Consider the following 275,000-nt stretch of genomic DNA (forward strand, 5'->3'; position numbering starts at 1 on the left):
TTTTCTTTCTTTCCTTTATTTTTTTTTTTTCTTTTTTGGAAACACATACTTGTTCCTTAAGTAGTAATTATCAACATTCTAAAGTAGACCAAGACTTGGGGCACCTGGGTGGCTCAGTGGGTTAAGCCTCTGCCTTCGGCTCAGGTCATGATCTCAGGCTCCTGGGATCGAGCCCTGAGTTGGACTTTCTGTGCAGTGGTGAGCCTGCTTCCCCATCTCTCTCTCTCTCTCTCTCTCTCTCTGCCTGCCTCTATGCCTGCTTGTGATCCCTCTCTGTCAAATAATAAATAAAGTCTTTTTTAAAAATCTATAAAATCCACCCAGGATCTTTCCCAAGACTTTGTCTTTTTTGGAAAAGAGAAATTATCCTTCCAAAGGAACACCTCAACTCACCTGTTCCTCAAGGAACTTGAGTGGGGTCTTGTTTCCTCCAGCTTCCAGGCCCCCACCTGGAGGACGCTCCTGCAGAATCCTGACAGCCTATTACCACCATCCCCTGGGACACGGGGCACAGTGTTAAAACTGGGGTATGGCTCTGGGGCTGTTACCACCACACACGTATGGTGGGGGAGGGGGGACAGGAACCTGGAGGATCCTCCAGCAGGATTCTGACAGCCCATTACCACCATCCCCAGGGAACATGGGGGACAATACTAAAGCTGGGGGATACCTCTGGGCTTGTTAGAGCCACACCTGTGCCTGGGGGGACAAGAACCTGAAGGACCCTCTGCACAACCCTGACATCCCATTACCACCAACCCCGTGGACAGGGTGCAAAGTGTTGAAGCTGTGGAACTGTTCCGGGGCTTGTTAGGGCCACACCTGTGGGGGGTGGGGAACAGGAAACACCCTGCTGAAATCGGGGTGCTGCTCTGGGTCCATTACCTGTACTGTGCCAGGGGACGGGAGGCACCCCACTGAAGCTGGGGACTGTGGGCTGTCTTTACATGCACTCTTTCTGGGGAACAGAGGAAACCCTGAAATGTCTTCAGCCCACCCTACAAAAGCTTGGGTGAGCGGGCACCCTGGTGTCCAGGGGTCTGGGGGAGAGAGCCAATTGATGGACATCAGGCAGAAGAGACTTTCAAGGGAAAAAGCAAACCCATCTGAGTCCCCACAATGAACTCGCTTCAGGCGCCCATGGAGGCCCCTATCCCTGGGACCCCCACACCAGTGCACAGCCCGCACTCACCCTAGCAGAACAGCCGCCCAGGATCTTTCCCAGCTCCCCTGTACCTGCTTAGCCTCTGCAAGCAGAGCCAGCTCTGGGTCTGTCCAGGGAGGACATAGCTCCACCCCCACGTGCTCATCAGTCAAGGAGGGTAGTGCCTTGAGCTCATTGGATGCCGTGCTTGCCTGTACCAGGCAACCCGCCCTTATATCAGCACCTCCTCGCTTTTGCCCTTACAATCCTGGAGGCAACGCCTCTTCGCTGGAACACCTAGCTCCAGGGGGCAGCCATGGGCGGGTCGCGGGCAGGGCTCCCCCTCCCGCAGACAGCTGGTCCCTTTTGGAGACCCTTCCGGCTGCAGACCACCCTCAGAACCCTGCCCCTTCCGTTCCTGCACCAGCCCTGCCTGCGGCTCCTGGCAAGGTCTGCTGCTCTCAGACCTTCCCAGGCTTGGGCTTTAGGAAACGCAATGGTTGGGGCACCTGGGTGGCTCTGTCATTAAGTGTCTGCCTTCAACTCAGGTCATGATCCCAGGGTCCTCTGATCAAGCCCGGCATCTGGCTCCCGGCTCAGCAGGAGGCCTGCTTCTCCCACTCCCACTCCCCCTGCTTGTGTTCCCTCTCTCACTGTGTCTCTGTCAAATAATACATAGAATCTTAGAAAGGGGGGGGGGGGGGGATGCAATGGTTTCCCACATTTCCAAGGCAATTTTAAGACCCAAAAAGCAATGCTCTAAGCAGGAGGAGCTTCACCTTCGGGTCTCACCCATGGAATGAATAGTGCTTCTCAGACCTTCGGAGCATCCTTCTAGGATGAGCCCGTTTGTGCTGGAATATATATATTCATATGCTTGGTTCTACAGGGAAACTCCAGGATGAAGAACAACTGTCCTTCTGTGCTGTTGGAGTGGTGAACCAGGAACATTGATTTTTCACTTGAAAAGAAAATATATTGTCATTGTCAACGCTAAAGGAACAAACCCCTTTAAACATTTTGGAGTGAAATGAAGAGAGCTTTATTCAAACCCAAGTCAAGACAGCTGCCTGGAAGACACAATCTTCACAAGGGAGGGAGTGCTCATAGGGAGGAATATTTGGGCAGGTTCCTATATTCATTCTGTTTTGTTTTACATACATAGTGACACATCATCATGACGAAGAACGTTCCAGAAAGTTACAGACTTTTTATTATGTTTTCAGTACGTGCAAGTCAGTATGACTTAAATCTTATGGGAGCAGGAGAGGTCCTTTTGTTTTTCTTATCTTTATGTTTGCAATAGCATTTCTTTGGTTCTCTTTTTCTTCCCAAAGAAGATGTACAACATGTGCTTGGGATGGAAATAGGGCCCATGCTCTGAGGTTTTGCTCAGTCATTTTGAGCTTGGTAATATGTTAAAGGATAGCTTCCCTGGGAGCCCAGGATCCAGGCCCAGGGATGGTAAAAGACGAAAATTTCCATTACCATTCTAAACACTACCAAAGAGAGGAAATTGAGACAAAAGTACCTTTAACAATCCTACTAAAAAATCAAAATGATGCCTACAGAAGGCTACCTGTTCCATGGTCAACACAGGTAATAGAAGTGTTCACAGAAGCTAGGCTCCTCCCTTTCTCCTGCCCAAATCTCTGAGGCACACAAATAATTTAAAGTCAGAATTTTAGAACCTCCCAAACACTTAGAGATGTCTGGCACCATTTGCTTAAACTACAGAATAAAACAGAGTAGCTCATTGTCACACTAATCAAAACATGAAGCCCCTTAAAGCTTGGACACACTGTCTTAGTTCTTTCCTTGAAGATTTCGATTATGTAAGTCATAGTCATACCATATAAACACTACAATAGTTGGGAAGTAAGTAATCATGGGTAAGGGAATAGTTTAGTGAAGTTTATAAGCATTGTCTCACTTTGTAGAGAAGGCTAAGCTGAGTGTTTTTAAATACTATTTCAGACCTGTCTTGCAGCACCCTCTGAACATACCAGAACATGAATCATTTTTTTTTAAATAGTTCTTTTGGTAACTTTAATATCAGAAAAATATTATAACGTCCTTATTCCTAGGGATCTTTGTGTACCTTACTCAGAGGTCCTCCACACTTAATGAACATGGTGGGGAGAAGTAAAAAGGCCAGCTAAATTCATTCCAGTTGACCACACAACAAGAAAATCCTGAAACTTAAGATGTCTCCAGATCCAGAAGACCAGAGACAAGAGGGAAATAGTACCATGTATGGAATAACAAGGGATTTGGAGTCAGTTTAAGGATCCCACTTAAGTTTCTGACACTGAAATCCTCTGTGACTCAAGTCATCTCTGAGCCCCTGTCTAGCCATCTAGAAAATGTGACTAATAATATCTACACCATAGTTTGGAAGTTTAAGAGGGAGAATTCCAGAAAGAGCCGGTGTGATGGCTCTCAAGAGCAGGTGCTCAGGAAGCCATGATTACAATTGGGGTCTATTTCTTTTCCAGAAGAAAGAACTCATGTTGAATCCATGCTTCTAAGAGATGACTCACAAGATGATTTTCAAGCCTTCGGGAAGGTCAAGAACCTGTTACTGTGTCATATTTCACTCAGAGAACATGCTGTTGGACTGGTGAGGACAAGACAATAGCACCGTCATCACTAGGAGTGGGGAGCTTCCCATTTCCATGCAGCCATGTTGTCCCCATTAGCTCAGGGCTACTGAAAAGGGCAGCTGTGGGGGGGACCACAGGCCAAGGCTGCCAGGTGTGGCTGGGGCAGGCAGAACTCTGACTTAAGGACCAACCCCTGTCTAGCTAAGTATACTGCTCTCCACAGATAGAATGCCATTGTCTGCAAGCTCTGATGTAGGAAGGATTGAAAATTTCCCTTGTGATTCCCTCTCTGGCCCTTAGGATATGTAGCAAAGTCACATTTAATTTTTAAATATTGAGGGACTTCCAACTTTCTTTTCATTATGACTATGATTCAATTCTCCTGTGGCCTAAGAATATAATCTAGTTAATTTCAGGTTTTAAAATGTGTACACTTGCTTCATGGCCCAACATTTTATCAACTTGGGTAAATATCCTAGGACCACTTGAAAATAATGTATTCTGTACTTAATGTGTAATGTTCCATATATATCAATTAGGTCACATTTGTTACCAATGTTTCACCTGCTTTTTCTATCAGATATTGAGAAAGGTATGTTCAAATCTTCAAACAATGCTACTCTAGTCAACATCGCATTGGAAAATCTACCAAGTGTTATAAAACAAGAGAAACAAAAAGAATAAGAATTCAGGGGATAATTGTGACCATTCACAGGTCATATGAGGTTGTACATAGAATATATAAAGTCATCTATAAATATGCTATTAGAATTAAAAATGTAAAACTTGCAAACCTTAGAACCAAGAAAATAATCCAGAAAGCAGCCCAGGGGAAGAGATTTCTTATGGATGGAGGGAGGAGTATCAGAATAATGTCAGACCTGTCCACAAAGACCTGGAAAGCCAGAAAGGGCTGGCAAGACATATTCAGGACACTAAATGAGAAGAACATGCAGCCAAGGATACAATATCCAGCAAGGCTGTCATTCAAAGAAATAATACCTATTCTTGTGAAGCTGTTTCAAAAAATAGAAACAGAAGGAAAATTTCCAAACTCATTCTATGAGGTCAGCATTATTTTGATCCCATAACCAGGCAAAGACCCCATCAAAAAGGAGAATTACAGAGCAGTATCACTGATGAACATGGGTGCCAAAATACTCAACAAGATCCTAGCCAATAGGACCCATCAGTACATGAAAAGGATTATCCATCACGACCAGCTGGAATTTATTCCTGGGATGCAAGTTTGTGGTTCAACATTGGCCAATTACTCAACATGATAGAGCACATTAATAAAATAAAAGACAAGAATCATAGGATCCTCTCAATGGATGCAGAAAAAGCACTTGACAAAATACAGCACCCTTTTCTGATTAAAACTCTTTGGGGAGTAGAGGGGACATTCCCCAATTTCATAAAAACCATTTATGAAAAGCCCACGGCGAATACCATTCTCAATGGGGAAAGCTGAGGACTTTTCTCTTAAGAGCAGAAACACAACAGGGACAAACACTCTTGGCACTAGTTTTCAACATAGTACTAGAAGTCCTACCCTCAGAAGTCAGACTACAAAAAGAAATAAAAGGCATTCAAATTGGCAAAGAACTCAAACTCTCTTCCCACATGACATGATACTTTATGTGGAAAATCCAAAATACTCCACTCCCAAATTACAAGAACTCAGGCCAATTTGCATTTCTGTAGATCCTCTGGAGCTAGAATACCCCCAGGGCCCCCAGGAGGTCTTGGTTCAGGCTTAGCACACACCCTGATGCTACCCTGTTGGAACCCGTGACGAGCCTCCTGGTCCCTTCCTCCACGAGACACCCACTACCCCTTGACCACTCCAGCCTGCTTCTTGGAACTCCCATTCCCCTCTCTGACCCCATCATTCACTTTTCCCATCACTGCCATCACAGAGAGTACGTTGAACTACTTACCATTCTGTCATTTAAATGTTTTTTGTTATGTTTGCTTGGAAATGATACCTTGCATCATCTACCCTGATGTAGAATCCCTTGTTAAACATTGTGTGACTTCACTGTGAACCCCGAGTGCCCTCACAGTGTCATAGGGCTAGTGTCCTGGGCAAGGTCCTCACTGAGCTAGCTCAGCTGTGGCAGTGAAGGCCTGAAGCAGGCACTGCTATTTGTGTGCAAGTAAGGCAGCACAGCCAAAACCTTGCTTTGGGTTCAGAATTGCTCATGGCCCCTCAGCCACAACAGATGGCATGGAGGCACACCCTGAAGACACTGGCTAGCCCAGTGTTGTCCTGGGGAAACTCCATGGGACAGACATTGTGTCCAATGGGGGAACTCCATAGAAGCGGGGACGATGGGAGTCAGAAGTCCTGAGATAAATTCCTTCTTGGAGACTGCCCAGAACTTCCTAGGAATTCATTCCATTGTCTTGAATGAATGAATTCATCTAAAAACATTTCCTCATTTTAGAAAGGATGAGCCTCAAGCTCTGATGAAGGGACTCTCCTACATCCTATTGGCAATCAGTGAAAGAGCCAGACTGTGATGGGAGGTGGCCCCCAGCATGATCCCCCAGAGTGGCTTTAGCTACAGCTGCAATTACCCATTGACCTTTCCTGGACTCCCAGGCTCTCCTGGGACTCTTCACAGGGCATATTCTGGGAACTGAGGTCATGTCAGGGCCACAGAAACTTCTGACACTGGTTATAACAAGACTCTGGCATGTCAATGGTGTCCCAAGCCATAGGCCCTCTCAGAATTTGTCTGCAAAGACACAGTTGGTAGGAAATGCACATGCTGACAGAGGGTAGAGGAAGACTGAAAAAGCTAGGCTTTTCCATCATGACTGCACATGAGGCCTAGGCCAGGCCCGTGCCAGGGCTACAGAGGGCCCAGGAAGCCAGATGCTCCATAACATTGCTGAGGGTTCAATCAGACTCGTCCTGACGCCCACACATGCTAGATCCTGGGCTAACTCAGGAGAACCCTAAATGTGCTCATGGTCTTGGCCTGAACAAGATGACCATCTGCATGGTATAGAACCCACAAGATATACCCACTGGGTAAAGGGGAATGACTCAGACAAACAATACCTACATGGATTTGAACCACAGACAAACGTGTTGTGGGATGCTCGAGGCCTACAGAGAAATACTGGGGTGAGGGGGTAGGGGAGGGAATTCCTGAGGCCTTCATTGTTGGCCAATCTCACTATCATCTTTTTTCCTTTCAAGTGGTGGAGCTGGTGTCAACCGGGATAGATCCCAGTGTCTTCCCACTCTGCCACTAGAAAAGAGGAGCCCTCTCCCCCATCATCCATCATGTTGCTGATCTGGGGTATGGGAAACAACCACCCTTTGGCCAAATGGGACCTCCCCCTGTATTCTCACAGTCAGGTGTGTCTGGAACAGTAGGTATGGATGGTCTGAGGCTGATTTCAAGCCACAGTGCAAGAGTGGAGTCATTGTCAGAGATACCATGTGGACTGCCACACCTAAAAGAAAATCTTTATGGAAGACATTACAGAAAATTCTGCGCCAATCCCTGGTCTCCAAGATCCTAGGATCATGTCCCTTCTTTGAGTAGAACATAGCGCCTCCTGGGTCAAATTTAATTTCCTCACCCCCAGAGGCAAGGAATCCCATCCTTTCTGCCAGAACACCATCTCCATCCTCCTCTATGGACACTTTGAACAGCATGTCTACAGGTCTGCCACCCAATGGGAATTCACTGTCATTTGCATGGTAGTGATGCTCTAAAATGGAGGAGTCAGTGTGAACTTGTGAGGGTGAGCATGTGTTTCCTCTTTGGTAGCCACAGTGTAAAAGGAGGGTACAATACAGCAGCATGATTTCTGACCCACAGGAACGTCACGCAATGTGTTTGCATAATGATCTCAGAAGAAAATCACCTTCATAGAACAAATGTCATCTGGGAGGACTCCAAAGTCACTTGTCCTGGACACTATGTTCCTGGACCAAAGCTGGGGGCACACAGAGGGACAGAGACCCCCCCTGCCCACCGGGGTTTTGAAGGGTGCCTGGCATTTCAGGACAAAAGATTCCAAAACCATTCAGCCACCTGTCATCCAACCAGGCATCTGTGAGAGACATCTACTCCAAGCAGAAAGATCAGCCTGAGTGACAACAACTGACAGCCTTGTGTGACAAGTGCCATGACAGGGGACACTCAGGAGGACTGGGGATGTGCAGGGTTGGACAGACATGGGGGTACAGGGACAGGGAATGCTCCAGGAGGGTGATCACAGCTGTGTCACTATCTGGGATGCCCAGGAGGACTGGGGGCATGCACAGTTGGCCAGACCGGGGGATAGGGGAACCAGGGATGCTCCAGGAGGATGTCACAGCTGTGCCATTGGGTGGCCACACATGTCAGTGTGACCAGGCATTGGCCAGACCAGAAATGATAGTGCAGGCGAGGAGCAGTGTCCCTAAACTGTCTTCTGCAAAGCAAAATTTCGGTAACGAGATTTCTCTCAGTGCGATGTCATGCCATATGCATCCGTGAGTCTCTAAGGCTGATTGTGTAGAACACAAAGCATGTAGTGGGCCATTGCTTTCAAACCTGAGGTGCCTGCCGGGGGTGGAGCACACTTGACCTTTCTTTTGGCTGCTTTCAGAGCAGGATGACTTTTCCTGCCTTCCCTTACAACCCCAGGACAGGGAACAAAGGAACACAGATCTACACTTGGAAATGTCAACACAAATCTGCAAACCCAAGTTCTCCCAGGAGCTAAAGGTTCAGGACAGAAAGGTTCAGTGAGATAAAGGGGAGGCTGACAGCAAGGAACCAAAGGAACATGTCACGTGCACGGGAGCTGGTCCGCCTCTCTACATGTCTGAAGCAAGCCATGCCTGACAGGAGGGAGTCCCACCTGCCCCTGGCCTGTCTGTTTACTGCCCTTGAGCAGAGCAGAGGATGGGCTAAGCTGCATGTGGCTGTCGGGTGGAGATGTCCAGCTGACCACAGATGCCACCTGCCAAGGCCCTATAGGACCAGTTCCTGGTCCTCAGCTAAGACGAAACAATAGTTATGTTTAGCGACCTATTTCCAGGGACAGGTCAGGTGCTCAGTGCTTTGGTGACTATATCCTCTCCCGTTGTATTTTTTAAAAACACCTTAAGCAGGTAAGATTGGCATACAAAAAGCTGCCCCGAGGGACAAGTTAATGTATGTAACTTGACCCTGACCCTAACCCTCATATCTAGTTAAGAGATACTCGATGCAGAATACTGCTCGTAAATTAGAGCATGGTTTTTAGGAGCTAAGGACTTCAGGGACAAACCTTCTTCAGTCTTCCTATTCTCCCTTGAATCCTGTAAATCGGAACTCATTCGGCCACGTGCTATCTGGAGAGTGGCGACATGGGGGCAGTGGTGAGTAAACAGTGCCCCAAACCCCACTGCAAAGCCCGTTCTTCCTTCGCCTGGTCAAACCTGTTCATTCAATGTTTGCAGATCATGGCAGAGATGATGAAAAGTGTGACTTTGTTGAATTTTTAAAAACGAAACTAATTCTTTCAATCTGTTAAGAATGGAAGATGTCTTCTAAAATCTCGGCTTGGTCCTGGGAAACAGACATCTCTCCTCCCTGCACCAGCCACCTGTAATTTATATCTGGCATCCTCCTGTGCTGGGGCAGAATGGTGCACCTGTCCCTCTCTCCTGGAATGTTATCACTGACCAGGCTTTGCTGCACACTTTTCAGGAAAGAACCTGTAGCAGCAGCAGCAGCAGCAGCAGCAGCAGCAGCAGCAGCAGCAACAGCAACAGCAGCAACAGCAGCAGGCCTCCCAGGTTTGGTCTGTCTCACACGTCAGGCCCAATGTGAACTAGAGCTTCAAGGAGACTGGTGTGCCATGTGGCCTTGGAACCTCATGGCAGGAGCTGAGATCTCAGTTCCAAATGAAAACCTTCCTCCTCCACACAGCACAGGAAAGTGGAAGATTTCTCAGGGGTGTGGCGCTGGAAGAAGTGCTTCTGCTGGCTGAATTCACAGGCACCGGGCAGAGGATACCAGCGGTGCCTCATCTGAGGAAGCAAGGGGCACACTGGGCAAGAATCCACAACGCTGCCTGTGGGCTGCTTCCCATCAAGCCGCCTGCTGAGATGAGGGCTGGAGAACCAAACAGGAAGCAAGTTTCCTATCATGTCTGCAGCAGGAGGGCTGGCTGGGGAGCAGAGTCCTATCCCTGGAGCAAGCTGGCCTGTGTGTCAAGAGCAAAGGCCTCACCACGGCCTCACAGTCTCCCAGCTCTCTGATATGACTGCCCTGCCAGGCTCACACCTGCTGACATGGTGACTCCTAAGACCCAGAGACTGCTTTCCTCCCCAGCGCAATGCTGCTCACAGAAAAGCAAAATCCAGACTCAGAAATGTGTGCATCGTTAGCTCCAGAATTCCCTGGGTTTGTCTACACTGGCCCACCCAGGTGTCCCTTCCAGATCATTCCTCCAGTGCCCTAGGGTTTCAAGCCACATTCAAGCTGCCCTTCAAAAGGCAAGAACGGGTCCATCTAGGCAGACCAGCCGAGCGACTCTGTGTGCAGGAAACTCGGACCACATCCTCCCTGAACACCAATGCTTCCAGTTCCAAGCTTCAAACCCTCAGTCACTGGGCACAGAGCACCACGTCAGCATGAACACTGCTCTTTCAAATCTCTTGTCTCCCATTCCTTCAAATCAGACACCAAGCTCCAGTCACCAATTTATTTTCCCTTCAGAGAAGTAAGGAAAAGGATAGAATCAGACACTATGTGGGCACAGCACACTTCTGTCCAAACAGTATTCCGTGTTCTTTCTAGTTCAGTCCTCATAGACATAGTTTACCTTGTGTTTTTCCTTTTGATATTTGGATCTCAAAGTCAATGTCTATATTGTTTTCTTAAAATAACATGAATAAGAATGACATGGTCACATAAAGGTCTGGGTCTCCATAACCAGACAACATGGCTCTGGTTCAGATAAAGATGAAGACAGAACCTCTTCCCAGGAAGCAAAACCCATACCCTCAGGGATCCTGACATGCCTCACAGGTGATGAGTTCTTTTGCTCTGTTGAGTTGCCCGAGTGCAGAGGATGCAGGCCCCCTCCAGGGCTCATTCTGTTTTCTTCATCACTTCCCCAGTTCAAGTCAAAAGGACGGTCAGGTTTCAGAGCCTAGGATGGGCCACCAGGTGAGCAGCCACACACACACACACACACACACACACACACACACACCTCCAGGGACAGCTAACAAGGGCTTGTGTTCCAGTGGGAACACAATAAGCCACTCCCCAGGCTCCTAAGCAATATATATTCCTCCCTCATTTCTCCTCCTCACAGAGGGCACTGCACTGGGTTACAGCTCTGAGGCTGCGCTTTACTTTAAAAAATTATTTCTTTTTTTAAAGATTTTGGTTATTTATTTGGCAAAGAAAGACACATCAAGGGAGGGAACACAAGCAGGGGGTGGTGGGAGAGGGAGAAGCAGGCTTCCCGCTGAGCAGAGAGCCCAACCCTTGGCTCCATCCCAGGACCCTGGGATCATGACCTAAGCTGAAGGCAGACACTTAACGATGGAGCCATGCAGGCATCCCTCAAAAATAATTTCAAATATCAGAAAGTGGTTCATGGAAAAGAAAAACATGAACCTCCACAAAGGATTCTTTGACTATTTCAGAAGACTTTTTTCCCATTGTTTAATGAAAACAGGAAGGAAAAACACACAGAGTGCCCTTTTCACTTCAATGATTGAAAGGAGGGCAGGAAATAAAAGAGGAACAGATGTTCTGATGACAGTCATTCCAACCACCAAACTTTTGAAACTTCACCACCAGACAAAGAAGCCCAAACCAACGTCTTGGCCTGACAACGCAGAGAAGTCTGAACTGGAGGGACAGGGACAAACAAAGAGCTCATGTGTGTTGGCTTAGGCCGGTGGCACAGAAGAAGGGGCTCTGCCAGCTCTCCACCCGGGCCTCACCTGTCCTCAGCCAGAAACCTGCTCACAGCCCTGACCTGTCACAACTGTCACATGGGAGACAAACAGCCACCCCTGGAGCCAGCCCTGCCCACAGCCTCCTGTGGAATGCACTCCGCTCTCCTCTGGGACCCCTGCCATCTCTAGGCAGACCTGGAACCCCCCTGTCTGCTGCAAAGCTCCAGCATCCTAGCATCTCCCCCTCCCACTCCTTCCAAAATTACACTGGCCCATGGCTTTCATGAGAAAGGGGGTAGGCTACCTCCTAAATGCTTAACACCTCCTTTCCTCTTCTGTCCTATTTCTCTCCACTTACCTTTCTACCTGGGCAAAGTGTAAGGAACGTATCAGTGGAACATGTACATGCTCTGAGATCTGAGTCTTTCGTGGGAGCTTTCTGAGGACTCCCTGTGCAATAAGAAACTTGCACATCCTACCACAGTGTGTTTGAAAATGATCATCTACAGAATAGGAGAACGAAAAATCACTCCATCTTTACCTCACTCTTCATGGAGCAGAACATGGTCTTCTTTTCTTCATTGACTTCAATTCCAGTTCATTTCCATACAGTGATAATCCCTTTGCTTCAGGGGTAGGATTTCGTGATTCCTCACCCGCATAGAATACCCAGATCTCATCCCAACAAGTGCCCTCCCTAATAGCCATCACCCATTTAACCCTTCCCCCCACACCCCTGCCCTCTAGCAACCCTCAGTTTGTGCTCTAAGGTGCAGTCTGTTTCCTCATTTGCTTATCTTTCTCCCCTCACTATGCTCATCTGTTTTCTTTCTGAAATTCCATAGGAGTCAAGTCATAGGGTATTGGTCTTTTCTTACTGATTTTTGCTTAGCTTAACCCACTCTAGATCTGTCCACATCCTTGCAGATGGTAAGATTTCATTCTTTTTGAAGCTGGGTTCCATTGTGTATAGATAGATAGATAGATATGTGGAAGATATATAGATATAGATATAGATATAGATATAGATATAGATATAGATATATGGAGAAAGAAAACGTGGGATATGGAGGAAGAAGATTCATATATATATGAATATATGTATCTCCCATGTCGGCTTTCTCCATTCTTCAGTGAATGGACATTGGGACTCCCTCCGTAGTTTCGCTATTGTTGATAATGCTGCTATAAACATTATGATGCTTGAACCCCACTGAATGTGCATTTTTGTGTCCTTTGGGTAAATACCTAGGAGTGCAATTGCTGGATCCTAGGGTTGTTCAGATTTTAGCTTTTGGAGGAACCACCATACTCTCTCTGTTCCAGAGTGGCTGCAACAGCCCGCATTCCCACTGACAGTGCAGGAGGGTTCCACTTTAAGCAGAATAATACCTACCAGCAATTTCCTAAGGAGGAAATGGAAAATGTGTGGGATAACCTGACTCACCCAGTATCAGGCAAGAGCTACAGAAATTTACCCCAGGGTTCCTGAGTTCCTGATGCCAAGCCCCTTGAAGACACCAGGATGCTCCATCCAGAAGAATTCCCAAAGACTCTCCTTCTGCCTTCACCACCAATGAAACTACTGAGAAAATATGGCATGTCCAACTATATACATAATCCATTTAGTGAAACTAGAGAGTCGAGCTTCACTTTTAAATCATCAAATCTCCTTGGAATCATTTTGAATCTTCCCTCTGTCCTCATTGTAACTCTTTGGATGAAAAGACTAATCAATTAGGAAACATCACCTTTGACAAAGGACAAGACATCATCCGAGTCTCTGTCTGACTGCAAACAACCACCTAACTCTAAATGTTGGCCATTCCACTACAGCCTAGACCCAGTGGAATAAACACTGTTAGATGAAGGAACACATTCTACGTTAAAAACACACACCAAGGGGCACCTGGGTGGCTCAGTGGGTTAAGCCGCTGCCTTCGGCTCAGGGTCCTGGGATCGAGCCCCGCATTGGGCTCTCTGCTCAGCAGGGAGCCTGCTTCCTCCTCTCTCTCTCTCTCCCTGCCTCTCTGCCTACTTGTAATCTCTCTCTGTCAAATAAATAAATAAATAAATAAATATTTTTTAAAAAAACACACACCAAGCAAATCTCATCTTCCCTTTCTAATCAAAGTGATCACCTAGGAAAGAGGTGTTCCAAATACCTTCATAAGCCAGAAATGAACAGAGAAAATGAGTAGGGTTTGGTTTCTCCCAGCTCCAGACCCCCACCGGGAGGTCCCTCCTGCACCATCCTGGCAGCCCATTACCACCAAATCCAGGTATATGGGGCACAATGCTGAGTGGGTGGACGGCTCCAGGGGTTATTACCACCACTCTTGAGTCTGGGGAAACAGAAACTATACAGCTCACCACTCTCCCCAATAGAAACAAGCTATAGTGCCTCACCTTTCAGGGTCTCTCACCCAGCACCTCGCCTCTGCCCTCAGCGCCCACCGGCTGCACCGACTCCTCTTCCAACGTCTTTCACACTGCACCTTGCCACTACCTCCAGTGGTGGCAAGCAGCATTGCCACGCCTTCCAGTGATGCTCACACTGCAGTTCACTCCCTCCAGTGGCATGAACCGGCACTGTGCAGCTCACAACTACCTCCACTGGTCTCAAGTCGCACTGGCACACCTTCCATGGTCCCTCAGACTGCAACTCAGCACTGCCTCCAGAGGAGGGAATCTGCACTGCCTTGCCTTCCCATGCCTTGCACTGTGTCTGTCCACTGCATCCATTGTCAGGAAGCTCCAGCGACACATCTTCTAGTTCTAGACCAAACGCCAGCCAAGCCCACCCTCGACTCAGCCCCCTGGGGAGCCTGCCTCAGCGCTGGCAGTTGGGGCCTGCCACACCCCATGCTCTAACCCAAATTCTAGGTTGGGTTCTCAGGCTCCCCTCCCCAGAGACCTGGCCCACCAAGCTTCCGTTGGCGGCAAGTTCAACTGCCTCATATTTCAGCATCTGTTGCACTGGAGCTCATCACTGCCTCCAGTGGTAGGAAAGATGAATGATGAGAGCTGCTTGATGGCATGGCAGTGCAGAAGTCTGTCACTGGAGCAGTGCTGAGCTGCATTGGGAGAGCTGTTAAGAGGCATGCTAGTGCAGCTTGCAGGCACTGGGGGCAGTGATGAGCCACATTGCGAGACCCTGGAAGAAATGAAAATGTCAGTTCCCACCCCTGGAGGCAGTGGTAAGCTGCAGTGCAATGGATGCCAGAAGTGCTTGTGACAGACACAAGAGGCAGTGTTGAGATGAAGAGCGAGACCATGGACGGCAAGGTTGTGCAGCTTGTCGCCACTGGAGGCAGTACTGAGCTGCCATGGGAGACGCTGGAAGGAGTGACAGTGAAGTATCCCACCACTGGAGGCACTGGTGAGCTGCAGTTTAGGACAGTGCAAGGAGTGGCAGTGCAGTTTCCTACCACCAGAGGCAAGCTGCAGTGGGAGGGATGCCCAAATGCTTTGCAGTGCTGATCACTGCCACTGGAGGCAGTCCTGTTGATACTGGCTATTATGGTCTGTATGTTTCTATACCCCCCCCCCAAGTTCATATGTTGAAACCTTAATTCCCCATGTTTTATAGTATTTGGAGATGGGCCTGTGGGAGGTAATTATGGCATCATAGTGGAGCCCTCATAAGGGAAGTGGTGCCCTAGTAAGAAGATCTTGATCTCAGGGTTGTGAGTTCAAGCCCTACATTGGGCTCTGTGCTGGACATGGAGTCTACTTAAAAGAAAAGAAAAGAAAAGAAAAAGAAAAAGGATTTAAACTAACAGAGAGAGAAAAGAAAGCCAAGAAAAGGAGGAGAAAGAGACAAACAAGGCTGTGCCAGTCAATGTCTCCTGGTATGCCTAGGCGTATCTCCATGGTCTTGGGTAGAAGCTGTTCATGTCTAGCCACCTACTGTGTACTCTGAGGCTCTTGGAAAAATGATCTGCTTCATGATGTGTTCTGTTTCTGATAAAGTTCCCCCAGTACTATTCAAGAACAGTCCTACGTTGATATGTTTTTCCATATGCCAAGTCTCTGGGATGAAGGTTATGAAGGGATTCCTATGGTTGATTTTTTTTTTAAGATTTTATTTATTGGGGTACCTGGATGGCTCAGTTGGTTAAACATTTGCCTTCAGCTCAGGTCATGATCCCAGGGTCCTAGGATCAAGCCCCCCATCAGGCTTCTTGCTCAACCAGGAGTCTGCTTCTCTCTTTCTCTCTGCCACCTCCCTGAAACACCTGACTCTGGCTCACTCTTGCTCTCTCTCTCTCTCTCTCTCTCTCTTTCTCAAATAAATGAATACTATCTCAAACATACATATTTAGATCTCCCAAGTGCTAGTGGGCAGAGAGGGAGAGGGAGAGAGAGAATCTCCAGCAGACTCCATTAGAAGTACAGAGCCAGACCTGGGGCTCAATCTCATGATCCTGAAATCACAACCTGAGCTGATATCAAGAGTTGGACGTTCAACCTCCTGAACAACCCAGGTGCTCCAGCTCATCTTTTAGATCTAATTAGAGAACATAATTTGTATGATTTTAATGTTTTTAAACCTATTGAGACTTGTTTTTTCACTAAGCATATTGTCTAGCCTGGAATGTACCATGTGTACTTGAGAAGAACATGTCTTCTGCTGTCATTGGATGTAGTGTTCTATCACTAGCTGTTAGATCTAGTTGGCTTATAGTGTCGTTTAAGTTTTCTGTTTCCTTGCTGATCTTCCATCTAGTTGTTCTATTGTTGAAAGTGGGGTAATAAAATCTCCACTTATTAAATTTCCTACACTTCCTTGAAATCTGTCAGTTTTTGCTTTATGTATTTTGTGGCTTCATTGTTAAGTGTGTATATGACTGTGATACATTCTTTTCTTTTTTTTTTTTTTATAAATATATATTTTTATCCCCAGGGGTACAGGTCCATGAATCGCCAGGTCCACACACGCCACAGCACTCACCAAAGACTGTGATACATTCTTGATGGACTGACCCTTTTGTCATAATATAATGTCCTTGTTTCTCATGACTCTTTTTGTCTTAATTGCCTGTTCTATCTCACACTGTTTTAGCTTCTACAGCTCCCTCCTGTTTACTCTTTTCATGGACTATAATTTTCCATTCTTTATTTTCAACTGATTTATGTCTTTGAATCTAAAGTGGGTCTCTTGTAGACAGGATATACTTAGATCATGGGTTTTTTAAAATCCATTCTGCTCATCTCTGCCTTCTAATTGGAGTTTTAATCCATTCACATTGCCTGTATACTGATAAGGAAGAACTTCTTCCATTTTGCTACTTGTTTTCTGTCTCTTGTCCCTTCTGTTCTTTCATTCTTCCATTACTGCCTTCCTTTGTGTAAAGTAGATATTTTCTGGCATGCCATTTTAACTCCCTTATCATTTGTTGTAGTATGTATTTTTTGAGCAACAGTAGCCCCACCCACCCAGGATGTCATTTTCCATGGTTTCAGTTACCTGTGGTCAATCTTGGCACCTGTTTTGAGAACAAAATCCTTGTCCTATCAGAGTCTTCCTTCTCAAGGAAGAGATAGGTAATAAAGAAATAAAGCTATTGATCATTTCTAAGGAAAAAAGCAGAATAAAAGGATTAAAGAAAAATGAGTTGAGATACAATGATGTTTCATAGGAAGAGTCAAGGAAGGCCTCACTGGTAAAATGATGTCACTGAGTAAATATATCGTGAGTGACAGAAAAAGGAGGAGGAAAAGGTAAGAAGAAAATCAGAAAAAACTGTGTCCTAGAAACTAAGGAGAAGGAGAATAACAGCTCCTACTGCTGTAGAGAGGCCAAGGAATAGAAATGTTTTCAAGTGTCTGATGATGATTTTGACCAGGCAGCGTCGGCAGAGCCACGTGGAAGGCCATCCCGCTGCAGGAAGACCCGGAAAGCATTTTACCATAAGTTTTCAAGGCCCTTGCTTTAGAAATGGAAGGTGCAAACTAGTGTGAATGCTGGATAGGGGATACAAACTAGAGGACAAAATTCTTTTTTTTTTAATTTTTTTATAAACATATAATGTATTTTAGCCCCAGGGGTACAGGTCTGTGAATCACAAGGTTTACACACATCACAGCACTCACCATAGCACATACCCTCCCCAATGCCCATAACCCCATCACCCTCTCCCTACCCACCTCCCCCTGGCCACCCTCAGTTTGTTTTGTGACATTATGGTTTGTCTTCCTCCCGATCCCATCTTGTTTCATTTATTCTTTTATAACATAAACAGGCACCCAACAGATATTTGTAGAATGAGTGAATATGTGGCAGAGAAGTAGCAGAGACAATATGTGAATTTAGGAAAAGGAGTTGTTCTAGTGAAAAGGCTCAGGTCAGAGAAGGCAACTTGAACAATACAAGCTGAATGGACATGCTTTGGTCATACTACCCACCAGATAATGCTCTCAGTACTTTATTTAAATCATCTTTGTTAAGCATCAGAATAAGTCCAGAATGTAGGGACTCTTGTGACTTCTGTTTTACAGGTAATGAAATGGAAGCATGGGGAAGTTAAGTAACATGTTCAAGGACTCATCGATAGCTCACAGGGGAGCAGGATGACAAACCCAGGCTGTCTGGTTCTGGAGCTGTGCCCGTGGAAGGCTGCACACCAGGCTTCATTTCCTCAGCCTTCCAGGATTTAGACTTGGTAATGAGAAAGGAGAAAGATATTTCAAGCACAGAGTGAAAGGCAAGAAATTACATGTTTTTTTCTGGAGAGAATAAAGTGTGTTCGTAGGCGCCAGAGACTGGGAGATGAAATTAGGATACAGTGGGGGCCTGCTGGTGGAGAGTCTCAATGGCTAGACTTAGAAGCTTGGGTTCCGTTAGGAATTTTAACTGAGAATCATGGTAGGTACGTGATCAGAGGAGTAACAAAATGAGGACGGCAGTTTAGTACCTGTCGTCATGTTAATGGCCTCTAAAAATAAAGTCCATAAAATAAGGACCATTGGGAAGGTGAAGGAAAAGCTTTACCATCACCGAGCTCAAACCATTCTGTGTTTTAATCATGTGTTATAAAAAAAGATGGAAAGTCAGCCAGGCACCCTCACCAGCTTGCCCTGTCTGCAAAAGACAAGACTCAGATGCGCAAGTCAATAACCAGCCATTGTTCTCAGTGAGGACACGGTCATGACCTAGTATCACCTGGGGTACAATACTTTGTGTCCTTTACATAAAGTATCATTTAACCTGTGCAGCAGCCTGTTCAGAAGAGGAACATGACGCTCCGTTCTGGAATCTTGGACTGTTGGAACAGAAAAGAAACTTTTGTGTCACTCACGCTAATGCTCAATTTTCTCTACGATCTCTGAAGATCATTAGAGTCACTGGACTCTAGTGTCCTGCCTATGGAACCACATCTGCCTTGAAGGCAGATTTGAACAGTCTGTCCCCAACCCTTATCCCGCCTCCAGCCAAGGGCTGGGGACAGTGCCAGTGCTCCTTTGATGACATTAACACGTAGGGCACTGACGTTTTTCACATGTGCTTGAGCATGTCCCTCAGGGCCGTATAGCAAACAGAGAAACCTTGTGTATGACAGCGAATGATAACTGTTAGAGATCTCCCCAGCTAACTCCATTGTCAGCAACACTCTCCTGAGAATCTGCTCAGTGTAGAGCTGTAGGAGCAACAAAATGGAGAAGATTTGGTGCCTTTAAGGACTGTTAATAGGAATCTCAGAAGTAAAATGAGATTTCGAAATAATGCCTGTGTTCCAAAACAAATTTTGTAAAAGAGCGGAGCATAGTGGCTCTAAAGTCAAAGTTGTCTGCCACTTAATACCTCTATGAGCTTGACAAAGTGACTTAGCCTCTCTCTGATGCAACGTTCTTGTCTATAAAGCGAGACAGTGAGAGGGGTACCTGTGCCATAGAGGTGTGGTAAGGATTAAATGAGTCAAGGCAGGGATGCCTGGGTGGCTCAGTTGTTAGGCATCTGCCTTCGGCTCAGGTCATGATCTCAGGGTCCTGAGATGGAGCCTTGCACCCAGATCCCCGATCGGAGCCTGCCTGTCTCTCTCCCTTTGCCCCTCCTCCACCGCCCCCAACAGTGCTTATGCTCACTCACTCTCAACTAAATAAAAAAATCTTTTAAAAGGGGGAGGGGTGTTAATGCATACAAACTTCTTAAAGCAGGGCCTAACCATAGGAAACATTCAACAAATGTTTATAATAGTAATTATTATTATTTAAACTACCGATACATATTATATCCCTGTGTGAATCAATCAGCTAGAATTTTTATGAACTCAGCATAGGAAGTCCTCTCTGTTTGTTATTTCAGGAGTTAAGAGTATATCTTTACACAGAAACATTGTAATAGTTAATGCTTAGTTCCCAGGCCCTCAAACAAAAGGCTCATTATGCCATGCTGTCACTTAAGACTTGCATATTTGTAGTTTGAAAACAAATTCAAGACTACTCTATTGTAGTAGCAAAAAATAAATGGAACGGTGATTAAAAATAAAATCAGTAGTTTTTTATTTATCTTCAAAATTGACACTTGAAAAAAAAACAGGGTAAAGTTTTAAAAGGATAGAAATTTGTGAAAGACAAAGAAGAATCTGAGTATTTGAAAGGTTTTAGAAACCTTTTTTTAGAAAGTCTTATTAGTTTTCAGAAAGTCATATTTTATTCATTACTTATATGGCAGGTGGTGCAGTCGGTTAAGAGTCTTACTCTTGGTTTCAGCTCAGGTCATGATCTCAGGGTCCTGAGACTGAGCCTCCCACCTTGGACTCTGCGCTCAGCAGGGAGTCAGCTTGTGATTCTCTCTCTCCCCCTCTGCCCCTCCCCCCATAAATATCTGCCCCTCTCTCTCACATAAATAAATCTTAAAAAAAAAAAAGAAGAAGAAGAAGTGCTTTTGCACTTGTACATGGAATTAAAGGAGACAGAAGAGTACCAAAAGAGGTTCTATTTTCCTTAAAACTATGTGTAGACAGGTGGAAGGAAAAAACTGTCTAGAATGGAACTGTCTGCATTAAGAAATAAGGGCAGGCCAGGGCCTCCAAAAAGAAAAAATATATATTTTATATTAAAAATATATATTCCAGCAGTTCTTGACTTCCATAATTTCAAACACTGCACATTTCAAACCCATACCATTACACAGTAAAATATTGGAGCCCAGCAAATGATGAAGTTGAGCCCCTCTGCAGAGGTTTCTGCCGGCCAACAGTACAGTATGTCATCTTTCTTTGGCATTGTTTGCCATGTGATTTAATACCCTGTTTTGTTTTCCCTTATTTTAATTTTAAAAATGTGAAAAAATGTCTTAAAATCATGAGAAGGTTTAAAAGTAAAGAAAATACTAAATCAAGTAAGTAGAACACAACTGAGACAGAGAGGACTCGCAAAGGAACAAATCCTGAGTCTCAGATGAATGTCTACTAATCCACCTGTGATGGAAAAGAAGAAAATTAAAGAATATGTGCCAACTATTAGAAACACATATTTGAAGCTGTGAAATAAAATTAAGAATTCAGCTACCTATCCATTTTGAGTCTCTCTCTCCTCTCAAATATATTAGAGATAGATAGATAGATAGATAGATAGATAAGTAGATAAGTAGATAAATAGATAAATAAAATCCTTTTTTAAAAAAAGGAGTGCTGTGCATAGGTACAAGACGAAAAGAGATGGCAACCACAAAGCGACAAGCACACTGTGCCTGTGGTTCCCCAAACTGGCCACCAGGGGGCTCCATCAGCTCATAACTGCCTGCCAATAAGCGCTGGGAGTGGGGAAGGGCGGTTTCCAGGGCGGCTGTAGAAGGAAAACACCAACCTGCTCTTTAATGCATTCGTTCAGCTGAGACTAGCATTTGTATCCTGGAGACCGCCAGAGATTCAGGATGCATTGGGTTTTTACTGTGTCACTAAGATACGTTGTACACCTGTTTTTAAATGTGGTCTTGGCGGTAACTGACTTCTCCATTCTCTCAAGAACCTATAAAATTAGTCCGGTTCCAACTTGGCCCTGTGACTTTTATCTGCAGGAGGAGATAATCTTATCTCTTTGAATTCTGAAACTACCAAATCTAAGTAAAAATCTGATCCTAGATTTTTATATGTCTAAATTAGATAAACGGTGAGGGGCAGGGGACGCCTGAGTGGATCAGCTGGTGAAGCATCTGCCTTCTGCTCAGGTCCTGATCCTGGAATCCTAGGATCAAGCCCCATTTGAGGGTCCTTGCAGCCCGGAGGCTGCTTCTCCCTCTCCCTCTGGCCCTCCCCCTTTTCCTGCCCATGCGCTCTTTCAAATAAATAAACAAATACATCTTTTAAAATAAATAATAAATAAATAAGTTAAACAGTTGTACTTACATTAATCCGATTAAGTGCTAGTCATGTCAAGACAGGAGTCAGATTCGAGACCAAACCCAACCCCCACCCCCACCACACCACACCACCCAAAACCCCCACCCCCACCCCCGCCAAGGAAATGGCAGCCATCCAGCCCCACTCAGTTTCCATGGCCCTGCTGGTCACGAAGATAGGTATTATTGCTGCGTGATGGGTATAGGTCTCCCTTTTCTTACATGAATGCTCTTCAGTTAGTTTGCTTTTTCCCTTTCAGTTGTTTCCTGTTGCTGATGATCAGCTTTTTTAAGGCCTAACTTACTTTAAACCACTCAAAAGGACAACTGGGCTACATGAGAAATTGTAGCTGGTAAGGGTAGCTGGCTGCTGAGGAGGGTTTCCTCGGAGCCGAAAGCTGACAAGGACACCACATACCAGCGTCTGGTCCTTCTTGCCACACAGTCCAAAAACCAGCTTTGGCGGTACATGATGGTCAAGTCTTACACTACCACATTCCCAAGAGTTTGTTGCACAACAAACTGGAAGTTGCAATTTATTAAATCAAATGAACAACAAAGGCATAGGAGTAATGAGGGAGCCACGTGGTTTAATGGAAAGAACTCTTGGGTCATTCAAGTCGGGTTATTGAAATTATCTATTACATTAAAGAGTTTTGTTGGTTGAATTCGCACCAGGTACATTATTTCCAGGTATGAGGAATACATTTGCCTGTAATATCCCATATATACTACCATATGAATGTGCCTTATTTTATAGTCACTTATGATACTGGGTACCCCTGAACTCTCAGGGTCTTAACACTCTAAAAGTTTGTTTCACATGCAAGGTGGTATTCCTCGTGCATGGGCAGAGGGCTCATCAGGCAGTTGTTCTCTGAGCAGCATATTAGGGATGAGTGCTCCTTCTATCATGTCTCCGCCATCCTGGAACCTTCCCTTCCAAGCCATGCAATGCCCGTGAAAGAAAACCAGCCTGAAAGATTGTGAGAGGCATTTTATGCAAGTGGTGCTGGGAAGTGTAGTCTTTCTCAGAGCTCAAAAGGAACATGAAATGGTTCATAACTGGCTTTGCCACAATGATTAATCATGATTTCTCAACAAAGGAACTTTTGGTAAATATCAAAGGGTTGTTCCTTCTCACGATTTTCACACACATTTCCCTGCCCTACATACCCCTAGGGAGTCTGGGTTGTCCCTGCTTAACCATTAGACCTGAGGACTGCCAGATCCCACTGATGTCCAAGGCAACCTGCTGGCGGTGATAACCCACCTTACTTACCTTTGTGGGTCTTAATGGAAAATACACATACATATATTTTAAATCTATACAGTGAGAAAAAATACTTTCTATATAATCTTCGCCTCATGACGTCTCTGAGAGGCTAAAAGGATGGCAGACATTATTTTCTCCCTCTTAAGATGAGAAAAATTGGGGCGCCTGGGTGGCTCAGTGGGTTAAGCCGCTACCTTCGGCTCAGGTCATGATCTGAGGGTCCTGGGATCGAGTCCCGCATGCGGCTCTCTGCTCAGCAGGGAGCCTGCTTCCTCCTCTCTCTCTCTCTGCCTGCCTCTCTGCCTATTTGTGATCTCTCTCTGTCAAATAAATAAATAAAATCTTTAAAAAAAAAAAGATGTGAAAAATTGATGCATATAGAAACTTAAAAATTTAAATGTCTCAACATTTACTAGGGCTGGACTGGAATTAGTGTTTCCTTTTTATTCTTTGAATAGATATTTGAATGCCTACTGTGTGCTGGACACCTAATGCAGCAGTTTTCATTGTGTTTTGTTTTGTTTTTTCGGGTTTTGTTTTCGGGGCTCTGTACTCCTTAGGAGGGAATGCACTTACAGTAGCAGAGAAGAACAGCATTCTACCATTACGGGTTTTCAGCCAGATATTCATAACAAGAAGTTACAGTGGTAGGTCTGTGTTGTTTGAACGTTCTGTTGAAAGTACTACTCACGTCTGACTGCTTTAATTCATAATTTCTTAAGAATTGAAGCACGGAGATCATTTCATCCATCTTCACAGCCCCGAGAGGAATTCATGGGGCCCAAGTCAGATGTAGCCCCTTGGAGATCTTTCCAGTTGGTAAAGTGCCTTCAATTAAATGTCCTCTAATATTATCCTCACAATTTTCTGAAGGAACAGAGCCAGGATTTCCTCATTACACAGATGATACTGAGGTGGGGATATAAAATGGGAGTCAAGAATAAATCGATTCTTTCCCTCTTGATAAATTGGAACTCTATCTGAAGAACCCAGCTGGGAGTCAAGAATGTGGCAAGAAAGTGGTTGTAATGAAATATTCCCAATTTAATTTTACCCAACCAACAAACTGTGACAGCTAAAGAAATCTTTCTGTTTCTTTTTTTTTTTTTTAAGATTTTATTTATTTATTTGAGAGAGAGAGTGAGAGAGAGCATGAGAGCGGAGAAGGTCAGAGGGAGAAGCAGACTCCCCATGGAGCGGGAAGTCGGATGTGGGACTCGATCCGGGGAGTCCGGGATCATGACCCGAGCCAAAGGCAGTCACTTAACCAACTGAGCAACCCAGGTACCTGAAATCTTACAGTTTCATTGAGAAGTTCACCCAGTTTTTGACAACACACGGGCTTAGACTGGCTGCATCTGGAGCTTCAGGTTGGCAATACTTTAGTAGTAGGATTAATATTTTAATTCCAGTATAAGTAACATACAGTGCTACATTAATTTCCGGTATACAATATAGCAATTCAACAGCTCCATATATTACACAGAGCTCATCAGGACAAGTATACTCCTGAGGCACCTGGATGGCTCAGTCGGTTAAGTGACTGCCTTTGGCTCAGGTCATGATCCCAGGATTCTGGGATCAAGCCCTGTGTTGGGCTTCCTGCTCACAGGAAGTCTACTTCTCCCTCTGCCCCTCCTTCTGTTCATGTTCTCTCTCTCAAATAAATAAATAAAATCTAAAAAAAAAAAAAAAAAGACAAGCATACTCCCAATCTCCAACACCTATTTCACCCATCCCCCCACCCGCCTCCCCTCCAGTAACCTTGTATTTGTTCTCTATAGTCAAAGTTTGTTTTTCTCATTTGTCTCTTTTTCCCCACTCCTTTGTTCATTTTTTTTTAAAGATTTTATTTATTTATTTGTCAGAGAGAGAGAGAGAGCAAGAGCGAGCACAGGCAGCATGGCAGGCAGAGTCAGAGGGAGAAGCAGGCACCCTGCGGAGCAAGGAGCCCGATGTGGGACTCGATCCCAGGACGCTGGGATCATGACCTGAGCCGAAGGCAGCTGCTTAACCAACTGAGCCACCCAGGTGTCCCTGTTCATTTGTTTTGTTTTATAAATTCCACATATGACTGAAATCATATGGTACTTGTCCTTCTCTGACTGACTTATTTCTCTTAATATAATACTCTAGCTACCTCCACATCATTGTAAATGGCAAGATTTCATTCTTTTTTGTGGCTGAATAATACTATAATACTTATCTTCTTTATCTGTTTATCTATTCATAGGCACTTAGGTTGTTTCCCTAATTTGGCTATTGTAAATAATGCTGCTATAAACATAGGAGTGTATCTATCCCATCAAATCAGCATTTTGTATTCTTTAGGTGAATATCCAATAGTGTTCGGGATCATAAGGTAATTCTATTTCTAATTTTTTGAGGAACCTCCCTACTGCCTTCTACAGTGGCTGTACCTGTCTGCATTCCCACCAACAGTGCATGAGGGTTACTTTTTCTCCACATCCTCACCAACATTTATTTCTATTTTATTTATTTTCTATTTTATTCTAGCCATTCTGATAAGTATGAAGTGATATCTCTTTGTGGTTTTGATTTGCATTTCCCTGATGAGGAGTGATGTTGAGCATCTATCTCTTCATGTGTTTGTTGGCCATCTGAATGTCTGTTCATGTCCCCTGCCCATTTTAAATTGGCTTATTTGTTTGTTTGTTTGCTTGCTTGCTTGCTTGTTTTGGTGTTGAGTTGTATTACTTCTTTATATATTTTGGATACTATCCCTTTATCAGATATGTCATTTGCAAATATCTTCTCCCATTCCATAAGTTGTCTTTTTAGTTTTACTGGTTGTTTCCTTTGCTGTACAGAAGCGTTTTATTTTGAAGTAGCCCCAATAGTTTATTTTTGATTCTGTTTCCCTTACCTCCGGAGACAGATCTAGAAAAATATTGCTATGACCAATGTCATAGAAATTACTTGCTTGTGCTCTCTTCTAGGATTTTTATGGTTTCAGATCTCACATTTACATCCTTAATACATGCTAAGTTTATTTTTGTGTATGGTATAAGAAAGTGGTCTGGTTTCATTCTTTTGCATGTAGCTCTCCAGTTTGCCCAACACCATTTGTTAAAGAGAATTCTTTTTCCAATTGCATATTCTTGCCTCCTTTGTCAAAGATTAATTGACCATATAATTGTGGGTTTATTTCTGGACTTTCTATTATAGTCCACTGATCTATGTGTCTATTTTTGTGCCAGTACCACACTGTTTTGGTTGCTATGACTTTGTGATATAACTTCAAGTCTGGGATTGTGATGCCTCCACTTCTGTTTTTCTTTTTCAGGATTGCTTTGGCTACTTGGGGTCTTTTGTGATTCCATATGAATTTTGTGATTGTTCGTTTTAGCTCTGTGAAAATTGTATTTTGATAGGGTTTGCATTAACTGTGTTGAATGCTTTGGAGAGTATAGACATTTTAACAATATTTGTCCTTCCAATCCATGAGCATGGAATGTCTTGCCATTTGCTTTTTGTTTTCTGTTTTTTTTAAAGATTTATTTATTTATTTGACAGAGAGACAGCGAGAGAGGGAACACAAGCAAGAGGAATGGGAGAGGGAGAAGCAGGCTTCCCGCTGAGCAGGGAACCTGATGTGGGGCTCCATCCCAGGATCCTGGGATCATGACCTGAGCCAAAGACAGCTGCTCAGCCAACTGAGCCACCTAGGTGCCCTGCAAGAGTCTATTCCTGTCTTTCCATTTGTTTGTGTCTCCTTCAATTTCTTTCATTGAAGTTTTATCATTTCCAGGGTATAGATCTTTCACTTCTTAGATTAAGTTTATTCCTAAGACTGTTAATCTTTTTGATGCAATTGTAGCTAGCAGCATTTTTAACTGTGTTCCTCTTGTGTGTATTACCATAGGAAAGCATCCCAATAGCTCTGGGTCAGCTGCACAAAATTGCCCAGTTATCACCTGTGTACTGAATATCTGCACAGAACGTGCATGGGGTCAACTTCACTCCTGTGGCTAGCAAACCAAAAAGCAGCTGGGTGGTACTGAACTTGCCACTGGGAGGCAGCACAGTGTCACAGAGTTTGTGACACTGAACAGACAGCTTGAGTTCAAAATCTGCTTTCATTATATACAGTGGTACGACTTGAACAGTGTAGTTACCTCCTCTGTGATTCCAGCTCCTCATCTGTAAATGGATAAATAATGGCACCAGCTTAAAGGTTGTTGTCAAGATGGAAGACGTAGGAAGATGCAGGGGGGCAAAAAACCACCCCAATGTAGACCCCTTTGGCATAAGGGTTATTTTAAGCTAAAGGCACTTAAAAAGAAGGTAGGTGCAAGAAGAATGCTCTCTCTCTCTCTCCTTTTTCATCCTAATGGCAGAAGATAAAAGTCCATATAGAAGAAGTTCTCTGTATACCTGAATGAAAGCAACTTTCTTATCATCAAGGGCAGGAAGTTGAAGGCAAGAGAATTCAGTACAAACGGACCTCATCCAAATTACTCTTATCTCATTTAGCCTCCCCTTATATTTAGTTGCTTTTCCACAATTGCTTCTTTTTGTTCAACTTGGTATGGGCATTTAGGTTTTACCCCTTCTTTGAGTCTCTATTTCCTTATAAGGGCTCTCATGTCACATAAATCTTATGTTAAATAAATGTGTGCTTTTCTAAACCACAATCTAATGCAAAAGAGAAAGTAAGCAATTCCTAAGAAAGTAAAGAAACCCAAGTCCTTTGAGTAAAGGCTTACCCATACACTGTTTTCCTTAAAGTTAAATTCTAACATCTAAAGAGATACACTACCCATATCTGTAGCAACCAAAGCAACAACTTTCAGTTTACATTGGCCTTTGGAATTCTCACATAAATAATCCTAAAAATTATAATAGCTTAAATGATTCAGATGCTAGCCCAATTATTATATTGACTAAGCCATTTGATTTTGATTGATTCTAAACCACATCTTTTTAGAGAACATGGATTTTGTTTTGAAACTTTGGTATAAGAGAACCCTTAAAATTATTTGCTGCCGGGCGCCTGGGTGGCTCAGTGGGTTAAGCCGCTGCCTTCGGCTCAGGTCATGATCCCAGGGGTCCTGGGATTGAGTCCCGCATCGGGCTCTCTGCTCAGCCGGGAGCCTGCTTCCTCCTCTCTCTCTCTGCCTCTCTGCCTACTTGTGATCTCTGTCAAATAAATAAATAAAATCTTAAAAAAAAAAAATTATTTGCTGCCTACAGTCAAAAAGACCTTCAGAGTCTGCTAAACTTACTGTAATATGCTATAGTGGTGATCAGTTAGATAATTTTTTATGTATTTATTCATCTCATCCATCAAATACATATATTATCAGAATTTATTTTTTAGCATTAGAAGCAGTAATGTTGCTCGAAAGCTTTAAAAAGTAGCAGTAGAGTACTGAAGAACAACATAAATGGAGGTACATCTTTCTGAATACCAGGAAAACAATAAATATTAATTGCCTTTTTTAAAAAGTGTGTTTTTCTCCTGTTAATCTGTCTTTGTTAATCCTCAGGCCCAGATGAAATTTTTGCCTCCCCTGCATGGATCCAATAAGATAACAATGTATCTGAAACATACATGTGCAGAAGAAATGTTTACTATTATCTCCCAAACATGAGCACATTTATGGATATACATACAAAACAAATGATCTGATAGGTAGCACACAAAACTAGAAATAGTGGTTATTCTAGGGAAGTGAGATTTTGGGGGAGGAGTCCAGAATGGTGGGTGACTTTCACCATTTACTCTGTGTGTTTCTGAATCTTAGGGTTTTTTGTGAGAATGTATTTATCAACTAATTATTTGTGGAGCTTTAAAAGTGATGTGCACGTATGAATGGTCTTTGAAGCACTGCTAGAAAACATCACATCGTATACTAAAAATACCCATCACTTCATTACATAATACAGGCTTTGTATTTTCTAAAATCACCTGAAAATATCTAGAAAAAATAAAAATGTGATTTAAAATCATATTGATTTTACCATCAGGGATTTTTGCTTTAGGACACCTAAAGCAGTGTCATAGAGACCCACGTTAATGTGCTCAAATCACATCACTTCAGAAATCTCATGTAGTGTAATTATAATGGAAGTCAAGTGCATGACGGTGTTATCTGTTTTCATTACCATGCTACAGAATAGCATGGTTACAGCCTTTATTCTGCCACAGTCATACCATGTATATTTGAGTTTCCACATCATAAACTTATATTCATGTTACACAAACTGTTCTAGATATGTCATTATTTCACTGGGGCCACTGCTGTGAATTGTTATGTAGGACATTATCTTTTTATTTTATTTTTTTAAGATTTTATTTATTTATTTGAGAGAGAGTGAGCACAAGCAGGGGGTGCAGCAGGCAGAAGAAGAAGCAGATTCCCTGCTGAGCAGAGAGCCAGATGCAATGCTGGACCCAATCCCAGGATGCTGGGATCACAACCTGAACCCAAGGGAGATGCTTAACCAACTGGCCACCCAGATGCCCCTCTAAGACATTATCTATAAATAATAAAAGAAAGTTTCAACAAAAGTAAAACTTTTTAATTTAGAGCCAATGTTCTGCCCGTTACACAAAAATTTTTTGTGACTCTTGTGATTTTGTGACTCTTGTATATTTGTGAATATTAGTAAGAACAATAATTTAACTCCTTCATCTCAAGGGCCCAAATGTAACTTAAGAAGTAAACTGGAAGAGATGCTTCTGGAGTCTCCCATTCAACAGATGGCATCTGAATGTTCCAACAGAGGTCTCTGTTGACATCTCTTCTCCATTTTCTAGTGTGTCAAGAAACTGCTGGGAGATTTTGGGTTCCACAGCTGGCAAAATTGAGTTTAAGATAACCGTTAAGACTTCTTCAGTATGGGGCGCCTGGGTGGCTCAGTGGGTTAAGCCACTGCCTTCGGCTCAGGTCATGATCTCAGGGTCCTGGGATCGAGTCCCGCATCGGGCTCTCTGCTCAGCAGGGAGCCTGCTTCCTCCTCTCTCTATCTCTGCCTGCCTCTCTGCCTACTCGTGATCTCTGTCTGTCAAATAAATAAATAAAATCTTTAAAAAAAAAAAAAAAAAAAAAAAAAAAAAAAAAAAAAGACTTCTTCAGTATGGTAAGCCATTTACAGTATTCCAAAGGAAATAACGCCATTTCCAGAGGAATTTGAAGGGCAAGAAGGTGGGGGTGGGGCTAGAGGAATGGTTAAGAAGAAGAGGTAGAGGAGAGGGGGAGTGCTAAGCCAAAAGAAGTAAGCAACCCAAGGGGAAGCCTTTCCAGAATCAGACTAGGCAGAAAGCTCCTGCCATTACAAGATATAACCACCAGGTGGAGCCTAGTGACGCATCAAATCCTGCCCTTAGGGAACTACGGGCTTGGGCTAAAGCCCACCGGCCCACCAGGTTCATACCTGTAATCACATAAGGTAGGCTCTATTACCTGCTGCAGCAAATATAACTATAAACCTTGGGAACCGAGCAGTATCTAGATAAGAGGGAATTAGGAGGGGCTTATATCAGGATTAGGACTTCTGTTAGATAAAATGGGGGATGGTTCGGTAGAGGGAAGATTGCTCTGGATTTGGTGCTGTCAGAAAGTGGGGGTTCTTTGGTGATTGAGTATCTTGCTTTTTATCGAGGAGGTGGCAGGGGTCGGATCAGGCTAGCATTGTCTCGTTGATAAAGAAGTAGCAGTTGCACATAATGGCCAGGAAAGGGAGCTGTTTAGTCGTTTCTGAGGTTCACACAAGGATTTTGCTTTTGTGCTAAAGGCACGATTGGGGAGCGTGCTATTTTTTGTCTCAATTCATGGCAGTCACAGAGGGACCTTACTAGACAGGCTGCTGTACTAAATGGTTTGGGTTTGCTACGTGTTAAACCAGTTCCCACCTGTTAATGCCAGTCTAGTTCCCAACTTACTGGGACTCGTTTATCTTTTTACATGCTTCCTATCCACAGATAGGAAGACGCCAAGCGCCAGACGGAGCAGCCGCACGAAGCTATTCCTGAGGAAAGCCCAAGGCTTGGGGGCTAAATTCCAAGCGGTAGCCTTGGACGGACCTGTGTCCCAGCTCTGCCACTCACTGGCTGTGTAAGCTTGAGTAGGTTATTTAACAGTTCTCTGTCTGCTTCCACTTTTGTAAAGCTGAACTAAAAATAATACCTAGCTCTCATGGAACTGGGGGGAATGGAATGAGATAATACATATAAGCACTATAACAGTGCCCAGCCCATGATAAGCATTTAACTTATTTACCCTTTCCATCATTTGTGAGAGTCACCTTCTCTTGGTAAGCTGCAATCATGCTGGAAATCCATTCAGGGGGCTAGAGAATCAAAGAATATTCGGTTTCTATAAACTTCTATAGATAGAAGGAGCTCAGAAAAGGGGCTGATGGGTTGTCTTCCATTTCTGATTTGACAAAGAAAGAAAAAAAAAGTCCAGACTTAGTAGATACTTGTATTTATTTATTTTTTTTTAAGATTTTTTTTTTTTTTTTAATTTGACAGAGAGAAATCACAAGTAGACGGAGAGGCAGTCAGAGAGAGAGGAGAGGGAAGCAGGCTCTCTGCTGAGCAGAGAGCCCGATGGGGGACTCGATCCCAGGACTCTGAGATCATGACCTGAGCCGAAGGCAGCGGCTTAACCCACTGAGCCACCCAGGCGCCCCAGATACTTGTATTTAAAACGATTATTCCAAGAGGGGAGGGGGGCAGGGACTATTGCAGTAAGAGAATTCTATGACCATAACGTCTGCAAGGAGCATAAGGGTCAGGTAAAAGGGATTTTTCTGTTACAGAGAAGAGTGAGCAAGGCTGGAAAGATGGGGACAGGGGATGAAACAGTGGAGAGGAGAGGGGATGAAAGAGACTGGATAGGTCAGAGAACTTTGAACCTGAGGCCTGCCCACTCTCAAGGGGGCGGGGGGGGGGGGGGGCTACATGCCTGCCTCAAGGTGGGCCAAAGTTCAAAGACTCGAAGGTGGAGAAGTTTAAGCAAAATTTGGTTAACAGCATTTTGTTGCAATCAGGTCGATGGGGTCAAGCAGTTCAGCTAATCATTTATGAAGCAAACAAAGGGAATTTTGAGTTTGTGTCCAGCCTAGTTACAGGTAAACAAGGGGACATAAGTTGTAAATCATTTGGGGAAGGGTGGTTCTTTGCTGTAAGCCCTTTTCCAGAACACAAAGCATTGGGGATTTCTTAATCCCTGTTACTCTTTTCCAGGAACTCAGGAACTCAAATTCAACACATTTCCTGTTTCTCTAATTGTTCTATTTCAGATAAAGGACAAAACTGGGGCTTTCAAATGACCTGAGAGAATCTAGATCCTTCCCCAGAGGCACAGGTCTGTAAGGGAGAGGGTTGGGGAGAGGGCTTGATAATTTGTAATGCCCTTGGCAAACCAACTGTTCCAAACATTCTCGTTTGCAGCACAGTTTGTGTGGCTCTTGAATTTCTTCTGATCCACTAGAGGATGAATGAGAAATAAAAAAATGAGGCAACGTCCTCAAACGCTGAAACTGCTCTTTAGTTCAACCCATACTGAAGCAACAGCTTTTTCTCCGGGCGCTTTGGCCCTGCTCTGCCTTCAGCTCAGCATTGACAAGCCGCTCACGGCCTGGTCGCTCACTTACCCTGCAGAGCTCCCCCTGCCTCATATGACTGAAGGGTCCCTCTGCCTCCTACTTCACTTCCCTTGGAGGAAGGCAAAAGTCTCACTTTGCAACATCTCCCGTCTCCTCCTTTCATGGGCTTTTGTTTGCCATAAGGTGGCTTGAGGGCTGATCTTCCATTCCACAGTAGAGCTGGGCCATCTTGCAATTTCTACGACTTGCTGTGTGTTTGTGGAAGCCTGCCTGGATGGGAAGGAGACCCTGAGAGATGGCTGGGGACCCTCAAGCCCGCCCCCAGCCCCAAGGAACATCTTTATTAAGTGTTCCTGCCAGGTTCTGAGCAGTCAAGCCCTGATTTACTTTAAGAGCCAAGGGAATAAAGCTGCCAAGCTCCAGCTGATGATGTGAACTAATTCTGAGGATTTGTGGAAATGCTCCCAGTCCACGCAGGAGCGAGGAGCAGCAGCCTGACACCCACAACTGGAATGGGGGCGGTGGGGGGGGTGGAGGGCAGTGTGCCTTTCTGCCTCCACTCACCCTTCTCTTCCTGCCCCTCCCATCTCTGCTGAAGACACTCCCTCCACCCCACCAGCCCTCTTCTCCTTCTTAAAAAGTGCCTCAACTGCCTGTTCTGGAAGAAAGGCGGTGAATCATAGACTCCTATACTGAGAAGGAACTAACTCTGGGGAGAGGTCTAACCCAACTCCACATTTTTGTATAAACAGTTGTCACTCCACATTCAGAAAGCTAGCTCCACCCTCTTCCCTCACATCTTGGAAAATTCTAATTATGCATTTTCCTAGGAGCAGAAGGAAAGAAGTAGCCTTTCATCTGCTGCCTTCCTTCCTTCCCCAGAGGCTGCTTCTCCTAAGAAAGAAGGGTATTTTGTGGCACCTCAAAGGAGAAATGACTAAACGTTTAGAAATGTCCTTGCATCCAGTGCACTAAAACAAAGCGGAGGTGGAGAGAACCGGGGGTGCAGAGATGACACTCCTAGAAAGGGGCACTGATTAAACAGGGGGAGGGGGAGCCCCAAATTTAGTCAAACACAGTTGTGAACTACTACTCTCTGTGACACCGTGCTGGCTGCAGAAAATTCCTGCATGGGAGTAAAGACAGCCGGATGTTCTGGGACAGCATCCGCCTACTGCCCCCTCCCTGGCTCTCAGGGCCTAGGATCTGGAAGAGGCGGACTCAGTGCCAGGATGGAACACAGGGTCCAGCCTCAGCCAACTGGCGTATCCTCCCCTCCCCCACTCCTGCCCCAGGCCATGGTGGCTGCTTCAGGAAGGGGCCCCGAGGTCTGAGATGTTACAATCCTTGAATGCCAAGGCTTGTGCCCAGCACCACGGAAGAATCTCTCTCTTTCATTGAACTGGAACCCAGGCTGTGAGGCTGGCGCTGCTGCTTCCACCAACTACTCAGAGCCTGAGAAAAGAGCCAGCAAGCCGAGGGGAGCAGAGTCAGCCAAAAATGGTGAAATCTGGTCCTGCTTCATGTTGTTTGAGCCCTCCGGCAGGCTTCACCTGAAACCCATCCCCAATTCCACGTGCCAGTGAATTCCCTTTCCCGCAATCTGATTTTAGTGAGTTTCTACCACTAGATACTCAGAGTCCTACCCAAGAGAATCCATATGCTTAGCACATAGTAGGAGCTCCGGAAGGTTTTGGAATGAATTTGTGAATCAAGCATTTGTTTATCTTTACCAGATAAACACACACTTCAGCCCTTCTCAGTTCCTTTTTTGGAGGAATTTCACATAGCTTCATATGTTTTAGTTCAAAGCAAGTGAATGGCAGGTATTATTTTTGTTTGAGGATGACCAGAACTTAAAATTGCCCCCCCCGGGGGGGGGGCGGGGTGCGGGGACCAGAAGGAAGAAAGACATAAACCAGAGATGGTGAGGGTGAGAAAAGTGGAGGACTTCCCAAGTGAGAACAGAATCAAAGCAAAACTGAAATCCCCTCCAAAGAGTTGGATGCTGTTGCTCTCCCTTAAATGAAGCAATTCAGAAACAGTCCAGACAACAAAATCCTTCTAAGGCTTGCACCTCGAAAAGCACAGACTTTTTAAGGCACTGCAAATTGTACAAACTGGTCCGGTCGTGTTAGAAATGCTTTGCCAGCATTTGAGAAAATTTTTTTAATCTTTTGACCCATGTCAGGAAGAATTTCCTCTGCCCTTCAAGGTCCTTCTAGCTGGACTAAGAATTAAATTGATGTGAAACAGGGGAACCTGGGTGGCTCAGTCTTTTGAGTCTGCCTTTGGCTCAGGTCATGATCCCAGGGTTCTAAAATCAAGTCCTACATGGGGCTCCGGGGTTCCCACCACTCATGCGGAACAGCTCTCTCTCTCTCAAATAAATAAAATCTTTTAAAAATTGACATGCGACAGATTAATGGGGAAAAAAATAAAATTTCATTTCATGTGTAGGAGGAATCCACCCAGAAGACAGGCAAAATTAGGTCTGCAAGTCATTCTGAAATAAGGGCAAGTGGGTAGCGGTCCGGGACTGCAAAGGGAAGGAATATAATTCAAGGGAAGTAGAAACAGAGTAAATGTTTGGCAAACAAATATTTACTGGCCCCAAAAGACCCAGTGGGATAGTGCTAGGTTCCTCCCAGTCTACTGTACCGAGGTCCTCTCAAAATGTAGTTATCTATGGTGATATTTCTCTTCCTATATCGGGTTGCCTCTCTAAATTCTTTTAAGGCAATTGAAGGGGAAGTAAAGAGTTTTCCTGATTCTGCTGGATTTTGATTACTTTTTAACTCAAAATAATCACACCAAAGTGGTCCGTCTTAGGACAGCCTGCCTTTGGTCCCTACACTCATGTCTCCAACACCTATGACTAGGTAGCCATCACCAAACTTAGTGGCTTAATGCAACCATTTATTTTGCATGCAGTTCTGTTGGAAGGGCTCTGCTGGGCAGTTTCTCTGCCTGGCTTCATGTTGGATTGCAAGGTCTAAATGATACGTTTCCAAGGTGGTGTATTTGTTCGCATTTCCTATGTCTCGCTGCTGTTGTGCCTTTCTTGTTGTCCACTTGGCATCTCAGACCCCAGGGCTTCTTCATGGGGCTTGGGCCTCTCACATGGTGGTAATCTCAGGATAGCTGTACTTTCTAAAAGCAGGAAACAGATGTTATGAGGCCAATTAAGAGCTACACTTGAAACAAGTGTAGTGTCCCTATTGCCACTTTCTGTAGGTCAAAACAGTCACAGAGCTCACCCATGTTCAAGGGGGAGTCTCAAGGTCACACTGCAGAAGAGCAATGGAATTGGGAGGTGTTATTGTGGCCATCGTTAGAACATACACTCTGCCACAATTCATAATCTTAGGAATTTATCACATGGAAATTATGCCAAAGAGGTTATAAAAACAGAGATGTTCATTACAACTTCCATAGCCAAAGAAAAGAAAAAATGGAAACAGTCTTCGTGTCTACTGAAAGACAAATGACTAGTTATCACACACCAACTGATAGGAATATGAAGCTATAATAATTAAGAGGATTATGAAACACCATGAACGAATGTTGTTTGTGATTTTTTTAAAAGTTTTTATTTATTTATTATTTATTTATTTATTTGATAGCGAGAGAGCACAAGCAGGGGGAGCAGCAAGCAAAGGGAGAAGCAGGCTCCCACTGAGCAGAGAGACCAGGACCCTGGGATCATGACCTGAGCTGAATGGGCTGAAGGCAGATACTTACCAACTGAGCCAGCCAGGAGCTCCTAAAGAACATGAATAAAACGTTGCTATAAAAGGTGAAAGGTAAAATTGAAAAGCATGTGCACTGTGATGCTAATTATATAAAAACCTGCATACATCTGGACAAAGTCTGGAAGAAAATATGTAGAAATAAAGATAATTGCATTGAGGTGGTAAAATCACACATGCCTTCCATTTTCCCCTTTATTGTTATTAGTGGCACAAAAAAATGAAATTAGAAGAAAAGAGAAGGAAATCTTTGTTAGTGCTCAGTATTTGGCAGGTACATGTATAGAAGAGGGACAGAGAAGACAACGGAGCCCACTGACTCCCTATAATTTATTCGGATTCAGACAAACAGCCAGTCCAGAGGATCCACACATATTCTTATTTATAATTAACCTTCCACACTGACAGCCCCCCTCATCTTTGGAATGTTGATTGTCATGGAAGCAATAACTATTATATTAATCTTGTTATGTTTCTGAAGCTGTTCATGATATAAGACTGAAAACACCTAAGGGACACCTGGGGCTCAGTCAGTTGAGTGACTGACTCTTGATTTCAGCTCAGGTTGTGATCCTCCAGTGGTGAGATAGAGCCTGGCGTGGGGCTCCCTCTTCAGAGCGGAGTCTGCTAAAGGTTCTCCCTCTCTCTCTGCCCCTCCCCTTGCTTTTTCTCTCTTTTCTCAAATAAAGAAATAAATCTTAAAAAAAAAAAAAAAGACAAAACCCTTTAAAAAGCCACTATGACAAACAAACAGAGGTGATATTTCATTTTTTTTCACAAGGAATCCATCTTACCCAGGCTTTCTAAAATTGTCAGTGGCAACTTGGCGGGCAAATTTACCCTGGAATGCTCCGGTGAGAAATAGATTAACTCGAGTCCCTCTTTTTACAGCTTTTGTTTCCCCAGGGACTCCAAGTTTTGTAGAGGAAGAGGCTGCGGGAGTCTAGAGTAGTCTATTGCTAATGAAGCTGTGAGCGAACTTCCTGGAGTGGCGGTGACCAGCCCTCTGGGGACTGTGACACTCACAGCTGTGAGTGACCTCCAACCCTGCACCGTCAAACCCAACCTTTGAACAAGAATTGCTTTCTAATATTACTTTAACTTGCCAGTCATTATTGTGTCTTTTTTTTTTTTTTAAGGCTTTTCAAGGGAGCTATTAAGAAGGGTGAAAGAAAATGCAATAAAGGTCAAAGTCTTAAAATCAGATGAAGTAATTGCAAAAACAAATTTAAAAAAAAAAAAACGCTATCTGATTAGCTGGCATGATCACTAGTTGTGTTTGTATAGTTAATGATTGGAGAAAACTTGGAGGATGGGATGCCTGGGTGGCTCAGTTGTTAAGCATCTGCCTTTGGCTCAGGTCATGGGATTGAGTCCCGCATTGGTTTCCCGGCTCACTGGGGGGCCTGCTTCTCTCTCTCCCACTCCCCTTGCTGGTGTTGCCTCTCTCACTGTCTCTCTCTTTGTCAAATAAATAAATGTAATCTTAAAAACAACAACAACTTGGAGGAGGGTAGGGTTTAGATTACATCCTGGTAAATTATTTTGATTTAGTTCAATTAACTTTTTGCAAGTTTAAAAAAAAAAAGGGTTATCTACTATTTGAGAAATGTAACTACTGACATTGTTTGACTTAACGTTTCAGTATTTTTTCCTGAAATTTGTGCTTCATTTAACAAATGTTTACATACCAGTCACTATGTGGCATTATCCTGTACTTAATAGATACTAACCAAGTTAATTCTCAATAACCCACAATGTAGTTACCATTATTGCCCTTCTCATTTTACAGATGAGGAGACTGAAGCATGAAGAGATTAAGCAACTCATACAAGATCACCAGCTAGTAAGCTCTCTAACCAGGACTCAAACCCAGGCCATCAGGCTCCAGAGTCCTGTGCTGTAACTATTATGTTATGTTATGGGTAAGGTTTCCATCAGAATTCCATTTTAACAAATGTTGCTACAGAAATTCTTTAATAAAACATGTCCATCTCCAGGCATATGCTTTCTGATCAAGTTGCACCAAAGACTCCTATACTCAATCAGATTTCTCTTATTCTTGTTCATACAGCTCTGCATTAAGAAAGAGGCCCCAATGTGCAGTACAGCCAGCTCTTTGAGGAATTTCCTTCTCCAGCCACCAGATAATTTTAATAACAATGAGTAATATATACCAAGCCTTTGCATGGTGTGCTTGCCAATTTCATTGGTTCACTGCCCCCCCTCCCCCACCGCCCGGCACCTAACCATCTCTATGAAACACTCCTGGTACTCATGTCCCTGTGGAGTCCCTTGAATCTTGGCTGGCCTTGTTGACTCTATTAACCAACAGACTATGGTAGAAGGGATGCTGTGATAGTTTCAGGCTTAAGCCTTAAAAGGACCACAGCTTCCACCTTTTCCCTCTTGGGAACCCTGAACTCCTGTGTAAGAAATCCAGCTACCTTGCTGTAGAGATCATATGCAGAGGCCATGTGGTGAGGGAGGGGGAGTTCCCACTGAGGCCAAGCCTCCAGTGATAAGGGACACCTGGCAAGACCAACAGAAAAATCACCCACCTGAGCCTTGCCTAAACTGTTGTTGCAGATCACTGTGTTTGGGGATAGTTTGTAGCGGAGCGATCACCCAGGGCCTTTTATTGCACTCATACCAAAATATTTATTGAATCTCTAGGAACTCAATGTAATGGCGGAAATTAACATAATGGCAGAAATTAACAGTTAAGCAGATAAGTAAAAAAGCAAGTACTCAATAAAAGAGAATCAGATAAAGGGTTAAAGGGTGATTGGTGTGGATCATTATTTTAGATGGGGAGGCCAAGGAAGGCTGTTCTGAGAACATTACTTTCAAGTAGAGATCTGAATGTAAATTAGAAGGGCGCCAAGGGCACAAAGATTAGTAGGAAGCAAGTTCCAGAAGAAGGGGATAAATTAAAGGGCACTGCGGTGGGAGAGATTTGGCGTGTTTGAAAAGCAGAAGTCCCGGGGCTGGCCCACAGTGAGTGAGGGTGGAGTGGGGAGGAGAGGTAGTCAAAGAGGTAAGGAGGGACTAGATCATGTTCAAACCCTGGTGGAGTTTGGATTTTATTCTATGTGCGATGAAAGGCCATTGGAGGCTTTTACACAGTAAGGCAATGTGCTCTAAAGTGAATTCTTAGCAAAATGGCAGTGGTAGTTGTATAGAATGAAGCTTCAAGGGCACCAGGGTGAAACCAGGGAAGTCAGTTAGGTAAGTCTTGCAATAGTCCGGACAGTGAGAGTGGCTTAGACTAGGGAAGTGGTTCTCAAAATGTGCCTTCTCCATTTTGGTAGTTCCTCAAAGTAAGGTGTCCAGTTCCCATATGACCTAGCAGCTCTGCCCCTCAGTACGTACCCAAGAGAATTGAAAACCTGTCCACGCAAACGGTTGTACACCAATATTCATAGTGACATTACTGAGGATAGCCAAAAAGGAGAAGCTAACCAAGTGTCCATTAACTGATGAATAATTAAAATGTGATCCATCCACAGAATGGAATATTACTCAGCCTCAAAAAGAAATGAAGTATGATACACACTACAACATGAATGAGATTTGAAAATATTATGCTAAGTAAAAGAAGCCAGAAAGAAAAGATCGTATAGTGTATGGATTCACAACTTTCATGAAGTGTCTAGAATTAGCAAATTCATAGAAAAAGAAAGATTAGTGGTTACCAGGTGATGCCAGGGGATGATATGAGGGGATGCTAATGGGAAGATGAAAATGTTTTGGGTTAGCTCATAGTGATTGTTGCACAACTTTGTAAATATGCTGAAAACCACTAAACTGTATAGCTTATGAGGGTGAAGTTTATGGTAGGTAACTCCTTTTTTTAAAGACTTTTAAATTATTTATTTGACAGACAGAGATCACAAGTAGGCAGAGGGACAAAGAGGAGGAAGCAGGATCCCCGCTGAGCAGAGAGCCTGATGCAGGGCTGGATCCCAGGACCCTGGGATCATGACCTGAGCGGAAGACAGAGGCTTTAACCCACTGAGCCACCCAGGTGCCCCTATGGTAGGTAACTTCTATCTCAGGTTAAGAAGAACACTAAGAAGTGTGGCCTGCGGACCTCTAGGAATCCCTAGGACATACTAGTAGGTCTGCAAGGTCAAAACTATTTTCTTTTCTTTTTTTTTTTTTTAATTTTTTAAAGATTTTATTTATTTATCTGCCAGAGAGAAAGATCACAAGTAGGCAGAGAGGCAGGCAGAGAGAGAGGAAGCAGGCTCCCCACTGAGCAGAGAGCCCACTGCAGGGCTCAATCCCAGGACCCTGAGACCATGACCTGAGCCGAAGGCAGAGGCTTAACCCATTGAGCCACCCAGGTGCCCCAAAACTATTTTCATAATAACACTGAGACATTATTTGCCTTTCCTATCCTCATTCTTTCATGAGTATAGAGTTTTCTAGAGGCTACATGACATATGATACATTGAAGCAGAAGTTATTAATGGAGAAGTAGATATGAAAATCTACACTTTTTTTAAAAGCCAGACATTAAAGAGATTGGCAAAAAACCTAAACCAATGCCATTCTTCTCACTAACTTTTTTGGGAACATATAGGTACTTAAAATATACATATGTATATGTGTATATGTCTGGATATATGTATCTATATTTTTATACTAATATGGTATGGACTTAATTATTTTTGGACTTAATATTTTTAATGAATACATATTTTACACTTGTTGCAGGTTTGAGTTCTAATAAAGATGATAAATATTAATATAACCCATATAAATAAAGGCTTTTGGAGTCCATAATAGTTTCCAAGAATGGAAAGGGATTCTGAGACGGAAAAGTTTGAGGATTACTAAAGTTAGGATGATAGCAATGTAGGTCATACAAAATGGTCAGATTTATAGATATATATGAAGGCACACCCCAATACTGTGAGAATGTTAGTGGTGAGGGAAAGAAAAGAATCGAGAACGACTTCAGGTTTGGGGCCTAAGCAAATGTGGACGGTGGTGTCATGGGCTGAAGTAGGACAAACTCTCTGAGGAGCTTTGGTAGAGAGATAAAGTTGTGTATTGGAAATTTACACGTTCGGACCTTGAAGGATGATCTTATTTAATCCTACCACCAATCTGATGAGTTAGATATTATTATTATCTCCATTTTGTAGATGCGAAGATTGTGACTCAGAGTTTGCCTAGAACACAGGTGATGGATTCTGATCTGAAGCAGGTCTGACTTGGAAATCCACACCAATCTCAGTTGCCCTAATTAAATTCATCTAAACCCCCAAACAAGAGAAAATAATAAAGGGATTTAGATAAAAGTGATACTTCAGATATGTAATAACGAGCTTGTTACCCTGAAGTTTGAAACAGAAGGTATACCTGTGAGATGGAAGGCTGGCAAACCAGGGTGGAGGGGACCAAATGGGCACCAAAGATCGCCTGCTCGAGTCACTTTCCAGAGGCCAGACCTGCTCTAGCTCCAAGCCAGAGAAGCCAGGGGTTGAATAGGAGAGAGAAGAAGGATGAAAGTGGGTAGTAGTACCCACTTTTTCAGAGGAATTTTCGGGTTATAAAACCGAGTGCAACACAGTAGTGTAAACAAACTGAAAGTTAGCTATAGCATGAAAGAGGATATCTGAGTGGCTCAGTTAGGCATCTGCCTTAGGCCCTGGTCAAGATCCCAGGGTCCAGGGATCAAGCCCTGTATCTGCCTCTTTGCTTGGCAGGGAGCCTGCTTCTCCCTCTCCTTCTCCCTCTGCTGCTCCCCCTGCTTGGGCTCTCTCTCTCTATCAAATAAATAAGATCTTTCAAAAAAATAATGATCAACTTGTTCCATGTCTAGTCCTTAGATAAAATAAATCAACCAAATGACCTATTGAGTATAGGAATGTGATTTGTAAGATGTATTCATTTTAACATAATTTCAACACAACAAAACAATGCAAATATTGCATAAAAATACTTTAACTCAAAAATTCAGATTCCTGTAAAATTCAGTCTGAAAAAAAATGTTAAAAAATACTAAAATTATCTAAAAAATGTTAAAAAAATACTAAATATTATCTAAACTAGATGGCTATAAGTAAGACTTTTAATGTTACTGACTGTATATGATTTATATTAGGTGTTCATTTTTTTAAATTTGAAAGTGGCCTCATGATTATACTTTAAAAAAAAGTCTTAATATCCTAGATATACAGACCACAGTATTTTCTGGTGAAATAATACGATATCTGACAGTTTGTTTCATTTTATTGTTGAGTATTTTCTTAATTCATTTTTTATTTAAATTCAATTAATTAACATATAGTATGTTAATTAACATATAATATATAGTATATTATTAGTTTCAGAGGTAGAGTTCAGTGATTCATCAGTCTGATAAAACACCTCATTTCATCGTGTGCCCTCTTTAATGCCTGTCACCCAGTTATCCCATCCTCTGACCCCCAGAGAGTTTTTTTTTTTTTTTTAATTGAAATATATTTGGCACACATTAACTTCAGGTCTGAGAGCTGGTTTTAGATGATCTAGTATGGTTGAGGTCAGGAGACAGAAAGGTTATAAACAAGATTGGTCATATGTTGGTAAATGTTGAACGCAGGTAATAGAGACATGAGGACTCATTATTCTATTCTTTCTACTCTGTGTATGTTTGGAAATTTCCATAACAAAAAGTTTAAGAAAAGAGTTCAATATTTATCCAATGTTTGGAGACTATGGCTGCTGTTCAAAAAAACACACAAGATCCAAGACTGTAAATTGTTCTATATTTTACTCACTTTAGGTTTTTTTTTTCTTGAAAGGATTTTGTGCAATTGTACATTTCAAGATGAATATAAAAAGTAGTGTGTATTTATCCATAACCTCCTTTATAGTAGCTTCTGGGTACCTCCTATACACTTCCAATCATAGCAATGAGAGTAAATAATTCCCCCTAATTTGGTCTTAACGTTCAACTGCTGTCACATTAATTGCTACTTTTGTGTAGCTACTGCCTGCCTGTAGGCAGTGATAACATTTTAAAATACATCACTAGACAAGATAGACATTTTTACTGTCTAAATTCAGATGCTATCTTTGCAAGCTTTCCATTTTTCAGTAATTTTTTTAGGTTGGAATTTTTAATTTGTCCTTGACTTATTTATTATAAACCAACCATAATTTTGCCTTAGAGTAGTCTCCAAACTCACTTTTTACCTAACAATGCTGAAAAGGTCATCCAAAATATTTTAACATTCTAGCTATAAACTATATGATATTCACAGATATCAGTCACTAAATAAGGTATTCTGAACCCTTTTCACTGCTTCTCCAGCTACTTTTGAGGACATACTGCAAAGATGACTGCCTGCACACCAGGAAGAGGGCTCTTTCCAGACATCCAATCTGCTGGCGTTAATCTTAGGACTCCCAGACTTCAGAACTCTGAGAAATAAATTTCTATTATGTAAGCTACCCCGTCTATGGTAATTTGTTGTAGCAGCCTGAGCTAAAACAAAGAGTTTGTGTTCTGATAATCTTGATAGTCAACAGTTTTGTGTAGTGATAAAGGGGTGAGCAAACTGAACCAAATTTAAGAGTAGACCAGCTAAATACCAAGAGTTGAAGTTATTTAATCCGACTCAAACCTTGAAGAAATGAGAGTATAAATTTTCAAAGGTTGTTTCAAGCTCTTGACTCTTCACTACTAGATAATGCTCTTTCCTACTCTTAGTTAATAACATGCATGTCTAAAATTAAGCCTCTTGTGTTGCCTTGGATTCTGTTACTTTAAATAGTCACCCACCAGATTATAATTTTTACTTGTTTGAAGATTGTGGGAGTCTAATATTAATTCTTTTCCTGCCAAAAAAATTCACAATGGGCAAGCTGGAAGTCAGAAATAATTATTCAGGCTAGTACAATTAAATTGGCTTTTCTCCCAGCATCTTTCTTGCTACCTTTAATTATTGTTTGAGTCTGCAGTTCAAGGAAATCGTCATAGCAGAAGAATTCTTTTAAAAAAAGAGAGAGAGAGAAAGAAAGAGTCCATAGTCTTCCTAAAACAAGATAGGTAATTTCCACAGTATGTTCCAAAAACTATTATGTAAGCTAAAATTGCTCCCTAGAAATGATGCTGAACAAGGGGGCTATAAGTTTGAAGGATAATAGTTGCTTAGAAGCAAGCTAAAGTGAATAAACATCCTGAAATTTGTCTCTATGATCTGAAGCCTAATTCAATGATGGGATTAGGTCTAAATTGCTAAGCTTAAAATAATTACCTCATGAATAGTCATATTGATTATGACTGAAAACCACAGAGGATCTGCCTTCTATTTTTAGTTTAAATGTACGTTCTTTGCTGAGGAAGCTGAAGAATGCATTTAGTCAATCAAATTTCTGAAAGCATAAACTGTGATGTATGATTGTGATTAAAGAGAAAACAGTTCCTGACCTCCAGAAGCTCTCAGTTGCACAAGCTGAAAAGAAAATATATCTGAATTAATTAATATTGCAATGCTCGGGGCACCTGGGTGGCTCAGTCAGTTAAGTATCTGACTCTTGATCTCAGCTCAGGTCTCAATTTCAGGGTTGTGAGTTCAAGCCCCAAGTTGGGCTCCATGGCATGGAGCCTACTTAAAAAAAAGAAAAAGAAAAAGAAATTGTATGTCAAGTCTGGAACTGAGAACTCAAGTTTAAATTCTGGCATGCGGTAAGGGTCTGAAGATGTTGCACCCAAAATATACTTATTGGGCTATCCAGTTCAGTGCTTTCAACTATGAAGTTTATAAATGAAATTGCAAAATGTTACCAATTTATAACACGAAGTCCAGATCATCACTGATTAACCAAATCAAATGTCTTTGATGATTAAAAATTATACATGTATAAACATATATGTTTTTTGCTTCATGACAATATTCACTTCATTCTTAGTGTCTGACTCTTGATTTCTGCTCAGGTCATGATCTTAGGGTTTTGAGATGGAGCCCTGCACTGGGCTCTGCACTAGGCATGGAGCCTGCTAAAGATTCTCTCTCTCCCTCTTCCTCTGCCCAAACCCCCCAAGGCAAACTACTCCCACATTCTCGCACTCTCTCTCTCAAAAAAAAAAAAAAATTACTTACATTCTTGAGACTATTTTGGATCTATATATGTGCAGTACACTATATCTCTAGGACTTTTACTCATTGACATATCCCTAGAAGACTGCCTGATTAATAGTAAGCACACAATAAGAATTGTTGAATAATGAATAATCATATATATATATATGCATACATGAATATATGTCCAGTCATTTGAATTAGTCTCAATAAGTCATTAAAATAGTTACAAATTTATTTACATAATCTTAACCATGCCATGAGTACAATGTTGATAATCTTTTCTCACAGAAAGATATATATCCACACTTAAAAAAGAAAGGTTTATAATTACAAAAGCAATAGAGGCCTATTGTTCTATTTTTAACAATATAGAAACATGAAAAATAAAAGATAGAAGCCTTTCATTTTTTTTAAGCACAAACATGTAAAGAGTTTATGTTGGATACAATATGATCATACCATATGTTTTTATTTCTTGATTTTTCCATCCAATTATATAGATAATTGTTTCCTACCAGTGCAACCTCATTCTTCACATTGCATTGTATAGATATACCAGAATTTATACAATCATTTCCTCCTGGGGGAAATAAGAGTGCCTCCCCCTTTTTAATATCATGAACAATGTTTCAGGGAACATCATTGCACATATATCCTTTGCTTGTGTGTTTTTTTAAATACAATTTTTAAAAAAGATTTTATTTATTTATTTGACAGAGATCACAAGTAGGCAGAGAAGCAGGCAGAGAGAGAGGAGGAGCAGGCTCCACACTGAGCAGAGAGCCCGATGCATGGCTCGATCCCAGGACCCTAGGATCATGACATGAGCTGAAGTCAAAGGCTTTAACCCACTGAGCCACCAAGGCACCCCTGCTTGTGTGTTTTCATAGAAGAGATTCTGAGAAGCAGAACTGAATCAAAGGGTATGAATGTTCTAAATTTTGTTAGAAAGTACATATTTTAATTAATATTCTTGTATTCTCGACCTTGATTTGGTAAAAAGGAACCCAGCCAACCAAGGAAAATGTTTTCTATAGAGTATCTTACTTATCCTATGGGTCCTTAGCTGCTTGAGGCTTTAGTGGCATAATATTGTCACCTCCTTAAGAAGAAATGGCCCATGGGGTGCCTGGGTGGCTCTGTAGGTTAAGCCTCTGCCTTTGGCTCAGGTCATGATCTCAGAGGTCTTGGCATCAAGCCCCACGTTGGGCTTTCTGCTTAGCAGGAAGCCTGCTTGCCCCTCTCTCTCTCTGCCTGCCTCTGCTTACTTGTGATCTCTGTCAAATAAATAAATAAAATCTTTTAAAAAAATTTTTTAATTAAAAAAAAAAGAGAGGTCCCTGGGATTTTTTCCCCAGAATATGTAATTATATATTTCTTTCCTATTAAATTTAGGATATAATTTTTTTTTTATTTTTTTTTTATTTTTTTTTTAAAGATTTTATTTATTTATTTGACAGACAGAGATCGTAAGTAGGCAGAGAGGCAGGCAGAGAGAGAGAGGAGGAAGCAGGCTCCCCGCTGAGCAGAGAGCCCGATGCGGGGCTCGATCCCAGGACCCTGGGATCATGACCTGAGCCGAAGGCAGCGGCTTAACCACTGAGCCACCCAGGCGCCCCTAGGATATAATTTTTTTAAATGAAAGAGAACTTAAAGATCAACCCCCTTATTTTGGGTGGGGAGGGGCATACTTTTACTTCCAAGTAAAAGAAGCAAGTCCTACTGGCTGAAACCATAGAAGGAACGTATTGGCTTACATTAACTGACAAATGATAGATATTGGGCAGGCTTCTTGTGTGATTTGATCCAGAGTTCATGATATACTCTGCTATGTATTGATTTGTTTATTTATGATTTTATTTATATACTGGGGAGAGAGAGCATGCCTGGGGAGGGGGGGATGCAGAGGGAGAGCAGGCTCCCCACTGAGTAGGGAGCTGGATGCAGGGCTGATCCCCAGACCTGGAGATCATGACCTGAGCTGAAGGCAGCCGCTTATCCGACTGAGCCACCCAGGTGCGCCATATGCTCTGCTTTTTAGAGTTTCTCTTGGCTCTGCCCTGTTCTGCATGTTGGCTTCATCCTTGGCCTAGCTTTCCTTATAGGGCTACCGGCAATTCTAGGGACTGAATTCTTCTTTTTTATATCCAAGGCAAAAAGAGGGTATTCCTTCTTCCAGCTATCAAACAAAAGTCTGGAACTTCATACTAATTAGACCAACCTAGGGTAACTGTCCATTCCTGAATCAATTCCTCTTACAAGTGACATAGGTTCACAAAGTGTCAGCCTAGAGCTAAGAATAAGGCCAGTCCCAATCAAACAGTATGAATGCTACACAAGAGGGAGATGGGGAATGGATTCTGATTAAACAGCCACCTTTTAGGGAGGAACTTCCTTTCCTCTGGCCTCCTGTTTCCATTGGGAGGGACTTCTAACGAAGTAACCCCCTACTTCCTCCTCTCCTGACTGGTGGATTCCAAACTCTGACATTCATGCTCATTTCTCCACTGGATGGAGCTAATCTAATTAAAGGTTGCAAGCACTGGAAATTTCGCTATTTTCTTTCTGCCTGGAGATTAAATGGGACAGCAAAACTAGGATAAATATAGATATTCTGTAGGTTCAAATATTCCCTATTGTGTGCCGTGCGAGGGTCTGGCCTAAGGGAAGAGGAGGTTGGAGGGACAAGGAGTAATACGACAAGTATTTCTTTTTTAAAATTTTATTTATTTGAGAGAAAGAGAGCACAAGCAGGGGTAGGGAAGGAGTAGAGAGAGAGACAGAAGCAGGCTCCAACCTGAGCAGGGAGCCAATGCAGGGATCCATCCCAGGACCCTGAGATCATGACCTGAGCTGAAGGCAGACACCAACTGACTGAGCCACCCAGGCTTATTTTCAAATTAAAATTTGTCCCTGCATTTTCTATTTAGAATTTGTTATTGTGCTTATGTTATTAGAATTAGACTCCTATCTTACATGCAAAGTCAGTCTCCCTTGATGAGCCCCCAGTCAGATGTAGCTTGCATCCAACTTTGGTAACCTAGGTCCCCAGTTCCTTTTTCAGACCCGGCCTTTGCCAGTTTCCTTCTGTGTTGATTTCCTAGGGCTGCTGCAACAAGTTACCACAAACTTGGGAGCCTGGAACAACAGAAATAGATGTCCTCAGTTCTGGAGGCCAGAAGATCAAAATTAAGGTACTGGCAGTGTTGGTTTCTTCTGGAGGCTGTGAGGGAGAATTCGTTTCATGGCTCTCTCTCCTGGCTTCAGGGATCTCCAAGCAAAACTCGGCATTCTTTGGCTGGTGGCAATGTCACTTCAACTTCTGCCTCTGTCTTCACATGGCCTCCCTCTTTATGTGTCTCCATGTCCTACATCTTCCTTTCCCTTCTAAGGACATCAGAATTCAGTTAAGGACCCACCTTAGATCCAGAGGCCCTCATCTTGAGATCTTTAACTTAATTATACCGTCAATGACCCTATCTCCAAATAAGGTTGCATTCAAAGTAATAGGGATCAAGACTTGGACATATCTTTGAGGAAGACATGATTCAACCCATATACACTCTTCACTTCTTGCTTAGTCCAACTCTAGAGACTGTGACTCATATGACTTCTTGAGGCTCACTTCTTGCCCAGACTTTGGAATGCTACCTGTATTGGAGCCTCCCTTCTGCCCCCCTTTTCAACACCTAAATCTTACGACCGCTTTTATTGTCTAGACACCATCTAGAGGTGTGGCCCACCTTGGATCCCAAGTTTGTTGTTATCTGAGCAGGGACTCAGGGTCCTCCGAGTGTCCTTGTTCTCCATTGTTCATTGGACATCACTGAGTGAGGCCAGGTCTAGGGTCTGATGTCCCCACTGGCTGTGTGTGACTACAATTGGTCATGCCCCACTATATTCTGGAGTGCCACCTAAGAACCACTGGACCACCTAGAATTTTCATTAAGAATTTCAAATATTTAGGGGCACCTGGGTGGCTCAGGGGGTTAAAGTCTCGGCCTTTGGCTCAGGTCATGATCCCAGGGTCCTGGGATCCAGCCCCATATCAGGCTGGCAGTGTTGGTTTCTTCTGGAAAGAAGCAGAAAGCCTGCTTCCTCCTCTCTCTCTGCCTGCCTCTCTGCCTACTTGTGATCTCTCTCAAATAAATAAATACACAAACAAACAAATAAATAAATAAAATCTAAAAAAATTTTTTTCAAATATTTATGGGTGCTTGGGTGGTTCAGTCAGTTAAGTGTCTGACTCTTGATTTTGGCTCAGGTCATTATCTCAGGGTTATGAGATGGAGCCTGTGTTGGGCTCCAGGCTGGGGGTGTGGAACCTGCTTAAGATTCTCCCTCTGACTCTTAATCTCACAAAACAAACTGAGGGTTGTCAGGGTGGAGGGCAGAGGGGGTAGAGGGGGTAAGGGGAGGGTTGTGGTGTTATGGACATTGGGGAAGGTATGTGCTATGGTGAATGCTGTGAAATGTATAAACAGACCTGTACCCCTGAGGCTAATAATACATTATGTGTTAATTAAAAATTTTTTTAAAAATTTGCTGCCAAAAAAAAAAGGTTCTCCCTCTGCCTTTCTCTCCACCCCTTCCCATTTTTAAAAAAGAAAAGGAAAGAAAGAAAGACAAGAATTTCAAATATTTACAATAATATCCAAACACTGGTTTTCTGATGCCATAACTCCTGTTAACAGTCAAATAATGAGATATTGTATGTTAAAATATTTACCTCAATGCCTGGCACATAGAAACAATATGTTCCATGTACTTTAACTTTCTGTGTACCAGGAACTAAACTAAGCACTCTATACCTATTACCTCCTTTGGACTTTATACTAACCCTTTTTTTTTTTTTAAAGATTTTATTTATTTATTTATTTGACAGAGAGAGAGAGAGAGAGAGAGAGAGAGAGATCACAAGTAGGCAGGACCCTGGGATCATGACCTGAGCTGAAGGCAGATGCCCAATGACTTAGCCACCCAGGCACCCCCTATACCAACCCTGTTTTGATCCCTATTGTATAAATAAGGAAATTAAAGCTTAGTAACCTTAAATAAATTGTCTTATAGGTAAGGAAGAAGTGAGATCTGAGGACAGACAGTGTGCCTCTGGAGGCCATCCCCGTCACCAGCATACCTAACTACCTCAAAAAATGCCAGCTGGACATGAAAATTGAACAAGACTTTTGTAAGAATTTAAATCAGTTCTCGTTAATCAACTAAAATAATTGAAACTTTGGAACTGCAAAGTTTTGAAATATAGAATGCAATTAAAAATCACCACACGTCTTTTGGCTTTTTTTTTCTTTTTAAATAGATTTTATTGAAGTATAATTTATATATATTAAATATATATATAATATATATAATATATAATATATATTTTTATATATTATATATAAATATATATATTTATATATAAAATATATTTTTATATTTATAAAATATATTTTTATATTTATATATTTCTATAATATATTATATATATTTATATATATAATATATTTTTATATTTATAAAATATATAAATATATTTTATATATAAATATATATATTAAAATATATATAAATTATACTTCAATAAAATCTGTTTTTAATAAAATACAGTATGTATTTTAATACATCCATTTTGAGAGGACAATTCAATGGGTTTTGACAAATGTATGTCACTGTGACATGCCACCATAATCAAGATATCAGATTTTTTTCATACTCTAGAAACTTCCCTTGTTGTCAGTTCCATATCCCACCCAACCTCTGGCCCCAGGCTGCCATTGATCTGCTTTCTGCCATTTTAGAACATATATAAATGCGCTAATACACCATGGACTCTTCTGCCTGTGGCGCATTTTGTTCAGCATATTTTTGACAGTCATCACCTGGTTGCATAAGTCAGTAGTTCATTCCTCTTTACTACTAATGAGTAGTAGCTCATGGAATAAGTATACCAATCCACTTACACAGTCATCTGATGATGGCCATCTGGGTTGTACCTCTGTCAAAAGACAGGAACCTGGGGCACCTGGGAGGCTCAGTCGTGAAGCGTCTGCCTTCGGCTCAGGTCATGATCTCAGGGTCCCCTGATCAGAATCCCACATTGGGCTCCCTGCTCAGCGAGAAGCCTGCTTCTCCCTCTGCCTCTGCCTGCCACTCCCCCTGCTTGTGCTCTCTCTCTCTCCCTTTCTGCCAAATAAATAAATAAAATCTTTAAAAGAAAACAAAGGACAGAAACCGCTCATTTGAACAGGAGAATTTAATATAATTGTTAACTAGTAAAAGGTTGTTAATGACTTAAAGGGATACAAGAGGAACTAGAAATAGTAAGCAGGATGAAGGGGAGCAGACTCAGGAGGAAAGAAGGACTTAGAAAAGGATCCTTTGCCCCCCACAAGGCTTTGGTACTGACCTTTTTTTTTTTTTTCCTTTTTAAGATTTTATTTATTAGAGAGAGAGAACACAAGCAGGGGGAGTGCCAGGCAGAGGGAGAAGCAGGCTCCCCACTGAGCAAGAAGCCTGATGTGGGACTGGATCCCGGGACCCTGGGATCATGACCTAAGCATTGAGTTAGGTCCTCAGGACCTGACTGAGCCACCCAGGTATCCCTGATTCTGATCTCTTTGAAAAGAGTGTGGCCATCATAGGAATGGACAGCCTGCTTGTCAGTTGTGAAGAAACTTTCAAGGGACATGGGCTGGAGCTGCCCCCCTTAGTGGGCTGCAGATACAAGATGGTCCAGGTGGCCAGCAGCGGATCTGTAATAGCAGTGTGAGAAGGCAAAGAACAGGACCTGAGATTGTGGCTAGAACTAGGACTCAGAGGTGAGTGCTACCAAGTGTTAGCACGTATTCTAAATAAAAATATGGAAAAAAAGGAACCACAAACCAGAAGTTAAGTGCCTTCCTGCTGATATATTTCTTGTGGTGTCCCTCCAGTGCCCTCAATTTGACAAAAGCTGCCAGTTGGCTGAAGACAAATGCTTATAAGTTCCTGCTCTAATATCACAAACCAGGGTGAAGAAGGATGGATTCAAACCTGAGAGACAATAAATTGATAGTTAGCATCGTGTTTTTTTGTTTTGTTTTGTTTTGTTTTGTTTTGTTTTAGTTTGGGACTAATATGAATAATGCTGCTATGGACATTTGTAAGAACCAACCTTTGTGATCATATGTTTTCATTTTGGGGGGGGGGCGTCCATAGGAATGAGTTTTTCCTGGACATATGCTAACTGTTTGCTTAACTTGATAAGTGTTTGTTTAACTTGATAAGAAGCTACCACATGACAGCATTTTGCACACCCACTAACAATACCCACATCTTTCCCAGCACTTGGTATTGTCAGTCTTTTAAATTTTAGCCATTCTAGTGCATATGAAGGGCTATCTTTTTGTGGTTTTGTCATCCCTGATGTAATTTAGTCGTTCTTTTCATCTCTACATGTTGAAATAGGGATGTTGGGCCTTTTCTCCCTGTGCTTATGGGTCATTTGCATATTTTCTGTTGTGAAATGTTTGTTCAAATATTTTGCCAACTTGAAGAATGGACTTTTCTTACTTTTGAGTTGTAAGAATACTTTAAACATTCTGAATTAATGTTCTTTGTCAGATAAATGCACTGCAAACATTGTAATATTGAGATTTTTGGTCATAAAATATGATCTACCAAAAAGAGGAAAAAATAAGCTTATAGTACTTTTAATATAAGTTTGCTATCACTTCAAAAAATAGATAAGGTACCATTAGTTTTTATAAGTTTATGTGTTTAAATTCATGGAGAGACCTTGAAAATATAGTACAGTAATTATAGCTTCTCTTAAGTTTTTTGAATTTGGGTGGGGTGAATGTTTAGAGTGGTCTTATACATTTTAGCAGGGGGTAGCCTGAAGGTTTTGCCTGATTCTTCCTATTGATAATGTTCAAATCACACTTACATGTGTGCTCTTTTGGCTGCAAGTGCCAGAATTCCAATTTAAATTGGCTTAGGCAAAAAAGTTAAACTCATGATCACAGTACAGGATGTGTACTCTGTTTGTCTCTCTGTTCTGACCATCAGCCTCATTCTTCCCTCTCACTCTTTCTCTGTATATTAGAAGTGTGACTACTGATACCTAAGCTCTTCAGCTTGTATCGTTGGCTACCTGCAGAGAGACCATCTCAACTCTTGAGCCCTAAGTCCAAGACCAATGGGAAAGGGCTCATTGGCTCAGCCTGGGTCATAAGCCTTCTTCTAGATCAGTCAACTGAATAGAGAGGAGGGAGAAATAGGTGTGAAGTTGTATCATATCACTGTAGCTCCTGAGTGAACAATTTAGATAGAATGAAGGAAAGGGGTTCTCAGAAGGAGGAGGGAGTCCTAAGAAAAGAATGGAATCTACGATATTATTGGGGAAAAAAATATGAGACCAAGACTAGATGATCAATGAAGACTAATTTTGACATTTTATGTGAGGTAAAGAGAGAAAAAAAGGTCTAGGGATTTCATTGAGAAAGTAAGGAGACATTTATATGAAACTTCAGATAAACAGGCATAATCAAAATGTCGACAAATATGCCTCACTTTCAAATACTTCAGTAAAAATACAAATAGATGAAACAAAAATGGTACATTGTAAAATATTAAAACTAGGTAATGGGTATATAGAGGTTCAGTATTCTAGTCTTTAATTTGAAATTTTTTCATCATAAAATGAAAAAATAATAATCAAATTCCAAAGGGATTACTAAAAAGATGTAAGCAGCATATAGGAGAAAGATTAGTCAACTCAGATAAAGAGATTTCATAGACTTACAGATATTAAAAATGAGAAGGCCTTTAAGATTGATCTGACAATGCTCCTTCCCCCTTATCTCTGCCTACTTGTGATCTCTCTCTGTCAAATAAATAAATAAAATCTTATTGGCATAAATTCTTATTGGCATAAATTAACCTTTTTTCCTGAAACTATAATGACAGAATATGATAATCAGTTCTCCAAATAAACTTTTGTTGTGATAAGATTTTTCCCAGAAAGCTAAAACCCTGGCAGAAGAGAATGTCCCTCAGGATTTCCTTTTGTTGGAATCGTGATTATTTGGCATGTTTTGTGCTGTTTAGAAGTTAAAGTTAGGATTAGTACCTTGTCTGCATGTTCTCAATTCAGGCAGCAAACATACGAGGAACAACAGCAGAATGGAAGGCAATGCTCTAAGTATCTGAGCAATGATTTGCTACCTCTGAAGGACTCTGGTCAGTCCTCAAATGGAGGGCATGATTTAAGCTTGGAGTAGCTGAGCCTCTCTAGGGTCTGCTGTCTAAGGGAAGCTGAAGAATGAGTCCTTGACTGAGCAGTGCTCACCTAATGGCATATAGTGATTTGACTGCTAGTGAAGTGTGGTCCAATGAATGTCTGGGGATCCGAAGTTACTTTAGCAATTCCTTCGCTCTGGGTTTTGTGTATGTGTGGGTGTCCTGGTGGAGGTGAAGAATGGTATTGACAAGGGCTGTCTTAGCATGGGAAGAGGCATATGATCTCTCTCCTCCTTGACACAATTTAAATATTTTGGACAATTTATTTCAAGTCATTTTTTGTTTGCTTAGCTAAATTATTTCTACGTCATTATTTTAGAGGGAAAAATGTTTGCGATGATATATAGTTAATTCTTGATTATCCTTTTATTTCACTGCAATTTAATGCAGAATATACCTATATAGCATCCTTCTGAAGTGATCATTAAGAATGTACCCAGGTATTTTCAAGTTAAGTTTAATTTTATAATGTGTAACTATTCTCTTGAAAGCTTTAGGAAAGATTTTGGAGATTTTCTCTATTTTGATGAGATTTACACTCATAATTGAATGTATTCCGGGTTTCTTTCAATTTTTTCAGCTTAACATTAATGTAGGGCTTACAAACTCATAAATCAGCTGTTTTCTTTCTTTTTTTTTTTTTTAAGATTTTATTTATTTATTTACGTGGAACGGGGGCCAAGAGTACAAGCAGGGGCAGGGGTAGAGGTAGAGGGAAAAGCAAACTCCCCGCTGAACAGAGAAGCCTGACTTGGGGCTTGATCCCAGAACCCTGAGTTCATGATCTGAGCTAAAGGCAGACTGAGCCACCTAGGCACCCCTCAGTTGCTTTTCAAGTGAACAAGTGAACAAAAAATGACATGTCTCATGGTTAGTTCAGAGGCAAATTTTTTCCTTTGTTTGTTAGTCTAGAATCTAACAAACATTTTGTAAGAAGCAATCACCAAAAATAGGAGAAACACATACTCATCGCAGTCACTCCCTCTCCTCCTTATCAGTGAAATTGTGGTATGTATTTCAGTACCCTCTACAGGAGGAAAAACAATACTTGTACAACACCAAGTTAGCATATTTTCATGTTTATTAATACAGATATTAAAGTTTGTATATTTCCTAGAAGCATCAACAACTTTCTACTACCTGGATAACCTTTCTTTCATTTAATAAAAATAAATTGAAGGGCTCAGTGGGACCAGGGTTTTGCTAGATACTAGAAATGAGACACAGAGCATGACTTCTGCTCTGTGGAGCTTACAATCCAGCTAAGACAAACAGAAAAAGTCATTACAAGTGCTTTGAAGAAAGAGGGCAGGGTGCAGTAGGAGCAAAAGGTCAATTACCCAGGTTGTCCTTCACCCTGATTTCTTGATTCTTCTTACATTTCAAAATTGAGGAAAGAGAGAAAGGATAGAAGGTATAGTAAATGATGGTATGCACACATACCTATCTTCCAGGAGGAACATTATTCAGTCAGAATAATAGCTTCTCAGTCCACGCGCCTGGAGGTTTGTGTGACTACCAGTGGTATTTGTGACGCCCCCCACCTACCCACCCACCCACATTATACCCAAATCCAAAATGAGTAGGGAATGGTGCTGAAGGCATGACAATGTGGAAATTGATCTATTCGATTTTTTATCTTTCAAAGACATAAAACCTGGTTGGTGAACTCCTGTAGAATGGAATCTCAGAGGGAAGAGCAGAGTCAGAAAGCCATGGCTTTGTGAGGAGCAGAGTTCAGGGTCTAATTCCTGTTGCCTTATCAGCCTCCAATTGTACCTGTAGGGAGAGCTGATAATATCAACTGAGTACAGAGCTGGGGAACTGGAGTGCCTTGGCTACTTTACACTGACCTGAAAAGTGTCAGGATAAATTACAGAAAGGGAAGGGGTGCGGGGGGATAAGCAATTGTCCTTTTAGAAGTCTCAACCCTTTGTGGTCATTGAGTTGACACGAATTCACTGAGTAAGGATGGCTCGTAGATGGGGGTGAGGGCTGAGGGAAAGATTCAAGGACTAAGATCTTAAAACGAGACAGGCATTTGCACATGTCACGGTTCAAAAGATGTTGATGGTCCAGGCCGTGATGGTAAACGATCTCAGACTTCCCCAAAGCTGCATTTTTTTTTTTTTTTTTTTTTTAATTAGGATAGGTAACATCTTCTTTGAAAGCCAGAATCCTACGCCGCGGCTAACCCTCTCGGCTGGCAGAGGCCAGGAGGCGTGTGTGCGACCGCCCCCTGCGCCGCGGCCCCGGCTGCCGAGCACTAATCCTGCCCGCGCTAGGCGCTCTCTCGCAGCCCGCGGGCCGCGCGCGCGCGCGCACACGGCCGGAGAGCGCGCTCCCGCCCCTCGCGAGCGCGCCCTCCTTTCAGCCCCCTCCCACCCCACGCGCTGGTCCTCAGCGCCCCCGCCCTCCCAGCGCTCCCACAGCTCGAGCGCCGCTCAGCTGACCGGCGGGCGCCAGACGCCGCGGCTTCCAGTTCGCGAGCGCAGCTGCGGCGGCGCGAGTCTCTCACGCCGACACTCCCCCTGCGCGCCCCTCCCCCACCCGGGACCGGGATTGGGACTGACTGGGCGCGAGCTCGCGGCCGCTTCTCCGGCGCCGAGCGGGGAGCGAGGCTGCGGTGACGAGCGGCGGCTGCGCGGCCATGGGCGCGCCGGTGTCGCCCTAGGACAGGCGCGCGGGGACCGCAGGCGTAGCGGCGAGCCTTCCCGAGAGGCGGCGGCGGCAGGAGCAGCGCGGCGGGGATGAGCGGGAGCGTCGCGGCGCCCGGCCCGGGCTCGGGCTCCTCCCCGGCCGCCTGCCGCTTCGCGCACTACTTCGTGCTGTGCGGGATCGACGCAGACAGCGGGCTGGAGCCCGACGAGCTGGCGGGTAAGGCCAGGCCCCGGCGGCGCCGGGGGTCTCCTCAGGGACGCGAGGGACGCTGCGGGGACGCGCGGGAGGCGGGTTCTAGACAAAGTCGGCTCCCGGCGGCGCCCGCTCTCCATCCGGACCGGCGCCCGGGCGGCGATTTAATGACATTGTTATTTATTCCGCGTGCAGGGTGCGCTGCTGAGCCTGCGGGCGTCGCGCCGCTGAGGGCGCCAGCCTCAGGCTTTTGCCTCCCAGGCGCGGGGTTATTAATAACGGGGACGGGGGCGGCCTCCAGGGCACGGCCCCCACCCGGCACGCTGTCCCTCTCGCCCGCAGCTGCACGCGGAGGCGTCCGGTGAGTCACCGGGCGCGCTAACTCCCCGGCCTTGCCGCGATCCCGTGCATCCCACCCCCCTCCACCCCCCGCCCGACTGCGAAGTTTCAGCCCTGGCACGTGACGCGGCGCTCTGGCCCCCTCGGGGGAGGCGGTGACAGACCCCGCTGGGCCGCGGGGGTGGCGTCCACCGCGGCGGTGACGGCCTGCGGGGCGAGTGCAGGCTGGAGGCTGGTCGGACTTCATCCTTGACTGTTCGGGTCCGCGCTGCTTCCCGCCTCGCGTTCGGCGATGACGGTCGTCACCTTTTGGAATCCTGTCTATTTGGCGGTGTCACGGGACTAGGGAGGACCTTTGATCGCTTGGGACTTGGCACGACGCTTTGTTGGCACTGCCTACACTGTTTCTGAGTTTAATTGTTGGACGTTCTGCCCGCACTTGGGAGCACCGTGTGTTACTGTTGGGCTTTTCCTGGAGGGGCACCGGTCCCTCCTCTTCACCCATTTGCTGGCGCACTGCAGGGCCGAGCTGGGAACCGATGCTGGCAAAACGGGCGGTTGAAGGATGATGGGGGGGAGGGCGGTACGGAGTGCGCAGCGCCGGGAGGAGGCCGGGGAGAAACGACCGATTTCATTTATTCACGCCTCTTTCTGCTTACCTTCTTGGGATCTGAATCTTTATATTTGGTGTTGTTAATGGGTGAGACAAGTGACATCTATCGCCTGAACTTTATCTGTCAGTGTTGAACACTTAGGTCATAGCTTTCCAGAACAGCTTGCTTTGGACATAGCATGCCTGATTGCTTGCACCAATGTGTATTTTTGTTTTCTCTTTTACTCTTTTGGGGGAAATAGAGGGGACTGGGAACGATGTGTTAAATAATAAACAATAGGAAAAGAATGTGTTTGACTGTAAGATACAGTACTGATCCACCTGTGTCTTAGCTAAGCAAGTATCTTTTTAAGCCAGGTTCACAGCAGAACATTTTCAACAAAAATTCTAAGTCTAGTTTTAGTTAAAGGTTTTTAGAAAAGAAGCATGAGTACCAGATTTTTCTGTATGTGTAATTATATAGTCATGTTATTTCTTCAGTTAAGATTTCCTGTACATATTAAGAATCGCTTTGTTTGGTGGGGCACCTGGGTGGCTCGGTGGGTTGAGGCCTCTGTCTTCGGCGGCTCGGGTCATGATCTCAGGGTCCTGGGATCAAGCCCCACATCGGGCTCTCTGCTCAGCAGGGAGTCTGCTTCCTCCTCTCTCTCTGCCTGCTTCTCTGCCTACTTGTGATCTCTGTCAAATAAATAAATAAAATCTTAAAAAAAAAAAAGAATCGCTTTGTTTGGGCGCCTGGGTGGCTCAGTTGGGTTAAGCCTTCGGCTCAGGTCATGATTTCCGGGTCCTGGGATTGAGCCCAACGGAGGGCTCTGTGCTCGGCAGGGAGCCTCCTTCCCCCTCTCTCTCTGCCTGCCTCTCTGCCTACTTGTGGTCTCTCTCTCTCTCTCAAATAAATAAATAAATAAAATCTTTAAAAAAAAAAAAGAATCACTTTGTTAAGGGATATGAAGTTAGAAAACATGCCTTCAGAGAGATCTGGAGAGATTCCTCTTTGGGGATTGAAGGGATTATTTTTATTTTTCTAGAGTCCTTTCTCCCCTGAACATCCTAATCATTTGTAGTAAGGGGTCACTTTGAGGCCTTTTGTCAGTAGTGACTGAAGTCTGTATGCTTAGTAAAACTAAAACAACACCGGTAGGTGTGGCCTGGGACTCTTAAGGCAAGTGCAGATGGCTTTAACAAAAAGTAAGCAGTAAAAAATTAATTTCTAATTCATTTTAAATTTCTAACTGGCTTCTCCTTTTGGAACACTATGCATGAGTGTGGATGCTTGAGAGTTCTGCTTATAATTGGTGTTTTGAAGTGATATTTTTGTCTGATGATATTTAAGTATCAGTGATTCATTCAACAAATAGTTTTGAAAACCTTAAGGTGTAGATTATGTTCCAGGCACTGGGGACAGCTGTGAACAAAGCAGTCATAAATCCCTGCTATCATAGTGCTTAAATTTTAGAGTGAACAAAATGAAGATACATAGTTTGTTACATGTCAGTAAGTGCTGTGAAGGAAAATAAAGCAGGGAAATGAGACTGGGGTAGTGCTGAAAGAATGGTGGGATGGTGGGGTTACAGATTTTAAATGAGATGGCTAGGGAAGGCTTCACAAAAATGGAGACCTTAGACTAGAACCTTGATGGAGGTGAGGAAGCAAGCCACATAGATTGTCTTGGGGAACAAGATTGCAGGCAGGGGAGACAGTTCACAGGGAGACTGAGTTTGAAGAGTGCCTCGTTTGTGCAGGGAACAGTAAGGAGGCCAAGGTAGTTGGAGCTGAGGGAGGAGGAAGGTAGTAGATATGAGCATAGAGAAAGGGGAGGGAAGATTGTGTAGGGCCTGATACATAATTGTTGAGCTTTTACTCTAAAGTGGTAAGCTACTGTAAGGTTTCGAGCAGTGCAATGAGACTTGATGTACTCTCTAAAAGGATTGCTGGGCTGCCTTGTTGATTAGACTGTTAGGGGCAAGGTTAGAAGCGACTAGTTAGGAGGAGGTTTTTTTTTGGTATGTGAGGTGGGAGGTGTTCCTGGCTTAGACCAAAGCAGTAGCAGTGAAGTGGTGAGAAGCTGGATTATTTTGGCGGTAGAGCCAGCAGGACTTGCTCATAAGTTGGATATGGTATTCATATTCAAAGAAAGTGATCAAAGATAACTGTAAGATTTTTGGCCTAAACAATTATAAGCGCCTCTATTTACTGAAATAAGACTGAATGAAGCAGGTGGGAAAGATGAGTTCAGTTTTGGACATGTTAAGTTTGAGGTATCCGTTAGACATTCAGATGGAGATGTCATGTAGGCAAGGTATCTCTCAGGGATCAAAATTTTTATATAGATGTAAGTTGAAAGCCATAAAATTGGATGACAATACCTAGGGAGTGAGTATGGATAGAAAAGAGAAGAGGCTCAAGGGTTGAGTCCTAGAGACACTCCAACATTCAAGGTGAGGAGGATGAAGAGGAAACAACTGAAGAGATTAAGAAGTATGGCCAGTAAGATCAGAGGAAAACAAGAGAATGTAGCATCACATTACCAACTAACCATCTTCTTGACTGTTTCCACAGGGCTTCATTGGAGAGGAGGAAACAAGGCCAGTGAGTTAGGCAAATTAATCTGGAGGTTGTTTCTGTTTTGCTGCATTAATTTCAAAGTTAAATATAGTTAAGTTTCTATTTTACTTTTATGGAACTGATCTATTTTTATCGCACTGTTTCTTAGCAAGTTGTCACCCTGCCTGTAGAAGGTCTAAGTTCACTTCTGTTAAATGTAAGTTCTACTGATTGCTTTATAGACCTTTTCTTAGCATAGGCATGCTCCTGGAATTCACACTTCACAGGTGGTGAGGCATTGAAATAAAATTAAGGACACAAGACTTATGATGAAGTAACAGTTAATAGACTAAAACCTTATAATAAAGTTATTAGGACTGTAGATTTTTTTTTTAAGATTTTATTTATTTATCAGAGAGAGAGAGGGGGAGAGAGAGAGCACAGGCAGACAGAATGGCAGGCAGAGGCAGAGGGAGAAGCAGGCTCCCTGCTGAGCAAGGAGCCCGACGTGGGACTCGATCCCAGGACACTGGGATGCCCGACGTGGGACTCGATCCCAGGACACTGGGATCATGACCTGAGCCGAAGGCAGCTGCTTAACCAACTGAGCCACCCAGGCGTCCCAGGACTGTAGATTTTTTTTAGACATTCCTCCTAGTGAAGCTGAGTTTTACCAACAGTGGAAAAAACTTCTTTGGTATATATATATTTATATATATATACATATATATGTATACATACAAACACACACACACACATACACCCCTTGATATATTGATATTTCCTATTATCCTTTCTTTAGTTCATCTTAACTGTTGTGCTTTTCCTACTCACTGTATATTTTTAAAATGCACTTTATCCATAAATAATGTTTCTTTAGATATTAAAGTAGAAACATTTACATTTTCTTTGTTAAATATATGAAAAAGGTTTTAAATTGATTATTGCATAAATGGAAGTTGTTGGAATTAGTTGACATGTTGGAAGGTAGTCATCATTTTGAAATTTTCTTTCATGCTTCTCATTTCCTCGAAGACCTAGCTGTAGGAATTTACATGTTTTTTTTTGTTTTTTCTTTAACAGCACAAATCTTCTAGGCAGTGGAGAAATTAAGGACCTTTATTTAAGTAATATAAATGTGCAAGTCCCCATAGTACCTTATACTTCTTGTTTAATCAGTGAATGAGTATAGAGTTTACATAGGAGTCCACAAATTATGTGGTGGCCAGAATATTCTTAAAGCATTGCAGTGGTAGTTTGGATTTAGTTCTGCTGAAGAGTACTGAAGTATGATGGGTGCAATCCCCGTCACAGGCCCTTTTTGAAATCTCTTCCTTGGTGCCTCTATTTATTTTTAGCTTTGGTTTTCTTGGGTGTGGTTTCCAGAAGAGCTTTGGGGCAGTGAAGACAATGGTCTAAATTCAAATACATTTAACCCTTGAACAGAGATGGGGATTAGGAGTGCTGACCTGTCCAGTACAGTTGAAAATCTGCATATAACTTTGGCTCCTCCAAAACTTTAACTACTAGCGTACTATTGACTAGAAGCCTTACCGATAACATAAACAGTCAAATAATACACATGGTATATGTTACATATATGCTGTATTCTTTTTTTGTTTGTTTTAAGATTTTTATTTATTTATTTATTTGATAGAGAGAGAAAGATCACAAGTAGGCAGAAGGCAGGCAGAGAGACAGGGAAGCAGGCTCCCCGCTGAGCAGAGAGCCCAATGTGGGGCTTGATCCCAGGACCCTGAGACCATGACCGGAGCTGAAGCAGAGGCTTAACCCACTGAGCCACCAGGCGCCCCTATATGCTATATTCTTAAAGTAAGCTAAAAGAAACTTTTTTTTGAAGATTTATTTATTAGAGAGGGAGTGTGGGCAAGTGTGGGGGGGAAGGGCAGAAAGGAGGCAAGCTGACTCCCCACTAAGCAGGGAGCCTGACATGGGGCTCGATTCCAGGACCCCGAGATCATGACCTGAGCCAAAATGAGGAGTCTGATGCTTAATTGACTGAGCCACCCAGGTGCCCCAGAAAAAAATATTTTCTTTAAAGATTTATTTATTTATTTTAGAGAGAGAGGCATGCTCACGTGTCTTTGGGGCAGAGGAAGAGAATCTTTTTTTCTTTTTTTTTTTTAAAGATTTTATTTATTTATTTGACAGAGATCACAAGTAGGCATAGAGGCATAGAGGCAGGCAGAGAGAGAGGAGGAAGCAGGCTCCCCGCCAAGCAGAGAGCCCGATGCGGGACTCAATCCCAGGATCCCGAGATCATGACCTGAGCCAAAGGCAGTGGCTTAACCCACTGAGCCAATCTTAAGCAGACTCCCCACTGAGCAGGAAGCCTGACGTCTCACCACTGTGAAATCATGACCTGAGTGGAAAGGAAGAGTCAGAGGCTTAACTGACTGAGCCACCCAGGCACCCTGAAAAGAAAACGTCATTAAGAAAATCATAAGGAAGGGGCGCCTGGGTGGCTCAGAGGGTTAAGCCTCTGCCTTCTGTTCAGGTCGTGATCTCAGGGTCTTGGGATCAAGCCCCACATCGGACTCTCTGTTCAGCGGGGAGCCTGCTTCCTCCTCTGCCTCTCTGCCTATTTGTGATCTCTGTCTGTTAAATAAATAAAATATTAAAAAAAAAAAAGAAAAGAAAACCATAAGGTAGAGAAAGTATATTTACAGAACTGTACTGTATTTAGTTTTTAAAATCTGCATGTAAGGGGACCTGTGTAGGTTTGAACTATGTTGTTCAAAGGTCACCTGTACAAAATTTGGTTGATACTGACAATATCATGCCATAATAGTTCTGAAAGGGACCTTAGACATCATTTACAATGAAGAGACCAGGCTGAAAGATGAAGGATCCTCTCAGAGAACACATATGACAAGCAGCAGACAGCAGACTAGTTGTTCCAGTATACTATACTCTGTAATTATTTTATTTAAGCTTAGAATTGAGATGAGTTTGACTTGAGTTTAACAAGCATTTTGGGCTTGTCTTTATTCCAGACTGCATGTCCTAGTTAAGACTGCTAAAGTATGCCTTTTAAAAACTGGCCTGCTGAGGCACCTGAGTGGCTCAGTGGGTTAAAGCCTCTGCCTTCTGCTCAGGTCGTGATCCCAGGATTTGGGGATCGAGCCCCAAATTGGGCTCTCTGCTCAGCAGGGAGCCTGCTTCCCTTCCTCATTCTCTGCCTGCCTCTCTGCCTACTTGTGATCTCTGTCAAATAAATAAATAAAATCTTTAAAGAAAAAATAAAGTATTAAAAAAACAAACTGGCCGGCTGTACAGGCTTCATGGGTTAGAGTTGCCCTGATCCGACCACCATTGATAGTATCTTAGTTGTTAGTTATCTTATCATCATTAATCTTAAAAATAAAACTGCCAAGTTATTTTACCAGGAAAAGTGGATTTATTCAAGAATAGCAAAGAATTGTGATTCAGGACATGCAAACTACAGCAAAATCTTAGGCAAGTCTGGAGAAGAAAGAGTACCCCTCTTTTTGTAGAGGAAAGAGGAGAGTCAGGAGGGGCTCTTATAAACAAAAAGTCCATTGGGGTAAACTGGGAGTTCAAAATGTAGTGGCTTTTCAGTGTCATTGAGTTGTGACAGTCTCTTATTGTCTGGGCTGTTGCCAGGTAAGGAGAAAATCTTTATTTCTCCTGCTGAGGTGGTAGTTGGATTTGCAAGGTCTCTCTGTTGGTTCTGCAAATGAAGACATTGGTGGGGTATGAGAGCTCCCTCTCCTGGCCTTTGGCCTCCAATTTAGTGAGGTTTCCCTTTATGCAATTCATACCACCCTTGGCCAACAGTGGATTATGTTTGGGAGTTTAAAATGTTTGGCCTGGGGGCGCCTGGGTGGCTCAGTGGGTTGAGCCGCTGCCTTCGGCTCAGGTCATGATCTCAGGGTCCTGGGATCAAGTCCCACATCGGGCTCTCTGCTCAGCAGGGAGCCTGCTTCCTCCTCTCTCTCTGCCTGCCTCTCTGCCTACTTGTGATCTCTGTCTGTCAAATAAATAAATAAAAAATCTTAAAATGTTTGGCCTGGTACCTAGAAGGCTGAGGAAGAAGAGGTACAAGGATCAGCCTCCATTCTAATGAGACCAAAGAAGATTCAAGGTCTAGTTATTATGATATGATACAGTGCTAACTTGGTTTTAAAAATCCACTAGAAGGGCACCTGGGTGGCTCAGTGGGTTAAAGCCTCTGCCTTCAGCTCAGGTCATGATTCCAGGGTCCTGGGATCGAGCCCCGCATAGGGCTCTCTGCTCAGCAGGGAGCCTGCTTCCTCCTCTCTCTCTGCCTGCCTCTCTGCCTACTTGTGATCTCTCTCTGTCAAATAAATAAATAAAATCTTTGAAAAAAATAAAATAAAATAAATACACTGGAAATAAAACTCTTTATAGTGAAATTGGGCCAGTAGTGAATGCAGCTAAACTTTCAGAAATAACCCCGGGGCTCAGGCTTCTGTTCCATTGGTTAATGCAGGACCAGCCATCATAGGGAGCTTAGAATATGAGATGATGAGACGGGAAGGGAAAGGGGATGAGAGGAGGATGTAAGTATCTTTGGAGAAGAATAAAATAGTAAGAGAAAGGGAAAGAAAAAGAGATTAGGAGAGACTGAAGAGGCTGGAGGAGTACTAGTAATATCTGCTGAGGTGTTAAGACAGAGTTTTCTAAAAGTTCCTAAGTATATCCTTTTGCTTGTACTAATTCCACTGCTGGTCACAGATACGTTTGGAGTAATAAAAGTGTCTAGAATACAGTGCATTATTAGTCATAATTTTCGTGAGATTTCATAGAGAAGAAAACATTTTCTTCTGAAATTCATTGGAGGGTAGAGACAGTATTCCTGTGTAAGATATTTTAGGAAACAAGTGCTGTTATATCCAAATCCATTTCTGATCCATCCATTTCTGATGGATAACAACCTAAATTTTGTTTTTAGGAATGCCATAACTAGCCAGTACACTTTTTGGATTAATCATTCAGTGTCAGTTGTTTACAGTGCCAGGCTGTATATAGGTGACAATCACCATTTTGTAAGACTCAATAATGAAATAGCAATGATAACTAATATTTACTGCCTGCTTTCCACGTGGTAAGTACTGGTAAATGCTTCATAGTTGTTGCTTCATTTAATCCTGACAGCCACCTTAGGAGGTGGCATTATTTTCTGTTTTGCAGGTGAGGAAATGGAAAATAGGAAGTTGAAGTGCTTCACCCAGGTTCATATATTAAGTGATTATATGGGAGGAGGGATGGATATAATTGTCTTCTCATATTCTGAGCTTCTATGCTGATGTGTCCTGTATTAACAAATGAACAGAAGCCTGAGCCCTGGATTGAAAAGTCTGGTGTGATTAATTCATGTCCATAACCACTACATTTGCCACCTCCTTAATAACATGCACTATGTCATACAGGTTATAAAATCTACCAGTGTGGGGACCACATGGATAAGCTTATAATCAAATGAGATTATCTTTTTTACAGGGAAGTTATTAAGAAGGAGACTAGTGGTCTTTTTGACTTTATGAACTGATTTACATTGTCTCTTGTTGTGGTGAGCACTGATAATGTCTCTTGAATGAATGAATTCCTTTATTCATTCATCAGAAGATTAGAAGAGTATATATATGATGTTACTTTTGTTTTTATTAATGAATATATATATAAATAAAGATAAGATTTTACCATATAAATACAAGGCATTTACTACATAAATAATCTTTCATCTTTTTAAAAATCTCTGCTCTTTTTTCTGGGATTTATCATCTGTCTTTTCTTAGCATAAATTGTTATTTGTCCTTAGATGAATTTATAGTTTTTAAAAGGAGTGAGTGATTGCTTGTGAAACCATAATTAGAGCTGGATGCACAATTAGAAGCCAGGAGTCCAGTCCTGGCCTGTGACTTAGGTCTGTGGGCTCAGTGTTCGTGAAGTGACTGATTTCTGAAAATACTACTCTCTCTTCCATGAGTCTGAACTTGTTTTTGAGTGAAAAAATGAAATATATCTGTTTTAAAAAAAATTAATCCTAAATGACATAGTGTACAAGGACTAATACATATCACATATGCCACATGAGGACTAGTTGAGTAATTATAATTTCAGCCACAAGGAAAGGGAAAAAAAAATCAATTAGTCTTTGCAGTTCCCTTTGCAGAAAAGGTGCAGTTTTTAATAAGCTTTTTGAAATATTAATATCAATTCACGGACTCTCGATTATTATCTACATTGGCCCTTAGGGAACCAGGGACCCCTCTTTGGAATCACTGTATTAGCTAATCTTTTGAAGTCTATACTAGCAGAATGAACCAACTATCTACAAATGGGATAGGCGGTGGGAACTTAGAATAATTTTTTCCACATAAAATTTTTTAGTAGCTTCCCTTGTATTTGGATTAAGATTCAACCTCTTTACCCTGTATCTTAGTTTGTTCAGGATATTAGAATACCATAGACTGGGTGGCTTATAAATAACAGAAATTTATTTCTCACAGTTCTAGAGGCTGGAAGTCAAGTTCAAGGTGCGAGCAGATACCATGTCTAGGGAGGGCCCTCTTTCTGGTTTATAGATGGCCCTCTTGTGTGGAAGGGGTGAGGGAGTGCTCTAGGATCTTTTTTAACTCCATTGAGCCACCCAGGCACCCCATCTAGGATCTCTTTTATAAGGGCATGAATCCCATTCATGAGGGCTATACACTTCCCAAGGGCGCCACTTCCAAATACCATCACATGGGAGATTAAACTTCAATTTAATGAATTTTGGGAGGGACACGTATTTAGTTTATAGCTCCCTGGTTTGCAGAGTTGTTCATGATCTGGTCTTTGCCACTTTTCCAGCCTTTTGTGATTGGATTACTCTTTCCTGCTATGTTGGTTTTCTTAAAGGTCCTTAAAAACAGGAAGCTGTTTCTTGTCTCTGGTGTATTCATCTTCTCTTCTCTCCCTGGAATCCTCTTTCTAGACCAGCATTGTCCGTTATAAATATAATATGAGACATATACTTGGTTTTTAATTTTCTAGTAGCCACATTCAAAAAAATAAAAAGAAATAGGTGATACTAATTTTAATGATACATTTTATTTATTTATCTAGGATATTATTTCAGCATATAATCAACATGAAAATTGTTTTTTTTAAAGATTTTATTTATTTGTTTGAGAGAGAGACAGGGAGAGAGAGCATGAGTGAGGAGAAGGGCAGAGAGAGAAGCAGACTCCCTGTGGAGCTGGGAGCCTGATGTGGGACTCGATCCCAGGACTCCCAGATCATGACCTGAGCCGAAGGCAGTTGTCCAACCAACTGAGCCACTCAGGCGTCCCCAACATGAAAATTATTAATGAGATACTTAACTCTCTTTTTTTCTTACTAAATCTTCAAAGTCCAGTGTGTCTTTTACACTTACCTCACATCTCATTTTGAACTAGCCACGTTTCAAGTGTTTAATAGCCACATGTGACTAGTAGCTGGCCTCTTGGGTAGTGCAGCCCCACATCTTTGCAAGATTGGCCTCTTCTCATCATTTAGATCTCTGCACAAGTGTTACCTCCTCAGATTGGCCTGTTTAAAATGGTATTCTTCCTCCTCTTGCCTGCCCCACTCTTTCCAGTAATCCTACTTTATTTTCCTTATAGCACTTCAGGGCACCTGACGGTATACTATATAAATGCACTTGTTGGGTGCCTGGGTGGCTCAGTTGGTTGAGCAGCTGCCTTCGGCTCAGGTCACGGTCCTGGAGTCCTGGGATCGAGTCCCGCATCGGGCTCCCAGCTCCATGGGGAGTCTGCTTCTCCCTCTGACCTTCTCGCCTCTCATGCTCTCTCTCACTCTCTCTCTCTCAAATAAATAAATAAAATCTTTTAAAAAAAATGCACTTGTTTACTTTTACTTTTTAATGTCAGTCTTCCCTATTAGATTGTTGGTTCCTAAAGAGCAAGACCTTTGTCCTTCTTGTTTATCATTGTATATACAGTTACCAAAATAGTGGACTCAAATAGATTGTTTGAATAAATGAATGAGATAATTTTGAGATAATTTGAGATGGACAAAAAAAACCTTTCCTTTTATTACTGACAATAAAAGTCAGTATATTTGATTTATGTGTGTTGTTTTTTTTTTAAGATTTTTGTTTATTTATTTGACAGAGATCACAAGTACACAGAGAGGCAGTCGGAGAGAAAGAGGGGAAGCAGGCTTCCTGCTGAGCAGAGAGCCCGATGTGGGACTGGATCCCAGGACCCTGAGATCATGACCTGAGCCGAAGGCAGAGGCTTAACTTAATCACTGAGCCACCCAGGTGCCCCAGATTTGTGTGTGTGTTTTTTAACCTCTAAAATGGAAACTAGAGGTGTTTTTTTTTTTTTTTTTTTTTTTTTTTTTAATGAGAAACTAGAGATTGATGAAAAAGCAAGAGAGTAGATGAATAATCAATTTTTTTGAAAGGTGGGGCGCCTGGGTGGCTCAGTGGGTTAAAGCCTCTGCCTTCGGCTCAGGTCATGATCCCAGGGTCCTGGGATCGAGTCCCTCATTGGGCTCTCTGCTCGGCAGGGAGCCTGCTTCCCTTCCTCTCCCTCTGCCTGTCTCTCTGCCTACTTGTGATCTCTGTCTTTCAAATAAATAAAATCTTAAAAAAAAATTTTTTTTTGAAGGTATAGATCAGTTTTCTAATGAGCTACTATAATTTGTTATTAGCCTATTCTCTCTTGAAAGAAACTATGACAAATTAATCTTTAAAAAAAAAAAAAACAACTTCATGCAAGCATGTATGCAGGTAACAGCAAGGTTTTATTTGTTTTTCTGTTTTTTGGTTTTTTTAAAGATTTTATTTACTTATTTGACAGAGATTACAAGTAGGCAGAGGCAGGCAGAGAGAGAGGGGAAAGCAGGCTCCCCACTGAACAGAGAGCCCGGTGCGGGTCTTGATCCTAGGACCCCGGGATCATGACCTGAGCGAAGGCTTTAAACGAGGTTAAAGCCGAGGCTTTAACCCACTGAGCCACCCGGGAGCCCCTGTTTTTGTTTTTTAAGCATGTAACATACTTATTTATAAAGTAATGCCAGGTGATAGCACATAAATGATGGCTAGTGTTTATAAAATTTCAGAAAATGTTGTACTAAAGATTACCTATAGCTTCCGTTGTGATTTTTTTTATTTTTTTATTTTTTTTTTAAAGATTTTATTTATTTATTTGACAGATGGAGATGACAAGCAGGCAGAGAGGCAGGCAGAGAGAGAGGAAGCAGGAGCGGAGAGCCCCATGTGGGGCTCGATCTCAGGACTCTGAGATCATGACCCGAGCCGAAGGCAGTGGCTTAACCCACTGAGCCACCCAGGCGCCCCCCCGATGTGATTTTAGAGGAATATCTTAGGAAACTGTATTCATAGTTTCCTTCTTCATGGGCATCTCTCATCAGCTTTGGACTTGGTCAGCTGGAACATGCATATTTTTTTCCCATGCATATTTTGTCTTTATGGTACCTTGTATAATATTCTTTTCTGCCTAAGGTTTGTCTTATTAAAATGGTACCATGAAGGGTTTACTGGGTGGCTCATTTGGGCAAGTGTTAGACTCTTGATTTCTGCTCAGGTGGTGATCTCAGGGCTGTGAGATTGAGCTCCACATCAGGCTCTGTGCTGGGGATGGAGTCTGATTGATTCTGTCTCTGTTTCCCTCTATCCCCTTCCCCTTGACCCCTGCTCCTGCTCTTTCTCTCAAAAAATAGTAAAATAAAATGGCACTACCATTTAGCTGGAGATACCAAAAATTTTTAATATGAAATTATCTTTTTCACATTACTTTTCAAACAACAAGTTTAAGAAGTTAAGAAGTGAGAATTCTAGGAAAAAAAGTGGAGGTATTTTGTATGCTGCTGAGATAGTACATCATGATAAGTTGCTTTCTCAGATCCCTGCACCTTTTCTAAGAATCTGTGATTTGTACTAATTTTATTCTAAATTAAATATTATAACTGTTTTAACTAACATGAAATTTTTGAATTAATACCTTTCATTTTTTTTAAAGATTTTATTTATTTATTTGACAGAGAGAGATCACAAGTAGGCAGAGAGGCAGGCAGAGAGAGAGAGGAGGAAGCAGGCTCCCTGCTGAGCAGAGAGCCCAATGCGGGGCTTGATCCCAGGACCCTGGGATCATGACCTGAGCTGAAGGCAGAGGCTTAACCCACAGAGCCACCCAGACGCCCCACCTTTCATTTTTCTTTTATAAACTTGTGTACATCACTGGTACAAAGTTATTTTTGATTTAATGCTTTCTTTAAGTGACTTTCAAGGATAAGTACTAGCACTATTAAGTCCAAAGTAGCTCTAGAAGTCACCTTTATACAATGAAGCTATGAAAATAGCTAACATTTATGGAGTCATGAATTGCGGTTGGTGATTTATAAACATTATTTTTAGTCTTCACAATAACTTAGAGGTGTTATTTTCCTCATTTTATGTGAGGTGTTCCCCCAAACTCACAGTTATTAAAAGCTGGGATTACCACCCAGGCTCTCTGGCTCCAGCATCATCCTCTTCACTGCGCCTCGCTGCCCCTCCAGATCCTCTAGACCAGCTGTCCTCAACTCGTGGGTGGTGACACATTAGTGGGCCTGCCGCTTCTGAGCTGACTCACAGTAATTATTAACAATAGTTGAAATACTAGGTTGTAAACTATACAAGTTTTAAAATAAGTGGAATGGAATCAAGATCTTTCCTCTGCGATGCTGTTCTCACTCAGTTCCATTCTCATGTGCGTTTAAGAGGCGACATTGTATGTACCACTGTAGTAATTGTGGACAGCTGATACATAATGGGAAATTTATCTAGTTAATGCTACTGCTAAGCGACTGTTGCAGATGAGCTGTGAATGGTTTTCACATATCCATACTGTCTTAGGAATACCACTGCAAAAGTAGTCCATTTGCTTCTCTTCTCTGTAGTTTTTCTTTTTTTTTAAATTTGTCCATAATCTGAGGACACACAGGGAGTATGTTTTTCAGTGCTTATGCTGATCTAGACAACTAGATACTTTTCTAGATGCTTTTCTCAATTATAAAATATGGCAGTGTCTTGGAAAGAACTTTAAAGTATGGAGTGCAATAAAAATAGGTGAAAGTACAATTTTAGAGTTGTAGAATCTTTCAACTTCAACCCTGCTGTGAGGACAGGCATGTTGAATGCTTAGATATAGGTTCTAAACTTTGAGACCCGGTTTAAAGATTTTTTTTTTTTTTTTTTTTTTAAATCACTGGTAGGCAGAGAGGCAGGCAGAGAGATAGAGAGGAGGGAACAGTAGAGAGCCCGATGCAGGACTGGAACTCGATCCCAGGACCCAGAGATCATGACCTGAGCTAAAGGCAGAGGCTTAACCCACTGAGCCATCCAGGCGCCCCTAAAGATATTTTTAAGTAGTCTGTTTTCTAGATCCCAAAGGCCTTTCGATGTAAATCCACCTGTTTTATGTAATTTTCTCCTGCCCAAGCCCGGAGAATCTAGGTTTCTGCTTTGAAGACCATGTTTCCTTGCCTTTTCTTCTTGTCCTCTTGTCCAGCATAGCACGTTCTTACAGTCATTTATTTAACACAGGGACTTACTCTCTAGTTTGAGGAAACAGTATAGAAGTGATACATAAATTAAGATTTTAATGGTCTTTTTTAAAAAGATTTTATTTGACAGAGTGTGTATATGCACATGCGTGCAGTGGGGAGGAGCAGTGCTGAGCAGGGAGCTGGATGACAGGCTTAACTGACTGAGCCACCCAGGCACCCACTTTTTGATAGTCTTAATTCTTCTGTGCCGTTTGGCACAAATTCGCTCAGACCAGGCTTTTTGTACATTTTTTTACCCCAATCCTTTCTTCAAAGATCAACTTTACTTTTACCTTAGTCCTCATGAAGCCACTTCCTATTGCCCTGTCAGTTGTCTCTTTTCTATAAAGAAGAAGAAATACTCTTTTTATAAAAATTTCCAGTGTCATAGGTAGTGAAGAGTTTTTTTTTTTTTTTTAAAGATTTATTTATTTATTTATTTGTCAGAGAGAGAGAGAGAGCGCGAGCAAGAGCGAGCACAGGCAGACAGAGTGGAAGGCAGAGTGGAAAGCAGAGGCAGAGGGAGAAGCAGGCTCCCTGCGGAGCAAGGAGCCCGATGTGGGACTCGATCCCAGGGTGCTGGGATCATGACCTGAGCCGAAGGCAGCTGCCCAACCAACTGAGCCACCCAGGCATCCCATGAGTTTTTAATGTCTGACTCCTCCAGTTACCTTCCTCCCCAGCAGAAACTGGGTAGAGTTTCTTATTTTCATGACTTTTCAGGTTTAATACTTTGTGTTTCTAGTATACTTTCAGATTTTCTTCTTTTCTCATAGTTCTTTGAGAAAACAGGGACAATTTGCTAGATCAACAATATTCTTTCTATGTAATAAATTTATATTCTTTTTTTTTTCTTTTTGCTCTAGATTGGGACTAAAATAGCAAGGAAGAATTGTTTCCTTCTAGGTAGATGAGACAGGGATTTTTTTGAAGGGGAGTGACCATCTCGGACTCTTTTAAGATTCCCTGATTATAAGAATCAGCATCAGCATATCAGATGGAATTCCATGAGTATCAGCTACAGACTTGGATAGTAATAGTTTGAGCAGCAGAAATTTAGGGCTAATAATAGGTTTAAAGATTACGGATGATTCACTTCCAGGACCACAGTGTTTTGTTTTATTTTCTAGGTTAATTTCTCTTCATTTCAATTTCAACCCTAACCTCTAAGGAAATTTAAATGGTTGGGGTAACAAGATAACAGATTGTTCAAGAATGTTTTCTATCTCTTGTCTCAAGTGAATTCTTTTTTCTTAATAAATAAACTTTTGTCTGGATTTCAGAATATTCTGGCTCAGCTCCAGGGAAATGAGCTTTCCAGTTTGACTTCATTTGCTTTGTGCCATTGTTCATGAGAACAATGACTGTGATTTCACAGTTTATTAAAACACAAGCATTGGTACCACTGAGGTGATTATGCCAAAATAGGTTATTTTGTTTAGTTGTTCTCACTCCTGTCTGGTGGTGCTTATTTTTCCATTGGCAGCCCTAGCTACCATTTTAAATAAATATGTGAAAGCTGTGTGTGCTTAAATGTAAAATTTTGTGTGTTCCTCACAGTGAAGAATGGACAGGCCTCATTACTATGAACCACTTGTAACCTGTCTTATCCCTGGTGGAAGGGGCCAGTGGGGAGAGTGTAAAATATGGGTGTATGGAGGGTGTAAGGCAGTAGAAATTGACGCCTCTTGTTCCAAAAATCCTCTTTTCCTGATCTTACTAATCTTTCTCTCACCCCCTCTTCTACTTGGAATACAGATTTTACGGTTAGAGTGTGAGAAATTGTACAGAAATATACAGACGAGCGTCCAGGACCCTGGAGCTGGAGGAGTCGTTATAAAGTCTCCTGCACAAATGTTGCACCTACTAAGGTTTAACAAAATCACATTCATTCTTCCCTGGAATGAAATTTCCTCTAAGCAGGAGTAAAAATTTAGCTTTTTCTCAATGTGGCCAAGAAGTAAACCTACTTTGTTGAATCATTAGGGGGCAAAGGCCTTGATGTGAAATGTCTGTTGACATGTATGCACATTAAGTATTTATTTCTCTGCCCCATTGAACTCTGTTGAATAGATCAGGTGACAGCTTTTAACTATCTGAAGGTCAGTCTTGGAGGGACAGCTGAAGTATTGGTGTATGTGTGAGAGAGATTGGTGGTTTTTTTTTTTTTTTTTAAATGTAAGAGAAATAACTTCTTAAATTCCTTGCTTTTAAAAATAAGAAACTCTTTTATAAAATACAGATTTTTCTTTGGGACTTAAAGGAGAGTGTAAATGGTTTTATTACTTCAGTAAATACAACCGGATAGTTTTTGAGCGTCCTCTGAAATGAGATCTAGTTTCCTCTCAAGTGTGGGAACTGTTTTATTCCCTGTTCCCCTGTTTCCTGACCTCTGCCTTTTGACCCTGCTGCTTTGTGATGAGATTATGGGCCTTTGAGCTTTTCCCCAATGTACCCAAGGTTTCCTTACACAGCAGCATAAAACTGTGCTTCCTTAAATGATATTCTTAGAATTAATGAAAACATTCTGATTTAAATGTGGACATACATTTTATAAATTTTTTTTAAGAAGTCTATTTTTTCTTAACACTTTCCAAGTATCTGTGTATTTTCTAATAGGAACTTGAAAGTTCTGTGGGTATTTGTATGACTAAATATGTTTTTTCTTTGGAGTACAACTTTGTAATGTTTCTTATTTAGGGAGAGACTAAAAATTAGAGCTTTCTGGGATAACGGAACCCAAGAGAGACCCAACTGTTTACTCCCCATTGTTGTCTATTAGGTATGAAAATTTAAAATTTGTATTTAAAGGGTGACATGTAAGAGCAATAAATAGAATATTTTCAGAGAAAATCAGTGCATTAAGTGCTTGTTTTGTAATAAATGCTTTTTTACACCTTATTAGATTCTTAAAATAGAATAGGAAGAGAATCAGGGACAAACAAAAGGCGATGAGCCCATTTGGTTTTGCTGCTTGTTGGTGGTGCATGCTTATAAGAGGTTTTTTTTGTGGGTTTTTTCCCCCCCAGACATTTTAGTAGGACTTTCTGAGGAATGTCTGTTTTACACACTGAAATATTCCACCAGGAATGAGGTAAATAAAATAATTGATTTGAAATAATAAAAGACAGTAAGTGCTTTTTAAAAAATTGTGGCTTTTAAATTATAAAAGTAATGTATGCTCATTTTGAAAACTGGAGAATATAGGATTGCATTAAAGAAAACAATGATCACCTGTTATCCCAGAGGGGTAGAATTTAAAATAAAAATAGAAGTTCTGATTTCTAGTCACTAATTAGGAGCCAGAGTGACCATTTTACTGAAGTTGTGTGACTAAATGAGCTGAGCAGTAATCTGAGAAACACAGCATTTTTTTATGTCGAAGTCATTGTCGCTGATTTAGTATATGACATCTTTAAAGATTTCTGTAAACAATTATTGATTGAAAGACTGAATAAATAAATTAAATGGAGTTGTCCATCTCAAGTGTTTAATTTGAGGAATAAAAATTAATTTTTAGTACTTGTAACAACTTTTTTTTTTAAACCCCAAATCCTTTATACTACCAGTAATTAAGGTGAAATGGGAAAAGAAAGAACAGCTTTGAAACTGAGGGGTTTAATGCTAAAATAATCTATCACAATTTTTCCCCCCATTATGGAAAAGAAGGGAAAGCACTGGTGACAAATGAGATGGGCAGACAAGAGGAAAGAAGCTAGTAAGCAAAAGAGGCATTTCAGTGACAAGATAAACTCTTGATCTCTGTCTTAGTGAGAATCTGATTTATTTGTAGTCACGGCAGAGTGGAAATTTATTTATATGTTGGTATAAGATACCTCTGATGGAAAATCCGATTGTCTCTCTTCAGGTTGCTGGCAGTGGATAATATTTTAGGAAGGCTGAATCTAAAAGCAGCAGTAGATTTGACACCTCCTTTCCTGTCTCTCATCGTAGGGGCTATGTAAACATTTCATGGTCAGTGCTGGCAGTAGTAACTGTAAAGAACACAGAGGAGGTCTGCAGTTTTTCTTTTCATGTAATGGAATAATAAGAACAAGTACAGTTTTTTATTGTCTTGCAATCTTTTGGCTGTTTGTTGGTGCTTTTAGATCCCTTCTGTAAATGACTTTACTCCTAAAACATACTTATCATGACATTCATATGTTTAAACCAAATGAAGACTTTAAGAAAGCAAAGAAGGGATATTTGTCCTAGTAATTGGAAAAACTTATACAAGGGAAGATGTGCTTATCTCATTTTCTTTAAATCTGTCAATTTACTAACATGAATAGGACTTTTGTTAGTAATGACAGTGCTTTCTAAAAATTTTTTGAGTAAATGAAACAAACCTTCCAAAAAAAAAAAAAATACTTAAAGCATAAAAAGAAGGGGTGAGAAAAAAGAACCCTAGGTAGTTTTAATCTGGAGAGATATTATTTGCATTTTTGTTTCTTTTATTTTTTAGGCTGGGCTGAATTTTTTTTTTTAAAAGATTTATTTATTTATTTGACAGAGAGAGATTACAAGTAGGCAGAGAGGCAGGCAGAGAGAGAGAGGAGGAAGCAGGCTCCCTGCTGAGCAGAGAGCCTGATGCGGGACTCGATCCCAGGACCCTGAGATCATGACCTGAGCCGAAGGCAGCGGCTTAACCCACTGAGCCACCCAGGCACCCATAGGCTGGGCTGAATTAAGGTGAACTTTAGTTGCTCTAAGTACTGTGACTGGCATTAGTTCTTAAAACATTTTTTGGAGCATATAATGCAATAAAGAAGATAGAGGAGCAAACTGTGGGGAAGTGGGGGCTTGTTTTTTCCCACATCTATGTTCACATTTTTTTTCTAGAACCAAGTGTATATATTACACACTTAAAAGATACGTAGACTAGCTTGCTTTAAGTATTGCATGGAGTGGGAGATGATTTGGGAAGAGAGATTGAATATAGCTTTTGGAATATTTTTCTGTCACAATGCTTAAAGTGATTATAGGTTAGAAAGGACCTAAGAAATAAAAGAATTTGGCTGCTTCACATTAAGTTTTTTTTAGGGGTAGGATGTTCAGGTATAATTGGAGCAGAGCTCCAACTCTGTTTCCTTGCAGTTCTTTTTTTTTTTTTTTTTTTTTTTAAGATTTATTTATTTATTTATTTATTTGACGGACAGAGATCACAAGTAGGCAGAGAGACAGGCAGAGAGAGAGGAAGGGAATCAGGCTCTCTGCTGAGCAGAAAGCCCAATGCGGGGCTCCATCCCACGACCCTGGGATCATGACCCAAGCCAAAGGCAGAGACTTTAAACCACTGAGCCACCCAGGCGCCCCTCATTGCAGTTCTTTATGTTCTGTTTGTCCTTGGTGTTGACTTCGTTTTCAGTGTGGCTTCCTTCCTTCAAGGTAATAAAATGATGGTCTTATTTAGGCTTCACATTTGCATATCACACCTTCCCTAGAAAAGATTTAACTTTCCTCCTCCATTCCCCATTCATATCATGAAACACAAATCTGGGTCTTTGCTGTGATCAGACCACTTAAGGTCACACTTCCCAAAGGACCATCTTTAATACATCAGTCTGTCAAGGAAGATGGGATTAAACTAGAGACCAGACCCCTGGGTGGCTCCTTTGGTTGAAGGTCTGACTCTTGATTTTCAGCTCTGGTTCTGATCTTGGAGTTGTGTGATTGAATCCTGCATGAGGCTCCGTGTCCAGTGCAGAGTCTTCTTGTCTGTGTCCCTCTGCCCCTTCTCCTGCTTGTGCTCTCTCTCTCTAAAATAAATGAATAAAATATATTTTTAAAAGATTTTATTTATTTATTTACAGACAGAGATCACAAGTAGGCAGAGAGGCAGGCAGCGGCAGGGGGGAAGCAGGCTCCCCACTGAGCAGAGAGTCCGATGCGGGGTTCAATCCCAGGACCCTGAGATCATGACCTGAGCCGAAAGCAGAGGCTTTCCACTGAGCCACCCAGGCGCCCCTAAAATTTTTTTTTTTTAAGATTTACATATTTATTTGACAGGACACAAGCAGGGGGAGTGGGAGAGGGAGAAGGAGGCTCCCCACAGAGCAGGGAGCCTGATGCGGGGCTGCATCACAGGACTCTGGGATCATGATCCAAGCCAAAGGCAGATGTTTAAGCGACTGAGCCATCCAGGTGTCCTGAAAAAAAAAAAAAATCTTAAAAAAAAAAACAAAACTGATTAGAGACAGTTTGGATGAAACTAGGGCAGCTACACAATGGAAGGGGAAAGGAAATGGCTGTTGGGAAGCAACCTAACTGAATGCCAAACTATGATGAAGGCCCTTTGAGAGGCAGAAAAGAGCCTCTCAAAAGTTTTGAACAAGAGAATGTCATGTTCAAAGCTATGCTTTAGGAGTGTTACTCTGGATGAGGGGTGTAGAACAGAATTATACTGGGGAGGAACTAAAAGTGGCGAAACCAATTAGGAAACCATTATTCTGCAACTTTACTGAATTCATTTAGCCTAATAGTTTTTTGTCGGACTGTAGGATTTTCTATGTATAATATGCCTTCTGCAAATATTGACAGTTTAACTTCTTCCTTACTGATTTGGATGCTTTTTATTTCTTTTTCTTGTCTAATTGCTGTGGCTAGGACTTTCAGTATTGTGCCAAATAAAAGTGGTGAGAGTCGGCATCCTTGTTTTGTTCCCGATCCTAGAGGAAAAGCTCTTTTGTTTTTCACTGTTAAGTGTGATACTGGCTGTGAGTTCTCCATTTATGGTAGGCTTTATTATGTTGAGGAATGTTCCCTCTAAATGTACTTTGTTTAATTTCTATCATGAACAGATGCAGAATTTTGTCAAATATAGAAAACTCTTCTATAAAACAAACTAGAGGGGAAGGGCCTGAATTAGGGTGGTGGCAGTGGGAGTAAAGAAGAGAGGATGGATATTAGAGATAGGACAGATATTAGATGAATTGATTTGACAACTTTATTGTACGTGACACATTGGACTGAGATTTTGGGTACAGACAACAGGGATATGGTAATGTCATTCATAGAAGAAAGAAACACAGGAGGAAATAAATTTTAGAGGATGTTTAGGTTAATTTTCAATTTGCGGTAGTGATAGTGCTGGTGTAACTTTATTTTCCTTTACAGCAGGGAGGATTAAAACTACTTTCATCAGATCTTACTATTATGGAACTGTTTATGTTAAAGGTTGTGTATACAAATAAGTGGTAGAGCTAGAACTTGAATTCAGGTCTTCAGACCCAGAGTTCCCTGTTCTTTCCATAATGTCACACTTAACCTCTGTTTGGCTCATGAATTCTTTCTCTCCTTCCTTCTTCCCTTCCCTCCTTTCCTTCCTTCCTTCGGTTGAGGAACCAAGAATAGGTGCATGTTAATTTGAATCTGTGTTTTTAAACACAAAGTATAAAAATTCTATAATTAAGGAAAGACAGAACCAGCCAGATACAAGCTGAGACTTATTTTTGAATTAGGATAGTTAGCTGGGCATAAATCAGTAAAAAGTTTACCTATTTTCTGCAATGCTTCAGTTTGTAGCTAAAATGTAGCTGTTTTTGTGACAGGCTTTAGTAGTGCATTTAGAATTCATCTGTATTCCTCAGCTACGAGGCAGTGAACCATATGCCTGCCCTTTGATGTTTTGGACTTTGTATAGCAAAAAACTGTCTAACCAGTTTGAATGTCTGCAGGTGCTTACAGTAGGTTCTAGGCATTCCCATCTAAAATGTTCAGGCCATCTGGTACTACTCTAGAACTGTGTGTACCAGTTGCTGATAATGCATATATGGTGCTTGCTTTAGAGCCTGGCAGGATGTAATTGCTTGGTAGACTTTAGCTATTATTGTCATTAACATAATTGTTTGGAGTAGCTTCAGACACTTTGATGAGATTTAAGGTGTTGATGGAACTCTCCTTCAATTCCAAGACAATCCTTGGGGTTGTGTCCTTTTTTCCCCCGGAGGGGATAATTTTATCTGTTTAAAAAAAAATAGATAATATGTTCATATTGTATCATTTTTCAGAAGATAGAAAAAATTATGTCAAAGAAATGTAACTCATCCTTTTCTCTAGCTTTCCAGTTCCTTTCCCCAGACATGATCATGTTACCACTTTCTTGCTTATGCTTCTAGAGGTATTCTCTGCATTACATGAGATGTGTTTTAATTAATCTTAGGTTATACTCTTTTTTTTTTTAGATTTTATTTATTTATTTGACAGAGAGAGATCATAAGTAGGCAGAGAGGCAGGCAGAGAGAGAGAGGAGGAAGCAGGCTCCCTGCCGAGCAGAGAGCCCAATGCGGGACTCGATCCCAGGACCCTGAGATCACAACCTGAGCCGAAGGCAGCAGCTCAACCCACTGAGCCACCCAGGCGCCCCTTAGGTTATACTCTTATCTTTGGACTTTTATATATTTCTTTAGCCTATGTTATTGCCTTTTTACCTCACTTTATTTGATAACAATGATAAAGGTATTGCTCAAATTCTGTTTTTTATTGTTTCAATCAGGTGAGATACAGTCCCTAGTTTGCAGTTTGCATTAGTGTTAGAGATGTTAAATGAATTGCCTAAGTTTACATTGCTAGTGGCAGAATTAGAACCAGAAGGAAGGTTCTTCTGAGTCCAAATCCAGGCTTCTTTTATTACATAGGAACTTAGCTGTTCTCTTGTGTCAAAGAGCCCACCTCCCTAATTTTATGGAGAGCAATGCACTTATACCTAAAAAGATAGTGCCTGTCAACTATTTATCACCTGATCACCAGTATTGTTTCATCTTTACCCTCCTACCCTCCTCTACCCTCCTGAGTGGTTACAGCATTATTTTGTAACAAATTCCAGATTTCATCCATAATATTTCATCCATAATATTTTAGAATGTGTCTCTAAAGATAAGGACTCTTTTATATCCACTTTAATAAAACAAATTTTGATTTTCTATTTAATCTTTAGATCTCAGTTACAATTCGTGTATTGAATAAGTACTATGAAATGTCTTAGTCTTATTAACCAAATGCGATAATTAAATCAAGAAGTAAATTTATGTGTGTTTTTAACATTTTTAAAGTAATACTGGCAGAGGTGTTGAGGAAGTAACTGCTAAAAGTTATTCTAGCTCAGAAATGTTAGGAATCTTTAAAAGGCTCTTTTAACACCATTGTTATAAATAAGCTTGTCAATATGGCTGTTTTGTTATATTAGTTAACTATTGTTGAGAGACAAGATTATCCTAAAATACAGTGCTCAACACATGTTTATTATCTTGCATACTTTCTGAGGATCAGGAATCCAGGAACAGCTTTGCTGGGTGCTGCTGGCTCAGATTCTCTTATAAGGTTGCAGTCAGGCTGTTGGCAGGAGCTGTAGTCATCTCAGCACCTGGTCCAACTGTGCCTGAAGAAGCCACTTCTAAACTCCCTGTGTGATTGTTAGAGGCCTCTCCGTTCCTCTCCACTTGGGCCTCCCTAGGCTGCCTGTGTGTCCTAATGATGTGGCTGCTGGTTTCCTTCAGAACAAGTGATGACAGAGGGAGAGAGACTGTGATAGAAGTTGAAAATTTTTACAGCCTGCTTTCAGAGATGATACACCATCATTTTTGCCCTATGCTTTTGGTCACACAGACGAACCCTGTGTGATATACACTGTGAGAGGGTGTTCCGTAAGGCTGTGAGTGCTGGAGGCAGCGTCATTGAGAGCCATCTCAGAGGCGAGCTACCACACTGACTTGAGCAGTGTTAAAACTTTTAAACCTCTGATTTAGGACTTACAGACTTCTAGAATAGTTTTACATAGAGTATACCAAAGGGGTAGTAGTGTGCAGGATTTTAAAGTAGTCTGTATTTGAAAGAAATAATACAGATCTGCTATTTTAGAGAAGCAGTGTTGTAGAGTTTGAGCATGGGCCGGGAAGCTGGACTGCTTTGGGCAAGTTACTTAAATTCTCTTTACCTAATAGTAATAGTACTCTTAAGTCCTCTTGGGATGTGCTGGTCAAATGCATAGTTGGTACTCAAATGTTATTATTTTTATTGTTAAAAGAACTTGAGAATACAAGTGAACTCAGCTGCTTCTGTATCTGGAATATCCAGTAGAATGTTGAAAGTTGAGTTTGGAGAGATGGCCGGAACAGTGTGCTCTGGGAAAGATGAGCCTTCACCTCTGATGGCTATGCAGAGTTGATTAGTATTTGTGCTGTTGCTAACCCTTAGCAATTAGTGTTTATTTTAAACTACTTTCTTTAAAAAAGAGTGGTTAGCTTTTGTAGCACTTTGTCCGTTTTTGCTTTTTGCTTCTGTGGTAACACCTGCGTTTATGCTTCAGACTCAGCAGTACATGGCACACAGGTGTTCTTTTCTTTTCTCTTCTTAAACTTTTATGTAATAGTCCTAATTTGAAAGGGAAGTAATGGTGGAATTGCTTTTTAAAAACAGAAAAGAAAAAAAAAAGAATGAATAGGGTTGTAGTGGAGGGGAACTAAAAAGTGCTTGATAAATTATGTAAGGAAACATTTGGCTTTGGTCAGAATTTAGTTGTTAGCCAGCTGCAAGCAGACCCATCTGGCACACTTTTTCATTATTCTTCTGAAATATTCATGGACTCCAACAGCCCCTGCCTTGTTTCCATTAGATCCTCACATATTCTCATCTTCCGGTGGCCAATCTGGAGTTGCAGTGAGTTGCCCTTGTTTTGTTTCCTTATTGCTGTGGATGTAATCGATAAAGAATAGACACTCAAAGAAAAGTTTGCATATACTCAAATCTCTTAAAAAATAAACTGTGGGACAAATGAAATAAGGTAGGATTGAGAACAGACTGATTAAAGTAATCACTACTGTTTATTGTGCTTAAACATCTCTGAATTATGAATCTCTTCTGATTATTAAGCAGTGGCTTTCATTTTTATTAAAGAAATTTTATTTTGATTTAGAGAGCATGTGATTAGTAAACTTAAATTTTTTATTTATAAAAGACATTTGTATGTTTCTTATTAATATTCTGGAGATCTCTTGGAATCATATAGGATGCAGATCATGGGAGATCATAAATAATCCTTTTATATTTTAAAATTTAACTTGTTTTACTTCAGATCATTTATAATAAGAATTATTATTGAGCATTCAAAAGTTCTGAAAATTGGTCTTATAAATCCCTCTCAAAGCTCATGAGACTGCTTTTTTTTTTTTTTTTTTAATGAGACTGCTTTTTTACTCAATAGTAACTTGAGAGTCACCTGGTTATTTCTGCTTCTTTTTTTAAGAAAAAACTTTGCCACTATTTAAGAATGTCTTCAGTGTACAAATATGATTTTTTTGCCATTAGCTCCCTGTTTTACATGGGAAGAAAGCCCTCTTCTTTTTTTTTTTTTTCTTTAAAGGAGATTTGGCAGTTTGTGTTCATACCATCTGCTGAGATTTTACCTAGTTTATTAAGATTTTAAAAACAGAGTGGGATCAGTCTTTTCATTTTTGTAGGTTAACATTGTGACAGCAGTGTTGAAAAATAGGGGCTGTTTGTGTCAAATTTGTACAGCATGGATTTTAATGTTTAAATCTACTCTTACTTCGGTTTCTCTTCTTTTAGTTTTGGCACTTTTGTCTGCTCTTGCTTTGCAAGATGAAGAAACATAATGTCTTTATTGGGGTCAGTGCTTCCCAGAAACCTGGCTGACTTTAATGGTCAATAGGACCCATTTGCCACCTTTTAAACAAAAGGATGTGAAGGCCTTGCTGGCTGCCCATCTGTCTTGGGAAGCTTTGAGCAGCCAGTGTGCAAAAAGTAGTTTTACTTGGCAGAAGGAAGCCTTTTCTACATAAGTACATAGAATTCATAAGAAACAGTTTTTGGTATATACTTAAAAGTGTATTTAGTTTTGTGCTATATTACAAATCATCTGATTTTTGTCCCCATGTTTAGAAAGAGACAAGTTGGACAGAATTAGAATTCTTACCACTGAAGTAATTGAAGCTATTATGCAGCAGTTTTTGAGTAGAAAGAAGCTGAAAATTAGTTGCTTGTATCACCTATTATTTATCTTATTTTTCTTGTAAAACTATCATTTCCCAGATCATATACAACTACAAGCCATTTATTTACGAAAAGTTAAATTTGTTCTGGGGTGCCTGGGTGGCTCAGTCAGTTAAGCATCTGCCTTCAGCTCAGGTCATGATCTCAGGGTCCTGGGATCAAGCCTCAAATCTGGCTCCCTTGCTCGGTGGAGAAGCTGCTTCCCTTCTCCGGCTCTCCCTGCTTGTACTCTCTCTTTCAAGTAAATAAAAAAAATCTTAAAAAAAAAAAATATTAAATGTGTTCTTTGGGGAGTAATTCTGTAGTATAAAATGTGTTTACTCTTTTTACCCGTGAGTACTTAATTTGCTTTTTTTGTCAGGTAGACTTTGGGCACTAATGAGGTAGAGCTGGTTAGGTTTATTAATATTATTTCTAAGCATATCTTTCTGCCCTCTAGACTTGAAGCTACTTGAGAGAAACAGGTTAGCATGGTAGTTAAGAGCATGGGTTCTAGAGTTTAAAGGACCTGAGATTGAATCCCTGTTCAGCTACTTGCTTGTTTTGCCTCTTAAACTTTCTAGACTTGGGGCACCTGGGTGGCTCAGTGGGTTAAGCCTCTGCTCTTGGCTCAGGTCATGATCTCAGGGTCCTGAGATCCAGCCCTGCATGGGCTCTCTGCTCAGCAGGGAGTCGGCTCCCCTCTCCCCCTCTGCCTGCCTCTCTGCCTGCTTGTGATCTCTCTCTCTGTAAAATAAATAAATAAAATCTTTAAAAAAAAATTTTTTTCTAGACCTTGTAGTTTATTATTTCTAAAACAGGAATGTATTTAACTCAAAAAGTTGGTGGGTTGATTAGTAAGGTAGTGCACCGTGTGTGGGATACACAGGAAACAATATAACCTATTATTCATCTTTATAACCTCTTAACATCTAGTACAATGCCATGCACATAGTAGGGGTGTTCACTACACAGTTTGTTGAAATGGAAAACTTCCAGAATATGTAGCCAACATAAAAATATTTGATAAATTTATTGAAAAGGGAAAAAATGCTGTTTGGTATTTATTTATACCTCATTTCCACTGTACTCACTGGACTTGATGCCGCATCAGCTCCTATCAGGCCTAACATTTAGGTGCTCAGTATGTGTTTGAATAAATTATTGACTTTGCATTTCCCCATTGAAATGCATTTTTTTCTGTCACTTGATTTTAAGCTAAGCTGGAGTTTCAGGTATGTTTTTTGAAAACCAAAACTATGAATTCAGGAAGTTAGATGCTGGCTAATCAGATTTAAATGATGAAATTCTTTTTTTTTTTTTTTTTTTTTTTTTTTTCATTTTCCTTTCCTTTTTTTTTTTTTTTTTTTTAAAGAAGTAAGTCTCTTAGGAACAAGTTGTTATGGTTATATGAAGAAGAAAATATTATTTATTTGCATATGCCTGGAATTGGAGTATATTTTCTTGTTGTTTCTGTATCCCATGTGTGGGTAAGGAAATGCTTTGCTGTGCTTAATTGTGTTTTGTTTATTCCCCATGACACGATTAACATTAGTGTGTAGCAGCTGTATATTTATGACTCAGATAGGGCCTCTGAATATATACGGATTCTTTTTGGGTAACTGACCTTTTTTCTTCATCCTTTGTATGTGGAGTTATCTTTTCAAATCCCTAAACATGAGTGCAAACTTGACAAAAGGCTCTGGCTAATCCCTTACTCCATTTTCTCATGCAAATACTTTTGTAATTCTAGTATTTTTTTCTGTAGTCTTTGCTAGGTGAGAGGAGTTCACTAAGGCTAAATCACCCCCAACATATGCACTTTTTTTGTTGATGGGAGGGAACTGGTTGCAACTGCATGGACAGGGTAAGCCTCACTGAGAAGTGATCTTTGAACAAATACTTGAGGGAAGTAAGGAAGTTAGCCCAGTAGATATTTGAGATAAATCCCTTTCAGGCTGAGGTAACAGGAAGAGCAGAGACCTTCAAAGGGGCCATGATGATTGTCTGGTGACTTCAAGGAATCTTTAGGAGGCTGGGAGAATGAACAAGAGAGAGAGAATAGGGCAGAAGGGTTGCAGGAGTCCAGAAAGGCCTTGTATTACTGAAAGGGCATTGGTTTTTAACTCTAAGGAAGATCTGGAGCCATTACAGGATTTGAACACAGTAGAGACCCCTGACTTAGTTTTAAAAAGATAAATCTGACAGTTGTATAAAGACTAAATTTAGGGGTATAGGGAGATGTGTTAGGAAGCTTGCAGTAATGTAGATAAGATATTATGGCAGCTCAGAACAGATGGTGGGATATGATCAGTTTCTGGATATATTTGGAAGATTAAAGCAATAGGATTTCATTACCAAGTGGTGGGGTATGAGAGAAAGGGAGCAATCAAGGGCAGCTCCAAAGATTTTGACTTGACCAACTTGAGAAACGGAGCTGCCATCAGCTTAAATGGGGAAGACTGTGCGTTGCTCGGGTTAGAAAAGGAAGGGGTAGTACAAATTAGGGATTCAGTTTTAAACATGCTGAATTTGAGATGCCTGTTAGATATCTTGGTCAAGTATGCAGTAAGATATGTAAGTTTGGAGTTAGAAAAGACCGAGCTAAAATTCTAAATTACGCATGTATATAAATCCTTGAGATTAGATAAGATCACAAAGGGAGACACTTTAGATGAGAGAAAAAGGGCCAAAGACAGTTCTTGGGCAATCTAATATTAAGACTGTATTAGTAAGCACACTTAAAGCATTTAGGTACAAAATTAAGAGTATTTTTTAATGGATAGTAAAGAAGATGGCAACAGCCCTCGGAGTATCTTTTTTTCTTCCCCCTTCTCCCTCTCTTACAAGTTTCTTTTTTCTTTTTCTTTTTTTTTTTTTTTAAAGATTTTGGTTATTTATTTGACAGACAGAGAATCACACGCAGGCAGAGAGGCAGGCAAAGAGAGAGAGCGGAGGAAGCAGGTTCCCTGCTGAGCAGAGAGCCCGATGCAGGACTCGATCCCAGGACCCTGAGATCATGACTTGAGCCACCCAGGGGCCCCTCTTACAAATTTCTTAAATTTTTATTTAATAGTAAGCTCAAAGTCACAGTAAACACACAGCCGACTCTTTCTGATAGATTAACATCGTTTGATTTTGTTCCTTTCACTCTTGATATTCTTAAATTTTTAAAATTAAGCCTCAAGTATTTAATTGCTAACCAGATATAAATAAATGCTGTCAGATTCTTATATTTCCATTACACTTTCATTAAGCTGGACAATGAAACAAAATACAGGCAGAGTATCTTTACTGCTAATAATATATTCATCTATAAATTCTGAAAATGTCCAGCTATTGAACATAGTAGGTTTAAATTTTTTTCCTTGTTTTTACTTCTTGTCAGATAATTCCAAAATATTTGTGTTTTGGCAACTTTATGTGCTAAGCAGTACATCATAATGAATGATAGAAGGTAGCTGATCTAGCTGATGGAAAGTTCTTGCTGATACTTTCAATTAGATTAATGGAGCAGATTCTGAACTATAATATTGCTTAGGAGAACGTGTCCTCCTTCTCTCTTCTTGCATTATGTGTTCCCTGTTCTTAAGCTTGTCTTTGAATTTGAGTTAAGGAAAAGTACCTTAATGGAGAGTAGCTTGATTTGCCATTTCCTCTACTAATGGAAAGGTTCAAGTAAAATAGGCTGGAGACTGATTATTTTCAATTTCCTTGGTAATAAGGATTATCTGTCAATACTAGGAAGGCAGAAAGTTTGCTTTTTGTTTTTCACCTGTGATTAAAATGTTTGTTCCAAATGATGTATGTACCATTGAATTAAAGTGTGTTTGGTGATTGATATTGGAAGGGACAAGTTTATACTTTTTTCCCCCCCTCCATATAAATAATGCTTAAACAATGCTGAATAAGTGGCAGTCAAAAAACTTTTTTTTTTTTTTAAAGGTGGGATTTCTTACCCCTCTCTTTATTTTATTATTATTTTTTTTAACCAAAGAGTTTCCTGTTTTTTTTTTTTTTTTTCATTTTTTAAAAATTTTTAAATTTTTTATAAACATATATTTTTATTCCCAGGGGTACAGGTCTGTGAATCGTGGTAGTCAAAAAACTTTTAAATCAGGCCTAGTGAGGGATGAAATAGTGTTAGTTGCATTTGTTAATAAAAATCAGTATCAGACTATATTTATGAGGTTTCTAGTTTGAAGAACCATGGAGTTTCAAATACTAAAGTAAACTTTCAGTTGCTAAATGAACACATAATCAATTCTTATTCAGTAGATTGATTTGTGTCTGGGTTTTGCTCTGTAATTAAGCCAGTCCTTTTTAAGAGGGAAGTAAATGGGAGTTGATTTAGAGCATTGTGCAAAATTTGTTTTTATCCTCAGTTGGGTATTTTTCTTGTTTTGTTCATGGAGTATGGGTTCAGAGAACTGTTAATACAATACCCAGTTTTATTTACAGGGTCAAAATAAACCTTGCAAATAAAAATTTGTGACCCCTGGGTACTAAAAGACTAGGAGTCAAGTTATTTGGATCTTACGTCTACATTTTAGGAGTTAAAAGAAAAAACTTTTAGACCCAGGAGGTCTACAAGTTTTCATAGATCAAAGAACTGTGGTTCACTTTTTTGCCATTCTTTTGGTTTCACTGGAATAATCTTTGATGGGAGAACTGAGAACTCACGTCAGTGTGAAGTGTCACCAGTGCAATTGCCGTTTCCTCCCAGACCCAGAAAAAGAAAAAAGAGGAGCAGTAAAGCTCTGATCTGTATTGGTACATCACAAAGAAGGAAATGTAGAATTACCCTATGAGGAATTACTGAGAACAGTAAAACTCTGTGGTGTGTGATGTACTTCCATGTTACTTAACACAGGGCTCACTGAGAACAGTTAGAGCTAAGTGATCATGATAGTGAGCTCCTAAGACTAGAGTCTGTGGTTGGTTTTGGGGTTGGTAGACTTAAGAGCAGCTTTTCCTTGCACTGTTCTTGATGTGGCAAAAGTTGTGAGCATCTCTGGTTTTAACAGGTTGCAGGTTGTTCCCACCCTTTCATCTTTTTCTTATTTCTGCCTTTTCCCTACTCCAAAAAACCCGAAGTGGTAGTAGTCAGGTGGGTAAGGTTTTTGCTTTTGTTTATTTCCATTGCTAAACTTCCTTAGGACCCCAAGCCTTGAATGTGTACATCTACTTTCAGTTTTTTTTTTCTCTTTAAAGAATATAATTTTAATTTTAAGACTGATTGTAAATATACACCATTTTGTAGAAAATTCAAGCTATCTATGACATTATATGGAAAGTAAGAATGAGTGGCAACCCAGCTATCTCTATGGAGAGTTAACTGCTGGTATGTTTCAGTGGACATCGTAGTTCTACCTACTCTATACATGAAAATACATTTATTTAATATGTAATAGTAATATATAATACATGATTTAAGTATTTTTATTTAATATATTTTAATAATATTTAATAATGATATAATTTCACAGTACACAAACACTGTCTTAACTCCTTACCTTTTAAAATTCAGTGATATGTTTTGGAGGTGATGCTATTTTATTTTATTTTTATTTTTAAAAACTTATTTATTATTTTAGAGAGAGTATGCAGTGTGTGGGGGGGTGTTGGCAGAGGGGAAAGAAGGGAAGGGAGAGTCTCCAGCAGACTCCCTGCCAAGCATGGGGCTGGATTTCAGCCCCACGTCATAAACTGAGCCAAAGTCAAGTTTTGGACACTTACCCGACTAAGCCACCCAGAGGCAAGAAGATGATTCCATTTCAGATCTACTTTATCCTTTTTTTTTTTTTTTAGGATTTTATTTATTTATTTGACAGAGAGAGGGATCATAAGTAGGCAGAGCAGCAGACAGAGAGAGAGAGAGAGAGAGAGAGAGAGGGAGAAGCAGGCTCCCTGCTGAGCAGAGAGCCCGATGCGGGCCTCAATCTTAGTACCCTGAGATCATGACCCAAGCTGAAGGCAGAGGCTTAATGCACTGAGCCACCCAGGCACCCCTACATTATCCTTTTAATGGTAAAACACCATATACTTTATAATGCACTTTTATTTACATATTACATTCCTGTAGGTTCTTAGCTCGTTTCACAATTCTTAAAAAAGATTTATTTATTTATGAGAGAGCGAGTGAGAGAGAGTGCGAGCACGAGCAGGGGGAGAGGCAGAGAGAGCAGAAGGCTCCCCACTGAACAGGGAGCCTCATGGGGGGCTCAGGGATTGATCACCCAGTACCTCCAAGATCATGACCTGAGCTGAAGGCAGACGCTTAATTGGATGAATCACGCAGGCACCCCTCACTTTTTTTTTAAAATATACTCAGTATTGCACACACCCTCCAGTAGGAAGATCTTTGCACACAGTTTTAATTATTTCTTTAGGTCACGTTTCTGAGGGAAACTACTGAGTCAAGTGGCATGCATAATTTATTTTTTTAATGCATATTACCAAACTGTGCTCTGTAAAGGCTGTATCAATTGACTCTTCTTCCAGTATTTTTGAAGGAATAGTACTGGTTTTGACCATTTTTTAACCCTCCAGTGTGTATTGTTAAGAAAACACACCCCACCGAAAGATTCAGGAGCTCCTTATTTTATAAACAATAGGCATTTTAATATTGTTCTACAGAAACCTCTGGAATTCCTAAATGTCATAAAATTCTCTTCTGAAAATTAGTAATGCCTCTTATGAAAGCCTGTATGGCTTTTAAATAATACATAGGTACCATAATTAATATCTGCTTTTAAAATAATTTTAATCTGAGAATTTATTCACAATCTTCCTTGATAAAATCATAACTTCTTAGCATCAAAAAAAAAAAAAAGGCAGTGCCTTTTCAGTGTAACAAGATGACTTGGTTATCATTGCTGTGGGGGTAGGTGGTAACATTTTAATGCATTTCTGAATTTTCCTACTGAAGCCACATTTAGAAAATGAGTCTGGGTTTCAGTATTGTGTTTATTGATCGTATGCTAAAAGACCCAAGGCTTCAGCTACACTTGATAATATATTCTCTGCATAAGGAAACTATAGTGTACTGACCTTTGAAAAAATACATAGCCATTAATTAATTAAATTTGTCTTTTTGAAGGCACTCTTACTGAAAAGATCTGTCCTTTTACCCAAAGAAGGAAGAAGTTTGATTAATTTACAGATTCTGCTCCTGTATATAATACAGTATATGGGAAAATGTCAGGTTCTCATGAATTTTAAAAAATATATGGGAAATTCACTTGTTAATTGAATTCATTTCCAGAAAGATGTGGTGGGAATCAGGTTTGTTTAATGGCAATGTGTTATGTAAGGAAAAAAACCAAACACACACCTGGTGTCAGAATCAGATATTCAGCTCTTGTTGGGAGAGTCACTTATCCTCTCTAGGCCTCTGTTTTCTCAAATGAGTCCAGTAGATTCAGCTGCCCTTCAAAAAGTTTAATGAGCATGCCACTCTCTCTAAAGATCTTGTTAAAATGCAGAGTCTGGTTAAGTTGGTCTGGGCCCGAGGTCCTGCATGCCTAAGAATCTCATGGGTATGCCAGTCCTATTGGCTCGAGTATCACAATTTGAAGAGCAAGAAATTATATGATTTCTAGGTTTCCTTCTAGTTCTAAAGTCTGTTTCTAACTTAAGCTATTGTAGACATTAAGTTTAGTATCTTAACATTTTAGATATTTTTAATATGGTCAGGTTTAAGTGAAGACAAATTTTACAACTTTTAAGTTTGCTAGGAAGAATTTTTTTCTGGTCACCTCCAAGACTTGTTTTAAAATGCTTCAGCACTCACTTCTCCCCTTAAGTTGGGAGAGGAATAGATAAAACAAAAATAACAAAATACTAATATTGTTGAAGCTGGGTGACAAGTACATGGGGTTTCATTATACTTTTCCTTATTCTCTGTCTCTAGGTATGTTTGACAATGTATTTAATGAAAAAGAAAAAGTAAAATACAAAAAAAAAATGTGAATCTACCAGGATTATAGAGTGAGGTATGTATATACATATACACGTATATACATAAACACCCATGTGTATGTGTAGCTTCAGGCACCCAGTACTGTCTTGTGTAACAGGAAGCAACATGGCAATGACCCAAGAGAAACTCTTTGAAGCAAAAAAATATAATGGCTATTGAAGCACATTTGCTGCAAACAGAGAAAGTCAGAGCTACTCTTCTCCATGTGCGTGTCTTAGGCTGTTTTGTTTCTGTTAAACATTGCAAATGTGTCTATGCCAACTAAATTTGAATCTGTTACGGTGATATTTTTGGAAATTCACTTTGAAAACTGTAAACTCAACATAGATTTTGGTTGCCGTTGTTGAATATCAATCAGATATTTCTGTATTTTTATAGGACGGAGATCCTTAAAATAGGATACAGGAAGTGCACATTAAGCAAATGTTTTCAGCTATTCAGAGGGTCTCTCAGACGTAGGGTTATAATGTTGCTTTGAAATCCAGAATAAGTTTACACTCTGCCATAAAATGTTGATTACTACTAAATAGGTATTTTTCAGGGAGGAGTTGAAAACAAGTAAAACGGAGACAGAATGTAAGTTGAGCTAATTTTTAAAGATTTAGGGAAATGATGAGAAAATGGTTATATAGAATGACACCTCTTTAGAAATAACATCTTGATATGAGATAAACAGGTATTTAATATAAAGCTAACTTGGTTAATTATTATAGGTCACATATACATTTTATGATTTGAAATTAATATTTAAAAAACATGAATTATGCAGGCTATTAAAGAGAACTAGAAAATAAAGTAAATATTTTAGAAATGTAAACCCCAACTATAACCATTGTTAATGTTCTACTGTATTTCCTTTCATTTTCTAATGTGATCTTTTGTAATTTTTCTTCTACCTTATATATCCTTTTACCATATTTTTTCATTGAACATTATAAAATATGCACTTTTCATTATTCATTCTTCTGTAAACATTACATGAGTGAATAATTTATCTGTCGAGTCTGGGTGAAGACCTTCATGGTCCCCAAGTGGGAAGTCTAGAAATATCTTTCTACTTTGATTTATTTTAGGCTAGTACAGGTTGTCTATTATGGTGAGTAGAATGAACATAGAAAGTAATTTTCTGCTGAAGAGATCAAGGCAGTTGCATGGTCCACCTGATAGGTGAGTGACTTTTGAACTGAATAAGATGCTTCTGTGCATCCTGAAAAAGAATATAGTCCCTAGTTGAACAGAGCCACAATAGGACCTTTAGTACAGACCTGTGATAGCTCTGATGCTGGGATTCAGGACTTCAAAGACTCTTAAGAAAATCATACTTCTGAATCAAACCCCAAAGTGAACCTTCTGGAATAATTGGGATTTTATACTGGTAATTCTTATCAGTTCAGGGAATTTCTCAGCAAAAATCAGGTTGCCATTGGCCTTCAGGACAAAACAAAGCAAATATATTCATACATACACATGTGGATTAAGTGAGCTAATACAAATAAGGTGCTAAGAACAGTTCTTACCACTTTATAAGAATATAAATGTTTGGTATTGTATATAGAACTGAAGAGACTTTAAGCCAGCTTTTATGTATAATGTTAAATGTATCAGGAGCTTTTTGATTCAGGAAAGTGTGAATTTCTTTCAATACTGAATAAACTGAACCAGTTTGAAAGTAATGATTAAACTTGTTTCTGCCTCTCCTTCCCTTTCACGTTTTAAGCATTTAACCAAGGACCTTTCTCAGTTTTATCCATATCTCTAATTTAAAGGCCTTTTTTCAGATGCCTGGAGTAAAATAGCAGATGAATGGTGACTAATTATAAGAAGCAGGAAAAACTAGTTAATAACCTCATTGGTAACAGACAGTAACAATTTGAATTTAAGGTCATAGGTTTGTGTTCCTCTAAAGTTTAAAGCTTTCAGAAATATAAATGTGCTGCTTCTTTTAAGGAAATTCTTTGGAGCATGTTCTCAGAGAATTTTCATCATGTTTGAATGTAGGTTGAATTTGACAAATTTCTATTCTTATATCATCAGTGTAATTGCTTCTGTTTTTGATTGATTGATTGATTTTAAATATTTATTTGTGTGTGAGAGAGAGGTAGAGACAGGGAGCAAGCACAAGCAGAGGGAGTGGCAGGCACAGGGAGAAGCAGGCTCCCTATTGAGCTAGCCTGAAGTAGGACTTGATTCCAGGACCCTGGGATCATGACCTGAGCCGAAGGCAGAGGCTTTAACTGGTTGAGTCACCCAGGCATCCCTCTAAGTTTATTTTTTGGTGGGTCAAGTCGCACTGTCCTCTGCTTATCTTAAGTTGGCGCTGCTCAAATTTCAAGGATATTCTTTATTTTGTAAATGTCAGAAAGTGTTTTAGTAGTTCATTGGATTGATTCATTCAACCCTAAATAAAGAATTATTGAGAGTCTGCTTCATTGCAAGTGTTCTAAGCCTCCAAAGGGAGGAGGGGTAAATCCGTGAAAATAGACAAGGTCCTTCGTTTCCATGGAGCTTCTTTTTGAGTGGGAATGATTTTGTACCAATGAAAAACTCTTCTTAGAGTCTGTCTTTATCCCAGCATTTCAGGGTTTGGTAGACAAATCCAGGTCTGCTTTGTTCATGCTGTGGCTAATTTTGTTTAACCTGGGTCCCAGCTCCTTTCAGCTTTCACCTTTTCAGACTCAAGTTTTAATCTTTAACCACCCTTTACACAGCAGCATCCTGAAATCCCTTTTAGCGTCCTTGTTTCTTTTGGGAGGACTGTTACAGCCCAAGTCCTTTTTTTTCTACTGTAATTGGTACCAATTAATCAAAAAGTCTGATAAACTATAAAGAAAAGTTGCATGCGTATTTTAAACCTTTTCTCTTAAAACCTGCGTATGTATGTTTCATCAATCTGTTTTAGGACCAAGGCTTTTCCTTTGAAGAAGGATCTTCTGACTATATTTTTTTGGTGATGTTTCTTTTTTTTTTTTTTTTTTAAGATTTTATTTATTTATTTGTTAGAGAGAGAGAGAGAGCAGGAGCATAGGCAGACAGAGTGGCAGGCAGAGGCAGAGGGAGAAGCAGGGTCCCCGCCGAGCAAGGAGCCCGATGTGGGACTCGATCCCAGGACGCTGGGATCATGACCTGAGCCGAAGGCAGCTGCCCAACCAACTGAGCCACCCAGGCGTCCCGGTGATGTTTCTTATATAAACCCCACATATAATGAATCATGGATGATTCTTTGTTTCTTTAAAGTGGAATGAGGATTTAAAGCCATTTCAAAGAAATCTGAGTGCAAAATCCTTCTAAAGTTTTATGATTTTCTGCCCTAATCTTTGGTCTTCCTAACCTAATTAGACAGCAGTTTTGTGTTTAGCAACTTGGCTAAATGTCTATTCAGCATCAGAATCTTACTTCATAGGTTTGCAAATAATCAAATTTTGAATTCACTATCATGTTATATCTATATAAAGAGTTTGGAAATGGGTGTGGTGAGCAAATTCAAGGAGAGGAAGCACAATTGCTACTGGCCATGAGCATTTTTGGTCTACTGGGGAAACAACCAGTACAGTCCGGGTTATTAGTTAGGAAACCTTCTACAGTATATTACATACTCTTCCACTTTGTTCTCCTAGCCCTCTGTAGATACCCCTTATAATGCTTATCTCACTGCTCTATAACTTTCTACTTGTCTTCCTTATGGGATATCATATTCTTTGAAGGCAGGAGTATACTCTTGTTATTCATAGTTCCTAGTATATACTTGGCATATAATTATATACTTATTTTTTAAAAAAGATTTTATCTATTTAGGAGAGAGTTGTGTGTATGGAGAGTTGTGTGTATGAGCAGGGGGATGGCAGGGGGAGAAGCAGACTCCCTGCTGACCAGAGAGCCTGATGCAGAACTCAATCCCAAGATCCCAGGATTATGTGAGCTGAAGGCAGATGCTTTAAACTGCCTGAGTCACCCAGGCACTCCTGTGTATTCATTAAAAAAAAAAAATGAATTGACTATACACTCAGTATAACTCAACAAAATGACTATAAAAATAAGTTTAATGTGACTTCTCAGTTGCTTATTATATTATTAATGTTTAGAATAATTCCTCATACTGTATTAATAGTAGATTTCAAGATACATATTGATTAACTAGAGCATATACCCTAAAATGTTAATTTTATGACATTAGGACTATGTGTTAGTCATTGCCATATCTCTAGTACCTACAATATGGAATATTAATGCCTATCAGACAATATGTGCTCAGTGCATTTAAAAAAAATTATGGAATCCACAGGTAGTAGAGAATAGGATGGAAAAGGTTCTTTACTGTTTGTTCAGAAATGGTAAAATGAGTACAGAGTGTGCTTCGTTAGAAGAGGAAATAAATGAATCAGTCAGTTTTGAAAATTGAGTCCTGGTCATATAGAAGAAAATGTAGACCTCAGTAGGTCTGGAGAGCCAAACTGGGACTAGAGAATTATAGGAAAGTTATAGAACAGTAGATTGCATCTTAAATTTTTTTTTCTGATTTATTAAGACTTTTTTTTTTTTTTTAAATAGGATATATTACTTCATGAGTTCATTTGAACAGAAGTTTAATGACTTACATCAGGGATATAAAAAAAAAGTTTTGTATGAGATGTCAGATTGGTCTAGATAACTCTAAGTTCATCTTTTAGGCTCTGTGAACAGTAATCTCTTGCTTCAGTCTTCTGTTAACGTTAATATTCTTTATGAGAATATTATATTTGTCACATAAGTTATATAGGTCTTATAGCATTAAGAAGAAATAATGATTCCTTATCTACATTTAATTTTTCTTTTTTTTAATTTAAAAAACTTTTTAAAGATTTTATTTATTCATTCGTTAGAGGGAGAGAGAGCAGAAGCAGGGTCAACAGCAGGCAGAGAGAGAATCAGGCTCCCAGCTGAGCGAGGAGCCCAATGTGGGACTTGATCCCAGGACCCTGAGATTATAATTTAAGCCAAAGGGAGATGTTTAACCAACTGAGCCACTCAGGCATCCCATCTGTTTAGTTTTTTTTTTGGTGGAAAGCAGATACAGCAGATATTATATAATATTACAGAACAAAATAATTTTTAATGGCATTCTTATGGTTCAGAAGTCTTGATGTACTGGCATTTGATGGATTAGATAGATTTTGAAAAATTCCAATAGTCTGCTTCATTTGTTAGTTGTACACATGACTGTGTATATTAATCTGGCATCAGATTGCTGATAGTACAGTAACATTTGTTGAATTTGCTGAGTGTAGTAGTCATATTCCTGCAAATTATATATAATGAATCTGAATGTTATAATGAATAAGTTCTATAATAAGTCTCCTATTACTAGGAGATAGTACTGTAGAATTTTGGATCTTTATATCTTTGCTGCCTCCTATCTCTCATAGCACATTGCATGTCTTATTCATATAAGCATCCTATTCATATAAGCTATTCAGTAGCTTCAAAGGTGGAAAAATCTCTTGAGTCTTTAAATAAAACCAGTCACCTTTATGAGGAATTATTTTTTGTTACACAAAAAGTTGATAAACTAAAAGTGTTTTGGTTCAAATATCGAGGTTATTAAATTACCTTGTTAATTTACTGTTGTTATATGAACAAAGCTTAGTTAATGATGTTTTATTCTTTTTTTTTTTTTGAGAGAGAGAGAGAGAGTGTGTGTGCATGCATGCAGGGTGGGGAGGGAAGAGCACCGGGAGATGGGGAGAGAGAATCTTAAGCAAGTTCCATGCCCGTTGTAGAGCCCTCATGAGGCTGGAACTCAGGTCCCTGAGATCATGGCCTTAGCTGAAATGAAGAGTTGGTTGCTTAATAAACTGAACCCTCCAGGTGCCCCCACCCTAAACTTTAATGATACATAACTAGAAAAATAATTTTCCTTTTTGCATAACTGCCAAAAAACTTACTTGGTTATGTGCTTCCTTTGCTTTCTTCAGATCAGCTTTTTCCAGTTTTGCCATGTTAACATTTGCGGGACATTTCTTTTTGAATAGTGCCCATTCCCTTCATATCTACAATATTATCATTCTTGTTTTTTTTTTTTAAGATTTTATTTATTTATTTATTTGACAGAGAGAAATCACAAGTAGATGGAGAGGCAGGCAGAGAGAGAGAGGGAAGCAGGCTCTCTGCTGAGCAGAGAGCCCGATGCAGGACTCTTTCCCAGGACTCTGAGATCATGACCTGAGCCGAAGGCAGCGGCTTAACCCACTGAGCCACCCAGGCGCCCCACAATATTATCATTCTTGTAGACTCGTGTGTATGTCACCAAAAGAACAATTCTGTGTTTTCTAAAAGGACTAGAGGACATACAGCTGGTACCTTTCCTGTTTCCCTTTGTGTTGATCATTTTGACTTGGATGGGGCTTCTAGCCGATAGGATCATGCATTAGTTCTTAAATGTCATAGGGAATCTTTTTTCTGGCTTCTTTCACTCAACAAAATGTCACTAAGATTCATCCACATTATTGCATGCACTAGTAGCTTATCCTTTTCATTACTGACTTGTGTTACACTGAATGAATATATTACAATTGGTATATCTGTTTGCTTGTTGGTGGGCATTTGAGTTCGCTTTCTAGTTCTTTTGCATTATGAGTGAAGTTGCCGTTTTGTACACAGTGTCTTGTGGGTATATGTTTTCCTAGTAGAACTGTAGGCAAATAGATAGGGCATATGTTTAATTTTATAAGATAAATTGCCCAGCAGTTTCTTTTTTAAAGATTTTATTTATTTATTTGACAGAGAGAGTGTGAGAGAGAGAATGAGCATGAGAAGTGGGAGGGTCAGAGGGAGAAGCAGACTCCCTGCGGAGCAGGGAGCCCAATATGGGTGGGACTCAATCCCGGAACTCTAGGATCATGACCTGAGCCGGAGGCAGTCGCTTAACCAACTGAGCCATGCAGCTTGCCCAGCAGTTTTCTAACATTGTTTTACCTTTTCTTTTTCTTTTTCTTTTTTTTTTTTTTAAGATTTTATCTATTTATTTGACAGACAGAGATCACAAGTAGGCAGAGAGGCAGGAAGAGAGAGATAGGGGGAAGCACTGAGCAGAGAGCCTGATGCGGGGCCAAAGGCAGAGGCTTTACCCCACTGAGCCACCCAGGCGCCCCTGGTTTTACCATTTTTATTTTATTTAAAAATTTTTAAAAAGTTTTTTTTCTGGGGCGCCTGGGTGGCTCAGTGGGTTAAGCCTCTGCCTTCAGCTCAGGTCATGATCCCAGGGTCCTGGGATTGAGCCCCGCATCAGGCTCTCTGCTCAGTGGGGAGCCTGCTTCCCCACCTCTCTCTCTCTGCCTGCCTCTTTGCCTACTTGTGATCTCTGTCTAATAAATAAAATCTTTAAAAAAATAATAAAATTTAAAAAATTAAAAATTTTTTCTAATTATTGTGGGAAATTTCTCAAGGGCTGGAATTTTTCTTGGCCATTTTTTGGTGACATTTTACCACAGGGGAATAGATGCTTAGAATTTACTAATAAATAATAATTTCATTTAAAATATGATAATTTATGTTATTCCTATGCTTACTGCTAAGTGTTCTTCCAGTTCTTTTTTTATTCCATGCATTTGTTTATCAGAGCTCACTGAGCTATTACAGATGTTAATTAGGATTCATTTCCTTTAATATGCTAGAAAGAATGTTATGATTCCACTTTACTGATGAACAAAATGAGCTTAATCACATCCTAAGAGCTAAGTATTCTGACATTATAATCTCTTCTCTCAGAGCAGCACATCAGAGAATCACACAGATTCAAGATCTATTTCCGGACAACACTATAGAACCCAGTGTGTTGTATATACACATTGAAGGAATTTGTGAAAGCTCTGGTAATCCTGTACTATTCTTTTCATCATACACTTTTTCATTTTTTTAAAAGTTGGTATAAAAATTTGCATAACATAAAGTAGCCATTGATCATTTTAAAGTACATAATTTAGTGGCATGTAGTACATTTACAGTGTTGTACAATTCTTCATATACTTTTTAAAGGAAGAGTTTAGGGGCAGCTGACTGGCTCAGTTCGTAGAGCATGTGACTCTTGATCTCAGGGTCATGAGTTTCAGCCCCATGTTGGGTGTGCAATATACTTTAAAAAATAATAAAATAAAAGGCACCCAGGGGTGCCTGGGTGGCTCAGTGGGTTAAGCCTCTGCCTTCAGCTTAGGTCATGATCTCAGGGGCCTGGGGCTGAGCCCTACATCAGGCTCTCTGACTGCCTCTCTGTCTACCTGTGATCTCTTTCTCTCTCTCTCTGTGTCAAATAAATAAATAAAAATCTTAAAAAAAAAAAAAAAGAAAGAAAGAAAGAAAGGCACCTGCCTGGCTCAGTCATTTGGGCATCTGATGGGATGATTTTAGGGTAGGTCATGATCTAGTGAGTCATGATCTCATGGGTCAGTCTCCTGGGTGGTGGAATCTAGCCTCACATTGAGATCTGCACTCAGCTAGGAGTCTACTTCTTCTCCCTCTCCTCCTCTTCCCCTTTCTCATCTGCACTTTCTCTTTCTCTCTCTCTCTCTCTCATAAATAAATAAATAAATAGATGTTATAATAATAAAATAAAGGAAGAGTTTATTTTCAGGGAAATAAAATTATGGCAAAACAATTTGCAACAACATGGATGGAACTAGAGTGTATTATGCTAAGTGAAGAATGTCAATCAGAGAAAGACAATTACCATATGACCTCTCTGATATGAGGAGTTTGAGAGGCAGGGTGGGGGATGTGGGGGGGTTGGGAGGAATAAAAAGAAACAAGATGTCTTTTTTTTTTTTAAGATTTTATTTATTAATTTGACTGACAGAGATCACAAGTAGGCAGAGAGGCAGGCAGAGAGAGAGGGGGAAGCAGGCTCCCTGCTGAGCAGAGAGCCCAATGGGGGGCCTGATCCCAGGACTCTGTGATCATTATCTGTGCTAAAGGCAGAGGCTTTAACCCACTGAACTACCCAGGCTCTTAATCTCAGGAAACTGAGGGTTGCTGGGGGGGGTGGGGTGGGCGGAGGAGGGGACTGGGTGGCTGAGTGATGGACATTGGGGAGGGTATGTGCTATGGTGAATGATGTGAATTGTATAAGACTGATGAATCACAGACCTGTACTTCTGAAACAAATAATACATTATGGCAAAACAGACTAATAAGGTGTCCAAACATCAACTCAAAAATAATGTTTCTTTGGTGGAATGCTGTAAGAGATATGCCAACTTACACTGGGGCCACCACATTCCCACTTAAGTGCCAGTGTCTGGACAGGAACCAGGATGGCGTAAGCAATCAGCCCTCTTTCCTGGTGCCAGCCTTCTGAATTCTCCCAAATTGCAAGAATAGATCAGTTTATCTTAACTTCCCTCTTCTTTTAGGGATGATAAGCATGCTCAGGGAATCCACCAAACTGGCCAGCTGTACCCTAATGCTTTGGGAGTTTCACAGAGACAGTCCAGACCTGGGAAAAGCCTTTTTTCTGGGAGTAGGGAATTCGTGCGTTCCTTAACTTCTCCTGTAGAATGACACGCAACTTGTCCTGAGGGCTAAAGCCATGTCTAGTCAACTGGAAGTTGTAGGGTGCCTATCCGCGCTGCTCCCTCCCTCCTAAAAATGGAGAAGTATTTAGTTATTTTTGTCATTGATGCTTTACTGGGATCAAGTAAGAAGTTATGAGAGATTTAATGATTTTTTTTTTTTCAAACTTTGCTGTAGTCTTCCCACACCATCTTTCTTGACCTAAAAAGGAATGGAGGAATAGGAGGAGGGAGACGTCCGTGGGAAAAAAAATACTCTGCTCAGAAAAAATGATCATTTCAACATCCGTCTTAATGATGAGAATGAGAAAGAATAAAAGCAAGAAGTTGAAACCGAAAAATAACCTCCTTAGATAGTAGTATCCCAGTAATTTTTTTTTTAAGCAAGTTTTGGAAGAGCAGTGCTGATGATTATGGGTACACTAAAGATAATGTTATCAGCCTTACTATTTGAACCATCATACCAGCAATAAGCTCTTTGATACTTCCTCATCCGTGGAGTAGAGATCTGCCCTATTACCAGAGGAGGGTGCATTTAGGGCTGCAGAATATAGCAAATTTCAGTTCTCACTATGGCCATGCTTTCCTAAGAAATTTCTGAAGGTAATTTGACTTTGATTTTAGCTTTCTAGGATCCTGTTAGAGTGAGAACTTTATAAAATCTGACTCCAGTGCACATTGTGACAGATGCTGTAAAAGGGAGTTTAGAGCAATACATCTTTAACTTTCCCTAGTGGCAAAAGGGGGGAGATTTTCACTGAGAATGTAACACTGAACTAGGAGCAGATGTTTGTTAAATGTGAGGGATTGAGGTGAGGATGTCTTAAATTTAGGGAAAACATTTAAAGGCAGGAAGGTGGGGCGCCTGGGTGGCTCAGTGGGTTAGGCCTCTGCATTCGGCTCAGGTCATGGTCTCAGGGTCCTGGGATTGAGCCCCACATCGGGCTCTCTGCTCAGCAGGGAGCCTGCTTCTCCCTCTCTCTCTCTGCCTGCCTCTCTGCCTACTTGTGATCTCTCTCCATCAAATAAATAAATAAATAAAATCTTTTAAAAAAATAAATAAAAAATAAAGGCAGGAAGGAGAATATGACAGCAAGAAATTTACTATAGCCAACACGGGAGAGAAGAGTAGTAGTTAGTAGAACTGGAACGGTAGTCAGGGCCAAAATAAGTTCTATATTACAGCTAAGGAATTTAGATTTTTATCCAGCCATAAAGAACAACTGAAGGATTTTATGCAGGGCATTGTAATGATAGACTATCATATACACATATTGTAAGATCATTTTTTGGCAGCAGTATAGAGGCTAGATTGACAAGGAGAGCTATTAGGAGTCTACTGGAATAATTTGGGCAAGAGTTGATGAGTACTTAAGCTAAGGCAATCCCTTTCAATTAATTCAAACAATAATTTCAATAATCTAAGGCTATGCTGTTCAGTATGGAGCCACTTAGCCATGTGTGGTTTTTGAACTCTTATATGTTGATTACTCCAAAATGAGATGTGCTGTAAGAACAAAATACTCACCAGATTTTGAAGACTTAGTATCCCATTGAAATTTTTTGTATATTGATTACAAGTTGAAGCAATATTTTGGATATATTGGGTTCATATCATTACTGTTACTTTCTCCTATTTCTTTTTACTATTCTAAATATGTGGCTAGTAGAAAATTTTAAATTATATATGGCTCACGTTATATTTCTACTTTTTAAATTGCTGGCCAAAAACATTTCAATTCAATTACCTGCTTAACTTTTATATTGTTTAAGTAGAAATTGTTTCATTTTAATTCATATAGGTGTCTGGAAACAGTGATAATGCAAAATTGTTTTCATATATTTGGGAAACAAGGTTGAAAGTTCTGTAGGACCTTATAGCTAATTTTATTATTAAGAGCCTCAACACAGAGTATCTTTGGGAAACTGGCTTTTGCAGGTGAGACAACAATGAATTTTGAAATCTTTAAGTTTGATCATGTTTATTCACTCTTCCTACAAATAAATTTTTTTAAAGACAGTTCTTAAGTTGATGCTTGGATAAACTGGACTAAAAAAGCTTATGTGAAAAACATTTTTGAGACTTTTAATGTGTTATCTGAATACTCTTAAAGGGTTTTTGTTTGTTTGTTTGTTTGCCGTGTTCCAGCTGACAAAGGTCAAGAAATGCTTGTGCAGGTAATACTACTAGCAATTAGGGATGGCTGCCTTATCCAAAACTATCTACTAATGGGCATAGGATTTCTTTTTGGGGTGGTGAAATGTCGTGGTAGTGATGATACACAACTCTGTGCCTACTATAAACCACTGAGTTGTGTGTCTTTTTTTAAGAGGTTAGTAAATCATTTATTTTACACATGATAACAGATGATACACAAGCTTTAATCCCATCTTTAATTTTATCTGATACCATAATTCAATTTAGATATATTGCATACGATGTGGCAACAGTCCTATTAATAACCAAATAAACTACATGATTTTGCTTGTGTGACCCTTTTAATGGTGAACTCTAGGTCAAAACATGGTAACTGTCAGTTCATCCACATCAAGACAGTGATTTCTTTGCCCTGTGGGTTGCAGATAAATTTCAAATGGAACCTGACATCCCCCTGAAGAAATTCTAACTTCACACTGTTGGGGTAGTTAACTGAGATGGCTTCAGAGTAGACTAACTTTCAACAGCACATTTTTAAAAAGACACATTTTTTTCACTGCCATGATCATGCTATTACACTTAGCAGTTAAGAGCATGAGTGCAAAAAATCTATATTTTTTAATATATTTTAAATATATTTTATATTTAATATATTCATTTTTAAATTTTAATCTACATTAAAACCCTTTGTTGGAATGCTTTACACTTTCCATAGAACGGAAACTAAAATAACCTGTTACACAGTTAGTCGCAAATACAGTCCTCGAGTTTCTTGCCCATGCACCTGAGTATTGTCTAAAACATGTCTTCTTTGTAGCAGCTAGTCCCTGCCTCCAGTATTTTTGGCTGAGTTCACAAATCTGTTGTAGCCTATAGCTTCCCTGTCACTTTTCTGGCTCTCCTCTCCTGCTAAGCCCTCTTTCCTGGCAGTAATTAAAACCTTCTGCCACTGCCGTAGCTACTGCTGCTGCTGGAACCACCACAGGGACCTTGGTTTCATGGTTTGGCAAAGTATTGGCCTCTACCGCCATAGGGGTCAGAGCTCTGTCTTCAAAATTTCCTCCTTTCATGGATCCAAAATTTAAAGATTGATTGTTGGGCCACCTGGGTGGCTCAGTGGGTTAAGCCTCTCCCTTTGGCTCAGGTCATGATCTCAGGGTCCTGGGATTGAGCCTGGCATCACCCTCTCTGCTCAGCAGGGAACCTGCTTCCCCCTCTCTCTTTGCCTGTCTCTCCACCTAGTTGTGATCTCTCTCTCTCTCTCTCTCTCTGTCAAATAAATAAATAAAATCTTTAAAAAAGATGAAAAAAAATAAAGATTGTTGTAATTGCCAAAATCATCATAACTTCTACTTCCTCCAAAATGGCTTCCCTCATTACCAAATCCATTATAACCATTCTCACTGCCACGATATCCACCATCACCTCAACTGCCACCAAAGCCACCTCACCCACTGAAGTTCCAAACCTCCATGACCAAAGTTGTCATTCCCACCAAAACCATTTCCACGACCACCACCAGTTTCCAGAACCACTTGGATCTTGTTGGCTGGATGAAGCCCTAGCCATCTCTTGCTTCAGTGGGGCTTTCCTTATTTCACAGAATGGTATTTTTGAATGACAATCTTGTCATGGTCCTGAGATGTTAACAAAAAGCAAGGCCTCTCTTCCTGTCACTGCCTCGATAAGTCAGTTATGGTTTCAGTCACTTTAATGTTCCCTTAATGTTCAAAATGATCTCTTAGATAATAATCTTCAGTATTTTATTTAATGCCAACAACAAAAAACTTTTTCAGTTATGTGAGCATCAGGTCTTTGAAAATCTTCTCCTGAGAGTTGGTTCCATAACTCTTCCATCCACCCTGTGTGGCCTTGCATTCATGGGTGCATCCCCTCCTCCACAGTGGGATATGTGACAAACCTAAAGCCTCTGGAACACTTGGTGTTTGGATTTCTCATTACCACACAGTCCGTTAGCATTTTCCATTGCTCAGAATGGATCCTCAGACTTTTAGCAGGTTTCAAAGCTCAAACCTCTAATGACGAGCTTCTGTTGCTTTTGACTCTTTGGGAAACTCTGTCTTAGACATGATGGTAGTGGCAGGAGGGGAGTCTTTAACAATAATTACTCAGTGACATCCATGGGCAGAAAAGCTGAATTGTGTACTTTAAGAGGGTGAATGTTAGGGTATATGAAATCTATCTCAGTAAAGCTATTTTTAAAAAACTCTTGCACTTACCGACTTTCCAGCCGTTTAATGAGAATTATATGAGGAGACAAGCAAAAAGCAACCTAGAAATGGTCTACCCTTTTTTGGCTCCTTACCAGCCCCACAGAGTTGGTGGTAAATACTTAGGAAAGATCAGTGGCCTATTAAATATGTGTGTAGATAATAGGATTGAAAGTCTGACTGAGTACACTTCATTCTCATTTAAGTTCTAGTACAGAACGAATCTGGTTCTCTGAAAGGTGAAGACTGAATCCCACAAATGAGTTGAAAAAATACTCCCAATATTTGATCATTTAATGTTTATGTATTTATTCCTTAACAAATTTTTTTATTCAGATTTAGATTTGTGTCTACTCTGAATCTTATTAGGTATATCTCCTAACACAAACCTATTTTTCTTGCACGTCAGGTTCATCCTGTAGAAAACCACACCGCTTAACTCACTAGATACCCAAAGAAAAGCAATGCAGTATTTTCAACTAAGAGTGACAAAAGATGCATTTCTTTCTTTCCCATTTGCTACCACCTGAAGTAAGGAACATTTCCTGGCTAGCCACCAAACACCCATCATCCCAGAAAGCTAGCAAGCAAGCAAATTTGGTGTATCTCTCTTCTCCTCGTATTCTCTTTCCACGTCATTTCCACGTCATTTCCACATCATTTCCACAGAAGCATGGAAAGGACAGTTTTACTTTCATGACCAGAACTTTCCACATAGATTTTTCCACAGTTGCTGCATTTGTCCTCATCCCTTTCCTACAGTCTTGTTACTGCCGCCTTGCTCTAGGGCTTCTTTCAGTAACCTTTCTGACACAGGTTTAATGTTGATTACTCCCCAGACAATTCTAGGGCAAGGCTCCCTGCCAGGATAAGGACTGAACAAAATTGGTTTGCACACAGGCCAGCAGTTGCTGCAGCTAGAGCCTGTCAAATGTGGACCATTTTTTTGTTTACCGAAGAGGTTAAATTAGCACAGCATGAAGCAAAGGGATTTAAAAACAACAACAACAACAACAACTAGCTATGCTAGTTAAATATGATACAGTGAGTATGGAATTGAGGTGATTTTAAAAATGTGTTTGAGAAGAGAAGGTAATATACAGCGCTAAGAGTTTTATTAAAAGCTGCTTGGAAGATTTGCTTGCTCTAAATGGGGGAGAGGGTAGATGGACTATATAATCTCTTAAAGATTATTCAAGTCTGGCATGTTATGAATTATTCATTTATGCACTATTATTTTCTAAAATATTTAAATTAGCATGTATATGTTTATAGAGCCATCTTTGGTAGAGAGACTTCCAGTCTGGACAGGGAGGTAAGATGAACCATGGAAGGAGAGAGACCAAACCCAAGAGGTTTCTGACTTTCAAGCTTCAGTTTACCAGGCTCTCTTTCCCTTCCAGTCTGGACAGGGAGGTAAGATGAACCATGGAAGGAGAGAGACCAGACCCAAGAGGTTTCTGACTTTCAAGCTTTAGTTTACCAGGCTCTGTTTCCCTACCGTCCATCTCTCTGCACGGCTCTTATTGCAGAGCCTGCCAACTGGGAACCTAGGCTTCTTGCAAGGCTGAGTTGTGGAAAGAAGTGCCCCCTTGGAGCCTGCCAAGGCAGAGCAAATAGCAGAGGTTAAAGAAGACGAGGTATAGGAAGGGGGAAAGGCAAAGAAAAGGCAAAAACAGAGGAGAAAAGAGTGAAACCGGTGCTGTGAAGGATGAAGTCCATGTGATGATGCTCTGCAGTCTGCTCAGATTCCCGGAGCCTCTGTGCTTCACTTCCTAGCTCTTCCACAGCTGTGCATTCAAGACTTCCCAACTCTTACCTGTGCCTCGCTCTCCCTCTGACCCTCCCAGATCCCTGTCCTGGGTTCTTAGAAGTACCCCTGTTTTAGGGCTAGGGAGATAGACTTAATCACTTTGACCTCTTACAACACTTACAACAATGTTCCTGTCGGGAATGAATTCTCTTCTAGACCAACCTCTAAAACAACTATCAGTGAAACTAAGGCTATTAACTTAAACTGCAGTTTGGATAGTTAGAGAGGGATCCTTCTTTTTTTCCACTGTGCACTTTTCATTCAGCGTGGTACTGTACTTTTCACTACCCTTCACCTCTGCTGATTTGGTTTTTACCTTATGTCTCAAGACCAAGGCAGTAAAAACAGTACCGAATCAGGACATAGAGAGAGTAGTTAGGGTGTTAACTAACTCACAGGCTTATTACAGAAAAAATAAAGACCTGCCTATATTAGATGTAAAGTGGTTGGGGTTTAGAGAAAAGAGGAGTCACTGTGACAATGGTGGGATAGTTTATGCAAGTAGGATTTAAGCTGAGCTCTGAAAGATAGGATGGACAGAGATGAGGACGGGCTGGTGTTCTGAGCGTCAAGCCTAAAGGGTTCATTGAAGGGTACAAAGAGAATTTTTGTTATATCTCTTAAAGTTTTATTTCTGTTTTAAAAAATTATAAAGCAAATATAGCACCTTAACATAAATTGAATTTGGGTGGAAGATACTTATATGCAGGTATTCATTATTTCTGTTGTACTTTTCTGTATGACTGAAATATTTTTTTTAAGATTTTATTTAATTTGAGACAGAGAGCACTCAGGAGCAGGGGGAGGGGCAGAAGGAGGAGCAGGCTCCATGGTGAGCAGGGAAGCAGATGCGGGACTCTATCCCAGGACTCTGGAGTCATGACCTGAGACAAAGGCAGACTCTTAACTGACTGAGCCACCCAGACAGCCCTAAGATATATTTTTAATTACAAACAGGGAAAATGGCCTTAAAGCTGAGCAGCACAAGAAAAAAAGGAGATAATTTAAATAATATACAAATTGATAGCCAGCCCTTAAGCAGACAAATGATAATGGTAGTCACTTATTTTAATCAGAGTCTTGAAGGAACACAAAAATAGTATATTTTTATGCAACGAAAGAACTGAAAAGTGACTAAGATCATACATATGAATGAATAAATTAATGGAAGAAGTGTAAAAAATAAGTAACAGGACAAAACTTCCTCTTGGGTTGGGGTTAACCTCTTTTAAGTGTGAGATATACTAATACAGAAAACAGGTTGTACATCACTAGAAAAATTTTAATGTAAATAAATGACTTATTTTAGTCATTAACACCAAAAGGAGAAGTTCAGGAGTATTACACAAGAAATAAGGTTTATCTGTACACCTAGTTTTTATATCCTGTATCTACATGAAAAAATATAAACACTTTTTTGAAAGAGTGGCTTTAATGCATGTATTTAAGTTCTTATAAAATATACTATTACAGTCTCTCTTTTGATGTAATTGTGTTCACCAGCTTGAATTATTGCCTTCCCAAGAATTTCTTCTTATAAGCATTGAGGGAAAAACCATTGTTAATAATTTTTTATATTCCTAGAATGCTTGGTTAACCTTATAGCAAGAACTGAATATATTTGTTGATTGGCAGTATAGAATTTTGAACAGTCTGTTCACCTCCAGTAAAATTGTGTTCCTAGTGAATAAATTTAATCTCAGCGCAAAAAGTATTTCTATATAACATGGTTTTTCTAAACCACAGCCATTAATTATTTATATGTAATTGAAGTTCAGGTTTGTTGAGTTCTTGTTCATTCATTCATATAAAATAGAAAAGCCTTTAAAACTCATCCTATGGGGCACCTGAGTGGCTCAGTGGGTTAAAGCCTCTGCCTTCCGCTCAAGTCATGGTCCCGGGGTCCTGGGATCGAGCCCCGCATCAGGCTCTCTGCTCAGCAGGGAGCCTGCTTCCTCCTCTCTGCCTGCTTCTCTGCTTACTTGTGATCTCTGTCTGTCAAATAAATAAATAAATAAAATCTTAAAAAAAAAAAAAACTTACCCTAAAGAGTTTAACTTACTATATTCACTCACAGAAGTATAATTTAACAAACTTAACAGCAGTAACATTTATCTACCATTTAAGTGTGTTTGCAGAATTGTAAGTATCTGGAATGGTCTTACACGGGCACAAAGTTCGTAATGCAACTTTCCTGTTATTTCTCAGCTCTTTTTACATCATTTGTTAAAAAATACAAACAAACATATTTTTACAATAATAGTAATGATAACTTTAAAAAAATTTATTTATAGTGTTATATTAATTTTAGGTGTACAGTATAGTGATTCAGCAGTTCTATATTACTCAGTTATTACTCAGTGCTCATCATGGTAAGTGTACTCTTAACCCCCTTCACTTCTTTCACCCATTCCCCCTCCTCTCCTCTGATAACCATCACTTTGTTCTTTACTGTGTTGTTGTTTTTTTTTTTTTTTGGTTTGTCTTTTTTCCCTCCCCATTGTTTTTTTGTTTTCTTTATTAAATTCCGTATTATCAGTGAAGTCATATGGTATATTTCTTCTTTGATGCATTTTACTTAGCATTATACTGTCTGGCTCCATCCATGTTGTTGCAAATGGCAAGATTTCATTCTTTTTTATTGTTGAATAATATTCCATTGTGTGTGTGTTTTTGTGTATGTGTGTGTATTTCATTTTCTTTACCCATTCATCTGTTGGTAGACACTTGAGCTGCTTCCATAATTTTAGCTGTTGTAAATACTGCTGCAGTAGACATAGGGGTGTGTATATCCTTTTGAATTAGTGTTTTTATATTCTTTGAGTAAATATCCAGTAGTGCAAACAGTGCATCATAAGTTAGTTCTCTTTTTAATATTTTGAGGAACCTCCTGTTTTCCACAGTGGCTGCACTGCATTTTGCATTCCTACCAATATTGTATGAGGGTTCCTTTTTCTCCACATCCTTGTCAACACTTCTTGTTGCTTTTGTGTTTGATCTTAGCCATTCTGACAGGTGTATCTCATTGTAGTTTTGATTGGCATTTCCCTGATGATGAGTGATACTGAGTATCTGTCCATTTGTCTGTTGGACATCTATCTATTGTCTTCAGAGAAATGTCTGTTCATGTCTTGTACCCTTTTTAAATAGGATTTTTTTTTTTTTTTTGGTGGTGAGTTGTATAAGTTCTTTATATATTTTGGAAACTAGCCCCTTAGCACATACGTCATTTGCAAGTATCTTCTCCCATTCAGTAGGTTGTCTTCTAGTTTTGGTGATTATGTCTTTTGCTGTGCAGAAACTTTTTATTTTGATGCAATTCCAAGAGTTTATTTTTGCTTTTGTTTCTCTTGCCTTAAGAGACATTTCTAGAAAAATACTGTTATGGGTCATGTCAGAGAAATTACTGCCTGTGCTCTGTTCTAGGATTTTTATGGTTTCAGGCCTCACATTTAGGTCCTAATCCATTCTGAGTTAATTTTTATGTTTGGTGTAAGGAAGTGGTCCAGTTCCATTCTCTTGTGTGTGGCTGTCCAGTTTTCCCTACATCATTTGTTGAAAAAACAGTCTTCTCCCATTGCATATTTTTTGCCTCCTTTGTCAAAGACTAATTGACCAGTATAATCTTGGCTTTGTTTTTGGGCTTTCTGTCCTGTTCTGTTATCTGTGTGTCTGTTTATGCTGATACCATATTATTGTAATTACTACAGTTTTGTAGTATAACTTGAAATAGGAATTGTGATTTCTTCACCTTTATTTTTCAAGATGGATTTGGCTGCGTGGGGCCTTTCGTGGTTCCCTAAAAATCTCAGGATTATTTGTTCTAGTTCTCTGAGAAATGCTGTTGGTATTTTGATAGGGATTACATTAAATGACTATATTGCTTTGATTAATATGGACATTTTAACAATATTTGTTCTTCCAATCCATGAGGATATCTTTCTATTTGTTTTTGTCATCTTTTTCATCAAAGTTTTATACATTTCAGAGTACAGGTCTTTCCCCTCCTCCGTTACGTTTACTTCTAGGTTTTTTATTATTTTTGGTACAACTATAAATGGGATTGTTTTCTTAGCTTCTCTTTCTGCTGTTTCATTGTTAGTGTATGAAAATGCAGTGGATTTCTGTACACTGGTTTTGTATCCTGCAAACTTACTAAAATCATTTATCAATTCTAGTAGTTTTTTGATGATGTCTTTTGACTTTTCTGTATATAGTATCATGTCATCTGCAAACAGTGAAAGTTTTACTTCTTAACTTAATTTGGATGCCTTTTATTCCTTTTTCTTGTCTAATTGCTATAGCTAAGACTTCCAGTACTGTGTTGAATAAAAGTGGTGAAAGTGGACATCCTTGTCTTGTTCCTGACCTTAGGGGAAAAGCTCTCAGTTTTTCACCATTGAATATCGTGTTAGCTGTGGATTTTTCATATATGGCCTTTATTGTGTGGAGGTATATCCTTCTAAACCTACTTTGTTGAGGGTTTTTATCATGAGTAGATGTTATACTTTGTCACATGCTTTTTCTGCATTTATTGAAATGACCATTTGGTTTTTAATCCTCTTATTGATGCCATGTATCACATTGATTGATTTGTGTATATTGAACCACTCTTGTATCTTGAGAATAAATTCCACTTGATCATGATTAATCATTTTCTTAAATGTATTTTGGATTCATTTTGCTAATACTGTATTGAGAATTGTTGCATTTGTGTTCCTCAGAGATATTAGCCTTACATAATCCTGGCCATATAGGCTGAATTTGGAAGTTTTCCTTCCTCTTTTGTTTTTTTGGAATAGTTTGAGAAGAACATTCTTTAAATGTTTGGTAGAATTTGCCTGTGAAGCCATTTGGTACTGGACATTTTTGTTGAGACTTTGATTGCTGATTCAATTTCATTGCTGGTAATGTGTCTGTTCAAATTTCCAATTTCTTCCTGCTTCAGTTTTGGTTGGTTATATGTTTCTAAGAATTCATCCATTCCTTCTAAGTTGTCCAGTTTGTTGGCATGTAGTTTTTCATAATATACTTCTATATTTATATTCCTTTGGTATTTGTTGTTATTACCCCTTTCATTTTTTATTTTTAGTCCTCTCTCTCTTTTTTTTTTTTTGGTGGGGGGATCTGGCTAAAGCTGAATCAATTTATCAATTTTATTGACATTTTCAAACAACCAGCTCCTGTTCTGTTGTTAAGTTTCTATTTCATTTTTTTTCCTGCTTTAATCTTTCTTTATTTCCTTCCCTCTACTGGTTTTGCATTTTGTTTGTTCTTTTTACTAGCTCCTTTAGGTATAAGGTTGCATTGTTTAAGATTTTTCTTTCTTCTTGAAGTAAGCCTATATTGCTATGAACTTTTGTCTTAGAACAGCCTTTGCTATGTCTCAAAGATTTTGGACTGTTGTGTTTTCATTTTCATTTATCCCCATACAAATTTTGACTTCCCCTTTGATTTCCTAGTTGACCCATTTATTGTTTAATAGCATGTCATTTAACTTCCATGTAGTTGTGCTCTGTCCAGAGTTCTTGTGGTTGATTTCTGGTTTCATGATGTTGTAGTCAGAAAAGATGCATGGTATGACTTCAGTCATTTTGAATTTTTGAGACTTGTTTTGTGTCTTAATATTTGATCTCTTGTGGAGAATGCTCCATGTGCACTTGAAAAGAATGTGTATTCTGCTGTTTTAGGGTGGAATGTTCTGATAATATATGTTAAATCCATCTGGTCCAGTGTGTCATTCAAAGCCTTTGTTGCCTTGTTGATTTTCTGTTTGGATTATCTGTCCATTGATGTAAGTAGGGTGTTAAAGTCCCCTACTATTATTATATTACTTTTTATTACTTCCCTTATGTTTGTTATTAACTGTTTTATGTATTTGGGTGCTCCCATATTGGGGCATAAATATTTACGATAATTATATCTTCTTGTTGGATTGTTCCATTTATGATTGTATAGTGTCCTCCTTTGTCTCTTGCTACAGTTTTGTTTTAAAGTCTGTTTTGTCCAAAGTAAGTTTTGCTACCCAGCTTTCTTTTCACTTCCATTTTCATGATAAGTGCTTCTCCATTCATTCACTTTCAGTCTCCCTGTGTCTTTAGGTCTGAAATGAGTTACTTGTAGGCAGCATATAAATGGCTCTCGTTTTTTGTTTGTTTGTTTGTTTGTTTTTTAAAGATTTCATTTATTTATTTGACAGAGAGAGGTCACAAGTAGGCAGAGAGGCAGGCAGAGAGAGAGGAGGAAGCAGGCTCCCTGCCGTTCAGAGAGCCCAATGTGCGCCTTGATCCCAGGACCCTGGGATCATGACCTGAGCCGAAGGCAGAGGCTTTAACCCGCTGAACCACCCAGGTGCCCCTGCTTGGTTGTTTGTTTTAATCCACTCTGTCACTCTGTGTCTTTGGTTGGACCATTTAGACCATTATGTTCAAAGTAGTTACTGGTAGGTATATATTTATTGACATTCTGTTACTTGTTTTATGGTTGTTTTTGTAGTTCTTCCCTGCACCTGTCTTCCCTTATTCTCCTTTCATGATTAGTTGTATCCCTTGTGTATTCCTACATTGTGATTTATATATTTATATATTTTATTTAGAGAACTTTGTTGATTTCTTATGCATGTTTTTTGTTTTATTTTGTTGAAGAGGGTAAGAGGGAAAAAGTGGCATTCTTGTATATGTCCCTTGGTATCCCTGTGTAAACTAAACTGTGTTACTTGTTTCTGACTCCTTGTAAATTTGTTTTGTTTTGTTTTTTGTTTTCTGTTTTTTTGGTGAGAGTATTGGCAGCAAAAAGTAATGAATGGAAACGAAGGGAAAAGTCTGTGTTAGCGCTGAGCAAATAACTGCTTCTTTGAGTCATACAGCAGAACTGTTTCAGTTTGAATCATCTTAGAAATCTAGCACTATAGTGTTACTTGTCAGCTATGGATATTTTAATGGCAGGTGCCTTTCTTTTGTTCCTGAACGCAAAGGGTAGCTCTCTTGTTGTCATTTTAGCAGAGACTAAGTTTTTAGCAATATGGAAGATTTTTCTTATACTGTATAACATGCAGCATCAAATAATAACATTAATATGCTTTCCCAGAAATGCATTGCATAAATGATCCTCATATAAGATAGATCTCTAATAAACTAACATGTTATTATGTAATCTGTATTTTATGTATGAGGAAACCTTTGCTCAAAGAATGTATGATTTGTCCTAAGCTACTAGAGAACCCAGGGTATTTCAACTAGAACTAGAACCTTGTTTTCTTGGCTATGCTTATTATTTGAAAATCGCTGTTACATTTTTCAGAAAACTAAAATCATTTACTAAGCACTGATAAACACATGGTACTTACTATTTACCGAAAAATTATAGACCCTTTCCTCTTAGAGGGTCTTATAAAATCAGTTACAATACTTCGATGACTTTTTAAAAGTTTTTCTTGTTTCACATTTTACTAGAAAAGGGATAGGATGTAAAGCATGGCTTAGAAGCCAAGCTTTGTTTATTTCTCATTATCAGAGGACTGTGCATCTTGAATTCATTGCTAAGGTTATTTTTGCAAATAAATAAACCTGGTACTATGTTCTATGCTTGGTGGTGGAATGCATAGTGCCTGATACGAATTTGTGTGGTCTCTATCCAGTCCTGGCACAGAACTTCTAGAACCGTGGTGATTTCTTAAGTAATAGGAGTGTTACCCTATTGTAGTAAAGATGAGCTCCTAGATAGCTTCAGGATAGGGGCTGGTTACCAGAGGGTCAGCCAGGCCTCTAGGGAAGGGAAGAGGTTATAGAGATTTGAGTTCAGTCACATGGCCAGTGATCAAATCAGTCCTGTGTATGTAGTGAACCCCATTAAAAACTCTACATATCAGAGGCTCCTGGGTAGTGCAGTCAGTTAAGCCTCTGACTTTTTGTTTCGGCTCAGGTCATGATCTCAGGGTCATGAGATGGAGCCCTAAGTTGGACTCTGCACTGACTGCTTGGGACTCTTTCTCTCTCTCACCCCTCCCCCACCTAAAGTAAATAAATAGATATTTAAAACAAAAACCAGCTCTAGATACCAAAGATTAGTGGAGCTTCTTGGTTGATAAACACATTGTATATGTGTATGGTGGTGGCAAGTGACACACCCTGATTCCACAGGAGAGAGCAGGAAAGCACTACATTCCCTTCCAGACCTCACCCTGTGTGTGTCTTTTGTCTGGTGCTCCTGATCTGTAGCTCTTGTAATGAAACCGCAGTCAGAAGTAATAGTGCTTTCCTGAATTCCATGAGCTGTTCTAGTGAATTATCAAACCTGATAGTCATGGAAGCTCCCAGGTGTATAGCCAGCATGTCAGAAGAGCTGGTGGGCTGGGGACCTCTGAAGTCAGAGCAGTCCTTTTGGGGTCTGTGCCCTTTAACGAGTGACATCTGTCCCACCTCCAGGTGATGAGTGACAGAGTTAAATGCAGGTGCCTCCACTTGGGGTTGAAACAGTAACTGTGTTGTATACGCTTGGTTTCCAGTGAATAAACTTCAGTAATTAAAGTATATTTTAGTGTTAGCTAAATACAGTATGGCTCTTTAATTTTAGTATGATCAAGAATGAAATATATTGTGAATTTCTTAGAAATTCAAAACTTACTAGACTGATGTTGATGTACTTTTATTAATATCTTAAAACATATTTTTAAGATTACCAGGGTTTACAGTTTCTTATTGATGATTCCTTCTCAGTAGGGTCTATGAATTTTCAGAGATCCCAGCTTCTTTTACTTGATTCCTTTTATGACCAGCCACTTAGACCTGCAAGATTGCTAACTAGATTTAGAAGTTATGTTTTTGAAAAAAAAAAAAAAAAAAGAAAAAAAGTTATGTTTTTGGAATGCCTAACAGGCCCTTCATGGGTTAAAACCTATAGCCTTAATTAACAGCCTAGTTGTGGGTATACAGCTGCTTTTATGAAGGGTAGAGAGCATCCATTTAAAAAATGGTCAAATTCTGTCCTGTATTTAAAGAACTGATTTATTTATTTATAGGAGCACAGTAAAAAGCAATCTAGAAAGTTACCAAGAAATAGAAGGCAAAATACAGTCGGGGACTAGTATCATGGTGAGAAGGTCAAGAAAAGAGAACTCAAATAAAAAGTAGGATAATCAGGGGCGCCTGGGTGGCTCAGTGGGTTAAGCCTCTGCCTTTGGCTCAGGTCATGATCTCAGGGTCCTGGGATCAAGACCCACATTGGGCTCTCTGCTCAGCCAGGAGCCTGCTCCTCCTCTCTCTCTGCCTGCTTGTGATCTCTCTCTGTCAAATAAATAAATAAAATCTTAAAAAAAAAAAAAAAAGAAAAGAAAAGAGTTAGAACACAAATAAAAAGTAGGGTAATCAGGGGCGCCTGGGTGGCTCAGTGGGTTAAGCCTCTGCCTTTGGCTCAGGTCATGATCTCAGGGTCCTGGGATTGAGCCCCGCATCGGGCTCTCTGCTCAGTGGAGAGAGCTTGCTTCCCCTCCTCTCTATCTGCCTGCCTCTCTGTCTACTTGTGATCTAGGTCTGTCAAATAGATAAATAAAATCTTTTTTTTTTTTAAAGTAGTGTAATCAGAAACACATAAATAGTTAACTGCTCTAAACAATAACCCAAACTCTCAGTGGCTTGAGATGGTAGAATTTTATTTCCCATCTGTTGTATAATCTAATATAGGCCAAGGTGAGAGGGGCTCTATTTTGAGGCATTAGGTGACACACGTTTTCTTCCATTATCGGACCTTCCTGTCTTTTTAAGGTCCCATTTCATTTGCATTTAGTTGATGGGTGGCAGAGGACAGACAGGTATGTACCTCAGCCTGGAAGTGATACACGTCACTTCGGGTCATATTTCATTGGCAACAACTAGTGCTTTGGCCCTCACCCAGATGCAAGGATATTGGAAAGGAGAGAACATGGATGTTGGTAAGCACCTGCAATCTGTCACAGATCCAGAATCAGTTATAGCTGAACAGTGGTGCTGAGATGATTGGCGTGGCTTATCCAAATGAGAATGGTTTGGGACCATTTCTAGGAGTACCAGAGGAGGGGAGAATGTAATGGAGAGAATGTAGTTTCTAGTGGGTTCAGTGTCATGCATACAGCCTTACAAGGATAAAGTAGGTAAACTGTGTGCGAGGGATAGAAAGAGTGCTTACCTGGGGAGTACAGTCTGTATCAGCCATACATAGCATATGGAATGGGCAAAGTCCGCTCTCTGTGGAAGCACTGGGAAGGCAGAAGAGGAGAATGTGAAATCCTCAGAGGCACTGGACTGCATTAATCCTAGCCACAGCATTAGTCACTGTGCCTGGTACAGTGTAGGCATTCTGGATATATTATTTGAATGAGTTAATACCTCTTTTCTTTAAAAAAACAAAACAAAACAAAAACCTTTCCCTTCCATATTCTCCACCAATATAATCCATTTCTCGTCTTTCCAGCAAAACTGTGCCAAAGGGTTATTTATACTCTCTGCCTTACTTCCTCTTTTTGAATTCTTTCTTGGAACAATTCCAGACAGCTTTTCACTCCTACCACTCCATAGACATCTCTTTAAGGCCACCAGCGACTTCCATTGTCAACTCTCCTTGTTAAAAACATTTTCTTTACTTGGCTTCCATGCTGCCCATGATTCTGGTCTTTCTCTTTTCTCACTGATTGTACTTTTCATTTACTTTTTTGCCTGTTTTTCTTTCTCTTCCTATCCTCTTAATGTTTATACTTGAGCCTCCCAGGAACCTGACCCAGGCCTTTCTCTCTCTTTTTTTTTTTTTTTTTTTAAGATTTTATTTATTTATTTGACAGAGAGAGATCACAAGCAGGCAGAGAGAGAGGAGGAAGCAGGCTCCCTGCTGAGCAGAGAGCCTGATGCGGGACTCGATCCCAGGACCCTGAGATCATGACCTGAGCCGAAGGCAGTGGCTTAACCCACTGAGCCACCCAGGCACCCTTCATCTACATTCATTTCCTCGGTGATCTTACCCAGCCCTGTGATGTTAAATACCATCTATTTGATGCTGAATTTTCTAATGTCCCCTGAATTTTATTTTTTTTTAATGATGTATTCCTTTTTTCTTTTTATTATTATTTTTTTAAGATTTTATTTATCTATTAGAGAGAGAGCACACACAAGCAGAGGGAGCAGTAGGCAGAAGGAGATGCAGGCTCCATCCCAGGACCCTGGATCATGACCTGAGCTGAAGGCAGACCCTTAACCAACTGAGCCACCCAGGTACCCCAGCCCCCGATTTTTAAATTCATATTTCTAAATGCTTGCTGAAAAATTTCACATGGATATCCAATACGCATGACAGACTTAATGTATCCCAAAGTGAATTTTTTTATTCCAGCTTCCCAGCCCTCCAGCAAAAACCCTCTCCTTGTGCCTTGTTCCTCATTTCAGTAAGTAACTACACTACTCATCCAGGTGCTCAGACTAGAAACTAGTACCATGATTTCCTTCTTGACTGACTACTCCTTTCTCTCACATCTAATTTGTTAGCAAATATCTCTTATGTCTTCAAAATATATTTAGAATCTTACCACTTCTCACTACCCTGACACTGTTTCCCTGATCCATACCATGATCATCTCTTGCCTAGATTATTACAGAAGTCTCCTAATTGGTCTCTCCATTTCCTTTCTTACCCTCTATAGTCTGTTCTCGCAGCTGCCAGAGTAAGCTTGTTCAAGCTTGTTCAAATGTTTAAAACACTTCAGTTACTTCCCTTGAAGAAAGAGCTTACCATGGTCTACAAGGCTCTGTCTTATGTGGCCATGGTAACCTCTCTGACTTAATTTTCTACCACCTCACTTAAATACACTGTACTGGCCTCCTTGCTGCTTCTCTGTGGTGACAAGTTCATGGATGCCTCAGGGATTCTGTACTTGCTGTTTCCCCATCCCCAAATACCCTTTTCTGAGATGACCTCTTATGTAGAATTGAGAGCATACCCTGAAGCCAAACTGTGTAAGTTTAAATTTTAGAGTTGTCTGACCTTGGGCAAGCTATTTAACCTTTTTATGCCTCAGTTTCTACATCTGGAAAATGATAAAATAGTAACTACTTTATAGAGTAATTGTGATGATGAAATGATTTAATATATGTAGAACACTTAGAATAACACCTGCTGTATAGTAAGTACCATGTGTTATCTGTGAGGATTATTGTTACTTCATCAGGTCACCTTAAATGTAACCTGCTCAGAGATTATTTAAATCATGGTAGAATCATTAGAATGAATCATGAATATGCAGCCTCCTGGGGGATCTGTTTTGAAGAGGACAGCTCACTGTGATATAGAGACAACTCATGTGTAGGAAATGTATTTCTGTGAGTGTCACAGGAAGTACACCTTCATTTTTTTTTTTTTTAACTAATATGTGGGATCCCCCTGCCCCAGGTTCCCTTTCCCTAGTCAGTCTCTCTTACAGGATCCACTGTTGTCCAGTATTCCTTCTACGACTCTAGCTCATGTCAATTTAGACAGGGGTCTATGGAGACAGACTGTTGGGGACCTATAGTGATAGACATAGGAGGGAGAAAAACTACCTCACCACCACATCCTCCCTTCTTCGCCTCAGCATGGATTTCATAGGGAGCATTTATAGTTCTTCATTTCCTCCTCTCACATTTATCAAAATACTGAGAAAAAATTATTGATTCTAAGTTTTCTGTCCACCATTATCTCTGTGCACGCACGTGTGTGTGTGTGTGTGTGTGTGTGTGTGTGTGTGTGTGAGAACTTTCCCTTTAGAGAGAAAAGGAACAAAATTTTAAAAGGACAGGACAAAAGAGATTACCTTTTAACTTCCCATCTGTTTTCATTATTCCTATCAGCAAGCTTTCTTTAAAACATCTAGACTTCTGTGGTATCCTTCCGGGGACAGGAAGATAGGGAAGTGTTGTGAGCCCTGCCCTTGTTTTGTGGAGAAAATACCTAGGTCAGACACAGGCCACAATGGAAATGGATAACGAGGGAGGGAACTCATTGAATCCCTAGGAGCAAGTAGGTTTAGAGAAAGGGGATAATGGGACCACTCCGGCTGAGAAATAGCTGCAAGGTTCACACATCTCACAAATCTTTCTCCACTTGGAACCCCACTCACAGGCTATTGAAATTCTCGCCAGTGGCTTGGAGCTTGAGGGTACCAACTCCCAGTGCCAACTGAGAGGAAGCATGGAGTCACCAAAAAAACAGATCTTATGCTCCCAGCCACGGTGAGAACTGGTGTGTTCTTGGTATTCTAACATCCTCTACAAACATAGTAGCAGACTCTGTATTATAACATGTTTTAGATGCTTTATGGGAGTTAAATTTTTGGAGCTCAGTCCTAATAGAACTACCTAGTATATTAGGTAACAATATCTGTTACATTTCTTTTTTAGTTATACATTGTGCTTTTAAATATATGTGCTATACAGTGGGCTTTGAAATCCAAATTTGACCTAATGGTGATTCACGTTATAACTTTACATGAAGCAGATGCTCTTATTTCACTGGAAATTCTCTGAAATATTTAGATATCATTTATTGGACTTTGGTAATCTGGAGGCAAGGATAAAATAATTGAATATCTAAATCTACTAAAAAGATCTTTGCTTATATATAATTCTGTGTAAGTTGACCTGAACCAACTTTCATATTTTTTCCTTTTTTTTTTTTTTCTTTTTCTTTGGTAAAACAAGAAACGGGAGCTATGTGAAGTAATTGAACTATTGGTAAATATTCCTAGTGATACCCTAAATGCATCCAAGAGTTTCTACCTTAATCAGGGCAAAATGCCTTTAGATGAGAGCTAGATAGGATTGTTAGACCAGATAATGGATTAGTTTCCCTACTTTGTATCTCATTTTTGTGAGAGTGATATTCATTGTCAGTTGTAAAGTTGATACTTGCTTTTTTCCAGATGGGGAGATTTTTGTGTCATGGCCTAATACTTCTCCACTCTGCTACTTCTGTACTCTAATAAGTAGTTATTCCTATAAACTAGAAAGATAAAAAATATGTATAGTATATATTGAATGAGTGAGGTCTGCTTCTCGAATTCTTCCTTACTAGTCCCAGTCATAACAATTCTTTGCATCCCAAAAGTGTTCAGTATCCTAGAGGGAAGTATATTGACTTGAGTGCCCACTGGGGCACTCTCAGGCAGTGACCTTGCACACTGCTTGGGTGTATGTGTGGGGGCTTTTCCAAGGTCTGTTTTGGTCCATCTATACCTGATGGTAAATGTCAGTATACTATCTGGCTGTCTGGAAAGATCCAAATAACCTCCTTGGTGATTTCAGGATGTCTTTGGCCTTTTATAGTGGATCATTTAGTTCCTTTTTCCCTTTCAATCCAGGAGTTCCATAGGCTAACTTCCCCAGTTCTTTGTCTTTGTTGTTGTTTTGTGAAGGGAGAGTATACATAGGTTCTGCAAACCCTGATTGGAATATAGAACTCTTAGAATATCTGTGGGCACATATCCCCCCAGAGTAGAAGTTTAGCCTTTGTCCTGAGATCATTCAGATCTTTGAGGTATAGATAGGAAGATTCCTTGACTATTAGGATCCTACATCATCATTATTTCGCTCTTTAAAGAGAATATTGGATGTCTAAAAGTTGTAGACAATTGGGTAACCTATTCGGAAGTTTTTATACTCTTCAAAATTGCAGAGTTGTAGAGAACTAGTGTGAATTTCTTTATGTCCTTACTGTGGTAAACTGCCCTCCAAGAGTTGATACTTCCTAGTCAATAACACATGAAGGTATTAAGTTGATTAAATGGAATCTCAGTACAGAGCCTGTTTCAGTTTGTGTTTGCATACAATGATTTCTAAAAAGTAGATTACTTACAAATTTGGATATAATATGATTTTGTCTTTATCTTACATATTGGAACGCTTTTTTAAAATTTATTTATTTATTTTTAAAGATTTTATTTATTTATTTGACAGCGAGAGAGAGATCACAAGTAGGGAGAGAGGCAGGCGGGGGGCAGGGGGCAGGGGGAGCAGGCTCCCTGCTGAGCAGAGAGCCTGATACGGGCCTCGATCCTAGGACCCTGAGACCATGACCCAAGCTGAAGGCAGAGGCTTAACCCACTGAGCCACTCAGGCACCCTGGAATGCTTTTTAAAACAGAGTTGACTTTTAGAGGAGTTTCAGGTTTTAGAAAAATTGAGAAGATAATAGTGTTCCCGTATACCTCATACCCTCCCCATCCACACAAACACAGTTTTTCCTGTCATTAACATCTTACCATAGTATATTTGTTAGAGTTAACAAATCAGTTGATACATAATTGTTAACTAAAGTCTATATATATCCTATTCAGATTTCCTAAGTGTTTACTTGAAGTCCTTTTTTCTGTTGGTGGCTCTCGTCCAGTATACCACATTATATTCCGGTATCATATCTCTTTAGGCCCCTCTTGGCTGTGACTGCTTCTCAGACTTCCCTTCTTTTTGAGGTCCGTGATAGTTTGGCAAGTATTCACCAGGTATATTGTAGGTTGCTTCTCTTGGGATTTGTCTGATGTTTTCCCCCAGATTAAAGTAGAGCTATGGGATCCTGTGGTAAGACTATGCTTAGCTTTATAAGAAACTGCCACGCTGTCTTTCAAAGTGGCTGTACCAATTTGGATTCCTTGTGTTGAATGAATGAATGAGAGTTACTGTCACTTCATGTACTTGTCAGCATTTGGTGTAGTCCATTTTTTTGGACTAAAGCCATTCTGATAGGTATGTAGAAGTTGGGATGTAATTTTTTAAATTGGTCATTTTGTCTTACTATCTTATTTGACTATGGACACATTAGCTTTCTCCTGATACTTCTCTTCAAATCATCATTGAGAAGAGTATATGTGCTTTTTTCCCATATGAATAACTGGTACAGATGTTTAAGTAGTATTTCACTTCTTACATTAAAATACAATTACCCATTCTCTATGCCTTCTTATTACTAATAGCTTATAAGCTGCATACTGTTGGTGTTAAGCTACATTCCATTGATGTTAATGCCTCATGTTTATTGCTTTTGTTTAATTTGTTATTCTCATTTTCCATTTTTCAAAGTCATTTTGCTTTTGTGTTTGTGTTTCATTGTTTATAAAGTTTTTTGTTTCTGTTACATTATGTAGTTTTGTACCAATGGCTAGAAGCAGATCGTCATGGCAAGAGCCAAGATGCTGCAAATACGACTTCAGGTAAAGATAAAAATAAAATTAAAAATGAGGTTTAGAAATCACTATTTTAAATCACCCCAAGCCCATCATAATTGTTGTTTTCCCCCAGTTTTGTTTGGGCAAAAATAGGTATTATTTTATATTTCTTTTCTCTCATCTGCATCTTAATTTTTTTAAAGACCTTATTTGCTTCAAGCCTTGAAAAAATTATTCACTAGTCTTAAGCTCTCTTGGCAGATATATCCTATTTTCTTCAAAGGAAAGGCTGAATTGCAGCTTAAATTTAGTAGCAGATTACTTGGCAGTATTACCTGGAATTAAGTTTATATATATTTGTAGTGAGGGATATTAATATTTTCCCAAGTTTATAATCTTTGTTCATTTCAGGATAGTGTTTAAGAGGTGGATTTTAAGTTGAGTAAAAAATGCTTATGTATCATATCAGTTTCCTTATGTATCATATCAGTTTCCTGATCAAATTCTTAGACTGATTTCATTTCTCCTGCTACATCCTAGAGTAAATTCTAAATTAGAAGTCATTTATAATATGGGTTTAAAAAGGAGAAGACTAGGTTTTTCCCCTCACCTCTCATCTCCAAAAGGCATCATCAGGATTCTTTTCTTTGGTAATAGTAGTGATAACTATATCCACTCATGTCTAAATCCTTAACAGTGTTATCAGAATTTCTATATAATTGGTTCTTCCATGAATTTACATCAAAACAGTATTTGCCAAGACAGCTATATATACAGCAATGACCTTTCCTCTTGCCCCCCTTTCTTGGCAGTCTAGTAGGTGGTGTGTTGGCAGCAGTGGTGGTGGTTCTGTTTTTCTTAGATTCGTGTTTCTGTTTCATGAGTCTTTCCATTTTCTTGTTTTTATAAAAAAATTTTTTGTCTTTGAAAAGGGTGGTTTTCCTTCTCTATCTTCTGGGTGATTCCATTGTGCTTCAGGAGGGTGTGATGTTCTTTAGTTAACAGAATGTTATATTGAAAATGGTACTGTCATGGCTTTTCTGATTTATCCTCTGTCCCGTAAATAACTTGATATATGAATGAAGATAATGTTACTATTTTAACCAGACTTAGGCAGGACGTCATTAAAAAAAGGTAAGTGTTGCAAGGAGTTATATCTTGCATTATGTGCTGTTCTTCTGCTATGATAGTATTTCACATTTTATTTATACTTAGATAAAAATAAACATTTCTGGTTTATGTTGGTGGGTGGAGAGGCATTACTGTTTGCTGTATATTGTCTGAGGGTGTCCTGTTCCTGTGTCAGTAGCAGCATCAGCAGTATAGACCTTTAGAACCAAGTTTTGTGTTTTCTGTGACTTAAAGTGAAGTGAAAAGTGGTCTTTTTTTTTTTTTTTAAAGATTTTATTTATTTATTTGACAGAGAGAGATCACAAGTAGGCAGAGAGGCAGGCAGAGAGAGAGAGGAGGAAGCAGGCTCTCTGCTGAGCAGAGAGCCCGATGTGGGTCTTGATCCCAGGACCCTGAGATCATGACCTGAGCCGAAGGCAGCGGCTTAACCCACTGAACCACCCAGGCGCCCTTTTTTTTTTTTTTTTTTTTTAAAGATTTTATTTATCCATTTGAGAGAGAGTGAGAGCAGGAGAGATCACTGAGGGAGAAGAAGAGGGAGTAGCAAACTCACTGCTGAGCAGGGAGCCCGACATAGGTAGGGCTCGATCCCAGGACCCTGAGATCATGACCTAAGCTGAAGGCAGACGCTTAACCAGCTGAGCCACCCAGCTGCCCCTGGTCTTTTTCTTTTCTTTTCTTTTAATGAAGAAATGAATAACCTAAAAATTCTTAGTGTTTCCCTGAGAATCTAGTGTCAGCTTAAAGAATGTAATTTGCCCTTCCTGAAGTCAGGTATTCTGAACGCTGACTCTTTCTTGAGGCACACTGACTCATGGACAGGTCCACATTTTTCCATTGACTTTGTAAGCTTACTCAAGAGGCATATTGCCAAAACTCATAAACTATCCTCAGGGATACTTTTGACAGTTTTTCTTCTAGAAGTGAAAGCTTTCTATCTATCTCTTAGAAGATAGAAATATGGAGTAGAAAGATACAGATGAAACATTTGCCTAGGTAAGTAAGAAATATCCAAAGGAAAATGGTCATTAGCCAGGGCTTAAATTAGAAATAGTACATTAGTTGCTGCAGCAAATCTATTTAAACTATGTGCCTTTATTCAGAAAAGCTTCTGTGTATTTTATATTGCAGTTTCCAACAAGATTTTAGAGCGTAACTTTTCCCTCCTCTTGTGGTCTGTTAAGTTTCGCACTAAAAGGTGTTCTATATCCATCTTTTCATATCTTTACCAAAAATGGAAACTGAGTCTGACTAGATGCCCAATTGTGATTTATAAATTACTTGGTATTTTTACTTCTACAAATAGTGGTAAGTAGCGTTTATCTCTTGATATTAATAGTTTGTGTTTTACACTTAATTAGAACTTAAATAGAAAAAAAACACGAGGCAGAATGATATTCCAACATCTTCTAATTCTTCATTCTCAACTTTTTGGCATTGAGAATTTTAAGAGCCATTCATTTTAACATATTTTATGGAACTAAGGCATTTGGGGAAAACAGGTTTCATGGGAATTAATTTGGTCAAGGAGATAAAGAACTGAGCTGACAGCTATAATTGAGGTTTTTTATATGTAATAATCAAATATAGCCTGCCTTTGTCTTTCCAAAATTTTGACAGGTGAGGAATTTGGCTTAGAATAGCTTGTTTTTTTTCATAGGTTTGGTGTTGTCTACTAAACTAGACAACTCAGAATTAATGATGTTTCTGATTCTGTTAATTCTGTTACTTGTAAAAGCCTGGATATAATTGCATTTGTTAGATTTCTATGGGAGCTCAAGCAGAATTGCCTTATGTGAACACAGCAGCATTGTGTCTGTCCAGGTACAGAATCTCAGGATCAGAAGTATGATTCAGGATGCTCAATTCAGGATGTTCTGTTAAAAAATTAGATGTTTCGAAGTAGGTTTTTTTATCACCACCTACTGAAATGAGGACAGTAATTAGGTTACAACAAAGATTATTTGAATAGATCTTTATTTTTAGTACAGTTGTCTGGCCAAGATGTTGAAATTCAGATTCTGAAGTTTTAAATGCAGATCTTTTATTAACAGTTCCTTTTCAGTTGTCCACTGAGAATTTTTACAACTCAGACTGTTAGAGGTAGAAATTGAATCCAATTTCAGCATTATCAGTCAGTATATCTACAAAATAAAAATAAAACTACTACATGCTTTTGAAAAAATTCTAGGTATCAACTAATTAATTATTTGTTTTAGGTGAAAATTTTGACCAGAGTCCTTTGAGAAGAACATTCAAATCCAAAGTGCTGGCCCACTATCCTGAGAATATAGAATGGAACCCTTTTGATCAAGATGCAGTGAACATGGTATGTATTTTTTTTTTTTAATTTTAACCTTCTTTTTATTTTGTTAAGAATGACAGTGTTGGGCACCTGGGTGGCTCAGTGGGTTAAGCCTCTGCCTTTGGCTCAGGTCATGATCTCAGGGTCCTGGGATCAAGACCCACATCGGGCTCTCTGCTCGGCAGAGAGCCTGCTTCCTCCCCCTCTCTCTGCCTGTCTCTCTGCCTACTTGTGATTGCTCTCTGTCAAATAAATAAATAAAATCTTTAAAAAAAAAAAAAAAAAAGAATGACAGTGTTTACTTTAGTTCATTTAATGTTTTAAATAAACAATTCTTTAAGATCAGTAATATTTTTTTTTAAGATTTTATTTATTTGACACACAGAGAGAGATCACAAATAGGCAGAGAGGCAGGCAGAGAGAGGAGGAAGCAGGCTCCCCACCAAGCAGGGAGCCCAATGCGGGACTCGATCCCAGGACCCTGAGATCATGACCTGAGCCGAAGGCAGAGGCTTTCACCCACTGAGCCACCCAGGCACCCTAAGATCAGTAATATTGTCCTTGTTTTATAGATGTGGAAAATGAAGCTCATAGAACTTAAGTTACTTTTCCCACAGTCCCCAGGGCAGATAAGTGTGTATAACGGAATCTCAAAGCCCATTTTCTTTTTTTAAAGTTTTTATTTAAATTCCAGTTAGTTAACATACAGTGTAATATTGGTTTCAAGTGTACAATATAGTGATTCAGTACTTAAATACATCACCCAGTGCTCATGACAAGTGCATTGCACTCCTTAATCCCCCTCACTTGTTTCACCCACCTCCCCTCTGGTAACCATCAGTTGGCTTTCTATAGTTAAGAGTCTGTTTCTTGGTTTATCTCTTTTTTTCCCCTAGGCATGTTTATTTTGTTTCTTAATTCCACAGATGGGTAAAATTATATGGTTTTTGTCTTTCTGTGACTGACTTATTTCACTTAGCATAATGCTCTCTAGTTCCATCCATGTTGTTGCAAATGGCAAGATCTCAATTCTTCCTGATGGCTGAGTAGTATTCCATTGTGTGTATATATAAAACTTCCTTATCCATTCGTCAGTTGATGAACACATGGGCTGTTTCCATCATCTGGCTTTTGTAGATAGTGCTGCTATGAACATCTGGGTGCATGTATTCCTCAAAGCCCATTTTCTTTTCCTACTGTTAAGCTGTGTTTGTGTTCGTATTAATTCATACATAGATCATTTGATGAATGGTAATATTTGTTTGCCTGGAGAGTTGCCAGATAGAAGGAATACAGTTACAGTTTTCTTACTTCAAGGAATGTTGTATGAAGGGCCTTTAATGTGTCATATTCACAAAGTAAGGAGGAAAAGGAACCTGAATTCATCATTTAGACATTCGTAGGAATTTTTTAGACATTAGTACGGATTTATTTATAAGGAATTTGAATTAATGCAGTGAGTTACCATTGGTGGTTATAAGTCCCTTTAGAGAGTCTTAGAAATAATCATAGTTTTCAGATTATTTAAGAAGGGTCCCGCTAGATGCCTGGGTAATATTTTGGGATTTCATGAATGGAATTCTGTAATTATAAAAATCAGGGTGCTCCAAAGTGAGCAAATCAGAGATCAGGCATACTAGGCACAGAAATAATTAAAAGTAGACTGAGACACTGGTAAGTATAGTTCTTTTTTAATATTTTAAAGGTAGAGCTAAAAGATGCCATTATGATATGATACTGTAAGGGAAGGAAATTAATAGATAGTAGATACCTGCTAGGTATCTCATGTCCGTTACTTCACATACATGCTGACATGTCCCCTGTAAGAGTTCTTTCTCATATTTTACAGAGATATTACTAACCCAGAATTATACAGGGAGTTTCAGGTTAAATCCAGATAATTTTTACTCTGTAGCTCACTTTTCCCCATCTACATGCTGCGTCCCTCAAAGAAAAATGATGTAACTTAGTTTTGACCTATACCAAAATGATGTGGGTCACATTGATCCTTTTGTAGTATTTCTGTATCACAGTAAATTCATTCCAGTCTGAGTTTGACAAAGAGGGAGTAGCGTGGTACTTTTTCTAATAAGTACAAATGCACTCTGACTTTGATTCTTCACAGAACATAGTGTAGTTATTTCTTTAATCAGAGATGCCATTTTGCTGGAAGTTAATACTGTGGGGCCTAGCCTCATCTTTGGTGAAGACCGTACCATAAATATTAAGTGGAACACAACTGTTTGTCATATTTATGACACTTGGAGGAGCACAGGGAAGCTTCTGACTAAAATAGTCAACAGGGGCACCTGGGTGGCTCAGAGGGTTAAGCCTCTGCCTTCGGCTCAGGTCATGAACTCAGGGTCCTGGGATCGAGCCCCACATCAGGCTCTCTGCTCGGCGGGGAGCCTGCTTCCTTTCCACTCTCTCTGTCTGCCTCTCTGCCTACTTGTAATCTCCCTCTCTGTCCAATAAATAAATAAAATCTTTAAAAAAAAATAAAATAAAAAAATAAAATAGTCAACAAACAGCAATGATGAAAAATAATTTATTAGCTGCTACGCCAGCAGATTAATAGAAAAATATTTTTAAAAAGAGTGAATGAAGCAAAGGAAACCTAGATAAGAATGTAAATAGATTACAACACTTGACTTCTTAAATTTGAAGATATTCAAAATACAAATTCATCTGTGACAAATTAGAATGGTTTTTACTACAGTACAAATCCATAGTCGTTTGGAACAAAATGCTACACTTGGGGTGTTTCCTTTCTGTTAATTATTTGAATGCATTAGTAGTGAGACATCCATGATAGTTTTAGCCTTGGTCTGTAAAGCATTCATCTTTAAAGCAGTTACCAGCTTCCTTAATCTGTTTTTGTTATTTTCTTTCTTCTTGCCTCTGGGATTATTTTATGTAGGCAGCCAGAGTCTCCTATGAAGAATAAACACATAGGCTTGTGTTTTGACAGTTAAGCATCACATAGCATTTTGGTTATTGCTGCAGATTTAAAAGGATTTGCTGACATTCCATGAAAATCTCTGAAAAACATCCCATTAAACTAGTCTGCATTTGGGTCATAGATTTACTGCCCTTACTTTCCTCTGATTTTTTAGCAAATACGCTTGTATGAAGCTATAATTTATTCCCATCTAAAGGTGTAAAGCTTTCTTCTTGCCTTTAGAAAAATCCTACTCCATCAAGTCACCACCTTCTATAATATCAGTCATTTCTTTTCTTTTTTTAAATTTATTTAACAGACAGAGATCACAAGTAGGCAGAAAGGCAGGCAGAGAGAGGGAAGAGAAGCAGGCTTCCCACTGAGCAGAGAGCCTGATGTGGGGCTCAATCCCAGGACCCTGGGATCATGTCCTGAAGCCGAAGGCAGAGGCTTTAACCCACTGAGCCACCCAGGCGCCCCTCGGTCATTTCTTTAACAAGCAACAGTGGTACTTTGAAAAAGGGTCATTAATTTCATACAGAAATTAAATCCTCCAAAGCAGTGAACTTTGTTAAATTAAAAAAAAAAGAAAGAAAGAAAGAAAGAAAGAAAGAAATTCACGAGTGCCGTGCAAATATAATAGAAAATAAATGTAAATGACGGGTGAAATTGTTTTGAATTAATTGTTTCTTTATATCTCTTTTGTTTACTGATTGAGAGATTTTCATGAAAAAAATAAAGGGAAGGGGGAAGTATCATAAAGCAAAACAGTACAACAATCCTATACCTAGAACTAACACATTTCAACATTAACAAATTTGCTTCAGATCAGTTCTTTTTCTCTGAAGCAGAGAATTGCAAGTGGAACTGAAGTTCCCCTGCCTCCCCCTACCCCATTTCAGATCTCTTTGAGATAATCTGCATATTGGCATTCATGACTATTTAATGTTCTGGTCAGTAGATTTTATCCTTAAGAATGTAGTGAACCTAGGGATTGTTAGAAAGAAAATATGATCAATACCTTTTTAAGCAACCTATATGAAATGTAAAGATTGTTTCGTTAGTCAATTCTAAATGAAACATCTGATATATGACATTTTAAGTAACTAAAAGACTTGTAACTGTTAAAAAGCTTTTTATAATCTATAAAGCTTTAAGTTTATAATTTACTGTTTACTTTGATTACAAGGGTAGGGTGGAGTATCGAGTAAAGGGTAAAGGGTTGACCGAAAAAAAGCCATTCAGATGCCCATCTTGTAAGATTCAAAGGAAAAAGAGCTATATATACTTTTTTTTTTTTTTTTTTAAGATTTTATTTATTTGAAAGAGTGAGAAAGAAGGGCATGAGCAGGGTGGAGGGGCAGGAGAAGAGGGAGAAGCTGGTTCTTCATTGAGCAGGAACAGACTCAGCAAGTACTTGAATTTTAGATGGATCACCCTTAATTAGATTAATAGTTTTGACATTAGAATGAAATAAGACCTCATTTTCATCCAAGTTTAATTTCTTGTCCCACAATGAAACCATAGGAATGAGGCTTTAATCCAGCCATTACCAGGGGAGCCCAGTTTTCTTATCTTTGCAGCTAGAATAGTCACAGACATCTCAAACTTAGCATGTCCAAAATTGAACTCACAGTCTTCCCACCAGCCTTGGTCAGTGAATGGTACAGCCACCTACCTAGTTGCCTAAGCTGAAAATCTGGCATTATCGTTGAAAGTTCTCATTTTCTTAACTTCTCCTTTGTGCAATCAGTTATCTATCTACTTCTCTCTGTTTTTATACACCCACCTTAGTCCAAACCCTCAAAGTCTCTTACTGGACTTCTGCTCCTATCCTTTCCATTCTTCACACTAACGCTGCTTCTTCTGTGAACACTTCTCTTGGGAAGCCTCTTCTACTTCTCTTTCCCCTGCTGAATTCTTACTGACCCTTCAGGTTTCATTTTAAACACAGTTTTTTCAGAGAGGCATCCCTGACCACCTTTCTACCATTGTCAGTTCCCTTCAGGTTCTCTTAGGACCTGTTAGCTCCTTGTACCTTTTTGTACCTCCTTGTACCTTGCAACCTATCATGGTTGCAAGTAAGTAATTGATTATGTAGGTAGTTATCAGCTCTGTGTCTCCTGCTGTAATGTAAGCATGGTGAAGACAGGCCCACTCTCTTATTCGTTGCTGTATCCCTACTTTCAGACATGGCAGAGGCTGAAGTCACTGAATAAATGAAAAGAATGTTTGCTTACTTACAATACTTCCCCTTCCCGTCTTTGTCTTTTCAGGCGTTACTTCCTCTGCTAACCATCTTAAGCAGGAGTAGTTAGGTGCTCTCTCTTCTCAATTTCTATAATGTCTTGAACATATCCTGCAGTAGCATTGATCACGTTATTTTATAACATTATTTTATAATTTATAATATAGATACTTTATAATATTTTATAATGTATATTTTATTTTTAGAATTTATCTTTATTTCGCATTTTACTGTCTCAAGTGGCTTCACAGCTATTACAACTATGAAACAGACTAAGAAGTTCTCACTTTACTAGATTAAAACTAGATGTTATATGTTGGAGCTGGAGTTATTCTTCAAGGTGTAGAACTCTGTAACTTTTACTTAAAAATCTTGTCAGTCCTTATGCCTATCAATATTTTGGAACTGAGGTTTTTTTTCTCTACCACCATATGTTTGATTTTTCAAAGCAAGAGATTGTGATTTTGGCCTCATCACAGTCTTCACACATAGAATATGTTGTTGGAAGTTTTTTAGTCACTAGAGTCTTCCCTGTTTTAAATTCAGCACCATTTTATATTATATATCACATTATTTTATTGGTTGTGTGTTTGTCTTTTTTACCAGACTGTGAACTTTTTGAAGAGATTATTTCCATATTTGTCTTTTAAATTACCAAGATCTAATGTAATATTATGACATAAATATTTATTAAAGGAAAAAGGAGGGAGAGAGGGAATGAAGGGAGGAGTAAGGAGGAACAAACAGACCTATAATTTATCTTTCATTTGTATAATAAGAGAAGGCATAGAAGTCATAACACTATAGGAGATGGAAAAAGGAATTGTAAAAATTCTAGCCAAACCACCTGAAATAGTCCAGAGAGATAATAAGGACATGTAGTCACTCAAGGATGGGGATACACAGCACTGTGAGCTTACTTTCACTAAAATAATCAGATTACAAGTGGCAGTCAGGTAAACAATGACAACCCTAAATGTTCAGTTGTTTTATTGTAGGAGAGTGGGTTGGAGAGGGGAGTAAAAGTAAAAGACAGTATTAGGGATAAAAAGAGATTGTTGAATACCCTAGTGAACAAATCTTTATTTATGTCTCAGGTTTTCTGAAAAATAAACCTGACAATTCATACAAGAATTCCTACTTTTAAAAATGAAAAGGCAGTAGCATTTTCCAAGTCATAGTTCCCAGATTAGAAATTTAATTCTTTCTTTTTTGGATTTGTAGGAAGAGAATTTAAGAATTCTTACATCTGTTATCTGTAGCATAGAAAGTCATTCTTTACTTTGAGCACAACTTTTGGCAAGCTTTTCCTGTAAATGTTTGAATGCATGCTCAAGAAAGCTACAAAACCTTAAGGGAATATTTGGCAGCTGTGCAAAAGCAGTTGAAGCTGTAATTTTGTGGTTTATGATGTCAGGAAAGCCTATCAATTAAATCAAATCTTTATTTTTACTTTGGAGGTCACCACATTTCTGTATTGCCTACTACGTGTAAGAAGAAAACTATAGGCTTACCCAAGAGAGGAGCTAAATCTGATCCTACCTACCCCTAGCTGTTGTTTTTGTTTGTTTTCTTGTTCATTTGTTTATTTATTCATTCAACAAATATATATATGGCATGCACTATCCCAAATAAATATTTGAGCATAGCTTGGAGCAAGAGGGATTCAGAGCTTCTTCCTATAATCTTTATTGGCTATAGTAGATGTGTCAGATGAGGTTTTAGTCCTAAATCACCAGAGGATCTCCTCCTGTTATAATGAAAGCAGTTTTAATGTGAAGATATGACTATGAAAAGGTCCTGCTATGACCTTTCCTTACACAGCTATTCCCAAGATTAGGAAAAACAATTTTCCTCTAACAAATTCAAGTATTTGTGTGTTTTATTCTGTGTGTCTTATTCTATCCAGATATACATAGTAGTTTAATTCTTTTCAGCATATATAAAAATAATTATGTAAAGCTACCTTAGTTATTTCTAGGCCTCATATTCAGTGATATGAAATACAAAGACATTTTCTCTAACCTAATAATAGTAGCCTTCATGGTTTTTGCTTTTTATATCTATTATCAGTCACCATTTATGGCCCCAAATAGTGTATTGTTCTGTGTTTGGTACTCTTACATGTTTACAGTCATAGCACTATAGCACTAGTCCTTGAGTCATTTACAATCTAGAGATCCAAACTAAATAGAGGAACTAGTAATGTGTACCATTTTATAATGTAGCATTTGTATACAGCAGTCCAAGACTTTCATTTCTTGCCCCTTCTCTAAAGACTTTCTAGAGGAAAAGTGACATTTTAATGGCATTTATAGGATGAAAACAGTATTTTTTATGGAATGATAAATGAAGGTTCTTTAAGATAGTATTTATGTGCAAACTTAAAGTAAGGGAGTGTCTCCATTACCTATTGCTATATAGCAGACCACCCTAGTATGTACTATTTAAGAGGCTTAAAACATGGGCTGTGGGTTAGCAATTTTTTTTTTTTTTTTTTTTTTTTTTAAATAAAAGGCCAGGTAATAAGATGCCTGGGTGGCTCAGTGGTGTAAGCCTCTGCCTTCGGCTCAGATTATGGAATGGAGCCCTGCATTGGGCTCTCTGCTCACAGGGAGTCTGCTTCTCTCCCCCCCACCTCACGCCCCCCACCCCGCCTGCCTCTCTGCCTACTTGTGATCTCTCTGTCAAATAAATAAAAATAAAATCTTAAAAAAAAAAAGGCCAGGTAATAAATAGTTGAGGCATTTTTTAGGCCATACCATCTCTGTCAGTTACTCATTCATCTCTGGGGCTGTAGTGCAAAAATAGACACGGACAGTCCTTAAATGGATGAGCACTATTGTGTTCCAATAAAATTTTATTTACAAAAACAGGTGGCAGATTGGATTTGACCTAAGCCCTAAAGTTTTTTGACTCTTTTTAAAAAAAATATTTTATTTATTTATTTGAGAGAGAGAGAGAGAGAGAGAGACTGCACAGGCAGGTAGAGGGAGAACCAAGCTCCCTGCTGAGCAAGGAGCCCGATCTGAGGACTTGATCCCAGTGTCCTGGGACCTTGATCAAGGACCTTGATCCCAGGACGCTGGGATCATGACCTGAGCCGAAGGCAGCCACTTAACTGAGTCACCCAGGTGTTCCAAGTTTGTTGACTCTTGATTTAAAACAACAAAACTATTAACTTAGCTTACAAATCTGCAATTTGGGTAGGTTTAGCAACGTAACCCCTCTGCTCTACTGAGTATCAGTTAAGAGTGGCTCAAAGGGTAAAGACTGGAGTCATCTGAAGGTTCACTCACTCATAATATATCTCCAGGGCTGGGAACATCATTAGGGAATCCTGTCTCTGTGTGATCTAGAGACCATGTAGTCTCTAGCTTGGTAGCTTCAGGTTAGTTACATTTCTTACATGTTGGCTCAGAGCTCCTAGTGTCTGTGACCAGAGAGAGAGAGAGAGATGGAAGTTGTATTGCCTTTATAGCCTGAAAAGTCACTCATTTGTTACTTGTTACCTTCATTACATTTTACTTGACTAGACCAGGAGTGGGCAAACTAGCCCTTCGGCCAAATCCAAATTTATAAATATAGTTTTGTTGGAACAAAGTCATGCCCATTCTTTTATGTATTGTCAGTGGCTGCTTTTACACTACAGTGGTAGTGCTGTGTAGCTGTGACTAACATTTTAAGGCCTGCAGAGACTAAAATATTTATTAGCTGGCTTTTTACAAAACAAGTTTTCCAGTCCTGGGTGTAGACACTTTCAGTGAGCCATCCATGGTCTTTAAACATTGGGGTGCGTGTGCCCCTTTGGATCACTATGTTTGTATCTTTGGCATAAATTCCCAGTAGTGCAATTGCTGGGTCATAGGGTAGCTCTATTTTCAACTTTCTGAAGAACGTCCGTACTGTTTTCCAGAGTGGCTGCACCAGCTTGCATCCCTACCAACAGTGTAGGATAACCTCCCCTCATCTTGCATTCTGTTCCTACCCTCAGAAAACATGTGTCACTTCCTCAGACCTTCATGTTCTGTCTTGTGGGCTTCTGCACATGTGTCAGACTCTCTGCCTTCTCTTCATCTCACTAACACCTATACTCATCTTCAGGTTTCCACTTAGACTTTTATTTTTTTCTGGTAGCTCCTTCTTTTTTAAGTGATGTCATCCTGTGATGTTTTTCCCATGGCATTCTGCATTTACGCTATCATAGCACTTCCCATCCTTTATTTACAGTTCATTATTTTTTTAGTCATCTGCTGTCCTTACTGGACTGGAAGCTCCATAGGAGAAGGAACATGTATGTCTGTCTTTCTAACCTGTACCACCATCATAAGGTCTGGCTCATAAAAAGACACTTAATAAGTGTTTGTTGACAGTTTGAATGATGGACATGTGACTTTAAGATGAATTTCATTTTCTTAGTAACATGGGGAGAACAACTAAATTTCACATCAGATTGATTGTTAAGTCTGAACAAGAAAAATGTAATAACTGTGGTAAAATTATTTCTATGCAGAAAGCATATTACAGTACAAAAATAGAACTATAAAAATTAATAATGATCATTATGTTAGTATAGTTAAATTACAAGTTTTTTTCCTTTAGGATATTTCAGATTTTCTATAATTTTTTAAATTTCTTTTATTTTAAATGTTTTAAAACATGAATTCAAATTGCATCTTAAGAATCTTAAAGATGGCATCTTCAGCTCCTCAGGTTTTTGTTTCCAAGTTTGACTGAATCCTAGGTCGTTACCAAGACCTAAAGCATAATACCTACTGGAACCAACCTAAAATGTCTTTGTTTATACTCTTCTTCTTCAGTAAATCCAAAAATCATTCCATTTTTAAAGTTTCTCTTTCTAAGATCAAGTTTCATATTGTTCAAAATAGTGGAAATGAGGGGCACTTGGGTGGCTCAGTTGTTAAGCATCTGCCTTCAGCTCCGTCCTGGGATCAAGCCCTGCATCAGGCTCCCTGCTTGGTGGGAAGCCTATTTCTTCCTCTTCCCACTCCCCCCGCTTGTTTCTCTCTCGCTTTCTCTCCCTCTCCGACAAAAAAAAAAAAAAGTGAAAATGATACTCTTGTTTTTATTCTTCTTTTTTTCAATTTATCAAATGAGCCTTCGTGTACTTCCACATTTCTCTGAAATATTAACATCGTTGCTCAAAAAATGGTACTTATATTTAAGTATTTGTAAAGTGTCTTGGAATATTTTGCCTTCAAGTCATTGATAAAGTCAGGCTCAGGGAAGTCACATGCGGTGCTGAAGGTCAGAGGCTTGAGTAAGAGGTTTACTGGGAACAAGTTAAAGATCTTTCCATTCTTAGTCAGACCTGAATGTAATACACAGTAAAGATGGTTCTCCTTGTATATATTTCTTTTAAAAAATAGTTTTATCAGTGTGTCAATGAGGAACTTAAATTGTATTTCTAACTTAAGGCTGCTGCTAATAATATTAAATATGGATAAAACCTCTGTGTCCTTTGGAGACCTGTTGTGTTAAAAACAACAAACATTTTTTCTAGTTTGAAGTTACTTGTGTACTGCATTCTGATCCTTTTCCCCCTTTCCTCCACAGTTGTGCATGCCTAAAGGGCTATCTTTCAGAACTCAGACTGACAATAAAGATCCTCAGTTCCACTCATTTATAATTACCCGGGAAGATGGCTCTCGTACCTATGGTTTTGTTCTGACTTTTTACGAAGAAGTTACCAGTAAGCAGATCTGCACAGCCATGCAGACGCTCTACCAGATGCACAATGCCGAGCATTACAGCAGTGTGTACGCTTCGTCCTCCTGCAGCATGGATTCGCTGGCCAGCAGTATTGATGAGGGAGACACCACTTCCCTTTTGAAACTCCAGCGGTACAACTCCTATGACATCAGCAGAGACACGCTGTATGTTTCAAAAAGTATATGCTTGATCACACCACTGCCTTTCATGCAGGCCTGCAAGAAGTTCCTCATCCAGCTTTATAAAGCAGTAACCTCCCAGCAGCCGCCACCCTTGCCACTTGAGAGCTACATCCATAACATTCTCTACGAGGTACCCCTTCCACCTCCAGGGAGATCACTGAAATTTTATGGTGTTTATGAACCCGTCATCTGCCAGAGACCTGGGCCCAGTGAACTCCCCCTTTCTGATTACCCTCTTCGAGAGGCCTTCGAGCTTCTGGGATTGGAGAACCTCGTGCAGGTGTTTACCTGTGTTCTTTTAGAGATGCAGATCCTTCTCTACTCACAAGGTAGGTCCTCCCTGGATGTTAAGTCTCCCCCAGAAAAGTGCACATGAATCCCAACTATTGCATTTCCATGGGATATATTACTAGAACCAAATAATTAATGGTCAGAGGTCTTCTGTTTTGTGTAAAAGGAACACCTGTTTTAGGTGGGACCAGAGGCTAAGATATTACTTCTCTTTGAGGTGTCCGTGGCTATGAAGAAAAACAGGAAAAGTATACAAAAGCCTGAATCTGGCTGACTTGAGTGTATTTATTTTTTAATGAAAATAGGCCCTTTTTTCCAGGTAGTACATAATCATAATAAAAGAAACATACTTGTTTTCATAATGGAAGTGAGAGAATGATGTTAGTACCAAGAACATGTAGCTGTCTTATTTTTTGCAGATGAGTAAAGGTTCCCACCAAAACTCAGTTGACATTGGAAAGGCATAAATGAAATTGTTGACTCTGAAGCTTCCTAAGGCAGTCAATTTTGGACCTTTGCCTGTGGGAGATATCACTAGTTGTGGCTCTCTTGAGTCTAACAGTTCTAGTAGAGTTATGTGGGGTGTTTTTGTTTTATTTTGCTTTTATTCCCAAAAGGAAGTTATCTTTGTGATGTTTCTCATTCAATGTTCTCCCAGCACATACTTAAGAAACTTAACAGAATTTGGGTTTTATTTGATGAAAGCATTTATGATGGCTAATGTTGAGCTTAAACTTAGAGCACTGGCTCCAACCTGAACATGATTTTGCAGAGAAAATAGAGATGCTCTGTCTTAACGGATAGCGAGTTGAAGGAAAATATAAAATGGTTGCTGCACATCGATAGGTTCTTTGAAAAATGTGGCACAAATATTTGGGTTAGCTTTTTGCTAACTTGTATTTAGGCTAGCAGAATTGTAGTGCAGTCTCCTGATGGCTGCCATCAAGCTTATTTTACCACTTCCCTTTTTTTCTTTTCTGTTTTAAATTAGAAGTGAGGCTGAGCCAAGTAGGCTATATTTGTACTTCCCCATCTTGTGTGTATGTTGACACTATTTGTGTGTTGACAGCCCTTCACGAGGTTGTATTTTCTTCAGTTTATCCTACGAAATGTTCTTTGATAATGTGTTGTGATGTCTCTATTTTTGTTGTCAGGAAGTTCTCTAATGACCAGTCGAAATTTTCTTTTCCTCTTGCTCTTACTCTCTTAGGGTTTATCATTACCTGCAGGTCACTCGTTTGTATCTAAAACATGTGACTTAGTAATTCTCTCTTCCTGTTTCTTTCTTGCTTGCTTTTTTCCCTGAAAACAGCATATGGGGTAGGGGGTTAGAGAGTTGCTGGAAGGGGACAGGGTGTGGAACTAGATACCCTCAGGTGTATTAACCTGTGAGAAAAAATAATTTCAGTCCTAGATTAACAAAGGATCTTCAAGGTCATTTGGTTCAGTTTTAGCTCTGCCTAGAGAAGCAGTTTGGACCAGAAGGAATATCGGTTTTTAAGTCATAACAATCCTAGATTCAGATCTCTGTCGCATTACTAACTGTAACCATAGCCAAGTTATATGATCTTCCTGAGTGTCAGTTAATTCATCTTTATGGGGATAACAGGATTTTTTCCTTCTCTCTCACTGATTTATTGTGAAGGTTAACTAAGAAAACTACAGCCTACTTTGGGTATAATTGGCACTAAACGATAGCTCATTTATTGTAATTATTATTTATTTTAATTAGTCCTACACAATCCTCTATAAATTATGTATATTTTAGGGGGCGCCTGGGTGGCTCACTTGGTTGAGCAGCTGCCTTTGGCTCAGGTCATGATCCCAGGGTCCTGGGATTGAGTCCCACATCGGGCTTCCTGCTCAGTGGACAGCCTGCTTCTCCCTCTACCTCTGCCTGCTGCTCTGCCTACTTGTGCTCTCTATCTCTCTGTCAAATAAATAAATAAAATATTATGTATATTTTAAGTTGCATGGGTCCACCATATTACTGCATTTAAAGTATAGCTTTGTTAGATTAAATAAGGCATCTGTTACAGGGTTGAGAGCCTAATAAATGTTTTTTTATATGCATGTTAGGGCTTTTTTTTTTTTCTTAGCAAAAAACCCTTTCATTGTCACACTTTCTCTTTTGAAAAGCACTATATGTCTCACTGCATATGGTCTGTCCTGAGCTCTCATCTTTCTGCTTTTGATTAGCTTATCCCAGGCAGTTCATGGAAGCTGTTGAAAAGTTATAGTTGATTAATATCTGCCAGTTTAATTCACTTTCAAATGAAGAAGCATGAACATGTTTTTGTACTAAATAAGGTGTTTTTTGTGGGATTTTTTGGTAATTTGGTTTTATCCCAAGAACAATGGTGAATCCTGAAGTTATAGGACTCTCTCTCTCTTTCTGTGCGCACGCGTGCACACACACACACATTTTAAGTGTCCTACAAAAGAAAGCTTCATATGGTAATTTTATAACCATTCACTGAAATCACTGTTACAAATTGGCTATGCTTCTCTCTTCAACAATGAGTTATTGCTCTTATCTGTATTTTATTTAAGGGAAGTTGAGGCTCAGGGAAGCCAAATAACCTTCCTGAGATCACATTAGGTAGTGTTGTAGAGTTAAGAATGGGGCTTGGATCTGTCTTTCTACAGAGCATTTAATCGCCATGTTAACTGTATTGGGCTCTGCACTTCACCTTTCCTTATCTGTCTCAATATTTCTTTTTAAATTATTAACTCACTCTACCAATCTGTTACAAAGGGATCATGTTAAATATCTATAGAGTATAAAATGAAAGCTCTGTATAAATGCAGATTTTAATACTGGCAATGTCTTTCCCATTAGAGAAAAAAGTTTCATTTAAATGAATAAAATAAGAGTCATTATGTTGATTTGTATCTGGTGCCCTCCTTCATTCTTACCCTGTTAAGGGGGTTTTAATAACACCCAGTACTCCTGTTCTTATTCACTAATGCAGCTATGCCATAAAATTTAAAAACATTGTAAGTGCTAAACAATTACCGTGAAAACCTAAAGTAAATCAGAATAGAAGGGTTTTAGTGATTAAAACTGTCCTTCTAGACTGATTTGAAATTCTGGTCCATAGCCCATTTAAACAGATTCAATCTGCTATTTAGAGAGTGTGTATATCACACTCACTTTGTGGTGGTAACTAGCTAGAAATTTTAAGTAGAGAATGCACCCAGGAGGTAGAGGCTCTTTTCCAGGACCCCAAATCAGAAAAGATCACTTTCATGAATTTGAATTTATCGGTCTTTTAACTTACAACTTAACTTTCTGTTTCAGAAATTCTCTATTCAGAGATCATAAAAATAGACATTTTTTTCTTAATGTTTTAAAGTTATATTTAGCATTTATGGCCTTAGTCATAAGAAATTGATTTTTTTAATCGATTTTTCCTTGTTGTAGGGAAGAGATCAAATTTAATATTTTAGAAATATCTCCAACTAGTTATCCTAGTCATTGGATAGACCTCTTTTTTCTTCTTCTGAGCAGGAATACCATTAATGTCATGTAGAAGTTCCTGTATGTGAGGGTATATTTCTGGTGTACTTCAGTTTATTCTGCCAGTCTTTTTGTCCCTCTACTAAATTACTGTAGCTTTAAAAGTAAGTCTTGGCATCTGGTAGGATGGTTCCCTCATTACCTTATTTTTTTACCCAAGAAGTAGACTATTTTATTAAATATACATTTTTCACGTGTCTATATGTATATTACAATACAAAATAATGACATCATTTTAGCACTTAGCTGAAAGAGAGCCTTCAGAATCATTAATCCTTCAAAGCCATACCATCATTAGAACTTTATAACCTAGATAATGCTGTGCTACAGATAATAACCACTACCTTCTTTTTATTAGAGTTGAGTCAAATCTAATATGAGGACAATGACATATTTAAAATATTGACTTTTCCCTTCCATGAAAATGCTGTATCTCTCTGCTCTAAGGGTCTTGTTTAATGTCTCTCAGTAAAGTTTTACAGTAGTAATTACAAATAATGACAGTTTTGTTTCTTCTATTCCAATATTTCTCACCTTTTATTTCTTTTTCTTGCCTTACTATATACTAGGCTCTCCAGTACAATATAGAATAGAATTTATAGTAGCAGGCATCCTTGTCTTTTTCCTGATTTTAAAAAGAACACATTTTTTTGTTTGTTTGTTTGTTTGTTTATATTTTGTTTATTAAGAGAGAGTGCATGGCGGGAGGGGCAGAGGAAGAGGGGAAGAAGAACCTCAAGCAGGCTCCATGTCCAGCACAAGCACGAGGTTAGGGGTTGGCCTCAGTCTCACAACCCAGAGACTATGACCTGAGCAGAAACCAAGAGGTGGATGTGTAACCAACCTAGGTGCCACTGAAGAGAACACTTAATGTTTTACTGTTGTATAACATTTTCTGTAGTGTTTTTGGTAAGTACCTTATACTAGGTTTAAGAAGTTCCGTTTTTTGTTTTTAATGACTTTTTTTTAGGGTGCCTGGGTGGCTCAGTAGGTTAAGCCATTGCTTTCGGCTCAGGTCATGATCTCAGGGTCCTGGGATCAAGTCCCACATCAGGCTCTCTGCTCAGTGGGGAGCCTGCTTCACCCTCTCTCTCTGTCTGCCTCTCTGCCTACTTGTGGTCTCCATCTGTCAAATAAATAAATAAAATCTAAAAAAAAAAAAAAAAGATTAAAAAAAATTTATTTATTTGACAGAGAGAGATCACAAGTAGGCAGTGTAGGGCTCAATCCCAGGACCCTGAGATCACGACCTGAGCCGAAGGCAGAGGCTTATCCCACTGTACCACTACCCAGGTGGCCCAAAGAAGTAACTTTTATTCCTAGTTTGTTCAAGTTTTTAAAAATCATGAATTCCTATTGTATTTTATTGGATGCTCTTTCTACATCAAATAAGATGATCATGTTTTTCTTCTTTTGATCGCCTAAGGTGAAAATCCATCCCTGTATTCCTGAGATAAACATTACTTGGTTATGATGCATTATTATTTTTTAAATATGACTTGATGTGGTTGGCTAGTACTTCTACACTTGATCTTAGCCAAAAGGCCGAGAAGCGATGGTTGGCTAGTACTTCTATTAGAATTTTTTTTCATCTATGTGTGTGTGGTTTTTAAAAAGATTTTATTTATTTATTTATTTGACAGACAGAGATCACAAGTAGGCAGAAAGGCAGGCAGAGGAGGGGGGAAGCAGGCTCCCCACTGAGCAGAGAGCCCAATGTGGGGCTCGGTCCCAGGACCCTGGGATTATGACCTGAGCCGAAGGCAGAGGCTTAACCCACTGAGCCACCCAGGTGTCCCTGCATCTATGTGTTTTATTTATTAGCTTATAATGTTCATTTCTTGTACTATCTTTTCTGGTTTTAGTATTAAGGCTATTCTAGCTTTATACATTGAGTTGGAAAATGTTCTGTTTTTTTTCTGGGAGATAGAGATAACTTCTTTTAAGGTTGTAAATATATGTTCCATGACTGTTTAAGAGAACTTGTCTGTAAACTGTTAGGTCTTGTTGGGAAGATGTAAGGTACCAGATCAGTCTCTTTAATAGTTTATGTAGGTTTTTTATTTCTCCCTCCATTCCTGCCCCCCACCTTCTACCTTTTCTCCTCTTCCTCCTTCTCCTCCTCCTTCATCATCACCATCATCATTGTTGTCACCTATGGTGTTTTACTATACCACAGGCTACCCCCTGGTATTTGACCGTGGATCCCATATAGCAAAAGAACCCTGGTAGTTAAAAGATGCTGTTACATTACTAGTCCCATTCAGTCATTAACAATTCAGTCCATCATTCTTATTGAATGAAAATGTTTCCTAGGCTAACGTCACTCAGGTTTGAAAACTTCCATTTGGTCTTATCAGGTTCCAAAAGCAGTAGTGGTCTAAGCAATACATGGTTTCACCTTTGAAGGCATCTGGTATAATTGAGGTAAGAGACAATATTATCTCTTACCTTAAGCCTCTTGTGAGGTGTCAATGTATATTGTATTTCCCTTACTGCATAACTCATTTATTCTTTCCTTTATCCTCAGCCACTAGTCCTCCTTTTTATTTCAACTCAGATGCTTCTACCTTTGGAAGGACACACCTTAGGTTCCTGCTTAGATTCAGCTACAGTACAGGTAGATTTCAGGATTCTACAAGTGACAATAGAATCTAGCAGCCTCTTATACATTTCAGAGTCAGTCCTGTGGGAAAAGAGGCAACAGTCTCCATTTGATTTTGGAATTCATCTAAACAGTTCCTTCTCCTTAGAGTGTTTCTCCAACATTACCTAGGACATCATGAGTATTTCAAGTTTATTTCATGTCTTTCATTAATAAGAACAGTTTAATGTCCAGTAAGCAAGCTAGTAATTGCGTCTAGAAGTTCTCTACTCCAGCATCCTAATACTCGTCACTGGGAGGTGCTCACAATTTTTGCCATAGCCTCAGTCTGCACTGTGCATATAGGGCTATGGTGCGGAATTTGTCCATACCAGGACTCCTGCTACTTTTGTACACTGTGTAGGCTCAGGCAGTCTTATTCCCATGTGGCATGTCCAGTTAATATTGTTTGAAGGGCAATTTATGTGCTTTCTGTTTTACTTCTAGAGGAAGTGTTATACAGTCATACAAAATATCCATTGCCATAAAACATTCAGGTAAAGCCTATTTATTTACTTATTTTTTATTTATAGTTTAGGTAATTTACATATTCTAGAGTAGAATTCAGTGATTCATCACTTATGTACAACACTCAGTGCTCACACAAGTGCCCTCTTTAATACCCATGACCCTCTAGCCCATGCCCCACCTGCCTCCCTTTATCAACCCTCAGTATGTTCTGTATTGTTAAGAGTCTCTTATGGTTTGTTTCCTTCTCCACTTCTGGTAAACTCACCTGTTTTCTTTATTAAATTCCACATATGAGTGAAATCATATGGTATTTGTCTGTTCTGACTGACTTATTTCACTTTAGCATAATATACTTTAGCTCCATCCACATTGTTGCAAATGGCAAATTTCACTTTCTTGATGGCTGAGTAATACTCCGTGGTGTGTGTGTGTGTGTGTGTGTACACACCACATCCTCTTTGTCCATTTTTAGTCTATGGACATTAGAGCACTCCATAGTTTGGCTGTTGTTGATAACACTTCTGTAAACATCATGGTATATGTATTCATTCGGATTTGTATTTTTTTATCCTTTGGGTAAATACCTAGTAGAGCAATTGCTGGGTTGTAGGATAGTTTTATTTTTAACTTTTTTTGAGGAACCTCCATACTGTTTTCCACAGTTGTTGCATCAGTTTGCATTCCCACCAACAGTGCAACCTCGCCAACCTCTATTGTGTCTTGTGTTGTTAATTTTAGCCATTCTGACTGGTGTGAGGTGACATGGTGGTTTCAATTTGTATTTCTCTGAAGATGAGTGATGTTGAGCATCTTGTCATGTGTCTGTTAGCCATCTGGATGTCTTCTTTGGAAGGGTGTCTAGTTGTGTCTTCTGCCCATTTTTAAACTGATTGTTTTTTGGTTGTTGAGTTTGATAAGTTCTTTATAGATTTTGGATACTAACTTTTTATCAGATATGTCATTAGCAAATATCTTCTCCCAGTCCATAGGCATCCTTTGCTCTGCAGAAGCTATTTATCTTGAGGAAGTCCCAATAGTTCATCTTTGCTTATTTCCCTTGCCTCCAGTAAAAAGTTGATGTGGCCAAGGTCACAGAGGTTGCTGCCTGTGTTCTCCTCTAGAATTTTGATGATTTCCTATCTCACATTTAGGTCTTTAATCCATTTTGAAATTATTTTTGTGTATGGTATAAGAAAGTGGTTAGTTTCATTCTTCTGCATGTTACTAAAATGTTACTAATTGTGCATTCTTCTGCATGTTACTTCTGCGTGTTACTGCATGTTACTATAAGAAAGTATCTAGTGGAAAAAAGACAGTCTCTCCAACAAATGGCTTTATCGAAGATTAGTGCTTGGTTTTCTATTCTGTTCCATTGATCTGTTTGTCTTTCTTTCTGCCAGCACCACGCTGTCTTGATGACTATAGCTTTGTAATACAGCTTAAAATCTGGAATCATGATGCCTCCAGTTTTGTTTTTCTGAGCTGCTTCGGCTATTTGTAGTCTTTTGTGGCTCCATAAAAGTTGTAGGATTGTTCATTCTATCTCTCTGAAAAAATGCTAGTGTGTTTTGATAGGGATTGCATTAAATATGTAGTTTGAGGTAAAGCCTATTTAAACATTGTAATTTTTACCCAAACTTAAACTTTAATGCTTTCAACCTTTAAACTCTTATGTTCTTTCAATCTAATTGTAGCCCACATTATGACTTCACTAAAGGGTCTGGGTACCACAGTACATGAGGCTCCTTTATAAAGGATTTCAGAAACTTCTCTTTTCTCACTGACCATTTTCTCCACTCTTATGCGTTAGGTTTTGGGTTTCCACAAGGGGGTGAGCCAAGAGCACTTGGCCCTTTTGTCAATCTTTAGATTTTTTTTTAAAGATCTGTTTATTTATTTTAGTGATAGTGAGCACTTGTGTGCAAGTGGGGGAGGGGCAGAGGAAGAGAGAGAGAACAGCTACAAGCAGACTCCCTGGCTGAGCACGGAGCCCCACAGGCCTTAATCCCAGGACGCCTGAGATCATGACCCTAGCCACAGCCAAGAGTCAGACTCTGAACTGACTGAGCCACCCAGGTGCCCCTGTCGATCTTTGTTTTGATTACTCTGCCTGACTGTTGCCCTAGATGATTGCAGGTCTGGTTTCTCATTATAATCTTTGCCTTTCCCACATTTGGGGAAATTTCTCCAAACAGGAGTAAATAGACCCAACTTGTTTGGCATCTTTTAATGTAAGGGTACCAACAAGGGGTTCCTTTGGTCCATCTAGCCTTAGAGAGTATTATTATTACAACTTTGTTTCAGCCCCATCAATGTTTGTATTACTCATCCCATTTTTCAATAACCATCTAAAGATTTATACCCTGCTAGAATGAGTAACTTGACACTCATTTTCCTTTTCCTCTTTGTTTCACTCCTATCAATATTTGCTTTATTCACCCTATTTCTTAATAACTTACAAGATTTCCACCCTGCTGGGAAAAGTCCCTTGACTCCCCCCTGCCACTCCATGTATTCTTGTTAATTTAATACTTTTATTGGCACCTTTAAGATTCATGAGGAGCAAATTCATTCAGGATTGCAAATTTGAGAAGGCTTCTCTGACTGATTTTGTGGCAGTAAGGTTACATGAGGTATTTATGCAGAAGGGGCCCCTAGAATTTACCATGACCTGGGTAATGGGCATATTCAGTGGGTGAGTATCCCAGTTACTGTAAAGCCAATCCTACAGAGCTTGCATATGAAACCTATTAACTGCTTTATCTAGGATGTTCCACTTGGTATTTAAGAGGGAGTCAGGCAGTCCCCTTTCCTCAGGTTAAACAGACTTTACAAAAACTTTTATCTAGTCCACCAGACTATCTGTTCCTTCAGGAGTAACCTGCTATGTGTGTGGATCATGGATAGCTACCTGTGATCCTCTCATAGTTAGCTGTGCGTCTTAAATCAACCCAAACATGCTCTTCCACCCTGCAGCGTTTCAAAACAAAGATACCATTCCTGAATTACTCTCTCAATCCATTTTAAAAAGGGTTCTTTAAGAAGTTGATACTGATCTATAAAATGAGATAGCACCTTCACATTATACCCCCTGGTTTCAGTAGCTTCTTGGTTTTGCCCCACTCTGCAGTATAAACTTGAGTGACCAAAAGTCTCTTAGAAATGCTATTTGTTGGCCTCACATAATTTTTCCCTTTTGGGACAGCCTTAAGGATACTTAGCTGAAGTTCAGCTTGGTATAATGTCAAGTGTGACCCAGCACTCTCTTAATTTTATTTTTGTTATAGATAACAGTAATGAAGGGATTGTATATTGCATTTTTTTTCTTACTGGTTTGCATTTCCTCAGGCATCTCATGAACCAGTTTCCCAGGAGTTGGATTCATCTATAAATTCCATTGGTAAATCTTGACTTCCATAACTTACCTCTTAGCTGCTGTTCCATTACTTTGGTGACCATCAGGCCACCTAGGAATCAAAGTTTTCTAATCCCCCACACTTCCATCATTTCTCTTCCCAAATCACATATTTCTGTGAATCTGGGCCTTTCTAGTGAATCCTACATTTTCTGAAACCGAATGATAGGTGTTTCCTGACACTAAACAAGAGCTGCTTTCTTTTCTACCACCAGTCAGTTTGACAGCAACTGAGTACGCAACAATTCAGTTCAATTGTGATACTGATTACCTGGAGTTAACACCAGACTCCACAGGTTTAGGGGTTTGGTCTTCACTTCAGGCACTAGCTACAAATGGGGTGTCCAGGCAACCCTCATTGCTGCCTAGACAACTCCACATTCAGAAGTTTACACAACCCACCACTCAGACTCAGTAACTTGCTTAGAAGAACTCACAGAACTCTGGAAAGCATTTTCTTTACTATCACTGGTTTATTATAAAAACCTAAAACTCAGGAACAGGCAAATGGAAGAGATTTGTAGGAAATGCCCTGGGGGTGGGGGAGGGTGCTACAGAGTTTTCATGCTGCTCTTGGGACACAACACCTCAGTGTATCTCTCCAACCTAGAAGAAGCTCCTCTGTCTCTTCTTGGATCAAATTATTTATTTTTTTTCTTGAATCAATTTTTGTTCATTTATATTTTCTCTAGGAACAAGTTTCTAAAACTTTCAGCCTATTTGCCTTAAACTCTAAACTTATTGCCTAAGGTCTTAATATTTCCTTTTCTTCATAGTCTCTGCTTTATCTGTAGTTTTGTCTCCCTTTTTATTCTGAATGCTGTTTATTTGTGCCTTTTCTCCTTGCTTATTTTTACCTGAAGTGTGTTGATTATGTTACTCTTTTTAAAGAACTTTTACCCTTGTTAATATTCATGAAGAATATTTAGATAAAGATTTAATAAATACATCATTTTTTGTTTAGTTTCTAGTTCCATTATTGTTCTTCTCTTTCTACTGTTTCCTTTGGACTTAAATTTTTTTTTTTAAGATTTTTTTTTTTTTTTTTTTTTTTTTTAAATCTGACAGTGATCACAAGTAGGCAGAGACAGGCAAGGGGGTGGAAACAGGCTCCCCGGTGTGCAGAGAGCTTGATGTGGGGCTCCATCCTGGGACCTCAAGATCATGACCTGGGTCAAAGGCAGAGGCTTAACCCACTGAGCTACCCAGGCACCCCCTGGACTTAATTATTTTAAATCTTCCTTTTACCCCTCTCCCTAGATATTAACATTTGAGTCTTTGAGCATTTGGATCTTGTGTTGGCTACATCCCACAAGTCTTAGTCTTAGTGTTTTGATTATTTAATTCTAAGAATTTTTAAATTTTTTTATTTTGACCATTTATCTGACCTTTCTTCCTTTTTTGCCTTTTTTTTGAAATAACTGAAACGGCTTTTTTTCTCATTGCAGTTTTTTTTCTGTGTTATCAGCTCTGTTTTCCTTTCTTAATGGTAAATTTTGGGATTTTAACATAAAGAGTCTTATGTCAGTGAGAATCTTTAAAATATTAATACTGTGGGGCGCATGGGTGGCTCAGTCATTAGGCATTGCCCTTCAGCTCAGGTCATGATCCCAGGGCCCTGGGATTGATCCCTGCATCAGGTTCCCTGCTCAGTGGGAAGCCTACTTTTCCCTCTCCCACTTCCCCTGCTTATATTCCCTCTCTTGCTGTGTCTCTCTGTCAAATAAATAAAATCTTTAAAAATACCTATTAATATCGTAAAATGCTTTAATAGCAGTCACCCCCCATCACAGCTTATTTGATAGTTATTCGGAATTTTGTTAATCCTTGATATAGGACATTTTTACTTTATACACCTGTTTTTGTTTAACTTTACCAACTATTGATAACAAATTCAACCAAGTAAATTATAAAGATGTAATTGTCTTTATTAATTCATGTATTGGGCAGTATCCCATCTAGCAAATACAGGAGTGCTCCAAAGGTCTATAGAAAGGGAAAGTCTTTTCTTTTGTTTTGTTTTTTGAAGATTTTATTTATTTATTTGAGAGAGAGAGTGACAGTAGTGAGAGAGAGCACAACTGGGGAGGAGAGGGAGAAGCAGTCTTCCTCTGAGAAGGGAACCGGACTTGGGACTTGATCCCAGAACTCCGGAATCATGACCTGAGCTGAAGTCAAACCCCTAATTCAGTAAGCCACCCAGGTGCCCCTAGAAAGGGAAAGGTTTTTAAATGCAGGACAAGGAAGTTATAAACAGAAGAAAGGATTATTTTGGGTGAGGTCACCTTCCTGTGGGGACAAAGGGTCTTACTAGGAGGATTACCTCAGCAGTGCTGACCAGGAAATTCCAGACTGACCAGTTAAGACTGCTTTTCTGGGGGAGGTTGAAACTGTAATTAGAGTAGGTACTAAGTCCTGGGGTTGGTAACATAGCCTACTATCAGTAACTCCATTTTAGATCTGTGGTTTTTTTTCTTTTCTTTTTAAAAATTTTTTTATTTTTTTAAAGGTTGTATTTATTTATTTTTCCTAGAGAGCGCAAGAGAGCACAAGTGGGGTAGGGGTTGGGAGGTAGGGAAGGGACAGAGGGAGCGAGAGAAGCAAACTCCCCACTGAGCAGGGAGCCCAATGCAGGACTCGATCCTAGGACTTTGGGCAGATGCTTAAGCAACTGAGCCACCAGGTTCCCGTGTGGTTTTCTTTTTAATACCACAATTGCCGTTTCTTGAAAATTCACATTCTATTTTGTATCTTAAATAGTTCTTGGTTCAGTCTTCTTCCTAAAGTACGTCCTTAGACATTCCCCAAATGAAGTGATATTTTCAATGAAATTTTGTTCATCTGAAACTGTTTTCCCTTTGCCTGTGTTTTTCAATGATTTTATTAAATATTAAATACTAGGTTAAAACTGGCTTTTTATTTTCCTTCTCTTAGCACTTTGAGAGTAAGATGCTACCATCTTCTGGTTTCCAGTGTAGCTGTTGAGAGGTAATTTATTACAGTCACCCTAATTGTCATTCCATGGCCAGAAATCTGTCTTTTCACTCTGGCTGTATATAAGATTTTCTTTTTGCCTTTGATGACCTGTATTTTGACTGTAATTTATCTAGATGAGCATTTTTTTATTTGTTCTTCTTATGATTCATTGTGAAATCTAAGGTTAATATATTTCAGTAGTTTTTGGAAAAATTTCAACCATCTTTCTAAATATTGCTTCCATCTACCTTTTTTCTACTTTTCCTCCTGATACTTTAATTAAACCTGTTAATCTGTTTCACTCAATTTTCCATATCTCTCAACCTCTCTTTTTGTCTTTTTGATGCATTCTGGGTGATTTCTCCATATCTGTTTCCCAGCTTACTAATTCTCTTTTTACCTGTGTTTAGTCTGCAGTTAATCCTTCCTTTGACATTTTACTTTCAGTGGCCCTAAAACAGTTTTACTCCTTAATTTTTTCTTTAATTTTCATAAACATATTAAATATATGTATTTCATATTATTTATCAGATAAATTTAGTATCTGATGGGTTAAAGATTGAGGGTTTCTTCCTCTAGGAATAATTTATATTTTCTTTCACCAAGCATCTGAGTTCACTGGCAACACAGGTCTACTTTATTAATATTTTTTTAAGTAGGCTTCACACCCAGCATAGAGCCTAACTTCATTTTTAAAAAATATAAATTTAATTAATTAACATGTAGTGTATTGTCAATTTCAGAGGTAGAATTCAGTGACACATCAGTCTTATATAATACCCAGTGCTCATTACATCACCCAGTTACCCCATCCCCCGACCCCCAACCCTCACCTTTGTGTTTCTTTGGGCCAGACAGATAGCATGAGTTTGGGCCCTAGACTTACCCAAAACCTGGATAGTAGATAGGAATTCTCAAGAGGCTTTCCCCCGCCCCCTTCCAGAGTTAGGTAGGGGCAGGCCAGACAACTTTCCTGGCAGCGCATTGTTTCTTTTATTATTCCTGTTTTGTTTTTCTTTTCTTGATCCCTTCTCCTTGAGGTTTCTCCCATGTAGGTCCTAGCTTTATGCAAGAGGATCTACTGTCTGAATCCCAGTCCTTCTTGGACTTTATTCTTTAACATGCATAGAAATAAAACAGAAGGTGTAGGCGTACCTTGGATCAACACATGCCTCAAAGACCCCTAAATACTTCAGCTTTACCATACTGGACTCTTGTTCCCATTTTTTTTTGTCCTGGCCTCTAATGACTTCCTCCCTTACTTTTTGCAAATCCACTCATTCATGAGTTTGGTGTTTTGAAATTATTTTATTTAGCATTTTTTAGTTTAGACTAGGCTCTAGTTTTTAGTTCTATTCCATCATACTGCCATTAATACTGCATAATAGAAATACTGTCACTGAACTAAATACTAAATACTATCACTGAACTAAAATTAAAATGAACAGATTGTTTGTGTCAACTATTACAGAATGTAACAACTGCTAGGCATAATTTAACTATTAATAATATAAAATGGGAAAATAATCCATGTCTGTTTTCTCTTTTGCCAAGTTACCCATTATATTTAATCTACTTTAAACAATTTAAGTACATAGTTATATACATAGATACTTTGTTTTTTCTCTTAACTTCTGTTGAAATATTAAGAGATATCACTTTAGTAATGGATGTTAGAAAATTATATTCTTATGAATGAATAGAGAGGCATATTTTAGTGTTAAGTAATTTGCTTTAAAAATGCCTGATGTCAGTCCATTCCCAATGATTTTTGGAGGTTCTACAGAGTGTGATGGCTAACTTGTGATTAATGTACTTTTTGCTCTTAAAATTGTGAATTAAATAAGAATTTTTAGGGGCACCTGAGTGGATCAATCTGCCTTCAGCTCAGGTCATGATCTCAGGGTCCTGGGATCAAGCCCCACTTCAGGCTCTCCACTCAGTGGGGAGTTTGCTTGAGATTTTTTCCTTCTCCCTCTGCCCCTCCCCTACCATCCTCCCTCCCTCCCTCTCTCTCCCAAGTAAATAAATAAATAAAATCTTTTTTAAAAAAGAATTTTAATAAAAAAGCAATTCTCAATGAATACTTCGATCATTACCTATTTTTGAGAATCCTATTTGAATTTGAAACACATGTATATTTTTTTAAAGTCATCTAACATCAAATAAAACATCCTTTTTAAGTTAAATTCAAATTATTTATTCTCATAAATTATCCATTTTTGTGGATTCTTTTGCCCACAAATTATTTTCATACAGCTTAGGGTTTAACAAGTTGTTAAAGATTTATGTATTTATTTGAGAGAGAAAGGGAAAGTGGAGTGGGAGGGAGGGGCAGAGTTAGAGAGAGACTCTCAAGCCACCTCCGCACTGAGCATGGAGCCCCACATGGGACTTAATCACAGGACCCTGTGATCATGACCTAAGCCAAAATCAAGAGTCAGGATACTTAACTGACTGAATCACTGAGGGGCTGACCCCTAGTTAAGAAAGTTTTTAAAAAATTATGTTTAAAGAAGTGCATACCGGGGTACCTGGGTGGCTTAGTTGGTTGAGCATCTGACTTTTAATTTCAGCTCATGTTGTGATCTCAAGTAATGACATAGAGCCCCAAGTTGGACTCTGTGCCCAGCGGGGAGTCTGTTTGAGATTTTCTCTCTCCCTTTCCCTCTGCCCAACCCCCAATGCAGGCTCACTGGCTCTCTCTAAAATAAATAAATAAATCTTTTAAAAAAGAAATACATACCATTCACCGTCTTAATTACTCCGTAGTGAACAGTTCAGTAGGATTAAGTATATTCACATTGTTATGCAGTCAGTCTCTAGAATTTTTCATCTTGTAACACTGGAAGTCTGTACCTGTTGGACACTACCCCAGATCCCCCTCCTTCTAGGCCCTAGCAACTACCATTCTACTCTATTTCTATGATTGACTGCTTTAGATACCTCATATAAGTAGATCACACAAGATTTGTCTTTTTGTGACTGGCTTATCATTTCACACAACGTAGGTGAACCTCGGTGAACCAACATTGTTCATCCATATTGTACCATGTGTCAGAATTTCCTTCCTTTTTAGGGTTAATATTCCAGTGTGTATATACCGCATTATGTTTATCCATTCACCCATTGATGGACACTTGAGTTGCTTTAACCTCTTAGCTACTGTGAGTAACACTACTAAAAATGTGGATATGCAAATATCTTTTCAAATCTCTTCTTTCAGTTCTTTTGAGCATATACCCAGAAATGGAATTTTAGCAAATTCTTAATACCTAATTGCTGCCAGAGATAGTCGGTTTTCTCTGTTAATAATATAGATGTGCTTTTAATCACTCCAGTATTTCCCATTATATAACTAGCCATAACTGTAGTAATCAGATTCCTCTTATTAGGTGTTTGGGATATTACAAACAGTTTACTGTTATAAATGACACTTTGTACGTAACATATCATGTACTTATGTTTTTGTATACTTAGATGATGAATTCCTAAAATTGTAATTGCTGGGTCAAAAATTCTGTATATTTTTAAGCTTTTCATAGATACTGCCAAATAGAAACCTCTAGCAACTTAAGAAAATACTTTTTCTCCACACCTTTGCTGTGATTTTCTTTTTAAATCTTTGTGAACCTGATAAGCAAAATGTGGCTCATTACGCTTGGGATTTTTGAGGTTGAATTTTTTTTATGTTGATTTGGATTTGTATTCTGTCTTTTGTGATGTCTTTGTGAGCTTTATGTAATTTTTGTTGCTGTTACAATAGTTTACTAAGAAAACAGGTCAGTGTGGGGACGAGAGGACAAACAAGTACATTTAAGTTGGCTCAAGTGAAGTGTACTACAGCTTCTTCACATCATTGCCATACTTGCTGAGATCAGAGGTCAAGTTCTCTGCCATTAGAAAACTGGTTAAAAAAGAAAGAAAGAAAACTAGCTCTTGCTTTGGGAGCTTCCACAGGCTGTGCCCTTCATTTTGAAATGCTATAGGACGTTGTTGGCAATATCTGAGATGAATTTCCGGAGCCAGAGAGATGAACCGAATGATGCATGCACTGAAGGATTCAAAGCCAGCATCAGGGGGTGACCGGTCACAGTACCCAGGATTGTAGGTGTGTAATCTAGCCATATCATGATGTTCATCAGAGGTATGCTGGCCACCACCAGCTTCACACCTCCATCTACAGCACCTTGCAGTATGCAAATCCCACTTGACATGGCCTCCTCCTCCTTGGAAACTAAGCTGCTGGCCAGCACTGGAGCTGCCTTATGCCACTGCTGGTCCTGTGCCCCTTATCTCAGGTGTAGCTGCGGGGCCATCAGCTGTCCTGGTGGGGCTGACCTTGTTCTCCACAATGATGCTGGTGAGACAAGACCTGAGATGGTGGAGTCAGGGCCCTCCCAGGGTCTGCATACAAGCCATTGCTAGGCAAATTTTTGACAGCATATTCTATATAAGGTGGTAAAGCATAATTTTTTTTAATGTCTAAATAGTTTTATTTTAATGCCTTAGATATTAAAATAGTAATTTCTTTTTTTTAAAGATTTTGTTTATTTCTTTGAGAGACAGAGATTACATGTAGGCAGAGAGGCAGGCAGAGAGAGAGGAGGAAGCAGGCTCCCTACTGAGCAGAGAGCCTGATGCAGGGCTCGATCCCAGGACCCTGAGATCATGACCTGAGCCGAAGGCAGAGGCTTAACCCCACTGAGCCACCCGTGCGCCCCTTAACATAGTAATTTCTTAACACACACTTAGTGACCACTTACTATGTATAAGCTGATATTTAAAATACTTAAAAATAGTTATTATATTTATTAATAATAATAGTATTGTGATATTATAATAATAATATAGTAATGTTGATATTATTGTTGAAAATATATTAATATATAAAATATTTAAAATATTAAGTATTTTAAATATATTATATAGATCTATTTGTATATATTAGATATTAAATATTTATATTAAATAAAATATTAACTATTTTAAAATTTTAAGATATAAAAATATAAAATATAAAATATTAATATTATTTTTAATAATATTAATATATTATTAATTTAATAATATATTAATATTATTAATATTAAAAATACAGTCATTGCTCTCTGGGCAGATGATGGTACAGTAAGGAAAAAGTGGAACTCAGCCAAGCCCTGAAAGGGGAAGTATGTCTTTGTATATACTAGACAGAGAAAAAGTATATACAAAGGCATAGAAACCTGTGAAAACATGTTAGGTTCAGTGAATTAATTACAGGCAAATGATTTGACTGTGTATAGGGTGGTGGTAAGAAATGAGGCAGGAAAGGACCAAGTCAGGAAGAGCCTCATATGCCATGCTGAGGCATGTCTTAAATATGAAAATAATGTCTTTCACACATTCTTCACTTTGCATATGAGACAAAAATAATTTTCCTTAAATTTTTCAAAACATACTTAAAGAAGAAAGCTCTTTTTTATTTCTTGATTCAGTTAAAAAGAATTATCTTGTTTCTGCTAAAAAATTGCATTATAAAAAAGGATGTGGCATTTCAACGAGTCTTGAGGAGAACACAGAACTGGCAAGAGTAAACGTAGAATACCCAAGCAAGTGCCTGGTCCAGAGCTGATCCTTAGTCGCTGGGCAAGGGGAAACAAACCTTTGAGGTACAACTGAGCTGTGGCTGGTTAGTGGGCACACAGGATCTGTCAGAACACCACTGTCAGTGTGAGATCTGAGTATACAATATTCATGTTGGGGGAGCCATGAGACGGTGACCACTGGCCCAGTCACTGAGGCTGCTCCCACTGGGCATATGGCTGAGGAAGTGTACCTACCAGATGTCTTCATACAACCACACCACTGATCAACCATGCAACAGGAGTATGAACAAACAAAACACTGCCGTTGTGCACTGGAACTGAGAAGATAAACTCCTTCTTCCCAAAATTTCTCTGCATTGCCTTCTCCTGGCAGAGCTTAGCATTGTGCTCACTGTAAAAAGAAAATGCTTAGTTTAGTCCATTATCATAGACCAGTGCTGAGTGAATTTGGAGCTGAGGGGTGATAAATACGTAATTGGTACAGGACCAGACTGCTTATAGTCTTGAGCCTTTTACCTCTGTCTGACTTACAATTGAGAAAGAAATATTAAAGTAGCCCCTGATAGCCAGGAACTGATCTAGTTCTCAAGCTAGGGCTCACTGTTACTGCATACTGATCTGATGCTCACAACTGAGCCATGTTGTTCTATAGAATTTAAATAGTCCAACAGGAACATCCAGTTCAAGCAACATCACTGTGCACCTCACGGAATACCAGACATCTTTCACTGAATACAAACTGCTGCTTCACTTCCTTACCAAATACAGTTCTAAACCCATATTAATCTGCCTTCCTTGTAGATCAGATTTATTGAGATACCCTGTCATAGAATTGCCTTGATTTGTGACAGTATCTAATGCAAAGCAAGTCTCTACTTCCTTATACCCTCCCTAAAATTACCCAAACCCAGCCCAGATGCTGTAATAGGTTATCTCTAAACCCTCTAATGAAGACACTCCACAGATCCCCAAGGTGTGTGTGCTCCCTGTCCATAAGGAGTAGTAAACCCACCTTGTTCAAACACAGGTGTGTTCCTGGGGCTTTTGACTGAAGAGCATTGTTAGAATAAATGATTACTATTTCTTAACCAGATGGATCTTCTCATTCCTCCTTTTCCTTAAAAACATTATTTTTTTTTAAATGTGTTTATTTTTAGGGAGAGAGAGTATGTGTGCTTGTACATACAAGTGTGAGCAGGGAAAGGGTTTGGGACTGGCGGGCAAAGGGAGAAAATCTTTCAAGTGGACTCCCTGCAGAGCGATGAGTCCATGACCCATGAGATCACCAAGAATCGGACCTTAACCAATGGAGCCACCCAAGCACCCGTTAAAAACATTATTCTTGGGGCACCTGAGTGGCTTGCAGTCAGTTAAACATCTGCCTTCAGCTCAGGTCATGATCTCAATGTCCTGGGATTAAATCCCACATGAGTCTTCCTACTCTGCTAAGTGAGGAGTCAAGCTTCTCTGCCCCTGATCCATTTTCTCTCACTCAAATAAATAAATATATATTTTTTAAAATTATTCCAGGGGCATCTGCGTGGCTCAGTGGATTAAAGCCTCTGCTTTCAGCTTACGTCATGATCTCAGGGTCCTGGTATGGAGCCCCGCATCAGGCTCTCTGCTCCGTGGGGAGCCTGCTTCCCTCTCTGCCAACTTGTGATCTCTGTCTGTCAAATAAATGAATAAAATCTTTTAAAAAAAAATTATTCCGTTGGTTAAGCTGCTGCCATTGGCTCAGGTCATGATCTCAGCCCCCCTCAGGCTCCCTGCTCAGTGGGGAGCCTGCTTCTCCCTCTCACCACTCCACCACCCCCTTGTGTGTTCGAGGTGCACTCTCAAATAAATAGGTAAAAATCTTCAAACAAAGAAACAAACATTATTCTTTTATTTTTTTAAGATTTTATTTATTTATTTGACAGAGAGAGATCACAAGTAGGCAGAGAGGCAGGCAGAGAGAGAGAGGGAGGAGGAAGCGGGCTCTCTGCTCAGCAGGGACTCGATCCCAGGACCCTGAGATCATGACCTGAGCCGAAGGCAGCAGCTTAACCCACTGAGCCACCCAGGTGCCCACAAACATTATTCTTAAGTAAGTTATTCATAAGCTAGAAATGTGTAAGGGATTGGAGGAAGAATATCCTTCAACATTAAATTACTTAAAAGACATTTAAGCAGTTTTTTCTCCCATTTAATGTTATGTAAAAACTGTAGTTCTTTTTTAAAACTTTGATTTTAGTGTTACACTTTTTTTCCCCTAAAGAAACTAGTTAAATTAGAAACATTGACTTTTTTAAGGAAGTGATTGTCTTAGAAAACTGATCTTTAACAATACCAAAAAAAACCCCTGATAATAGTTTATTTTTATAACCTTTTACAACAGTAAAACTCTGTAGAACCCACAATGAAACTAAAGCAACTTTTTTTTTTTAATTACATAATCTCTATACCCTATGTGGGTCTCAAACTCACCATCCCAAGATGAAGATTTGTTATACCCTTCTGACTAAGCCAGACAAGCACCCTAATAACAGTTTTTAAAAGTTAGCAAATAAATACCGGAACAATCAAGTTATTTTTCTATTAGCCCATCTACATAGTACATACTGTACATTTTGAATATAGTCAAATTGTAAGATATGTAAATGAGGTGACGGAAGTTAATTTTTTCTTACCCTTAATTTTTCTTTTCCTTCTTCCTTTTTTCCCCCCTTTCTCTTAATTTTTCAATGAGCTCTGGTTTCCTCAGACTTCAGGAGTGACATTGGGAATACATCTTCTGGTAGAGCAACAATGTGCTTTTTTTTTTTTTTAAGATTTTATTTATTTATTTGACAGAGATTACAAGTAGGCAGAGAGGCAGGCAGAGAGAGAAGAGGAAGCAGGCTCCCCACCGAGCAGAGAGCCCAACGTGGAGTTTGATCCCAGCACACTGGGATCATGACCTGAGCTAAAGACAGAGGCGTCAACCCACTGAGCCACTCAGGTGCCCCAACAATGTGCTTTAATTCTCTGGCCACTTCCAAAAGGCTGTGGAGGTTTCGTGAGAGTCCTTTTTTCTACTCTGAACAGCCTTGGGAAACCCACATTATGTTTCACTATTAAAATCTTCACATTTTTAATATAAAGGAGAAAAAAATGTTTAAATCTGATAATTTTTTCTAGGGATCAGTAGTTCTGATCCCTACATGGTCTACTTAAACATAGTTAGAATGAGTCACTTGGTAAAAATTCTCTGTGTAATGAACAGTATCCATGGCTTAGTAAATGGATATTTGAATTTTTTTTTTTTTAGATTTTATTTATTTATTTGACAGAGATCACAAATAGTTAGAGAGGCAGGCAGAGAGAGAGGGGAGGAAGCAGGCTCCCTGCTGAGCATAGAGCCTGATGTGGTGCTCGATCCCAGGACCCTGAGATAATGACCTGAGCCGACAACAGAGGATTTAACCCACTGAGCCACCCAGATGCCCCTTGAATTTTCTTTATAAGTGGGCATGCAGATAATTAACTGAATTATATGAACATCCAAGAAATACCATTTTTGAGTACACAGTTTCTTGTCTGAGTAATTACCATTTTCTCCTACTGAAAAACTAGTTCTTTAGTTTCTTGTGGGTAACATCTAATCTGTTGTCTATTTGAGTTATGGCTATCCAGCAAAATTATGTAGTCTGATCCCACTAATTCATTTATTTGTTTAAAAAGTATTTTTACAGGGTCGCCTAAGTGGCTCGTTTGGTTAAGTGTCTACCTTCAGCTCAGGTCATGATCTCAGGGTCATGGGATCCAGCCCCATGTCAGGCTCCAGCTCTGCACTCAGCAAGGAGCCTGCTTCCCCTCTCCCTTTGACCCTCCCCCATGTAGGCCCCCCAAATAAATAAAATCTTTAAAAAATAGATTTTTTTGAACATATGTTATATGTCAGATACTGGGATAAGGTGCCAAAGTTACAAAAATAAAAAAAACTCCAATCCTTGGTTGAAATGGGTGACCAACAAAAGAGAATCTTAAAGACGGTTCTGTGAATTTGGCCTTTTCATAGTTTATCTGCATGCCTTCTTACCCCTTATTTTTTTGTGTTTTATTAGGACTTTTACAAGAAGAGGAGAAAATTATAACATTTGATAGCACATTAAATTTGGGCAGTAGGTGCTCTTGGCTGGCTCAGTCGGTTAAGCATCCAATTCTTGATTTCAGCTTAGGACATGATCTCAGGGTTGTGAGATTGAGCCCCCCACGTCAGGCTGCATGCTCAGTGTGGAGTCTACTTGAGATTCTCTGTCTCCCTCTGCCCCTTCCCCTGTGCATGTGCTTGCGCACTCACACTTGCTCTAAAAAAAAGAAATTTGGGGTTAGGGGGATGGTCAGTAAGTTTTGATCAGCTGATCAGCACTGCAATAAACTGGGCCCTGTGCTTTATGGGCAGAACAGGATAAAATGGGTACCATTCTGTCCTTACTTAGCCCACAGTGGAGAAAAAAGCCCACAGGGCAAGTGCCATTATAGAGTCCTGTCCTAGTTCAGAGCTACAGTTAGTAGGGACATTCAACAGATTCAGGGGTTTCAGGTCAGCTGTGCACCCATAACCCGTGTGATGAAGACCCCCATCTCCTATGGCTCAGACATCTGCCTGTTGACTAGCAAAGTGTTAGGTAGCTGATTATCTGATCTTCTTTGACTACCCCATCTCCACTGAGTACTAGCAGTCTCAGCCCAGCTTCTCTGGACCTCAACTGGGGTGGGTGGGTGGGTGGGTGGGTATGGGTGTGTTCATAGGAGTCCTTTGGTGTGTGTGTGTGTGTGTGTGTGTGCATGTGCACTCGCGTGTGAATCCATGTCCCCTCCCCACCTGAGGTAATTTGGTCAGCTCTTCATGTTCCTATGTCAGGTCACCTGGTATTTGTGTTTTGAAAGTATTCCTATAAACAGGTTTCACTTACAAGAATTTTTTAAGTAATCTCTACACCCAACATGGGACTCAAATCTAGAACTCCAGGATCAAGAGTCACATGCTCTACCCGCTGAGCCAGCCAGGTACCCCATAAAATTTAAGTCTTAATAGTGAATCACATAAAGAGACTTCTAAAGTTGGTATGGATAGCTGATGATTCATTACCAAAATCCTACTTTAGACTACTAAAGGTAGTTGTCTACAAAGTATAAAACAACATGAGAAAGTTTTTTAAGCAGAAAACATCCTGTTTATGTTTGGTCAGGTGTTCTTTGGGTTGATACGAACCAAATAGCATCTGATCAATTTTTTTAAACCTTTTTTAAAAGAATTCCCCAAAATCTTACTGCCCCATATTTTACTGTTTTTGTGCATAGTGAATTCTGTGAGAGCAAAATTACAAGTCCATAATATCCTTTCTCTTCAATTTTTAAATCCAAAAAATTGCAGAAAACCAAAGATTCTTTTCGTAACTCATTTATTGAAAAAGCAGACCTGAACCAGAGTGACGTGACCCTATTTAAATTTTTTATCTGTCCTATTGGGACACTCAAAGTTTGCTGCAGAAATATTAATGTGTTTTATTATAGTGTGCTAACCTAGATATTTCATTTATATGGTATATGCACAGTATTACCTTTTTTTTTTTTTTAAGATCTTATTTATTTGTTTATTTATTTGAGGGAGAGAGTGAGAAAGACAGCACGAGCAGGAGAAGGAGCAGGAGAGGGAGAAGCAGACTGTCTGTGAGGAGGGAGCCCTACTCAGGCTCAGGGCTTGATCCTGTAACTTGAGGATCGTGACCTGAGTTGAAGCAGATGCATGCTTAACTGAGAGAGTCACCAGGCACCCCACAATACTACCTTTATAAAAAAAATAATAATAATGAATTCTAAACACATCTGTCTTTAAAGGCTTAAATAAGGATTATAGTCAATGGACGTGTAAAGCACCCCCATGGCAGAGTAGTTTAAGAGGGTCACCTCTTGTTTGTAACTGTGTGAGGTAATGGATGTTAACCAAACTTACTGTGGTAATCATTTCACAGTTTATACATATATCATTGTGTCATACACCTAAAACTAATACAGTGTTATATGTCAATTATGTCTCAATAAAATCGGGAGGGCACTTTAATATTATAAGCAGTTTGTAGTTTTGATTGATTCATGTGAAGAAAACACAAGCAAAAATCAACCTCTAATTTTCAGGTGACTTTCACTTTGTTTCTAGATTTTATAGTTATGTAGTTGGGGTTAAATATAGGTAGGATGATTATGAATGTATGTATCTTTGATTTCTTATACCTACAAAATGAAGGCTAAGATAAATACAATCAGGATAACCACAGGCCATAACCTTGATCATATATACAAGAAAAAAGAGCCTCTCAATTGGGGATTATATTGATATGCATGTATACAAAAAGTGATCCATAGCAGTATCCTGGTACATCTTCAGTGGGAGACATACCAAAAGCAATTTTATTAGTTCTTCTTTTCCTCCACATTTTAAGGGAATGTAAACTTACATACCGGTGATTTCAGAAGCAAGAATAAGATAATGTTTCCCACCTACTCAAACCCCCTTAGTACCATTCAAGTGAAACCATTGAACTCTTTAATTGTGCTGGGAAAGAATTGACCTATTTTCTGCATGATCACAAAGAAATATTTTATTTATTATAATAAGATTTTTTTCTGAAAATTAGTATTTTCAAGCTTAATGCTGTGATTATGTTTTTATTTGCAATCTTCCCCTCCTTTTTTCCTTGTTCTGTACAGATTATCAACGCTTGATGACTGTGGCGGAAGGCATCACCACACTTTTGTTCCCATTTCAGTGGCAGCATGTTTATGTGCCCATCCTCCCTGCTTCTCTGCTACATTTTCTTGATGCTCCTGTCCCTTATCTGATGGGCCTTCAGTCAAAAGAAGGAACTGACCGTTCTAAACTAGAACTTCCTCAAGAGGTAAAACTTACAATGAGTGATAAAGCATTTGCTATTTGTTGATTTAGGTCAAGGCCACTTTATTGTTAGACAGCATTGTCTTTGTCAAAACTGTGTCTCTGACCATCCTGAATCTTGGAAGTAGAGCCTGAGCCATAGAGCACAAATCCTGACTTCTGAGGGTTACCATGACTAGTTATTAATTCAGCATGGTTCAAATAGGATAGTAGCAAATGTTCATAGCTATAAATTTGTGAAGATGGAACAAAAGTAGCATGATCTAGTTGCTTCATTATTCTAATAACATTTAATTTCTTTTCCCCATTCATGTTATAAATTCTTCTTTTAAACAATATAGCCCAAGTTTTCACATGATTAAAATCTTTAAAGTCATTGTAATAATTGAGATGAATTTGATTCTTGACTTCCATCAAAGGAAAGTAACATCTCTCAGCAAGCTGTGGATAATGAAGATATCAAATACTTCTGCATTCTTTGCTTTCAGAGCTAAAGCTAGTTACCAACTTTTTCTAAATGTCAGTTTGACTAGGTGATTGAGATAAAAATTTTAACCTCTAGCTTTAAGACCTCCTTAAGGTTACCATGCTTTCTGTGGGTTGTATTTTCAGATGTTGTTTAAGAAGAATATAGGAATTCTTGGAAGCATTTTGAATCTTGTTTTTGGCTGTCCTTAAGGTACTCAGAATTGGAATGTAAAACCATTGAAATGAAGTATTGGGGCGCCTGCCTGGGTGGCTTAGTCAGTTAAGCATATGCCTTCCACTCAGGTCATAATCCCAGGTTCTGGGATCAAGCCTTGTGTCAGTCTCCTTGCTCAGCAGGGCGCCTGCTTCTCTCTCTCCCTCTGCCTGCTACTCTCCCTGTTTGTGCTCTCTATCAAATAAATAAATAAATTTTTTTTAAAAATAATAAATACTGATGAGAGTGGCATGGCCTATTACAAAACATTAAGTAGTTAACTACTTTATATTATTAGCTCTTTAATTAGCACCTTTCTTAATAAAATCTTTCATGCTGTGCTTTGCTTTTATTTGTTCTTATTTCCCATAGAGGTTTTCATTTTAATAAATGAATTTAAAATAACACACTAAGCCACAGCCATTATACCCGACAATGATTCCTATAATCATTCATTGCTTATTTTATTCCAGTGAATGTTTCTCTCCCAAAATTAACATTTTTGTTCAGGGGAAAATAGCTTGATTCAGATAATATAAAATACATATGTAGTCTGTCTTGTTCTTTTTGAGCTTATGCATGTTCTCTGCTTTTGCCTCCCCATTATATCTCTTTTCTCTATTACCTGAACTCTCTTGCTTTCTCTTTAATCTAAGTATCTTGTTGGTTCAAAGAAGTAATCCTTTAAATTTTCAAGGAAAAAGAAATAAAATAGCTATATCTATCTTTTATTTATTATTTTTTTTAGCTGTATATATTTTAAATGCAATTTAAGTTTAAGGACTTAAATAGTGAGGTGTTTTAGATTCCTGTTGAGTATCTGGTCTATTTATGTATCAATGAAATTATATTTTTATAAGATAATATGTTTAGGTGTACAAATATTCTTTCCATTTTTATATGAGTTTGTTGAGAGTTGAGAGTTCTTAAATGCCTGCTTGATATTTTTGTAATTGGGAAATCTTTTTCTCTCCATATCTGCATGTATTCTCTGACTCTAAAGATAAACTTAAAAATTCTGAATGCTCTTATAGCAATGTCTGATTTTCTAATTTTTTACTCATTAAATCACACTCTTTAATAAATGTACATGCCCATCTATTTGGAGAGTAGAATAACAGGAAATAACCTGGGTCAGCTGTGAAAAAGCATTGCTTCTGTATGTATGTTAGTACATCATTATTTTAGAAGGAAATGCTAACAGTTGACTCTCTGAATAGATGAGCATGTACATTTATTGAAGTGTTGGTTTAATGAGTAAAAAATTAGAAAATCACAGACATTGCTGCAAGAGCATTCAGAATTTTTAAGTTTATCTTTAGAATGCACACATACCACTTTGTGCTTGTAACATTTTACAATGAGATGAAGTAATCTACTTCACGTAATTTTGGAGAAGAAGTAAGTATAAAAATAGCCATTTAAAAAAGTGATTTAATTATACTCACTCATAATATTCACCTCCTCTCTCCTTTCCCTGAAAACTGTAAAATAAAATAATAAGTAAAAATAGTGACAGGGTTTCTTAGAATAGTTATGAAAATGATAAGTTTACAAAATGATTATTTTAAGAAGGCATGATTTTAGTTGCTAGATAACTAAGTACATAGACTTATAATTAACCACCCACTTACTTTCCCCATAGTTCTAAAATGATAGGCACAGGTAGCCATTTTTTTATATTGTTTTTTGGGGGACTGGGGTGGGGAAAGTGATGGTAAAAGATATAGTACTGTGGATGAATTGAGAAGAACTGTACCTCACTTTCTCCCATTCTTATCTTTATAGTATATCATGGGCAAAAAATAAAAAACTAGGGGCGCCTGAGTGGTTCAGTGGGTTAAAGCCTCTGCCATCAGCTCAGGTCATGATCCCAGGGTCCTGGGGTCAAGCCCTGCATCAGGTTGTCCGCTTAGCAGGGAGTCTGCTTCCTCCTTTCTCTCTCTCTCTCTCTGCCTGCCTCTCTGCTTACTTGTGATCTGTGTCTGTCAAATAAATAAATAAAACCTTTAAAAAAAATCAAAAAACTAAATTAGAATGCTTTCCACTTTTCTTTTTGTTGTATCTTACCCTGAGATTCTAGAGGACTATTTTATTTTATTGGAGAAGCATTCTTTCTTTATTTTTTAAATTATTTTTTATTAACATATAATGTATTAGTTGCCCCAGGGGTACAGGTCTGTGAATCATCAGGTTTACATATTTAACATCATTCACTCTATCACATACCCTCCCCAATGTCCATAACCCAACCACCCTGGTCCTACCATCCCAACCCCCCAACAACCCTCAGTTGGTTTTGTGAGAATAAGAGTATTTTATGTCTGTGGGAATATTTTACATATTCTCTTCCGCCTTACCCTTTGCCAGTTTAACTTCAGCCTTTGAAAAACTATATCCCTTACTAAGCATGGAAAGAGCTGCCCTGGCCTCACATGCCTGGATACCTCCTCCTCCTGTGTACATTTTTGGGGTACCACAAAATGACCATCTCCTTGAGCCTTACTTACTCATTCACCATACAGTTGTCTCATATACTACCAGTGTAGGAGACATTAAATAAGATAAAATTTCTGCTTTCCAAAAAAGAGAAAATAAGAGGAATGAGTGAACTAAATATATATGCAGAGGAAATCAGAATGCCTTTAGGGTAGGGACATAGGAAAGCTTCATGGCAGAAGAAATGATTGAACTTCAAGTCTTTGTTGCCTTTCCATTAAGGGAATGTTTTTCTTTTCTTTTTTTTTTTTTTTTAAGATTTTTTTTTTTTTTTAATTTATTTGACAGAGGGAGAGCACAAATGGGGGGAACAGAGGCAGAGGGAGAAGCAGGCTTCCTCACTGAGCAAGAAGCCTGAAGTGGTGTTCGATCTTAGGACCCTGAGCCAAAGGCAGCCACTTAACCATCTGAGCCACCCATGCGCCCATGTTTTCCATTTTTAACTAGAAGTGATAACTTACCATGAATGTGTGAGCAGCATCGATCAGTTAAGATACAGAAATAGTCCTAAAACAATGTAAAACTGAGAGTCAAGTTTTTTTTTATTGTGTATATAAAATTTCTTGAGCTCTTCTGATTATTTTTTAGTTTAATGGTATTAAAATTTAAAAAGTGACGTATCCAAATGCCCGATTGTATGGACTTCTTTGTTTTAGGAAAAAAGGCTTTTTGGGTTTTCTTCATTAAGTCTTCATAACACAAGTTAACCCTGTTTTCATTTTGTGATAATAAAGGCCCCAATGGGCCCATCTACGCAGTCACGGGGAGGTATCAGAGACTCATGGGAACATTGAAGCCAGGTCAGTAGTGTGGTGCTGGAACATCCACCTTGCTCTACCCTTTCAGCTCAGCAGTAATTGTATGAGCATAACACGCTTTAAAATTTCCCAGATGTAGTGTTTTTTCATAGAAGAAGGATAGAAAAGGATAGCAGGAAGGCATTAATGAAGGAGACACAGTACAAAATGTAAGTGGTGGGAGGTTGGTTGGCTAACATTTAGATTAGCAAGTTGGTTAATTTTTTTCTTCCATTTTTAAAGATACTGAATCATCCATTTGAATTGTAGTGACCTACTTTCTCCCCTAAGCCTTTCAACACATCCTGCTTTCTAGAGACTAGAGATACATATATAAAGATACGGATTAAAAGAAGGCTGTAGGCAGCAGTACTGTCTTCAGAAAGATTTGACTTCATCTCTTATTTTATTTAGAGGAAACTGCTGATCTTAGAGATGAAGAATATAGGAGAAAAAAATCTTTTAAGCCACCAGGCTGTTTGAGGGTGCTTACCTGGAACAGGTGTTAGGAAATCACCTAACTTCTTGGGCCTCAGTTTCTGCATCTGCAGAATTAAAGAGTTGGATTCAGAAATCACTTCAGGCTTGAGAAGAAGCATTGTTGATTCTCTGTTTTTAGATGGGGGGGCAATACGGAGTTTTGATTGAGCTAAATACAGAAATTTGTACTTTCTGTGCATTAGCATCTGACATAAAAAGGAAGGATCAAAAGAGAAAAATAAAAACCCAACAGTTTGCTCTCCTCTTTTCACCTTATGTTGCCACACAGGATCAAAGGGCAGTGTGAATTGTCTCCTGGCTGACCTGGGTGGCAGGGTTGTGGGAGAGAAGGGGAAACTCGAAGTGAAACTTCCTATTCTATTGGTTAACTTTTACCCTTTGCCCCGTGTCCAGCCACTAATGTAGTCAGGATCAACTTTATGTGATGGGCTATACCTTTGGCTTCCCATCCTCCCACAGTCCATGAGCACAGTCTTCCTTTACACTGACAGCCTTTTTCTGGTTAAGAGAGTATGAACAGGAAAAGTACAGTGTTATTTTGGAGTCTACTATAATCACACACCTGAGGGATAATGAGAATTTCATACATGTACTTGGCTCCTTGAATTGTCCATTAACTACTTAGAAAATATTTAAAAGTCCTTTTATTCTATATAAATTCACAATCTATAGTGTAAGCAAGCTCAAAAAAATTTTCCTCTGATTTCTATTTTGTCTTTTTTTCAACTCAAAAATATCTCCAGAATCAACTCTTAATTATTCAAGGAGTAATCATTTGTAATTGTCTAAGCACTTATCTCTATCATTCTCTCTGCCTCCTGCTGTTTGTCTAATAACGTCTGAAATGGTTTTGCTAAGAGGTTGAAGCTAATTTTGGATAGGGTGGAAATTTGTGGATATTCTGTGAATTGGATTGTTCTTTGCCAGTTTCATCCCATTTGAGGGGACTACAACTGCTAAAATTTCGCAATTATTGTTAATTCTAAATTACAAATGTTGTCAGAGCAGTGGAATGGCATAGAAAGTTCTGACTGGATTCAGCCAGTGCTCATTTTACCTAGTGCCTTCTATTTCTAAGTTATTACAACTCTGTGCGCCTTTACTCATTTAGGAATGCCAGAGAGATGTCATATATTACAGAATCATGTCCAGATGATAACACATTGCTAAGACCCAGAGAAAATTACCCATTTTTTTTTTAAAGATTTTATTTATTTATTTGAGAGAGAGACAGTGAGAGAGAGCATGAGCGAGGAGAAGGTCAGAGGGAGAAGCAGACTCCCCATGCAGCTGGGAGCCCGATGCGGGACTTGATCCCGGGACTCCGGGATCATGACCTGAGCCGAAGGCAGTCGTCCAACCAACTGAGCCACCCAGGCGTCCCGAAAATTACCCATTTTTATTAATTATGGTATGGAATAATTACTCACATAGGGAAAAAATGGTGGAAAAAGAAATTTATTTTTAAAGAATAAAAATTCTTAGCCTTCAGAAAGCTAACATAAAAGGCATTGTAAGGTCTTAAAAGTTTTTGTCGTAAAAAAATAATTGTAATTATGTGTGGTGGTGGATGTTAACTAGACTTACTGTGGTGATCATTTCATAATATATATTGAATCACATACCTGAAGCAAAATGTTATATATCAATTATATCTCCATTTAAAAAAAGGTAACATGTAATCTATGATTTTGTTTCTAATAGTTAGCAAGAATATTTTAGGATATAAAAATGTAATTTCAAAACCTTTGTATTACTTTTTCTTTCAGGCTAATTTGTGTTTTGTGGATATTGACAACCATTTTATTGAACTGCCTGAAGAATTTCCACAGTTCCCCAATAAGATGGATTTTATCCAGGAACTCTCTGAAGTGCTTCTTCAATTTGGGATCCCTCCTGAGGGTAGCCTCCATTGCAGTGAGAGTGCCACAAAACTGAAGAATCTGGTTCTGAAGGACTTGGTTAATGACAAGAAGAATGGTAATGTCTCCACTAACAACATCAGCATGTATGAGTTACTGAAAGGCAATGAAACCATAGCCCGCCTCCAAGCTCTGGCCAAGCGGACCGGTGTGACTGTGGAAAAAATGGACCTCTCTGCCACACTGAGTGAAAAAGAAAAGGATTTAAAACTGCAGTGTGAAGAGGCAGAACTAAGGGACTACCAGCTCAACGTGCAGCTCCGTGAGGTCTTTGCTAACCGCTTTACACAGATGTTTGCAGATTATGAAGCGTTTGTGATTCAGACTGCCCAGGACATGGAATCCTGGCTGACCAACCGAGAACAAATGCAGAACTTTGACAAAGTAAAAAAAAAACCACTTCCTTTCCCTTTTTATGGCTCTTAGTGGGCTGTCTTACTGGTTTTGTTAATTTTTTTAACCACATATTTTTTCCTCTCTCCCTTCCCGTTAAAAACTTATTCTTATATTTTGTCTTCATCCTATGATGACATCTCAACTTGTCCATGTAAAGATAACAGTTTAGTTTCAGAAGACAGTTTTACCTCATCTTAGGATCAAAAGAGAGAAAAAGTGAATGAATTAGGTTTTATGACTTTAAGATTCTGTTCCAAAGTTTGTGGGAAAGGGAGACAGAAAATGACACTGGCTTCCCATTGTCCTGCTGAAGTTGAAGCTTCTTTCTAAGGTTTACTATAGAGTCTTCTGGCAGATTCTCTGATCATATCCACCAGTTTTTTGGCTTGTTTTTGTTTTTGTTTTCCAGACAAAAGACTTAGAGGAGTGCATTAACTCTTCAGGTCAGGGTGTATTGCATTCCTTTCCTGTGAGTGACAGGGCATCATCATACTGCTATTAAAATGCCTTATGGGTTTTTGCTGGATGGTTAGCTTTGTGTCATGAAAGACCTCAGAGGGGCTAATGTATTCTAAGAGGCTGATCTACAATTATGGAGTCTCTGACAAGTAAATATTCATAAACTTTTTTGTAAAGGTGGGTAGTATCAAAGATTATTTTCTGATTGCATCAGACATTTTTTGAGTTGAAGTTTCTATATTCAGAGGAAGTTCTGATGCATTTTATATTTGAGAAAACTTCTTTAATTAAGAAGCCTTCACTTCTCCAAATGTATTCCTGCTTCTAGGTTTTCCTTTCTTATTAAGCTTAACCATTTTTTCCTACCTTACTCAAAACTAATCTGTGTATACTCATGATTTATCCTTGGGGCAATTCAAATTCTTATCTAAATTGAGCGCTGGTACTCTCTTCCTTCTTAATCTTTATGTAGCTTCAGACTATAAATGGAATTCTTTTTATATAACCACTAGAGAAATGAAAATTTCATGTGGATTCCAGAAGGCTTGTAATCATTTCATTTTTCACTAGGAAAATGTACAGGACTATCACATACTAGTCCTCCAAGCCAAGTCTTTGCTGACTGAAGTGTTGTAGTCCATGAGGGTCTGAATATCAAAAGTCAGATATTTGGCCCATTTAAGGGGAGGGTGGGAGGTGTTTGCTCTAGAAAAAGTAAAATTGATATTTATCTATAAAATAAAATACCTTTTGAAGAGGCGAATTGATTTTTAGAGACTACTGTGAACCTTTAGCTGGCTATTTGGATTTATGTAAATACATCTGAATTGTGGAGACACTTAGATTAAATAAGTGGGTTTCTATAAGGAACTTTTTTAAAGGCTTCCTATGTTTTAGAGTGAAAAATACATATGCTAGCCCAATGAGTATTAAGGAGACTAATCTTGTGTCAGAACTTACTCTTACGTCTTTCGCCTTCTAGTTTCTGCCACACTGCACCTACTCAAAAGAGTGAAGAGCAGAATCAACCCACCAGCTAAAATAGTAATTTACTTCCAAATTTCAGCTAATATCAGACTGTGACTAGAATTCCTATAACGTGTGGACCTGAAGAACCACAGAAAAACAAACACTTTGAATTAGGAACTGATCACTATTTACTGAACCATTCCATGCACCTGAAAGCTGGTAACAGGAACATGCAGCTGGTTGTACATGTTTTCCAAAGGCTCATCTTGCTTTGGTTGGTTTTTCAGGCAATACCTTTTTTTTAGTTGTTAAGGCCCAGACTCTTTAATCAGCACAGGTCTGGCAGGAGTTTGATCTTGAATTAGCACTTATCCATCAGTCTCAAACTGTGTTGGGGACCTAGAAAAACATCTAATTGACAAAGATTTCACTCATAAGCATAAATTCCATGATTTTTGTAAGGTTATTGCTTATTTAGCTCAGTTGTATCCATTGATCACATCAGTGCCTTATGACTCAAAGGTATATTGCATAGGCTAGGAATAGTGAGCAGAAAAAAAATCACAGCTCACTGGGAAAGGGGTCAAAAATTCCTGGTAAGTGAAGAGGATGATTGACGATATTGCAGTAACTGATCCACCATCTTTCATTAGTGATACCCTCTTTTCTACCTAATGATCATGAGTACCAGAATGTAAATCAATTTTGAAAGGATCAAGCTAAAGGCCTAAGCAACCTAAATTCCATGAATTTAGAAGAAGGGATTTTTTTTTTGAGATTTTTAAATATCTAGCATCAGTTTTGCATGTTACATAATTTTTTTAAAAAAGACATCACCAGCAAATTTTCAGATTTATCAAAAAGTACTAAGATAGTCACATTGCACTAATAATTTCTAATTATCTCATTACAGGCTTCCTTTCTCTCTGACCAGCCTGAGCCTTACCTGCCATTTCTTTCACGCTTCATTGAAACACAGATGTTTGCCACCTTTATTGATAATAAAATTATGTCTCAGTGGGAAGAGAAGGATTCTTTGCTTCGGGTCTTTGACTCTCGGATTGAGAAGATGAGACTGTATAATGTAAGGGCGCCCACCTTGAGGACATCTATTTATCAGAAATGCAGTACTTTAAAAGAAGCAGGTACATTTGTCATGCCTTTTAAAATTAAAATCCATGATTGTTTCTTTTTACACATTATTAGCCTTATAAACCAAAAGTTAATTTTCAGTTTTAGACTTCATGGCTAATCCTTTATACTGTATCAGGTGCTTTCTGTAGTTTTGTTTCCATGAGTTAATATCCATTCCATTCTTATGTGACATTCCTCTGATCTTAGAAAAAACAGGGGTACCTAGATGGCTTAGATAGGCATCTTGATTTCAGCTAGGTCATGATCTTAGGTTCTTGAGATTGAGCCTCGTGTCTGGCTCCATGCTGGGCGTGGAGATTCTTTCTCTCAAGATTCTTTCTCTCTCCCTCTGCTCTTTACACTCCAAAAAAGAAAAAAGAAGGAAAGAAGGGGGGAGAAGCAGTAACAAATTGAATGAAATATAATCATAAGGTTGCTGTGAATTTTGTCTTATTCTCTTTTATTGCCTTAATTGAAAAAATAAAAATTTTTCTTGCTGCTTATGTTGCCTTTTTACTTCGCACTTCTTTTCTCTTCATTAAAGGAAAGATAAGTATTAATTTAAAGTAATAAATCTGAGACGTTGCCTAATTTACTTGACAGTATATTTGCTTTTTAGTGGTGCCATTAATTTTTAATAGTTTCACTTACTGAAATTAAATCTCTAGATTCCTGTACTCAAATTAGAGTTTTTCCAACTCTGACATAGTTTTTCCCTTAGAGGATCATGAGTCTTGACCAGTCTTGTCGGGCAGTAATATATATAGTTCATTAAATAAATAATCATATCAATAGCCAGTATTTACCAAGTACTTACTATGTGCCAAATATCGTATCACATGTTTTACATGCATTTTGCATTTTATCTTAACAATGGGGGAGAATAGGCACATTTACTTTCTGTCTTATTTGTGTCCTCATTTTACAGTTGAGAAAGCTGAGAGGTTAGGTAACATGCTATGATTGCATAGCTAGTGATTGATGGAGCATGATTTGAACTTAGATTTGACCAATTCTAGCACCTGGAGCCTTAATACCACATTAAACATTAAATTAAATGTATTTAGTAAAGAAACATTTGAAGTAGGATGTCTGGGTGGCTCAGTCGGTTAAGTGTCTGCCTTCAGCTCAGATCATAATGCCAGGGTCTTGGAATCAAGGCCCACATTGGGCTCCTTGCTCAGCAGGGAGCCTGCTTCTCCCTCTGCCTGCCGCTCCCCCTGCTTGTGCTCTAACAAGTAATTTAATAAATAAGATCTTTTTAAAAAAATGTGAAGTGTACCAATCCACCCAATTTTATATGTTTATACCTTGTTACTAACACTTTCTTTGCCAGAAAAACTGATACCCATCACCTGAGTGCCACCCCCCTTTATTTTTTTTTTTTTTTCCATTTTTTTCACCTTTCTAATACAGAAGCTATTTGAGCAAGTTTTCCTCTGGAGGGAAAAAGAGGCAGGAAAGAATTTCTTGCTCTGTTTCCATGCTTGCCTTTCTCACTTTATTTAAATAGATCAGTCACAGGAGTGGTGATGCTGTAGTTATAACATATTCAAGGAAAGAAATATGTAAATTATGTCTTTATATAGTCTTAAAAGGTCTCTTTGATAACTCACTGAAACATCATACTGTTGTATTCCCACATACGAGGGTAGATCTTGGAGCCCCTTCGGAAGTGGCAGTTACCTCTGTGTTTCTGGAAAGTGAGGAAGTGGAATGAATGAAATTGTCTATGCCTATCCAGAGAATAGTATGACTTTCAGTGCTTTAATAGCCATGTGAATAAGATAATGCTTTGTTAAGAAAATTTCAGTCCTCCCTTCCTAACAACTTTTTTAATGGAGCTAAGCACTGATTCCTTTATTTGTGTGCTTCCTGAAAATCTTTTCAGTTAAAATAGATTTTGTCAGCCTCTCAAAAAGTTTGACATTCCCACTCTCATCACAGAAATTATATAATACTCTTGAAAATATACCATTATAGATTTAACATATGAAAATGAGATTAAGCTAAAGCTTAGTCTCCCAGGAACCTAATTTATCAAAGACTTTTTTTTTTTTTTTAAAGTACAAGGCAGCTGGCTGTAACTGTAACTGTGTCTATCCCCCATAAATGGTGCAGTTATTTCTTTCATTAGGTAAAATTATCCTCTTCCCACCCACCCCCCACAACAAAAACTATAGAGATTGGCATTTTGTTGTTTTGTATAGATTTTTATTGTTTTTTGTCCTTTGTTATTTTGCTTTTATTTTTGTTTTGCCTCTAACTAAAAAAAATTTTAATTTGCAGGTGAACTCTTTAGGCAGAGGTTATCTGCTGTTGATACTGTGGCACCAGAACCTCATGATTTCTGTGCAGAAAGACAAGTTGATAGTAATGCAGAGTTTTTCTTTTTTTCTTACCAATCACATAAAATGAGTATTGGCACAAACCCTTGAAAATCTAACAGGCCCATGACCTCTCAAAGCAGGCATTTAATAATTTCTAAATGTTCAGTATTCACTGGTGGTATAATTACTGAAAAGTAACATTGCATTATGCTCCCTATGGCAATCTTCAGTATAAACCCCAGAGTAACTTATTTTGAATCATGCTTTTTGTTTTTAAAAAGCTTCCTGACTAAAGAAGAATAATTCAATATCAGATGGATTTCTCTGTCATTTTAAATCCAGCAGAAAAAACTGAAGCTACTTTTTTTCCCCCTTTCATAAAAACAGAAGCATTCATTGGCAGAGATGGAATTTTGTAGTATTTCATGGAACATAAAATTGGCAGGGGCTTCAGACCATTCCGTGCCATGAATCTAAGCTTTATTTTGCCTGAACCATCTGTTAATTAAGTGTTTTATAAATATTAGGAAGCACGGAGACTATGGATAGGGTTGTGGAAAGCCAGAGGGCATCATTGAAAATTAAATACCATTTTACATTAAAACATGGCATTCTTTCACCCAATATAGACCATATGGACTATGTTTTAAGAGAAGTTGCAAGTTACACATTAAAAATAAAATGAAATTGAAGAAGTTTTTGAATAAATTCATGTGAATTATAAAGGAAAAAGTAGGGAAGTTTGAAATAGGTAGCTAATATTGTGAAGTTTAAGCCATAGAGGGTAATAGTGGCATCTGCAAAAACATCCCTTAATGCTGTCATCAAGCACAAGGAACTGGCTTAGGTGAAGCATGAATCTCACAGAAGATGGTATTAAGCATGTTCATTTGACAGGTGTGGAATATGTCATGGACGGACCCCTCTCCACTCAAAAAGAAAGTTTTTAAGACTATGTATAGGGAATAACCAGCAGCACTCAATCTGCTGATATTGAAGTGGGCAAAATAAACTGGTTCCATGAAATACTTATAAAAATACCTCTTTACTTCTTTTAAATCCCAAGATTAGCAGTTCCCAGAGTGTGTTCTGTTTATGACACCACAACAATTACTGCTTATTCTCTCCTTTTAGTAATCTGTAGGCAAAGGATTAAAAACCTGGTCTTGCTTCATAAATATATTTTCTCTTAAAAACTCAATTCATAAAAACATTTAAGATCAGATTTTTCTACTACAGAAATAGTTTGCTCTTTCTTGGGTCTTTGAGATATCCTCTTAACTTTAAATAGTTTAAAATAGAAATGTAAGTAGTTCTTATCTTTTAACTTCAGCCTAATTTATTCTTCAAAAGTCAGTTTCTTATCCTCTGGACATTTTCTAAATGCCTGCTTATTTTACAGTTCTCTGCATTATCCCTCTTGATCTAATAAACACTCCTAAATGACTCCTACTAATGAGAATGTGACTGTTGCTAAAAATGAAGTAATAACCTTTATACCATTTCTTGTGTTTACAAATGGAGAACTATGGATATTTAATGGGTCTTTGTACAAAGAATTAAAGTAATATAAGGCTACTCTTCTTGCTTTTCCTTCCCTGTCTTCCATTTCAAGGCCAACATTTTGTTTGCCATCATTTTCTTAAATGTACTTAGAACCATATTTTCATTAAGAAAATATTTTTCTTAAATATTTACCATTGAAATATTGATGTATTAAAATACTGAATATCCCACTGAAAGGAAACTTGTTTCAATCTATAGATTTTTAAACCTGCTGCCCAGCTTTTGTCAGAGGCAGCATATAACATGAAAATTAGTCATCTAATAGTCACTTAAAATTAGTCTTTTTATACTTAACATTACACTGATTTCTCAAGAGCTTTTATAAAAATCTATTTTAGAATGTCAGAAAGAATGAATTCCTTGGTGCATGACTGGAGGAAGCATTGTTTTAAGGTTTAGCCAATGAAATGCCTCTAATTTGTTATAAATTTAATTTATAGCCCAATCAATTGAGCAGCGACTAATGAAAATGGATCACACTGCAATCCACCCACATCTGCTTGATATGAAAATTGGTCAAGGCAAATATGAGCAAGGGTTCTTTCCAAAGTTACAGTCTGATGTCTTGGCAACAGGACCAACTAATAACAAGTAAGCAAGCACTTTCTTCACTTGAGCAATGGGTTGAAGGGATAAGTGAAGGGTGCAGTGCTGTGCAGCTCTAATGGGGCATTTTAATCATTAAATACCTTATCAGTCTGTTCACTTTCTTCAAAGGCCAAATCAGTTCATTTGGAATATGAGTATTTGACTTTTAATTCCATCATGTAAAAAATCCAAAGACTAGAGGTTTTTTTCCTTTTTAATGTAATGTACACTTGGGGGTAGTTTCACTTTAAATGACTATTTAAATATAATGCTAATATTGTCTAATAGAATTTTAAAAATTATATTTTCACTGCCTGTATTAGTTTCCTAGGACTACTATACAAAGTACTACAAATTTGGTGGCTTTTTAAAACAACAGAAATTTGGGGCACCTGGGTGGCTCAGTGGGTTAAAAGCCTCTGCCTTCGACTCAGGTCATGATCCCAGGATCCTGGGGTCAAACCCTGCATCAGGCTCTCTGCTCAGCAGGGAGCCTGCTTCCTCCTCTCTCTCTGCCTGCCTCTCTGTCTACTTGCGATCTCTGTCAAATAAATAAATAAAATCTTTAAAAAAAAAAAACAAAAAAACCGGGGCGCCTGGGTGGCTCAGTGGTTAAGCCGCTGCCTTCGGCTCAGGTCATGATCTCGGGGTCCTGGGATCGAGTCCTGCATCGGGCTCTCTGCTCAGCAGGGAGCCTGCTTCCTCCTCTCTCTCTCTCTGCCTGCCTCTCCAACTACTTGTGATTTCTCTCTGTCAAATAAATAAATAAAATCTTTAAAAAAAAAAAAAAACAAATTTATTCTTTCACAATTCTGGAAGCTGGAAGTCCAAAATTGAGATGTTGGCCGGGCCATTCTCCCTCCAAGACCTCTAAAGGAGGAGCCTTACTTGCTTCTTCAACTTGTGCTGGCCTCGGAATTCCTTGACTTCTAGTAGTGCTAATTCCAGTCTCTGTCTCTGTCTTCATATCCTTCCATATCTGAGACCAAATTTCCTTTTTCTTACGATGACACCAGTCCTACTGGCTTAGGGCCCACCCTAGTGACCTCATCTTAACTTGATTACATGTGCAAAGACCCTGTTACCAAATAAGGTAACATTCATAGGTATTGAGTTTAAGACTTCATATCATGGAGGGGAGAGTGTGTGAGGAAAGGACACATTTCAACCCATAACACCACTTTTGTATTTTTTAAGTATCAAGTTCAAAAATTACAAAACAATCAAAAATAAAGATAAATCCTATCATTCTTTATGGTAGATGATTCCATTCAGAAAATATCTGAATATGATTAGAATTGAAAAGAGTCCTAAAAAAAAAAAGAGTTCTTTGGGTTTAAGGGAATTCTTGATTTTGAGTGAATACAGTGTTTTATTAATGAGGAATAAAAGAGGATTTTACAAGAAAGGATACGAAGGTATTAAAGGGAAACACAGTTAAGCTGCAAAGAAAGAGCTTAAAATCGGAAAGCAATAATTGTGGAATTTAGTTCATGCTTAACCGCTAACCAGGAACCTTGGACAGGTTGGAATCATTTTCCCCCTTTCTCACCTGAAAATATTCTTTTAATATTCTACAATACCTATCACCTTACAAAAGTGGCTCAGAGGTGGAAAGGAAAAAGCCAGGCTATGGCAAAGAAGCCTGAAGTAAAAGACTGGGTACACAAGATGAAAGTGGCATTGAGGTACCTGAATTTTCAGAAAGTAACTAGAGAATCAGTGAGGGGAATAAAAAGGAGGTAGAATGATGTCTTGATCTAAAAGGCCCATATTAAAGGGCGCCTGGGTGGCTCAGTGGGTTAAGCCGCTGCCTTCGGCTCAGGTCATGATCTCAAGGTCCTGGAATCGAGTCCCGCATCGGGCTCTCTGCTCAGCAGGGAGCCTGCTTCCCTCTCTCTCTCTGCCTGCCTCTCCATCTACTTGTGATTTCTCTCTGTCAAATAAATAAATAAAATCTTTTTTTTTAAAAAAAGGCCCATATTAAATAAGTAATGGAAAGGTTCTCGAAAGATGGTTTAAAAGTATGATGTTTCTATTTTCTAGATGAACTGCTAAACTTGCAAATTTTTGGTACTTGCCTCCTTATTTCCTAAGGTGTTTGTCAGGTGTTTTCCTGTTAGTCAGGGAAAAGGAAAACATAGTAAGTTATCTATATAATAAGTGATGGTAAGAGTTGGTTTAATTTGATAAATACTGTTCTGAGGTAGGTAGTGTGGTATTTGGAGTTTCTTGGGGGTACATGTATGTGTGGCAGTATTTGTGTATTCTTGTGTTTGTACTGCTAATACCCTATTTTTAATAACCTGAAAGGAATGAACCCCTTACCATTTTCCAGCTGAAGGTGATCCTTTAAATGTTTCTTAAATGTGTTAGAATAATTGATTTGTTTAGTTCCAAATGTGAGAAAGCTTTTGTGATACCAAACACATCAAAAGGGAGTAAATGGTATGTATGGATTAAGGAAAACAGTTACAGTACCATTTACATTGCTGCTGCTTTTCCTTTCAGAGTCTAATATTTATCATCATAAATATATACCCCTTAACAGATGTCAGTCAGAAAACTTAGAAATTGGGGCACCTGGGTGGCTCAGTCATTAAGCATCTGCCTTACGCTTACTTAGGTCATGATCTCAGCATTGTGGGATCAGAGCCCTGCATCCGGCTCCCTGCTCAGCGGGAGGCCTGCTTCTCCCTCTCCCAACACCCCTGCTTCTGTTCCCTCTCTCGCTGTCTCTCTCTCTGTGTCAAATACATATTATTTAAAAAAAAAAAAAACACTTAGAAATTTTCATCAGTGCATCAAAGTAATTATTCTTCTTTCCTTTTTTATGCTTCCATATATACATTTCCTGCCAATGGGGGCTTTTCCACGCCAACAGGAGGATGGTTATAGAGTTGATCTGCTGATAATAATAACTAATATTAAGCTGGTTCTATACTGGTTTCTCTGCTGACTGCTCTGAGTACATTAGCTCCTTTTACAAACCTGTCCCTATATATAAAACCTATATTGTTTTACCCATTTTATAAATGAAGTTCAGAGAGATTCAGCAACTTGCTCCAAGATCACTAAAATAGCTAGGAAGTGTTGAAACTAAGATTTGAACCTAATTCTGCTGATTCGGAGGCTCAAGCTCTTTTAAGTGTTAAACCATGTATATATACCGTCTGGCCCAGTTGCTTCAAAACGGGTGACAGATGCCTTTTGTTACTTTTGGAGTTGGAAACTGTGTTTGGTAGCCCCCAAGAAATTTTGAATGACCTAAAATATTGAACATAAATGTGTACTATGGGAAAGAGAGGTAAGTACCAAAAATTTTGTAATACATAGTTCCACAAGTGATCTGAAAGAAATACACATTTAAGCCACCTTTCAAGAACCATAATATGACTTACTCAGTTTGGGCCATTTAGGTCAAAAGGCATAATTCTAATTCTTTTTTATTGCCTTCATTGATCTCTTAAGTGCTTTCTGAAAATTCAGGGCTCAATGCCACTTCCGTTCTGTGTATTCAATGTAACAAGATCTTCCCCAATGAGAGAGCCCTCACATACCTCACTTTCTGCCTTAAACTGGACTCTCTTAAAAGGGTGGCCCCCAAGAAGATAGAACAATTCTCTTGAGAAGCAAGAGATTTGTAGGCAACATCTTCCCAGCGAAGAACTACATGAAGCCGTAGTTGAGGTCAAATAGCCTAACCCTGAAGACAGTGGCATTATTATGTGTTGGTAGGAGTCTGAGCCTGGGTTACTGGCAAAGGTAGCAGTGGAACTCAGGTCTCCATACTCCAGGTACCGTGTTCATGATTTCTCATTCATAAAGCCCAGAGGTCTGGAAAATTTTCAGTCAGTATCTGTTTACATATTTGGAAAAGGAGTGCTATAAATTACATCAGTGGAGCTTACAACTCTTGAAGAGATGTTGAACATTATGGGGTTCAAACTTTCCAGGTGATGGTACTGTATATAATGTTCCATTTTTCAAAAATGAGAATTTTCCATCAGAATAGACTAATCATCAGTTCACTTATTTTTCCTGCGTTTGTAAAATACCCTAATTGTTTGAATTATTTCATATTAGTATTTAAATAGTTTTTATTTCCTTTTAATAGCATTAGATTACTCATTCGTTCATTTGGCAAAAATTTATGGAACCCTGACTGTATGTGAGGCAGTGTCCTATTCAGTGGGAGTTTAGCAGTGAACAAAACAACAAAAATCCCTGCTTTTAAGGAGGAGGAAACAAACTTAATATGTAAAATAAATAACTTAATAGTGATAAGATTTGTGAAGAAAAATGAAGCAGAAAGGGGAAGTAGGAGCATTAAGGAGGGAAGATTTCAACTTTAAATTTTACTGCCTTGTTTTCTTGCTTTTAATCTTGTATATAACCCTAAGGTCTCTCATTTTTAGACTGAGACCCAAGTATTACATTTTCAAGTAGGTTTTAGTCTGAAAGAAAAAAGAACTAAGAACTCATTGCACAATAAGGAAATGTATAACCATGCTTCTGCAAATGGCTGATCAACTGTTAGAATTTCATATGCTGCTTACAAAGCCAAAGCAAATAAGCAGTCATTTGTATTTTAACAAATGTGATCATCTTTGATAAAAATAGAAATTTTGATAAAAATGAGATTTAATAATGAAAAGAAATATTAATTCCTTAACAACACCAGGAATGTGTAGACTTCATAGTAACTTTCTTTTTTTTTAATTCTTTTTTATTCATAGTAATTATCTTAAGCAGATGATCATATCCCTGTTTTGAAAATAAAATAAGGCATTTTGTCCCACAGCATGTATAGTGAGATGCTAAGTGTATCATGTAAATTAGTATTTATCCTTTCCTTTACCTAAAGCCTTTTCCACTTTTGCCTGCCAAGGGAATTGTTCTGCCATTTGTATTCTACTCCTTTTCTTTACTCATTAATAATAAGTTCATTAGCTGGTATTTCCTATTTTTACTATTTATTTGAACTACCCTGTCCAGTAACCCTAATTTACTGTCTCTCACTGACCTTTTTTGCTGCATAGCTATTTCTAAGGCCTCCAGGTCTTTGTACATTTTATTTGTTACTTATATTTCCCCTTTGTTTATTATATGAATTTATCAGCTGGTATTTATAATCTGCTTCAAAGTTGTTTAAAAAAGAATTCATTAAAAATTAAAAAAAAAAAGAATTCATGACACTGTTGAAGATGGTAAGATAGACTTCATTCAAGGGGGGCCATGTAGGGACCATTGCAGTGAGCAAGATTGAAGTCTATTCCATACACAATGTGGGTAAGTAGCAATTTATAATCAAGTAGCAGAGTGGAGAGAAAATTACTAAGAGGAAACATCAGAGTTAAGGGGAAGGATTTTGACTAAACCAACCTAATAAGATTCTTACTGAAGATAGGCCTGGGTGATAAAGGGTAGTAGATGATGTAGAAGCTGATTAGATATGAAGAACGATCATATGTGGAGGTTGGTGGGGCGGGGTGAGGGGGTGGTTCCCCCTGAACTGACTTAGCAAGGTTCTTGTTAAAAGTGGATTTTATAAGGAAGTGCACAGATGGACCTGGGAGAAGGTTCAGGAGCCTAACTAGAGTTTGATCAAGCAAAGAATCTCTGCCTGTGTCCTAATAGGCTTTTTTCTGGATCTTCTTTCTCAGTCACCCTAGTTTTCTTTGTATCTATTTTACAGTCTTACTTTGATCCTTTACTGTTGGGAAAGTTCCAGGGATTCTGTTTCAAAGATCTATCACTAGGACTTTGTACTTTTTGTCCCAATATAAGCCTATTTTTCTTAACTATTTTAAGAGGGACCACCTTTCTTGCTATTATTTTTATCATAATTATTCAGTGTTCCTTTAAGTACCAGACTGAAATGAGATGATTCAGAAACTTGAAACCAAAGGCATGCATAAATTATTTTAAGCAACAAAAGAACCCACATTCTCATTTCAAGCTTTTTGTGAATTACTTACTTTATTAAATAAAAAATTAAAAATAATGAACTGGCAGTAATACAGTATGACTTTTTCTGAGTGGCAAAAGCATAAATTCATTTTTTAAGTTGTATATAGCTCTGTGCTGGCAAGGATGTATTCAAGAATGGATATTCTTAGAAAAGTGTGATGAATACATAGTCATGGGGATAATAAGTCAAGATTTGAAAATTTTTTTGAAATAATTTGATATAAAATAATATATGCTCATTAGAAAATTTAGAATATTTGAAACTGTTAGGGTAGATTTTAAAACACTCTAATACCATCACCATGAGATGCTAACATTTGCTATTAGACCTTCCATTTCATGGATCCTAGTGTTCATGTCCACACTTTTTTAAAACAAAATTAATATGTTATTTATACAGTGTTTATCTTGTTTTGTCATTCATTAGTGTACCATGAATGTTCTCCCAAATTAATATTCCTAGCAACTTAATTTTTTTTAATGACTGTGTGATATTTCATAATGTAGAGGGCACTCTCTACTCTTGAACATTTAGGTTGTTTTGAGCACATTTACTTGATTCTGAGTAACTATTGGTTGTGAGATCTTCTGCTAACTCAAAAGCGTTTTGGAAATATTATACTTTAAACATGCATATGGAATAGAGACACATCCTAATATCAGGAACATTTCGAAGTCAAAATGTGAGTCTTGGAATAAAGGAAACAATTTGTTATTACATACATGCTGTGAGGAATATTCATAAACTTTAATCTTGGGCTGCATCTCTGATTATTTATTTGGAGTATATTTATAGAAGGGCCAGGTCATGTAAAGACAGCCAGTAAAACAGCTTACAGGGACTCCTGGGTGGCTCAGTCAGTTAAGCATGCACCTGTTGGTTTTGGCTCAGGTCCTGATCTCAGGGTCCTGAGAACGAGCCCCACAATGGGCTCCTTACTCAGCACAGAGTCTGCTTGAAATTCTCTCTTTCCCTCTGCCCATCCCACTTGTGCTCTCTCCCTCTCCTGCTCTAAAGTAAATAAATAAATAAATCTTAAAAAAACAAAAGCAAAAACAAAAACACAGCTGACAGACAAGATACCAGCCCTTCAAGAGTTTATAGTAGAATTTTGTAGAAAATAGAGGTAAGTGCTTAGAATACACTGTGACGGGTAATAAAATTGAGGAGTTTAAGAGGGATAGACAGTTTAGGGCGCCTGGGTGGCTCAGTGGATTAAGCTGCTGCCTTTGGCTCAGGTCATGATCTCAGGGTCCTGGTATCGAGTCCCGCATCGGGCTCTCTGCTCGGCGGGGAGCCTGCTTCCCTCTCTCTCTGCCTGCCTCTCTGCCTACTTGTCATCTCTGTCTGTTAAATAAATAAATAAAATCTTTAAAAAAAAAAAAAAGAGGGATAGACAGTTTAGATTTGGAGGAATCAATGAACACTTTCGGTGTGGCATTGAAGTTATTTGACGAATAGAAGTCAGGGGGAAACTTCATGAAGTTTCAGAAAAACTAAAGATCCAAAGGTAAATAAGTGGAGGCCTTACATGTCATGTTTTCTTTTTAAGAATTTTTTCATAAGAAGAGTGAAGAAAGAAACTTAGTGATAACTGTAGAGAGTCGAGAGAGACCAGTGTGCTTGTAAGCTGAAGGGAAATACTCAGTTGAGAGAGAAAAATTGGAGATATAGAAAAAGAGGTTACTTAGTGCAGCAGGTTGAAGAAGTCAAGAGAGAATTGGTCAGGGAGTTTCTTCTAGGTGACAGAATTAGTTTTGAGCCATAGCCGATATATTTTATACTTTGGGATTAAAAGAAAGATGAGGAGTCTGTGTTTACATCATGTTAGTAGAGAGCAGGAAGAAGGAGTCAAGGGTGGGTTATCAGTTGAGGGGAGGCACTTGAGGATAAAGCAAAAGGTTTGAAATTGTTTTTGAGGGGAGTGGGAGAGAGTTGAAGGGCAGGTAAAGTGATTCATGAGGAGTCATGACAGAAATCAAGAACTAATCCACATAAATAGAATAGAGAAGTGAGAGGATGGTATTCACCCAGGATTTGGGGCTCTGTTGGACAGTAAAGTGGGAAGGAGAGGAGGAGATAGTGTGTATATTTTTAACCTCAGTTTTTAAAAAGTATTGATTGTAGTGATGGTTGCATGTCTTAGAATATAATAAAAACCACTAAATTATATGCTTTAAATGGGTGAACTATATGGTATTCAATGTATCACAGTAAACCTTTCTGTATTTAAAGAATTGATTGAAAAATAAGTAGTCTTTTGTTTTAAAGAGTATATTTTTTCTATTTTAAAAATAAGTTACCACATTTTTGTATGTTTGTTTCAGTTTTTGTTTTAACCTTCTTGGGTGTGGCTCTTTTTCCAGTCGCTGGGTAAGTCGGAGTGCCACTGCACAGCGCAGGAAAGACCGCCTTCGACAACACTCGGAGCACATTGGATTGGACAACGACCTGAGGGAGGTATGTGAGCGGCCTTCCCAGGATGCCTTATTCGGTCCACAGTTCTCAATGTGCAGGTTCTTCCGCATTCTTTTGCAAAATGTCTCAGTTTTATTTTAATATAGTAATCCTTTTGTACTGACATACAGCAGAAGACACCTCTTTTTTCCCGATTTTATAAGACACCTAAAACCAGGTTTTAAAACAAATCTCCCTGTATACCACAAGTAAAAGCTAAGTTTAAGAGAAATTTTTGGTCAGTATGTCTCCTCTAGAGAAAAAAAATATACAAGAAACAGATTTTTTTAAGTTTCAAGCGTAATTGAAACTTAGTATAATTAAAGATGTATTTGTGCTTTATCCTTGGCTTACTGACACCATTTTTTAAAGTGTTTAGATGGGCTCCTGGGTGGCTCAGTGGGTTAAAGTGTTTAGAAATTATTTTTGAACTAAGATCCTTATGCTTTATTTATACTACTTGAAAGTAAAACCATAATTATACATTTGAATAATTTTAAGTACGTTTTGACTATTGTGATCAAAGAAAAATGTAATCAGAAGATCTGTTAACTATTTTCTAAACTCAGGTGTGTAGAAATAAAGCAGAAAACATCATCCCAAATATATATTGCTTTTTTGCTGAAATGTTCATACATTTATGATTTTAAACATTTTCTTTAAAACCGAAGCATAATTTGTCTAGTGCTTTTCTTTGTGCTACCATATTTTTTTCTCTCCCCTTTTGCTGTGACTTTTTCATATGCATGCATGTTTTGCTTGTCTCTTTCTCTCTATCCTTTTCTTTTTTGCTTTTCTGTCATTGGCACTTCTCCATCCTCTTAGCCTTCCGGGGAACTTTTGGTCTGTCAGAACTCCATGGCATTCTGGGAGTGGGATCAGGGTCCACCTCCTCCTGCACGACTTCCTAAAAAATCCTTCTCTGAGTGCTGCCTGGTATGTTCTTTGCCTGAAAGTGCTTTGCAGATGTTCCTGAATCTTGTTTTTGGTGTTCCTTGAGTTAACCACATGCGTGTGTGCACATAGCTGTAGAATGCCTCACTTCACCTTGTGGCGTGAACTGTCAGCCTCTACATTTTGCTCTCTACTTCCTCTTGTGTTTCTTACCTGTTCCTGGTGGTGTGTGCTAACAGAAGCACTTCTATACTGTTGGCAGGTAAAACTGATCACCTGAATTCCTAACTAATGGTATTTTGAAAGGTGGAGGGGTGTAGAGGGGCCAGAGATGCAGCACATTGTTGTTCTTCCAAAGGAGAAATATATTAAATGATCAGACTCCCTTTTATTTAACCATTTTGCAGAAATAAATAATTCATTAGAACAGCTTTTCTTTTCTTTTCTTGCTGGGTTTTATCTCCATGTTTTAATAAACCCTTCCTGATCTGTTCTTGGGAGGGGGGGTTGTTGTTGTTTTGTTTGGGGGGTTTTTTGTTGTTTTTGGTTTGAAATTTATTTCCTTTGTTCATGGTCTGTATTTTATGTGGTCAGAAAATCAGGTCACCAGTATAGGATCTTAGTTCTAAGAGAAACCTTTGCGGTCATCTTGTCTAACATGACATGAAGTCCGAGAGACTTGCCCAAAGTCAAATGGACACTCAAAGGCAGAGCTGGGCCTGTAGCCCAGGACTGCTGATAGCCAGAATGGTACTCTTCCCAGTACCCTTGTATATGAGATTACACACAACAGCTACTCACCTGAGGGCAAGAGTAACTTAAGACTCCTGGTTTGTTGTTTTTTGGCTATAACAGAAATGAAAAAGAGCATGGTAGAAATCTCAGAAATCTGGGGTCACTTCCTTCTAGTAGTGAAATGGACTTTCTTACAAAAACATTCCCTGTGAAAGGTTTCTCTTTCTTCTCCATTTTTTACCTTAAAATATACCTTTTCCTCCAGCTGCCCCAAAGAAAATTACATTTTTATCATCACTTGTTTACTATAAAGGCAAGTGTTCTATTTTTGCAATATACAGAGGCAACATCACTTTTTAATGTGAGGAAGGGGCTCATATCCTTTGTGTGTATGTGCAAAGAATGTTGCTCATTCCATGGCTTCAGCAGAGCTGCTCTCAGGAGGAGACGTGGCCCTGTGGAGTTCACTGTTGGCTAATAATTATATGTAATCTGCTATGTGCTTAGTAAATATGGCCAGTCAGAGGATAGCCCTATTCTGGCTTGTTTTCATTTATAAAATAGAACCATAAACTTTAATAGTGCTCAAATTACTTATCCAGTTATGGACTTAAACGTCTAATTATTCATAGATTTAAGAAAAAAGAGAAATACCAACACCTTTTCCTAGCCTCTTGCCTGTGTTTCTTACTCTTCTTCTAGCCAGTGTGTTTCTTCCTCAGCTAAATTGGATCCTTACCTCTTCTTGAAATCTGAGTCTTAGTAGTTCTCTCTGCCTTTGCACAAGTCCAAAGGTTGAGGAACTAAGGCAGGGGAGAAATAACCCCTTCAACATTTGAAAGTTAACATTTGTTTTTAATATTTGTACCACCTTAAATGTTAGGAAATGTAGGTGTTATAGTTCTCAAATAGGATCTCTGCCTCATATCTCAAGTTGGTTTTTCTGAAACGTTTCATTCCTTGCTTTTTATTTTTTTGAAAACGAACTTTCAGGATGTTTTGATAGACGTTATGTAATAAGGTAATAAACTTGATTTCCCCAGGTGATAGTTGGCTTTCATTCTCAGTTTTCCTTGTTTATTGGACCCTCTAAAAGAGATTTAAGCAGAAAGAGGTATACATAAATATTATAGAAACTAAATTCTTAAAGCTTTCCTTTTTTAAAAATCTGCCCTTAAAATGATTGCATTGGAAAGGAAACAGATTATTTTGTTTATGTAGCAGCAGGTAAACTGATCAGTTGAATCCCTAATCAGTGGGATTTTTTAGAAATTTGTACAAGATTTAATAGATTATTTTTCTTCCAAAGAGGAAATATTGTAAATGCACAAACTCCCTTTTATATAAAGAATGTAAAGGATTTTATACATTTTTCCTTGTAATATCAAATTCTCTTCCCTTAAGGTAGTAAAGATAGATTTCACGTATGTGCCTGTGGGAGGATGTGCTGGGCTCACAATCTCTCTCTCCCCTCAACAAACTGCTAGTTTTACTATATAACTTAGGGTAGTTATTCTCTAACTATGGCCCTGAGACACTTGGGCTTCTTGGAGATTCTGCCTTGTGGTCCTGATGCAAACATAAAGCATCTGGATGAGCATTGCAGGTAGCACAGAAAGAAGAGATATAACAGGTATCCTGTGGTCATCACCTGTGTGATTTATTTTTCCTGGACATTCACTAACTAAAGCTCAAGAGTGGTGGACTGGGTTTCTGAGTTTCTAGGTTTCTCTCTGAGCCATCACTATCTCTGAAAGTAATATAATATTCCCACTTTCTCTCGATTGTGGAACAAGGCAAGGGAGGGAATGTAGCAAACATGTGTTCAGAGAGAGTTCACAGTCTTTCTTGTGAGGTAGGGGGGCGTGTTTTATGCCCATTTTACAAATAAACAAATATGCCTAAGTTTATAAAATTAGTTGCAGACAGATTCTAGAGCTCCTGATTTTACTGTTGTGACTTGACTAGAGCAGAGGGTTGGTTCAGAGAGTGTTGTCTAAGAGGCTAGAAGTTTGCTAAGTGTCGTTATCTGTGGGGAGAGGAAGAAATCACTGATCTGAGAATCACTGGGTTGAAGAAACTTTGGTAAACCAGAAACCTAAATTTTTTTCATCCCTATTATGATCCTGACTAATGACAGCCTTGGGTACTCCCAATAAAATTATTAAACTAGGTGAGCTTTATCTTGTTATGAATGTTTTAACCTGACACGATTTCTGTTGCCCTCATTTTCACAGGAATTAACAACGGTGGGGGAGGGCGCGTACAAATGTCCTCTGCCTATTGGTGGCGCTAAAACTTGAATTGCTATTGCATGAGTACATTTACAGCCTTTTCCGCATCTTGTTTTTCCTCACTTTTTTGTGTAATGTTAAGAAAGAAGACTATCTGATGTTTATATATTAAAAATGCTCTTTAATTTTTAGAAATATATGCAAGAGGCACGAAGTTTAGGGAAAAACCTGAGGCAACCCAAATTGTCAGACCTCTCTCCTGCAGTGATTGCACAAACCAACTGCAAATTTGTAGAAGGCTTATTAAAAGAATGTAGAATGAAGGTACGTATTATTCACTGATGTGAGACACTATGCACTCAGCTTCCACTTGGACTGGCAGATATCCTAGAAGAAGACTTTTACTGGGGCATAAAGCTAATGTTCTCTTTACTGAGCTCATGAACTTTCAGTTCTCCAGTACCCACAGAATCAGTGACATGGGAGCCCTGCATAGTTTTTCCTCAACCTTTTCAGCCATTGCTGTCTTCCTCGAAAACATGAACAGATATTAAGCCAGTCAAAAGTTGTAGGGCACTGGCTGGCTGAGTTGGTAGAGCATGCAACTCTTTGGGGATTTTTTGTTTGTTTTGTTTTGTTATTTAGAGAGAGAAAGAGTGTGTGGGGAGGGGCAGAGGGAAAGAATCTTGCAGCAGCCTTCTCACTGAGCACAGAGCCCGGTGTGGGACTCAATTTCATGACCCTGAGATCATAACTTAAGCTGAAATCAAGAGTTGGACACTTAACTGACTGAGCCACTCAGGCACCTGGCACATATGACTCTTAATCTCAGGGTCATGTGCTTGAGCCCTATGTTGGATGTGGAGCCTACTTTAAAAAGTGTGCAAGAATGTGGTTGTTTTATATGAAAAGTAACACATTTTTTTGTATAGAACCTTGTCCACCCCCATACATGTATGTATACCCATACAGAAGAAGACCTTGGCTGTGTTGTAGGTTTGTATATATTACACACTAGTCTCTTCTTAGATACCATGTTTATCAAAGTAGTAATACAGATTGACAAAATTCAGGACATCATTTTAACCAGTAATTTCATTCTTTTATTTTATATTTCTTGAGTACCTTCTGTGCATTCAATAAATGCACTATTTTCAGCATCAGCATACAGTGTGGAGTCAGAGAGACAAGGTCCCCCACCTAAAGGAACTAGATTCTCTCTCACTTTACATTTTATAAGTACAGCTGAGACTGCTGTAAATTACTTACTTGAAACTGATTTCCATTTCCCTTCCATTTTCTGGTGCATACTCATGAGCAGAGACAAGATAAAAGAGGAAAACAGGAAGTAAATAGAGGCCCGTTTCACTCACAATTTAGGGAGTTCTGAAAAAATTTAGAGCTGCCTGTTTGTGTTGTGGTTTTTGCCTAAGTGCAATCAAAACTAACTGCAGATATCTTCTGTATGCCTAGATATAGGGGCAGTGGAGGGTTAGTTGTGGCAGGGTGGGATTCTGATTCTCAGTACATTTTCTGGGTCTGCTGTAATTCCCCAGTGTTACTCAAGTTAGTAAACTGAAAATTGTCAATCATAAGTGTTTACATGGGGATACTTTAAAATGGTGTTGTGGGGAGGCAAAATATAAATAGATAGATAGATAGATAAAACAGTTTCATAATCTCCCCCTAGTGATCCCCTATTTATCTGACAAAATACAAAAGTACATGTGATATTACTGCAGTTAGTTGACCACAGAGATTAAAATGCTTTTCCAAAAGTGATTAAAAGAATACAAGTAGAAGTATATGGGGATACCTGGGTGGCTCAGTGGGTTAAGCCGCTGCCTTCGGCTCGGGTCATGATCGCAGGGTCCTGGGATCGAGCCCCGCATCGGGCTCTCTGCTCAGCAGGGAGCCTGCTTCCTTCTCTCTCTCTCTCTGCCTGCCTCTCTGCCTGCTTGTGATCTCTCTCTGTCAAATCAATAAATAAAATCTTTAAAAAAAAAAAAAAAGAAGTATATGAAGGGAGGCGTCTGGCTGGCTCAGTTGGTAGAGTGTGTGATATTTGATCTTGGGGTTGTGGGTTCAAGCCCCACGTTAGGTATAGAGATTACTTAAAAATAACATCTTCAAAAAAAAAAAAAAAGTATAATGGAGGGAAGCCTCTGATCTAGTGGTTGAATTGTTGGTCTTTGGCTTCATTGCGGGGATAACACTTGTGACCACACATGATGCTTTCAGACAAAGCGCATGTTGGTGGAGAAGATGGGACACGAAGCAGTGGAACTGGGCCATGGAGAAGCAAACATAACCGGCTTGGAAGAGAACACCTTGATCGCCAGCCTCTGTGACCTACTGGAAAGGATATGGAGCCATGGCTTGCAGATTAAGCAGGTAATAGTCTCAGAAGGCCCTGGTGATGTGGTTGGTTAGGGACCCTGTCAAGAAATATAAGGAGGGGCACCTGGCTGGTTCAGTTCGTTGTGCTTCTGACTTTTCGGCTCAGGTCATAATGTCAGGGTCATGAATTCAAGCCCTGTGTTGGACTCCATGCTCAGTATGGGGTCTGCTTGAGTTTCTCTCTCCCTCTCCTGCCCCTCTATCCCATCTATCTGTCTGTCTGTCTCTCTCAAATAAATAAATAAATCTTTAAAAGAAAGAAGGAAATGAACAAGGAGAAAAAGATAAAAATTAAAGGATATGTTTCTTTGTCACAGGATGACTAGAAATGCACCACAGGCTTTTTAATTCCAGAAAAAGAAAATAAAACCCATGATTAAGAGGTGGTTTGGTGCTCTTTCCTGGTAAACAGGAAAGGATAAAACAGCACATTTACTGCAGAGGGTATATCCCGTTGAGTCCATTAAGTGTCTGCTTTTGTTGCTGTCCACAAAAAAAAATCTGTTAGCCAAAATTAACAGTTCTTTGCCATTTTAATTTATGTAGTTATTTAGGGTGGAAAAAAATCAAATGGTTTCTTTGCTTTTGTCCCTCTTACATCCTATTCTGATTTTTTTTTTTTTTTCCTCTTGTGTGTATGTTCTTTCTTCCTCCCCTTTCCTCTTTCTTCTTTGGCTCCAGTGTTCTTCTCCCCTCACTGCCATTCCATACATCCAAGCATATTTTGCCTATAGATGTACCCAAATACATTATGTGCTGCTAGAGTCTTTTAATTCTGTGGTTATTAGTGTGGCCAGTGTAGACAGTCCTAATTATATACAACTAAGTAACAGCCCAACTGAAGTCAGAAATCTCCATGCATGTACTTCTGGCCTTTTGTTCTGCTGCCCTTCCCCAGGCTATTGCTTATCTTTTCAGTGAGGCAAAGGATGACTCATTTCACACGGAGTGAGTTGCTCCGAATATTACACAGCTAAGAATGGATGATCTCCAAACTTCAGAATGACCATTTTGATGTGAATGGTTTTGATGAGAAATTTTTTTCATTATTGCTTATAAAATGAAAAACTTTTTTATACCTTGTCATTTCAGGGGAAGTCAGCTTTGTGGTCACATTTAATTCAGTTTCAGGACAGAGAAGAGAAGCAAGAGCACCTTGCAGAATCTCCAGGTGAGAGTTTGTTAGATTATTTCTACAGAACTGGCAGCATTAGACCACGTGAAGAAACAGTACCATGTTTTGTCTTTAAATCTCTCTCAGGCTGAAATTTACCCACCTTGCCAGTAATGGGATAAAGTAGAAGAAGCAAAATAAATTACTAGCTGTGAGATGTGAGAAAAGTGCTGTGAGATGTGAGAAAAGTCGCTCGACCTTTCTGACTCTCAGCTTCCTCATCCATAAGACAGGGAAAATAACGTTAAGCTATGTAAAACTATAATGTTGACTAAGTAAGATAACATGTGGAAACACCTAATGAATTGTAAAGGATCATACAAGTATACCTTAACTCTTGCCAGTGTTAGAGTGTAGTGTATACTGGGGTTTTTTTCTTAAAGAAGTTTTACAACCATCATTAATAATATGTATATATGTCTCAAAAGTCTTCAGGAGTCAGATTTCTTCAGTTTCTAGCAAAACATCGCATAATAGAAGTGTTATTATACTTCAGCTCATTAGAGTTATGTGGGGTTCCTAGATGTTCTGCCTTCCATATATTTTTCTTTATATAAAATAACCATCTATTTCACAAAAAGTAGTAGTAATGGTGGAAAGTTAATAGATAAAAAATGTTTTATACTGAATCAGCAATTTGGGAACCTTTTCTAAAATTATGGATAATTCTAGACATTCAGAAATGTAAAAAAAAATAATACTTAAAAGCCAACCACCAGCTTAAGAAAGCATTGCAAATATGATTGAAGCACAGCCTATTTCCATTCCCCTCATTGCACTACTACCCTAAATGTGGTGTTGATTGTTGGAAACCTAGTTTTTAAAGGTATTTACTGAGACAGCTAGGAATATGAACTTGATACTGCATTAACGTGAAATTCCACTAAACAGAATGTCAAGGTTCTGATGTCCCAAGATATAACTACATTTGTAAAAATTGAAATCAAGTTTAAAAGCATTTTGTAGTAACCAACTCCTTTGCCCCTTTTTCTGTTGAGAAAAGTAAAAATGCATTGGTGTATGCCTTAGCTGTGTTCATAGAAAATTTAGCTCTTCAGATTATAAGACCATAACCCAGATAGCTTACCCTAATTAGAAAAAATAAATTTCTAGGAAGAAGTAGCTATTTGTAGGGATGAAACATTGGAAAACCAAGCCTACTTAAGTAAGGCAGGGAGATGGAAGTATTTGGCTCTTTCACCAAAGATGGCATGCAGAATGTCCAGCTGTTAAGTTGAGCAGCTGCCAGGCAACACCAGCAGCTTCATGGCTCTGGCTGGTCAAATGTTGGGTGGTTGAGGTGGCTATCAGAGACTCAGCTGTTAGCAGTTCCCTTTTATTAGTCAGTAGAGGGATCAGCAAAACTCTGAAGTCAAGGCTAAGAAGTATCAAATATGTCAAAGCTTCATGCAGTCACTTATTTGTGCTGCACTATCAAGTGTTGATGAAGGGCTAGTGAGAATACAGTAAACACATGAAGTATGAACAACAGGCTGAATATTTTACTGATCCTAAGTAGGATTAATGTAAGCCATGTAGCTTTTGAAATCAAATTTACTGACTGTTAGGAAGAGTGGGTTTTATTATAAATATTGCCCTAACACTTCTGATTATTCAGCCCACAAAGTTAGGATTTTTAAAATATGACAGTATGAAATATAAAAACATTAGCTTAAAAATAAAATACTTCATTATTGAGAAGCAGTGTGTCTAATTATATAGAAATGAGCAGTTTATTGATTTTTCTGCTTTTAAATCTGAGTGGGGTTATTTTTTCCCCCAAAAATACTTCTGTTTACCAACTGTTAAGCATCCTAATTAATGGTAATAAACAGTCTGTATTTTCATATCAAGGAGAGATGCTCTGTGTGCTTAGAAATTCACAATAGGTTTGGACACTGCTGTTACTAACATTGAGCCAGGATGAGATTTTGGGATAGATCATTATTCTTCCTTCTGAAGCAACACAAAACAGGAGTCAGAGATATTCTAAGGGTTGTAGAAGAAAGGAAAAAGTCTGTCTTAACAAGAAGACCATAGCGGGTAGATTACCTTAATTTCTTTTAATGGACTTTATTTTTTAGAACAGTTTTAGGTTCGTGGCAAGATTGAGCAGACAGTACAGAGATTTCCCATATACTTCCCCATATATGCGTAGCCTCCCTCATATCAAAGTGGTGTACCAAAGTGGTACGTTTCTTATAGTTGATAACATTGACACATCATCACCCAGAGCCCATAGTTTATATTAGGGTTCACTCTTGGTATTGTACCTTCTGTGGATTTAAACAAATGTATAGTAGTATGGATTCACCATTATAGTATCAGTGTAGTTTTGCCACCGTAATAATACTCTCTGTGCTCTACTTATTTATCCATGTCTTTCCCCTAATCATTGGCAACCACTGGCCTTTTTATTCTCTCTGTAGTTTTGCTATTTCCAGAATGCAGTATAGTTAAGAATCATGTAGTATGTAGCCTTTTCAGATTGGCTTCACTTGGTAACAGATTATTTCACTTAGTAACACAGATTTAAGTTTCCTCCATGTCTTTCAGACTGTCTTAATTTTGACCAAGTCACTGCATCTAGAAGTTCACAGTCCTGTTGCAGGGACAAGATCTCAGAATGCAGTTGATCCTAGAAAGAAGACTGTTCTTGACATATTACCCAGAAGTTTCTGCCTTAAAAGTGTTGGCCACTTAGACATAGGTGCTGTTCTTAAACCTTGCATCTTTGGGCAAGGTTCCACTAAACTTTACATGGATTTTTAAGTCAGTTGGCAGGGAGTGGAGTAGGATGCCAGAGAGGGTGGAAAACTGCTTTAAAATATTATTCTGGGTCTAGCCCAAGAATTTGAGATATTCTTCAATTATCTTCATCAAAATTTTTCTATTTTAGAGGAGTGCCTGGCTGGCTCAGTCAATTAAGCATCTCCCTTCGACTCAGGTCATGATCTCAGGGTCGTGGAATTGAGATCCTAGTCTAGCAGACTCCCTGTTCAGTGGGGAGTGTGCATCTCCCTCTGGAACACCCCCCCACACACATTGGCTCACTTGCATACTCTTTCTCTCTCTCAAATAAATTTTTTTTTCTGTTGGGGTGCCTAGCATTCAGTAGAGTGTGCAGCTCTTGATCTCAGGATCCTGAGTTCAAACCCCACATTGGACGTAGAACTCACTTTACAAAAAGTTTATCTTTACTTACCAGCCTATAGACTATAGATGATTCTATAAAAACAATACATACAGTGTCTGTGCTCTGCAAACTTGCTGCCTCTGTAGCAGCTTTGATTCACGCAGACACACAAAAAGAATTCCTGTGGCTAAATATTAAATCCACAAGTGTTTATACTGAAGGAGAAAGTAGCCTATTACATTTAAGTTTGTTGAAATGAGAAGTAGGAATATATGTATACATTTAACTAGTGTATAGATTTCTCTTCTGGAGTAGACTTCATATAAATTTCTCTTCTGGAGTAGACTTCATGGAAACCTTAGAATTTAGATCTCTAAGTGAAATGTATGGCTTCCCTCATTTCAACTGCTTTGGGCTCACAGACTTCTGAATTGTTCCCTCCAGAGTCACTAATAAATTACTGTATTGGTTTCCAGGGGCTGCCATAATAAAGTACCATAAACTGGGTGGCTTACACAACAGAAATTTATTGTCTCACAGTTCCAGAGGCTAGAAGTCTAAAATCAAGGTGTCAGCAAGGGTGGTCTCTTCTGAGGCTTGTGAAGGAGAATCTGTCCCATGCTCCCCTTCTAGCTTCTAGTCATCTCAGAAATTCCTTGGCCCTTAAATGTCATATTCCAAGTATCCTTACATCATCTTTTCTCTACTTGTGTCTTTGTGTCTACATTTCCCTTTTATAAGGTCATCTACCACTCACACTGGATTAAGGCACACCCTAATGACCTCATCTTAACTTGATCATCTGCAGAGACCCTATTTCCGAATAAGATGGAACTTCTCTGTCTTCTCGAGGGACATAATTCAAACCATAATATAACTACTATTGACTACCTCCCATGTCATCCTCCAACTTTCTGGTTAGCAGATTATTCACTAATCTCTTTCTCCGGCCCTAGTTCCTACACATCCATTTGTGATATCCAGTGCGATGTCAAACTCACCAAATTTGAAAACAAACTAACTATCTCAGTACCTCTCCCTCTGTCCCTCTTAGGCTTTCTGCTTCTCTCCACATTATTTAATGGCATCAGTACTCTTCTCTCAATCAAGCTTCAAAGCCAGAAAGTCATTTGTAATATAACAGAAAGCCCAGTGGACATGACATCAGAACATTCTGTCCCTTTTGATGAACTTGTACAACTGGGCGGGTTTCTTGACCTCTTTGAGGTTTGGCATCTTCATTTGCAACATTGAGATGAACAGATCCAAAGGAAAGTAATAATTCAATGAGATAATTTTTATTAAATCGTTTCACATTCATACTTAATTGTTTTTGACTCTTGAGTCTTGCTCACTTTCTATATCAAGTCATTAAGTTCTGGGTTTTTTTTCCACTGCATATTTCTCCTCTTTGTTCTCCCTGGCTGCCATGGTCTTAGTTCATCCATAAGCTGGCCTGAAATAACTTCTAGCTCATCTCCCCTTATTTCTCTAGTTAACTAATTTCTTTAGTTAACTAACTAAAAAAGCACTCAGGAGCATAGCATTCTTTTCAGAATCCTTCCTGCCATCCTAGGAGTACTGCAGATTTCTAATTTGTCATTTAAGGCTCCGCCATCTGGCCCTGAATAATCTTATCTTCCTCCATGAGTGTTTGTTGAGCACATATGTAGTGTGTGGTCTCCACCAGGCCCTGTAGGTATTCCGTTTTTTTCCCCCCCTGTAGGTATTCTAAGAAAAGGATATGACTGAGCTTCAAGAGACATACAGTTTAATAGTAACAGAAATGTTAAATTATGCTAAGGTTATATTATGTGTTCAGTTTAACAGGTCCTATTAGAGGGAACAACATCTAACAGTGTACCTTGGGAAGGGAGAATATTTAGGAAAGATTGCACAAAGAGGCAAAACTAAAGCTAAGTTTCATTTTATTTTATTTATTGACAACTTACTTGGAGCCAGGCAATATTCTTAAGTGTTTTGCATCTGTTTGAATAAGGTAGGTATTGCTATTGACCCCAGTTTGCAGATGAGAAAACTGATCCTGGAGAGGTTAAATTACTCACCCAAAGTTGTTGAGCTGTTAAGTTCTCTGTAGGGTTTGAGAAAGCCATGTTCTTAACTATTAAGCTAAAGTGCTCTCTATCTAAAATGGCTAAATAGGCTGTAAACAAGAAGAAAGATACAGAAGTGTTAAAAGGATGAGCTAAAGACTTCAACCAATCACATGGAGACATAAAAAGTATATCATATGGGGGAGCCTAAGTGGCTCAGGTGGTTAAGGGGCTGCCTTCAGCTCAGACCTGGGATCAAGTTACCCATCATAGGACTCCTTGCTCAGCAGGGAGCCTGCTTCTCCCTCTGTCTGCCTGCCTCTTTGGCAAGTAAATAAATAAAATATTTTTAAAAAGGTTTTTAAAGAAGTACATCATATGTTTAAGAAACATTGATCAGCAAAGAGTGGAGAAAATAGGGTTCCAAAATAGAATGCCCGGAAGATGCTTGGGCCTGTGAGTGCTCTTACTGTGGGTGCTGCTGCTCTTTAAATGACAGGCCCCTCTTTTATTAAGCCTCTTGCCTGCTCTCAGCTTCCAGAGGCAAGATTGCTTCTTCTAGTCATGTCTCCCTCTAGCCACATTGCTGATTATGGTTTCAGTTCCTTTCACCTGCCTCATGATTTTTTTTTCTCTTTTCCACCTATTTCTTACCACTGATGTGGCCCTCTTTTATGCTATCTAGTCATCTGGTAGAAGTGTTCTCTACTATTTCACTTTCTCCTCAGAAAGAGAGGTGTACTTTCATTAACAACATACTTCAATGGTGAGAGTCTCAGACAGGAAGACTAACATAGCACATTTTCCACAAGCCAATGAACAGTTTCCTTGGTGTCTGTTACCTCCTGGATACCAAGATAATCAAGATAAAGCCGTGTTTTTGGTAACCCATTGAAAACTCCATGGCCTATTTATCACCCACCTGGTGTGGAAGGCACTCAAAAGAACTGTCTCTTGGTTGGCTTGGCCACAGTCTCTTTGTCCTGGCAGCCCTATCAGTGCTCATTCATACCTGCTAAGTATCAGCCCAGCCACTTTCACTGGTACCGAAACACAGGAAACATGTAAATCCTAAGACCCCAAAATGTTCAGTGCCAGCTTCATATACCTGTATGTTTCGGCACTGGACCATAGCTTCTCCAAAGCTGGATCTAAAAACTGAGAAAATGTATGTTTACTATAGAGTAAAGCCCACAACTTAAATTCTAATGTTATCAGTGTATTTGCAAAGTGTGATGTTTTAATTTCCTTTTCGTTCACAGATAGGAAAATGGAGATAAAGGGGGCACAGGATTCCACAGCATCCCATTTAAAGTGAGATGGAGCTCTCCCAACTGCAATACATTAGCTAACAAATGATTGCTTAGCTATGGCTGTATAAGGGAACAATCTTTCCTTCTTTTATAAATGTTAACCATTCAAGCTCCAAAGAGAATGACTCACAGACATTATACTTCTTAATGTCCATTTAGATTACTCACTTTGCATGATACACTGTACTTTGGATTCTGAACTTTGAAGTAGAAACTTACCAGACCAAAGAGTACCAGACTCTTAGATTTTCCATTTTAAGCACTCTTTCACAGTGAAGGAAATTATGTGATTGCAGTTCATGAGCCCAGAGATAATTGACATACTTAGTAACTTATAGACATTGCTTTCTTATAGTTAGCCAGAGCTATTAGAATGAGTAAGTTTAGAAAATAACTGGTCTTCATGGCCAGACTTTGCACACATTGCATTATTTGCTAAATGGGCTTTTATGACTCATTTTAAATTTGCAAATGCAGCCTCAGATTAATTAGAAAGAATATAGCTTTTACTGTATTAATAAAGGAGCACCATTCAGATGGGGAAAATTGAGCTTAGTTCTTATCAAAGTAAATTGAAAATATAAAATAAATTTATTTATAGAATGTGAACCATGTAGTTGTTTTGTTTTGGTTTTTTTTTTTGTCTTTGCTATTATTTTTCTAATACTTTGCTGATTTTTTTTTTTTTTTTACATAGTTGCCCTTGGACCAGAAAGAAGAAAATCTGACTCAGGAGTTATGTTGCCAACACTCAGGGTCTCTCTTATCCAAGACATGAGGTATATATGCTAGCATTTGATGATAACTGTCAAATATTTATGGCTTTCATTACATTACTCAAATGATTATGGCTATGTGTTTTTTTTGCTTATGTATTCTGAGGAAAACATTTTTTATAAACTTGCTTATTTTACTTTTATACTGTTATTTTTCTCCTGACATTAAATTCAAAGGGAAAAATGAACTGAGAAGAGTTTTAAAGTAGCTCAATTATTTTCTGATTTCTTTGTTCATTTTTTAAAACCTCCCTAAATACCTGTTGCCACAGACACAGACCAAAAAAATAATGACAAGTTACTTGGCAGAGAAACTGCTCTTAAGTAGGTTTAATTTGAAGCAAATGCAAATCTGAGAATTATCAGTTGCAATTACTGGTCATAGAAATCACTAGAAAGCATTGAGCTATCTAAAATAGATTTATTGGGGCGCCTGGGTGGCTGGCTCAGTGGGTTAAAGCCTCTGCCTTCGGCTCAGGTTATGATTCCAGGGTCCTGGGATCAAGACCCAGATCGGGCTCTCTGCTCAGTGGGGAGTTGGCTTCCTTCTCTCTCTGCCTGCCTCTCCACCTACTTGTGATCTCTGTCTGTCAAATAAATAAATAAAATCTTTAAAAAAATAAAATAAAATAGATTTATTGAATGAGGAAGACAGAGGCTTTTTTCTTTTAAACATTTTAGGTACAACACTTAGCTCTTAAAATATGTAGTCAATGTTATAACATTAGAACACTTAACTTTCCTTTTATGGTTTATTGCTTTCTTAATATTAATTATTGATGTTTATTTGATTTGTCAGATACTTGCAACTGAAAAGCACAGCTCTTAAGAGTGGTAGCTTAGTGCAGTGGTTATATATCCTGGCTTTACTGCTTGAACTGTGTGACTTTGGGCAACTTTTATAACTTCTCTGTGCCTCAATTTTCCCATCTCTGAAATAGAGATAAAAACCGTTCTCTATTTTATAGGATTGTTACGAGAATTAAATGAGTTAGTCCACTACTATAAAAAGTTTTAAGAAATACTTGGCTCATAGTAAGGTTCAGTGAATGTTAGGGACACCTGGGTGGCTCAGCCATTAAGTGTCTGCCTTTAGCTTGAGTGGTGATCCTAGAGTCCTGGGATAGAGCCCCACATCAGGCTCCCCGCTCGGTGACAAGCCTGCTTCTCGCTTTCCCTCTCTTTGCTTGTCTTTCTTCTCTCACTGCCTCTCTCTGTCAAATAAATAAATAAAATCTTTAAAACAAACAAAAAATAAATAAATGTTAGTTTTTGTTGTCTTAATTAATTTATATTTTTATATCTTCAGTGTCCTTTTTCCTTGCTAGACAAACTATAGTTGCTCTCAAGGAATCCTGTGATTCCTTTTGATGGCCAGCATGAGAAGAATAGTTGTAACTATGAGAGGAAAATGATTTCTAGATATCTTAATGGGAAAATGAAACAATATGTATTCTACAGTGATTTCATAGTAGATCCAGACTTTTAAAACTTTAATTAGGAGATGGTCACATCACACAAGGCTGTCCTACTCCTTCTGGTTTCCTGCTTATTTACCTTTATCTCCTTCATGATGTTGTTCTTCAGGGAGGGGGTGTCCTACTTAGATATACTCCTTTACATCATAAGAGACAGTATAGCTTCCTGGTTAAGACCTCAGGCTCTGGAACCAGCCTGCAGAGGTTGCTGTTTGAGCTCTATCAAACAGTCCTCCATATCCCCATTACTTATACTCCCAGTTTTCTCACCTGTAAAATGGGATAGTAACAGTCTTTCTCTCAAAAGGTTGGTGTAAAGATTCAGTGAGGGACACTGGGTGGCTCACTTAAGTTAACACAGTTAAGTGTCTGACACTTGGTTTCACCTCAGCCCGTGATCTCAGGGTTGTGAGATTGAGCCTCCTTTTGGGGCCCAGTGTGCAATCTGCTTGTCTCTCTTCCTCCCCCTTTGCTGCTCTCCTGACCTGTGCAAGCACGTCTCTCTCTCTCTCTCTTTCAGTCTCTCTTTCTAAAATAAACTTTAAAATCTTAAAAAAAAAAAAAGATAAAATAAAATAAAAATATTCAGTGAGGTAGTAAATGTAAAGAACCCAAAATAGGCCTAGAAACAAATGTGTGTATACTTATACATGTATATGTGTGTGTCTGTGTGTTTATATTTATTGTTTCTAACTTTGTTATATGTTTTCTATATACCACACAGACCATTCTTTTTATTTTATTATTTTTTTAAGATTTTATTTTTTGTTTGTGAGAGAGCGAGTGAGAAAGAGCATGAACAGAGGGGAGAGGGAGAAGCAGGATCCCCACAGAGCAAGGAGCCCAACACAGGCTCAACCACAGGACCCTGAAATCATGACCTGAGCCTAAGGCAGACACTTAACCAACTGAGCCACACAGGCACCCCAGACAATTCTTTTTAAACCATGAATTCAAGTGATATCTAGGATTCCAATTCAGTACCACAGGGACCATTCAAGCCTTCTTACTTGTTTTTTGGTGTTTTTTTGTTTTTTGGTTTTTGTTTTTTTATTTGACAGAGACACCGTGAGAGGGAACATAAGCTGGGCGAGTGGGAGAGGGAGAAGCAGGTTTCCAAGCCTGGGAGCCCCAATGGGGAGCTTCATCCCAGAACCCTAGGATCATTACCTGAGCCAAAGAAAAATGCTTAAGGACTGAGCCACCCACGTGCCCCTAGCCTTCTTATTTGTAATTTCTTTCTCCCATCATGAGAAACTTGGCTTTCATTATCTACGCTATATTTACTTATTTGTGCAATCCTAGTATATCCATAAGAGTTTCAGAATTACTAACCTATAACCCTGTAAGAAGAAGAAACAAGTTTACTAAATAAGTATAGTGCGTGTATACTGTTCTAGTTTTCTGTGTTTAGCTTTTCAGCATACAGTCAAAATACTGATTTCCAAAATTCAGATTTTTTTTTCTCCTCTATCTTCAGCGTAGTTATATTACTCATTTGTAATACAGTTAGATTCATTTGTTAATCTGTATTCCATTTTTGTTCTCCTTATATTCTGGTTGTTTTTGTTTTTAATGTAGGTGCAGTAAAATTCATACTTTCTTAGTGTGTAGTTCTGTGCATTTTCACAAATGCATAGTCATGATACAGAATAGTTCCATTACCCCAGAATTCTCTGGTGCTACTTCTTGAGTCATTCCTTCCCCCCAGTTTCCTACGCCTGTCAATCACTGATTTATTTCCAAGCTCTTTCCACCTAGAAGGCCTAAAAGTAGTAATGCCCTAAAATAGCAGTTAGTACATCTAGCACCCTTATACTGATTTCTAAATACCATCCTCCAATGAAAGGAATCAGGGATCCCCAGAGCAGTGACTGATTCCAGGACTGGGGAATGGAAAATACTGGATGAGCCTAGTGAATATTCAGTGTCAAAAAGTAAGAAAGTGCTCAGAAAGAAGGGCATCATATATTAAAGACACAGGAGCCAGCCTAAAAGAGCTCCCAGTGGCTAAAGCTGAAGCAGTTCGAGCAACATAATAACTAATAGTACTGGCACATATTCTGTAGAGTAAAATAAATATCCATGAGTCTATTATGATATAAAGAACTAAGTGAATAAAAATAAGAGCAGCAGGATAGCTTTTATTTTTTTTAAGATTTTATTTATTTATTTATTTGACAGAGAGAGAGAGAGAGCGAGAGAGGGAATACAAGCAGGGGGAGTGGGAGAGGGAGAAGTAGGCTTCCCAAGGAGCCTGATTCCCAGGATACTGGGATCATGACCTGAGCCGAAGGCAGACATTTAACGACTGAGCCACCCAGGTGCCCCAGGATAGCTCTTTCATACAGAAACCTCCAATTAATAAATGTAGGAGAATGAAGTAGAAAAATTTATGGTTGAAAGCTTAAGGTGAAACCAGGATGTTTGCATAATCTCAAAGTATCTCTGCCAAGAATTTAATAATTAAAAGGAAAAAATAATCTTACAGTAGAGAAACCCAGCAGGCACCACCTTAACCAAGTGCTCAAGATTAACATCACTAGGGGCGCCTGGGTGGCTCAGTGGGTTAAGCCGCTGCCTTCGGCTCAGGTCGTGATCTCGGGGTCCTGGGATCGAGTCCCGCGTCGGGCTCTCTGCTCGGAAGGGAGCCTGCTTCCTCCTCTCTCTCTCTGTCTGCCTCTCTGCCTGCTTGTGATCTCTGTCAAATAAATAAGTAAAATCTTTAAAAAAAAAAAAAAAAAAAGATTAACATCACTAGTAATAAGACATAACATCATGTACCCCCTGCTGTGATACACTGAAACCAGTATATCACTTCTGTAGTATTCTTGTCATAAATGTATAACTACAATCTAACCATAGGAATACATCAGAAATATCCAAACTGAGGAATAATCCACCTAATAATTGACTAATACTCTTCAAAAATGCCAATGTCATGAAAAATGGGGAAAGGCTAGGGAACTGTCATAGACTGGAGAAGACCAAAATGACAGCCAAATGCAGTTTGGGATCCTGGATTAGATCCTGGAAGAGAAAAAGGACATAAGGGGGGAAACTGGTGAAATCAGTCTATAGTTCAGTTAATAGTATTGTACCAATATTCATGTCTTAGTTTGGTTACATATAATGTTAGCATTAGGGGAAGCTGTGAATATGGGAACTCTCTGTACTGTTTTTACAACATTTTTGTGATACTAATTATTTAAAAATGAAGCATAAACTCTATCTAGTGTGTGTGTTTCAACCAGGTCCTACAAAGGAGATGTATAGGGACCGTTTTTTTTTTTTTTTTATAGATTTTATTTATTTTTTTTTTTTTAAAGATTTTATTTATTTATTTGACAGAGAGAGTGCACAGTAGACAGATAGGCAGGCAGAGAGAGAGAGAGGGAAGCAGGCTCCCTGCTGAGCAGAGATCCCGATGCGGGACTCGATCCCAGGATCCTGAGATCATGACCTGAGCCGAAGGCAGCGGCTTAACCCACTGAGCCACCCAGGCGCCCAAGGGACCGTTTTTGATAGGCATAGATAGCATATCATGCTTGCTTTATTGTAATTCATCCTCCCTATAGGTAGTATGGTAATCTTAGAATAAAATCCAAATCCCTTGGGCTGCCTGTGTGGCTCAGCTATTGAAGCGTGTGCCTTCAGCTCAGAGCATGATCTCAGGGTTCTGGGATGGAGCCCTGCATCAGGCTCTCTGCTCAGACGGGGGCCTGCTTCTCTCTCTCCCTTTGCCTCTTCCCCTCCTTGTGCTCGCTCGCTCGCTCGCTCTCTCTCACAGTCTCTCAAATAAATAAAATCTTAAAAAAAAAAAAAAAAAGCACCCAACTCCAAATCCCTTGCCCTGGTTGGCAGAGCCTACTTGATTTGATAGTGATATCTTCTACCATCCTCCTTGCTTCCTGCCGTGGAGCTTTTTCTACCTATTCCCTTCACCTGAGAGCTTTCCTCTGACACCTGCCCCAGAAAAATTTCCACAGGCCAACCTCCATCTTATCATTTGCATCTTAGTTCAAATGTTGCTTCCTCCAAGAAGCCTCCCAGGTCACTTGTATAAAGCAGCCACCCAGGCACTCTCATTCACACCCCTATTTTAATCCTCTCCATAGCAGTTAGTTATTTGTTCTTCTCACACTGTTTGTAAACTTCATGAGAGAGGCAATCTATCTGTGAAAACTGTTGAATTGCTAGTAAGTGCTAATGGAGTCCAACACATAATTGGTGCTCAATTAATTGTTAAATGAAGGATTTGCCTATTTTAAACTCTGTGAGTATGCATGAGGGTGTGTTTGGCTGGGGTGGGGGGGGTGCTTATCTAACATTTTTGCATATATTTTTATACCTTTACCTGATTCAACTGGCCAGACAGCTATTCAGTTATTTTGGTTACAGTTTCAAAGCCTTAAAAAGGTAGTGATTGCTAAGATACTTTTTCCTAATTGATTTAAATTTTAGAATATAGAAGGAACTTAAGAAGTCCTATTGCATAGCTGCTTTTTACAGATAGGGAAGCTCAGGCCCAGGCTGGTTAAGTCTAAGACCATATCACTAATCCTTTTTTCAAGATTTTATTTATTTATTTATTTGACAGAGATAGCACAAGCAGGGGGAGCTGCAGGCAGAGGGAAAAGCTGATTCCCACGCAAGGAGCCCCATGTGAGGCTCAATCCCAGGACCTTGGGATCATGACCTGAGCCAAAGACAGACGCTTAACCAACCGAGCCACCCTGGCATCCCGACCATATTGCCAATCAATAGCAAAAATGGAACTAGAACTAAGGTTTCCTGACCATAGGTCAGGTCTCTTTCTAACTAGATATAAGGTGTCAGCCTTTGTCAACATTGGAAGGAAAATACCAGCTGTGACTAGACACAGATGTGCAGATAAGTCTGCACAGCAGTTTAAATATAATTTAGTATAACCTGGACTAAATCTGTATTTGTTCAGGATACTCAATTGCAAAATTGATGTCATGTGACTTAACACATAAGGGTTACTTTGGCTTTCAATTTTCGTCTTCTAAAAAATCTGAAGAAGACTCCCGAGTATCCTAAAGTGATGTTTTGACCAAATGATAGATGCTTTTAATAAAACTTGATTGGTTGGCAAGATGCCTGACTGGCTCAGTAGAGCATTCAACTCTTGATCTCGGGTCATGAGTTCAAGCCCCACATTGGGCATCGAGTTTACTTTAAAAAGAGAAAATTTGAGGGGCACCTGAGTGGCTCAGTGGATTAAGCCTCTGCCTTCAGCTCAGGTCATGATCCCAGGGTCATGGGATCAAGCCCCGTATCGGGCTCTCTGCTCAGCAGAGCCTGCTTCCTCCTCTCTCTCTGCCTGCCTCTCTGCCTATTTGTGATCTCTGTCTGTCAAATATATAAATAAAATCTTTAAAAAAAAAAAGAAAGAAAGAAAGAACGAAAAAATTTGAAGCATGTGGGTGGCTCAGTCATTAAGCATCAGCCTTCAGCTTAGGCCCTGGTGGAATCGAGCCCCGCATGGGGCTCCCTGCTCAGTGGCAAGCCTGCTTCTCCCTCTCCTACTCCCCTTGCTTGTGCTCTCTCTCTCTTGCTGTCTCTATCAAATAAATAAATAAAATCTTGGGGCGCCTGGGTGGCTCAGTGGGTTAAGCCGCTGCCTTCGGCTCAGGTCATGATCTCAGGGTCCTGGGATCGAGTCCCGCATCGGGCTCTCTGCTCAGCGGGGAGCCTGCTTCCCTCTCTCTCTCTGCCTGCCTCTCCGACTACTTGTGATTTCTCTCTGTCAAATAAATAAATAAAATCTTTTTAAAAAATAAAATAAAATAAAATAAATAAATAAAATCTTAAAATTTTGACTGATTGATTGCTTTTTAAAAAGTGTTTCATAAGGTAGAAAGGAGTTGTGAAGAAAAGACTTCTCAGGGTTTTCCCTAACATTTTATCATAAAAAATTTTAACCATACAACAAACTCAAAAGATGAACACATTCTTATACCCATCACATAGATTCTGCCATCTGTCTCTGGATTTTTTTTTTTTTTTTTAAGATTTATTTATGTGGGGCGCCTGGGTGGCTCAGTGGGTTAGGCCGCTGCCTTCGGCTCGGGTCGTGATCTCAGGGTCCTCAGCAGGGAGCCTGCTTCCTCCTCTCTCTCTGCCTTCCTCTCTGCCTACTTGTGATCTCTCTCTGTCGAATAAATAAATAAAATCTTTAAAAAAAAAAATTTATTTATGTGACAGAGAGAGCAAGCACACGTGTGAGCAGAGGAGCAGCAGAGGGAGACGAAGGCAAGCAGACTCCCCACTGAGCAGGGAGTCCCATGTGGGTCTTGATACCAGAACCCTGAGATCATGATCAGAGCTGAAATCAAGAGGCAGATGCTAAACTGACTGAGCCACCCACACTCACCTTTTTTAAAAAACAAAGTAATATGATAAAAACAAAGTAAACCTTGCCATTTGCAACAATAAGGATGGAGCTAGAGAGTATAATGCTAAGCAAAACAGGGGAAGATAGATACCATAGGATTTCACTTCCATGTTGAATTTAAGAAACTAAACAAATGAACAAAGAGGGGAAAAAGAGACAAGCCAAAAAAACTAGACTCAACTGTGGAGAACAAACAGATGGTTACCAGAGGGGAGGTGGGTGAGAGGATGGGTGAAATAGGTAAAGGAGGTTTAAGAGGACACTGATCGTGATGAGCACTGAGAAATAGAATTGCTGAATCTCACTATATTGTACACCTGAAGTTAATACAATACTGTATGTGAATACTGGCATTAAAATTTTCTAAATTATTTAAGAAAAAATACCTATGTAATAATTTTATATATGTTTTATATATGTATAAAACATAAAACTTACCATTAAGTGTATTCACATTGTTGTGGAACCCATCACCACTGTCAATCTCCAGAACTCTTTTGTCATCCCAAACTGAAACTCTTTGCCCATTGAACAGTAAATAATTCCCCATTCTCCCTCCTCCCCCAGCCCCTGGTACCCACTATTTAATTTTCTGCCTCTCTGAATTTGACTGTTCTAGGTACCTCATTTAAGAAGAACCATGCTTTTTGCATCTGGTTTGTTTCACGTAGTCTTTTTTTCTTTTTTAAGATTTTATTTATTTATTTGACAGAGAGAGATCACAAGTAGGCAGAGAGGCAGGCAGAGAGAGAGAGAAGGAAACAGGCTCCCTGCTGAGCAGAGATCCCGATGCGGGACTCGATTCCAGGACCCTGAGATCATGACCTGAGCCGAAGGCAGCGGCTTAACCCACTGAGCCACCAGGCGCCCTGTTTCACGTAGTCTTAACAGCTTTTGAAATGTTCATTATCAGATGTTTATAATGTTTACCCATGTGTAGCATGTGTCAGAATTTCCTTCCTTTTCTAGGTAAGAATTCCATCTTACATATACACATTTTGTTTATTCATTTATCTATCGGTAGACATTTGGGTTTTTTCCATCCTTTGGCTATTGTGAATACTATCAATGTGGGTATACATGTATATGTTCATGCCCTGCTTTGAGTTCTTTTGGGCAAGTACCCAGAAATGGAATTACTTGATCATATGGTAATTCCATGTTTAATTTCTTGAAAAACCACCATACTTTTTCCACAGTGGCTGTACCATTTTATATTCCTACCAGCAACGCACGAGGATTCCAGTTTCTCTACCTCCTCACCCGCACTTATTATTTTCTGGTTTTTTGACAGTAGCCATTCTGATGGGTATGACTTCCCAGTTTATTTTGACATAAGACCAGCACTCTTTTCGAGGTCTTCACAGTCCACATGAGGTTTATGAGCTCAGAAAGCAAATAATTAGTAAACCAAAATGTAGTCACACTCTAAGATACTGAATCCTACTAATCAAGACATTTACTTCAAAGACCTAAGGGAGCTGTACAAATAATGGGCTGGAGTTCAGTCGTTGTCAGCTCTGGTCACATCAAGGACCAGGTGAGGAGAGGATCACAGGAAGCTAGTCAAACCAAAACATTATTTTTCACCAATATGGATATTCTGCCACCTGGAAGCTAGGTAAAGATCAGAAGACTGCTTGCTGTCTTCCGAAGCAGAGAGTTATCCTCATGTTCCTGGCACTGCCATCATCTCAGGAAGCCCTGAAGAAAACACTGCCCGTGGTTGTCTCTCCCTTTTCTCTGCTTCCATTCTGCCCCTTTATGCTGACATTTTTTTAAGATTTTATTTATTTATTTGACAGAGACACGGGGAGAGAGGGAACACAAGCAGGGGGAGAGGCAGAGGGAGAAGCAGGCTTCCTGCCAAGCAGGGAGCCCAATCCGGGGCTCGATCCCAGGACCCTGGGATCATGACCCAAGCTGAAGGCAGACACTCAATGACTGAGCCACCCAGGGCCCCTTCAGTTGACATTTTATACATTATTGTTCTTAATCAAGATATATTTACTTCAAAGTTTTACTCTCAGTGGACAGGATTATTTTTACTCTCAGTGGACAGGTTCCCTGTTTTCAGGTTCTTTACAAGTGCTTCATTTTAGTCCTTGATCATTATCTACATAGTTGATATAGATGCTTTTGCTTAAAGAAAAACACCCAAGTAATATTCTAAACCTTGATTTCTAGGGGTACCTGGGTGGTTCAGTCAGTTAATAAGGCCCTTCCTTTGGCTCAGGTCATGATCCCAGAGTTCTGGGACTGAGCCCCACGTCAGGGTCCCTGCTCAGCGGCGAGCCTGCTTTTTCCTATTCTCTCACTATCCCTGTCGCTGTCTCTGTCACTATTTCTGTCTCTATCAAATAAATAAAATCTTTTTTAAAAAATTAAAATAAACAAAAATAAACCTTGACTTTTTTCAGGCTAGACAGAGAAAAAGAAAGATCATGTAAGAAAAAACTTATTTTCTAAGATCAGTATACCTTTCTGAGTCCCCTGTCTCTGTAGGGCACATGACTCTGTTAGTACCTCCTATCTTTCCAGGTTTATCTCTTGAGGCAAAAAGACATGGGCACTTTGAGTCCTCATAATTGTCAAGAGTCTTGACACCAGATTGCTTAGCTTTGAGTCCAGGACAGATATATCTAAAAGCTTTCCTCTTTGTCTTAGTATTGTAGACAACTCCCAAGACCTTGTAGAAGCCAAGTGTCACCAGACTGTCAGTTGTAGAATGATTTTTTTGTTCCATAGAGAAGGGCTGGGGGCAGTAAATAATGTACAAATTATCTACATTTAAAAGAGCTTATCATGGTGTTACCAGTATTACCAGTTTCTTTCCAGAGTAGCCATGTACATGTCATCTGACTATTCAAACAGACTTTTTACCAGTAATGTCTACTTACGTGCTTATGAGCATCTGGCTTTATTCTACACTAAAATTAAGTAGTTATGATTGATTTTATTACCCTAGGAAGAAATATTTTGAGGAATTTTTATGGCTGTACAGAATATGAACTTAAATCAGCTACCCCTTAATTTCTCTAATAAATAATACCAGGTTTGAATGAATGAATAAAACTGGGTTTTGTTAATGATACATATTGTGAGGTAAGCACTGGTTTTGGATTCAGGAAATGTGGATTCAAATTTAGAGGTACTGCCATTCCTAAAAATCATTTGATTTTAGGAAACACAAGCCCATTCAAACCAACTTCAGTAAAAAGGGATGGATTTGTTAGAGATAAAGGTGAGGGTATCTTTCAGAATCCAAGAACAGAAACAACTGCTAACAGTCTTGTCGCAGATTACTCTCACTCTCTCACTGGAAGCATATCATTGCTGTTTCTCCTTTCACATCTGCTCTTCTTCCCCTACCCTTCCCTTGCCTCCCTTCCCCTTTCTTTCTGTTTCATTGTGTACATGCTTGCCTGCCCAAGCTCTGGCTTTAACATTGTTTCTTAATTTTAGCATTCAAAAAAAACTAACACGATTTTCTTCTAGTATACTAATTCCTAGTTTCCGAGAGAAAATCTAGTGAGCTCAGTTTAGATCAGACACATTCCTATTTGGTCCATTGTAGCTGAAGGATTGGGCTTATGGGGCCATAGGTCATGGTGGTAAGTAGAGTTGTGTGTTCTGGGTTTGTGGAAGGGGAGATTCTCTAAAAGTGTGAGTGTGCGGAAAAAGTAATTGGTAGAATATGGATGATATCTCTAGAATAATATTATCTCTGTGACCTTAAATGGATCACTTAGTCTCAGTTACTCTGTTTTCTCATTCTTACAGTGAAATAATGATGATATGGGGCGCCTGGGTGGCTCAGTTGGTTAGGCGACTGCCTTTGGCTCAGGTCATTATCTCAGGGTCCTGGGATCAAGCCCTGCATCGGGCTCCCTGCCCGGTGGGTAGCCTGCTTCTCCCTCTCCCACTCCTCCTGCTTATGTTCCCTCTCCTGCTGTCTCTGTCTCTGTCAAATAAATAAAATATTTAAAGAAAAAAAACGTAATTAGAAAGTTTTGTAGAAGCATTAGAAATAAATCAGGTAAATAAGTTATTTAAGCCATGCCATATATGCTTTTCTGTGAATTAACAGGTTCTGTTTTGGAAGTAATACTTAGGTAATATTATGCTGAATTCCATTCTAGTTATCTATAATAAATTATTCCAGTTAAAAGCAGATTTAAATGGTACAGCTACACAGAAGATTTTAGATAGATTTGGATTACAGTTAAATAACATATAAAAATTGTTTTAAAGCATAAAGTTAGATAGAGATTTACAAAGCAACAGAGTTTTTGTTGTTGTTGTTGTTGTTGTTGTTGTTGTTGTTAAGATTTTATTTATTTGACAGAGAGAGACCACAAGTAGTTAGAGATGCAGGCAGAGAGAGAGAGGAGGCAGCAGGCTCCCTGCCAAGCAGAGAGCCCGATGCGGGGATCGATCCCAGGACCCTGAGATCATGACCTGAGCCGAAGGCAGTGGCTTAACCCACTGAGCCACCCAGGCGCCCAGCAACAGAGATTTTGAGCTCCTGTTATGTGCTAGCCCCTATAGGGTACCAAGAAGGCTTCCAGGCTGATGAGGAATAGTGGGCTCCTTTTCCCAGATAGCTTTTACAGCTGAGAAAAATGTATACCAAGAGAGAATTACAAAAATAATAAGCAGTACAAGGCAAATTCAGATTAGACTATAGAATTTTGTAAATTGAAGAGGTCATGGGAGGCTGTCGTGGTCATGGAAAGGTATCTAGAAGAAGCTGAGATCTCAGACACAAATAGAATTAAATAGGGAAACGAGAAGAAAGTACTTCAAGTAATGGAATGCAAAGTCTTATGAGTCAGCTGTCTAGAATGGAATTTTTTTCAATAGGAAGATAGGATGAGACTGAGGGGTAGTAAGTCTTAAATGTGAGCCTGCACAGTTTGGACTGTATCCTGTGCGTTTTTGCAAGTTCTGGAACAAAGGAATTATATTAAGGAGCCAGTATTTTTTTTTTAAGATTTTATTTATTTATTTGACAGAGATCACAAGGAGGCAGAGAGGCAGGCAGAGAGAGAGGAGGAAGCAGGCTCCCCGCAGAGCAGAGAGCCTGATGTGGGGCTTGATCCCAGGACCCCAAGATCTTAACCTGAGCCGAAGGTGGACTTGAGGAAAAGAGTCAGGAGTCCTCATTTCCCAACTCCTATCCCTCTTTCCAAAAAAAGCCTAGTGTAAATAATTCTGTGGTGGGAATGCTGATTGCTACCTAAAATAGACTGCACATTATATATTCCAGTTCTTCTCATTTTCCTTAAACATAGATTGTTTTATCAAATTATAATTATTTTTCACTTTGTCATTCTTACCTACTGTGTCTCCAGATAACTTGCTTAAGGCCAACATAAAATTTATTTCAGTAGGTCTTACTGTTTCGTGTTTGTTTGTTTGGTTGGTTGGTTGGTTTTTTGTGTGGACTTTTTTTGTTTTTGTTCTTGTTTTTTTTTTGTTTTTTTTTTTTTTTTTTTTTGAGATAGAGACAGTAAGGGGAGGGGTGAGGGAGGAGGGACAGATGGGGAGAGAGAATCCTAAGCAGGCTCCACACCCAGCGTGGAGCCAACACAGGGCTCCATCTCAGGACCCTGAGATCATGACCTGAGCCGAAATCAAGAGTCAGATGCTCAATCAATTGAGCAGCCTGTGTACCTGATTTTACTTTATAGAGTAGAAAGAATACTGAGGAAAAGATTATACAACATAAGTGCTTATCAGACTTAGTGTAGATTCATTTTCAGTAAATACACTTTGAATCAACTTGGTATTCCTCAGTTATGTGAGCTCTGACTTGGCACTGCACTCACAGGGTACCTTATAAATACTGCTGAACTCTAAGTGGTAAATGCCTGAGCATTTTCCCTCTGTTGCTTTTACTCAGCTGTGTCATCATTGGAGAAATGACAGCAGGGTAGAGGAAGAGCCAGTGCCGCTTCATAGGCTCATGCTAGGGGCGCCAGATTGGGTTGTCAAGTGTCCCCCCACTACCAGCACCATCCGTAAGAACCGCTTGCCTGGCAACAGCTTTTGCCATTCGTGACCTTGTATACTGGTATGAGCCCTTAAAGATAAATCAGTGTATCATAAATCTGAGAAATGAGTTGAGGTAGGATAAGCCCTACAAAAATAGCCACAGAATTTTCTTTTAATACCTCATTCTGACTTGTTTTTAAGCTACCTCATCAATGTGTCTGTGTAATGTGATATAATGCTTTGCATCTTGTTATTAAGAGTCTTTGATCACATATAAGCACTGAGGCTTGAAGGTCTAAATCTTCAGATCCAGGGATTAAGAGAGGAGGGGAAGGAGAAAGGGAGAAAAGGAAAGGATAAAAGAGGGGCATCTAGCTGACTTGGTTGGTGAGGCGTGTGACTCTTCATCTCAGGGTTATGAGTTTGAGTCCCATGTTGGGTGTAGAGACTACTTAAAAATTAAATATTTTTAAAAAGAGAATATGTGTATATTTTATGGGGAGGATATTCCTTATTCTTAATTCTTAGAATCAATAGAGAAAAGGGTTTGTTGTAATACTTAATTACAACTAGGATGAGTCATTCTGGATGTTAAAAAAAAAAAAATCAGAGGAAGGGATGGTGGGTCACAATCACAAAAAGACTTTCTTGACCCATTATAGTTGCTTTAAAATTACCCTGCCCCTTAGGCTAGCCTTTCCTGCCCAATTCTTCTTCCCTTTTAGGAGGAAAATCATTGAGGAAGATAAACTCAGGGGAGCCTACGTGGATCAATTGGTTAAGTGTCTGCCTTTGGCTTAGGTCATGATCCCCAGGTCCTGTGGTTGAACCGATTGTCTGGCTCTCTGCTCCATGGAGAGTGTGCTTCTCCCTCCCTCTGCCTGCCTCTCCCCCTGCTTATGCTCGATTGCTCACTCTCTTTCAGGTAAATAAATAAAACTCCTTTATTTTAAGATTTTACTTATTTGAGAGAGAGTGGCAGAGAGAGCACAAGAAGGGTGGGCAGAGGGAGAGGGAGAAGCAGGCTCCCTACTGAGCAGAGAGCCTGACATGGGTTCAATCCTAGGACCCTGGGATCATGACCCAAACCAAAGGCAGCCACTTAACCAACTGAGCTGCCCAGGTACCCCAATAAGTAAAATCTTTAGGAAAAAAAAAAAAAAAAACTGAGTCTTTCTGGGTATAGCATTGACTTTTACACAGAATATTAATCTATACATACATGTAACATTCAGTTGGGGTTTGACCAAACAATTTCTTTTGTGGCTGCACAATTTTCAAAGTCTTTTAAAAGCTTAAGAATTTTGAATTTATAAGTTAAAAAAAAAAAAGGTATCTTAAAGTGCCATGGAAAGTAGATTTCATATTTTCCATATGTTGTCCAGAAACTACTTGAAAAACAATTCAGTGGATTAAATTTGTGACAGATAGTCAAACTAGACCAATTAATTTGAATAAAAACTTCAATATTCAACATAGATTGTTACTTTTATTTTCTTGATGGTCAAGAATAACCAGGTTACAGGTAACCATGAGGGTGAAACAAGAACATAATAAAATCTGAAAGAAGAAAGGAGTGTTAACTGCTTTATCTGAGGGCATTGCCCATATGCATGTGTTGTAGTGGTGATTCTGATGTGGGGCTGAATTCAATATTCAGATGGAATCTTTGAGCAGTTTAATCAACTTAAAGTGTGTATCACCCGTTCACACTTTTGCTAAGTATGAAAGAAATATTCTGTGCAAAGGTGCTGTAATGCGTTAGTTCTTTTCCAGCTCAAGGTTATTCTTAGGATCTATATCTTTACTGTTGCTCCTGTTCTGTAGGCATATTCAGAACATGAGTGAGATCAAGACAGATGTCGGACGAGCTCGGGCATGGATAAGACTATCTCTAGAAAAGAAGCTCTTGTCTCAGCATCTGAAGCAGTTGCTCTCCAACCAGCCACTCACCAAGTAAGAGACAGCCTCTTAGAGATTTCTGCTTCTGTGACCTGTGTCTGCAAAACAGAGTGCATAAGCTGGCAGACTGACTTCTTCAGCACAAATTGCTGATTCCTGTGCATGCGTGTTCTTCCTTTCTAACAGGCATGTGCTTTGGAAACTCCATGGTTTGACATAGTATTTGATTTTACCTGGGAGGACACACACCAGGCTTGACAGCCAAAGGCCAGATTGCTCTGTTCTCAACCAGAAAAAAACCTAACTAGTTCTCACAGGCTGACAGTAACATCCAAAAGATAGGTTGAATTTATGTAAACCTTATATTGTAAAGATCACAACAAAACCTGAAGTAGCAAAAAAAAAAAAAAAAAAAGTCCACATTAAGAGGTTTCTTCTGAGAGTCTTGGCGAATGCTTACATTCAATCGTTTAGAGCCAGGAAAGCAATCAGTTGCATGTTACTTAATTGTTAACTGTTTACGTAGGTCTCCCTTTACTCCCTCAGGAAACCCTCTTAGTTAAAATGCATCATCTGCATAATATATATGTTAGAGCTAATTTGAAGCCTGAGGACTTAGGTCTCTAGAGCAAAGCTACACAAAAAACTCAACAAAGTACTCAGACTTGACCTTGCATTGAAATCTCATCATGGTAACAATTCTTTTTATAGTTTTGTATTTGTACACATCATCACTGGGCTGCTTACTCCCCCCGCCCCCAGACCCCAGAGCATTTTAAGATGAGTAGGTTTGATAAAGAATACAAAGTTAGATACAGGCTGTGAACCTAGTCTTGTTCTCTGAAACTAGTTACTCCCCTTACCCATCCCTGCCCATTATAAATCATTCATGTCTACTATGTCCAAAGTACATAAAGTGCTATGTAAAGGTTGTGTGCCTTGGGGTGACTGGCTGGCTTAGTAAGTAGAGCCATGCAACTCTTGATATCAGGGTCATGGGTTCAAGCCCCACATGTGGTGCACAGTTTTATAAATACATACTTATATATAGTTGCACACCTGGGTGTTAGTAGAGCATGAAACTCTTGATCTTGGGTCTTAAGTTCAAGCCCCATGTTGGGTGTACAGCTACTTGAAAAAGAAGAAAATCCCACTACATAACGGTAAATACCAAGTATTTTGCATGTTTTCTTCTGTACTTTCTTCTATGCATGCTCTCTTAGTTAAGATTATACTGTATTCACAATTCAGTGTCTTTTTTTTTTTTTTAAGATTTTATTTATTTATTTGACAGAAGGAGAAAGATCACAAGTAGGCAGAGGGTGGGGGGAAGCAGGCTCCCCACTAAGCAGAGAGGCTCAATACTGTGCTTGATCCCAGGACCCTGAGATCATGACCTGGGCCGGAGGCAGAGGCTTAACCCACTGAGCCACCCAGGCGCCCCTTCAGTATCATTTTTTAAAAATTTTATTTTTAAGTAATCTCTGCACCCAACCTAGGGCTCAGACTCACAACCGCAATAGTCAAGAGTTACATCGTCTTCTGACTGAGCCAGCCAGGAGCCCTGGTATCATCCTTTTTTTAGCTTGGTGTGTTATAAACATTTCACTGTAAGAGTTTAAGCTCAGAAGACTGAATGACTTTGTTCATATACTGCCTTTACTATTTACTATTTGAATGACTTTGGACAAGATATTTTTTTGTATGTCTGTTTTCCTAATTTATAAAATGAGAATGCCAGTAGACTTACTTCAAAGGGTAATCATGAGGATTAATATATTAATATAATACACTTGGAAAAGTGCTTTAATGTATGTGCTTAAAATTACTTATTTTTAGTAGTAGTTTTGTTTTTGTTGTTAAAACACTTTAGGGGCACCTGGGTGGTTCATGGGTTAAGCAGCTGCCTTCAGCTAAGGTCATGATCCCACGGTCCTGGATTGAGTCCCATATGGGGCTCCCTGCTCAGCAGAGAACCTTATTCTCCCTCTTGCTCTGCCTGCCACTCTGCCTACTTGTGCACTCTCACTCTCTCTCTGCCAAATAAATAAGTAAAATCTTTAAAAAAAATTTTTATAAACTTTATTTTCAATGCTCAGACAGTATTCCAGTGTATGCATATACCATGATACATTTTTCCTTTTACAAATAACATTTTAGTGGACATCTGTGAGTAAGCCTTGCCTGTAATTCATATTATACTCTTAGGACTGAGTCCCAAAAGTAAAACAAATGCATTTGACTTTGACTAAATGAATGTGTTTATTTTTAGTACAAGACATAATGAAAAGCATGAAAAATAAACTGTTATTTTGTGCTTGTCTTACCCATTCCTAGGAAGCTTTATAAGCGTTATGCTTTTCTACGCTGTGAAGAAGAAAGAGAGCAGTTTCTTTACCATCTTCTTTCCCTCAATGCAGTTGACTACTTCTGCTTCACCAGTGTGTTCACCACTATCAGTAAGTCTGGAGAATTGGCTAATAAGTGAAGAGTTGCTCAGGCAACTAATGGAATAAGAGTTTATATTTTTACAAGTGACATATATGACAGTACAGTGAAATGGACTGTTTGTGAGGCAGGCCCCAGACCTCTATTTAAGAATGAAGCTTGTGCCCCAGCAGCTGGGACTGCTTTGGGAAGGCAGTCCTCAGCTGCCAGCCTCTGTGGGGAGTGCCTCACCAGAACAAACTACCTTCCCCTTCCCAACCCTCCCAAGATGATCCCTCCTTAGCAGGGCCAGCCAGCATCCTAGGACTATCATAGGGCTGTTCTAGAACTTAACTGTGGCATCAGCTGAGGACTTCACTGCACTGTATCACATATCACAGTTCAGCTTCTCTCAGCCACATGGTGATCCCAGGAGCAACATCTTGCATGCTGACTTCTGACTTCATCTGCTTTCCAGGAACCCCAGTCTACAGTAGGAAATGGGCTGGAGGTTAAAAAGGAATGTTTGATTAGGGGCCCCTGACTGGCTCAGTCTGTGGAGCATGCAATTCTTGATCTCAGGGTCATGAGTTCAAGCCCCATGTTGGGCCTAAAGCTTACTTCAAAAAAAAAAGTTTTATTAAACAAATCATCCAGTATCTTACATAAAACACATAAAATTTTAAAAATCAGCATACCATAATAAATGTATGGAACTGTGAACATCAGTAAACTTTGATGATTCAGAAAGACTTTAAGACCTTACGGAATAATGTAGGATTGTAGAAGGAGGAAATGCTGATTGGAGATGTGTTTTTGATGGAAAGTCAAATTATCGCATTTATTCACTAGTACTAATTCTTAGGTGCAGTGGCTCCCCTTACCCACTTTGGAGAATTTTTACTTGTATCAGAAATTGTGTTTAGCTGCAAGAATCAGAAACTTGGAAAACAGTGCTTTAAACAAATAGGTGGTTTCATATTTCTTATAAGAAGTTTAAAAATAGCCTATGGTATGTTCAGGGACCCAGAGTCTTTGTCCTTCTCTTCTAGACAGTCCTCAGTGTTTGCTAATCATCTCATGGTCTTAAGATGGCTGTTCTCATTCCACCTTCTAGGGAAGAAGGAAGGAGTGCCAAGGAGTCAGGGGCAGAACCTGTGCTAGAAAAACGGGATTTTCTAAGAAATCCCAATAAATACAACATGTCACTGGCTAAAAATTAGTAGGTTTTGGCTTTCTAGTCTCTGATAGAAGCAGACAAGGAAACATTGAGCTGAACTGGGTATTAGGCCAAGCAGTAGTATCTGCCAACTATCCATTAGTATCTAAACTATCAGTTTAAAGATTTTATTCATTTATTTAACAGAGAGAGAGAGATTATAAGTAGCCAGAGAGGCAGGCAAAGAGAGAGGGGAAAGCAGGCTTCTTGCTGAGTAAAAGCCTGATGCGGGGCTTGATCCCAGGACCCTGAGATCATGAAAAGAGCCAAAGGCAGAGGCCCAACCCACTGAGCCACCCAAGCACCCCAAAACTATCAGTCAGTTTAGTACATTACTGCTGGTGTAAGAAGCTAAGATGTTAGGGGTGCCCAGGTGGCTTAATGGGTTAAGCGCCCAACTCGATTTCAGCTCAGGTTATGACCTCAAACCCTGTGTTGGGCTCCCCACCCAGTGGGGAGTCTGCTTGAGATATTCTCTCCCTCTCCCTCTGCCCTTCCCTTACCATCCCCCCGCTTTCTCTCAAATAATAAATAAATAAATCTTTTTTTTAAAAAAGAGTCTAAGATGTTATGTACAGTCTTAAAAGAAGTAGCCCAGGTAGTTATCCTAAGATCCTACTTGTGTCTATAGATTCCATGTAAGAACTCTGAAGAATTGAGATCTTCATGAAAGAAATAATTTTAGGTTTAATAATATTACTCCTTTTTATACTTGATGTAATCACAGTTGTGCATCTGACCCTAAACCCTTTTTTTTTGTAGCTTTTCTAATCCTCTCAGTGAAAGGACTGAGAGAAGCCTCTGACACCTAAAATAAAGTCTTGTACTAACCTCTTCTGCTTTCCGTTTCAAAACCCATTTGATTCTTATGATTACTAAACCATGAAAGTATGGCTTTTTCTCTGACATTTTCCTTTCCTTCAGCCAAAATGAAAAGACCAAAAGGGAGGTTATTCACCTAACATAAAGAAAGTCATTTATGTAAAATTAGGGAAATGAACCGTTAATCCCATTCAGTTTCCTTATCTAAGAGTGCATTGAACCATGATCTCATTTTCTGAGGCTGTATCTGGGCACCTTGTCCAATAAATGTGTATCATCGTATGTGTAGATCTTTCAAGGAGGACTTCTGAGACCCTTTCTTTTGACTAAAGGAGCAGAAATTCCAAGGATACAAAAAAAAATTGATTCTACCCTGCTTTTAAAAAAAAAACAAACAAGTATGACTCTGAGGGATAAAATTACGCCAGTGTTTGAACCATCCCCACTTTTAAAAGAGAATGGAGGGAGTGCAATGTCTTTATTGTGCTACCCTGTTTGAGCAAAAGACAGTGATAGGACAGTGACATCTAGTGGTGTGCCTTCTAAAGAGCCTTTAGGGCTCTTTAGAGGAAAAGGGAAAAGTTGCACACAGATTGCTTTGTACATCTTAATTCTTCCCCAGGGCTCCTCTTGTACCTGAGTGGCCTCAGTAGCTTTCCAAATTGTGGTTTATACACTTTGTTATATCCAGAATGGTACTGTTTATTACTCTTGGCTTTGCATAACGAGCTGTACAGTTGGGATGGGAACATTCTGAAACATTGCCTTGAGGAAATTAGCAATAAGGCAGTAGTGTCCAAGAAGCCATTCACCCTCTTTTACATATGAACCTACATCAGGAACCATGCTCCCTAGTATACTTGATTTTAGAACAAAATTTAAAACATGAAAGCAATGAAAATTTGTATAGGAGTCAGTTCTGGTATTAATGCCTGGGATTGCTTTTTGTGAATGTAGAGGTTACATATGTCACCATGGTGATACTCTGCATGTCGTGCATACCTGGTGATAAATATGCCATGGAAACTGTCACAAGCTTGGACTTGTGATTTATAAACTGGACCTCATTTATAGATTGGAAGAGGTAATCTCATCTTCTGTGTAAGCACATCTTGAAAGATCATAAGCAAACTGTGCAAGCCAACAGAGTCATTAATATATATTTCCCTTATTATCAGAAGGATTTTATTGTGATTTTTAATTTCAACATTGTTCTTCCAGTGATTCCATATAGGTCTGTGATCATCCCCATCAAAAAGCTGAGCAATGCGATCATCACATCGAACCCTTGGATCTGTGTGTCAGGAGAGCTAGGAGACACGGGAGTAATGCAGATTCCCAAAAACCTCCTTGAAATGACTTTTGAGGTAGGTTCAGGTAATACCTTTCTTAGCAGAAAAATGTCATACATAGTTCTACACAAGGATTCCGGTTTTACTTCTTCATGTGTCCTCAAATCAAATAATACAAAGGAGTACTCAAGCATGCAGGATCATTTTTGTGAGTATACACCTAAAGTTCTCTTAAACACAGTTATTTGTTTTATATTTTTATTGCTATAATTTTAGTTATTAAGCTCTATTTTTCTACTTGTAATGGAATACTTTGGGGCTTTGCTAGGTTCTATTCCATGATTGCTGGTGCTTTGCACAGAAGTGGGCAAGTAGGGAACATTCAAGTAAATGCTTTTCCCACAGTGTTTCTCTTTCTTACTGTAAAATGCTCTCTGCCACCTGAACAGAGGGACAGGAGAGCTGACACCCAGGCTTATGGCTTATAAACCACATGGTGACATTTGTAGCGTGATCTATAAAAATATTTTTTGATATGGTAGTCAGTTTTCAGGTCTCACCCTTGTCTTTGAGCCCCCCTGCAGGCTGATCCTGGAATGCAGGAGGAAGACAAACTCCTGCTCTTGTTTCAGGAGAGAAGTAGTACTGACTGAGTATCCTGTTTCCATGTTCCTTGGGGTCTAGGAATAGCAGTTTCCACTTAGTCATAACACACCTAAGAGCCCCTTTTAGCCCTCTTTATCTAAAATAGACTCACTATACACAAAAGATTAAAATGCTTGGGTTTTCTTTGACTAGCAAGTATGAAACATAAACTCTATTATAAGTTCCATCATTACTGTTTCCAGACTCTCTCATTTCTGCTTACTTCTTTCCATCTTTCCTGCCACAGCTAATTGAAGACACCATGCTCCCTCATGTGAATGACTGTGATGTCTTCTCACCTTGATACAAAGTCAAGGGCTTTAAGAATTCATAGCTGTGATGTTCCTAACCATATATAGTCATTTGGGGGTTCTGTGATATTTTGCCAGAATTTAAAAGTCAGAATTTAATTGACATTTATTTTTACTATTCCTTTTATTGCTTTCTTTTGTATTTGTCCACTGATGGCCAGGAAGGATATTGATAACTGTATTTTTTTTATGATAGCTTCAAAGGCTTCTAGTAGGTGAGATTTCAGGTCAGTTCTGCCTTGGCATTTTATTAGAAACAGAAAAACAGCTATGTCAGTGATTATTTATTTATTTATTTATTTTCCTGACTTCACTGTAACTGAATCTAAATAGCATTCTTTTGCCGCTTCTTGAAATTATTCTCTCCATAAAGGTGCAAATTCTGGGTTCCCCAGTTAGAAATAACTTTTCCTTTTCCAGTGTTTTTCTAATACTTGTTTACATCTCTAGCACCTTATATAGTCCCCTCATTTGATGGTTACTGTTCATATGTGTCCTAGCTCATTAGATGGGATATATTGGATGTGAATATATTTCTCTACTACAAAGCAGAGCACATTATGCAGGATGAGTCTTCTGCAGTTGTTAAATTAGATGAAACCAAAGTGCCACCACTAAAACTAAGCAGTAGTGGGAGTGGGATCAAGCTCTGAATAACCTGTGGTCCTGTCCCTCCAGTGCCAGAACTTGGGGAAGCTGACCACAGTTCAGATTGGTCACGATAACTCGGGACTGTTAGCCAAATGGCTAGTGGATTGTGTCATGGTCAGAAATGAGATCACAGGACATACATACAGGTAAGTAAATGTCCTTGGGAGTTCAGAATTCTTTCTTTGAGATTTTTTAGACAAGAAAAGGTTTAAGAATTGCTTCCTTCTGGGGTGCCTATCTGGCTCAGTCGGAAGAGTGTGTGACTCCTGATCTCAGGATACTGATTTTGGGCCCCATGTTGGATGTAGAGATTACTAAAACAAACTTTAAAAAAAGAATTATTTTCTTTCTAAAGCTTTCTCACTGCCTTCTGAATCTTAGTTTAGGTTGTTGTGTTGTTTAGTCTTACTTTTTTTTTTTTTTTTTTTTTTAAGATTTTCTACATATTTGAGAGAGTGAGAACAGAGTCAAGAGACAACAAGAGTGGAGGGAGTAGCTGCAGGGGAAGAAGGAGAAGCAGGCCCCCTGCTGAGCAGGGAGTTTGGGGGTGGGTACCTGACCCCAGGACTCTGGAATCATGACCTGAGCTGAAAGCAGACACTTAACTGACTGAGCCACCTAGGTGCCCCTTAGTTTTACCTTTTATGTAATACAAAATTGCCCCCAGAAAACCTCTAAAAAATTATTTGTGTGTGCTATCAATGCCTAGTCCACAAGTGTTGGAAAAGATATAACTCTGTTTAAAAAAAAAAAAAAAAATTTAAAAGGGCAGCTTGAAGTAATTAATTTAGTAGGAGGAAAGGATCTTTTGGACTCTACTGGTTAGAGCTGGTACTCCTCTTTGGAAACACTGTTTTTCTTTTCTCCTATAACTCAACTTCCATATTAGCTTGTAGTTTGAAAATATTCTTGTCAGAACTAACCACAGTATTTTAATATAGGTGAGGTATAAGAAAAGAGTGAACCAATTTAATTTGTTTGAATGTGGTAACAATTTCTGGCTATATAAGAGAGAATGTCTTTATTCTTCAGAGATTCATACTGAAGTGTTTTTAGGGGTAAAATGTCCTGATGTGTGCAATGTACTGTAAAATACTTCCAACATAAAATAAAAACAAAGCATATGGCAAAACATAAAGAATATGGGTGTCTGTTATACAATTCTCTCTACTTTTCTGTATGTTTGAAATTTTAAAATTAAATTTAAAATACAACCCATAGACACTAAAATGATGGGCTTCACCCATGGTGCCATTTTAAAAATTCTGATTAAAACTAGTGAAGTACTGGTGATGGAGAAGTTGTTTTTCTGACCTATAAGGTTCCCATGCGGGCGGTGGTTGGGGAAAGGCATTGATGATGGAAGCCTGGAGAGAATCCTTATTGGGGAATTGATGACCTCGGTGGCAGATGAGGATCTGGTAAAGCAGTGTCGGACTCCACCCCAGCAGAAATCCCCCACCTCGGCTCGGAGACTGAGCATCACTTCACTGACAGGAAAAACCACCAGTAAGTACCATCACTGATTGTTAAATTTGCAGTATGCCTCAGATGTTGCAGACATCATGGGGCCATTTCACAGGGAACATACGTTAATGAAATGTGGCAAGATTAAAAAAAAGAAAGTGAAGGAAAATTAATTTGGGCAAACAGAATTTGAAAGAGCAAGGAGAGAGGAAAGGGAAAAAATAAGGTAAGAATTAACAAATAATTAAAAACCTGAAGAATTTAGATATTAAAGTCAAATAAAAACTGCTTGTTCTATTTTAATTAAGCTATGGAAATGTGACTAAGTAATATTTTGACTGAAACTTAAAGGAGGAAAGGTACCTACCTGGCTGGCTCAGTTAGTAGAGCATGAGACTCTTGATACTGGGGTTATGCGTTCAAGCCCCATGTTGTGGGGTAGATTATACTTCTAAAAAAGGGGGGGGGGGTGTTTGGGTGGCTCAGTGGGTTAAGCCTCTGCCTTAGGCTCAGGTCATGATCTCAGAGTCCTAGGATCCCTAGGATCGAGCTCCTCATCAGCAGGGAGCCTGCTTCCCCCTCTCTCTCTGCCTGCCTCTCTGCCTACTTGTGATCTCTCTCTGTCAAATAAATAAATAAATAATTTTTAAAAATAAAATAAATAAAAATTCCTCTCCAAGGGCACCTGGGTGGCTCAGTTAGTTAAGCAGCTGCCTTAGGCTCAGGTCATGATCCTGGAGTCCCAGGACTGAGTCCCACATTAGGCTCCCTGCACAGCGGGGAGTCTCCTTCTCCCTCTGACCTCTATCCTCTCGTGCTCTCTCTCTCTCTCTCAAATAAATAGAAAATCTAAAAATTCCTGTCCCTACACCTGTATTCCTACAGAAGTAATAAAATACTATAGAGGAGTGACTTCTATAGATAGGATGCTGTATTTACATGCCATTTTTAATACTACCATAAACTTCCAATTTATGTTAATATGGTCTTTAGTAGGCTGAATAATGTCTCCCGAGAGTATTAGATCCTAATCCCAGAATCAGTAAATGTTACTTTGTAAATGTGATTGACTTAAGGATTTGGGGATGGGCAGATTACCCTGGATTATCTAGGTGGGCCCTAAATGCAGTCATACATATTCTTAAAAGAGGGAGGCAGAAATTGGAGTGATGCAGCCACAAGCCGGAGAATGCCAGCAGCTGACAGAAGCTTGAAGAGGTGAGGAGTATGTTCTTCCTTTGAGCCTCAGAGCTGCCCTGATTTCTGCCCGGCGATAATTTCTGATTCCTGGCACTCCGGAGCAATGAGTGAATAGATGTATGTTGTTTTAAGTCATCAACTTTGTGATAATCTATTACAGGAGCCACAGAAAACTAAAACAGAGGCAGTATGATTTAGTGAAAATTTACAGAAGTTTATCATGGAAGTGGTTTTATTTCAGCCATAGACAATAAAGCCATAAGTAGAATATAACAGAACCTGAGAGGTCTTCAGTTTACCAACAAAGAGGTTTCCTTAAATATCTTTAGTCCCTGTCCATTTATTAGCACATGGCAGTATATTAACTATTAGATATAGCCTAAAAATTGTCCTTACTCTTTTTTTTTTTTAAAGATTTTATTTATTTATTTGACAGAGCACAAGTAGGCAGAGTGATAGGCAGAGAGATGGGGAGAAGCATGCTCCCAGCTGAGCAGGGAGTCGTGGGATCATGACCTGAGCTGAAAGCAGAGGCTTAACCAACTGAACCACCCAGCCCCCCCCCATTCTTTCTCAAAATATTCCCCTGATTCATAATTCCTTGTTGCCTTCAGAATTAGACTTCACATACTTACTAGATAAGCTAAAATTATAAAGACTGATAATACCAAATGTTGGTGAGGATGGAGAGCAGTGGAATGCTCAGAGGAATGTTAGTAGGAATGACAAAGGAAAAACAGTTTGGTACTTTATTCTAAAGACATGCACACCTTTAGCATACACTTGACACAGAATCCCACTCTTCAGTATTTACTCAAGAGAAGTGAACATGTGGAGCTACACTAATACTTGCAGTCCTATGTTCATAGGAGCTTCATTCATAATAGTCAAAATAGAAATAATCCAGTATCCACCAGCTGGTGATCGGATAAGGAGAATGTGCTGTATCTATTCAGTGGCATAGTACTCAGTGGTATCTAAAAATGAACAAACTACTGATGTATCTAACAATATGGGTGACTCTCAGAAGCATTATGCTAAAGTAAAAGAGAACAGACACAAAAGACTAAATGTTCTATGATTCCATCTAGACCAAATTCTAGAAAAGGCAGTATAATAATGATAGAAAGCAGAGCTTCAGTTGCCAGGAGTTGAGAGTTAGGGAAGGGGATTGACTGAAAAGGGACACAGGGGAACTTTTTGGGTTGATAGGAATTTTCTGTATTATGATTGCAGTAGTTTAGTGACTATACATCTGTCTGAGCTCATCAAATTGTACACTTAAAATTGGTGAACTTATTGTATGTTATCCTAAATTGACTTAGAAGACTGACTTAAGGGGGCACCTGGGTGGCTTAGTTGGTTAAACATCTGCGTTCCAGTCAGGTCATGATCCCAGAGCCCTGGGATCAAGCCCTGCATCTGGCTCCTGCTCAGCTAGGAGCTGGTGTCTCTCTCTCCCTCTGCCACTCCTTCTGCTTGTGCTCTCTCACTCTCTGTGTTATCAAATAAATAAATTTTTTTTAAAAAAGACATAAAAGGGGGCGCCTGGGTGGCTCAGTGGGTTAAAGCCTCTGCCTTCGGCTCAGGTCATGATCCCAGAATCCTGGGATCAAGACCCGCATCGGGCTCTCTGCTCAGCAGGGAGCCTGCTTCCTCCTCTGTCTCTCTCTCTCCCTGCCTCTCTGCCTACTTGGGATCTCTGCCTGTCAAATAAATAAATAAAATCTTTAAAAAAAAAATAAAAAATAAAAATAAAAAAGACATAAAAGATTTTAGTCCAGTCCATCCAAATTATTAGAACTTCTAAAACAGTCCCAGTTTATTTGGATATACTGTTTTAGGAGGCCTTACTCCCTACTTTGGTCATATTTTCTTTCCTTACTCAATAGGTAGAAATTTTTAAATAACCTGAAATTCAGAGATGGGTGATTGGCATTTTCTCACAGTGTGTGCAGGTGATATTTAGAGAACTAAAAGCTTTAAATCAGTTTTAAAATACTTCTGATTAGAGGCTCCTGGCTAGCTCAGTTGGTAAAGCATGAGACTCTTGATCTTGAGGTTGTAAGTTTGAGCCCAATGTTGGGTGTAGAGATTACTTAATTTTTTTTTCTAAGAGTGTATTTATTTGACAGACAGAGATCACAAGTATAGAGATTACTTTAAAAAAATAAAATCTTTAAAAATAAATAAAATAGGGGTGTCTGGGTGGCTCAGTGGGTTAAGCCTCTACCTTCAGCTCGGGTCATGATCTCAGGGTCCTGGGATCGAGTCCCGCATCAGGCTCTCTGCTCAGCGGGGAGACTGGGCTTCCTCCTCTCTCTCTCTCTCTCTGCATGCCTCTCTGCCTACCTGTGATCTCTCGCTGTCAAATACATAAAATCTTTTAAAAAATTAAAAAATAAATAAAATACGACTGATTAGTATAGTGCTATTTTAGAATGAATAAAAGTTTTCAAAATAAGTCTTCATATTTACTTTTTTAAAAATATTGTATTTTTTTCATTTGAGACAGAGAAATACAGAGAGAGAGCGTGCATGCATAAGTGGGGCAGATGGAGAAACAGACTGTCCACTGAGCAGGGAGCCTGATGTGGGACTTGATCCCAGAACTGTGGGATCATGACCTGAGCTGAAGGCAGGCACTTAATCAACTGAGCAACCCAGGTGTCCCAAGATCATCATGTTTAAAAAAATACAATATTCAGGGTTGCCTGACTGGCTTAGTTGGTAGAGCATATGACTCTTGATCTGAGGGTCATGATTTTGAACCCCACATTAGACATAGGGATTACTGGGGGAAAAAATGAATATTTAAAAAATATATTCAGAGAAAGGAAAAAAATAACTAGCAGCTGAAGAAGCCACAGTATCAGTCCTTCAATCATTAGAGGTTCCCATTTTAACAATTTTTATGCATTGGTGTGGAAAAAACTTACTTGAGTTTTACCTGGAGAATGTTTTATGCAAGAAATCCTCCAGAAGTACGAATTCAAAGATTCTAAAACACTAGAATGTATAGCTTGTCCTTTACAGTATGACATATAAATTAAATTTAATAGTTCATCACCATAAGACATTATCAAAAATTAAATTTTTTCTCTTATTACCTACCTACTTCTATCCCTAGAATCTGTTTACCATCTTTTTTTTTTTTTTTTTTAACATTTTTGGATTTTGGGAGGCAAAGGCAGTTTAGATGCCAGTCAAGCAATCCACCACAGTCTCCCCCAAGAACAAGGCCCTAAGCATGTGGGTGGGGGGGGGGGTCATGCAAATGAAGCAATGCTCAGATGGACTGAGTATCAGAAAAGGAAGCAGTTCTGGGCTTTGACTGCTGCAGCATACCAGGCATCATCCCTTTCTTTTCTTTTCTTTTCTTTTTAAAGATTTTATTTATTTATTTGACAGAGATCACAAATAGGCAGAAAGGCAGGCAGAGAGAGAGGAAGAGAAGCAGGCTCCCCACAGAGCCCAATGTGGGGCTCAGTCCCAGCACCCTGGGATCATGACCTGAGCTGAAGGCAGAGGCTTTAACCCACTGAGCCACCCAGATGCCCCCATCCCTTTATTTTCAACACAATAGCAAAAACACAGATTTCAGGTTAGCCCTTCAGAGCTTCACAAACCTGGGTGTGTGCCCACTAAGGGACTCAGAGGTAGATAGGATAAGGGGGTACCTGTGAGTGATGCTGTGAGTCTTTCCCACCTCACTCCTCAGATCCAGGGGTTTGCTAGCTCTTTGTGACAGGTACCATGCCAGATGATTTATACCTGTAATATCTCATTCACCTTTCCCAGTGACCCATAAGGTGTATATTTTCCCTGTTTTAAGGCTGAGGAAATTCAGACTCAGAGTAAGTTAGACATCTAACTAAGGTTATAGATTGCAAGTGGTAAGGTTGGAATTTGAATCTAAGGATCTCTTGGATTCTTTTCCTTTGTGCCAAGATGCCTCCCACTTAGCTGAACTGGCCTGAGGCAAATTTCACAGGGGTCCTGACAAGCCAGCCTACTGTGGTGAAGTGTTTTCCTGTCTGGTGGATACAAGCGATACCCCATAGTACTTTAGTTTATTTCCCTTGCATGAGAATTCAGCCACTGTTCATTATTTTTTCAGAACCCAATGCTGGACAGATCCAAGAAGGAATTGGAGAAGCTGTGAATAATATTGTGAAACATTTTCATAAACCTGAAAAAGAGGTATGATCTGTAAAACTTAATATGTAGGATTTTAAAGCCATTTTTATACATGATACATAAGGCAGTAGAGGGTACGTTAGTTTTTATTTGTAAGCTTTCTGAGAGCTACAAAAATGTGCTTCATAGCTGTTCTCAGCACCTATTTCTCTAGCATTTTCTTAAACATAGAAGTAGCAGATTATTCTTTGGCACTGTGTGTTTTGCTCCACAGAGAGGAAGCCTCACGGTGTTGCTGTGTGGAGAAAATGGACTGGTTGTGGCACTTGAACAAGTCTTTCATCATGGATTCAAATCTGCCCGCATCTTCCACAAGAATGTCTTCATCTGGGACTTCATAGGTAAGTTAAAGCAGGTATATGTTATTATAAGGTCATTGAAATGTTTCTTACAAAACTCAAAGACCCCAGAGTTTAAGCAAATAAGGGGTAGCAACAAGGGAGTACATTTTTTAAAATAAATATCAAATTAGCACTATCTTTTCATTCATCCAACAAGTATTTATGGTGTCCATAATATTCCAGACACTATTCTAGATGCTCAAGATCTACATCAAGGGCACCTGGCTGTCTCAGTCAGTAGAGCATGGGACTCTTGATCTCAGGGTCATGAGTTCAAGCCCCACATTGGGCATAGAGCTTACGTTTTTAAAAAAAAAAAAAAAAAAAAAAGATATACATCAAGAGATAAGTAAAACACAAAAATTCCTATGGTTGACGTACTTAGATTCTGGTGGGGGCAGGAACCCAGACAATACACAAAAACATAACAAGTATGCAGCTTATCTAGTATGTTATAAAGCTATGTTTGATGTGGAAAAAAATAGAGCAGAGTGACAGGACATGGAGTGGAGGGTACTCTTCTAAGTGGGGATGCTTTGTGGACAAGGTGATATTTGATCAAAGACTAAGGAAGTAAGGAATCGAGCCATGTGACTGTCTGGGAGAAGAATACTGCTAGCTGAGAGCATTGCCACAGAGAGGCCCCAAGCTCGGAGTACCCTTGGCCTTTTCATAGAATGGCAAGACTAATGTGACTGGGCCAGAGTGAGGGAGACAGAAAGTAAGAGGATACTGGGGAGAGAGGGCTGTTTATTGCCAGAGTCAGGTGTTTCAGGGCCATCTAGGCCATTGGAACAACTTTGGTCTTTATCATGATTGAAATAGGAAGTCATTGGAAGGCTTTGAGCCAAGGAGTGGATGACATAATATACCTTCTGCTTTAGAAGGATTACTCTAACTTTATGCTGTCCAGTATGGTAACCACTAGCTACTTGTAGCTATTTAAATTTAAACCGATTTAATGTAAATTAAATTTAAAATTTACTTCCTTAGTCATACGTACCTTACTTAGGAGCTACTAAGTTGAACCTACAGATACAGAACATTTCATTCATCACAGAAAATTCTGTTGGGAGTATGCTGCTTTAGCTTGCTAAATAAGCTTTGTAATCTGTATTTTGGTATGTAGTTCTTCTAGAATTCCCAGCTTTTTTTAAAGGGATGATTAATCATTTTGTGTCTTGTAAATATAGTCTAGATGAAGTAGTTGATTTTATCCAACTTAGAATTTTTAGACAAAGAAGAGGTTAACAGAGCTAGGCCTCTAGGAGTGATTTTTTTTTCTTTTCTTTTGGAATGCCTAGAATCTTAAGCTCCTATTTCTAATACGTGTATACATATCCCTTCCTTAGAGTTCCTGAATCAGTTCTGTATCAAGGATTTTGTTGTGAAGTGTTAGCCATTTTGTAACAGAACAGAGGGTACCATTTCAGTGGCTCCTGAATATTTACTGGTTACTCATAGAAGGTTCTAGCCTTGACAGAGGAGTCTGGCTTTCTGTTTGTTTGTTTCCAAATTCCATTGCTTGAAGGTATTCTAAAGAGAGTAAACTTTCTACCCTTCTGGAGTGCAGTCTAGATTAGGAAATAAACTGCTGGGAGTATATTGTTCCACTGTGAAACATGGACCTCTGAAATTCATCTTGAAACCAGTGATAAAATAATGACTTTGGTTTCTGGACTGGCTATAATACAAAGCATCATTAGTGTTTCCAGAATAAACTAAGTGATACTCTTTCTGTACATGAAGTATTAATGTGTATTGTGATTTGATTCTGACTTCTTTCCCCAGAGAAAGCAGTTGCTTATTTTGAAACCACTGACCAGATTCTAGACAATGAAGATGATGTCCTTATTCAGAAATCATCCTGCAGAACCTTTTGCCACTATGTAAATGCTATTAATACTGCACCCAGGAACATTGGGAAGGACGGCAAATTCCAGATTTTAGTTTGCCTTGGAACACGGTAAAAAGCCAATTCTTAACTTTCACTATCTTTGTTCACATGTTGAACAAGAGTCCAGAAGCAATTATATCAGATCATGCCCCTTCCAGTGCTCTCCTATGGGCCTCTTTCATTCCTGATTTTATGATGAGACTATCTTTATTGGGTACTTGATATATGTTGGCACGATGCTAAGTACATTACTTTCATTATCTCATTTAATCCTCCTGTCACTTCACTACTATACTATATGAAGTAGCAACTGGTACCCTCATTGTGTAGATGAGAAAACAGAAAATAGATGAGGCATAACTAAGTTAACCAACTTTTTTTTTTTTTTAAGATTTTGACCCAGAACCCTGAGATCATGACCTGAGCCGAAGGCAGAGGCCTTAACCCACTGAGCCACCCAGGTGCCCCATAAAGTCTTCTCTTTAAGACAGTTTCCTACCCTGGTATTTTTTGAAAATGACACATAAGAGCTGTACAATCCATTAATTTTAAAACCGCTATCAGAATTATACAAAATAAAACACATAGACCTTTAGAATAAGCTTTTTTTTTTTTTAACGATTTTTTTATTTAAGAGTACAGGGGAGGGGCAGAGGGTGAGGGAGAGAGAATCTCAGACTACCCCCTGAGGACAGAGCCTAACACAGGGCTAAGTCTCACAACCCTGAGATCATGACCTGAGCCAAGATCAAGTGTCAGGCGCTCAATGGACTGAGCCACCCAGGCGCCCCAAGAATAAGATTTTTTTTAAGTTACTTGTGCAGTGTTTGTTATTTTCTACCAGCCCAACAAGAGATTCAGCATGCCTAGTTATGGCTGCTCTTGTCAGGAAAGGCATATTGTGGGGTGCCTGGCTGGCTCAGAAGAGCATGCAACTCTTGATCTCAGGGTTTATAAATTCAAGCCCCACGTTGGGTGTAGAGATTACTACAAAAATTAACTTTAAAAGAAAAAGAAGGGGGACGCCTGGGTGGCTCAGTTGGTTAAGCCGCTGCCTTTGGCTCAGGTCATGATCCCAGTATCCTGGGATCAAGTCCCACATTGGGCTCCTTGCTCAGCGGGAGCCTGCTTCTCTGTCTGCCTCTGCCTGCCACTCTGTCTGCCTGTGCTCACTCTGACAAATAAATAAATAAAATCTTTTTAAAAAAAAAAAAAAAAAAGAAGGGCACCTGGGTGGTCAGTGGGTTAAAGCCTCTGCCTTCAGCTCAGGTCATGATCTCAGGGTTCTGGGATCAAGCCCCACATCAGGCTCTCTGCTCAGCGGGGAGCCTGCTTCCCCCTTTCCTCTCTCTGCCTGCCTCTCTGCCTACTTGCAACCTCTGTCAAATAAATAAATATCTTTAAAAAAAAAAAAAAAAAAAAGAGGAGGGGCTCCAGAGTGGCTCAGTCAATTAAGCATCTGCCTTTGGCTAGGGTCATGATCCAAGGGTCCGGGGATGGAGCTCCCTGCACAGCGGGAAGTCTACTTCTGTCTCTCTCTCTCTCTCCTTCTCCCCCTGCTCGTGGTCTTTCTCTTTATCTCTCTCTCTCAAAGAAATAAATAAAATCTTATAAATTAATTAATTAAGAGGAAAGAAAGGCATATTGAGAGATGCTTAGTAAGAACATTTTAGATACTTAGTGACAGATAACTAATGTCTGAGTTTAATCAGTACACACTGAAGGTTGGGCCCCTGGGTGGCTCAGTTGGTTAAGCAAGTACCTTTGGCTCATTCATGATCCTGGATCCCAGTCCTGTATCTGGCTCCCTGCTCAGCGGGGAGTCTGCTGCTCTCTCTGACCCTCCCTCCTCTCTTCTGCTTTCTCTCATTCTCTCTCTCTCAAAGAAAAAAAAAAAAACACCTGCAGGTTGAGATGTCCTCCTGAAACAACTGGTTCACAGAACTGAGTTCTGTATTCTTAATAAGAGGGGCCAGTTTCACCTATACTTTTAAAATTCCTTTTGAGTGGGGCGCCTGCGTGGCTCAGTGGGTTAAGCCTCTGCCTTCTGCTCGAGTCATAGTCTCAGGGTCCTGGGATCGAGCCCCACATGGGGCTCTCTGCTCAGCGGGGAGCCTGCTTTCCCCTCTCTCTGCCTGCCTCACTGCCTATTTGTGATTTCTGTCTGTCAAATAAATAAATAAAATCTTTAAAAAAAAAATTCCTTTTGAGCATGATCCTTATCTTCTTTTATATCTATGCTGTTTTGATTAATTAGACCAGTGCCTCCCTGCTTTTGGTTTATAAAATCTACTTAACCTTTTTCTGCTTTGATTTTATTTCTTACCTTGTTATGTTGTATTAGTTTTTTTTAAATGTTAGTCCCAACTATTTAATGTAGTGTTTGTTCCCAAAGAGTCAGTATACTTTGGCATGCCTTGCCACAGATGTCTGAGTAACAACCCTGTAAAAAAAAAGATACAAAATGACATTCTACCCCTTTTTAAAAGTGTTCAGAGTACAGAATCCCTTTAATATGGGTAAGTCCTTAAGGCCAATTTGTCCAGACTTACTTTTACAATCTCTTACATTTTCCCTTTAGCTGACACTGTCTCATTACTGTATCTTTTTAACCAGCAAATTCCTGACTTTGGTTTCCTCTCTGCTGACCTCAGAACATGGATCGTTTTGCTCTGTCCAGCCCCACACCTTCCCGCTGAAAGCTCTAACATTTGTATTGTTCTGTAGCAAGGTCAGCGGGGCTCAGGACTTCTTTCTCTTTAAATCTGTAGGGATCGCCTGCTCCCACAGTGGATCCCACTCTTAGCCGAGTGTCCTGCTATTACCCGAATGTACGAGGAGAGCGCCCTCCTGCGTGACCGCATGACTGTCAACTCTCTCATCCGCATTCTGCAGACCATTCAGGACTTCACCATAGTCTTGGAAGGATCACTCATCAAAGGAGTGGATGTGTAACCAACGTGACTAGAAACTCTCAGTCCAGACCCCTTATTCCCGAACCTTCCCCAGCTATGGGGACTGATTTGGACTTGTCTGACAAGGTAGTGAGTCACTGCAGGGGCTACACACTGTATTCCCCAGTTTGAACAATCCTCACACCACAGACAAGGGAAAATGCTGTATTGTAGTTCATTTGAACCTGGAATTTAGTATAAAATAGAGTATTTTCATGTGTTAGATGTGTGTAAATATGCTATCTTCTGTAAGAAATTATATTACTCTAATAAGATACTTTTCTTAGATTAAATATTCCTGTGATTTAAAATAAGTTGCTTAACCGCATTGGGAGTTGGGGAGGGGAAGAGTGGTGCTAGCCAGGAAGAAGCCAGTAAACATGTAATTACAGTGCAACCGAGTCGGGCTTTTTTTTCCCTCCAGGTATCACAAAGGATCCCAGAATGCATTGTTATGTCGTAGCCATCTGTCCTGATGTGTCCCGAGTCTTTGTATTGTGAAAGTGAACAGCTTTACCTACTGTACGTGACAGTCCACACTTAAATGTTTTTTTTTTTTAAGTTACAAATGGTTTCATACATTTGAATTGAGTCACTTTTCCAGTCTTTTGGAAAAATTTTTCCATCCGCACAAGCTAAAGATATGATTCAAATATTTCAAATACTGGACCCCAGGAGCTTGGCTGAACTGGAAAGAGAACACACAAAGCCCTGAGAAGTATGTTAAATTGTAGGATTATAACTTCTTTACACTTTGGAAAGATTAGCCTAGACTAACTTCATTCTTCACATTTTTATTCTTGTTATGTGAGGTACTTTGCAGAGATGTGAATTTCAAAGTGTTGGTCTCAGAGAAGAACTGCAAATGGCAGTTTGATTCTGTACTTAAAATTTGGCGATCTAATCCCTGCAGCAGTTCCTTACCTCAAGGATAATCTCAAACCCTCTCTTTGTTAGGTTCCAGTCCCCACTCCCCTCCCCTCTTCCTGAGCCCATCCCCCCTCTCAGGAAATGGAAGGAATGTCTAAGAAGGAGGAGGGCTCTGTGTAACTTGGAATGTTTTTGTGAAAGTATTTGTTGACGAAGATAATGCAAATAACAGAGGGAAAGAGCAAGAATGAACCCTTTCTGGGTGTTTCAGGGCAAGTTTTTATGTTCCTTTTTTAAGAAAGGGTAATAATACAAAACAACTGGCCTGGAGAAGGTAAAAGCTAGGGCCGCACAGACTGACAAAAATGGAAGCAGAATGAGAGGCAACAGTTTTGAAAGACCAAACATTGTGAGTAGCTTTCCAGCTTCGTATTTTATAAGGAAGTTAAATAAATGTGGTGTTAGCTAGTTACCTTGAGTCTTCACTTACGGTAGGTCCTGTAACTAATTAGGCATTTGCATACTGTTAGCAGTGAAATTGCCTCACAGAGCTCTGAGTTTTATTCCCAGTTGTGGCTGAGAAGCAAAGCCATGGCCTCTCAGGACCCTTGTACAATCTTGAGGGTCCTGGGCTTTAGCCAACAGTATTGTTTCCCTTATTTCCTGGAGGAAGAAATTAAACAAGTGCTTCACTCCCTTTATCAAACACTGTATTCAACTGGGGTGACTAAGGCACAAACCCTTTTAATCTGTGACTTAGTACTTGAGGAGCACCAGGGGAGCTGAAGGCAGCATTTAGAAACCCAGGGAAGGGCTTCAGAAAGATGATTCTGGGTGACCTGGGCACACAGGAGATGTGTTCCCTGAGGCCAAGGGCTGTCTGCCTTGGTGTAGCTCTTCCAAGGACATAGAAGGTCTTTTATGGGAGGTATCCAGAACCTACTTCACACGGGGTTCTTGTGTTGCAGTGATTAAAGACCACAGAATGATGAGTGCAGGGTTTTATTCCTGTACCTTTCTTAGAAGGCCATCATTCTGGCACATTCTGGGCAGCTGAGAGATGACTTATGTGAGCATGCTAGCATTGAGCCATCATTTTGTAGATGGGAACACTTGAGGATCAGAGGGTTTAAATACTTAACCCCACAGCTGGTCAGTGACAAAACAGAGTCTAGAGCTCATGTCTTTTATTACACCAAGGCTGTGTGAGACTGAGCTCCAAGGAGGCATTCATATTAATAGTCTTTCTACCCCTGGATCTTTATCCATCCACCTAAACAGATAGGAAATAACTGTTAACATTCATTTATAATAATCATTTATAAGGATTAATTTAACATTCATTTTAACACATGGTTCTCAAGTGGTAGAGAATTACATCCATTACAAAAACCGGGAGCAAAATTGGATTTGGGGCCTGTGAATAAAGCTATTACTTTAAAAAGTAGTACCCCCCAAAAAAGTTATACCTAAAGTCTTATCCCACTTTGTGTAGTATGGCCACAACAGTGGAAGTGACCAATTTCAAAAGAGATGATCACACCAGAACTGACCCCTCCTCTAGAATGCTGGAGCCTTTAAATTGATCACCTGGGGAGCCCATATAGTTATTCCAGTGACAACAGCTATGTCTCCATACATGTGGGGACCTCCTTGCAAGCTGCTTGAATGGCCTACAGCCCATTCTTCTGACTATTGCCAGTTATGGTAAATCGTGACTTTTATTTTTTTTAAATCTTGGCATTTTAAAAGAAATTTAGCATTTGCAAACAAAAAGTCCTTAGGATCTGAGTTGATGAATAAAAATGATGTTTAAGCAGAGTTTGAGGTCACAAAAGAAACAGTTTTAAAGAAATAAGACTTACAGTTCTTACGTGGCTTATAGCTGCTAATACCAGAATATTTTGAGCAGGACGGTAGTAGAACCCTTAGGATAAGTGTCCATAGCTGGCTTTTGGAAGGACCATACCCAGTGAGAGGTATCCTTTTTGCTGTATTAATTTTTTTAATTAGTATATTGCTTCATAATCACACCTTAGAGTTTAGGTAAAAATCAATTTTGTAATTGACTTTTTTTCTTCAAAATAAACTAAAAATAATGCCTGGAATTACAATTAGTATTTTCAAATAACAATAGCTTGAGAAGAAATTGTTTTAAAATGAAATTGCCAAAAGTATTACCTCTTGAAACATCTAATTTCCAAGTGTTTTTCAAATGCCCGGAAACTCCGAATCTCAGCCTTTCTGACACAGTGGCAGCACACTGTTGTTGCTACTGTGTGTGAGCCCAGTTAGCAGTGCCCTGGGTCGGGCTCATTAGTTCCTTAAAACTGCCTGAGGCTTGGTGTGGGGTGTGGAGTAGCTTAAAGTGGGGGGTAGGGTGTGGAATAGCTTAAAGTGGGATTCTAGTTGTTGTGAAATAGGGCTACAGAGAACAAATGTTCCTCCTCTTCCCCTCTCCCACTGGGAGCAAGAGTTTGATACAAGAAACCTGAAACATGCAAAAGTTTGCAGTTTCCCTCTAAAATTTATTTTCAGTGTTTCACACATTTTTGAACCTTTGTAACCCTGTGGTATTTACTTTAACATGCCTTTTTAAAAAGTCGTTTTCATGAACTTCTGTCACACTACATGAATGATATAGGGGAAATAACTGAATTGCTTATATTTCCTTTTTTGGGAATAAAGCACTGTTATATGTAAATGTAATGAAAGAGAGGTAGAGACAATACTTAACGGTTTGTGTGTAGTATATGTTGATACCTCTAAGATATTTTGAAACATGAGGCAACAGATGAGGATCTCAGATCCCCAGGGAAATATTTATTTGACATCATTGAGAATGTAGCTCTTAATTGAAATACCTTCTTTCTGCTAAGACTTAAGTTTTTCAGTGGGTTTTCATTTTGAGAATTTTATTTTTCTCTCTGAGGTTTACCATAACTGTCCTTTTCACCATGTTGAAAGGACAATCTGAACCTTTGCAATTTATATTTCAGTATTAACACACCTTCGTTGATTGTGAATGGAGTCTCGAGCTCCTCTCTACTTTAGTGAATCCTGTTTCCAAGTCATCAGTTTCTTTTGAAGCCCCTGTTCCTTACATAAGTATTTGTTACTTATTTAGCTTAAAGGGAGACGGAAATGAATAATAAACGTCTAGGTCCCTTATTTCTATTTAAATACATTTATAAATCTGTTGAATTTCCAAGCTTTTTTGAAGACTGCTGATGATGTGATCAGAGGAATGCAAGAAACTCATCCTCCCAGATCTTCCCTGAGATGATCATCCTCTCAAGGACAGAAACAAGATTAGCTCCAGAAATGTATCAAATTGAGCAGCTGACAGCAGAGTCAAAAAAATACATATTGAAAAGTTTCTCTTCATTTGAAGGAACCCAGGGCATCCTTGGGTTATGTAGGAGAGAATCACACTTCATCCGGTTTCCCAAATGGATTTGTGTGTAGCTCTGGGTCTATTCCAAACCAAATCTTGTTGACAGTAGAGAGGAGTTCCTGTTGTCAATCAAATGAGGGTGTTAAACATAGACAGAATCTTCTGTGTTACACTTGAACCTTGAACCTGTATAAATGTACCCAGTGTATCTTTTTAAACAGTGAATATTTCTGCATTTAAATTATATCGTGTTTCTTTATATTGTTGACAGTGCATCAGAACTGGATTTTTTTTTTCCCTCATCTGAACATAATATAAAATTTAAAGAGTATTGTGATATCAAGCACTTTAACATACATATCAGAGAAACTGACGTGGGTTTTTCAGGTTTTGGAGTACATTTAAATATGACTTTTCATGCTTTGTTCTTTACAAATAAAACTGTGGGATTGATACTTTGTTTTGCTTGGTTATTACAGAATCTTAATACTGAGCAGCAAGGGACTTCAGAAAGTAGAGAGATAAACCAAAACCATTATGTAGTACAAATACAGCCTGCTCAGCACCTGGCTATCCAGAAGAGGTTTAAAAAATGTTTTTTTGAACCTATCTCATATCATACAGAAAAATCAATTCTTGATCTAATAGTCTGATTAAAAAAGGAAAAACAAGTTTTAGAAGGAAATACAGAATGTATTTATGAACTTGGGAAAGTATTTCTTACAACAATCAAAAATAACTAGCATTATAGTCTACAGTAAAAATAGAAAACTAAGATTCATTGACTACCCACTATAGGCGTTATCTAAATTGTTGCATTGTTATGGGCACATAGCATTTTATTTTATTTTATTTTATTTTTATTTTATTTTTATTTTATTTTTGCAAATAGCATTTTAAACACACATCAAATTCCTGCTGTAACAGAATTTATATTCTTTTTTTTTATTTATATTCTAATGGAGGAGTTACACAGTAAACAGAAGTAATACACATTGTAGTTAGATAATAAGATACAAGCAAAGAAGAGATGGAAAGTGTGATTGAGGCCGCTTGGAGGGGGACTGCAGTTGTTGAATGGCTTAGCCAGAGAAGGCCTCACTGAAAATGGAGTTTCGCTAACTGAGATTGGAAAAAGTGTAGGAGAGACAAGTTTCGAGGATCAACATCAAGAGCTTACTTTTGGGGGCACCTGGGTGGCTCAGTTGGTTAAACATCCAACTATTGATTTCTGCTCAGGTCATGATCTTGGGTGGTGAGATCAAAGCTCTGTGCTCCTCCCCATGTGCTATCTCCTTCTCTCTCTCAAATAAATAAATCTTTGGGGGGGGGGTAAGATTTTATTTTTTTTGAGAGAGAGCAAACAGGTTGGTGCGAGGAAGTGTGTGCAGAAGGAGAAGCAGACTCCCTTCTGAGCAGAAAGCCCAATGCAGGGCTCTATCACAGGACCTCAGAATCATGACTTGAGCTGAAGGCAGATGCTTAGCCAACTGAGCCACCCAGGCACCCCTATAAATAAATAAATCTTAAAAAAATAAAAAGCTTACTTTTGAACCTAAGTTTGTAATACCTGTTAAACATCCAAGTAGAGAAGCTTAGTAGATACTTGCACATATAGATTAGGAATTCAGGGCAGAACAATGGTGTATTTGTCAGGGTTCAGTCAAAAGTCAGAAACCACACAGCTATTTGAAGAGGGGTGATTGACTGATTGATTTTTGAGTAAGCTCTGTGCTAACTGTGGGGTTTGAACTTGTGACCTTGAGATGGAGAGTTTTATTCTCTACCAGCTGAGCCAGCCAGGTGCCCCAAAAGGGGTGGTTTAATGTAAAATATGAGAGTTCTCTAGAGAAATAGAACCAAGAGGTCCTGTGTGTGTGTGTGTGTGTGTGTGTGTGTGTGTGTGTGTGTGTGTATACATAGATTTTAAGGAATTGGCTCATGTAATTGTAGAAATTTGGTAAATCCAAAATCTGTAGGGTAGGCTAGCAAGCTAGACACCCTGGGAAGAGTTGTAGTTCAAGTCCAAAGGCAGTCTGCTGGCAGAATTCTTTCTTGCTCAGAGGAGGTCAGTCTATATTCTATTTAGGGCTTCAACTGATTTGATGGGGCCCACCCACATTATGAAGAATAACCTGCTTTACTTGAAGGCTACCAATGTAAAGCTTAATTTCATCCAAAAAACATTTTCACAAACATTTTTTTTAAATTTCTTTTTAAAGATTTTGTTTATCTTTGTGACACAGAGAGTGCGCAAGTAGAGGGAGAATCAGGTTTCCTGCTGAGCAAGGAGCCCGATGCAGGGCTTGATCCCAGGACCCTGGGATCACAACCTGAGCCGAAGACAGACATTTCACCAACCGAGCCACCCAGGCTTCCCTCACACAAACCTTTAGAATAATGTTTGATTAAATACCTGACCACCATGGCCCAGCTGGATGGATACATAACTAATTTGATCATCACAAACTATAACAAGAAATTAGAACAGTGGAGAATTTGGTGCTAAGCACTAAAAAGAACTCAAAAATATAAGAATTGAAAAAAAAAAAAAGTAGCATCTATATAAGCAGCCACTAACGCTAGGCCTGAGGCCAGACAAAACTAAAATACCACCTTTCTGTCAGGCTGAAAGCCAGATTTTGTTGGGGCACAACCATAGCCCATCAGATGTCAAAAAGGTTTATTAAAACGCCATACCAGTAACACTTACAAATCTACCCTAGGTTCCAGAGAAGCATGCATGGGGAGGTACCATATCCCAGAACTCAGGACACCATCCATGGAGAAGTGCTGTACCAGTAAGACTCATTGAAGAGCCACTCAAGGGAATGCTATATGAGGTTAGCTGCTGAGCACCTGAGAGGCCAGGAGCTTCCTGCTGCAGGAGCTTGCAGAAGGGAGCACAGCAGAACCAGAAAGAGAAGCTCTTTCTTCCAGTGCATTCTGCTGACAAAGGTGAACATTGTGCCAGCTGGCAAAGGAGAAATGTTTACAAAAGGGTCTAGCTTCATTATTGCAGAACAGGCAATAAAGGGTAGATTTGGAGCTGAGAGGCAATAAACTGATAACTGTCCCAGTTCCTGATACTCAGTTACAGAGGAAACAAAAGAGGGGAGAAGGAAAATGCAGAAGGAAAGATGAGACAATAAAGCAAGTATCTCCAAACTTTATGGTGCAATGCTTTAAAGCAGATATTGTCTGCCATGTCTATTTGAACTTGATCCAGATATTTCTATACAATTTTCATCACTATCCTTTAAAATAGTAACTTTTAAAAACACTGATTAACTGCAGTTAAAAAGGTTAGGAGGCCTTTGCAGTTTAAGGGAAAGACGACCACAGGGATAACAATGAAGGTGATGAGAAGTTTTGGGTACTGGGTAAATCTTGAAACTAAAGCCAAGAACTTCCTGATAGATTGAATGTGGGCCATGAGCAAAAGTAAAGTCAGGAATGACTTTTGATCTTGGCCTGAACAACTGTTAGGATGAAGCTAGAATTTCTGTTAAACTAGATGAGTATGGATCAGGGGAGAACAGGCTTTGGAGACAAGTCAGAAGTTCAAGTTTGGACATAATAAATTTCAAATATTGATTAAATATCCAAGTGAAAATGGTGAGCAGGAAATTGAATGTCTGAGTCTGGAGTTTGTGAACAATTGGACTTCAGGTATAAATTTGGGAGTGCCAGCATACATAGATGGAATTTAATGTCCTAAAACTGGATGAGAACATAAAGGGGGAATGAGTTATTAAATAATCTCCCAAAACATCCCTTTTAATTCCATGATATGGATGTGGCATGACATTGTGTGACATTTAGATTTACCTCCCAATTTTTCACTATTCCAAGAAATGCTATGATGAAGAACATCTGTATTTCCCAATGTTTCACTATTCTGAATAATACCATAATGAACAAAAACCCTAGCTTTGTGAAAAATTACCATTTTTGTAGGTCAAAGGCAAATGTAGACAACTTTATATGATTCAACCTAATATTCGTGATACTTCTTTTGGTTCTTTATCCTGATGTGTTATAATTTGATTAAATAGATACTGTAACCTAGATGGAGCAATTAATCTCTGGGCTGCAAAATCTAAAAATAAATCACTCTAGTTTGAGCTACCATGTGAAGCCAGATGTTTCCTAAACTCCGGTAAAACATAATCTTGAGGTTTCTCTTTTACCTATGCATAACTTGTGTTCTTAAATGACCCCAAAACTTTTCCTGGGTTTCTCATATTAACATCCTATTCAGAAATAACAGAGTTTTAAAATACATGAAATAAAAAGTAATGGAATCAATGAGAAAGAAACAAAGTCCCAAGTGTAATAGGAAAAGCACTCCTTGGGCACCTGGGTGGCTCATTGCGTTAAGCCTCTGTCTTTGGCTCAGGTCATGATCTCAGGGTCCTGGGATCAAGTCCTACATGGGGCTCTCTGCTTGGCAGGGAGCCTGCTTCCTCCTCTCTCTGCCTGCCTCTCTGCCTACTTGTGATCTCTGTCAAATAAATAAATAAAATCTTTAAAAAAAAAAAAAAAAGCACTCCTTTCTCAATAATTGAAAGAGCAAATAAATAGGAAGTCAGTAGAGACATTGAGGACTTGGACAATACTGTCAACCAACTTAACCAGATTGACATTTACAGAACATTTTCACCAACAGCAAGATACAAATTCCCTCCAAGTACACAAAGAACACTTAACCAAAACTGACAATATTTGGGGCCATAAAACATGTATCAATAAATTTAACAAGATTCAAATTGTGTATAGTATGTTTTCTGGCCACAAGGGTCAAAAAATGAATCAAAAGTAAAAGCAAGGGGCGCCTGGGTGGCTCAGTGGGTTAAGCCGCTGCCTTCGGCTCAGGTCATGATCTCAGAGTCCTGGGATCGAGTCCCGCATCGGGCTCTCTGCTCAGGGGAGAGCCTGCTTCCCTCTCTCTCTCTCTGCCTGCCTCTCTGTCTACTGTGATCTCTCTCTGTCAAATAAATAAATAAAATCTTAAAAAAAAAAAAAAAAAAAAAAGTAAAAGCAAAAAGAGTACCTAAAACAGATTTTAAAGAGAGATTAATAGCGCTGAACACCTACTTAGAAAAAGTGTTTTGGGCTCAGTAGGTCAAGTGTCTTGATTTTGGCGCAGGTCATAATCTGAGGATTTTGAGATCAAGGCCAAATTGGGCTCCTCACTGGGTGTAGAGCCTGCTTAAGATTCTCTCCCTCTGCCTCTGCCCCTTCCTTCTCCATTTCTCTTTCACTCTCTCAAAAAAAAAAAAGAAAGAAAGAGAAAGAAAAATTTGTCTATGATACATATATAACATGTTAACTAACCTATGTTAATTAGAAACTGCTTAGAAACTAAAAAACAAACAAGACAAATTAATAATAAAGATTAGAGCAGAAATCAATGAATTAGAAAACAGGAAAAGAAAAATCAATGAAGCCAGAAGGTGATTGAGAAAACTATAAAATTGATAAACCTGTAACCAGACTGAGAAGAGAAAAAAGAAAAAGAACACAAATTGCCAATATCAGGAATGATAGACTTGACATAAATACAGATCCTACAGATATTTTTTAAAAATCACAAGGGAAAAAAAATCATAAGGGATTAACATGAACAACTTTTGGGCTATAAATTCTACAATTTATATGAAATGGAAAAGTTTCTTAAAGACATCAACTACCAAAGCTCACTTGAGAAGAAACAGATAACCTGAATAGCCCATGTCTATTAAAGAAATTGAATTTGTTATTCCATTTGAATTGAATAGTTAGACTTCTCAACAAGACGATCCCAGGCCTAGATAACTTCAGTGGTGAACTCTATTAAAAACTTAAGAAAGGGGCGCCTGGGTGGCTCAATGGGTTAAAGCCTCTGCCTTCGGCTCAAGTCATGGTCCCAGGGTCCTGGAATTGAGCCCGGTATGAGGCTCTCTGCTCAGCAGGGAGGCTGTTTCCTCCTCTCTCTCTGCCTGCCTCTCTGCCTACTTGTGATCTCTCTCTCTGTGTCAAATAAATAAATAAAATCTTTTTAAAAAAATTTTAAGAAAAATGGGGTGCCTGGGTGGCTCAGTGGGTTAAAGCCTCTGCCTCCAGCTCGGGTCATGATCCCAGGGTCCTGGGATCGAGGCCCGCATTGGGCTCTCTGCTTAGCAGGGTGCCTGCTTCCCCTCCTCTGTCTGTCTGCCTCTCTGCCTACTTGTGATCTCTGTCTAATAAATAAATAAAATCTTTTAAAAAATGTTTTTAGAAAAAAATAATGAAAATACTACACAAACTCTTCCAGAAAATTGATGAAATATGTGTTAATTTGCTAAAGCTTCTGTAATAAAGTACGACAGACTAAGTGGCTTAAACAACAGAAATTTATTTTCTCACAATTCTGGAGGCTACAAATCTGAGATCAATGTGTTAGCAGTGGTTTCTCCTGAGGTCTCTCTCCTTAGCTTGTAGATGATCATCATCTGTGTCTTCACATTGTCTTCTTTCTTCTGTGCATGTCTGTTACCTAATTTTCTCTTATAAAGACACCAGTTAATATTAGATTGAAGCCCACCCTAATCTCATTTTAACTTAATTACCTCTTTAAAGACCTTATCTCCAAATATAATCACATTCCTAGATACTAGGGGTCAGGGCTTCAATATATAAAATTTGAGAGGACACAATTCAACCCATAACTTCCCAACTAATTCCATGAACCAGCATTATCCTAATACTTTTACCAACCAAAGAAATTACAAGAAAAGAAAAATATAGATCAACAACTGTCATGAACATAGATGTAAAAATTCTTTTTTTTTTTTTTTTAAGATTTTTATTTATTTATTTATTTGACAGAGAGAGATCGCAAGTAGGCAGAGAGGCAGGCAGAGAGGAAGGGAAGCAGGCTCCCCGCCCAGCAGAGAACCCGACTCGGGTCTCGATCCCAGGACCCCAAGATCATGACCCGAGCCAAAGGCAGAGGCTTTAACCCACTGAGCCACCCAGGCGCCCCTAGATGTAAAAATTCTTTTTTTTTTTTTAAAGATTTTATTTAGTTATTTGACAGAGAGATCACAAGTAGGCAGAGAGGCAGAGAGAGAGAGAGGAGGAAGCAGGCTCCCTGCCGAGCAGAGAGCCCGATGCGGGACTCGATCCCCGGACCCTGAGATCATGACCCGAGCCGAAGGCAGCGGCTTAACCCACTGAGCCACCCAGGCGCCCCAGATGTAAAAATTCTTAACAAAATGTTATCAATTCAAATCTGGTGATAAAAATGGGGCGCCTGGGTGGCTCAGTGGGTTAAAGCCTCTGCCTTCAGCTCAGGTCATGATCCCTGTGTCCTGAGATGGAGCCCCAGTCGGGCTCTCTGCTCAGCAGGGAGCCTGCTTCCTCTTTTCTGCCTGCCTCTCTGCCTGCTTGTAATCTCTGTCTGTCAAATAAATAAATAAAATCTTTAAAAAAAAATCTGGTGATAAAAATGTCTTAACTAATTGGGCTGTATCAAGGAAAGTAAGGTATTTGATATTCAAAAATTAAAAATCAAGCAATGTAATTCACATTTACAGACCAAAAAATAAAAGCAAATTATATGCACATCCCCACAGATATGAAAAAAATGTTTGACAAATTCTAGCATTTATTTATGATTTAGGAAAAAAATAAACTCAGCAAATTTCTTCACCTTAGATATACTATGTTCATGGGTCAGAAAATGCTAATGGGCATCTATAAAACACCTATAGCTAAACACCTATAGCTAAAGGCAAAGATGGGGTACCTGGGTGGCTCAGTTGTTCAGTGTCTGCCTTCAGCTGGGGTCATGGTCCCGGGGTCTTGAGATCGAATCCCACATCGGCCTCTTTGCTCCGCGGGAAGCCTGCTTCTCCCTCTCCCACTTCCTCTGCTGTGTCTCTCTCTGTCAAATAAATAAATAAAATCTTTAAAAAAAAAAAAAAAGGCAAAGATCTCCAGTCTTAACACTTTAACACTGTATTAGTTTCTAGCCAGTGCAATGAGAAAAAGAAAAAGTGCAATGAGAAAAAGAAGAAGTAAAACTGTCTATTTACAAATGACATGATTGCCCACGTAGAAAATCCTATGGATTTTACTAAAAAGTTACTAAAACTAAATGAATTCAGCAAGGTTGCAGGACACAACGTTAATGTACAAAAATCAGTTGTACTTCTATATGCAATAGTGTTACAAATCTGAAATACTTGGGAATAAGTCTGACCAAAAAATGTGTAAGATCTACTCACTGAAAACTACTGAGGGAAATTAAAGAGGCCCTAAATACATGGAAAGATATGGTGTGAAGGAAAAAAAAAAAAGATAATGGTGGGTTCATAGGTTAGAACAGTCAATATTATTAAGATGTCAGTTCTCCTGAAATTGATCTATAGCGCCAAAGCAATCCCATCCAAAATCCTAAGTCTTTTTTGTGGAAATTAACAAATTAATTCTAAAATTTACTTTGAAGAAAAGAGACAAATTTGGAAGACTATATTAAACTTATTTCAATACTTATAATAAAACTACAGTAATCAGTTCAGTGTGGGGGAAAATTGAGGTAGATGAATAGATCAATTGAACAGAATAGAAAGTTTGGTAACAGACCCACACATATATGGTCAATTGCTTCAGGGAAGTTGCAAGGGCAATTAAATGGCAAAAAGAATAGCCTTTTCAGTGAATGTTTACACGCAACAGAAATGAAGTTCAATCCACAATTACACCATATACAAAAATTAACTCAAATGCATCACAGAGGGTTCACAGCTCTTTGCTTTCCTGCTAGTGTGCCCCTTCAGAGTCATTGCTGATTCATAGAGCTTGAAGGGTACATTGGCTTTTTGTTTCAACAAAACTTAAAACTTAGAAACAAAACAATGTAACAGTATGGTTAAAGGTAATTTTGAAAAAGTTCTCAGCAAGGAGGTGACTAAGTTCAACCCACCCCAGAACAAACAGAGATACTACTTTGTTAAACAGTTAGTGGGTCAGGTGCCTGGGTGGCTCTGTGGGTTAAGTCTCTGCCTACAGCTCAGGTCATGATCTCAAGGTCCTAAGATCAAGTCCTGCATCAGGCTCTCTGCTCAGCAGGGGGCCTGCTTCTCCCCCATCTCTCTCTGCCTGCCTCTCTGTCTACTTGTGATCTTTGTCAAATAAATAAAATCTTAAAAATTTAAAAAAAAAAAAAAAGTTAGTTGGGGCACCTGGGTGGCTCATGATCTCAGGGTCCTGGGATCAAGCCCCACATCAGGCTCTCTGCTCAGCAGGGTGCCTGCTTCCTCCTCTCTCTCTCTCTCTCTCTCTGCCTACTTGTGATCTCTGTCTGCCAAGTAAAATGGATAGAATCTTAAAAAAATAATAATAATTTAAAAAAATAAAAAAGATTTTAAAGCAAATTGGACTATCAAAAATTTTTCCCAGGACGGGGGTGGCGGGGGTGGGAGGGGAGTGAATAAAAGATATAAATGTAAATCTTATGTAAAATGTAAAACCTTAAAAGAAAACAAAGGTAAATGGCCTTGGGTAAGGCAAAGATTTCTTAGATATGACAATAAAAGATACAGTCCATAAAAGAAAAAACTGATAAACTGGACTTCATAAAAATTAATGTATGCTCTTCTTTTTTTCAAGTTTGAGATATTTTTTAAACAATGTAAAACTGCAACATAGCACATCAAGATGACTTTGAGCATTCAGACGGGAAATAGTTCTTGGTTAAGCAGGAAATTGTACAAATGACTTCTGGAAGACCTTCATTCTAAGCAGTTTTATAGTCAAACATTGCATTTAGAAGTCTGAACCCTTCTTTTTCAGTTTGCTGTAATTTACATTCACTGAGCAGAACTTGCATTGATCATTAGGACACACTTTATTCTGGGCTCTGGGTTACTATCTTCATTCCAACAGATACATGATTGAACAATGACAGACACAAGAGGTACACTGCTGCTCCAGTACCTCCAATAAATATGATGAGAGAAATCAAGCTTGAATGCTTTCTTGGCCTAATCAAGGACCTAGGACCCAGGGGAGCATATTTGTACCAAAGGCCTCAGGTGTGAAAGGAGAGGAAACTAAGGCCAGGCCTGGGACTAAGTAGTCTCTGTCAAAAAATAAACTCTTTGAAAGATACTATTAGGAGAATGCAAAGGTAAGTCACAGACTGGGAGAAATACTAGCAAATCACATATCTGATGAGGAACTTGTATACAGTGTACATAAAAAACCCTCAAAAAGCAGTAAGACAGGGATGCCTGGGTGGCTCAGTCAGTTAAGCATTTGCCTTTGGCTCAGGTCATGATCCCAGGGTCCCAGGATTGAGTCCCATGTCTTCAGTGGGGAGCCTGCTTTTCCCTCTGCCTGCCACACCTGCTGCTTGTGTTCGCTCTCTGGCAAATAAATAAATAAAATATTTAAAAAGAGAGAGAGAGAAGTCAATAAAATAAACAGTCCAACAACAACAAGAAGGGGGAAAGAATTTGAATGGACACTAACAAAGAAGATATGTGGATATCAAAAAGCACACAAAAAGATGCTTATCACCTTCAGTTATCTCAGAAATGCAAATTAAAACTAAAATGAGATACTAATATACACTTCTGAGAATGGCTAAAATTATACCAAAGGTTGGTAAAGATGTAGAAAATTGAAAGGAGATTATACCAAAGGTTGGTAAGTAAGGATGTAGAGCAGCTGGAATTCTCATATAATGCAGCTGGGAAGGTAAAATGGAACGACTTTGGAAAACAGTTTAGCAGTTTCTTAAAAAATGACATACACTTATCATATGACTAAGCCATTCTATTCCTAGGTAATTAATTACCAAAGAGAAGTAAAAGCATGTATCTGTATAAATATGTGTACATGAATGTTCATAACAGTCTTATTTGTAATAGACAAAAACTGGTATTAACCCAATCAGTATCAACAGATGAGTGGGTAAACAACCTATGATATATCCACACAATGGAATACTACTAGCAATAAAAAGGAAAAAAAAACTACAGATACATGCAACAACACCAATGAATCTCAAAGTAATTATTCTGAGTAAAAAAGGCAAAAATGAATACATACTATAAGATTACATTTGTATAAAATCAAACAAAATGCAAAGAATCTGCAGTGACAAAAGACAAATGGGGTCATTGCTTGGAGATGGGGGCCACTGAGTGGTTGGGATGACAAAGAGGCACAATAATCTGGGGGTGACAGATATATTCATAATCCAGATTGTGGTGATAGTTTCACAGGTATATACATGTGTCAGAACTTACCAAAACTGCACACTTTTCAGTATGTGAAATTTGTTGAATGTCATTGATAGCTCAATAAAGCTCAATAAAGGCTTTTTAAATCTAAGTGAAAAGACTAGGGGTGCCCTTGTGGCTCTGTCTGCCTTTGGCTCAGGTCCTGGGATCTTTACTCTGTGGGAAGCCTGCTTCTTCCTCTCCCACTCCCCCAGCTTATGTTCCCTGTCAAATAAATAAGTAAAAAAATCAAGAAAGAAGAAAAGTAAGAGAGAGAGAGAGAAAGAGAGGGAGGGAGGGAGAGAGGGAAGAAGGGAGGAAGAGAAAAGAAAAGAAGGAAAAGGAAAGGGAGGGAAGGAATGAAGAAAGACTGATTGAAAACCCAGACATTGAAACTAAATTTAGAGGAAAAAAGAAAAGGTAGGGGGAACCCAGTAACTTGATTTATCCATCATTCCCTTCTACTTCATTCAGTGGGCTTCTTAGTTCGTCTCTTGGTTATTCACAAGCGCTTCAAACATCTTAAGATGTTGTACACTCTATGCCAAAGGCTGGAATCAGGTCAGGTAAACCTGGACAAACCCAACAAGTGCCTAAAGAAACACACGTGAGGGGCGCCTGGGTGGCTCAGTGGGTTAAGCCTCTGCCTTCCGCTCAGGTCATGATCTCAGGGTCCTGGAATGGAGTCTGCTCAGTGGGGAGCCTGCTTCCCCCTTTCTCTCTCTGCCTGCCTCTCTGCCTACTTGTGATCTCTCTCTATGTCAAATAAATAAATAGATGTCTTTAATAAATAAATAAATAACATCTAAAAAAAAAAAGAAACACAGGTGACTGCAGTCACGGTCACACACTCCTTCAAAGAACGCCAAATGGCATTTTAGCTTCTAGGTTTCCACTTGTCATGCTGTTAGGACTCCTGAAACACCTCCCCTTTAACACCTCCCCTGCCCGGTTGTTCCTCAACTCTAAGGTATTTTATCAGGATCTCCCACCCCCACTGAAAGATCCACCTTAGACCAGGCTTCAAAAGCTCAGTAAATACTTAGACTTTGCCCTTTGCCCTCTGCCCTCTGATAGGCTGCGCAGGCTAGTCAAGGTAAGACTTCCTCACAGTGCAAGCAATAAACAGATTCTCTTAATGATAATTCAGGAAGCCAGGATTCACCATTATTGATCACTCATATTTTCTCTTCCAAATTATTTTAGTGATCTTTGCCCATTTCTTCCTTTTAAATGTAGACTTTCGGTTTCGATTTGTAGTTTGAAAACTATTTTCTCACTTTCCTTTTATCTTTTTGGTGGTTGGTTGTTGCTGTTGCACAGAAATTTTTAGTTTTCAAATGTTTAGAGTCATTATAAAAATAAATAAGTAAACAGCTTCCGGTGCTATACTGCCTAGGTTCAAATGTCTACCGCTTACTAGCTGAGGACCCTTGTGTAACTCTCTCTGAACCCAAGTTCCTCATCCGCCTCCCACCAGAATGTAAACTCTGAAAGGAGGTATTTTGGGCTGTTTTACTGCTGTTTCCCCACCTCTGGGGACAGTGCCTGATACATAATAAATGCTCAATAAGTGTTTACCGATGAGTGAATCTATGAAGTCAGAACAACATTATTTACCGCATGGGATTGTTACAAGAATTCATTCATTCTCATCAATTGTAGTCTAAAACAGTGCCCCGCACACAGTAAGAGTAGAGGGAATGTTCCCCTCCATCCCCCAAGTCCTGCCTCTCAGAGTAAGTTTCACCAGATCATCTTCCCTCCTGCCCCCCACCTGCCCCCAGTTAAGTCTCTCCCTTTCCTGCTCCCTCTCCTCCTCCCACAGGATTTGCACCATTGTCCCCCCTTCAGTGTGGCTCACTTGTCACTGGAAGTTCTTAACCTCTGGGCAGCTGGGAGCCCCTTTGAGAAACCAAGGAAAGTTATGAACACTCTCCCTAGAAAAATGCACCTCTGCACATACACAGAGACCTCTCCGTACAATAGGACGGAGCTCACAGAATCCTGCCACTAAACTGCCATTTTAGATCCTCCGAATTCAGTGGACAGAAATGTCAAAGACTCCCTCCTGGGAGCGAGCAGCAAACCTTAACAGGTCACAGGAAATTCCCAAAGCAGATCTTTAGTACAGGGGTCAGAGTCCAAACCGGGAGTCCCGGCCTGAGCTCCACCGAGATGCAAATCGCTGTCCGCCTTTCGCGGGAGGGCGCCTATTGTTCCTCGCAGACTGCACTTCAGAGCCGACCCCTCACCCTGGCGGGGGAGGGGCGCTGTGGGGCACCCGGGCGGGGAGAAAGGGAGTTTCTGAATGGAAGCAGGGGGGCTCCAGTAGAGTCTAAGGTCGCGTGTAAACTGCGGCGACCGTCCCCTAGTTGGGAGACAACAAACCCTCAGCACCATAACGACCCCGTTCCCGTGTTCCGCGATAGTGGGAGCCCGTCCCACTGCCTTTTCCGGAAGCGAGGAAGACGGTCCTGTGAGAAGGTGAAGAGCCGGGGCCCAGGGCGAGCCACGTGACTTCGTGTAACTGCCGTAACCGTCCCGAGCCCCAGCGGGCCGTCGCGCGGACCTGCTTTGCCGGCGGAAAAGGGAGCCGACTCGGTCGGTCGCCCGCACCGTGCGTGGCGCGGAGAAGCGCCCACAGTTGGGAGCTGTTATGCATTAATACTGAGGAGCACCACAGAGCGCGGGGGTCACGCGGGTCTGGCGTCGGCGGCGGGGGGGAGGGGAGAGCGGGGTGCGTGGAGCCGAGCCCCGACCCCCGCGACCCCCGCAGGCCCGGCTGCCTGCTCGCCGTCTGGGTGGTCCCTCGCCTTCTTTGTGTTCTGGAGCTCCCCCAAACAGACACGCACACACCCTCCGGGAGGCCACAGCCTCCCCTCCCCCCGCCCTCCCACGCGGGCTCGGCCTCCCTCACAGACGGAGGCCGCCGTCCCACGTGGGAGTGCACGCCGAGAACCTGGAGGCTGCGTGCAGCCCTTCCTTTCACTCTTCTGATTAGAAACAGTCCCAGGGGCGAAGGGATTTGCCCCAAGTCGGCAACTTCCTGGAACTGGAAACCAATCGGAAGACTTCCGCGTCGCGGCTCTTTCCGCGGTGATCAGGTTACTCAACGCCTCGGGACCCGCTTTTGAAAAAGGAAACGAGAGGTCGACCCGGGAGCGCCCCTGAGGGGAATGCCCTTCGGACCCGGGAACTGCTCGTGGCAGGCGGTGAGAGAGTGGGGGCGACACATTGTGTAACCTGCTTCCCCCCCCAAAACAGAACGTCCGCAGTTTCAAATGGTTTTCCGAGATCCTGAGTTTTCGTGGGTACATCTAACAGGGGGCTGGGAGCATCCGCGTCTAGTTTACCCGACCGAGTGCCTGACGCAGAGTGGGCGCCTAATAAATATTTGCGGAGCGGAGGGAGGACCGCACGGCTGCAGGCGCCCGGTTGCATCGGAGGGATGTGAGGGTTTGCGGAGCCCAGCCCCACCTGGGAGGCACGTCAGCCCTCGCCAGTTTTTCTCAATTATGGCTCTGCAACGAATATCCTCTGTGCGTAAATCCTTGACTGCATCTCTTGATTATTTCCTTAGGATATTTTCCTCGAAGAGGGATTACTGGGTTGAAGGGTAAGCGCATAGTTAAGTCCCTTGATTCAGAGTCCCTCCAGCAGCGCCAGAGTGACTCAGCTTACCAGCAAACTGGCCAAAACTCGGTATCACCAGGCTTCATTTTTATTTCTTGTTTGGTATTTTTTTGCCATCTTGATAGCAACGAAATGATAGCCCATTTTGTTTGCCTCTATTTGTGGGCTGATTAGGTGGAGATTGGGCTGATTTTAAAGACCTACTCTAAGGAGCCCAGAGAAATCCAGTGTGGTTTGAAAGGAGACCATTGACACCAGGCACACTGCCCAGCAAGGTGAAGCCAAAGGGCGCCGAATGTCTGGTATGATTTGACATGAAGATGTAAACATCTGAGCCTTCCTTGTTCCAGAGGCTTCCCCTGAGCAAGGGAGGGGGAGCTGAGACTTCCTTGCTTCCCTGTGGTTTTTATTTTCATTTCCTGAGAAGGAGAGAATGTTGTACAACAAATGTAAAAGCTGTATGCTTATCTTTAAGGACAGCAAGAAAAAGTAGAAATGGGTTAGCGATTTCAACTTAAGGTCATGGGAAGGCAGGGGTGAGTGGTGAAGTTTGAAGGCTGTGTGAAGGAGGTGGGAGGTAAGTCCCTGGAGGTCTGAAGCCAGCCCGGTGGGGAGGGAGCGGGCAAGAGGCCTCGCAGGGCTCTGGAGACTCCCTGCTGGAAAGGCTGTTGTGTGTTTACCGCACTTACAAGGCCTGGGGTCTCTGGGGACCTGGAAGGGGCTTTTAATGCACTTGTGAGGATCAAACTTAAACTGCCAGGGACAAGGGAAAGTGGTGAGGAAGTGGAGGCTGAGGTGCAGCTCAGGCTGTGCTCTGGGAATGGGGAGGAGGTAACTGGCATTTTCCAAAGGGGGGTGGTGGTGGTGGTTCCGGGAGCTTTGGGGGCTAGGAAACCGTTGGGACTTCAAGCCCAGAGCCACACGCTGCTCCCCAGCCCTTCAGATAACCATTGGGTTCTTTTGCAAACCACACCCAAGAGGATAACCGACTTACCAGTGTTAACAGGCAGTTTCATTTACTAATCTAGCTCTCAGTTACTCTACTAAATTTATAGTCCTAATGACAGTCATCAGCATTTTCCTGATAATAAACAGAGGGATGTGTTTTATGGTTTGTTTTTTTAACTTTGTGGGGGAGTTTTTCTTGACTACTTTAAATTTCCTATTAAGAGTTCTGGGGTTGGGGCGCCTGGGTGGCTCAGTGGGTTAAAGCCTCTGCCTTCAGCTTGGGTCATGGCCCCAGGGTCCTGGGATCGAGCCCCGCGGAGAGCCTGCTTCCTCCTCTCTCTCTGTCTGCTTCTCTGCCTGCCTCTCTGCCTACTTGTGATCTTTGTCTGTCAAATAAATAAATAAAATCTTAAAAAAAAAAAAAGAGTTCTCGGGTTTTTTGGTTGTTTTGTTTATTTTAGAGGAGAGAGGTAGGAGGAGCAGAGGGGGAGAGAGAGACTCCTAAGTAGGTTCCACACACAGTGCAGAACCAGATGTGGGGCTCGAACTCATGACCCTGAGATGATGACCTGAGCTGAAATCAAGAATTAAGTTGCTTAACCAACTGACCACATAGGTACCCCCCCTTTAATTTTTATATTTAAGGTCTTTTTTTTTTTTTTTAAGATTTTATTTATTTATTTGAAAGAGATCACAAGCAGAGGGGAAGGGGGAGCAGGCTCCCTGCTGAGCAGAGAGCCTGATGTGGGGCTTGGTCTCAGGACCCTGGGATCATGACCTCAGCCGAAGGCAGAGGCTTAACCCACTGAGCCACCCAGGTGCCCCTCTGAATTTTTCTTCCACTTGAATGTTTCTAAAAAGGCTCAAGCCAAATATGAACCAGGAATTCTTAGAGATTTCATTGAATGATTTCAAAACCTTGTCACACTTTAAAATTACTTGGTGGCTTTAAAAAAAATTACACTTTTGGGGCACCTGGGTGACTCAGTGAGTTAAAGCCTCTGCCTTCAGCTCAGGTCATGATCCTGGTGGTGTGGGATCAAGCTGCATCGGGCTCTCTGCTCAGCAGGGAGCCTCCTTCCCCCTCTCTCTCTGCCTACTTGTGATCTCTGTAGAATAAATAAATAAAATCTTTATAAATAAATAAATCACACTTTTCCCTCTCTCCCTCTTAGGAGACTAATTTTTTAGGACTGGTATCTGAAGCTGGTCTTTTTGAAAAGCCTCCCTAGTGATTCTGAGTTACTGCTATGAAGGGACAGATGTTCAAATGCTTATCTATTTTGTTTGTCTTTTTTTTTTTTTTTTTGTCTTTTAATGAAATGATGAAATTTGGAAATGGCGGGGGGGGGTTGTTTTTTAAAGATTTTATTTATTTGACAGAGATAGCAAAAGGGAATACAAGCAGGGGGAGTAGGAGAGGGAGAAGCAGGCTTCCCACTGAGGAGAGAGCTCGATATGGGGCTCCATCCCAGGACCCTGGGACCATGACCCAAGCTGGAGGCAAATAACTGAGGAATGAGCCACCCAGGCACCCCTGGAAATGGCAGGTTTTTTTTTTTTTTTTAAGATTTATTTATTTGACACAGATCACAAGTAGGCAGAGAGGCAGGAAGAGCGAGAGGGGGAAGCAGGCTCCCCGCCGAGCAGAGAGCCTGATGTGGGGCTCAATCCCAGGACCCCGAGATCATGACCTGAGCTGAAAGCAGATGTTTAACCCACTGAGCCACCCAGGCGCCCCTATGGCAGTTTTAACTTCTAAAATGTTAAATAAAGCTTTGCATTTCTGGAAACATTCTTTTTGCCTCCCTCCCCACCCACTGGGGGCTTGAGCTTCCTTAGCTCTTCAGTCCTTCCTTACCTAATACTCCTGCTGGATGATGCCATTGCTGTCACCGCCCTGTGTCCTCTCTGGTTTTCCAAGATTCCTATTTTTATCCCTTAGGCAGCATGTTTTGAGCTTTCTTGCTATGCTGTCTTTCGAAACCCTCTGCTATATAAGGCCCTGGAAACTGGAGGTATCAGCCCCCAGGCCATACTGTCCACTCCCACAGCTCGCCTTAGGTGCTGTGACTCTCAGATCCTCAGCACTTACTGTTTTTCCAGGAAGCCTCCAGATGCCCACATTTCAACTGCCTACTGGACATTTTTACTCTTAGGTATCCCATAAAGCACCTCAGACTCAGTGTTTCTCAAATATTACATTCCTAGCCGTGTTTGTTCTTTGTGGGTTTGTCTTTTGTTTAGTTTTAGTAACCTCTACACTCAACAAAAACATGGGGCTCAAACCCACGACTCCAAGAGTCACATGCTCTTCCTACTGAGCTGGCCAGGCATCCCTGTTCTTTGTGTTTTGTATCTCAGAGAAAGGCTCTACTATGTTAGTCAAGCCAGAAATGTGGGGATAACCCCATTCATTCATTTAAAGTCACTATTCTGGGAACTGGGAATACCAGAGACTACAAAAATCCCTGCCCTCTGACAACTGACATTCTAGAAGGGGAAGACAGACAATAATCAGTCCCTAGTTCTAACAGATCTCAACTTCTTCTTCCTCTTTTTTTTTTTTTTTTAAAAAAAAAAAGCTTTTATTTATTTATTCATGAGAGAATGAGTGAGAGAGAGCATGAGAGAGGAGAAAGTCAGAGGGAGAAGCAGACTCCCCAAAGAGCCGGGAGCCCGATGCGGGACTCGATCCTGGAAGTCCGGGATCATGACCTGAGCTGAAGGCAGTCGTTCAACCAACTGAGCCACCCAGGCGCCCCCAGATCTCAACTTCTAATATCTCTAGGCAACACTTAGAATGTGGCAGAAGCTGCCATGTTGCACACTACGCTGTAAAGAGGTGAGGGCCATGTAACAAGGAACAGAGGGAGGCCTCCAGCCAAAAACCTGTGGGGAACTGAATCCTGTCAACAACCACGTGAGTGAGCTTGGCATCTGCTCCTCCCCCAGCTGAGCCTTCAGATGAGCTGGTGGCCCAGGGGTCAGCGTTACCTGAGGAGTCCCCGAAGACCTTCTACCCTTGAGGCAGCCAGTTAAGCCACGCCTGGATTCCTGACCCAGACAAACCATGAGATAATAAACGTTTGTTGTTTTAAGCAGCTATACTTTTGTTAATTTGTTACTCAGAAATAGATAACAAATACCATCTCTGGACCCCTGCCCCCCTCCACCAAATCCAGTGCCCTTCTGAGTTGTAAAGCCAATGGTATTTCCACCTGTCATCCCCAGTACTTAGCTCTTAGTATTGATTAATTGAGGATTTATCCACAGCTCTACCCCTAGATTAGGGGCTCAGTAAGGAAAAGGAGGAAGAGAGAGAAGAAAGTCATCATTTTCCTTCCAAGACTTGAATACCAGTTCTGCCTCGGCCCCACCATTTGTGCAGCCACAGTGTCCACAGTGATTGCCCCTGAGTGCAGCTGCAGCCGCAGCCTGAGGAGGAGACTCCTGCCAGCTGTCTTCACCTTCCTGAGACACCCCCTCCAACACACACCCCCCCCCCACACTCGTGCACCGCATAGAAAGAAGAATGCACACTCAAACTTGGGCATGCTGCCCTTCACTCAGGAGGAGAGCAGGCGGAGTCTCTGCTTGTTCCTTCCACACACACCCTGAGGCTGTACTTTGTGGGTTTTCTCAATGAAAGGTGGGAGGGAGAGCTGCCTTCTGCCTTTGAACTGCCCGGTTCCTCCACCTTTTTTGCAGCCATCTGAACTGTTCCAGGAAGACTGTTGTGAGTCTCCTGAGGGAAACAAACAAACAGAAAAAGAGCCCACATACTTGTTGCTGCTTTTATTTTCTGGTGTCTCAACCCACAGGCCACTCACTCTCTCTGACCTAACCCTGAGATCTGAACGAGGGGCCATCTCTCTGGGTTACCAGCATCCTTGGTGGCACCTCCCTTGGGGCTGATAACAGCGCTGTCCTCTTGGCTCTGGTTCACTCTCCTGCCTTTTTTAGACAGAGGGCAGTGCCCTTGGCCTCCTGATGGCCCTCTGTTACCCAGGGCTGGCTTTACACCACAAGGGCGGCAACTTCCCCAGTCCCCCCGCAACCCCCCCCCACTTCCTACTACCCTCTGCCACCCCCCCATCCCCTCAGCCAGTCTGCTGATGTGTCTGTTGTGTCCAAGCAGGATGAATGAATGAGTGGCATGCCTGGCTATGAACACACCTCTGTCTAGTTAAAAAAAGAAGCTTCTAATGACACTGCATCTATGGCGTATGCATCTGTCCCATAGGCCCTACTCCTGCATTCAGGGGCAGACTTCCTCGTGGCCTTCCTTCTGTGATTGCCTTCTGCTCAGCTGCTCACTGTTGCTGAGAAGGTTATACCCATCAGCTGTGCTCTAGATGTGTTGTGGTGTGACAACAGGAAGGACATGGATTTGGGGGCGGCAGATCTGCCACTGACCGTATTTGATCCTGGCTGTGTCACCTGGCCCTCATAGGCCTCATCCAGTGGGGTCTGCTAATATGCTGTTTCCCCCATTCTGAGATTACATTAAATAAACTACATACATGACTGCTCATTGTGTAGTAGTAGAAGTGGTCAGTGTTCAGTAATTATTCTTGTGTGTTCTAAAAAGCCCTTAACCATCTTTTAAGTTTTCCTCAGAAATGCAGAAAGCAAGAGATTGTTGACATCTAGTTGAGAAAGTGCCGCTTGGTTTTGTTTTTTTGGCAGGAAACTGAGTAGGAGAAGGTTGAGGGTGATGTTAGGGGACTACTGATTTACTGGTTTTTAATCTCACTCTTTCATTTCTGCTGTTCCGGAGTCATGCTGTGGAAATCAACTGCTCAAATGCCTGAGGAAGGGATGTGCCTGGACCTGCCACTGACTCCCAGGTGGTAAGGTGTTTTTCATGCTCATGTTCCAGTCTCTGGGCCTCTGCTCCGGCCCTGTCACAGTGGAGAGGGAAGCACCCCCGTTGCTAAGAGCCTGCCAGATGTAGCGGCCAATGTGCTGCCCAGTGTGGCCCCCCACATGCCACCCTATCAGTGCGGCTGACTCTTAGGACCCACAAATACCATTCAGTTTCCAGATCAACAAACACTTGTCTTCAAAATCAGATGTATCCAACTTTTCTTTCCATCACCCAGAGTACACAGTGGGTAGGATATCAAGTCATGCATTTCAGTGTTCTTTTCTTTCTTTCTTTTTTTTTAAAGTAAATTAATGGATTTATTTATTTATTTATTTGACAGCGAGAGACCACAAGTAGGCAGAGAGGCAGGCAGAGAGAGAGAGAGGAGGAAGTAGGCTCCCGCCGAGCAGAGAGCCCCATGTGGGACTCGATCCCAGGACCCTGAGATCATGACCTGAGCCGAAGGCAGTGGCTCAACCCACTGAGCCACCCAGGCGCCCCTGAATTTATTTATTTTAAAAGAGTTTATTTATCTGTTTGACAGAGAGAGATCACAAGTAGGCAAAGAGGCAGGCAGAGAGAGAGGGGAAAGCAGGCTCCCTGCCAAGCAGAGAGCCCAATGGAGGGCTCAAATCCCAGGACCCTGAGATCATGACCTGAGCCAAAGGCAGAGTCTTAACCCACTGAGCCATCAAGGCGCCCTCTTTTTCTTGTTTGTTTAAAGATTTTGTGTACTAATTTGAGAAAGAGAGAGCATGAAGCAGGAGTAGGGTGAGGGGCAACAGGAGAAGCAGACTTCCTGCTGAACAGAGAGCCCAGTTGGGGCTCTATCCCAGGCCCCTGAGATCATGACCTGAACCAAACGCAGATGCCTAACCAACTGAGCCACCCAGGAACCATTCAGTGCTCTTTTCAAATCAATCATTTTATGATGTGGTGTGTACTAGACCTAGACTTTAAATGCTAATAAAAGAGGAGTCAAACACCTTGTTTTGAGATATTTCAATATTTAAGTCAACAATAGAAGGGTTTTTCTTTCTTTTAAAGATTTTATTTTTAATTAACCTCTACACCCAATATGAAGCTCAAACTCACAACCCTGAGATCAGGAGTCCCATGCCCAACTGACTGAGCCAGTCAGTTGGGCATGGGAAGGTGCCCCCCAAATAGAAGTTTCAATACCCACAGAACGTGCATCATTGTAACATTTCAACTTTTTCTCAAATGGAAAATTACCACAGTTTGGTAAACCAAGGTAGTCAAAAGCAGATCAAAATTTGAATTCTGAAGTGTACATCTATCTTCCTTGCTAAGATAAACAGAAGTATAAAAAGGTAGTTTGACAGTAGGAGTAATTTGGCATTTTGTATGACTAAAGTCAGTATTTCAAATACTACTCCAAAGGGACATTTACTTTCAACCAGTTTCTTCCAGCAACAATATCTGAACCTGCCCTCCACCAGAGCCGCTCAGAGTTGTTTGCTATTTTAAATAAGAAATACTACTCATCAAGTATGATAATTAGTTAAGGGCTTAAAGTAAAAATAGGGGCATCCAGGGGTGCCTGACTGGCTCAGTCAGAAGAGTGTGTCAGTCTGAGCCCCACACTGGGTATAGAGATTACTTAAAAATTAAAAAGGAAGGAAGGGAGGAAGGGGGGGGGGAGGGAGGGAGAGAAGGAGGAAGGAAGGAAGGAAAGACGTAGGGAAAGAGGTTGACAGGGTTTGGTTGTTCAGATAGGACTGTGATTATGTTATTAAGGTCATAATGCCCACGGTTCTCAGCTCTGAAGATCCCTCAGACCCCTATTTTGCTATTTTGGGGGTGACCACTCAGGCTCACAGTGGGAGCTACTGGTAACCAAACTCCTAAAAAACTGATGTGCCAGCCAGCTGTCAATTTGTAGTTTCTCAGTAAGAAATACAATGCCAAGGCCAGGTGGTCAGCAGAGTGTCCCTTAGGGGAAGAGCTATGAGATGGTGGGAAGCACAAGTTAAACTAGGTTAATAGAAGACAAGAGACCAAGAGTTCTGAGGTCAGAATCTTAGAAGTTGAGAAGCCCTTCATTATTATGATAAGGTGAAAATTCAGGTTATAAAACAGTATATACAATATAACCCCAGCTTTGTTTAAGGATCCAATTAAACCTGGAAAAACATATCATAATGTTGTCTGCAGTTATAATCTCTGGGTAATGGTATTATGATGAATTTTTATTTTTATTTCCACTTTAAAATTTTCCACAAAATAATTGTGAGTTCCTTTTGAGGAAAGAAAATAAAGGATAAATTAATATCCACCATTAGAGACTTGGTTAAATAAATCATGGTAATCCATATGGAATGGTATGCACTCATTAAAACCATGTTACAGAAAAGTTTTCAATGCTTGGAGAAGGAATAGTTAATATTTATGAGGTACCTACTGTGTGTGAGGCACCATTTTAAGTGTTTTCTGTGTCTGAATTCATTTAATCTTGTACCAAGCCTGCAAGGTAGATGAGAAACCTGAGGTGGAGAAACGATAAGAAATTTGCCCAAGGTCACACAACTGATTCCAAGGTCAGTTTCATTTTCTGTAAAATGAGTTCCCTTCTTGACATATCATCAGGTTGATACGTGAATTAAAGGAGATAATGAATGTAAAGAAAATTATCCAGTGTCCAGAACAGGGGTCAGCAAACTTCGTTTGGCCCCCATGCCAAATCCAGCCCTGCCACCTATTTTGTTTTGTTTTTAATTATTTCTCAATTGGAGTATAATTAACATACTGTGTTTTATTAGTTTCAGGTGATTCAACAATTCTGTCATTACTCAGTGCTCATGGCAGTATGTGTACTCTTTTTTTTTTTTTTTTAAGATTTTATTTATTTATTTGACAGAGAGAAATCACAAGTAGATGGAGAGGCGGGCAGAGAGAGAGAGGGAAGCAGGCTCCCTGCCGAGCAGAGAGCCCGATGTGGGACTCGATCCCAGGACCCTGAGATCATGACCTGAGCCGAAAGCAGCGGCTTAACCCACTGAGCCACCCAGGCACCCGGCAGTATGTGTACTCTTAATTCTCTTTATCTATTTCACCCCTGCCCCCACCAGCCTGCCCTGCCAATTGTTTTTGTGTGATTCATGAGCTAAGAAATGTTTTCACATTTTTAGAAAGTTAAAAAATTTTGAAAGGAAGGGAGCCTGAGTATCTCAGTCTGTTAAGTGTTGGACTCTTGGTTTCCGCTCAGGTCATGATCTCAGGGTCAAGAGATTGAGCCCAAGTCAGGCTCTGTGGTCAGCTCCCCAGTCTGCTTGAGATTGTTTCCCTCTCCCCCCTGCTTCTCCTACCCCCACACTCCCATGTAAACTGTCTCTCTCTCTAAAATAATAAATAAAAATCTTTTTAAAATATTTTTGACAGAATAATATTTCATGAATCATTGAAAATTATATGATATTCAAATGTAAGTGTCCAGAAAAAAGTTTTACTGGAACACTGTCAAGCCTATTTATTCACTGTCCGAAAGCTTTTATGCTTTTCTGGGATGAGTAGTTGCAACAAGATATGAATTGCCAAGTTTAAGATATTTACTATCTGACCCTTTACAGAAAAAGTTTACCAAAAGCCCCAGTCAAGTTCCAGCAGTGATTATAACAGTTATATGAAGAAAGGCTTTTATTATTCAGTTCACATAGCAGTCTCCAAATTTGGCCACACCTCAGAACCTTCCTTAGGTGCCCCACTGCCCTTCCTAACAGTTCCCCTTCACACCTGCAGCTTAGCCTGTAGCAAAGCAGGTATGAGGTTTATATTTTCTAGTGCACACTGTGTCTCAAATCTTCCATTTTACATATATCTTATCTAATTTCCACTGCAGTCCAATGATGGTGGTATTATGGCCCTCGTTTTACAGATGAGGAAACCAAGACCCATAAAATGTAGGTAATTTGTGGGGCACCTGGGTGGCTCAGTGGGTTAGGCCTCTGCCCTTGGCTTGGGTCATGATCTCAGGGTCCTGGGATAGAGCCCCCACGTTGGGCTCTCTGCTCAGCAGGGAGTCTGTTTCCTCCTCTCTCTGCCTGCCTCTCTGCCTACTTGTGATCTCTCTGTCAAATAAATAAATAAAACCTTTAAAAAAATTAAAAGGTAGGTAATTTGCTAAAAAAATTATATAACTTAGGAAGCGGCAGTAATAACAGTTTTCTGAAGCAGATTCAATAAATAACCTCGCCATACATACTGCCTCTCTGTGACTCTCTTGCTTTGTTTATTCTACTCTATATGACTCTTGGTCACTTCCTGTTTGGGGTGTGCACCTCAGTCCCACACAGAACTCAAACATCAGTCCCACATCTACCAAGATGAATGGCTAATTCTCTGGTCAACCGCAGTTCACTAAGCTCACCTCAGTGACTTCTTCCACTCCTTGGTAACATTTTAATCCCAGTATATTTCAACACCATTCTTCTGGAACCTACATTGCTATCTTTTGTGGAGAATCTCTGTTGGTGGACATTCTTTGTGGGAAGAGAGCACAATGGCAGGTTGATGGGAATTTCTATTTGGACAGGTGTGACTCCATCAGAATCACACTATGCAGAATTTCACATTTACACAGGGCCCTTGTGGTCATCGTGTGTGTTCATTTTTACGAAATAAAAAATGTTTCTTCCTTTGTACTTCTGCATTTGGGTGCCTCGTGCTGGCTGGTAATTCCAACTTATAGTGAGTGAAAGACCATAGGTGATGTGAAATTCAATGGTACGGTGTTTACTTTACACCAAGCTTATTAGTAAACGTTGGTGCTATTTTTTTTTCTTTCTTCTAGCATCCAGACTTATTTTGTCTCTATTTTTGAAGTCCTTTTTTTTTTAAAAGATTTTATTTATTTATTTATTATTTTTTTTAAAATTTTTTTAAAGATTTTACTTATTTATCAGAGAGAGAGAGAGGGAGAGAGAGTGAGCACAGGCAGACAGAATGGCAGGCAGAGGCAGAGGGAGAAGCAGGCTCCCTGCCGAGCGAGGAGCCCCATGTGGGACTCGATCCCAGGACGCTGGGATCATGACCTGAGCCAAAGGCAGCTGCTTAACCAACTGAGCCACCCAGGCGTCCCTTTTTAAAAAAAATTTTTTTAAAGATTTTATTTATTTATCAGAGAGAGAGAGAGGGAGAGAGAGCGAAGATTTTATTTATTTGACAGAGATCACAAGTAGGCAGAGAGGCAGGCAGAGAGAGAAGGAAGCAGGCTCCCTGCTGAGCAGAGAGCCTGATTTTGGGGGGGGGGGGGGCTTGATCCCAGGACCCTGAGATCATGACCTGAGCCAAAAACAAGGCTTAATCCACTGAGCCACACAGGTGCCCCTTGAAATCCTTTTTAGACTATTACTTCAATTCTGTCTTTTCCCTTCTGGGCCCATTAATTTCTCCTCCATTGAGCCCATCCCTGTATGGCCAGTCAGAAGCCAGGGCAGGCCAAGGGGAGAAGGGTCTTGGGCTCCTCTCTTGAACCAAAGACTTGCAGTGACTATAACTTTCAGGAAGGATGCTGTGAGTCCTCAGGGTCCCAGATCTAGTCCAAGAGCCTGAGAGACCCAGTGGAAGGTGTCTTGCCAAGTTTCTGCTCTCCTGGAATAGCAAGTTTTAAATAGTAAATAATTTGAAAGAACCTCATTAGGCAAGACGTATTTTACCTCCTTTTCTGTCATCGTTCTAATAGAGGATTCAGTCAGGTTTAATTTATTCAGCCAGGTGCCTATGGAAGCTGCCTCGCTTGTTTGGCTTTGTTTTCATGAAATCCCTTGTCAGCTGTGTTCCCAGCGTCAGCGAGCTAATCCTGCCCCTCTGTCAGATCCGAGGTAGACAAAGGCCACTAACACAAAGTCTCCACAATGAGAACGGCAGAGGATCTATTAATGTGTCAGTTGCCTGTGAATTATGGCCAAGATATTTGCCCAACATATGGCACAAGGTTATCACGTTGTAAAAGCAACTCATTTGAAGCCAAACATCCATGCATGCACACAGACGCTCACAACTACTTAGGGGTATAAAAACATTATGCTCAAGGACAAGTATTTGTAGGGATTTGAAGCAACCCCTGAATAACAGTGGAGTTGATCTATCGGGAGTATTTTATTTTCCATAGGATAAAAATAAAGTAGAGATAAAATAAAATCAGGGCAGCTTCTGGGGATAAAGTAGGAAAACCACCGCATTTAGTTCTAATCCTCAGGACTGAGGGGCGTGGCACATGGGCAGGAAAGAGTTCTTTATAACTGGAGTCCATTTTACCCATGAGGACACTTCAATGGAAAGGAACAATGTGAGGCCCTGGAGGAGTGTCACCTGGCCTTCTGTCAGACAGGGTCCAGGAAGTTTGGGTCTCACCTTTGCAGATTCAGAATCTTAAATTATTCAGTAGCCCGAACAGGACCCAAAAACTAACTCCCTAACAAAGCTCAAAGACAGGAATGTAAAAAACAGAATGCCAAATTGTTCGTTTCCCATGAGAAATAGAACGACCCAAGGTCCAGGGTACTGAGACAGCCTAATCCAAGAGCTCCCGCCCCGCCCCCCGCCCCCCAGCCAGTAGAAGGAGCCCAGAGCTGTGAGCTAGGCTGGAGCCGGAGCTCCCACTGCCCGAACCTGAGCCCCCCCTCCCCCCCACCCCGAGCCTGAGGGGACCGTGGTTGCTGGGCAGAGGAGAGACGTGGGCACAGTGGAGCGGGTGCAACGCCAATGGCGTCCGTGTCTCCTTCCGGACTTCTGGACTAGGTTTTGAAGGCCCACAGGGAGTCAGGTATGGTCCGAAGCCAGTCAAAAGGTATAGGGAGGTTTTGTGAGAAAGTCCATGTGATTCTGATGAAATCCTGTGTTAGTTCCCACGGCTGTTGTAACAAAGTCCCTCAAACTGGGTGGCTGACCGTAACAGAAAGTGATTCTCTCGTGATTCTGGAGGCCAAAACTTCCAACTCAAGGCCTCGGCGAGGTGGGTTCCTTCCCCGGACGCGGGGGAACAGTCTGTTCCGTGCCTCCGTCCTCGTCCTCGCTGCTGCGGACAACTGGCAATCCTTGGCGTCCCTCAGCCTACAGATATGACGCTCTCATCAATCTCCTTAGCGTGGTATCCTCCCTGGAAAAGATTCTCCCCCGACCACCTCCAGACAGGCTCTGAACTCTCCTCTCAACGAGGCCACGACGTTCCGAGTCCCGGGTACTTCTGTGCATCACCCAGTTTTAGCCACAGTCCCCCCATCCTCCATATGTGACTGGGTCCGTCATCCTCCACCACCCCCGGCTCACCCCGGCCTGCCTGTGGCAAGAATCTCCTTACGTGAGCCTGACAAAAAAAATCCCTCCTTCCCTCTGATGTTCCCTCTGAGGAATTGGCCATCTCCTGACTCCCACCCTGCTCTGCTCCCTGGCTATACATTCTCAGTTTACCTTATTGTGTGTTTGACGTCCTGCTTAACCTCTCTCCCCCAACAATGCCATTGCAGTGGTCTCTACAGCTATTGCCATAGTACTCCTAAATGAAATCTGCCTTACTGTTGTTTAGCAAGTAGCACAAATAATATTTTCTTTTCTTTTTTAAAGATTTTATTTATTAGAGAGAGAGAGAATACAAGCAGGGGGAGACGTAGAGGGAGAAGCAGGCTTCCTGCTGAACAGGCAGCTGGATGCAGGGCTCCATCCCAGGACCCCAGGGAGCTGAAGGCAGACACTTACCCGACTGAGACACCCAAATAGCCCACAAATAATATTTCTTACAAAGTCAACAGGTTAGATTAGTGGTTCCTACTAGTCCACTGTGACCCCATCTTAACTAAGTACATCTGCAATGCTTTTATTCCCAAGTAAGATTGCATTCTGAGGTACTGGGGGACGAAGACGTCAATGTACCTTTTTCCTTTCCTTCTTTTTTAGGATTTTTATTTGACAAAGAGAGACAGTAAGAGGGGGAACATAAACAGGGGGAGTGGGAGAGGGAGAAGCAGGCTTCCCACCAAGCAGGGAGCCCAATGTGGGGCTCAATCCCAGGACCCTGGGACCATGACCCAATGGTCAGATACCCAATGACTGAGCCACCCAGGCGCCACCCAGGCGCCCCCCCCTTTTCAATTCAACCCGTAACAAGCAGCCTCACTGCTACACATGAAACATAGTGTAGTAGACATTCTAATGTCACCTCATACACTTTTATCCCTTTTCTGGTAGTGCTCCTTGTTCTTTTCCTCCTATGGGAGAGTATTCCCCCACACTCCAAACCCAGGACTCCATACCTCTAAGCACACAGGACTTCGATGTCACTCAAGCAGGGCATATGGCTGGTCAACTGATACCCTTCATTCAGGTATTTCTAAGGAGAGCTAATAGCTAAAGAGAGCTAATAGGAGAAAGCTCTCCCTCTCTGGAATGGGGGGCCGGGGCACAGAACCCTGCACCTGCTACAGCTATTTCCCCAAATCCATAGAGAGAACTTGTCTGCATAAAGAGGAAATGAAGCCAGCAAGAGAGGAACTGAGATGAAAGGCAGAGAGCCAGAGGCAGATAGCTTAGGGGTTCCTGCTTCCAGCTCTCCCCTTCACTCAGCCCCAGCTCTTCCAGGCTCACAGAATGGATGAGGCCCCCCTTTGTGCTTGGACTAGTTTGATTTCGGTTCTGTGACTTGGAAGGAAAGGAGTACTAGGAGATACATGCAGCATAGCACAAACAAAAGAGAAAGAGCATTATTAAGGTGACCCTTGAGGATTTTTACTGTGTGGGAACCTCCTGAGGAGAACTCCCAAGGAGGATGATGTCTTCCCAGAGGACTAGAGGGCCTGAGTGGAGAAGAGAGGTAGATTCTGAGAAATACTTGCTGGCACTTTGGGGGTGCTGAGGTGTGTGTCTCTACAGAGGAGACACCAAATCAGGAATTTTGGTGTTAAAGCTCAACTGACTTCATTATGCCCCCATGGGACCCCAAGATATTTGAATTAGAAATGAGAAGGACTACCAAAAGACTGGTTGGCGAGTCTAGAATCTTAGCCGGGGGGAATCTACACAAGCTGTATGATGTAAATATTTACTGATATCAGGCACTGATGTCTGTTTTCACAGTGTAACATGCCTGTCAGGAGGGTATTAATTTATTCATCATTCAACAAATATTTATTAAGGGCCTATTACATCTAAGGCACACTGGTAAGGATGGGTCTACAGTGGTACACTGAAGACCCGTGGTTTCTGCTCCCATGGAGCTTTCAGTCCATGGGGGGAAAGATAGTCAACAAATAAATATACTAGTAAATATATAATTACAAGTTATAGTAAGTGTTATAAAGGAAAGTTATGAGAAGAAATTATGAGAGTCCTACTTTATTTTTTTAAGATTTTATTTATTTAGGGGCACCTGGGTAGCTCAGTGGGTTAAAGCCTCTACCTTCGGCCCAGGTCATGATCCCAGGGTCCTGGGATCGAGCCCCGCATCGGGCTCGCTGCTCAGCAGGGAGCCTGCTTCCTCCTCTGTCTCTGCCTGCCTCTCTGCCTACTTGGGATCTCTGTCTGTCAAATAAATAAATAAAATCTTATTTTATTTTATTTTAATTTATATTAAGCAGGCTCCCCGCTGAGCAGCGAGCCCGATGCGGGGCTCTATCCCAGGACCCTGGGATCATGACCTGAGTCGAAGGCAGAGGCTTAACTCACCAAGCCACCCTGGTGCCCCAAGATTTTATTTTTAAGTAACCTCTACACCCAACATGGGGCTCAAACTCACAACCCTGAGATGGAGAGTTGCATGCTCTACTGACTGAGCCAGCCAGACACCCCCAGAAATCTATTTCAGATCAGAAGATTTAGAAAGGCCTCTCTGAGGAGGGAACATTGAGATTTGCTGGTGAGTAGAAAATAGTCAGGCAACAAATGTATGGGGGATAAATGAAAGTCATGGCAAGAGAAGGAAAAAGAATTCCATGCAAAGGAAATAGTGTATGCCAAGGTCCTATGGCTAGAAAGAGCTTAACTAGAAAGGAAGGTGAGGCAGGGCAGTAAGGGAGGGAAGAGAGAGGCTTGAAAAGAGCCCAGACAGATAGACAATGGCCCTATGTGAGGATTCCAGATTCTGTCCTAACTGCCACTACAGAACTTTCCATAATACAAAGCCACTGAATAATTTTTTTTAACAACTTTAATTAATGTTCCAAATTACCTCAAGAAGAAAAAGAATTAATTGAATCAGGACAAGAGAGAAAAGAGAGACCAGTTAGGAGGTGATTTGCAATAGTTCAGAGGAGAGAAGATGGAGCTTGGACTAGGTGGTGGCAGAGAAGCCTGGATTTGAGCTACATGTGGGAGGTATCGCTGACGGTGCCAGGCCTGGTATGGGTAAAGTAGGTGATGGAGAGGGAGCCATCAAGAATAACTTTCAGGTTACTGGCTTGAGCTTCTGGCAGTTGGGACTGCCATTAACTGAATTGAGAAATAATGAAGAAGAATGTTGCAAGGAGAAGGGCAAGGAAGATCAAAGAGTGATTTTGGTTTTAACATGTTAGGTAGAAGATGCCTGTAGCACTTCCAAGTGGAGATATTAAGTACCAGTTGGATATGTGAGTCTCTTATGCTCTATGAAAGATTTGAGCTGGTGATACAAATCTGTGAACCACCTGAAAAAAAAAAAAAAAAACAAAAACAATAGGAATGTGTGAGACTGCCTAAGAAAGGGGCCTAGGGGCTGAGATCGGAGGAACTCGTTACACTTCCTTGTTGGTTACAAGTCAATGTGTTAACAATGGAAACTGAAAATGTACCACCAGGCAGTGGCAGAAAAAACAAGAGTCCGGTGTCACAGAGTCCAAAAAGAGAGTGTTAGAAGGAGCCACCCATCATATCTATCAGTGACTGAGAAGTCTAGTAGGATGAGGATGGAAATGTTTACTGGACTTAGCAAACAGAAGGGCTAATGATGACCTCATCAAGAGTTTCCCCAGTGGGACTTGAGGGCATCAGCTAGACTGGATGGGTTGAAGGGTGAACAGGAGGTGGCCATTGGAGACAGGATGGGCCCACAATGCTTTCAAAATCATATTTACAGGGCACCTGGGTGGCCTCAGTTGGTTGGGTATCTGCCTTTGGCTCAGATCATGATCTCAGGGACCAGGGATTGACTCCCGAAACAAGCTCCCTGCTCAGCGGGGGTCTGTTTCTCCCTCTCCATCTGCCCCCCTCCCTCCTACTTAATCACTTTCTCTCTCTCTCTCAGGTAAATAAATAAAATCTTAAAAGAAAAATCTGTATTTACTATGGGGAGCAGAGCAATGGGATAGTAACTCCAAAGGAAATGTGAGGTCGAGAAGGGCAGGATTTAAAGATGGGAGATACAGCCATATGTATGACTGCAAATGGGAATAATTCCAACTGAGCAAGGGGATAAAGATACGAGAGACCTAAGAGGACACACTCTCCTCTGCACAGGGCTCAGGTGAGCAACATCTGCCTCCAGTTTCACTCTGCTTTTCTTTGCTGATCCACAACCTTCCCTCCTCACTGACTCCTTCAGCTTGACTTCAGAAAGCTTCACTCACATTAACATTTTTCATTTTCTTCATTTAAACTGTGAGCTGGGATCTTTATGGAGGGCAGCATATTTTGCGTTCATTCCACTGCATTTTGATTTCACACTTTAGCTCTTTGGAAAATATGTCCATCTCTTTTAGGCACTATACAGATGAGAAATCTTCTGTCCCAATGTACCAACTCTATTCCATAGGCAGTTGCCTAAGTGGCATGATTGGAGTGACCTTGTAAAATTTATCCTTGCCCCAAAGTATCATTTAGTAAGAAATAATAATAATTAAAGTATAAGAGTTACCTTTAATATGCATCTTAAGTTCACAGTTTTTACCTCATTTAATCTTCCTAAGAGTTCTGTAAGGTAGGTTTTGTTATCTACATTTATTTTTTTATTTGAGAGAGAGAGAGAAAGAGAGCATGAGCAGGGGAGCATATGGAGAGGGAGAGAGAACCCCAAGCCAACTCTCCCCTGAGCACAGAGCTGGATGCGGGCTGATCTCATGACCCTGAGATGAGGACTCTAAGATCATGACCTGAGCTGAAACCAAGAGTTGGATGCTCAACCGACCGCACCGTCCAGGTGCCCCTTGTTACCTTGGTTTAGAAATGAAGAAACAGACACCAGGAGATGTTAAGTGATTCACAAGGTTTCATGGTTAATAAATGACAGATCTTGGGTAGTCTACATCGAAAGTTTTAAGAAAAGCTCTAGTTGGAGCTTTGTGTGTGTAGTTTCATGGACCTTGAGACTGATGTAGAAGATGAGATAATCACAGATGTTCTGGCCACATTCCTCAGCCCTGAGCCCTAGGAACAGGAATAGGGAGTGAGAGTGGAAGCAAAGAAGCACAAATACAAAGTACAGCTTCAGGAGCACCTGGCTGGCTCAGTCGGAAGAAGCAACACAACTCTTGATCTCGGGGTCATGAGTTCAAGCACCATGTAAGATGTAGATATTACTTAAGTAAAAATTAAAAGAAAAAAAAAAAAATAAAACAGCTCTGAAAGACACTCTCAAGGGCCCAGAATTAATCATTTGAGTATTTTTCATAGATTAATTGTCATTTCACATAATTCAGCT

General features: G+C 39.8%; 1 protein-coding gene and 3 long non-coding RNA genes across 9 annotated transcripts; 3 read left to right on the forward strand and 1 right to left on the reverse strand.

The window, feature by feature from the left end:
- Positions 1 to 57,243: 57,243 nt before the first annotated feature.
- Positions 57,244 to 242,121, forward strand: DENND5B (DENN domain containing 5B). 6 transcript variants are annotated; one of them, XM_082740658.1, is made up of 23 exons: positions 57,446 to 57,877; positions 119,766 to 119,900; positions 124,795 to 124,860; positions 128,166 to 128,275; positions 139,018 to 139,684; positions 164,999 to 165,186; positions 171,431 to 171,967; positions 174,321 to 174,552; positions 178,878 to 179,028; positions 187,366 to 187,459; positions 191,512 to 191,643; positions 193,561 to 193,713; positions 194,812 to 194,890; positions 202,094 to 202,175; positions 217,899 to 218,027; positions 220,311 to 220,432; positions 223,663 to 223,808; positions 225,368 to 225,486; positions 226,662 to 226,849; positions 232,128 to 232,210; positions 232,422 to 232,548; positions 234,340 to 234,514; positions 237,217 to 242,121. In XM_082740658.1, exons 4-23 carry the CDS (start codon positions 128,273 to 128,275, stop codon positions 237,398 to 237,400), a joined length of 3,591 nt encoding a protein of 1,196 aa, XP_082596784.1. In that variant the 5' UTR covers positions 57,446 to 57,877; positions 119,766 to 119,900; positions 124,795 to 124,860; positions 128,166 to 128,272; the 3' UTR covers positions 237,401 to 242,121. The 6 variants fall into 6 exon arrangements, 5 of the variants coding, with proteins under 5 accessions (XP_082596782.1, XP_082596781.1, XP_082596785.1 ...); XR_014314193.1 differs by lacking the exons at positions 119,766 to 119,900; positions 124,795 to 124,860 and having other exon boundaries at positions 57,244 to 57,877; positions 237,217 to 237,486; positions 237,824 to 242,121; XM_082740655.1 differs by lacking the exon at positions 119,766 to 119,900 and having other exon boundaries at positions 57,347 to 57,877.
- LOC309869470 lies at positions 72,132 to 77,327 on the forward strand. Its single transcript, XR_014314196.1, has 2 exons — positions 72,132 to 73,360; positions 73,604 to 77,327. It is a non-coding gene; the product is annotated as an uncharacterized lncRNA (long non-coding RNA).
- A 10,830-nt stretch (positions 242,122 to 252,951) lies between the features above and the next one.
- LOC309869469 lies at positions 252,952 to 255,196 on the reverse strand. The gene is made up of 3 exons (XR_014314195.1): positions 255,015 to 255,196; positions 253,390 to 253,517; positions 252,952 to 253,149 (listed from the first exon to the last, which is right to left on the reverse strand). It is a non-coding gene; the product is annotated as an uncharacterized lncRNA (long non-coding RNA).
- An 880-nt stretch (positions 255,197 to 256,076) lies between these two features.
- LOC309869468 lies at positions 256,077 to 260,614 on the forward strand. The gene is made up of 2 exons (XR_014314194.1): positions 256,077 to 256,165; positions 260,464 to 260,614. It is a non-coding gene; the product is annotated as an uncharacterized lncRNA (long non-coding RNA).
- The last annotated feature ends 14,386 nt before the right edge of the window (positions 260,615 to 275,000 follow it).

Source organism: Mustela nivalis (genome assembly GCF_964662115.1).
Source record: "Mustela nivalis genome assembly, chromosome: 7".
NCBI classification, from domain to species: Eukaryota; Metazoa; Chordata; class Mammalia; order Carnivora; family Mustelidae; genus Mustela; species Mustela nivalis.

Excerpts from the sequence above, each read along its gene's own strand:
- DENND5B (XM_082740655.1), top strand. The coding sequence starts at position 57,751 with ATGAGCGGGAGCGTCGCGGCGCCCGGCCCGGGCTCGGGCTCCTCCCCG. Across the intron at positions 165,187-171,430 it reads AACTAGAACTTCCTCAAGAG|GCTAATTTGTGTTTTGTGGA; the intron begins GTAAAACTTACA and ends TTTTTCTTTCAG. Across the intron at positions 220,433-223,662 it reads CAGTGTGTTCACCACTATCA|TGATTCCATATAGGTCTGTG; the intron begins GTAAGTCTGGAG and ends TTGTTCTTCCAG.